Consider the following 288,358-nt stretch of genomic DNA (forward strand, 5'->3'; position numbering starts at 1 on the left):
TGTATATATATATATATATTTATATATATATATATATATATATATATATATATATATATATATATATATATTCCCTCATTAATTCAATTCTTGAAAAAGGCTGCTGTGTCAGCTGAGCTGTCAGTCATGCTGGCTGAATAAATCTTTTTTGCACTTGAAATCCTAAAGTGCCCCTTTTTAATTATTTTTTTGTACTGAAGTGAAACAATAAACCTACTAATTGAAAATATTTTTTTTGTTAACTATTTTACTTAAACATTTTAATGTAGTTCTTCGAACAGTATAAATGACATGAGACACATCTTGGTAATACATATTAACATACAGATTAATAAATGGTATACTTTGTGTTGTACAGAAAAATGAAAATCACACTAGGTTACATCACAAAGTTGCCAAATGTAACGCTGTTATCCTCACACCCAAATCTATCCAAAGTATTTTTTTGCTAACAGGTTTACTGGGTGCAGCATAATAAGATGTACAATGTAGGTGTGAAAGAGAATAACAATGCAATATATTGTATACATAGTACAATATTAACATGCACTAGTACAGTAATTAAGATTTGTAAATAATAAAAATGCAGATTAGTAAATGACTGCATTGTTCACTGCACACCAGCTGCTTTTCACCATATTAAATAGGGACATAAAATAGTATCTTTCCAAAGAACAGCCATTGTTTCTAGCTATTCTATAATCCAACTGTACGTAATATTGTAGTTTTTTCCCCGTCTGTTAATCCCCTGCTATTAACCCCCCAATTGTTTGATTGTGTGGTAAGACTGCATAATTCAACACCACAAACGCTCATCCAATCGCTTTTTACTCAGGACAAGTTTTAGCAATTCTGTACAGAACTGTGCAGTCTTCTGCTCCCTTTCTAATATTGCTTCTTTTTTGTTTGTCTTAAATACATTTTTTTGTACCAGAGGGTGTTGCAAATATGTTGCAGGCCACTCTGGCAGCAAAGGAATGAAGAATGATTTAGAATTGCCAGAAAGGGTGTGGGATTTAAAATCATTATTGTCTTCCTTGTTCCAATAGAACTAGCTCTGCCACCAGGAGTATAATTTCTTCCTCAATATTTATTTGTTGCTATGGCTCCATAATGCCAAATTATAGTCTTTCCCTTGTAAAGACAGAGTCGCTTTGGAATAAACTCTGTCTCGAGTATAATCCCAAAAGTTTTTAATATTAATAACAGGACGAGATACAATGTTCTGACTCTCACGCATGAGTATTTATTATATTGTGTATATTGATTGCTGTACTGCAAACTGGGACATATATACACACAAACAGAATTATGAAAGAATACCAATATTAATAATAATGTGAGTTTTAATTGTTCTCGTTTTACATTATTTTAAACTTATTTTGATAGACCAGGCGAAGGAAGGTGGCTGCAATTTTCTAAAAGTAGTTTTCCAAGTTTTTGATGTACCTTGAAGTGACAATACATTTCACAGTAAATCACTGATCTGTAACTTCCACAAATTTAATAATACAACTTAAATCTTTTAGCAGCATTTCATTCAAAATCTTTTTTTTTTTTTTTTTTAATAAATGTTGTATAGCATTAGGTAATATTACATATTTAGTTTTTTTTTTCACTCTTTAAGATCTTGGGTCCTGCGTGCCAATAGGAAGCTGTAGTATCATCGGTGCGGCTTCCTATTGGCCCATGTGACGCGGGAACTTTAAACTTGAAAGCCCTGCTTGCTCAGCCTGAACAGCTACCAGCACCTAGTTCAGAAGTAAGTACCTCCTGAAGAAAGGGGTCCCCGGAGCTGAAATTAATGGGTTTCAGCTCCGGAGAGCCCCTGCTTCAATGCAATATAAATATTAAAATATCTGCAAAAAAATGAACCGCCATTGGATACATTTCATGAGTTGTAATATATTCAGCTTTCTTTTTTAGGAAGCCACACAACTTCCTCTTTTGAAATAGGCATCCATATTGGATTCCCTGGGAAGCAGGATGTACGCCAATCGATCACAGGAGAAGGGATTGATTGGCAGCTTAGATAATTGAATTCAACAGACGACAGAAAAGCCCAATGCTACATCCAACATGACAGAAATACGCAGTAAAATACTTACACGTCAAGGCAGACACCTGTTCGCAAGGCCTAACACTACCAGATAAAATACTAATATACCTCTATTAGGATTAAAATTCTCATGTACCTCTATTAGGAGGGAGAAAGACAACAGTGGGTCTATATCCAGCATAATGAGGAACTTGCAAACTAGGGAAGTGGGGAGGGGCGGGCTGAAAACCTGGGAAGAAGGAGCCACTAACCTCCACCAGCTGGAACAGCTGAGAATGGGTTAACAAAACACAGAACCCCAGTAAGCTCTTTTTGGGAACCCCTGAGCCCCCACAAAATATATATATGTATATGTGTCAAAATGGAGTGCTATTGAGCGTGGCATATGTATACAACAGATGACAGAGAAGCCCAATGCTACATCCAACATGATAGAAATACACAGTAAAATACTTATATATTCTCTTGAAATAGGGTCATTTAGTTTAACCCTTTGGCCAAAGCGTTGTAAGCTTGCGAGCCACGTCAAGGCAGACACCTGTTCGCAAGGCCTAACACTACCAGATAAAATACTAATATACCTCTATTAGGATTAAAATTCTCATTTACCTCTATTAGGAGGGAGAAAGACCACAGTATAGTTGAGAATGTTCCAGCTGGTGGAGGTTAGTGGCTCCTCCTTCCCAGGTTTTAAGCCCGCCTCTCCCCACTTCCCTAGTTTGCATGTGCCTCATTCTGCTGGATATAGACCACTGTGGTCTTTCTCCCTCCTAATAGAGGTAAATGAGAATTGTAATCCTAATAGAGGTATATTAGTATTTTGACACATACATATATATATTTTGTGGGGGCTCAGGGGTTCCCAAAAAGAGCTTGCTGGGGTTCTGTGTTTGAATTGCCATAAATGTAAGGAAGGGCTGCAGGGAGTGGCTCAGTGAGTTAATGCACTGACTGATAACAACAACACAGAGTTTGAAGCAGGTGAACCTGGTTAAAATCCATGTGTCTGCTCCTTGTGTCATTGGGCAAGTAATTTTTCTCCCTGTGCCTCAGGCACCAAAAACATAGATTGGAAGTTCATCTGGACAGGGACTGTGTCTGTAAAAATTCTATGTGTTGTGTACCGCTCACTATACTGTAATTGTGAAGCGCTTTGAGTCCCATTGGGAGAAAAACGAGATATGAAATAAAGTTATTACTATTATATTTATTAAAACAAAAAACAGGCAAAAGGCAATGCTGGTTTTAATAGGAAAAGATAAAAATGCTAGGAAAGACATACTGTACGTTTTTAGCCTCTTGCTATTTAACGGGCTAGTTTGTCCTTAAAGGGATTTTTGTAGATCGACCGCTCCTGGGTAGAGTGATCTTGAACTTTCTCCATTGATAGACTAACAGTGGATTAGTGGAGCCCCAAGTCCTTAGAAATGGGTTTGTAACCCTTTCTAGACTGATGAGTATCAATAACTGCTTTTCTGATGTCCTCAGACATTTCTTTTGATCACACCTGTATGGTGAAGACCAAACTCACCACGTTTCTGATCTTTATATAGGGTGGGGCCTCCAAAAACTCACACCTGAAGATCTACCCAATTATTTAAACACCTGATTCTAATTATCTCCTTTAAAGTAGCTGATAAAACCAGGGTTTCACTTACATTTGCACGTATCCTGACTCTTAATTACTCCTTGTTTGTCTAATTCACACACATCATTTTGTTTAAAAAGACATGGAATTTGTTCATATAAACCCTATTAGATATTTAAGAAAAGACTGGTTTTGATTCAAGAAGGTTATCATGGAAAAACTATGGAATTTCCGTAATTATCATTAGGGTTCACAAACTTTCTCACCACTGTAGGTGCACACTCCAGAAAACAAGTCATGCCAGGATGCTTGGTCTCAGAGAAAATCACATTGCGTGCTATCAGTTATCCTCATTAAGAAAAAAAACAGGGCTTAAAGTCTTAGGTTAGTTAGCTGAATTAATTATCTGGCATTTTGTGAAGTTTTCTCTGATATAAATGTCTATATAATATGTTGCTGTGATATGATAACTAGTAAGAGATGATTTATGTATTTATGTTTTTAATATGCCCGAGGTTTCATAACACTGGATTTGATGTGGAGAGGGTGGTCCAAGTTCTTAAGGTTCCCAGAGGTTCAAAGAACATTCTGACCCCAATTAAATTGTCATTCCTAAACTATTTAGAATGTTCATAAGCTCTTAACTTAATTGTCATAGGAAAAGTAACTTGGCAACATATGCAGCTCTAAAATGTCAGTTTGTCTAGAAACAGCAAGAGAATTGCATTGTTTTACTCCTTGGTGGAAAGAGCACTAGTCTGCACTGTATTCAGTTTCCAGCTTTACGGTATATCTAGTTTCTTGTATAAACAGTTTTGAAATACTAATGTCATGCCCTTGTCAATTCTAATTAAGGCGTCTCCAACTCTTCCTTTTGAGAAAAACCTCCCCATCCCAAAGTTGTCTTAAAAGGAAAAAGGGACATGATCAGTAGTGCTGCAGATGTAGCCAACATTATTGCTGCAGCGGGACGCACGATTGGGAGAAGCAGCCATTGTTTTCAATCAGTTATGCACGAGAAGGGGGCAGGGTTAACATGCTATTTCATCTGTAAGTCTACAGAGATGAAGATGTTCCACTATTAGGAAAAGCAATGAGTGAGATACGTTTGTGACAGACTAAGGACTTGCATTGCCTCTGTGGCCCCTAAAGGGTGTTTCCATAAACCCTATTTATTTATCAACATGCTAATATGTATGTCCCGTAGAGATTATATAAGTGGTTATATTGTTGACATTCTTTGACAATCGGTAGCATAAGATGGCTAGAGCAGGGGTGCGCAAACTTTTAATTCCCCCCCCCCCTGTCTCCGCTCCCCCTTGCCTATGCCCCGCCTCCTTACCTGCTCTCGGGCTTCACGTGTCATATGATGTCACAACGTCATGTGACGCATTGCCATTTGACCCCGCGGCATCATTTGTTATGGAGACGCATCAGGGAAGAGCCGGATGAGAGCAGTAAGTGAAGTTGCAGAGGCCTCGCGCATCCCCCGGCATTTAATTTACATGCCTTGGGTAAAAGCGCGGGGGCTCTGCAACTGTGCGCACCCCTTAGAAAATCTCACTCCCCCCTGGGGGGCGCATTCCCCAGTTTGCGCACCGCTGGGCTAGAGAATAAATTAAATTACATCTTCACGTGAACTACATCTCCAAAACCAGAGCCCAATATTGAAAGACCCTATATTTGTGTGGTTGATCACCATATAGATAATAATCCATGAGACTTCAGAGTGAACCTGTCTACAACATACAGAGACTTCATGCCTGTAACTATTTGAAAAGATACGTAAGGGATGTAAAGAGGTGTTTCTGCCTGTTTTCTTTTTACCCTAGGTGGGGGAGCAATGGGTCTTCGAAGCAGAACCGTGTTAATTCCAGCTCCAGGGATCATCCCCTGCTTCCAGAGATAAATACTTCAAAAGGGGCTTCTGGTAGCAGCCCTGGCTGGGCGTGTAAAATGGATGTTCAAAGGTTCCGTGTCACGCAGGCCAATAGGAAGCCACAATGTTATCTGTCGCAGCTTCCTATTGGCGCGCGTCATGTGAGACCTTTAAACAGGTTTGAGATAACGCAGCACCTTTAGAGGTATGTATCTCGGGGAAATGTTCCTTTAACTTAGATAATTTTATTCAGAGTTGTTAGATCCCATGTAGTGTGCTCAGACAAAGATCATTCAAGGAATCAGAAGTTTGAATCGGTAATGAATAAAAGTACACATGTAGCACCAGTTATTCTAATACCAGGTGTGCATTTAATGCAAAGCTGGGCCAGAGTGATTCAGTTTATGTAAATGTTTGTGTAATTTCCGTTCGGGAAGAGGAACTCAGTATGCAAGTGCTTCTGGTGTCCCGATTGAGAATGATGGTTTAAAGAGTTAATGCAGCATAAGTGTACGCAAGCAAGAAAGAAAGCACAGGAGCGCACCAAGGTAAGGATATAGTATATTGTATAATAGACAACAACAATGTAGAAACTTACATATAAGTAAAAGTTAGTTCGTGTCCAGGTCGAACGAAATCCTCATCATATCGGCTCCACTATTAGTCAGGCAAGGGGGCGATATTCTTGGTTGTCTGGTTCGCCGACGGAGTATTCCACCGGAGTTCATCTTTGGAGTGAGGGGAGACACTTCGAGCCACAGGAGCTGCAAGAGCAAGGAGAATAATTATTTTCTGCCACCTTATGAAGCAAGAGCGCGGACTGAACCTTCTTTGATAAGTGTACGCAAGCCCTACCCTTACAGTGCACTATATTCAATCTGTAAACTGACATTCTCAATTGGGGCTACGGAATACCGGAGCAGCTACACAAATCATATATCCTTTTTCCAAACAGAAATTGCGCCAAAATGTACTTAAATTGCATATCTATCGCTGGAAATGTAATTAAGAAAATGTTAAGAAAAAAAATGCTTTCAACGTGGTGAGATTTGTTGAGCATGAAATGTGATGAATTGTCCAAAACATTGTGACTGCATTTATAACTAGCTCTGCCTCATCTGTATTTTATCAAAGTTAGAAAACATATGTTGGGCTTCGCCTCCATGTCATACTTCCAGCCTGTCTTCATTTTAGCATGAAAACAAAAAGCCCATTTTATTATACATGTATTTTTCTATGTATATACAGGTAAATGTCAGATATCGGTTTCTTAAGTGACATTCATCAGATGGCACGTTCACTCCAGGTTTATTAGCAGCCACTGATATTGAGCAGTTTATGTTCTTTCTATTACACCCTCTCAGTGCTTTCATCACCATCATCATATTTGATAAGCTATGCAGGAAAGTGTTTATTGCTTCTAAATATGTTTGTGGCTTGAGCTGTTTATCCGTTGTCTATTTATACTTGTAGTATGCAGCTTGGACTATCATAGATACAGTATGAAATAAAACAAGCCTAAAACAGTGAAACATTAGCTTTGCATTCCAGTTGTACATGGAGATCACTCCTTTAATTTAACATATGCTTTTTTTTTTTACATCATATCCTACAGTATATGTATTTGTATAAATACACTCAAATTGTATCCAAAAACTATAACACCGTTACTCTTTTATTTGTTTACAGCTTCACTAATTTTATTTCTACAATGTTTTAAGTTGTGGCATTACTTTTGGATATAAATAAAGTCCTATAGTGTAAAAGGTACAAGCCAAGATTGGAATGCTTGGGTGATTAGCTGCGCTGATCCTTTATGATTATGTATCCTATTATTTATCTGTCATCATAACTCTGGGCCCAGGACATACTTGAAAACAAGAGGTAACGCTCAATGTATTACATCCTGGTAAAACGTTTTATAAATAAATAAAATAAATAAATAAACTGATTCCTGACTCTGAAAATACCCAGAGGCTTATTCCATATCAGACAAAATGACTTCACGGAACGTTTTTGGCTGAAATTCCCCATTGACTTTGGCCCAATTGATCATTTCGGCTGATAGAGAATAGCCCCTCTGATCATTGTACGTGTCGCTGACCATTTGTAACTTTGGTTTGATAAAACCTATTTTGCCCAAATTGATGTTTACATGCCAGCCCTTGCAAATAACATGTGTAACACGTGGGATGTTTTGTGGTACTTTGCCCCATACACTGAGATTTTATTAACAGCTCATTCATGACATCTAGTGGTTGCTAGGAAGAAATGTGTATTTTTTCTTCTCACCAACTGGGAAAAGTTCTAAATAGTTAAACAGTTTGCAGTTTGGAAACCTGTGTCACAATTAGTGAAAATAAAATAAATATAAAAACACTTGGTTTATCAATATAATACCATCGGTTTTAATATATATTTTTTAACTTCTTTGATAATACAGTAAATAGTGCCTCCATACCAGCAGTATGCAGCCAAGAGACATTGATAATAGTTCCCCACAAAAAATAAGACTGAAAAATAAATAAAAGAAAAATAGAACATGCTAAACTGTAAGGGGTGCTGAAACCAGAAACAGTAAACCCAGTTGTGGGCAACCACTCTCCATGCTGGGTGAATTTATGATAATACTGAAAACACTTTATTGACATCAATTAAAATAATGGAGTTAAGTAACGGTGATCAATGCACTGGGACCTAGATACAGCAGCAGGATGGGTGCTGGGTTCTAAAAAGTAATGTGTAAAAAACTGTAGAGTATAAGTGAACCTACAGGGGCCACACCCAGACAGTCTCTGATTTAGGTAAAAGGACCCTAGTTGCTATAGCTATAGATTCAACCTGGAATGATATATGGTGCACAGTGAGCTGCAGACAATGAACACATAGTGAACCTGCAACAAAGTAATAACTCCTGATATACTATCAAGCTACTCGGATACACAGTAGCGGTGTGTTCCTGCAAGTAGCTTATTCACAGAGCAGAGAGACAGATAGTTGAAGTGCCCCTAAGTACCAGCAATGCCTAGAGCAGGGGTGCGCAAACCGAGAATTTCTAGGGGGGCGCAGCAGTTAAAGAGGCCCTGCGCTCTTCCCCACGGCATTTAAATTAAATGCCGGGGCAGGCGTGAGGCCTCTCTGACTCCCTTACCTGCTCTCTGCTGCGTCTTTGGTGACTTATCGCTATGGCAACGTGCGTCAAATGACACGGCGGGTCACGTGACATCACATGACCCGCGACACCGTTTGACGTCGAGTTCTCGGAGAGGGGGGCAAGAACGCTTCGGCTGCCGGGCAGGGGAGCGCAGCTCAAGAAGTTTGTGTACCCCATGCCTAGAGCAGGGGTTGGCAACCTGTGTTGCTCTTTCCACTCCTACTTTCGTCTCTCTGCCGGTTGCCGGACCCCAGCTGCTGCCTCTCTCCCTCACTATCCTGGTGGTGGATGCAGGGGGGCCCGGTCCGTGCTGGTGAGGCTTCTTGTTGCCACCGAACCTGGCCTCTCCCCAGCTGCTTGCCTGACTCTCTCCTGTACTGTCCCTCACTGGGCTCTCATGCCGGTGTGCACCAGAAGTGCATGTCGCAACTTCCGCCGCGAGCCGACGTCACAGATCCCGGCGTGGGACAGTACAGGAGAGAAGCAGGCAAGCAGCTAGGGAGACGCCAGGTCCGACCAGCATCGGACAGCCACCGGCGGAACAGTGAGGGAGAGATTTGGGGGGTAGAATGTGTGTATTTGGGGGGTAGTGTGTGTGTATTTGGTGGGGGTAGAGTGTGTGTTTGTGTATTTGGGGGATAGTTATTGTGTGCATTTGGGGGGTCGTGTAGGTTTTTTGGGGGGGTGGGGGGTAGTAAGTGTATGTATTGTGTATTTGTAAATGACACTAAATAAAGGAACTTATTATTGTGAGATGCATTTAATCCCCCCACATATTTTGGCGTATGTTAAAACTTATACAGTATATACGTATTAGTGTGTGTACAGTATATGTGTTTGTGGGGGTGTAATATTCATGCATGTTTTGCAGCTCTCGGAATATTTGGAAGAAATCATTTTTTTTAGAAAAAGGCTTTTCTTCCTTGAGAGGCTGCAGACTCCCGGCCTTGAGGCATTTGTGCTGGATACAACTGAGACGGGGCCGCGGCGTAACATGGATGCCTTAATGCGGACCAGAGGGCCCTATTTGTGCACAGGACAAGGCTTGTTACTACCTGGTCTGCCGGCGAGCACGTTTCGCGAATGCTTTTTCAAAGCCAAATGTTTCCCCCATTGGTCTCATGGGGGAATTTATAGCAGCAGCAATCAGTTCGCTTTGAGAAGTTAACCCCTTGCGACCTCAAAATGGTATTAATGGTTAAGTGCAGGTTGAGACGATAGATAACTCCCACTGCTGTGTAGAGGTAATACCAGGGTACTTTGAGGGAAGATGTGCACATACAGATATGACATAGAGGTGTAATTAGTAAAAACGAAAGTAGCTGACAGAGAGGTAAAGACTTATATAGTCTCTCTGTGTGCAATAATGACTAATGGAGAAATTATATTGGTAGTGTGACAAACGCCCCTCTTTTGTAGCGCTGACGTCCCGACACAGTCTTCTAGGGTTAATTATACAACAAACAGGAACATGCAAAGTATTACGTTGCTTAACTCAGGCTTCTGCCTGCTTTATTTTTATCCCAGTAAGGGACTGCAGCTTTAACATGTGTAGGTTAGAGGCACTCAGATATTTTCATTCAGCGGTTTACTTATATCAGTGTTATAGCATTTCACACAGTGTCACTTTTAAGAAATAAAAACCAAATCATATAAAGAAATCCTATCCCTTTCAGGGATCTAACTACACATCAGAATCAGCCTCTAACTGCTCTGGGCCAACTAACCTGGTTCCCCAGCTTAAAACAATGCCCTCTCATTTAGGGTCACTAGATACAGCACAGTCCTTTAGCAACAGCAATAAACATTTGTTTTGTCTTATCTGTTCGTGGTGGGAACACGGTCCCAAGTGTCCAGGCAAATCCTCTGGTACTGTGATACTTGGAGGGGCCGTCCACCCCGAAACTGGATACAGGGGAGCAGCGATACCCCCAGCCTCCAGGCTCTAAGGAGAGAGAGTGAAATGCAAACCTCTCTGCTCTAAATACCTGTGCAAGTGATTAGAAGAGCAGGTGAGGGAGAACTAGAGCCATTGTAATCTGTGGTCTGGATTTTCCAGCCAGCAGCCTGAGTTAATGTGAAGCTGTGGAACGGATCATTTTTAACTATTCCTGCACTTTCTGACCTAAAATGGGGCAGAAAGCTGCCTAACATCTTTGGACTATGTCACATATCCCCCTCCCCAGCTCACACCTACTGGGGTGAGCGGCCATGGACCTCACTGGGGTGAGCGTCCTACCTGAAACACTTGAGCTAACTCCTCAGTACAATATTAAGCATTCACATGACCCGAATATGAACGTTGTTTTTTTTTTTCACGGCAATTATGGACAATAGTGTTCGTCATAAGAGACTATACTTGGCAAACATGTTTTGTTGCTCTCTATTAGGGAACTATTTTGAAAAATAAATGTCTAGCACACATTCTTAAAACCCAGGATATGCTAAATATACTCACAAAACCAGACAGTTTCTATTACCTCCCTGGGTTTTTCTACTCTAGAATATGAACCTCATTATATATTTACCAACCGAAAAGGGCATTTTTTCCCCTATATTGTAAGCTACCAAAATATATATATATATATATATATATATATATATATATATATATATATATATATATTTTTTTTATAAACTACAGCCTTGTAATCTTAAGGGCCATCAACCCAGATATTAATTTGTAGTTTTACCTACATTTTCAAAGAAGAGAAAAAATAACATTGCAATATTTCAAAATGCTTATTCTAGAGGCCTAATATAGCATAACTACACTAGCTTATTTGCAAAGTTAAGTGACATAGTCCACTCGTATAACATAAAAATCGGTCAGTTCCCAAACATTTTCCTTTTTTTTTTTTTTTTTTTGACTTCCAGTCCATTACACCCTCTGACTTTATTTCAACACCCGCTGCAGCCTGCAAATGACTGGACTGTTTCTTCAGCCACTGACGAGACACTCGGACTGGATTCTCCTTGGCTCCACACTGTGGTCCAGAGTGGCGAGATCTGGAACTATTCAGGCGCAGCGTTGACCTTAGTCGCTTTTTCTTGTCAATCTTTGAACCTTCTAGGCTCTTCTTACTGAGATGTCTCCTTTCATCAGAAATCTTTGATTTCCCTTTTCGGGCCATTACCAGGCCTTTGGGTTTTGGAGACCTAATTGCCTCTGTATAAGCGTAGTCCATATTAACAGTGTCATCAGGATTTTTCATCAAGTTTGTGTTTTCAGGAACTGCAACCCACTTGGCTAAAACATCTTCTGTGGTGGCCTGGGTGTGTTCACTAGTTTGATAATCATCTGGACAACATACATGAAATTGAGGATCTGGATTTTTGAATCCCAGATCAGGGAGAATATTCTCAGTATTCTCAGGAAGGTGCCCATCTGTTTCTGGAATAATAGCAGCACAATCAAAGTCAATTATTTCTCCTTCCACTTTGTTATCAGTGAGGGCATTGAGTTTACTTTCCCTGGTCTCCTTTTGTGACTGTGTCTCTTTTAGCCTTGGAATCTCTTTCTCCAACTTCATCTTTATAGCAAATCGTAATATTGCAACAGCATTGAAGATACACGTATAGGAACGTACAGCTTGCTTGGTTAGGAGGTAGGATTCATAGCCCTACTGAACCACTTTAGCAGCTTCTCCCATGTCCTGATAGCGTCTTTGTTGCTGTCCTTCTGTATTTCTTTTTCCACTCAGTGCGGCTGCTAATTCAACTTCTTTGGAGTTGAGTTGCGACTCCATATCCGTCATCTGTTTCAGAGCAAGGTTTAACTCTGTTTCATTTTCTCTATTCTTGACCTGCAGCTGCAGGTGCTCCTTCCAAGTCTTGTCCAGCTCCAGCTGCAGCCGGGCCCCCTCATTTGCCGTGTGGTCCAGCTGCTTGTAGATATCGTCCATCTCGCTTTTATAGCGCAATGTCAGGCAGACCACCTGACGGACGAACACCTCCTCCCTCTTGCGCACTGTATCTCGCGCTCAGCCATCTGCTTCTGCAGCTCTTCAACCTGATCCTGCCAGACCTCCCTCAGGGTCTTCACCTCTTCCTGGTACTTGCTCTGGGTTTGCATCAGCGCCTCCATTTTTTGGAGTTCTGCAGTTTGTGTTGCCTGGATCGCCGCTGATTCTGTATTCTGCAGTGCTCCCTGCATTTCTAACTTTTCCTGGATCAATTGCTTCTCCACTTTTCCTGCTTGGTGAAGCTTCTTATCACCTTCACTGATCTGGTCAGTCAAGTCTGAATTTTTCTGTGTCAGACTTACATTCTCTCTCTTTACAGTCTCTAGATTACTCAGGGTATTCTCATAGGTTTCCTTCAATGTACACAGCTCTGTGCTGCGAGCATAGACCTCATGGTGTAAGAGTTCCAGCTCTGCTTTAAGCGCGCTAGCCTCTTGCCGAGAAACCCTCAACTCTGTGATGACGTTTTGCACATCTTTCTGGGACATCTCATAGCATAGTTTCCAGTCAGTTCTTGTTTTCTTTGATTCGCTTGACTCTCTGCCTATGGTGGTAGCAGTAGCCTTTGTCATCTCTAGGCGTGTCGTCATTCCTGGGACGATTGCGCCAGGCACTATGGGCTTTTGTTCATCTTGGATCTGGTGTAGGGACATAGTCATTTGCTGCCACGGTTTAATTTGGAGACTTTGGGGTCCGGCGCTCCGGCCGCTTGTCACTTCTGCAGCTTTCATCTGTAGGGGCGGTTCTCTTCCACGGTCGTGATCATAGTATGGCCTGAAGGGACCCTGTTTTGTATGGTTACGTACATTACACAACAAACATTTCACGTAGGCCATTTTAGAAACCTGGCAGGGACAATTTGCTAGCTGCAATTTCACTCACTTCAGCAAGTTACATTCAGCCCTTGCTAGCTGCAAATCCACTCACTTCAGCAAACGGCATTAGCTTTACAAACAGCACTTGCTAGATGCAATTTTTTTTTCTTCTTCAGCAAAACGTTTTGGTTTTCTGTTTGGGTTCAAGGTGCTATTGCATCCACACTTCGCACTTTCTCTGTGTATGCTAGAAGCACAACTGATATACACAGTGGGACAGACTTCACTCATAGCATCTGTACTTTAGTTCAGCTGGGCGGCCATTTTAAACCCCCGCATTTATTTGCAAACCCACATACTTTTTAGTGTCGACCCGCATTCTCCACCATATGTGACAAACGCCCCTCTTTTGTAGCGCTGACGTCTGTCTGGGTTCTTCCCGACACAGTCTTCTAGGGTTAATTATACAACAAACAGGAACATGCAAAGTATTACGTTGCTTAACTCAGGCTTCTGCCTGCTTTATTTTCATCCCAGTAAGGGACTGCAGCTTTAACATGTGTAGGTTAGAGGCATTCAGATATTTTCATTCAGCGGTTTACTCATATCAGTGTTATAGCATTTCACACAGTGTCACTTTTAAGAAATAAAAACCAAATCATATAAAGAAATCCTATCCCTTTCAGGGATCTAACTACACATCAGAATCAGCCTCTAACTGCTCTGGGCCAACTAACCTGGTTCCCCAGCTTAAAACAATGCCCTCTCATTTAGGGTCACTAGATACAGCACAGTCTTTTAGCAACAGCAATAAACATTTGTTTTGTCTTATCTGTTCATGGTGGGAACACGGTCCCAAGTGTCCTGGAAAATCCTCTGGTACTGTGATACTTGGAGGGGCTGGATACAGGGGAGCAGTGATACCCCCAGCCTCCAGGCTCAAAGGAGAGAGAGTGAAATGCAAACCTCTCTGCTCTAAATACCTGTGCAAGTGCAAGTGATTAGAAGAGCAGGTGAGGGAGAACTAGACCCATTGTAATCTGTGGTCTGGATTTTCCATCCAGCAGCCTGAGTTAATGTGAAGCTGTGGAACGGATCATTTTGAACTATTCCTGCTCTTTCTGACCTAAAATGGGGCAGAAAGCTGCCTAACATCTTTGGACTATGTCACATATCCCCCTCCCCAGCTCACACCTACTGGGGTGAGCGGCCATGGACCTCACTGGGGTGAGCGTCCTACCTGAAATACTTGAGCTAACTACTTGCCTAACATCTTTGGACTATGTCACAGTAGTAATATGAAGCTTATATGCAAGCCTAAAATAGTGGTGCCCCACCGTTTGAAACATAAAGGGGGGGGGGGAGGCAACGAAGAGCAAACAATGCACTGGGGATAACAACATCAAAGAATAAAGAGAAAAACCTCCTCAGTAGGGGGATATCATAAGTAAAGAAATGGACGCCAGTTAGTCCAATTTGGTTGGTGAAGTAAGGGGCAGAATTTATTTGGTGCAAACATATATATATATATATATATATATATATATATATATATATATATATATATATATATGAAAAAATCATCTCAGTTGGCACACTGTAAACATAAGTAAGATGCTGATGCTAGCCCCATATGCACATGTAAAAAGTAGATTTTACCAGATTGGAGTCCGGAAAAAACGAGACAGCACACAGTCCAGTAGTTCCAATGAAGTTGTATTCAAAGTAACATGGCACCACCTCCAACGTTTCGGTCCACTCAACGTGACCTTCCTCATGCACGTCCCTGAGGAAGGTCACGTTGAGTGGACCGAAACGTTGGAGGTGGTGCCATGTTACTTTGAATACAACTTCATTGGAACTACTGGACTGTGTGCTGTCTCGTTTTTTCCGGACTCCAATCTGGTAAAATCTACTTTTTATATATATATATATATATATATATATATTTTTTATATATATGACATAGTGAGTTATTATTATGGATGATGTGCAGAATCAAAGGGAGTGTAGCAAGATTCTGTCCAGGTAAGGGAACGTGAGTTATGATAAATACATTGAAACTAGGATGTAGAGGTCCAGTAGAGAGTGTAGTGTTATTGGTACTACAGGTGTCAAAAAAGTGGGTCCCTCTGGTTCGGATAAAGGGTGTGAATACAAAACCCTCATTTAGAGCCCTTGGGGTCAGGGTTTTCACCATGTACATCCACTGGGATTCTTTTTTCAGAAGTTTGGTGTCCCAGTCCCCTCCTCTGGCCCCCAGGAGTATTTGTCAATCCCTATGAAGCGTAGGGTGTTGGTATAATAATAATAATAATAGCATGTTCTTGTATAGCACTGCTAATTGTACACAGCGCTTTACAGAGACATTTTGCAGGCACAGGTCCCTGCCCCGTAGAGCTTACAATCTATGTTTTGGTGCCTGAGGCACAGGGAGATAAAGTGACTTGCCCAAGGTCACAAGTAGCCGACACTGGGAATTGAACCAGGCTCCCCTGCAGCAATCTCAGTGTCAGTCAGTGTCTTTACTCACCGAGCCACTCCTTTTCATTGGTATCTCCATTATGACAGTTATTGACATGTCCAGAAATTGGGGTATCAGGGTTATTTCTAACTGAACCAATGTGTTCCAAGATGGTTGCTTGAAATGGTGTCTGGTCTTCCCTACAGTGGCAGCCGCCTTTAACCTCCTGCGGCCGTTTCCCCACAATTTTCGAAATCGCGGGCAGATGCGGCATGTTTTCCGCCGGTTTGGGTGCCGTGGGCGCTTTCAATGTTAAGCGCCATTAGCACTGTCTGGTGGATGCGGCTGACACACGGCAAAGTCCGTGAGAAACAGAAAACATCCCTGAATTTTTTCGGGGATGTAGGAGGTTAAAAGGGGCCGCGGCTGTACATACAGATGCAGCAGCCGTTATTCGAACAAATCACGGCGCCGTTTTCTTGTGCGCTGCTGCACTCCACGTGGCATTAACGCGGCCAATCGCTCCAGGCACACGTGTTTATTGCGGTTGCTTTGTGTGAATTTCATGGATTGTGCGCAATTAAATTAAATGAAATGAACGAATTGTAATGTGTACAGTACTGTGCAACTGTGCTAGTGTGTCAATTTCAGGTGTTTAAAAGCCAGAACACTAAAATGTCATTTTCTGCACTCGCCTTTAAAGGTGGTATGGTTGGAAGAAATCGCGCAACATCACATGGGTATTCAGAGGTATACACCGCGTGAAGTGTTTCAATAATGGCTGATGCACCTGTACTTCTTATGGCAAACACATACTGCCATGTATATGACGGATGAAGGGAATGGAAAACAAAGCACTACCTTGCTGATGCACGGTGAATAAAAGGTTAACTCAAGTGCGTGCCCATAAAAAATGATTTATTGGTTCCAAAATATAAAACACTTCATGGACCCCCTCCATGTAGTTGTTTTATATTTTGGAACCAATAAATCATTTTTTATGGGCACGCACTTTAGTTAACCTTTTATTCACCATGCATCAGCAAGGTAGAGCTTTGTTTTCCATTCCCTTCATCTGTAAGCTGTTGAAAACGGAGGCACACGGATATCCTGAAGGACTTACATTGAATTATACCCCACCAGAACGTGAGTTACTATACTCTAGTTTACTTATTGTTTGCATATCCACTCCGATGCCATTGTGACTGGACACCAGGGGTGTGGATTTTCACTGCAGTGCAAGTGGAATCCTGGCCAGCTATTCGGAAACACTATGGAGTTATATATATGCTATCTCAGTGATAAGGTGGGGTATATCCTCTTGTTTATGGAGGATATCAAAGCTATGCATTAATGTTATAAATGCTTAAAGACTGCGCATTGATTTGTCTGGAGTTTGGAGCATCACACAGCTATCTGTAATCTAAATGCCATGTATATGACTCCTGTTGATTGGCACTGCTTAGTGACACATATGGAGTTGCAGGCCTTTGACATTTGAAGGACCCTTACGGTTTTTCCAGAAGCCAGGTCAGTCTAGAGCAGTGGTTCCCAAACTTTTTCGGTTCAAGGCTTCCCAAAGCAGTCAGAATTTTTTCAAGGCTCCCCAAGCCGATCAGGATTTTTCCGCGGCGCCCAAAGTAAAAACAAAGGTGTATATACATACCTAACAGTTGCAGTGCGCAATTGGTGTCTCTCTCAGACACTAACACACTCTCAATCTCTCTCTCTCTGATCTCAATCTCTCTCTCTCTGATCTCACTCTCTCTCTTGGACCTCACTCTCTCTCTTTCTCGGACATCACTCTCTTTCTCTCTCTCTCAGACCTCACTCTCTCTCTCAGACCTCACTCTCTCTCTCTCTCAGACCTCACTATCTCTCTCAGACCTCACTCTCTCTCTCTCTCAGACCTCACTCTCTCTCTCTCTCTCTCAGGCCTCACTCTCTCTCTCTCAGACCTCACTCTCTCTCAGACCTCTCTCTCTCTCAGACCTCTCTCTCTCTCTCTCTCAGGCCTCTCGCTCTCTCTCAGACCTCTCTCTCTCTCTCTCTCTCTCTCTCTCAGACCTCTCTCTCTCTCAGACCCCTCTCTCTCTCTCAGACCTCTCAGACCTCACTCTCTCTCTCTCTCAAACCTCTCTCTCTCTCTCTCTCTCTCTCTCTCTCTCTCTCTCTCTCTCTCTCTCTCTCTCTCTCTCAGACCTCTCTCTCTCTCTCAGACCTCTCTCTCTCTCTCAGACCTCTCTCTCTCTCAGACCTCTCTCTCTCTCTCAGACCTCTCTCTCTCTCAGACCTCTCTCTGTCTCAGACCTCTCTCTCTCTCAGACCTCTCTCTCTCTCTCTCAGACCTCTTTCTCTCTCTCTCTCTCTCAGACCTCTCTCTCTCTCTCTCTCTCTCAGACCTCTCTATCTCAGACCTCTCTCTCTCTCTCTCTCTCTCTCTCTCTCTCTCTATCTCTCTCTCTCTCTCTCAGACCTCTCTCTCTCTCTCTCTCTGACCTCTCTCTCACTCTCTCTGACCTCACTCTCTCTCTGTCATACACACGTTTTTCACAAAGCAGCCCGTTTTTCACACCCACCCACCTGCAGCCCGTTTTTCACACCAACCCACCCGCAGCCCGTTTTTCACACCCACCCACCCGCAGCCCGTTTTTCACACCCACCCACCCGCAGCCCGTTTTTCACACGCACCCATCCACCCGCAGCCCGTTTTTCACAAACAGCCCGTTTTTCACAAACAGCCCGTTTTTCACAAACAGCCCGTTTTTCACAAACAGCCCGTCTCTCACACCCAAACAGCCCGTCTCTCACACACACACTGTCTCTCTCACACACACTCTGCCTCTCTCTCTCTCACACACACACACACACATACACTGTCTCTCTCTCGCACACACACACTGTCTCTCTCTCACACACACACTGTGTCTCTCTCTCTCACACATACACACACACTGTGTCTCTTTCACACACACACTGTGTGTCTCTCACACACACTGTCTCTCAGACACACAGCCACTCTCAGACACACAGTGATACAAATAAAACACGAATGTAAAAACCATAAAAACAATTTATTGATGGAAATTATTAGTGAGACGGATGAGCCTCTTTTTCACTACACATCTTTTCAAACCTCGGAATCAAACTGGATACAGCCACCCTCATTTCCTGTTCCACGTTGATTTTTGCACGGTATTTGCTTTTTATCACAGCGACCGCTGAAAACCCAGCTTCGCACAAATATGATGTTGCAAATGGTATTAAGATTCGCTGAGCTTTAACACTTAACAGCGGATATTCATCTTGTACTGTTAGCCAAAATTCAGTAATATCCATGTGGCAAAATTTGGTCTACACACACACACACACACACACACACACACACACACACACACACACACACACACACACACACACACACACACACACACACACACACACACACACACACACACACACACACACACACACACACACAAATTGATAAATAAATAGACATTGATATATATTTTTTTATTTTATTTGTGCAATCATTGACACCCACCCACCATCGTATTCCCAGGATGGCCCCCATGCCCATCTTACTCCCCCATATCATGTGTTTCTATCTCCCCAGGATGGCCCCCATGCCCCATCTCCCCCCCACCCCCCATATCATGTGTATCTCCCGAAGATGGCCCCAATGCCCCAACCCCCACCCCCCCCCACCCCCAAAGGAAAAAAAATTGTCCTTTGCTTACCTAATTTCAAGCACCAGTGCAGGGTGATTGCCTCCATCCTCGTTAGTTGCTGTGTCTCCGTCCTTAGCTGCTGCTGGCACCACGAGGATCTCTGTCCTCTCTTGTTGCTGCTGGCACCACGAGTGCAGGGAGAGTGTCTGTATCTCTTCGAGTAGCTGCAGACCAGCATGCATCTGCCGACCAGCATGCATCTGCCGCGCTCGCCCCCCGCCACACGCGTTCGCCCCCCCAACACGCGCACGCTCCCCCCCCAACACGCGCACGCCGCTTCACTTGTCCTGACGGCAGCCCTGCAAATTTTCAAACTGGACAGGCATCAAAATTATCGGCCTGTCCGGTTGAAATCGCGGCGCCCCTGTAGCCAACCCGCGGCGCCCCTGTAGCCAACCCGCGGCGCCCCTGGGCGCCACGGCGCACACTTTGGGAAACACTGATCTAGAGGGCTGATTAAAGTGGCTTTGAACTAGCACATCCGGAGGTTTCATGATCTCCTGCTGGTATAGGGCTGTAACACCTCCTTTATATGCTCATCCACCTGCAGGATGTGCCAATGTTTCTGTCGAATATCTCTGGCCAGATGTCACTGCTTTTTGTAGGTCCCGATTGTCACGGTAGTGCTGCCCGCAGACCAGACCCTTCCCTATACTGAGGTGGCATGTATAGTAACACGCACCCGCAGCAGAGGAAGCGTGTCCAGAGTGTGGTAATTTGCGTAGACAGGCCAGGAGACTTAGTAAGGGTATCAGAGGTACCTGCTGGATCCGGAGTTAGAAGGCTCGTAGTCAGTGCCAAAGCCGAGGGTCAAGGAAGAGAGAAGTCCGGGAGGTCGAAGGTCAAGCCGAGATCGAGGGGCGAGAGAAGCAGTATAGTGATGAGGAAGCCGGGTCGAGAGCCAGGAGAAGAGTCGAAAGCCAAGCCGGGTTAAAACCTGAGAAGCACAATAACAAGCAAGACGATTTTAAGGAAAAGGTGGAATCCATACGTCAGAACATCCCCTCTGTTTCTTCTTCCCATCCTACACCTCTTCCTAACTCTCCTCCTGCCTTCCTTGACTCTTTTTCCACTGTCTCAGAGGAGGATGTGTCGCTGTTGATCGCCACTTCTCCCTCTACCACTTGCCCTCTTGACCCCATTCCCTCCCATCTCCTAAAACCTCTTGCTCCTACTATAATCCCTACGCTCACACACATTTTTAACTCCTCCCTCTGCTCTGGAACCTTTCCATCCTCCTTCAAACATGCAACAGTCATACCATTACTCAAAAACAGCAAGCTTGACCCTACCTGTCTTTCTAACTATCGACCTGTCTCCCTCCTGCCTTTTGCCTCTAAACTCCTTGAACGTCTTGTATTCTCTCGCTTGCTCCATTTTCTCAACACCTATTCTCTCCTAGACCCTCTACAATCTGGCTTCCGCACTGCTCACTCCACGGAAACAGCCCTCACTAAAATAACTGATGACCTCCATGCTGCCAAAGACAGAGGTCATTACACTCTGCTCATATTATTCGACCTCTCTGCAGCATTTGACACCGTGGACCACCCTCTTCTCCTTCACATTCTCCATACTCTTGGTATTCGGAACAAAGCTCTATCCTGGATCTCATCCTACTTCTCCCATCGTACTTTCAGTGTCTCTTCTGCTAACACCTCCTCCTCCTCTATTGATCTCTCTGTGGGGGTACCCCAGGGCTCTGTCCTGGGACCTCTTCTCTTTTCTCTGTACACACTCTCTCTAGGTGACCTAATAACATCTTTTGGGTTTAAATATCACCTCTATGCTGACGACACACAAATATACTTTTCAACACCTGACCTTACACCTGCTATACAGACCAAAGTTTCTGAATGTCTCTCTGCTATATCATCCTGGATGGCCCTCCGTCGCCTTAAACTCAACATGGCTAAAACAGAGCTCCTCATACTTCCTCCCAAACCTGGCCCTACTACCTCCTTCCACATTACTGTTGGAACTACGATCATCCACCCAGTAGCCCAAGCACGCTGCCTAGGGGTCACACTCGACTCCTCTCTCACATTCGCCCCTCACATTCAAAACATTTTGAAAACTTGTCGCTTTTTCCTCCGCAATATAACAAAGATACGGCCTTTCCTCTGTTGCTCGACTGCTAAAACTCTGACTCAGGCCCTCATTCTCTCCCTTCTTGATTACTGTAACCTCCTGCTGTCCGGCCTTCCTGCCTCTCACCTGTCTCCCCTACAATCTATCCTAAATGCTGCTGCCAGAATCACTCTACTCTTTCCTAGATCTGTCTCAGCATCTCCCCTCCTGAAATCCCTCTCCTGGCTTCCAATCAAATCCCGCATCTCACACTCCATTTTTCTCCTCACTTTTAAAGCTTTTCACTCTTCTGCCCCTCCTTACATCTCAGCCCTAATTTCTCGCTATGCACCACCCCGACTCTTGCGTTCTGCTCTAGGATGTCTTCTTTCTACCCCCTTTTTATCTAAAGCCCTCTCCCGCCTTAAACCTTTTTCACTGACTGCCCCACACCTCTGGAATGCCCTTCCCCTCAGTACCCGACTAGCACCCTCTCTATCCACCTTTAGGACCCACCTTAAGACACACTTGCTTAAAGAAGCATACGAATAGCACTGTAACATTCTTAACACATGATACATAAAGCTTGGCCCCCTGCAGACGCACTTACCAGAACTCCCTCCTACCGTCTCTGTACGTTCTCCCTACCTACCAATTAGATTGTAAGCTCCTCGGGGCAGGGACTCCTCTTCCTTAATGTTATGTTTGTCTAAAGCACTTATTCCCATGATCTGTTATTTATATTATCTGTTATTTATTCGATTACCACATGTATTACTACTGTGAAGCGCTATGTACATTAATGGCGCTATATAAATAAAGACATACAATACAATAGACGATAACCACACCAGGTAAGCAGAAGCTATGCAGAGCAATAATTCCAGGGAAGGACTGGGGTAATAAAGGTGGGAGAGCCAATCAGAGAGGTAGATGGAACAAAGGTGTGCCGTGGAGCATAAGCTGATAGGTGCACGCTGTGATCCTGAAGCGGCATCAGCTGTGAAGCAGGGGGGTGTGAGTACGGCTAGAGCGAGTGCTGGGGGCGTGATGGAGCTGCCTGTGCAGTGAATAAATTATAGCCGGGAGCGCGCGCAGTGTAAGACCATCCCGGCCAACATGGCGGCCGCGTGTGTCAGCGTTGGCTGACACGGAGCCTGGCTGCGGAGGGGATACCGCTAGGAGGAGTAAGGGAGAGCAGAGGCAGTCCCAGGCAGAGGTAAGGAGGGGTTGTGAGAGCCCTGCTTCCTTACACCGATGAATGGAATCAATTTGGGACCTGGACCAGTGTGTTTGTCCTTCAGTAGTTCGGCGCGAGGCATGAATTTTGCTCCCTTGTAGGCTCTTTGGATCGTTTTATTACTATAGCCTCTTTCTATAGTATGAACCTGGTTCTCATGAGAAGTACCTTTTTTTTCAAAATCAATAGTCGCTACAGTTTCTTCTCAGCCGAGGGAACTGTCCAACAGGTATCCCCTGTACCAGAGCCCTGTAAGAGGTTAAAATGATATTAATTACAAAAGTCTCTACCATATCAAATAAAACATATGTATTTATATGTTACTATAATTTCAAACATAAAAGCCACAGTTGCCACAAAAAAATAAGCAAGACATAGATAGTAATAAACATCTCATATATATATATATACACCATCGTCTATAAATAAATATAGCCATCATAAATAGAATCCCATTAAGAATAACAGTAAACTAATAATTGTTTTGTTAAAGTCTTGGAGCCACATTAGAATAATTTCTTTGCCAAGCAGAGTGAGATTTCAATTTCCATGCCTTGTAGAAGTTAAAGCCGCAACCATGCCAAAATATATATATATTTTTAACATAGGAGATTTATGAGTACCTTGATAAGGGGGGCTGGATGTGTGGCGCTGGAAGTTGGGCCCAGATCTCTGTTGGCTGCCAGACCCCAGCTCTCCCCAGCTGCTGGCCGGCTTCCACCCTAAGCCTAAGCGCTGGTCGGCATTGGAAGTTGAGCCAGCTGGGTATTCAGCCCAACTTCCACATATTTGTGCCAGGCGCGGCACCAGGTCTCTCCCTCCCCCCCCCACAGTGTGTGTGTGTGTTGGGGTGGGGGGGGGGGGGCAGATAGAGTGTGAGGAAGGGAGGTGGAAAGTGAGTGTAGGGGGATTAAGTTTGAGGAGGAGGGATGAAGTGTGAATTGAGAGGGAGGGGGATAGAGGAAAGGAGGGCGTCGACAGAAAGAGGACAGTGGGAGAGAGGGGGATAATAGAGTTTAAGGGGAAAGGGGGTGTAAGAGAGAGGGGTGAAGTGAGGGGGAAGAGTGTGAGTAGGGGGCGTGAATGAGAGAGGGGGGGTATGAGTGATGTGGGAGTGAGCGAGTGAGCAAGAGAGGGAGGGAGCAAGAGGAGGTGTGGGCGTAGAAGGGGAGTGGGGGAGAGAAATACATGGCAGAGGGAGAGAATGAGAGGGGGAGTATGAGAAGGACAAGAAAAATAGAGGGAGGAGTGTGAGAAAGGGGAGAGAAATAAAGGGAGATGAGAGAGCGCGGAGGTGTATAATGGGGGGAGGTGGTGTAAGAGAGAGTCATAAAACCTGAATTAAACTCAACAGGCCTCCTTCCTATTATTTGTATGAGTAAAAATGGTCACATGATTAAAAGTTTGATCAGATTGCCCATTCACGAGTAGTCATAACATTAAGGCTAACATTGAGTATTGGTACGGACAGTTACATAGTGCACGAGTATAATTCGCCTTATCTTTCATTAAAATCTAAAATAGGAGGGTCTCTCATTGCATCCCCACAACTGTCTTAACAACACGGGTACCCTTGATCCTTGAGATATGAAGTTTAAAAAAAATAAAGCACCTGCAGACCCCATTTAACAGCTTGCTTGAAAGTAAATCAAACAATAAGAGCAGTCAGTGCAAGGTGCCAATATTGTGAATAGACAACAGAGGTGCTTAATCCTGAAGAGTCTGGTAAATTGTCCCCTATACAAAATATGGAAAAAAAGAAGCAATTGAAGTCTATTATACTAGTAAGTTTGATAACTAACTCATCAAGCATTTTTAGCACTTCTCAAACGATTTGGCATGTGTAGCTATTCAGAAAGCATTGACAGCATGCCAAACTTGGCCGAGAAGTGCTCCTCCCTGAGCGGTAGCGCGCCCGCTCAGACAAACCGTGCGGGAGCTTACAAACAGCTCAAATTCACATTTTTTGTTAAATCAACCTATTCTAATAGCTCCAACAATCTCATCGAGGCTGCAACAAGCAAGCAAGACGCAGATCTCATCTCGCCACCTCAAGTGTGGCAGGATGGGATTTGCGGTATGACTTTGAAGAAAAAAATAATTTTTACTGCATCCGATTGAAGCCGGGAGTCTCCGGAGCTGAACCGCATTAATATCAGCTCCGGAGACCCGGTACTTCAATCCAATGTAATAAAAGTACATTTACAGGCAACTTCATTACCTTAGCGGCTAACCGCTAACTAATGAAGGGGTTAAATACCAGTGCCCGGTTTATTGGGGGGGTGGGTGAAGGAGATATTTGGCCCATGGTGGGTGTATATGCCTACCGGGATGGTTGCCGGAGGAGTTAACCCCTTCATTATCTTAGTGGTTACTAAGCTAATTATCTTCTTCACCCACCCCCTCTACCCCCAATAAACATTAAAACACAATATTAGCCAATACACCCGTTGATTGCCAGTGTGGTTACCTATACCCTCAATGGGAGCAAAGATAACCCCAATGGCAATGAATGGGCACCCTACTACCCCACCCTCTCTACCCCCAACAACCCCCCCCCCCCCCCCAACACATACAGTACAATTGTGGGCAATATTACTATTATCCAGATCTGGATAATAGCGCATCTGCCCATTGAAAATAAAACATTATCCAGCCAGGATAAAGTAAATTAAAGTTGCACTTACACCTTCCAAGATGAAGGACATCCTAATCTTCCTCCTGAAGAAAAGAAAGAAGAAGAAGAAGGTAGAACTTACCGTTGTCGTCTCTTCAATCAACATATGGCCATGGACTTCTTTGCATCGACTGTTTGAGGAGCATTGCGTCATGGGTCAAGAGTTGCTGACGGAGTAGGATTCGGAGGGTGAAGACTGCAATAGTAAGAAACACATTGATTGTATGTTATTTAATTGTGTATTTTTTTAGGTTGCCCATTGACTGCCAATGTGTTTATCTGTGCCCCTTTCTGGTATATAGATAAGCACAGTGACAAGCAATGCATTTTTGGCAAATGCTTGTTTTTATTCCATTGTAATGCATTTTTTAACATTAACATTTACCCACATCATGATGAAGGCTGTCCTTATCTTCAGAGCCAATAGCACCCGAAACCAATCCAAAAACAAGGGGTGATGCCCAACCATAAAAAAAATATAAAAATTAATACAAGGCCTGATGGCCACCAAAAAACAAAAATTACAAATTCACAAAAATCAATCCAGTTCCAATGGCCTATTTGTTATTCAGCCCCATCCTAGGCTTGCGACAGGAGGTTCTTACCTTGAACCGAAGCCCTGGATCCTGTTGATGTAAATTTTTCTTCTCATTTTTTTAAGTCGTCTTATGCCTCTACTTAAAATATTTGTATTTTTCTGCAGAATCTCCATTATGAACACTATTTATTTCATCTTGCAAATGCTTTGAGATATTTGAACTGTGGCCCATTCTCAAAGTTGTAATTTTTTTTCTCAAACTTGTGATTTAAGTAAAATGTTGTTGTAACAGGAACATTCTGAATCGGCCAAAGTTTATTAACTTGTTCAATGCTCTATCTCCCCTCACAAAATGATTATAGGCATACCCCGCATTAAAGTACGCAATGGGTCCAGAGCATGTATGTAAAGCGAAAATGTACTTAAAGTGAAGCACTACCTTTTTTCCACTTATTGATGCATGTACTGTACTGCAATCGTCATATACGTGCATAACTGATGTAAATAAGGCATTTGTAACAGGCTCTATAGTCTCCCCGTTTGCGCCCAGCTTCGGTACAGGTAGGGAGCCGGTATTGCTGTTCAGGACGTGCTGTCAGGCGCATGCGTTAGCTGCCTTGTGCCTATTGGGCGATATGTCCTTACTCGCGAGTGTACTTAAAGTGAGTGTCCTTAAACCGGGGTATGCCTGTACGATCTAGCCAACATTGTGATTATTTAATAATATATTCAGGGTGAATATTCAAATACGTTTTAAAGCTAACTAAAAAGTATGGCATGCTACCTGGTAAAATAATGTCTTGGATAACATGATGTAAATGTGCAAACTTGTTATATTTGCAACTAAAATTGACATGTGTATTATGAACTTCATAAATTACACCATTCACCCCCAAATATGAGCATATTTTAAGAATGTACAGAAATTTAGACCTTTAGCATTGTTGACTGCGAGACACAATATGGCCCATTCACTTTACTAAGTTGCAGGTTTCTTTAGTTACTGGTGTTTATGGAATACAATTGCTTAGTTTTTATGGGTAATTATGCATTAGTGTTAACACTGTCACTTTCTACTTCATTTTATATGCACGGACATCATGAGATGTTCATGTTATTGTCTTAAGAGTCAAAACATATAATGGAAACCTTCTTACACACTGGTAGATCATGTAAAAATATTTTACTTTAAATAACCTGTGTTTCTAACAAAGATAAAAGTATATAATTTAACTAAAATATATTTTTCTTCATGTTTAGCCTTGCATAGTACATGACTCTAAAACATTTAGGGGGTCATGCACTAAGCGGCGAAAAGTCACTTTTCGCCCGTTTTGCGCCAAAAATGCCTACCACGATTCAGTAAGCCCCAAGAACTTGGCGAAAAGCAAAAAAAACTCCATGTTTCTTGGCGGTTTTTTTTTCCCGCCAGAGGCACGACGAAAAGGCACTTTTCGCTGCTACTCGCCATGTTTTCAAATCTGCTCAATTCTAGTAGCCCCGAGCAGTGTTTCGCCGCTACTCGCCGCTCTAGAATGGAGATTTTCACGCAAGTCCGTCACGGCAACTCAAGTTGGCAAGTTGGTGGTGGTGAAGCATCGGCAAGGGCGACACTTAGAAAAAAATCAGGCCTTTTTCCTGCCTGTGATTGATGCCGGTGGTCTCCAGAGCTGATACCCATTAATACCAGCACCGGAGCCCCCTGGCATGCATCCGAGGCAGGAAAAATGCATTTACAGCCCACTTCATTACCTTAGCGGCTAAACGCCTTTGGCAATGAAGGGGTTAACCACCCGTGCCAGGTTTATTGTGGTAGCGGGGGTGGGTGAAGGGTGTATTTGGCCCTTGGTGGCTGTTTAGGGCTTGCAGGGGGGTTGCGAGTGGACTTAACCCTTTCATTACCTTAGCGGTTAATACCGTTACCGTCATGAAGGGGTTAAGCCCTCCCGCTACCCACCCGCAAGGCCTAAACACCCACCGTTGTGGCTAATATCCACTTCCCCCACCCCCGCTAGCCACAATAAAAACAATACACCCTACAGCCCCACAATAAATAAATATGTATATATATATATATATATATATGGGTGGGTTTTCTGGCTATGCACCTTAACCCTGGCTGTGCTCAAAGCTGTGACCATGCATCAAGCTTAAGCCTATAGGGAACCATGTTAAAAATGGTTTTTGAAGCAAAAAGTGGCACTGTGTGCTCATTTGCATGTCATTTCCCAGAAGCCCTTGCTGCAGTGGAAGTGCTGTGTGCTGGGTGATAATGGTGAAAGGCGGGGTTACCAGACCTGCCTAAGACATGCAGATGAGCATACAGATGTATTTACATTACATTTGCATATATATATATATATATATATATATATATATATATTACACCAACAACCCCTATACCCCCCTAACATACGGTACATATATGCACAGCAATGATAATATAGGCCGGCGGTGGCCCTCGGGTGTTCCCCGCAGGTGTCCCCGTGGGCCTGCAGTACCAATTCTGTGCCCCCCAAAAATAATTAAAAAACACATAAATACTTATAAGTAAATACACCCCCCCTAACACATACAGTATGGTAGTGGGCAAAATTACTATTGTCCACATATGGATAATAGTGCATTTGCCTATTTCAAATAGATAAAGCACAATAAATACAATAAATAAATATTGCACTCACCCATGTCCGGCTGCCACGATGAAGGCCATCTTCATCTTCATCCCCGTTCATGCCCTCTCCGATGCTGCAAAACATACACAAGATTAAAAAGAGCCAATGTAATGTCCCCTAACCCCTTAATCACCGTAGCGGTCATTAACCGCTATAGTCATTAAGGGGTTAACCCACCCTCACCCACCACTCGGGAGGCCTATACACTCTCCCCCACTACCCTCCCATCCGTGAGCCTAACCACCCTCACCCACTACCCACAGGGAGGCCTACCCAACCTGGCTTGGGGACAATACCTCCCCCCACCCCCGTTAAGCACAATAAACATGACTATATTTAATAAACAATACATTTATTTGTTAAATACATAACCCACCCACTGTGCCCCCCCATAAATACATGATTTATTCTTTTACATACAGGGTTAATACCCCAGGCCCACGGGAGTCCCCAGGCCCCACAGTGGCCCAGCAAAAGCTTTCAAACAGGGTCTGGAGGCCTACGTGTGGTCCCCAGCAGACACCGTGGTCCTCCAGGTGGTCTCAGTGGTTCACCGTGGGCCCCAAATGGGATCTCCACGGATGGGCCCGCGGGTGTCTGGGGGGCCCCGGGTCAGCCCCACAGGTGCCTGAGGGTCCTCGGTGGTTCCCACAGGGGTCTGGGGGCCCTCGGGTAGTCCCTACGGGTTCATGGTGCCCCCACAGATGTGGGGCCCCCGGTTCTTCCCGCAGGTGTCCCCCCTGTGGACCCGGCAGCCTTGTACCCAAGGGAAGTCCGAGGAGACCTCAGGTGGTCTCCAGAGGTCCCCGCAGACCTAAGGAACCAAACCTGTATGTAAAAAAAATAAACCTGTCCTATACATTTTAATAACCCCCCCCCCCCACACCAAACACATACAGTAATGTGCAAAATAACTATTATCCAGATATGGATAATAACTTTTTTGTCCATTATTAAACACATTAACTCGGATAATAAAATAAATACAGTTCAACTTACCTCATCAATATGAAGCCCCTTCGCCAGCAAGAGTCCTCTGTCCTCCATTGCCAAAAAAATACATAGCAAATACATTCTGTATCAGTTAACCCCTTAATCATCTTATCGGTAAATAGCCGCAAAGGTAATTAAGGGGTTAAGCCACCCTGCCCCAACACCCATCCTTCACCCATTCATTTGTACATTGGCTTCATCATGTATATATATAATTATATATATATATATTTTTATTATAATATATACATATATACACATGATAACAAATATACAAAGACATGTTTAAGGATTAACAAAAACATGCACCCAAAAAAATAGCAACTATCAAATCAATACATAACATTGCATATCAAACGCTAAATATTATATAGGCACATTAAAACAAAAGAACAATTCTCATCTCACCATCAATATCTAACAAGTGCCAATCAAAACATTGAATTGTACATTGTATAAATGATGCAAATAATCTGTGCATCATGTACACTGTCAATCAATGTTAAAAAAAATTAAACTATTGTAAACCAGATACAATTCTATCAAACATAATTAAATTACCATCAATGAATCAAATCCCAAATCTATTACAACCCAATCCAAATCAATTACACAATTAACTATTCATATCGTTAAACCAAACCATTAATTCAAAAGTAACCACTAGTCAAAATAGAACTACCACAAATAATCCACTATTAAAAAGCAAGCCTCACTCTGAAATAAAGTACTGCAAACAGCACCAAAAATGACATCTATCCAAATAAAAATTACATTACAAACACATTTAACCATAGCTGAAAAATACATTTAAAAAACATATAAACAAGCCTTTCCAAAACAATAATTTCTTACCCTGTATGTATATTGATCTAGACATACATACATACATACATACAGTGGCAAGAAATGATAAAAAAAATTATATTACATTAAAAAAAAAATACAAAACCTGTAAAAGTGAAAACAATAACATTTCTTTGGTTTACTTACCATTAGATGACCCACTCACCGACTCCTGGCGATCCCCTTACTCTCGAACCAATCCACAACCATAAAAAAAACCCCAGAACAATCCATGTGTCTGAGTCTTCTTTCTTCTATTTGTAATCCATAACGGGGGTCTTTCTCTTTGTTCTTCGTCTTCTTCTTATCTTCATCTGCCATGCCCTGGTCTTCTTGTTCTTCCGGAGGTCCTTCCTCCTCGGCGTCTGGCTTCAAAATTTTAAATGTATAGGACAGGTTTATTTTTATTACATACATGGTTGGTTCCTTAGGTCTGCGGGGACCTCTGGAGACCACTTGAGGTCTCCTCGGACTTCCCATGGCTACAAGGCTGCCGGGTCCACGGAGGGGACACCTGCGGGGAAGAACCGGGGGCCCCACATCTGTGGGGGCCCTGCAGACCCGTAGGGACAACCTGAGGGCCCCCAGACCCCTGTGGGAACCACCCAAGGACCCTCAGACACCTGTGGGGCTGACCCGGGGCCCCCCAGACACCCGCGGAGACCACCTGGAGGACCACGGCACCTGCCGAGGACCACCCGTAGGCCTCCAGACCCTGTGTGAAACCCTTTGCTGGACCACTGTGTGGCGTGCGGACACCCGGCAGGCCCACCAGGGACTCCTGTGGGCCTGGGGTATTAACCCTGTATGTAAAAAATAAATTATGTATTTATGGAGCGGCACAGGGGGTGGGTTATTTATTGTTTATTAAATATAGTCATGTTTATTGTGCTTAACGGGGGTGGGGGAAGGGGGTATTGCCCCCAAGCCAGGTTGGGTAGGCCTCCATGTGGGTAGTGGGGGAGGGTTTTTAGGCCTCCCGAGTGGTGGGTGAGGGTGGGTTAACCCCTTAATGACTGTAGCGGTTAATGACCGCTAAGGTGATTAAGGGGTTAGGGGACATTACATTGGCTCTTTTTATTCTTGTGTATGTTTTGCAGCATTGGAGGGGGGCATGGACGGGGATGAAGATGAGGATAGCCTTCATCGTGGCAGCCGGACATGGGTGAGTGCAATATTTATTTATTGTATTTATTGTGCTTTATGTATTTGAAATGGGCAAATGCACTATTATCCAATTGTGGATAATAGTAATTTTTCACGTTACTAGACAGTATGTGTTAGGGGGTGTATTTATTTAAAAGTATTTATGTGTTTTTTAATTTGTTTTGGGGGGGTGCACAGAATTGGTACTGCAGGCAGGGCACACCCGAGGGCAACCGCCGGCCTATAGTATCATTGCTGTGCATCCCAAAAATTTAATATATGTACTGGCGGTATAGGGGTTGTTGGGGGCACAGGGGCTGTATGTTGTTTATTGAAATATTTATTGGGGGCAATTGTCCCCAATAAACATGCTATTATGCCTTAACCCCTTCATTGCCTTAGCGGATAGCCGCTATGGTAATGAATCAGCATTAATGTATTTTAATAATATTGTGCGGGAGCAGGGGGTCTCCTGAGCTGAACCGCATTGATTTCTGGCTCAGGGACCCCCTGCTTCCCGAGTTACAGGCCCCGGTTTGGAGCATCGGTGCCTTGTGTCGCCGCCATCTTTATAGCGGGCACGTTGTGTCTTGGACACTATAAAGATGGCGGCGACACTGGCACACGATGCCCCATACCGGGGCCCGTAAGTCGGGAAGCAGGGGGTCTCTGAGACAGAAATCAATGCGGTTCAGCTCAGGGGACCCCCTGCTCCCGTACACTATTATTAAAAATACATTCATGCTGCTTCATTACCATAGCAGATAGCAGCAACGGTAAGGAATTATTGTTTCTTGATATGGGTGTTTTACTCATAGTGTAGATGTGCAGTGTCTCTGGAGCTGAACCGCTTGGGTTTTAGGTCCCGGGTCCCCCTGCTTCCCGAGATACAGGCCCCTTTATGGGGTGCCGGTATTCCTCTGCTTTGTTTACATTCCGCGGTCACGTGATCGGGACATTTAAATGCAGCGGGATACCGGCACCTCATAATGGGGCCTGTATCTCGGGAAGCAGGGGGTCCCCGGACCTTAAACCAATGTGGTTCAGCTCCGGAGACCCCCTGCACATGTACACTATGAATAAAATTTTATTACAAATATTTTTATTTGGGCCGAGGTTTGCGCCGAGAGGGTGGCGGATCTCTCTCTGCTGCAGACACATCTTGGCCGGGTGACGGCTTATCGGCAGCTTATCGGCAGGCAGTCTGTCTCGCCACCGGCTAATCGCGATGTTTTGAAATGTTGCTCTCGCAGTGATTCGCCAGGGATTTGGCCCTTCCTGCATACTGCGAGGGCAACACGCACAAAACATGGCGAGTTCAAACCCCTGGCGAATGCAATTTTTCGCTGCTTAGTGCATGACCCCCTTAATGTTGATGTAACTACAACAACTGTTTTGGAAACTTAACACAAGGAGTTTTAAGAGGACAACCATGGGAAATGGAAAACAATCTTGTTACTCAGAATGAATAGTAAAGCATGCAATATACAATTGATTCATTTCTATGTTTTTTTTTTTTAACTCAAATGTTATTGTTTTTTCAGTGTAAGTTCAATAGTGGGAAAAATGCACAAGGTTACAGGAGAGAGAGGAGGGAGAGACTGGAAAGGGAGAAGTACAGAAGGTTCCAGAACAAATCACATTACAATTTTAGGAGCCAATTTCTATGTTTTTTAATTGATAGAGACACAGGTGTCCTCTACTCCAAAAAAAGAAAAAAACTAATTTTGACTCTGTGGCGAATCATTCATTTTGATACTATGGTATTTTGACATTTTCTGCACACAATTATCCATAAAAAAAAGTTAATATCTATAAACAATGCATGGCTAGTTGTTTACAGATGGATAGAACCAAGCCAACACATGACAATATTATGGTTGCACTTCTTTCAATAAATATAGTTCTTTTTGGCATTTAATTTGCTTACACAGTTGATTGTGCAATATAGGATCTTATTTGTCTTCCTTCAGTTAAGGAGGACGAGTCTATCCTCAGAAGTGTATGGTATGAACTAACTTTGGCTGTAATACACTACATCTAGCTTTTATCCTACACAAATGAAAATATAGTCTTTGAATACTCTCCCAAAATGGTGATAATAGTTCTGAAGTTTCTGACTGATGGTAAGCTTAATATGAATGGTAGAAATCTCTTATTTCTAGGATAGAATTAAAAAGTAATGAGAATAAAATGATCTAGAAAAAATAAAGGATATGTTGTGATGGTTGTCAACAAGCCAGACTATCAAATAGCAGTCAATCCATTACCATCTGAAAAAAAGTATCTAGTTTCCACTAGGTACTTGTAGTTTAATTAAAGTACACTCATGGAGGAAAGTATTTTCCTTACTGTACATAATGGAATATCTTTATATAGAATCTTTTCTACAATTCTGGTAGCTCTCATTTACTCAAAGTGCAGTACTGGACATCAGATGCGTTACTTACCATAGCTGTTGTCTCAGCTATACGTTTGTTGGAAGAAATTGTTGATCAGAATCGGTCGATTTAAAAAATAAATGTTGTCTACATAATGAAACATTTTTTTATGATATGCTAGACGTATTTACTTCTCTGAAATAAATATTGCACACTGTAGTGATGTATCTCAGTTTAAATGGGGTTTTATCCCCAGATGGAATACAAATCTGACAAAGATGGAACATAGTGTTTGAATTCTTTAATTAAGGATTCTACATAGATATTCAAACCGGCTGAGAAGAGTTGCACTCTTGTCATTATTAATAAGGATGAATATATTTCAGAGACACTGCGACAATAATCTTGTTATGCCACTTTAAAGAAAGCAGGGCTGGTGCAAGGGCATTCAGCACCATAGGTGAACCTTGAGCCTAGCTCCCCCACTCTCCTCCCCCCCCCCAACCAATTAACTTTCACATTTTTTTTCTAAGTGAAAAATGTAAATATTATACCTAATAGATTTTCTCTAATATTCATACACATGCCCCCTCTCCATGACACGCTCTTTACCCCCTCTCCCTGACACGCTATTTACCCCCTCTCCCTGACATTCCCTCCCCTCCTCTCTGACATTCTCTCCCCTCTCCATCCCCCCTCTCACTGATGCTCTCTCTCCTCCCCGACACTTTCTCTCCCCTACGCTGACACACTCTCTCACCCCCCACTAACACTCTTTCTCCCCCCACTGACACACACCAGAACAGAACAGATACACACAGGACAGCCACAAAACAGACACATAGACACACACACAGCCTCCCCTCTCCCGAGTCTATACTTCTGCCTCCTCTGCTGCTTCCACCCCCAGGCCCTGACACCTCCTCTTGAGTGGGCAGCTGCTGCCCCTCAAATTCTGCCACTCTAGATGGCCGTCTAGTTCATCTAATAGTTAAACCGTTTCTAAGAGAGAGACCCTACTATGTTCTTCAAATAAAATATTGATATCATTTTGCAAAATGCCTTCGATATGGCTTTGATAGATGAATCATTGTTTGACTTTTTAAGTGTACTGTTTCCTACAACACCAGTGATTTACCATCTGACAAAGATGTACAAAAATGTACCTTTTCCACCAGGTCTCCCTATTGTAGCAGGCACAGTAATTAATGACTCCTTTATACAACCAATAGCATTATTTGTTGACTCTTACTTACAAACTTTAATGGTCAGTTGCAATAAAAGTGCAATTAAAAAAACAATGTGTGTGTGTGTTTTTAACAGAAAAGTCCTAATCGCACAGAATAAGGCAATCAATATGAGAGAATGATAGTATTCAATCCATCCACTTCCATCCACTTCCTTGCTGCATGTGTCAATAGGGGGTGCTCCGTTCTCCCGCCAGCTGATCAAAAAGTAACCGCAAAGAAGGCATAGTGCACCAGAGTGAATGGCAGACGGTTAAACAATAAATGGGAATATCCCACTGAACACTGCTGTCTGTGTTTTATTATTGTAGATAGTTAAGGAGGTTTAAAATACAGTTTACAAATGTACTGTAAAAATAACTGTCATAATGAATTAGACACTACACAGCAATCATGTAAAAAGAAATATGAACAGGATCGTAAGTGCTGTTTGTTAATAAGTGGTTTAACTGTGAAGAGTATACAACTTTTTTTTAAATCCCAATGGTCACTTGATTACTCATTATTTAAATAAAACACTCACACAAATGTTACCAAACCTAATGTTCGCAATAGAAAAACAAAATGTCATTCTAGCCGCCATTCACAAGGTGCTACTTTTCAAAAATGACAATTTACATACATGTTCTATTGTTATTCATACAGTCTGCAACAACTGTTGCAATTGATGTAGTTTGTTCTAATTCATGTAGTTACACAAAATGATGGCGATACCACAGAAGAGACACTGACACACATGCAGCTTCCATTTGTGTGCTCAGCAAAGCATGTTTTATTTCTGTGCCACAAGTTCGCCAAACATACTGTATTTGCCCAAATATATTACTCGTATTTGCAATTTACTGGACTAACATACATTTGACATCATATCTTTTTTTATTGGGTTTTCATATAGTTTAAAAAAAATTGCATCAGTATCACAGGGTATGTTTTTTTCACATGTAGTTGAAAGATGAGTGTACACTATTAATATTACAATATATTCCTGTATTAAATATGGTTAATGGTTCATTATTCCTGTTGCACAGTAGCAAAAACATCTTGTGGAATGTAAGAACGTTTGGAAACCTCTGTTTTATATGTTGTCAGGGCTCATGAATAAACAACAATAAGAAGAAAATGAAGAGTGAGAAAGGAACATGTCTGAATATCTACGTATTAAACTGGTATTTAAAAAAAAAATACTTTGTTGATCAGAACTTGTTGACACCACATACATTTACAGTTTAAGATAGATTTTTCTTTACACAACATATTATATTAAAGTTGGATTGCATTAAGTTACTTCTATTTTTATTTGGTGCGATGTATCTGGTTTCACAGTATATGTGCCCTCTAAAGAATAAATACTGTACTACAAATAATACAATAAAATATTGATATAGTGGGTTATATAATGAATGTACTTAATGACTGTACATGCAGTTATCTTTATGTAAAGCTGGCAGACACTTTTCGATGTTTTTATATGGCAGATATGAGGACATTTTATATAACTGCAAAACTAAAGTGTTAGAAAAGGAGCCTGTGGATAAAACAAAACAAAATGATGGGTTCACTTTTCTAAACAGTTCCAGATTAATTTCCCCCAAACGCACACTTTAATTGATGATATACTGTAGATGCAGACAAGAGAAGTAAATTGACCAAGTTCCAATATAGTCACATAATAAAAAGGCTTGGTGTGCAAAACCATATGCAAACTGTGAAGGTAATATGGGTCAAGAAATGTTTGATTGTCTATTGCTTTATAAGTATCACAAATGTTACACAATTTATATACAAAGTTGTGTGCACTGCAATTACCAGTGGTAAATGGTAATACAAAAATATCATCATTAAGGGGTTACACAAATGCTAAAATATCAGTGTGTGCTGTGCCTGTTGTACAGTATATAGTATGCATTATTTAGAGCAGCTGTGAATTGTTTGAAGAAATATAGCATTCTTGTCTACATAGTTTAGGACAGAAACTTCTCAATCACTTCAAGAAGATCTGTGGATGAAGTTAATCCTTCAAGGTCCAACAAATTTGTGTCAACGTGAAAGTTAAAAAAATCCTCACCATCTTCTTTTTCATCAACACCATTCTCAAGCTGCTCTGGTGCTTCAGAAATGTTGCTCTCAGAGGTAGGAATGACAACAATGCGTGGAATGGTGGCATGAATGATCCAGTCCAAGCCTCCACTTACTTCACTTCCATGGGTATTTAGCTTTGAAATGTGTGTGGTCCCACCGTTGACAATGGTTTCCAAGTCAAGGGGGTAGGTAACTGTGCTTAGTAAACTGGAAAGAAGAATCTCTTGAGGGCTATCTTTTTCTGGTCTTCTTAATTTATTCTCCAACTTACGTATTGTTGGTAAAACCTAGTTCATAAAAAGCAAAACATATAATTTTATTCCCTCCCAGACAAGTGTGAGGCTAAGGGTTACTCTTCTGACATGTTCTCTCATTGCATGTGTAAGAATTAATACCACAACACAGATATTCCTGAAACATCCAGAGAGATTCCCTTACAGTAGCTCTGGCATAGAGTATCATAGCTCGATCTTGTTTTAACTGCATATTGACTTGAATTTGCTGTTAACAGGGAATTGAGCTACGGTACCGTACCCTTTATCTGAGGTTAATGAATCCAAGTCATTGCAGTTATACCTAAAGCCAATTTGTATAAAAAATATCTTTAGCCCTACTTTTTCTCAAACAATTATATGCAAACGCTAGATGTGTTTTCAAAATATTTTCCCAAAGATCACACTTATGATGGATGCAGCCAAGGGAAGCAAATTGAACAAGTCCCAATATATCCATACAGTATAATAAAAATGCTTGCTATCTGTAACTTTATGATTTAGGCATGTGAGACACTTTCTGTAAAGTATATGGATACACACCACACCTTAGACAAAAAAGAGAAACATTATTTTAGCATGAAATAAATATAGGGACATACTGTACAGTACACAGTCTTAACAAACTGAAAATACAAACCCACTGCATTGTATATATATTTGTGTAATTTGGAGACTACAGTATGGGGTTTATGACCAAAATGTATACAACAAGAGACTAAATGCTACATCCAATATGACAAATATTTAGTACATTAATATGTATATTTTATTTGTATGGTTTCTTCATAAATATGGGTCATTTAGTTCAATACTTTGGCCAAAATATTTTAAGCCTACAACCACATCACGGTAGTCACATTTCAGTAGGTCCTACACCAATATTATACTCTCGCATGCATTTCTTCCGCTGCATAGAGAGAAGGGGAAACAGAATACTGCAGCCAAAAGGCACTGTGTGCCTTTTGGCTGAAGTATTCGGTTTCCCCTTCTCTCTATGCAGAAGACCATATATGTCACGCACCCTATGCCTTTTGCCTGCAGTATTTTTGGGGTCCTGGAACACACACGTGAATGAATAGCTCATGAAGAGATGTCTTCCCCACAGGGGAGGGATGGATGCACTTTCTGCTGGGACAGAGCATGGGAAGATATGTAAGGTGGGGGAGTGGGGTCCCTGCCAGTCCGTTTTGAATGTTTATGAGTAGCAGGGGAGAGAGAGCCATAACGATCCACAGACCACATCATCAAGGGCCCCAGAGAGTCCCCTAGAGATAATTTGCTGCCATTTAGACAGCCCTTGAGATCAAACCATGGACTCCAAACATTAGTGAACTGGGAGCAACGTTCTCTGAGAAACTTTGTGATCCTTTCCATAGACATAACATGCTATATTCTATTTTTGACCATGTTCATATCAAGGAAATTGGGTTTTTGCCAGGAAGGAGCCACATAACATTTGGCTGCCATTAATATATGGGTGAGGAGTTTTGGCTTGTGTCTAGCGAGATGTGGGACTTGCCTACCCAAGAGAACCACCCAGGGGTCCGGTCTCAATGATGGGCCAAGGAGAGCATTGATAAGGTTGAATATTTTGTTCCAGAATGGAATTATTATGGGGCAGAGCCACCAGATGTGGGATAAGGAGACCTTTTGCTGGCAACCTCGTAAGCAGGTTACTGAGTGTGACTTATTAAAGTACCAACGTAGCAATACTTTGTACGTGTTTTCCTTGACGATGATGCAAATGGAACTCTTAGATGCCGCGAGGCATATGTCCGACCAGTCCTAATCTTCTAACGTATCCCACAATTCCTCCTCCCATGCACCTGCATTATAAAGTTCCTGACCTGCAGATATGTTAAACACTTGGAATGGTGCAGATTTTTTTTTCTCTTGCTGTTGCATGAAAGGCTTGATTGTCCAGCCAGATACCATGTCTTGGACTCTCATAATCCCTAAGATTTTCCAAGATGTAAATGCTTGTAATGAGAGGCTGTGGGGAAAATCAGAGTTATGGAAAAGTGGGATCATATCAGATCTGGCGGAGAATAGGTTAGAATGGGACCTCAGACGGTTCCACGGAGCAAGAGGGTTCTTGATTATTGGCTGTAATTTGATTGCGGAAGCATGGTTCTTCCTCGACAGTCACAACAGGAAGTTAATATTCGCTAGCTTGCATTCAGAATCCTCTATATCGACCAAACCCCTGGAGCCCTTGGGAGGACAAATTTGAAAATGTTTACCTGGCAGATTTTAAGTATACTGGATGGGACCTTGACAGGCAGGGATCTAAACAGATACATGATCTTTGGGAGAATGTTCATCTTAACCAAGACGACCCTGCTAATCCAAGAAATATTGTATTTGCCCCAGGCTTCAAGAATGTTTTAGCAACTTTTTTAGCATATTTGTGTAGTTCAGTGAATAGATCAGTCCATAGTTTTTGGGTATGTTGATGCCTAGGTAGGGCAAGGAATGGGAGTTCCAAGTGAAGTCAAAATTGAGCTTTATTAATGTTGTTGTGTGGTGAGGAAGATTAATAGTTAGGGTTTGGGATTTAGAATGATTATAAATTCAGAGTTTGTTCCATATTGCTCCAGAACCTGAAATAAGTTTGGGAGTGAGGTCAGGTCTGGATATTGTCATTAAGACATCATCCGTAAATAAAGACATCTTCTATTTAGTGTCTCCTCCTTTGATCATGGCAACCAACAGCTCTATCGATAAAGCGAAGAGCAAAGGGTACAGAGGGCATCCCTGTCTGGTCCCTCTGGAAATCTGTACAGGGCTTGATGTGAGCCACAATAGTAATTTTTGTAAAATTACAGTGGTACAACCCTTGTATACCTTTGAGAAATGTACCTCTGAACCCATAGTGTTGTAGGACACTAAGCAGGAACCTCCGATCTAAACAATCAAATGCCTTCTGTTCATCCAGAAGCAGCAGGGGAATATTTTTAGTATTGTCTATGTTGGTACTGTAATGTCAGATATCATGCATATATCGAGTGGGAATAAACCCAGCCTGTTTGTGATGAATCAACTGTGTCATGAATTTATTAAGACGGATTGCCAAGATTTTGGAGAAAAGCTTTATCAGAGCTGATCAGGGAAATGGGGCGGTAACTGGAGCAGCTGGGGGTCTTTGCCCTTCTTTAGTATAAGAAAGATGTTAGCTGAGGCCATATCATCAGGAACCTAGCCCGCCTCTAGAAAATTATTAAGCAGGCTGACCAATGGGGGATGAGAAGCCTGGCGATTTGTTTTAGTATGCATTAGTGTAGCCATCATGGATTTGTGGCCTGGGGCCTTCATGGATTTGGATTCCTTGATAACTAGGGCCACCTCCTCCTGTTTTATCTGTTGATTCAGGAGTATTTAGTATTCACGAGGTAGGAGCATCTGGACCCAAAACGGTCCAGACCCCCACTGTCGGACGAAGCTTCATATAGATTTGGGTAAAAATCTCTATAATCGTCCATAATTTTGATGGGATCATGCATCAGATCTCCATTTCAGAGACTGATACAGTGGATCCAGTCTAACCCTGTGGCGTTTCAGAGTTTTTTTTAACTAAGAGAGTATGGGCTTTATTGCCTCTCTCGTAAAATTTCTGTGAAGTTCATCTCATAGATTACTCCGCTCACCCAGACAGGGACAATTTCAACTCCCCTTTGACCCGAGTGATCTTGGCCAAGGCGTTAGGTGAAAGGGACTAATTGTTGGAAGCCTCTAATATCACAAGCTCAGCTAAGAGCTCCTAATTTCTTTTGTCTGGACTTTTACCTGCGTGATGCGATCCTTATTATTGACCTCTCATGTAAGCCTTATGGGATCCTTATAAAGTTGCCTGGGAGATGTCTGGGGTGTTAGTGGAGTAGAAGAACCTAATCCCCCCCCCCCACCCCCAATGCTCCAGAATTTTAGGAATACAGAGCAGAGACACGTCTAGCCTCCAGGGCCAAGGCATGGACAGCAGGGCCAAATTTTGTATCAACAAACTAATCATTACATTGTCCAACCAGGTGATATTGTAATTTTCTGCGCTAACAGTTTTGGAAACCAGGCAACCTTCAACTACAAACATATCAATCTGGGAGTAGGAGGAGTGAGGGGGCGAGTAAAATGTATAGTCCCTTTCTCTGGGATGGAGTTCTCTCCAAATGTCTGACACCTGCAGGTCCTTCATGAATCCTGAAAGGTGATTAGCTTCCCATGAGAGAGAATCCTGACAGCGACTACTCTAACCTGATCTGTCCAAGTCTGATTTCATGACCAGATTTACATTGCCTCCTAGGATAAGTATACTTTTTTTTTTATAGAGTGTAGTTTGTCCTTAATTTTGTTGAAGAATAGGCTTTCAGCAGAATTAGGAGAATATATATTTGCTAGGGTCACCTGAGTAGCCCCCAGAGTACCCAAAGGAATAGATTCCTTCCCTCTTTGACTTTGTATGCTCGTTCTAGCGTAAAAGGGATGTTTGGCCACCTTGAAGATGGGAGGATTTCGAGCAGAACAACAGAAACACCATATTGTCTGTATTCACACTCACTGTATGCTAGCACCTAAATAGTTAATAACTCTAGGAAAAGCTTGAACTGAGGGTCCAGAACACAACACTATAGAATTGTTATACATCAGAAAGATATACGAAGGATAAAAGTTTACAGAAAGGATTAGGAGCAGGTGTTACATTATATGTTACACCCAATTGTTGTATTATTCTGATTATTTGAGATACTTACTGGTGAAGTTACTGGTGTCTCTGCCTCTCCCTGGGAAAACAAAAGGGATGTTCAAATCTTGCAGCTCCTGCAAGCCTATTAGAGGGCCATCTAAATCAACCAGGAAGTAATGCCAGTAACTTCACTGGTAAGTATGCCAGGAACCAGGAGGCCCCTGGAGAGGAAAGTATTATGATTCTGCATTGTGGGACCCGCTAGTTCACATCCTCTAAAAAAAAAAAAAAAGCTGTTCAACATGGCGAGAAAATGTACTGCTTTAAAATTCAAATGACCAATTCCAATTGATAAAATAAGGTAACAAACATTCTCTACCTGTCATTGTCACGGTAACATATGACAAGATATAACAAACACCAAATATCTGGGTTGAACTGAACAAGGCTAAGATATAATAAAATATATTTATTCCTTAAAAAGGTGAACACAGCAATATAGTACAATTAACAGGCAAGAAGGTAACACTTACTTAGGGTTGGGGAATGGAGAAGTATCAGCTAGCAATTCTCCAGCAATCCGGTGACATTCAAGAGGAAATCAGAAGAACCACAAAAACTGTAGGGTTGACACAGTTTATATACCTTTCTAACCCTATTCTTAACATTGAATACAGACTATTGGTGAACAATTATCTGTATCCAATCCCTAACATGGAAACACAGTTTATCCCATGCCCCCAGCTAGTTAGCCCATACGTACTGGGACTCTGAGGGTCTTATTTCTGTAGCCCCATAATTAAATCAGGGGCGACGACCAGTCTACCAGATGAAGTATCTGGCAGGATCTTCATTGTTTGTAGGTGTAGATATTACTCTTACAAACCACTCCTGTTTGATGCTTCTCCGCCCTCAGGTAAACAGTTAGAGTGGCAGAGTCTTTTGATCAGTACTTGGTTCCTAGTGTAAACAATCAGGGCAGTTAACTTTTGATCACAGGGCTTATGCTAAATCATCCGTCTGCCCTTCCTGACCTATTAGCATAGCTGATGGAGTCTGCATTTTCAGAGCATATCCAAAATACCATATACACTTTAATATCTTCACATATTAATAAGTTCCGTTCTGGTGGGCCCAGTGGGTCAAAATTTGCCAGTTTTTAATGCCTACAGTGACTCTACATATTGGCCAAATTTCAACTGTCTGCGACCTCCAGAACCGGAGATACAGAAATGCACTTTAAAACATTTTTAAAATACAGGATTATAATGAAACATGGGAACGGGAACATACATTTTCCTGACATGACAAGGTGTAAGCCACATTCCTGGACCGCAGTCCAGTTAACCCCTTGCCTCCCTGGTGAGGTCAGGGGGTGGCCATATGGGGTGCAACCCCTTTAATACCGGGCCAACCCCCTCTCCCTCTACACCTCCCCTTCTTAATGGGTGACCTGTGGCCCACTGGCCCTGACAGGGAGTGGGGCACTGCTGGCACCCTTATCGAACTCAGTCTCAGAGGGATAGTCCTGACATGAGAGTCCATCAGCATTGCTGTTTTCACTACCGTTTTTGTGCTGAATAGTAAACTCAAACTCTTGCAATGCCAAGCTCCACCTTACCAACTTGGCATTCTCCCCTGATGCCTTCTGCAGCCAACTCAGGGGGCTGTGGTCTGTGAGGACTGTGAAAGCCCTTCCATACACATAGGGCTGGAGTTTTTTGAGTGCCCACACAATGGCCAAGCACTCTTTCTCAATGGTGGCATAGGCCACTTCTCTGGGGAGTAGTTTTTCGGTTGAGGTACACCACAGGGTGCTCTCTGCCGTCGTCCCCCACTTGGCTCAACACAGCCCCAATGCCATAGTCCGAGGCATCAGTCTGTATAAGGAAATGTTTGGTATAGTCCGGGGCAGCCAGTATGGGGGCCCCAGCAAGCGCAGTTTTCAGTGCCTGGAAAGCAGTTTCACAGGCAGGAGTCCAGGTGATAAGCACAGGCTTCTTAGTCAAATCAGTCGGGGGTTTGGCCACGGTGCTGTACTGTGGGACAAACTTCCTATAGTACCCTGCGGTGCCCAAAAATGCCATGACCTGTTTCTTGGTTTTTGGAACAGGCCACTGAACTTCTACCTTGGTTCGCTCTGGTTTGAGGTGCCCTCCACCCACCCTGTGCCCTAAGTACAGGGCCTCTGCCATCCCTACCATACACTTAGTGGGTTTCAAGGTGAGCCCAGCCTCCCTGATCCTATCCAGCACCGCAGCTACATGTGCTGTGTGGGTGTCCCAGGAATTACTAAAGATAGTGATGTCATCTAAGTAAGCCCTGGCATAGCTCTGCATCCCTTCCAGTAACCTATTGACCAGGCGTTGGAAGGTAGCCGGGGCATTCTTCATCCCAAATGGCATCACCAAAAACTCATAGAGGCCACTTGGAGTGATGAATGCTGACTTCTCTCTAGCCTCCAGGATCAGGTGGATTTGCCAATAGCCTTTGCTCAAATCCATAGTGGTCAGATACCTTGCCCCCACGAGTTTATCCAGTAACTCATTCATGCGGGGCATGGGATAGGCATCTGATACCGTCCCAGCGTTGAGCAAGCGGTAGTCCACACAAAACCAGGTGGTCCTGTCCTTCTTAGGGACTAGAACTACCGGGCTTGCCCAAGGACTCTGGGATGGAGTAATTACCCCTAGGGTCAGCATCTCCTCTATCTCCCTTTCTATACTGGTCTTGACCTCTGCTGACACTCTATAAGCGTGCTTATGCAGTGGCTGCAGATCCCCTGTGTGCACTGGGTGTTTTGTGAGATGTGTGGTCCCTGGCATGTCAGTGAAGAGGGCCCTAAACTTAGCTAGCATGTCCCTGGCTACTACCTGCTGCCTAGTACTCAACTGTGCACCTATCTCTACCTGCTCCATAGTGTTTCCCTGTCTAGCCTCCCCTAGGAGATCAGGCAGAGCATTGCTCGCCGGATCCTCCAGCAGTGGGCTACAAATGGCCATTACTGCTCCCATACTCTGTGCTCTGTATTCTTTCAGCATATTGCCGTGATATGTCTTATGCCTCTCAGGCTCTACCTGTACAACGTAGTTGTACTCATTCGCCTTTCGGATAACCGGGTACGGTCCCGACCATGCAGCCATCAACTTGTTCTCCCGAGTGGGTTTGAGAACAAGCACCTGCTGTCCTTGGATGAATTCCCTGCTACGGGCTGTAACATGTGACTTATCCCTGTTCACAAATGTGCCTCTAATCCAGCAGTGTGGTGGTTGACTGCTGGTAGCAAATTAACTAACACCACCTGCCTGATTAGCGGTGGTAGAAAAAGCCTGCCTTTGAGACAGGAAGTGACTCCTTAGCTCTGAATGAGAGCTGACCTTTGGAGAGAACACACATCTCTGGAGCTGACCGGTCTTGAGCTCTGCCCAGCATAGCTGATTGCAAGACACCAAATAAGACTTCTAAATCTGGATGCTAATTTTCTGTGCACGCACGGGTGCGGTTCCAGGAGAGCAGAGAAGCTTACTCTACAGCAGCTAACAGATAAGACTTTCATTCTAAAGAGACTTCTTATATCTGCTTATGTCATACTATGTGTTTGGGGCTGGGAGACCTGCTTAACTAGGAGTTGTGAATTGCATGGTATTTCACTAGAAACACTCCCAAGTGAATTAAGCTTTGTCCCCCCCCCCCCCCCACTGTGTTTGGATGATTTCCTGATGAAAAGAAAAAGGCACAATAAAGCCTTATTATAATTTCACCTTATAAAAGCCTCCAATTGTGTACCTCTGTGAACGTCCGTCCACACGGGCATTGCGGTCATACCATTGCTTTTGCTTGGTCTGAGCGGCCCTGAGGTGGTCCTGGGCCACCCCCATGAGCATCTCTAACCGGTCTCGGAGATCTACTACATACTGGATCACTGAAGCATCAGTAGCAGTAGCCTCCCCTTCCCATCCCTGACCGAATAGGTCCAGAGGTCCACGTACCCTGCGGCCATATAGTAGCTCGAAGGGGGAGAAGCCTGTAGATTCCTGCGGTACCTCTCGGTAGGCAAACAGCAAGTGCTGTAAATGAATCTCCCAGTCTTTCCCCTCCGCCTCTATAAAGATCCGAAGCATCTGCTTCAGAGTACCATTAAACCTCTCACATAATCCGTTTGTCTGGGGATGGTAAGGGGTAGTGCGCCGGTGCTGTACACCGCATGCATCCCAGAGACAATGTAACAGTTCACTAATGAACTGCGACCCCTGATCAGTTAAGATCTCACTAGCAAAACCTACCCTAGAAAAAATGTTCAGCAAAGCTGCTGCCACTGTCTTGGCATCTATGGTGCCAAGCGCTACCGCCTCAGGGTAGCGGGTGGCAAAATCCACCACCGTGAGGATGTAGCGCTTCCCTGACCTGCTAGGAATCATAAGGGGTCCTACAAGATCCATCGCTACTTTCTGGAAGGGTTCCCCTATTATCGGTAGGGGTTTCAGGGGTGCCTTCACACGGTCGCCCGCCTTACCCACTCGCTGGCAGGCATCAGAAGCGCAGCAGAAATTGCCCACATCTCGAGATGCCCCCGGCCAGTAGTAACGCTGTAATAACCGGGCTCGTGTTCTGTTGACCCCCTGATGTCCCGCTAACGGAATAGAGTGAGCTACCCATAACAGTTGCTGTCGGTACCCCTGGGGCACTACTAGCTGTTGCTTACTGGTCAATCACTCCTCTATCCCTGGGTTCCCTTCTTCTCTATACAGGAGTCCCTTATACCATAGGCAGTGCTCAGTGCCTTCCCCTGCCTGAGATTCGGATGCCCGAAGTCTCACGCCGGCCCTGGTTAGGGTCTGTCTTCACTGCCTCCCTAAACTGGGCTCCTAATTCTGGCCACCCCCAGTCATGTCATTGTCCGGAGAATGGGGAAGAGTGAGGGGAAACAGCAAATCAGGCTGTGGTTGCAACTGATCCTGGCTTACCTCCCTGGGCTCCTCTGCTGCCTCCGCTAACGTTGGTCCCAAAGGCTGGGGGACTGGCACCACCGCCATTGCCGCTGTCTGGCTCCAGGTAACCGCCACCACTGCAGCAGGTTTGGGCACTCGGTCGTAGGTGCAGGTCATCGGACCCAGATCGTTGCCAAGAGGAACTTCAGCATCCAAAGCGGGTAAAACCCCCACCTCCCGCACACCCTGGCCCTCCCCCCAATCCAAAAAGATTCTGGCTACTTGCAGGAAACGTGGCTCTCCGTCGGCCACAGTGATCTGTATCCCAGGGCCTGGGAGTAATTCCTCTGGCCGGACCATATCAGGTCGGACCAGGGTCACTGCAGCTCCTGAATCCATCAAGCCGACTGCTTGCCGGTCACCGACTGTGACCGGGGTGAGATGTCTGCTCCGGCCGTCCGTCTTCTGCAGGTCCGCTCTGAGATGTCCTCCACTCCTGGCTATAGGCACCGATGAAACCAGGACAGGTAGGGCATGGGACGTCTTGCTGGGAGTTGGTTCCATGACCGGTCCGGAGTCTTTGGTGGAAGCCACCCGCACGCGGGCTACCGGCTTCGCAGCTGGGGTGCATTGCCCCTAATGGGGTCCGCCGGAATGCAGGGGTTCTGGACAATCCGGAGCTCCCCCGCCTTCGGTGCACTGCTGCCCGCTGGCGTCCATTGGGGGGTATTGGCAGTCTTTTTGGCCGGTGCCGCCACCACCGCCACCTTGGCTACTGCTTTGGTGGGCATCAGGGCTTGGCTGGCCACATAGTCGTCTGCAAGCCTCGCCGCCTCCTGGTAAGTCTTGGGCTTCTTGTCGTACACCCAAGCCCTCACCGCTGGCGGGCACTGCTGCATGAGCTGCTCCTGAAAGATGAGGTCCAGCAGGCGTTGGTAAGTCCGTGCCTCATAGCCCTCCACCCAACGTATCCCGTACAAAGCCATGCGGGTCACGTAAGTAACATAGGACTCCAGGGGCTGCCTCTCTTCCTGCCGAAATTTACCCCGGTAGGCTTCAGGGGTAAAACCGTACTGAAACAGTAACAGTTCTTTCAGGTGATCATAGTCATCAGCATACTCATCTGGAAGCGCCATCATCGTCTGCTTAGCCAAGCCTGACAGTAAGGGGTCCAAACGTGCAACCCGATGCTGGGGAAGCATTATGTACCGCTGACACTGTGTTTCAAAGTTCTTTAGAAAACTGTCGATCTGATCGGTACGTTCCACGAACTTGGTGAGACTGTGCTGATCCAGTTTGAGTTCATCTTTGTTGGGTTGGACAGGGGGGCAATAAGCGGGTCTGTTCACTGCCATAGTGATAAACTGCAGCCGCTCCTCCGGTGTCCCTCTGTCACCTCACGCAGTAATCAGTGCCAACATTTCAGGGGTGAACAGGCTGGTAGCCACAGCAACCAGTACCCCTCCTGTTGCACTGCTCCTGGGAGGTCCACTCGTTCCCTCCCCGAGATTCCACCGCCCCGGCACTGGGTTCCTTCCCTGATCTCCGGGTGGCTATATAAGGGCAAGCTGAGCCGTATCCTGAGGCTCTGCAAGCCGGGCTTCAAAGTCACCGATTGCGTCAACCATGTCTGCGACCTCCTGGTTCTCATAGGGCAGTCCATATTCACGGCACTTGTCCTTCAGCTGAGCTCGGGTCCTCATGTTGGATGAGCCTTCAGCCTCGCTCATGGTTCACGGTCGCAGCAGTGAGGTGGTGGTACAACTTATGTTAACTGTTGCACTACTGTGTGTTCAATATCTTTAGTCCCAGGAACTCGCAATTCCCTTCGAGTTCCCACTATATTACAGGGTCCCGCAGTACACTGTAATACAGGTTCAGTTCAATCCCGCCGCTGCCACCAGTTAATTATATGCTTGTCACGGTAACTTATGACAAGATATAATAAACACCAAATATCTGGGTTGAACTGAACGAGGCTTAGATATAATAAAATATATTTATTCCTTAAAAATGTGAACACAGCAATATAGTACAATTAACAGGCAAGAAGGTAACACTTACTTAGGGTTGGGGAATGGAGAAGTATCAGCTAGCAATTCTCCAGCAATCCGGTGACATTCAAGAGGAAATCAGAAGAACCACAAAAACTGTAGGGTTGACACAGTTTATATACCTTTGTAACCCTATTCTTAACATTGAATACAGACTATTGGTGAACAATTATCTGTATCCAATTCCTAACGTGGAAACACAGTTTAACCCATGCCCCCCAGCTAGTTAGCCCATGCGTACTGGGACTCTCAGGGTCTTATTTCTGTAGCCCCATAATTAAATCAGGGGCGACGACCAGTCTACCAGATGAAGTATCTGGCAGGATCTTCATTGTTTGTAGGTGTAGATATAACACTTACAAACCACTCCTGTTTGATGCTTCTCCGCCCTCAGGTAAACAGTTAGAGTGGCAGAGTCTTTTGATCAGTACTTGGTTCCTAGTGTAAACAATCAGGGCAGTTAACTTTTGATCACAGGGCTTATGCTAAATCATCCGTCTGCCCTTCCTGACCTATTAGCATAGCTGATGGAGTCTGCATTTTCAGAGCAGATCCAAAATACCATATACACTTTAATATCTTCACATATTAATAAGTTCTGTTCTGGTGGGCCCAGTGGGTCGAAATTTGCCAGTTTTTAATGCCTACAGTGACTCTACATATTGGCCAAATTTCAACTCTCTGCGACCTCCAGAACCGGAGATACAGAAATGCACTTTAAAACATTTTAAAATACAGGATTATAATGAAACATGGGAACAGGGGAACATACATTTTCCTGACATGACAAGGTGTAAGCCACATTCCTGGACCGCAGTCCAGTTAACCCCTTGCCTCCCTGGTGAGGTCATATATGGGGTGCAACCCCTTTTATACCGGGCCAACCCCCTCTCCCTCTACAGTCATGTTCCTCATCTCCCCGCTTTCTGTAATCTCTTTCTATTCTTTTTTCTATATTATTAAAAATATATATACAGCTCAACCCCGTTATAGTGCAATCTGCTATAATGTGGATCCGCTTATAACGCGGTTTGAGCGTGGACCCGAATAAAAAAAAACAAAAAAAGTTTTTTTTATTGCACACACTGCACACACTCACAGCACACTGCACACACTGCACACACTCACAGCACACTGCACACACTCACAGCACACTGCATACACTCACAGCACACTGCACACACTCACAGCACACTACACATACTCACTGCACACTAACACACACTCACAGCACACTGCACACACTCACAGCACACTGCATACACTCACAGCACACGGCACACACTCACAGCACACGGCACACACTGCACATACTCACAGCACACACTCACAGCACACATTCACATTACATTGCACACACGCACAGCACACTGCACAAACCACACACAACAAACACACACAGCCCCCCTACTCCCACTCCCCCTCCCTACCTTTGTTGTCGACTGCTGAGATCGTAGCGGGGCTGGCGGGGGTCAGAGCGGGGCTGGTGGGGAGGATCTGAGCGGCGCTGGCATCAGAGTGGCGCTGGTGGGGGGTGATTGAAGCATGGCTGGTGGGGGGGTGATTGGAGCGGGGTTTGTGGGGGGGTTATCGGAGCAGGGCTGGCATCGAGTGTGGCTGGCGGGGGAATAGGAGCGGGGCTGGCGGGAGGATCGGAGTGGGGCTGGTGGGGGGAAGTGAGGCTGCTTATTGAATTGCGAGGGGAGTTACGGTGGCTGCTGGGGGGAAGTGCGGGGGGAGTTACGGTGGCTTCTAGGGGAAGTGCGAGGGGAGTTATGGTGGCTGCTGGGGGAAGTGCGAGGGGAGTTACGATGGCTGCTGGGGGACATGTAGGGCTGGGGGACTTGCAGGGCTGCCGGCGCCTCCCTCCTCTCCTCCCCCCTCCCACCGATCGGGCACGCGGCAGCCATTTTTTCATTTTATTTTAATTAGCGCGACCCCGGTTATAGCGCGGTTGGATCGGGTGGCCCCCGAGGATCGCGCTATAACGGGGTTGAGCTGTACATAGAAATTTGGATCCTGAATTTAGCTAAAGTATACATTGCCTAAGGGTATAATCTTGCTGTTATCATCATTTATCATTTTTTGTCACTGTCTCTTTTCTGCCTGTATGGGGCCAAGTGAAGAGTCTTTAGATAAACTCTTGTTTTTGTACATAAGCAATTGCTGGAAAGCGACTCCTCTTAGTGTAAATGTAACTAACCGAGGCATTCATTATACCTGGAACCTTTGGGAACATATTAAACATGCATTTTAGTACAAAAACCTTTGGAATTCCATCACCCCTAATGAAACACTTGTAACCAAACTATACCTTATCTTCAGGTAGAGCATTGCAGCTCCAGGCCTTCCCAAGAAGCTCTCCTTTCTGTTCTTGCTTAAGGCTTGTTGAGAATGAGTTGCTTCTTTGCAAATACATACTCTCGCAAACTGGATACTGCTCCACATCACTCAACACCTAAACACAAAATAAACATAGCATACATACAAAGGCTGTTGTGCGTCATTACAACATGTAAGTACTGTAATAAAACAAATACAGCTTGTCATACTAATTACACGTGTTATTAAAACATCAAAGCTAAGATCTATTTCAGGACTCCATGTCATTAGCAAAGCCAGAGAGATGTCTCTCCATAGAATTAAAAAACATATATAGAAAACAAGAGAACTTTTTTTAAATTTTACATATTTACATTAGCATGTCTCCCAGATAGCTCAGATGTAGCTATCTCCCTACGCAGAGTACAGTATGGTCTACTGTGCACTAATTCATCCTAATTTCATGATGATTTAATGTACTAGATATCAATTTGAATTATAATTTAAAATTATATCTATACTACATGATATATTCAAATCTCTATACATGTATATGTATTTTTTCATATACAGTATATATATATATATATATATATATATATATATTTTTTTTTTCTCTTAGTATTTACCTATTCACAACACTATGATTTTATTGCATATGTAGTATCTTGTATTCTTTCCTCATTATTGCATTCATAATTTATTTAATACTTATAGATTGTATTATATTTTAGGCCGAGTTTATGCCGCTAGCGTCGCTACGTGCGCGCGCACGGCAGGTGTGATGCAGTACTTGGCTATAGTAGTTAGTCAAGTGCCTGCGCGCCTGCCGACGACGTAGCACATTGACGTGGCAGAATTTTGAGACGACAATACATTTTGTCTTCTCAGACGACAGCCGCGTGACGTCAGCATCACGTGATCTGGTTCAGCCAATGACCTCTGCCACGTCCCCAAACGCCTGCAACACTATGAGCACAGAGCTCCTGTGTTACAGCAGCGCGGCATGGATGGAGCTTGCACTCTCGCAAGCAAGCAGAGTGTATGAGCTCGGCCTTAGCCAATGTAGAGCTTGAAATATACTCTGGCAGACGTCTCTTCGGCTCCTCCCCTGACCAAGCACTCAAGTAAGAAACATGCAGGGATTGGTTGAGCAGTCTCTGACGTCACTTACTGTTCTTTGGGAACCACGTGGACAGTCTACTTCCTAACTGGACACAAATTACAATGCAACACCAGCGCCTGGTTTCGCCGGTATTAACTCGCCAATGTTTTCTATGCTGTAAATTTGGATATTTCCTTTTTACTTGATATTTTAGTATTATATTTACCTCAGTGAATCCGTCTCTTTTCTTAAATCTTCCTGGACCAAACTGCTTAAAAAATTACAGTTTTTATTGCGAGATAGAAACCTGTGCAAAAAAGGTTATTTTCATACCAGGAAATGCACTTCTGTGATTTTAATGAATACGCCCCAAGGAAACTACATCAAAAGAAAAGACTAGACTGACTTATGGCTAAGTTTTTTCTCTCATATTTACAGATAAGTAATTACTACTTTAACATTGCAAGCTAAAAGACTAATTAAATATGACTTGATGTCCTCTCTTATTAATCCCACAATAAATGTAAAAACTCCTTTCACCAGCCTATGCTCAGTTTTAGCACTTGCTTTGTCGTGTATTGCAATCTGTGCTGTATTTAGCTAGAAGCAGGCAGCTGTTGATTAATTGCAGCAGACAGAAGCATTCTCAAGAAAACAAGATCTCCAAACTTTCTGCTAGTAGCTCAATACCTCTGTAGGTTTCAATTTATTTAATGAACACACACACACACATATATATATATATACTCTTGAAGAAGTCGGCGCAACAGCTGGCGAAACGCGTTGGTTTACGTCACTGTGTCAAACAGCTGTTTGTGGGAGGAGTGCTGAGTAACGAGTGAGGATTTGAGAGAATAATTCAAGTTCATGCCGGTTAGACAAAGAGAAGTCTGCAGTTTTGGTTTCTATGTGGCTGAGTCTGACATTCTCCTGATACATCAGAGATCACACAATTTGTTGTGCAACCGTTTAAGATTGTAGATTTGTGGCTGTGGATGGGGGGAATACAGGAAGCAGGACGACGTCTCCAGTGTTACCCAAATCAGAATCACTTGGTTACCTTATAGCGTGTTTTCGCCAGTGCAGCTGACGGAGGGACGCGGAGACCCCTTGCGGTTCATCGCGGATACACTATCTGGTGAGACCGTTCCCCTATCCCCTTTCTGTCAATATCTGTTGTCATTCAATTATCCTTCATATGGAAGACACCTATCAGCCCGCTACTGCAACTGTATTATACCAATACCTACCCACTTTATACAGCTATCATATACTCCTCATTTGTTGCTATATACAGTATATTGTCAACGAATTAGAGTGACTTATCTTCTGCAGCAATTGTTACGCCTCTACAATAGATCTATTGGACATTTTTTTGGAATATACACCATTTTTTTATTTCTCCTCATATAATACCTCTCTTAATTGTGTTTTGTTATTACCTGTATTGTGTTTTTATCTGTATGTCCAGTAACTAAGCTTTTCTTGCCTTAAAATAAATTATCCAGTTTTTTACTGCTATATAGGATTGCGCTTTTTTCTTCTCTTTTTTCTATTCACATAGGATAGGCATATCCTCATTAGAGCTGCATCCTGTAGGCCTTTTTTCCTTGATCACTACCTGACATTTATTTATATAGATCACCGTATTTTATTTATTCACATTTATATTAATATTCACCTTTTGTGCGAGTCCTAGCGCTGATTTGTATTTGTTTCATATATATATATCTCAAAAGAAGAAGAAAAGAAAAGGTGTCCCTTTTTGCTACCTTTTCTTTTTTTCTTCTTTTGGTATTCATTGATATTTGTCCCCAGCATCGTCATTAGGCTGTTACTTATTTATCAGTATAATTTCATCTATTGATTTAAGTAATTTTGTGTTATTTTTTTCTAGTTAGTTGCAGGCTTGTCTTTTGATTTGTTTGTCTTTTTGTTGTTTTCGATATATATATACAGTTAGGTCCGGAAATAATTGGACACTGAAACAAGTTTTGTTATTTCGGCTGTATACCAAAATAAATTCAAGTTACAGTTAAATAATGAATATGGACTTAAAGTGCAGTCTATCAGCTTTAATTTGAGGGTATTCACATCCAAATTGGAGGAAGGGTTTAGGAATCTCTTTAATATGTAGCCCCCTCTTTTTTAAGGGACCAAAAGTAATTGGACAATTGACTCAAAAGCTATTTCATGGACAGGTGTGGGCTATTCCTTCGTTATTTCATCATCGTATTATTTGTCTTAACTCTGTGCCCAGGACATACTTAAAAACGAGAGGTAACTCTCAATGTATTACTTCCTGGTAAAATATTTTATAAATAAATAAAATAAATAATCAATTAAGCAAGTAAAAGGTCTGGAGTTGATTCCAGGTGTAGCATTCGCATTCGCGTTCCCATTCGCATTTGGAAGCTGTTGCTGTGAGCCCACAACATGCGGTCAAAGGAGCTCTCAATGCAAGTGAAACAGGACATCCTTAGGCTGCAAAAAAAAAGAAAATCCATCAGAGAGATAGCAGGAACATTAGGAGTGGCCAAATCAACAGCTTGGTACATTCTGAGAAAAAAAGGAATGCACTGGTGAGCTCTGCAACACAAAAAGGCCCGGACCTCCACGGAAGACAATAGTGGTGGATGATCATAGGATCCTTTCCATGGTAAAGAAAAACCCCTTCCCAACATCCACAGAATATATATATATATATATACTGTGTGGTACAGAGTACTGTGATATATGTTCAGTAAAGGTTGTTATTATCTACGTGTGTGGTATTACTGTTTACATTGTTCCTGTGAGGGGCTTATCCTTCTACGATGGGATCCCTCTCAGGTGGAGACGCTGCACCAAGACGAACACATTATAACCCCAGGCTACCAGTGGCAAAGGCTCAGGCCTTCAGAAAGCATAAAGGCAATGGCAGTACTGGTAGCCCCTTTAGTTACTGGGGAACAAGGGCTACATTTGGAGGTGCTGCTGAGATTCAGACCTAGGGGCCCAAATCAGTAGTGCAAATTGCAAACCAAATGTTTTCTCCCCTTCTAAGCAACAGGTCCGTGACTGGGCCCTGCAACTCAATGAGTCTCCCCGCCATTTTGTCGCAGTGGGGGGTGTGCCTTCTAACACCACCCCTTGAGAAGTCCTTGACTGCCTCAGGCCCCTCTCAGGTTTTGCTAAAGTACAGCAAATAGGCCGGAAGTGGGACCCCACGTTATACCGGAACATCCTCATAATGGCGACCAGCCACGAGGTACGTGAGGACGATACGCCCACTACACTTTCCAGGAGCCATGCCCCCAGGCTGCCCGGTCATCTTTCAGAACTGTCATTGCCCATAGCGACTTCCAGTCCAAAACTCTCCTCCAATTTATTTATTTATAAAATATTTTACCAGGAAGTAATACATTGAGAGTTACCTCTCATTTTCAAGTATGTCCTGGGCACAGAGTTAAGACAAATAATACGTGGTTACAAATACAGTTACATAATGAGCAGGGTATACATTATATACAAGACATTGCATGCACAGTTAAAGATAATTTATATTATGGGCGTATGAAACAGTTACAGACCAGATTAAAATGTGAGACAGCCTTAGATTTGAAAGAACGTAGACTGGTGGTGGATGTAAGAGTCTGGTAGGTTGTTCCAGTTTTGGGGTGCACGGTAAGAGAAGGAGGAGCGGCCGAATACTTTGTTGAGCCTTGGGACCATGAACAGTCTTTTGGAGTCTGATCTCAGGTGATAGGTGCTGCATGTGGTAGGGGTGAGGAGCTTGTTCAGGTAGCTGGGTAGCTTGCCCATAAAGAATTTGAAGGCAAGACAGGAAAGGTGAACTTTGCACCTAGACTCGAGTGATGACCAATCTAGTTCTTTGAGCATTTCGCAGTGATGTGTGTTATAGTTGCAATGGAGAACAAAACGACAAATTGAGTTGTAGAGGGTGTTAAGTTTGCTAAGGTGGGTTTGAGGTGCCGAGCCATATACTATGTCTCCATAGTCAATAATTGGCATTAGCATCTGCTGTGCGATACGTTTTCTGACCAGGAGACTTAGGGAGGATTTGTTCCTGTAAAGTACCCCTAGTTTGGCATAGGTCTTGGTTGTCAGGGTATCAATGTGCATCCCGAATGTTAAGTGGGAGTCAAACCATATGCCCAGGTATTTAAAACTAGTAACAGGAGTTAGGGTGGTGTTAGTGTTGGTTCTAATCTGGAGCTCAGTCGCTGGAAGCTTTAAAAATGTAGTCTTGGTCCCAAACACCATTGTTACAGTCTTGTCAGTGTTTAAAAACAGTTTGTTTTGGGAAATCCAGTTTTCGAGTCTGAAAAAGTCAGACTGAAGTATGTGTTGAAGGTCAGAGAGGCTATGGCTGTGTGCATATAGGATTGTGTCATCTACATACATTTGTATTGAGGCTTCCTGACAAGCTGTGGGAAGATCATTGATGGAGATCTGAGAAGGGTAGGGGCCCCAGAACAGAGCCTTGCATGACGCCACAGGTGATATCCAGGGGGTTAGAGTTAGAGCCAGACATGGACACATGTTGGGATCTACCTGATAGGTAGGACTGAAACCAGTTTAAAGCATGCTTCCCTATTACAGAGCTATGTAGTTTTTTGAGCAGGATAGCATGATCAACAGTATCAAAAGCCTTTGCAAAATCTAGGAATACTGCACCAGTGAGTTGACCCCGTTCCATTCCACACTGGATTTCATTGCAAACTTTTAGCAGGGTAGTTTCGGTAGAGTGTTTGGGGTGAATGCCAGATTGGAATTGGCTAGGGAAATTTGTTTTGTTATAGTAATCGCTTAATTGGGAGTGGACACATTTTTCCATGACTTTGGATAGGATTGGGAGAAGGGAGATTGGTCTGTAGTTTGAGACAGTGTTTTTGTCCCCACTTTGAAGATTGGGACAACTCTGACAGCTTTCCAGGTCTTAGGGATATGGCCAGCAGACAGGATAGAGTTGACTATGGAAGCAATTGTTTTGGCAATTGCTGGGGCACCAAGTCTTAGGAACCTAGATTGTAGTTAGTCAGGTCCACATTGGCTGCTTAGTTTTAATTTGAGAAGCGCTTGTGTAATCTCCTATTCGGATACTGGGCCAAATTGAAAATTGTGGGCAATGTTGGGAGGGGGTGCGGCTATATGGGTACTCCCAGGATGAGATTCAGGTTTGTGGTTTGGGTTGCGTTTTGCTAATAAGTTAGTAGCACACCCCACAAAGTAATCATTGAATGTATTTGCAATGTTGGTGGGGTTTGTCAGAGTAATATCGCCCCTAGTGATATTACTTGGGTGTTGATGGTTAGAAGGCTGGAATATGTTGTTGATAACCTTCCAGAAGTTAGCTGGGTTTGGTGTGTTCTGGAGGAGATTGTCTGAGTAATATTGTGCTTTTGCATGCCTTGTTCCGCAGGCATCTGTAGTGATTGAGATCCTTGGTAGTGCCAGTTATTTTGTGTTTTTTTCCACAAGGCATCCCTGAACTGGTAGAGTGCTATAAAGTCAGGTGTAACCCATGGAAGGTGAGCACCCCGTACCCTTATTCTGTGTAGTGGAGCATGGGTATCACAGAGTTTTAAGAACTCGGATGGGAAATAGTCGAGCACAGAATCAGGGTCAGGAATTAAATCGATTCTGTGCCAAGGGCAGTTGGTAAGGTCAGCCAGAAACTGTTGTGGGTTAAAGTTTCTAAATGTTCTAGTGAGGAGAACTTTAGGGCTTGATTGGGGCAGTTTAATTTTCCTTACAAAGTACACTATTCAAGCGGAAACCCAGCATTCCTCCTACACTCCGGGGAAGTACGACATTTTGCTCAAAGGGTGCTCACTACTCTATTCCATGCCCCTCCTACCCAGGGTGATTTTCAGTCCCGGGACCCCGCTGGAGGCACCTCTCCGATCCGAGACCCTGCGATGCTCCTACAGCCTCAGAGAGCACCAGCCAGTCTAGGGCTCACCCCTTGCCCAAAGCCATAATCACACCAACCCCTGTCCCCAGGGTACGCAGCATTGGGAGTAACTCTACCTCAACTTGTGGAAGCCCTGACACAGTCATCCCAGTCCTACCAATACAGTAAGCTCAAGACTTTCTCGGGGACCCGGCCTACGCTCCTTGGAGAGGCAGACTTCGAAGAATGGAGGGATCATGCGGTGCAAGTGCTCCCTGTATGGCCCTTCCCCAATGCCGTAAAGCAGCACTGAATCATAGAGTGCCTGTGGCCGCTAGCTGCTCATATGGTGCAATTCTCCAATTATTATTACCCCAATGTTGATACACAAGCACTAATACAGACTCTAACCAAGACCTATGGCATTCCAGACAATGCCATATCTCTACTGGCCTGGTTCCTTGTCCTCATGCAAGCCGAGGGAGAAGACGTGTCAGAGTTAATCCGCTGGATCCAGTTGGTCCTATGGACTCCAGCAACTTCTGCAGGGCGCATTGCCTATGCACCCGGTTTCTATATGTATCAGTTGCACCCTTTCTGCAGAACCTCCACTTTCTTTTGAAGAACTAATGGATACAGTGCAAGTTCAAGAGACCATCATTCCAGAACGTCTCGCGACTCTGCCAAGGGAGAGAGACATGCGACTCCCTCAAAGGAGTCAAACAGGGGAGACAAAGGGGGCATCGATTCAAAAACCCACGGAGACAGACCCGGGTGCCTAGAAGGCTGGAACCTTATCCTGACCCTGATGCCAACCGTGCTGTCCGCTGCTACAATTGTGGTGGACACGGTCATTTCACACACGACTGTTCAAATCCCAAAAGACCTGCCACTGGAGCATCATCCTTCACTGTACAGGCTATGGAATCACTCCCCACAGTACCGGAGAACGTACCGGAGAACGTTTCAGAGCCCAGTACAGACAAAACATTTAAACAAGACGCCTACAGTAGGGTGGGGCCAGTCGCCATCATAAGAGTCCTAGTGGAAGGCATATATTTCTCGCCCTTGCTGGATACAGGATCCCAGGTGACAATCATCTACCAGCCTTTCTATGACCAGCACTTAAAACATCTGCCCATGCAGTCGGCCGAGAGAATGAAGCTGTGGGTCTCAGCCAGGAAGACGACCCTATCAATGGTGTGCTACAAGTACGGTCAACTATTGTGCAGTTAAACACCAACAAGACTAATCCTATGGACGTTGAGGCCCTGATATGTCTCGAGCCTCGGGAACACCCAAGTTCACCAATTATACTGGGGTTCAACGCCGATGTGGAGTGGACAGTGATCCAGATGTATCTTCACGAAGCAGGTGAACTACCCCTATCTTCCCTACGGATTAATACGGTGCACAAAGAAGAGTGCTACAGGGTCGCGGCCGAAGAGGATTATGGAGAAATCTTCAATCACATGGAAGGGTTGATCGAGATTCCATCAAGGGAGTGAGGCGCATGGAAGCAGTCACTGCCTATTTGAAACGTGACGAAGGCGATCGGTACTTCTCTCTTGAGACTACAACCACGTAGAACATCAAGAGAGGGTTCCAGAGATACGGGAGTGGAGAGTTATGGTGACTATCCAAAACATCTCCCCTCAGACGGTACCATTTAAGGTCGGCCAGAGACTGGGTCGGATATACCCGGTTACCACCGTGGAATATATGGGTTATCATTATCCTGTCTCTTATACATGGGATGTGCACTTCTTATAGAATGTCTTGATTAATTAATGAGATACACACTTGAAGCTTTTGTTAATACAGTATTATATTTCTATATACAGTACATGTTGGATTTTGTTTCTGAGAGTATATATAATCATGCCTTTTTGACCAGACTGAAAGGGGACAATATACAGAATATACAGACCCATATTGGATTGTCCTTAGGTTAATTATGTATTAATGCATTTACCTCACCAATAATTGATTTTAATTTCTGTTTGTTTTTTTCATTTTTGAATATAGATTTCTTCAATTGATTTTTTTAACTCTTTCTTTTGGTAAAAGGTATTCTTTCATAAAGTTATTATTATTATTCTTTGTTGATTTTTGATTTTTAATTATTTAGTATTAATTTATATGTTGATGCTCAGTGACTGACGTCACAAATCTCTTTTTATTATTGTAGAGAGCTGTCTGTTCCGATATAGCATAAATAAAGTTTGTTTTATTGTGGTCTATGTTTACTTGAAACGTATTTGTCTCCATGTATGAACAATCATTTGGGTATTCATGTATGCCGATATTGTTTGAATACATTTTTTGTATTGAAATAGCACTTCAACCAATCAGATTTCTTGGTAGAAGGAGCGCTAATCTGATTGGATGTGGAGTTGTGACGTCCCTCATTGGCGCGGTCTGGATCTGTATTTATACACCGGCTGTATTCTAAGCAATTACACCTTAAATGGCATGTCGCCCGAAACGTGCAGGTGTGTTGCGTTGTTGCCTACTGAGGGGTCAGTTATGATTCACTTATCTAATAAATAACTTTTATTTTCATATGTGAGCCTCCTCCGTTTTTTTGGCAGTGCTCTGCCTTTTTTCCTACCCTTCTGGGTAGCCCCTTTAGTTACGGGGGAACAAGGGCTACATATATATATACTGATATGTATATATATATATATATATATATATATATACTGATTACTTATCTGTAAATATTGAGAAAAAACTTAGCCATAACGTCAATCTAGTCTGCCATTACGCACACATAAAGTTGTATTGAATTCAACATATTTAGTTTTCATTATTTTATTGATTCAAATTACTTTCAGCATTTTGTCTCATTTGTATAGCCTGAACCAAACTGCTTAAAAAATTATGGATTTTAATGCGAGATAGAAACCTGTGCAAAAAAGGTTATTTTCATACCAGGAAATGCACTTCGGTGATTTTAATGAATACGCCCCAAGGAATCTACATTAAAAGAAAAGACTAGACTGACATTATGGCTAAGTTTTTTCTCTCATATTTACAGATAAGTAATCACTACTTTAACATTGCAAGCTAAAAGACTAATTAAACATGACTTGATGTCCTCTCTTATTAATACCACAATAAATGTAAAAACTCCTTTCTCCAGCCTGTGCTCAGTTTTAGCACTTGCTTTGTTGTGTATTGCAATCTGTGCTGTATTTAGCTAGAAGCAAGCAGCTGTTGATTAACTGCAGCAGACAGAAGCATTCTCATGAAAACAAGATCTCCAAACTTTCTGCTAGAAGCTCAATACCTCTGTAGGTTTCAATTTATTTAATGAACACACACACACACGTGTAGCCATGGCTGGTTCTGGCTATCTTTCTGCCCCTCCCTGTTATGTAAGTCCTGATAGCTGCAGGCTGTGGCAGGCTATCATCTTGGGGTTCCCCCACCCTCAGGCAGCCTCGTGTGTGCCAGGGGTGGAGTTGGAACTTGGTCTGTGTGCAGCCAATCCGGGTGCATACCTTGTGCCCTCCCCTCAGCACTAGGGAGAAAGCAGCTCCAAATTATAGTCAGTCCAAGTCTCTCCCTGCTGGGATTCAGACATGCTTTCAGCCCCGTAGGGTGCTGAAGAGAATAACAAGCAGGATGGCAAGGCCTGTATTCTGAGAAGAGGCCAGGCACCATCCAGAGGCCAGGGACTCTGCAGACTGCATTCACTGTAATAGTATCTGCAGTGGACATTATTGCTATGCAATAAAGAGGATCCTGTTTTATATACCCCTGCCTGAGTCTACAGTCTATTGGCCAGGGATATGAATGGTGACTCTCACAGTGGGGACTGTCTCCAGCCATGCTGGAGCCTGCTGTGAATCGAGGCGTTGCACCAGATAAAGAAGAACACAGCCTGAAGACATCCAAAGCCTGTCCTGTATCCCCATACCAACGTGGACCCTCAGCATCTCCTGGAACCTAACAGGTATGAAGCACCATGACACCGGTTGCAAAGGCCAGGTCTCCCATAGGGGGGAGGGGGAGAAGCAGCGCTACAATTGGAGGCGCTGCTGAGATGCAGAACAGAGCAGGTTTTCAGGACAGTGCAGCACAGAAGAAGCAGGGGCCGGGCACCTGAGGCTTCACCAGGGACCCTGGGCACCCATTTTCTAGGCTAAGGAAGGGTGGACCCTCTCCCTGAGGCGACACCAGGGAGGTGGTTGCCTACACCCTTACCAAAACTAAGGACTATGTTGGGCGTATCCTGAGGAAATGTACCAGGGAACGTGGATAACCTTCATAAGGAAAAAGAGACTGTTGGGGTGTACAATGTGGAAACAACCAGGAAGTGTGTAGCCTTCATTTAGTTCAGACCAGTGGTTGGTGTGCACCCTGATGGGAAATCCAGGGAGCGTGTACACTTCTAACTGCCTAAAGTTTTACTGTGATGGGGTGCACCTGACAGAAAATCCAGGGAGCGTGGTAACCCTCACCATCTTTAATTAAAAATTCAATTTAAGGAACAGGCCCCTGAGGTGTCGCCAGGGACTCTGTGTACCTTTTCTCCCTCATGGACTGTTTTGTTGCTGCTCAAAATGGTGGCTCCTGCACTTGTAGCTCACTGCATGGTTCTATTTGCTCAAAATTGCGTTCCCGCCTGAAAAACGGGACAGCATGGGCTTGCAAATCAAGTTGCAAGCTTTTCCTGCAAAACAAGTTGCAAGCTTTCAGCGGCAAGGTTAAGCCCTGCCCACCACTGTGACTGGCTCAACCGGAGCCAAGACATGCCTTGCTCTGTATTCCACATAAGGGGGGGGGGGGGCACCAAAAAAAGAACCAGTCAGAGGCTGTTCCTGCTCTGGGAGGGGCTAACCACACACTGCCCGCTTTAGTTCCACTGAGCTGAGCAAGAGAATAGATAGTACAATCCTCTGACTACACTACCTCATCCATTAAAGAGAAAATATCTGCACTAGAGATTGCCAATTTTCACCTGCCAGGAGGCTTCCTGGTAGTCACGGTGAACGGACAGCACCACCTGAGGTTTATCTGCCCGGAATGCCGGCTACCCGGAGGCGACGCTAGCCCCACTGCGCAGTGTTAACACTGCTGGGCCTACTTCATCGGCCTGCCAGCCCTGTGCCAGAGGTACCGATCCCGGCCAATGACCGGGCCCTCACACCCCTAGGTGCGGCCTACCCTAATCTATGCACCTCGGATGACATCGTGGGCCTGTGTGACCTAGCCATCTCGCTCGGATGCACACGTGGTCCGGTGTCAACTGTGGTGCCCGCCGAAATGTCCCTGCCGGTTCCAGGACTGGAACCCATACAACCTTATGCCCGGGAGGGTGAGTGAGCTGCTCCGGGGGTGTTGGGTTCGCTTCCCTTGGCGGCGCGGGAGCAGGCAAGCTCCGCGCCAATAGCCGCCAGTGAGTATGTGGCTTCCGACGTCGCCCCCCGGAGAAGGTGTCATTACCATCCTCAGAAGATGATGTGCGCAACCCACCTGTGGAGAGACCATCATTTACCGGTAACCTGAGGCAAAGTCTGGATTCTGAGGCATCCCTTCAACAGGCCGTGTTGCATCCGTAGCCCCGGAGGAGCCCCACACCCGAGGAAGATGCCGGAGCAGCGAAGGACCCATCTGTGGTGTGTAAGGAATCTGGTGTCTCAGTGCCATCAGCGCGACCATTACTCACCTCCCGTCGGTACTCAGGCGTCCAAGCGCCTGCAGCGCAATTCCCACATACCTCCGTTGTCTGCCACTGGCACTCAGGCTCCTCGCCATCACCTGCCAGGAGGCTACCTGGTAGTCACGGTGAACGGACAGCACCACCTGAGGTTTATCTGCCCGGAATGCCGGCTACCCGGAGGCGACGCTAGCCCCACTGCGCAGTGTTAACACTGCTGGGCCTACTTCATCGGCCTGCCAGCCCTGTGCCAGAGGTACCGATCCCGGCCAATGACCGGGCCCTCACACCCCTAGGTGCGGCCTACCCTAATCTATGCACCTCGGATGACATCGTGGGCCTGTGTGACCTAGCCATCTCGCTCGGATGCACACGGTGTCAACTGTGGTGCCCGCCGAAATGTCCCTGCCGGTTCCAGGACAGGAACCCATACAACCTTATGCCCGGGAGGGTGAGTGAGCTGCTCCGGGGGTGTTGGGTTCGCTTCCCTTGGCGGCGCGGGAGCAGGCAATCTCCGCGCCAATAGCCGCCAGTGAGTGTGTGGCTTCCGACGTCGCCCCCCCGGAGGTGTCATTACCATCCTCAGAAGATGATGTGCGCAACCCACCTGTGGAGAGACCATCATTTACCGGTAACCTGAGGCAAAGTCCGGATTCTGAGGCATCCCTTCAACAGGCCGTGTTGCATCCGTAGCCCCGAGGAGCCCCACACCCGAGGAAGATGCCGGAGCAGCGAAGGACTCGTCTGTGGTGTGTAAGGAATCTGGTGTCTCAGTGCCGTCAGCACGACCATTACTCACCTCCCGTCGGTACTCAGGCGTCCAAGCGCCTGCAGCGCAATTCCCACATACCTCCGTTGTCTGCCACTGGCACTCAGGCTCCTCGCCATCACAGGATTGCACCAACCGAATAGGTGCCTGTTGAACCGCAGCCTCTGCGTGTGTCTCCAGCTCCGCGCTCTATGCGCACACGTGCGTCTGTCACTGACCCCATGTGCATACGCGCATCAGTCACCGAATCCACACACACACGCACGCCAGCCCCAGAGGTTATGCGCGTGCATTCCCAGCTTACAGAGCACACGCCTAACAGAGCACTTTTAACCACTGCTCCTGCAGTGAGGCTTCGCCCCCAAGCATCACACAGTTCCATGCAAATCAATGACTACACTCAGCTGGGCTGTAACACCTCCCTCCTATCAGGGAGGACTCCTTGCAGTTCTCCAGGCCTGCCCCCTTTTCCCATTGGCCTGCCCAGCCTTATTATGCCTGTGCTTCCCATCACTCGTCGCTCGTCATAGTTCTGTATGGAAGCATTTGACTACTCTTTCAGTAACTCCTCAGGTATTGACACGAATTGGACGACTACCCCCTCTGGATCTCGACTTTGGCTCTACTTGGACTTCGTGACTTCTGGCATCCCTGACACACGGATTATACCTTCGACCTTCCGCAACTCTCCAATCCCTGACCTTGGCAATGGCAATAACTACTCTTCCTCTTCTACCGGTACCGGCAAGTATTGTCTTCCTTACTTTACCTGGCCTGGCAACACTAACACCACACTCTGGACGCGCTCCCTTTGCTGCGGGTGCGTGTACCCCTACGTCCCACCTCAGCACAGGGGACGGGTCTGGTCTGCGGGCAGCACCGGCGTAACATGGTGGATCCGGTGGAGCTAGAGCACGTCTCCTACCTGCGGATTGGTAAGGACCCTCTTCGTATTTCAGCCTGGATCCTGTTGCGGCCTACGTGGACGAGGAGCCAGGCGGGCCCTGTTCGGTGCACAGAGGGTGATGCACTTCCGTCACGGCCAGACGTAACATCATTCTCGGCGCCGGACCTGTGCCAGCCTGGGGATCGATCGTCCATCACTGATGACGTCAACAAGATGGCGCCTGTTAAAGATGCGGAACCTCGGCCGGAACCAGTGGTGAGTGCTGGACTATTCTCTGCTACCTCTCCACTACCCTTTACCCAACTCAGAGGAAGGGGTCGCCAGATCCTTGGGTCCCCTGATGCCACCCCAATACCACCTACCTGGAGCCATGGTAAACCCACACCACCTGGACTGGCCATGGACACTGTTCACCGGCCTTCACCACCCACGCCCCTTCCAAGGCCACCCCTGTTCAGGGCAGTGTCATGAACACCCCCATTATATCTGCCTGTTCTGTGGGTACTAGTCCTGCCCCTTCTGACACCATCTACAGATGTAGCCACCAGTATCTGATGACTTGCCTTGGAAAATCTGGGGAAATCTCCCAGTAGAAGAATTAATGAGAGGATCCAATAGATGCAAAAAGGTTTATTGGAATAACAAATGAATAGAGGATTACCACCCACGTGTTTCGAACTATGAGTTCTTTATCAAGGAGTTAAAATCACAATGTCCTGCAGTCTTTTCAAACCTTAATTCCGTACTCGGTTTCGCGCCAACAACAGCATGATGACGTCACAACGTACATCCCAAAGCACATGTGCACTAATCAGTAAAGTCCCTTGATGTCAGCACTGCTCTGCGAGAGAAAAGGAGACGGAGCAACAAAAGGATCAAAAAGAAAAAGGCAAAGCTATTAATCATATACAAAGCCTCCAAACTCAGGACTGCAGTCATAACCCCCCCCCCCCGCTACAAGAGCAGGCAGAGAGGAGAAACGTCCACTATCACTGATCATAAGGAGGCCAAATAAACATAAATGAAACAAGCATTTACCAAACACTATGCAATATAGTAACGGCTACATCAATATAATATAAACAAAAAAATAAATCCCTATAATAACATTAATAACACTAAGGATTGCAGAAAGATAGCAACACAACTACACAACAAAAACCTAATTAAAGGTATTGAAAAAATAAAAAATAAAGCACAAACTGTAGTTAAAATTAAAATGTGTGTATAAAACTATATACCTCAAGCTTATTGTTGATGAATCATCAATTAATTAATAAATATAAATAAATATATGTAATGTGTGCATATGACTAAAAAAAAGGAGAAAACTGAAAAAAAGAATATTATTATTAAATAATTAAATATGAATTTAAAACTTAATAGATAAAAAAAATCTCATACAACTAAAAGCATATAAGTGCAGAAAAGTGAATGAATATATATATCTGAAAAAAAAATATATATATAAAAATAAAACGAGCAAAAATTACTTCAAAATATGCAAAATATCCCCAAATCAATAAAGAATACACATATATAGTGTACGTATGCATTCAACTAAACACATACACTAGTGAAGGGTCTTCCAAAAATTAAATTAAATTTATCTTGATTCTCATTATTGTAATATTTGGGGGAAATATATATAAAGTTATGATGAAAAATATTTTTAAATAAATATAAAACAAGTAACCATTTTGTAATTACTTGTTAAATCTATTTGAGAAAGTGACCAAGATTCCACTCCTCATTCATCCCAACAGGGAAGCGTGTTTTCAATGTAAAGATCCAAAACACTTCCCTATGGTCTAGTAGGTTCACATGGTCTCCCCCTCTTGTCTTCCTATGGACCTGTTCAATCCCCGAAAAGGAAAAGTTCTTGACCACACCAGAATGGCACTCAGAAAAATGTTTTGAAACCGGATGTGTCCTTATTCCTAATAAGCCAATGATGTTCTAAGATTCTATTTTTTAGGGCTCTGATGTCCTTCCCACGTACTGTATCTCTTTCCGCACCCACAAGTTAACAGATAAACAACAAACTGAGTATTACAGTTAATAAAGTTATTTATTTTGAATCTTTTGTTGTGGGCCGGAAAGAAAAAACGTGGCGGGTTTCATGTGTCTACAAGACTTGCATGTGCCGCATTGAAATTAGCCCCTAGTAAGAAAGGGTGCTTGTTTGATCCTAGGAGTAGAAATATCACTTGGAGAAATTATATGAGGCAATAGTTTTTGCCCTTCTAAAGACACATTTTGGGCCCGGTTCACCATATTTGCGCAGAACCGGGTTCATACAAAGAATCCCCCAATGCTTGGAAATAATAGACTTTATACAATTGCTACGTTTATTAAATTGTGAGATAAACAAAGGGGAATTAATAGTAGAGTTGTTCTGACCCTGTTTCTTCCATTTGTGTTTTCCAATGTTGGAATCAACTGATGTCAGAAAGGTATGTCCACAAGGTATCCTACATATATATTTTAAATAAAGAGGTCACCTGTTTTACTAGTGTTAGTTTTGACAAACCTAAGATCAATTATACAATAATCATCATCAAAACAGGTATTGCATTATGCAGTAAAATCTATACAGTATGTGAGAGAACACTTATTTCTACATTAGTGGTCAAGAATGTAATTTTATTGAATTGAAATGGACGGTGGGGGAGGGGGGGAATCAGTCACTGAATGGGTTAATATTTATTATTGGTGTCAAAAGAAGAAAATAGCATTTAGCTATAACATGATATGTGGATATGACTACAAGTCCATTCTGTAGTCCAGTCCAGTCTGTCCATTTTTTCCGACATACTGTGGGGGCTCTGCACTAAGCAGTGATAAGTCGTTTTAAGAGCGCAAAGTGCTCTTAGAATGTGAAATTCCGCCGAGCGCTATGCACTAAGCCGCGCAAAGAGGCACTTTGCGCTCTAAAACTGACTTTTTCTTGAAATTTTTTCAAGGTCCAACTTTGCTCGTACGGTCAGCTGCTTGCGCTGAATCCTGCCCTTCTGCGGGATTCCCTAAGCAACGCAAACTGATCATAAGTGAAAGTTGCGCTGAATAAAGCTCACCAGCTAAAGGCTGGTGATAAAAAAAGCAGGACTTAGAAAAAATTCTTTGTTTACATTTATGCATGCGCAACATCCATACAACAGGCCGGCGGGTGTCCCCGTCTACCATGCGGGAGTCCCGGGGTACCCGCGGGCCTGCGGTAACAATGTTGCGCCTCCAAAAATAATAAACAATATTAATAACTAAATACACCCCCCTCACACATACTATACAGTAATGGGCAAAATTACTATTATCCACATATGGATAATAATGCATTTGCCCATTGTAAATACATATAACTTTCAATAAATACAGTCAATACATATTACACTTACCTTTTACAGGCACCCACGATGAAGGCCGTCTTCATCCTCATCTTCATCCTGCCCATGTCCCTCTGGTGCTGCAAAACATGCACAACAATCACAATAGCCAATGTAATGTCCCCAAACCCCTTAATCACCATAGCGGTTATTAACCGCTACAGTCATTAAGGGGTTAACCCACCCTCACCCACCACTCGGGAGGCCTACATACCCTCCCTCCACTAACCCCCCAGTCCATGAGGCCTAACCACCCTCACCAACTACCCAGCCGGGAGGCCTACCCACATACCCTTGGGGCCAATACCCTCTCCCCCCACCCCCAGTACCCACAATAAAAATAATACACTGCCCCAAAATAAACATCATTCTATTTATTAAATACATAACCCACCCCCTTTGCCCCCCCATAAATACATGATTTATTCTTTTACATACAGGGTTTGTTCCTTTGGTCTGCGAGAGACCTCTGGAGACCACCTGCGGTATCCTCGGGCTTCTCACGGGTATCAGGCTGCGTGATCCACGGGGGACACCTGCGGGGAAGAACCGGAGGCCACACATCGGTGGGGGCACCGTGGACCCATAGGGACCACCTGTGGGTCACCAGACTCGCGTGGGAACCACCCGAGGCCCCTCAGACACCTGTGGGTCTGACCCGGGGCCCCCAGACATCCGCGGGCCTACCATGGGGACCCAATTGTGGCCCACTGTGACCCACGGAGACCACCCGGTGGGCCATGGCGCCTGGCGGGACCCACCAACAAGCCGCCAGACCCTGTATGAATCAAGTTGCTGGTAACCTGTAGGTCTGTGAGATGGCTGCATCCCTTGATTTTATGATACCTCAATAAAGATTCTTCATTTTTGGCCAGACCTGTTCTTCTTTTGGATCGCGGTGCGCTATATCACTTTTCTGCAGGTCTGTGAGATGACCTGTCAGGCCCACCAGGGACTAACGTGGGCATGGGGTATGAACCCTGTATGTAAGAGAATAAATCATGTATTCATGGGGGGGCACAGGGGGTGGGTTATGTATTTAATAAATAGAATGATGTTTATTGTGGGGCTGTGTATTGTTTTTATTGTGGGTACTGGGGGTGGGGGGAGGGGGTATTGGCCCCAAGGGTATGTGGGTAGGCCTCCCGGCTGGGTAGTGGGTCAGGGTGGTTAGGCCTCACGGGGTGGGGGGTTAGTGGGGTAGGGTATGTAGGCCTCCCGAGTGGTGAATGAGGGTGGATTAACCCGTTAATGACTGTAGCGGTTAATAACCGCTATGGTGATTAAGTGGTTAGGGGACATTACATTGGCTATTGTGATTGTTGTGCATGTTTTGCAGCACCGGAGGGGCATGGGCAGGATGAAGATGAGGATGAAGACGGCCTTCATCGTGGGTGCCTGTAAAAGGCAAGTGTCATATATATTGACTGTATTTATTGTAATTTATATGTATTTAAAATGGGCAAATGCATTATTATCCATATGTGGATAATAGTAACTTTGCCCATTACAATACTGTATGTGTTAGGGGCCGGGGGGGATGTGTGTTGTATATTGCTATGTTTATTGGGGGCAATTGTCCCCAATAAACATGCTAATGTGCCTTAACCCCTTCATTGCCTTAGCAGTTAGCCGCTAAGGTAATGAAGCTGCTTTAATGTATTTTTATTAATAGTGTGCGGGAGCAGGGTGTCCCCTGAGCTGAACTGCATTGATTTCTGCCTCAGAGACCCCCTGCTTCCCGAGTTACAGGCCCCGGTATGGGGCATCGGAGCCCAGTGTCGCCGCCATCTTTATAGAGCCCACGTTGCGTCTTGGACGCTATAAAGATGGCGGCGACACTGGCCTCCGATGCCCCATACCGGGGCCTGTAACTCGGGAAGCAGGGGGTCTCTGAGGCAGAAATCAATGCGGTTCAGCTCAGGGGACCCCCTGATCCCGCACACTATTATTAAAATGTACATTAATGCAGCTTTTACCGTAACAGATAGCCGCTACGGTAAGGAATTATTGTTCATTGTTATGTGTGTTTTGACAGTAGTGTAGATATGTAGGGGGTCACCTGAGCTGAACCGCATTGGTTTCAGCCACGAGGACCCCCTACTTCAGGAGATACAGGCCCCGTTATGGGGTGCAGAATGTAAATAACCCGGTTACGTGACGCGGAAGCTTTAAAGTGCAGGGGATACCGGCACCCCATAACGGGGCCTGTATCTCCTGAAATAGGGGGTCCTCAGACCTGAAACCAATGCGGTTCAGCTCAGGAGACCCCCTGCTCATGTACACTATAATTAAAATGTATTTATTTAGTGTACGATCGCCTGTAACAGCCTTTCATGGAGATGGCAAATCTCCATGCAAATGTTACATGCGGCTTTTTTTTCCCTATCAGCTAGCGTACGGGAAGTTTCAGTGCGCAAGCAGAGGGAAAATACATTGCACGCACGATAAGCCAGTTTTGGGCACGTCCAATAGAAAATGGGCTCGGGGCCTTAGTGAATCGCGCCGCCGGCTTCATTTTTTATCGGACGTGCTAATTTTTTTCAGCCCAGCGCGAAAGCTTGGAGCTTAGTGCATAGCCCCCTCTATCGTTACAAAAAGGAATAAGTCAATTGTTTGGGCTGGGAATTGGTGTCTAGTGGCAGCCACTAGAATAGTTAAAAGATAAGTTATATTTTCTTTCTCCGAATAGTGCTTAGACTAATGAATATATTGCCTGTTGGCCACACCAATTTCAGATATACAGTAATAGGCTATTCCAGAGTCTACTGAAAGAAGGGGGGCTGTTAGCTTTAAGGGAGATAGACCAAAAATGTCTGGTATTCAGGTGAAGCAAGAGCACAGTACAGATTTTTTTTTTACTGAAATTTCACATATTAGGTGAATTTGACTGTTATTTTTTTGCCACTAACTTTAGAAAAATGGCAGACAACGCACAAAATTTCCCAAGCATTAAAAAGTCAATGTGCATTACAAATTCTTCATTATTTCAGTCAATTTCTCTTAAATTTCTCTATAATTGCTATTATTGCAGGCTAGATATTGGCGATTTTCTCTGAAGTTCACGAACCGTACAAATGTTTTCCTTTTTCTTTCAACCAAAAAAAAAAATTAACTAAGATTGGCAAACTGCAAAGAAAATTGGGCAAGAATTAAAATGAATCATGAAACGTCACAATTCACGATTAGCTATAGTGACACTTTTAAATTCTGGCAAAATTGGAACAACTCTGGTGAATAATGTGACATTTAATATTTTGTGAAAATATTAATTCAAGAAAACATGACAAGTTTTATGCAAAAAAAAGTGCAGATACTCGCACTTCTCTAGCAGAAATTATAAATTGGGAACAAGCACCATTTGGCTTGTGGAGTTTGGAGAGTTAATATAGATGCAGATATACTGTACACACAGTAGAGGGAGAAAATATAAATATGTCTAGTGTTATTGGCAAAAGAGGAGGGTAGGGAAGGTGTAGTGATCATGGTTTTGACAGGAAAGGTCAGAATGGAATGAGACCACAGAAAAAAGACAATAAGATACTACTAATAAACAAGCAGTTGTACTTGAGCCCTAGCAGCCTTCTAGTCCTAAGAGAAATACAATGGAAAGGGAGGTTTTATTAACATTTTCATAATCATTGGCACGTACAGCCAACCTGTGAGCATGTGCCCTGTAAATGGGACATGGGTTAGTACACACTGATGATGTATCTAGCTAACCCACTTTTCAACATCCGCAAAGGTCCCTCAACTGAACAATATCTCCCCTCAATCCGTCCCAATATACCATCTGTCATGTCATAAACAGCACACTTATGAGCACGTGAATTATATATGCAACTAGGGTTAATACACACAGCTACTCTAGCCAACTCACCTTTTTCCTGGGCAAGGTAATTCAAATGTGTCCGAAAATGTATTTTACTCTCTTCAAAGCATGCAAACAGTTTATTCAGAGCCCAAAGCATTACTTATTAAAGTTATTACAGTTTTTCTTTAATATAAAAATATATACTGTGCTTAGGTTACAGAAATATTACAAGAACATACAGTTACAATAAATGCAGAACAGTTTCTTAAAATAAAAGGATAAACATAGAATCTAAGGTATGTATCGTCTAACATTGATCAGATCTTATCCCAAAGTCCCTTGCGCAGAACTTGAGGTTTCACATGCTCCAGCATGAACACTTCCTTAGTTGAAATCTAATTTTCTTTTCACACATGCCAACTTTTATTCCCAAACCTTCTGCATTGAAATACACACAAAACCCACCACTTTCATCAATCAGCTACTGGGTTGGCATTTTTACGACTTAAAAGAAACCCAATCCTTTCCTGATAGCTTTTAAAAAGTTGACTCACTATATAAAAGGCTTCATAACCTGGTTGCTATAAACTTAGATACACAACATCTTCACTGTTGCGTCTGTGTACTTAACATACACGCCTGCATCTAAGATTTTACAGCCTAACATCGATTTTCGCAGAAGAAAAATATATCTGTCTTTAGCATCTCTTATTCATAAAATGTTTGGCATCATTTGATTTGTGTAATTGCAACAGCTATCAAATTGCTGTCAGGTCCATGGTATCTTCATTTTAAATATAGATCTCAAACTAAGATGACTTGCTCATCCCCTCTGTGATTCACATGGGATATTTCAAAAATGTAATGTTTTCTTTGAGGCTGACAGCCCATGATCTGGGTATTGTCTACAGCCTTCCAAACTATAAATCTTTCACTTTTAGTGGGCTATCAGTGATAACTACCAGGTTAAGCTCACCTTTCTATCAACACAGAAACAGGATGGATCTTGACCTGTCATAAAAACATTATAGTATTTTTTTAACGTTCTTGAAAGAAACTAAAGATGATAATTGGTTGGAAAAAGGATCCAAAGGTTTCTATAGATGTCTCAATTGTAGAGCCGGCCACTGCAATCCACGACAGGACAGTAAGACCAAAGAATTTAAATTAAAAAGGATTTCCCCCCCCATGGAATATAGACATTATCTGGAAATTGGAGGAATCTAGTGCACTAACATCCCAAAACCTCCACTGTGTGGGAACACATTACCAACATCATCCCTAAAAATAGAGTTAACTATGACAAACCCCAACAGCTAATACTGGATCATTTGAATTATAGAGGGATATTGAGCTATATACCTTTCACCAATATAAACTTGGTTATGTACACATGAGATACGTGCACATCAATATTTAATTTTTTTTTTTTATATATATATTCAGTTTTTGAATTGGGTTCAAGTGGTACCTAAATGCAGTTTTTTTACTGAAAGGTTTTATTAAATGTGCATATATTGCGTAAACAAATTTGATTGTTATCTGAGGACCTATAGTGATTCTGAATATTAACTTTTCATACTATAGTGAAGTCTATTTGCCAGAGTTACTCTCTCTTCCCTCAATTTCTTGGGGGTGTGGAAATACTCCGGATGCAAGACTGCACTATTAACCTCTATTATTGAGCTTGGGAGAATATAATTGAAATATCACATGTATCCCTTTATAGTGTCACATATATTAATTTACATTAGCACCCCACACCCTCTATTCTAGCCACACTTGTGATTGTCGTCTTTCCATATTCACCACATTCAGTCAGTCACAATACCGTCACGCTCGTGAGTCATGTCACCTGTCACGTTGCATCCCCCCTTCTCTCCAACACCCCTTCTCTCACACACTCTGCTCTCTATCTTCCTCTCCCCACCTCTCTGCTCCCTCCCCCAGTACACACACAAATCCTCCCCACCACCAAACCACACAATCCCACCCACACCCAATACACATAATACCCCCCACACACAAATATACACAATAACCCCCCAAAAAACACACAATACCCCCCAATACACATAATAACCCCCAAATAAAACATAACTTCCCTACACTTTACCTGGGGGAGGTCTCCAATCACATGGGTGGAATGTGAGGAAGCAGGACCAACTTTCAGTGCACAGGGGTGGTGCTGGACTTAGGTGCCGACCCCATAGCCGGCCGAGCCCACCATAGATGCAGGTCAGCCAAGCCCTCCCACAGCCACCAGAGCACACGAGCCTCCCCCCCCCCAGTCACCAGGCAGCCGAGCTCCCCCCACAGCCGCAGGGCAGATGTACAAGCTCTCTCTCTCTCTGTGCCTCTGTTCTCTACAATACATTGTTCTATTTGCCACATGCGGCAAATTTATTGGACACCGCTGCTCTAAGGGGTTGGGGTAGGGAGGAATAGCTGACAGAGGGAAAGAGGAAAAGATGGTGATGTGTTTTCTGGCCCTGACATTATAAGTCCTGGTAAGAGCAGGCAGTGTTGGGGTTAAATTCCTCTCACATGTGCCAGCAGTTAGTATCTCCACTGGAGTGCTACTTTGTATTGGTTTCCAGGTGCAGTCTGGAAACCGTTGGAGCATGTGCCAGGGGGGGTGGGTTCACTAGAGGAGTGCTGCCCAGTTACCGGAGCTTAGGAGTGGGACCCTCCCCTGGTATAAAACATGGCATCCATCCAAATTTAGGGCCTCATGCTATAAGCAGCGTTAAGCCCCTTATTGCCAGTTTATCGCCAAAAAAGCCTACTGCTATTCAGTAAGCCCCGATAAGCTGGCGATAAGAGCAAAAATCGCAGTTTTTTTGTCAGAAAAAAAACGCCAAACGGCAGCGATAAGCCGCTTATCGCCAGCTTCTCAAACTTGCTCAATTCTAGAAGCCCCAATCAGCTTATTGAGGCTGATCGCCGCTCTAGAATGGATATTTCCTCTCCAAATCGCCCCGCCAAAAAAAGTTGGCAAGAAGGTGGGGAGAAGCTGCCGATAAGCGGGAAGACGGGAATTGCATTTTTCCTGCATCGGATTGATGACGGGAGACTCCGGAGCTGATACCCATTAATATCAGCACCGGAGACCACCGGCATGAATCAGATGCATGAAAAATGCATTTACAGGCAACTTCATTACCTAAGCGGCTAACCGCTACGGCAATGAAGGGGTTAACCAGTAGTGCCATGCTTATTGTAGGTACCGGGGGTGGGTGAAGGTGGTAGTTGGCTCTTGGTGGGTGTTTATGCCTTGCGGGTGGACTTAACCCCTTCATTACCTTAGCGATCATCCATAATTTCCACGAGTGTTCTTGTGTCACAAGTGCTCACCACAAACAAGGTGGGACTGCGAGGCTGAGGTGGGGATATTGATAACCACCGACCAACAACCGAGCAGGCATGTCTGGAGTGAAGAGTGGTAGTCATTTTACCGGGTCAGGGTAGGAGAGATCAGAGTAGTCTAGGTACTGTACTTGCCATGGTCAGGGAGAGGAGAGTTTGGCTAGTCGTTGATGAGGTGCCAGAGTCCAGGGGTAGAGAGAGAAGAATAGTTGAGTCTGTAGGAACAGCAAGGCAACAGGAAGCAAGGAGGTAAGCACACAAGAGAAAAGTTTATGCTCAGCCAATTTGCCAAGGGGCTGGCTGAGCATATAAAGGAGAAAAAGCCAATGGGAAGGCTGCAGGGAGTGAGCATCATCAGTATGCTGTATAATGATAGGCAGGAGCGGAGTCAGTTTCAGCCGTGGAATAATGAATGGCATTAACCCCTTGAGTGCCTGTGTCTGCACGGGGTCTGCAGGTATTCCGCTGGGCTCTGCCCATGTCATCATGGAGGCGGGTCCTGGAGACGGTCCCCGCGGTGTCACTCTTCCTAGCTGCACGGCTGTGGCTGACATGCGGGATGCATCTCGGGGGTGGAGCCTGGGGGTGGTCCCTGCGTTGTCTGCCCTTCCAGCAACGTGGTGCGTGGGTGCAGGTTGTGGCTGACCTCCGTCATTTGTGACATCACGAGATGCGTGATGGGGGTGGGACCTTACCCAGATCCTCACAGTACCTCCCCTTCAGGGGCGATCTCCGGGCATCTCAGAGATGGCTTAAGAGGGTACCTTGGGTGGAATGCCCGGACGAGTCTAGGGGCATTTAACTGATCCTGAGAGATCCAGGATCGCTCCTCTGAGCCAAAGCCCCTCAATGGACAAGGTATTGGAGCCTTCCCCTGGATATCCTGGAATCCAGTACTGACAGTACTTTGAATTCCTGCTGTCCGTCTATAAGAAGGGGTTCTGGTGGTGAGACCAGGGACGAAGATCCTGTATATATGGTTTCAGAAGGGATGTGTGGAAAACGACTGGAATGCAGATGGAAGATGTTAATTGTAAGCGATAGGCCACAAGATTGATCATCCCAGAAATGGTAAATGGACCACTGAATCTTGGTGCTAGTTTCGCTGTGGGAACTTTTAGTCGAATGTTCTTGGTAGAAAGCACACCTTATCCCCTGGTTTGTATGCTGGGGTTCCTCGTTGATTTCGGTCCGCCTGTTTCTTCTGAAGGAAAATTGCTTTCTTGAGATTCCCTTGAATCCTCTCCCATGAGTTCTGTAATTATTGGATCCTGTTATCCGCTGCTGGTACCCCGGATCTGAATCCAATCATGGGAAGGACTGATGGGTAAAAGCCATAATTGATGAAGAACGGTGAATCCATCGTAGATTCGCTCTGTAAATTATTGTGAGAGAACTCCGCCCAAAGTATAAGATCTGCCCAGTTGTCCTGGGTGTTGGCTATAAAACATTGAATAAATTGTTCTAACGATTGGTTAGTCCGTTCTGTCTGACCGTTGGTTTGGGGATGGTAACCAGAAGAAAAATGAAAATCCCCAGCTGCTGGCAAAAGGAACGCCAAAATTTAGAAATAAATTGGGAACCCCGATCTGAAACAATAAACTGAGGTAACCCATGGAGGCGAAAAATTTCCTTGACAAAAATTTCAGAAAGCTTGGAAGCATTCGGCAGGCCCCTAAGAGGTATAAAGTGAGCTTGCTTGGAGAAACGGTCCACAACTACCAGAATGGTGTTTATGCCTTTAGATATTGGTATTTCCATGATAAAATCCATAGATAAGTGGGTCCATGGACGACCAGGTATAGGAAGAGGTTGGAGTAACCCTGTGGGTCTGTTTTGGGAAGTTTTATTTTGGGCACGAATTTGTCGGGCATGAGGCGCATGCCTTGCCACCAGAAAGTCAGTTCAAGCAGATCCGTGGTTCTCTTAGTGCCAGGATGTTCCGAGCTCTTGAAGGAATGTCCCCTTCCGGAACCTTCCTACGATATGCAGGTGAGGTAAAAAGGTGGCCCTCTGGGACTTCAAGACCCCCAGGGATGTTGGACTGGCATGGAACAATGTTCTCTAAAGAGTCGAAGGTGTTCGCAGAGATTATGCATGCAGGGGGTAGTATGGTCTTTCCCAGTCTTCAGCCTTGTCGTCCAGCAGGAACTGGTGGGGGAGTGCATCTGCCATACAAAATGATCAAATTGAACCGAGAAAAAAAAGTGACAATCGAGCTTGCCTTGACCCTAACTGACGAGCACCCTCAATGTACAGGAGATTCTTGTGGTAAGTCAGTATGGTGAAGGGGTTTTCAGCCCCCTCGACAGGTGCCTCCATTCCTCTAGAGCCATTTTGATGGCCAGGAGTTCCCAGTTGCCTACATCATAATTTTGCTCGGCCGGGGAAATTCTTTGGAGAAGAAAGCGCACGGGTGCAGTTTGGCCTAAGGTGTCTTTCTCTGAGATAAAACTGCTCCGGCCCCAACGTCAGAAGCGTCTACATCCAGGGTAGAGGGTAAACCAGGGTTCGGGTATTCGAAGGACCAGGCTTGATCGGTACCTTTCTGTGTTAAAGCAGTAATGTGTGCTACTACAGAGGAGAAGTTCAATATGAATCTTTGGAAGTAGTTGGCGAAGCCCAGGAAACGTTGTATGGCCTTCAGTGTCTTGGGACGAGGCCAATCCAAGACCGCTTTTAGCTTGGCTGGATCCATGGCAAGGCCGATATGATGTAACCTAGAAAGGTCATTGTAGTCTGGTGAAACTTACATTTCTCCTTCTTGGCAAATAGGTGACTCTTTTGCAGACATAGAAGTACCGGTTTAACCTGACCCGGATGTTCCTGTACGGACTTGGAGAAAATTAGGATATCATCAAGATAGTCAATGACAAATTGGCCAAGGAGGTCCATGAAAATTTTGTTAACAAAATCCTGGAATACCGCTGGAGCATTTGAAAGGCCGAATGGCATCACAAGGTATTCATAGTGTCCGTCCCGGGTGTTGAAGGCTGTCTTCAATTCGTCTCCCTGACGGATTCTTACAAGATTGTAAGATCCTCGTAGATCCAGTTTGGTGAAGATAGTACCCCCTGCAACTTGTCAAAGGGTTCGGAAATTAACGTTAAAGGGTACCAATTTTTTATAGTGATTTTGTTAAGGTCCTGATAGTCGATACAGGGTCCCATCTTTTTTCTTTACAAAGAAAAACCCCGCTCCTGCAGGCAAAGAGGATTTCTGAATAAACCCCTTTCTGGAGGTTCTCCGAGATGTATTCTGTCATGGCCTTGGTTTCAGGGGAAGACAACGGGTAAGAAGCCCCTTGTGGGGGAAATGAGTAAGGCAGTAAATCGATGGGGCAATCGAATGACCAGTGGGTACCAGCTACCAGCGGTAGCTCCTCCGCTTGTGCTTTATTAAAGGCATCCCGGAATTCAGAGTAGATTTCAGGTAAGAGGATATTTACCTGCTCAGGTAGAGAAACGCAGCATAGTTTTTTAGTTTTTTAGAGACAAACACGAATTGGACCTGCCACTCACCCTACATGAATCACATGTACATGTAAATGAAAAGGTGGTGCATGAGGGAAGAAAACAACTGTATTGTATCAACTATGTGAAACCGTGGTATCACATGAAAGAATCCCTCTAAATATGCACTCTACATATGTTGTGATAAATAATGCTGAACCTAGAATACATCACAATGACAAGGGAATACTATAGGTAGCGAGAGACCCCATTAATATAAAACAAAATAATTACATTTTATTAACATCTAATTCAATATAAAATGTGACATACAAGTGATTGTGTATAATGTAAATGTGAATAAAATCCCCTCAGTGAAACCAGGACTAAATGTAGTATTGAATAATAGAATAGGATAGGTGTAAATGATGAGGTCACTGGGTTAACAAGAACCTATAAATAACCACACGGTGGCACAATTGCCTATTATTGGTGGCAGTGAACACAACACCTAGTAAATAACCTATCTATTTGTACTACGTGAGCGTGGAAACAACAGAGGAATACCAGGATGAGTCAGCCTCACAAATGAAAAATGATGCAACCACAATGTGGAATAATGTGTGTGCTGTCATAAACGATGATATAGCACCATATATATATCTCACAATCCACAGTGGCGGTCTCTAAACGAATAAAGACTCCCACACACATTAAGAGGAGTGTGGCTGTATATAATGTGTATTTAAATCTGAACCTTGTATAGCCAAACACCCCCTGTATGCATCATTTATGTGAGGTAGGATGGTAACTGCTGCTCAAAACGTATAGCTGCATAACAGATATCAAATGGGAAAACAATGATAGTGGGGCTATCTCACCACATATGGTACAAAAACCTATGTGGTATAGGATAACATCATCTGGGGCAAAACACCTTGTGGTCAACAATCCCCCTTGTACTCATATAGTTACGAAGTATGAATACTTAGAGTAACCCCACAAAGACCTCCTAAGCAAAGGTTTCAGACCATGAAATGAACAAAATAATGTGGCTGGCGCCAGCGCTATACAACCCGCTTCCTCGTTGATGCCTCTGCTCTAGTCCGATCACAGCATGGACGTCAGCATCATGACGTCACAACAACCCGACGCACAATTCCCGTGAATGAAGGGTTCATTTATTCTCCTTTCCTATAAACATCTACTACATTCACACATACGCACCAGTACACTAGTGGGGATTCGGGTATATAGTTCAATAACAGCTTTGTCCGTATTGACTTTAGAGGCGGACACCTAGGTGCTCTCATTCCTACACCATCATATTTTCACAATTGCTCTAATAATGCACCTCATGATACCAAGACGTAAGAAGGCAACATCTATGCACTTTTAGGTGTAGATGCAACCTACATACACCCTAGCTCACATAGAGGTATTAATACATTATTAACTACTAGTGGACGTGGCAATACTCTGAGACATCCTTAGGTGCCACATATGGATAGGCACACACATGGTACTATATATGTATATTTATCTCAGTACGTATACATGTTAGTAAGCATGGAGGTGCATATGTATAGATGTACAGATGGGCAGATATGTAGTCATATCCATCTTGGCTCCGGCGGCACCCGCGATCACCCACGCAGCGGAGGTAACGAGGGGGGGGGGCAGGGGGACCCCAATACACTGTAATGTGTATAATCAAACTATAATCAAACTATATAAATGAAATTATTTGTATTGACACCTAAAATCCAATGAATACATTTTAAGTTTTAGCAGCAATATTAGATCTCAACTTACATTTTGTTCAGTGGATAGTGTTTTGTATCTGCTAGGGTATTTTTAATCACTAGACCTCCACTCACCCTGGTGAATGTATGCAGGAAATAAAATAAAAATGACTGTAGGTTTTATATGAACAGATTAACAAGCAATAGTAGAAAAAAACAAGAAAAAAAACCACATCCTTCCCCCTTTCCTTCTTCTACTGTATCTTCTCTCGTTCATTGTTTCTCTGAGTTTTTATGCAACTTCTAAAATCATGTACAGTATGTATGTGTGGCAAAAAGTTGTAGTTAATATCCACCTGTAAATAAAAGCACGTTTAAAGTGAAATTGCAAAAATATTTAATGTACTTTTTTAAAGGAATTAATCCACCCTGTCAATCTTATTAAAGACATTTCTAAATAACTCTCTTGCCAAAGGTGCCAGATATACATCAGTCATCACTACAGTATCCATTAGAAATACTTACAATACATATACAATACAAATACAATTCAAAATACTTACCGTTTCTGCATTAGAAACCATTGAAACACATCTGTAATTTTTCCTTGACGCTAATGACTGCCGACTATAGACAGAGCCTCTAACTGAAGACTCAAAGGTGGATCCTGCCATGCAATCTTTTTTTGGTATCCTTATTAGAAAGCGAAGACAGGGTACAGTCTTGTGAATGGTTTCCCTAGGAGTATGTAAAGAAAAACGTAAGGGAAAATAGCAGAAGGGCCTCAAACAGCAATCTCATTGGACTTTTTTATTCTTGTTTTGTCAGATATCAACTGTAGTCATTGATGGGTCGCTGATCTCTAAGTAGGGTGACCAGATTTCCAAAAGTAAAAACCGGAGCACATTAGAAAATGATTTCTAAAACAAATGACATCACTTAAAAATAAATATTCTAATGGTATTTGTCTAATAGCATTCCCCTATCTATGCTGTTTTATTGATTTCTTTTCCCCTCTCTTCTCCCCTTCTCCTTCTCGTCTCACACACACACACACACACACACACACACACACACACACACACACACACACACACACACACACACACACACACACACACACACACACACACACACACACACACACACACACACACACACACACACACACACACACACACACATAAACCATAATACTGATTTATACATTATTTATACACACACACACACACACACACACACACACACACACACACACACACACACACACACACACACACACTCACACACACACACACACACACACACACACACACACACACACACACACACACACTCCCCCTCAACACTTTTCTCTCTCTCCTGCTTGTCATTCCCTTATCTCTCGCCTGTTTCTCTCTGCCTCTCTCCCCGTCTCTCCCTTCTCTCACCGTCTCTCCCGTCTCTATTTTCTCTCCCATCTCTTCCCCACTCACCCACATACTTACCCACATACACACTTACCAACATACACACACACTCTTACCCACGTACACTTATAGTACCCACATACACACTCTTACACACACAGACACACATAAACATAGAGGCTCTAAGATAAAGAGCAATTTACCAAATAATACATACTTTCAGTGTACCACGCATTAGCAACTGTAACAAAAGGTTAAGCCATACTTTCAAATGATGAGTATGAAGGTCTACATTTTGTGTCAATTAATTTAAGCATGCATTTAGATAAGTACAATGAAACATAAGGACATTTAGGGGGCTTTCTATAAACCTCGATAACCCACTAATCGAGGCCTTTTCAGCTAAAATGCCTCTTACTATTCTGTAAGCCTAGATAAGTGGGCAATAAAGTCATGAATCGACAATTTTTTCGGCCGTCCAAAACAGACTGCCGTGTGAGCGGCGATAAGCCACTTATCAGCAGGTTCTGAAACTCGTGCTAATCGTGGCTCTAGAATGGCAAGTTTCTCCCAAAATCCTCACGCCAGGAAAAGTTGGCGTGAGGCGGGGAGAACATGCTGAGAAGGCGGGCGAGAGAGAATTTAGATTTTTTTTTCCTGCATTGGATTGATGCCAGGAATCTCCGGAACTGATACCCATATCAGCACCGGATGCCCCTGGTATGAATCCCATGCAATAAAAATGCATTTACAGGCAACTTCATTACCTTAGCGGCGGGCCCGTTAATGGGTGCCAGTATCTCCTATGCATTTTATTCCCACAGTCAAGTGACGCAAGACATTTAAATGCATAGGAGATACCGGCACCCCATAACGGGGCCAGAATCTCGGGAAGCAGGGTGTCCCTGGACCTGAAATCAACCCGGTTATACTCCGGAGACCCCCTGCTCATCTACACTAGTATTACAATTTATATTAAAATCTTGTTATCGCTGGCGAGATATGCGTAGGGAGAGGCAGCTCTCTCTGTGCAGCTCTCTCTGCACCTGGAACAAATCGCCGAGTGAGCCCTTTTGAGAGAGGTGATCATCATGTCACCGGCTACTCACCCGTTTTGGGAATTTTCCTATGACAGGTAATCGAGGCTTTCTGAATACTGTGATAGCAACGCTCAAACAACTGGCGACGTAAATGACCCAGCAATTTTTTTTTAAATGAAGGCTTATAGAATAGGCCCCTTCATGTGTTTTGTGGGTTGATGTTAATTTTTATATGACAAATTTATTTTCTATAATAAATTATAATGTACAATCTGTTTTTCTTCCATAGAAATGAAAAACTTACACGATTCACACCTGTAAGCACTATTCTTGAACAGTTATGTACCTTATTATATTCAAGTAATGTATTACTTTTTTGTTTTATTTACCTGTATTTCGGGTGAAATATTCCATAAATGATAGGATTATAGATTGCAGACGCTTTGGCAAGAATTGCAGGTACAGTCTTGGAATATGGAGTTAAGGAAGTCCCATGACTAAAATAAAAACACATAGAAGATTAATACAGGGTTACAATGCATTTGAATGTATTCTTTTAAATCTGCAAATAACAGACATTTTAGATTTATATTCATGCATAAAATGGTATAACATTGCATGCAAAAATTACCTTTACATTAAATCATGAGGATTAGTGTCAAAAAGCAACAATTGGGGGACAAGTTAATATATGTGTAACCCCCTTTCCCTATGCCTAAGGAAAATCGTGGGCGATCATGCGTGCTGCTTTACCTGTGAGACTTACAGGAAGCCAAAGCCTCCGCTCCTGGTGAGTCTTGGATGCAAGATCTCACGGTACAGCGCCTCCACCTACGAGGATCCCAGCGGGGGCGGGATTGACTCCTCATAGGAAACAATACTCATGAATAATAATACAACCACTGCATATAAACACACTTTACTAACACAATAATAACACAATAATACAATTACACACACTTCAATAATGCAATTCAACACAATGGTGGTCCCCCAAAGTAATGAGGGTGCCTTGGGCACCTGCAACTCGATGTGTGTGTGAGGGCAGCACTGAACCGTTGGTGCACGTGTATACGTTTCTGGGCACTCCTGTACCCAGGTACAGCTGGCAGATCAAAGAACAGTCCTCGTGGAATGCACATTGTCCTCGTGGCGCCACCTACAAGATGGCCACCACATTTGTCATGTCCTGTGCACGTGCAATGTACTCTGCGGTGCCACCTGCAAGATGGCCTTCACAATCATCGAGTCATGCGCATGCGTCGAGTCTCGTGCATGCGCAATGCCTTTTAAAATGGCTGCCACCTGCCGCGGAGCACCAAAAAGCATTGGAGCGGTTCCCCGACACAGAGGCAGGGTAAGGGGACCCCGCTACATCTTCCCCCTGGTGGAGAATCGAACGTCCCCGCTTGAGGACCCAAGTACAATTTTTATATAATAAAAATGCATTACATAACTTATATTATAAAAGTAACGGTAACAGAAACATACACTTAAAAGGCATTCAATATTTCAGTCAGGATTACCATTATGGAAGCTGGCTTGCATCGAGACGACTGCTGAGATTCATAGTGGGGTGCCTCTAACAAATCATAAGGCACCCTCATTGAAGGGCGTCTCTGTCTTTGGCTCCGAACTTCTTCTGCTGCTTCGAATTCTTCGTGGTCAGAGAGGATGCCATCGGTTTAAGGCCCTTGCCTCTCATAGAGTGAATGTCATTAACACCCTTTGGGGTGAAGATAGGACTCTTTGGGTCCAGAGACCGACTTGTCGAGGCCACTGGAGTGGGCACCTTACTGACAGGGCCATTAACCAATTCTTCTTCTGGTGCGGCCCACAAGTCTCTATTTGTATCGGCAGAAGTCCCTTCCATAGGGTCATGATTCTCTTCCATTAGAGGATCCGCTATCTCGCTGACATCTTCCTGTTCACCTGATGTAAATATGGGCAATGGATCAGGATCACTCTCCCCCACCTGTGGGATTGGTAAATGATGATTCCGATGCCAGACCTTTATCCGCCCCTCCGAATCCTTGTGATAGACGGGAAGGCCAGGTATCTGCAACTCCACCTCGAAGGGAGCCTCTCGCCATCGGTTGACTAGTTTGTGCTTCGCCGGTATGCCCAGGTTCCGCACGAGAACCCTGTATCCAGGCTGAAGCTCTCAATGTTGTACTTTTCAATCGTACCTCCGCTTGTTGTTCTTGTTTAGTTTGGCAGTGGCTTCTTCCGCCAAACTGTACACTCTCTGGAGGTTGTCCTTCAGCCACTGTACATAATTATAGTGGGTCATGTTCAGTACCCCATCGATGGACACCCATAGGCAGTCATAGGCAGTCTGGTAGTCTGGCCTCCCTACCGGACATCAGGAAGTAGGGTGAATAACCGGTGTACTCGTGCCTGGTGCAATTATAAGCATGTACCATATGCTCCATGTGCTTGCTCCATCCGGCCTTCTCGGAGTCCTTCAGGGTGCCCAGCATATCCAGTAGGGTTCGATTGAACATTTCCGGAAGGGCATCTCCTTCAGGATGGTTGGGAGTTGTGTGAGACTTTTCAATATTCAGCCACTTTAGGAGATCTTTGATTAGCTTGCTCTCAAAGTCCCTCCCTTGATCGGAGTGCATCCGATTGGGTAGCCCGTAATGTACAATGTACTTCTCCCACAGTATTTTGGCTACCAAAAATAGCTTTTTGGTCCTTGCTGGGGAATTCTTGGGTGTACCTAGGGTAATGATCCATTACTACGAGAACATTCCCGATACCCCTAGAGTTTGATTCGATGCAGAGAAAGTCCAAACAGACTAGGTCCATGGGACCAGAGCTCTTCAGGTGGCCCATTGGGGCTGCACGTGTAGGCAGTGTTTTCTGCTGTATGCACCGCAGAAACCCCAGGCAATGGTGCTCCACTGATTCCCGCATCTTGGGCCAAAAGAACAGGTCTCTTATGAGTCCGAAGATCTTGTCCACCCACAAGTGACTATGGTCATCATGTAAGGACTATAGGACCTGGTACTGCAATATTCTTGGCAGAACTAGTTAACCTATCGGGCGGGTGATGACTCGATAGAGGAAGCCATGGTCTATTTGGAACATGTCCCATTCTCTCATTAGAATAGTGACTGTGTCGACTGGAGCATGCTTCACTAAGGAGGGATTATTTTCTTGGATGGCCCGACGAATGGCTTTAGCCACCGGGTCTCGCAGCTGGTGTACCACTAGCTCTTTCCAGCTCATTATAGTGTCTTCGATTATGGATATGCTTCTGGATAGCAGTATGCTGCAGGAATTGCCTTTGACTGGCATCCCAAGGAGTCCGCCACTCTGTGTTCAGAGAAGGCTAATTTGTCCTCCAATATAGCCGCTGTGGAGCACATTGCCCGAATCCCAGGACCAGGAATCTCTTTCCATTCGCCATCGTCTGATGCTGAACTCAATCCGGGCCTTCGAGACAGAGCGTCGGCTGTGACATTTAGGGGGCCCGGCTTGTATTTCACAGTAAACTGATAATTAGACAGAGCATCCAACTTGGCGGAGGTCAGGATGTATGTCAATGGGTTGTTGTCAGTCCGCACCTTGAAGGAGACCCCGTGGAGATAATCATGTAGTTTATCTACAACAGCCCACTTGAGCGCTAGGAATTCCAGTTTATGAACTGGGTAGTTCTGTTCACTTGGTGTCAGGCTGCGACTCACATAGGCTACGGGCCAGAGGCCCGCAGGGTATTTTTGATGTAGTACTGCTCCCAGCCCGTTGAAGCCGGCGTCCACATGCAGGACCTTTGGTTGCTCCGGATCTGCATAGGCCAAGACAGGAGATTCGGTAAGACTTTTCTTAAGGTCCATGAATGTCTTCTCTTAGGCGGAATTCCACTCATCCCCGAAAGGCATTCGTGGGGTTACTGCTTTGTGCGACGGATCTTCCATCTTCCGGGTAGATTATCAACAGGTTGTTGAGAACTTTGGCCTTGCTGGAATACACCTCTACAAATCTTCAGTAGTATCTGCAAAACCCCAGGAAGGATCGTAGCTCCATCACATTCTCTTGTCTGGGCCAATTCACTACTGCTTCGACCTAAGCTGGGTCGGTAGCCACTCTTTCTGCAGATACGATGTGGCCCACATAGGTGACGGAGGCCCTGCAGAACTTGCATTTATTTAGCGACAACTTCAGGCCTTCCGTCTGTAATCGGTCTAGGACCTTCAGGAGATGCTCCTCATGTTCTTCCAGCATCTGACCAAAGACGATAATGTCGTCCAGGTAGACCAGACATTCTCAGGGGTCCATGTCTCCGTTGGACTTCTCCATTGGCCGCTGGAACGTGAGGCATTCTGGTGAATTGGTAAAACCCGAGGGAGCAGACAAACGCTATATTCTCCTGGTCCTCAGAGCTCATGGGGACCTGGTATTACCCAGACTACAAGTCCAGCACGCTCAGCCACTGGCTGCTGGATAAGGCATTGAGGAAATCTTCAATACGCAGCAAGGTATATTGGTCCGAGACTGTGCAATGATTCAGGGTATGATAGTCCACACATCCATTCTTCTTTTGTACCACCATGATAGTGGATCCATAGGGGCTACGGGCCTCAGTCACAATGCCAGCAGTCTCTATCTCTTTCAGGATGTTCCTCACATCATCCACATCTCTGGTAGCTATCCATCGGGAACGCTCTCGAAATGGGGTGGCATCATTCAGTCGGATCGTATGTTGAGCACTCTTGCTGCAGCCTACATCCATTTCACTGGTGGAGAACACCTCTTGTCACTGAGTCGCTTCTTCCACTCCGGTAGTAAGGACGATTCCCTAAAGTCGAATTGCAATCCTTGAGGTAGCATTCACATGAGCGAAGGGTTCCATTTTCTCAATGGGGTATATTCGACCCAGCGCTTGACCAACATCAAACCGTATAGGATGAGGCAAGATGTTCTGTATGGATACTGTGAACCGAGGAGGAAGTGAGGACTTCCACTCCTTCATTTCTGGCACCACTTTGAACCCTCTCATCCTGTCCTCTTCGGGAGTGGTTTCTAGGGAAAAATACCAGTCTGTTTCAACATGCTTGGAAGAAGCTTGTGGGGAGCACAGATTTTCACCATATAAAGGGAAGGAAATATATAATAGTGTAATATGTCCAAACACCTGTAGCAATATGTATGGGGATCGAGATTAAGAACTCACATTCTCCCAGTTAAAATACAGCATTGGAAGACAATCTGAAGACTCTGTAGTTTGCAGGGAGGTCTTGCTTAGGGTACTCTCCCTGGTGTCAGTGGAACAAACCCTCGATGGAAACAGAGACAACTCTAGTGCAACATTGTATGTTCACTAATGATATATTCAATAAAAGCAGTGGTAATTCACACTTACATTAGCACCATGTGCATAGACACATAACAATCAAAGCGCAGCAGCAGTATACACCATCTACCCCAGATCGGACTCCTGACAAAGCTGCCACACCAGCGAAACGCGTAGAGTGAACTAGCAGCAACTCAGAGTGTGACCCCCATGCCCCAGAACCCGTGTTGACCCATTTCAAGATCGATCACGAAACCGGAAGTGACGCGACGGGCCGGACCAGAAGTGACGCGATCCCGGGAGTGGAGTAAATGGTGTATACTGCTGCTGCGCTTTGATTGTTATGTGTCTATGCACATGGTGCTAATGTAAGTGTGAATTACCACTGCTTTTATTGAATATATCTTGGAGGTAGTTCCCTTGGTCTCTTCCTTGCAGGAATCTTTATGTTTCTTGGGGGTGTGTAACTGTGTATAGGCCTCATGCTCATTCACCAGACCCAATAGTCCCTCAAGCATAGGAAGACTTCCTTGTAGCAAGGAACACCGGATCATGATGACTATATGATGGGTGGGTATAGATCCCCTTAAGAACTGTTTTCTGTGAAATTCATCCACTTCAGAGGCTGGAATTATATCATGGGAACGTAGATTCCACAAAACTAACTGTATCCATTGAATAAACTCAAACAGTTCTTCCCCTTCAATCTGTATAAGACTATAGAACTTAGACCAGAGTACGCTTTTGTCCTCTTCTAGACCCGCATTAATAAGTCCACTAACCTGTGTGCCGTTGTGTGTGTATCCTGTTCTCGGTGCATTCTCGCCATCGTAGGAGCGGGGGGTTTTGGCACTCCATTATCTGCTGCCTCTTAACAGCTTTGGTGCAAGACCATTCCCCCAGTACTTGCAAGGTGTGCTCCTTCCAGGCTTTGAATGCCTCTTCTCCGATGGGCATGAGCAATACACCTGCAAAAGCTTTCAACGTACGATAATGCTGTGCCTGAAACGACTCACTCCTGTCCCAGCTAACTGCTGTTTGGCTTCTGCAAGCATCTGCCCTCCCTCCGAGCTGTGGGAACTACGGCTGCTCCGACCAGATCATCGGCTGTGGCCGGACACGGCACTGGCTTCGCTCCTGCAAGGACTTCCTGGGGAAGGTGAAGAAATAACTATCGGAAGCTTCTGCATGTCAGAGGTGAGACTAGAGGGCTCCATCTTCATGGGTATTTCTGGATACATTATAGGGCACCCGCTATCTAGTGCTCCACGGAACTGTAAGGTGGGAGGACCTCCTTCTTCCGTTATGTCATACCCACCTGTGACTAGCGCTGCGCACCATAGCTTTTCTGGGTCTGTTCGGCGGGCTAAGATATGTGCTGAGGGTGCCTGCAACCCGATGTCCACAAAGCGGATCCCCCCCAAAGTGTGTGTGTGTGTGTGAGGGCAGCTCTAACCCCCATTTTGAACCGTTGGTGCACGTGTGTACATTTCTGGGCACTCCTGTACCCAGGTACAGCTGGCAGATCAAAGAACAGTCAGCTTCCACACTGTGGGGCCTTCGACACCAATCCCCTCACACCTTAGGGTCCAGGCCTGTGCACACGGTGTGAGCTCCAGCCGGAGGATCTCACACCAGATCCACAGCAACAGCAGTCTCCTGTCACTGAGCACTATAGGGATATCCCTATCACTAGGGGCAGTCCCTACAATACTTAACCTGTGTGGCTCAGAGCCTATCTGGGGCCTAAGAGGCAGTATCTAGGCCTAGCCCAGGAAGCCACATGCTCCCTGGACACTACTCCTGTCCTGGCTCCCACATGTCTGACTCGCCATCTCCAGTCCTGTGGAGGATATCCTCCTCCTTCCTTCCATTTCCTGGCCTTCGCGCATGCCCATTGTCCTTGTGGTGCCAGCTACAAGATGGCTGCCACATTTGCCATGTCCTGCGCATGCGAAATGCACTCCGTGGCACCACCTGCAATATGGCCACTGCACTCATCAATGTCCCTAAGCCATTTTGTTCTTGACCCAAAAACCTGCTAAATGCAAAGGAATATTTTAGGATGCCTGAGGTTTACATAAGGAAATTGACCATACATAATTAGAAAAATAATAAAAAGTTGATTTTGAGCTCTGCATGGAAAAATGAACATCAAACAACCCTTTACCCTTTAGGTAGCCACAGTGAAAAAGTAAATGCCTGTAGTAATGAATGCATTGTGTACTGTACTTAATATGCCTAACAAATGATGACCTGTGTGGTGTATGACCTGTTATCCTACAGTAAATAGCTGTGAGGATTAATTTATGGCAATTGCCAATTATTCTAATTAGTGGTAAGGTGCTTACTGACTTTGCACTTACCCAGCCCATGCAATCAACGTGACACAAGCATAGGGAGACCAAGACAGCACAAAGACAATGATGATTACAAAGGCAATTTTTGCCATTTTCCACTCATTCTTCATGGATGGCGATAGAAAGGATTTGCGTCCACATGATCCAAGCTTCTGAACATTCCTGAGTGAGAACATAAAGATAGATTTAGACCTCTGTATATGAAACGCCAGATTCAGCCCTTGTTTATCCACTATACTTGGTTACGTAACTACTTTTTTAAATTGTGAAGGGCTACCTTTTATAGTTTTTGACTAGAAAGATTTGTTTTGCGCTCAGTAAAGTGTAACAGTAAAAGGTAATTATATTATTTATATAGAGAAAAATAGAGCAGTTACAGTAACAGCACTTTGCACTGACCCATACATATTGTTGCCATTACCCATACATATTGTTCTGAAAGGTATTTGTGTGTTTTAAAAGGAAAAAACAACAACAATGTTGTTGTCTTTTGATTTAACACACCTCGTTTTGTTTTTGGAGACAATAAGATAGGCCACCCCATACAATATACTAATGAGAACATGATTTGATAGATTATACTCAGTTTCTTTAATTAGCAAATAAATAAACATATAAGTATTTGCAAAAGGTTAGGATGTGTTCAGGAATGCATGCAAATAGCTTCAGTGACCTCACAGTAATATACTTAATGACCTGGATAATAGTCAGAAGCAAGTCTGGAATTTGTTTCCTAAATTGGAAGATTATAAAAAGAAAGACACAATGTATGAGACATTAAGGGATACTAATCTCTGCAAAACCAGCTGGGATTGGAGAGGCATGCATTATGTTCTGTGCTTTAATTTCAATATAGATAATTCCTACGCTCCCGGAAGAAGCCTCACGGCGAAACGGCCGTCGGAGTGGAGCAGAGACAACCCTCTCACTACCCCCTGACCCGTGTGAAACGTGTGGACATCACTGATGCTATTTTCTTTATGCTGGGACTCCCGAAGCTGGTCTGTACTGTGGGATTTCCTTGCTGCCTTGTCTGCCTTACGTTTGTAGTGCTTACTGATGCTGGGCTGCCAGCCCATGGGGACTTCCTTGCTGCCTTACCTGCCCTACGCTTTAGTGCTCACTGCTGCTGGGCTGTCAGTTTATGGGGACTTCCTTACTGCCTAATCTGCCCCATGCTTTAGTGTCCACTGTTGCTGGGCTGTCAGCTCATGATCACTGTGTACCTTACCACTGATCTGATCATTGGGGGTTTACTCTTACTGCACTTTGTACTACAATTGGATGTCCCCTTTATCCTGCTTACTATTTGCTTGCTATTTACCATCAGCATTAGGTTGTTCCAGCATTTCTCACAGGGTCTTTTGTATACTTACCCATGTGGCTTTACTCTTATTATTTATTATTATTTTCTTAGCCATTTGGGTATTTTCTGCTGTATGTTACACATACCTTCCCCAGTAATTATTATTCTGTGACTGTTATGTTATTGTGTTATCTTATGCAGTATCTGTTATATTTTTGATATCTGACTTACAGTTTTTTGATTAATCTTTCTGCGCTCTGGTTTGTCCATAAAATTTTTTTGAGTTCTCATTTTGATCGGCCGATCTTTGTTACATTACTAGGGGAATTTTTTTCCCCTTGGTTCTGTTATGTCCTGTTAAAACTTTTACTATTTGGTCTTTCCAGGTTAGGGGTTGATTTGTGTTTAGTTATTATTAATTATATTTTGCAGCAGTTTACTATGTGGTATGTGTTTGAGTTTGTCTCTTGTGTTTTTATGATGCATTGCTAATAAAGTCCATTTTTCAATTTTTCCATTACATACTATTTCAGTGCTCCTTTGTTTTGACCCTTCTTTTTTCTTTTTGTGTTCATAGATAATTACATTGAAAATGAAATTACTATGAGATTATCATAAAAGGATCTCGTTTTGAAGCATATTCTAAAACGTAAGCTCCATGTGTCAATACACCACATCACAATTAATGTACAGGCATGGGACTATAGATTATGGTATTATGTGATGCCTTTTCATGCTAAACCTTGATATCAAAATATGCGCTATAACGCATCACACAATATTTTGATGTCAAACAAATACATGTTTAGAAGTTTAGAAGTTATACTTGTTTTTTACTTACTCCGCACTTAACCAGATTGTTTTTGCATTATCTTTATTGCAAAGTTTTGTACAATTACACTTAGATGATTATTTTAAATGTACATAAAAAACCTCTTCATTATTGATCAACATTAAGTAAGTTGGACTAATTATCACAGTGCTATTAAAGCAGCAATCCCTCCTAATCATTCATTTGAATCGCAGTGATCCTCCTTGGCTGAACTGTGCTACTTTTAGCACTGACGACCCCTTGGTTCTCAAGATACCTACCATATTAGTTGCCGGTGTTTAGCTCCGATCCGGCCTTGGTCCTGCAGCTCTAAAGTCATCGGTGGGATGATGTTGTGGCTTCTTATTGGATGACTGTGAATATCCAGGAAGGAACACAGGCAACTAAGATGGTAAGTACCATGGCAACCAGAGGGGGAGATAAAAATAGCCTGGCAATATTCTGTGGAAATTCTGCCGACATTTCATGCAACGATTAGTTTCACGAAAATGTGATGATTCTGAAGACATATAGTATATACACATCTCTAATGCGGACCAGTGCAACAGAAAAGCACTGCATGGTTTTCAAAGTGAAAGTGGCCAAAATACTCACTCAGTGACATTAAATACAAGTTACATGCAATAGTGTATAGTAGTACATTTTTCGTCCGATTATATTTTTTTTCTTCTCAAGTTTGATTCTGTCACTTTCAAGTTAACCCAGTCAGGGCCGTTTTAAGACCTTCGTAGGCCCTAGGCACTTTTATTTCTAGAGGTCTGTGTCCCCGATATTTTTACTCATTTTTATGCTAATTTCATCGTTTGCTTGTTTCTTACGATATTAGTGCTATTTGGCATCAATATTTTTGTTTCGATATTTAAAGGTATCGATACTTCGAAGGCATTTTAAATTAAAATTTGCTGTTTTCTCTTATTTTATGATTTTTTTTGTTTAGGTATTTTTTCAAGTGAAATATTGTAGGCCCCAAAAGGTTCGTAGGCACTGTACCTAGTCGGTCTAATGTTTAAAGCGGCCCTGAACCCAGTGGGAAGACCCATAAATGACCTGTAAGAAACTGTAACAATGACTTGCAGTCCCGGTTTTTGCAGGGCTGTCCCGGTTGCCTGTCCGTCCCGGGAATGTCCCGGTTTTTCTCCCTGGTTTGCGGGGGAGTCGGCGACGGTGCGCGGGGGGGATGCGCGGGGGGAGCAAGCGGTGGCGCCGAGGAGGAGGAGGATGCGGCAGCTGGGTAGTATTTTTTTCATGTTAGAATGCCGGGGGGGCTGGGCTTAGAGAGTAGAAGCAGGGATTGGTTGGAGGTCAGAGGATCTTGGGGGCGGGGCTTAGTACCTGGCCAGATGGAGTGAGCTGCTTCTCAGTGAGAGAGAAATGTGTGTGTGTGTGTGTGTGTCCTGTCTGTCTGTGTGTGTGTGTCCTGTCTGTGCTGTGTGTGTGTGTGTGTGTGTGTGTGTGCTGTCTGTGCTGTCTGTCTATGTGTGTGTCCTGTCTGTCTGTCTGTGTGTGTCCTGTCTGTCTGTCTGTATGTGTCCAGTCTGTCTGTCAAAAAAATACTACATTGTACAGCCAGCCATAAAAGCACTAAAACTACTTTAGCTGCTACATACTCTAGGCCAGCGGTGCGCAATCTTTTCTAGTCGCACCCCCCCCCTCCTGCTTCCCTCCCTGCTCTCGCCCCCCCTACCTTACCTTCTTTTCAGCTACCGGCGTCAAATGACGCGCCCCCCAGTTTGCGCACCGCTGCTGTAGGCAATCAGCACACAGCAAAGCATTAAAGAGCAGAGCACTGCTTATTCAACTCTATTTGCCATGCTGTATATTTCTCACATTTGTAACAGTTGTTACTGTTAAAACAAATGTAGAATTAAACAAAAGCATTGCAGTGATGAGCCCGGATTCGTTAAACTCTGTTAGTCGCTAAAATTAGGGTGACCATTCGTCCCGTTTTTGCCGGGACAGTCCCGGTTTTTGCTGGGCTGTCCCGGTTGCCCGTCCGTCCCGGGAATGTCCCGGTTTTTCTCCCTGGTTCGCGGGGGAGTCGACGACGGTGCGCGGGGGGGATGCGCGGGGGGAGCGAGCGGCGGCGCCGAGGAAGAGGAGGATGCGCAGCCGGGTGGTATTTTTTTCATGTTAGAATGACGGGGGGGGGGCTGGGCTTAGAGAGTAGAAGCAGGGATTGGTTGGAGGTCAGAGGATCTCGGGGGCAGGCTTAGTACCTGGCCGGATAGAATGAGCTGCTTCTCAGTGAGAGAGAAATGTGTGTGTGTGTGTGTGTCCTGTCTGTCTGTGTGTGTGTGTGTCCTGTCTGTATCCTGTCTGTGCTGTCTGTGTGTGTGTGTGTGTGTGTGTGTGTGTGCCGGTGTATGTGTGTGTCCTGTCTGTCTGTCTGTGTGTGTCCTGTCTGTCTGTGTGTGTGTCCTGTCTGTCTGTGTGTGTGTTCTGTCTGTCTGTGTGTGTGTCCTGTCTGTCTGTGTGTGTGTCATAGGAGGAGCTGAGGGGAAGTTATGAGGAGGGGGAGATATGAGGAGCTGAGGGGAAGGTATGAGGAGGAGGAGATATGAGGAGCCGAGGGGAAGGTATGAGGAGGGGGAGGTATGAGGAGCTGAGGGGAAGGTATGAGGAGGGGGATATATGAGGAGCTGAGGGAAGGTATGGGGAGGTATGGGGAGGTATGGGGAAGGGATGGGGATAGTATGGGGAGGGATGGGGAATGTATGGGGAGGGATGGGGAAGGTATGAGGAGGGGAGGGGAAGGGATGGGGAAGGTATGAGGAGGGATGGGGAAGATATGAGGAGGGGTGGGGAAGGTATGAGGAGGGGGGAAGGTATGAGGAGAGGTGGGGAAGGTATGAGGAGGGGAGGGGAAGGTATAAGGAGGGATGGGGAAGGTATGAGTGGGAAGGTATGAGGAGGGGTGGGGAAGGTATAAGGAGGGGAAGGTATGAGGAGGGATGGGGAAGGTATGAGGAGGGATGGGGCAGGTATGAGGAGGGATGGGGAAGGTATGATGAGGGATGGGGAATGTATGAGGAGGGGAAATATAAGAGGGGGGGAGAGGGTAGGTATGAGGAAAGGATGGGGAGGGAGAGGTATGAGGAGAGGAGGTATATGGGGAGATATGAGGGGAGGAGGGGGAAGTATTAGGAGGGGGGGCTGTGTGTGTTTGTCACTGTGTGTGTGTGTGTGTGTGTTTGTCACTGTGTGTGTGTGTGTGTGTTTGTCACTGTGTGTGTGTGGGTGTGTGTGGGTGTGTGTGTGTGTGTGTGTGTGTGTGTGTGTGTGTCACTGTGTATGTGTGTGTGTGTGTGTGTGTGTGTGTGTGTCACTGTGTGTGTGTCACTGTGTGTGCACGTATATTGGGGAGGGAGGTTGAGTGTGGGGAGGGGAGAAAAATACATGGGGGTGGGGGTGTAAGAGAGAGGGGGGAAGGAATGGATGAGAGGGGAGGAAGGAATGGGTGAGAGGGGGGGAAGGAATGGGTGAGAGGGGGGGAAGGAATGGGTGACTGGGGAGTGTGAGGTGGGGTGAGAGTGAGGAGGTGTGTGAGAAGGGGGGGTTCTTGCAAGGCCGTCGAAACGTGGGTAGAGGGCCCCGGTGAAAACGTTCTTCCTGGGCCCCAGGAAAGCTGTCTGCGGCCCTGAATGGCAGTGTTGTCACTGACTGCCACGAGGAGAGCAAGAGACCCTATTTTGCAAAGTGTAAGGTCAGGAAGGTCACATTTTTAAAAGTCTTAATTTTAATTAATGCCTACATTTTTTATTTAATTTGAATTTGTCAATTAATTATTTATTTAATTTTAATTTGTTAATTATTTTAATTTTAATTAATGCCTTCATTATTTATACACACACACACACACACACACACACACACACACACACACACACACACACACACACACACACACACACACACACACACACACACACACACACACACACACACACACACACACACACACACACTGCAGGGCCCACCTCCTATACACAGACACACACTGCAGCACCCACCAACGAGACGCATTATGGTCCTGAGGCATCACGTGATGCCACATTGTCATGGCAACATGTCACAGCCTGACGTTAGGGTCTCGTTGTCATGGCAATGGGGTGCGTCACGTGATGTAATTTGTTTTATAAATAATTTTTTATTGTGTCCCTGTTTTTCATTTTGAAAATCTGGTCACCCTACGCTTAATGTATGTTAAGCTAATGTCACGTTAATAGTAATGCTGCATTCATGTTTTTGCCCGTAAAGAGCATAGAATTAAATAGAACAGACATTAGTGATAATGAGATGAACATTATATGCAAATGAGGTTTAATCCTATCCCCTACTCACTAAACCCTGGTAAAATTAATGCAGGTAAATAAAGTACATTTTTAAAATCATAGCTAAACCTGGCGTTATTCCCATCCTGACTCTGAAATAGAACTTCTTGCAGTATTTGGATGGGTATAATGTCAGAGGTAGGTATGAATTAAATAAGTGTTATTTCCCTGCATTTTTTCCTCTCCTCTCTTTCTCTGCTACCAAAAAAGCCCATTTTCAGGGTCAGAATTGGAGTAACACCAGTACTTACATAATGGCACATATTTAAGTAATAATCCATGAAGAACAGGGAATTACTGGCCAATAACCCAGCTAGGGCATTATTGGTCAGTAATGCCCTGTTCTGAGGGGATTTTTACTATTATAAGCTAAATGTAGGCTTATTTTTGTTTTGTTTTTGTACATTTTTCATAAAAAAGATAGACACTTTTGTAGTCATATTGATTTTTATCAGTATGATCATCTACATTCGTTTGCTTTTACTGCATGTGTTTATTAAAATTAAATTGTACATTCACGCAACCCCCTCTATAAACACACACAATGCAGCTCCCCCCTCTATACACACACTCAGCAACCCCCCTCTATATACACAAACACTCTCTGCAGCCCTCCTCTACACTAACAAAACACACACACAGTAGCCCCCCCTCTACACCACAAACACACTGCAGCCCCCCTGTAAATCCACACACTGCAGACACACACACCAAAAAAAAACACTCTGCAACCCTCCTCCATCCTCTACACCTACAAAACACACACTGAAGACACACACACTGTAGCCCCCCTCTAAACCCACACAACACACACTGCAGACACGCACACACCAACAAAACAGACACTACTGCCCCCCTCTACACCCACAAAACACACAGCAGAGACACACACACACACCTTTCTCCTCACTCTCCTGTGCAGAGCTCTCTGCAGGCAGGGTAGGGGAAGAGTCAGTGCCTTGCTGGTGCTTCCTGTCCAATCACCTTCCCTGTCTGAGAGCTGGTCTCATGCTGTGTGTATGAGAACTGAAAGTTAATTGGCTGAAAAACTTGGCAGGGTGCCAAAAATTCCAGGCCATTACTGATTGGATAATGCCCAGAATTTTAACCAATCAGAGAGCAGGGATTTCAATAATGCCCGGAATTTAACACCTTTAGCCTATAAAAGAAGTTAACGCAGTGATGACGTGATGTCATGACGTGATGACGTGATGACGGGAATTAAACAGATAATGAACTAAATGGAATAGATGAGGATACAAGGTGGTATGGAGGTTGAATATGGGCAAGTGCAAGTTTGACAAGCAGTGAGATACCCATAGTAAATAGAGATAATACTAGAAAACTTCTAAAGACTAAACCAAGTGGGAGCAGAAAGGAAGGAACAGATAAGATAATAGTACAGGCTGAAAAAAAACTTAAATGCATGCTTGCTAATGCAAGAAGCCTGAGAGATAAAATGGGGGAGCTTGAATTAATAGCTACAAGGGAGCAGTATGATATCATAGGCATTACTGAAACATGGTGGGATGAAACTCATGACTGGACAGTTAATTTAGAGGGTTAGTCTCTTTTTCGGAAGGATCGAACAAATAGAAGGGGAGGTGGAGTATGTCTATATGTTAAACCAGATCTAAAACCTATTATAAGGGCTGATGTCTATGAAGGGAATGATGAAAATGTAGAGACCTTGTGGATAGAAATTAGCAGTCGAGGTAAAAGTATAAAGAAAATGTTTGTGGGAATATGCTATAAACTACCAAATATCTGTGAGATTGAGGAAGCTAAAATACATTTGCAAATGGAGAAGGCATCAAAACTGGGTCATGTTTGCATAATGGGGGATTTTAATTATCCAGACATAGACTGGGGCAATGAGATTAGCGTTACAACAAAAGGAAACCGGTTTTGGGGGTGCTTAAAGATAATTATATGACCCAAATTATTGAGGAACCAACAAGGAGAGGGGCAGTTCTGGATTTGGTCATATCAAACAATGTAGAAGTAATAACAAATATTCAAGTCCTGGAACATTTGGGTAACAGTGATCATAACATGGTCTCACTTGAAATAAATTATCAAAAAACAGATTACTTGGGTTCAACAAAGACTTTAAACTTTAGAAAGGCAGATTTTAATAAACTGAGGTCCAATCTAGTAGTAATACAATGGGATGATGTTTTTGCAGGGGAAAATGTAGAAGATAAATGGGCAGTCTTTAAAACATTGTTAGAAAAGCACACTTATCTGTGTATACCCTTTGGTAATAAGTATAAAAGAAATAAGTAAAAACCAATGTGGCTAAATAAACAGGTAGGGGAGGAAATGGACAAGAAGAGGAAGGCGTTTAGATTCTTTAAGTCAGAAAGGACAGAGACATCGTATCAGAATTATAAGGAATGTAACAAAAATTGCAAAAGGGCAATTAAATTAGCAAAAATGGATAATGAAAAAAGGATTGCAATAGAAAGTAAAGTCAACCCTAAAAAGTTCTTTAAGTACCTTAATAACAAAAAAACGAGAAAAGAAAATATAGGACCCTTTCAGTGTGAGATGGGTAGGCAGATTATTGGAGATAAGGAAAAAGCAGAGGTATTAAACAAATTCTTTGCCTCTGTGTTTACCAGGGAAGAATCAAGTTCAATAGTAGCGCCACAGGAGGAAGCCACAACCTCCATATTAATGACCAATTGGTTAACTGAGGAAGAAGTTCATTAGCGACTTAAAAAAATTAAAATAAATAAGGCACCTGGCCCTGATAGCATACATCCAAGAGTTCTCAAGGAGTTAAGCTCAGTAATAGCAAAACCATTATATTTAATATTCAAGGACTCCATTTCCACAGGCTCAGTACCACAAGATTGGCGTAAAGCAGATGTGGTGCCTATATTTAAAAAGGGAGCTACTGTAGATCACACCCAGGGAATTACAGACCTGCAAGCCTGACTTCAATAGTAGGGAAACTACTTGAAGGTTTAATACGGGATAATATTCAGGAATACCTAATGGAAAACAAAATTATTAGTAATAGTCAGCATGGATTTATGAAGGATAGATCTTGCCAAACTAACCTTATTTGTTTCTTTGAGGAGGTAAGTAGGAATTTAGACCAGGGTAATGCAGTTGATGTGGTCTACTTAGATTTTGCAAAGGCTTTTGATACGGTTTCACACAAGAGGTTGGTGTACAAAATAAAGAAAATTGGACTCAGTAATAATATATGCACCTGGATTGAAAACTGGTTAAAGGACAGACAACAGAGGGTTGTCATAAATGGAACTTTTTCAGGTTTGGCTAAAGTTGTGAGTGGAGTACCTCAAGGATCGGTACTGGGACCCTTGCTTTTTAACTTGTTTATTAATGACCTTGAGGTTGGGATCGAGAGCAAAGTCTCCATCTTTGCTGATGATACTAAATTGTGTAAGGTAATAGAATCAGAGCAGGATGTAATTTCTCTTCAAAAGTACTTGGAGAGACTGGAAAAGTGGGCAGGTAAATGGCAAATGAGGTTTAATACAGATAAATGTAAGGTTATGCATTTGGGATGCAAGAATGAAAAGGCGACTTACAAATTAAATGGAGATATATTGGGGGAATCCTTGATGGAGAAGGATTTAGGAGTGTTTGTAGACAGCAGGCTTAGCAATAGTGCCCAATGTCATGCAGTAGCTGCAAAGGCAAACAAGATTTTATCTTGCATCAAACGGGCAATGGATGGAAGGGAAGTAAACATAATTATGCCCCTTTACAAAGCATTAGTAAGACCACACCTTGAATATGGAGTACAATGTTGGGCACCAATCCTAAGAAAAGACATTATGGAACTAGGGAGAGTGCAGAGAAGAGCCACCAAATTAATAAAGGGGATGGACATTCTAACTTATGAGGAGAGGCTAGCTAAATTAGATTTATTTACATTAGAAAAGAGGCGTCTAAGAGGGGATATGATAACTATATACAAATATATTCAGGGACAATACAAGGAGCTTTCAAAAGAACTATTCATCCCACGGGCAGTACAAAGGACTCGGGGCCATCCCTTAAGGTTGGAGGAAAGGAAATTTCACCAGCAACAAAGGAAAGGGTTCTTTACAGTAAGGGCAGTTAAAATGTGGAATTCATTACCCATAGAGACTGTGATGGCAGATACAATAGATTTGTTCAAAAAAGGTTGGATATCTTTTTAGATGGGAAAGGTATACAGGGATATCCCAAATAAGTATACATGGGAAGGATGTTGACCCAGGGAATAATCCGATTGCCAATTCTTGGAGTCAGGAAGGAATTAATTTTTCCCCTAAATGGTTTTTTTTGTTTGCCTTCCTCTGGATCAATAAGTATAGATATAGGATAAAGTATCTGTTGTCTAAATATAGCATAGGTTGAACTTGATGGACGGAAGTCTTTTTTCAACCTCATCTACTATGTAACTATGTAACTATGTAACTATGTTAAGTCTATTTAAATGAGCTAAATTATGGCTGTTATTTTTGCATATATTTCTCTTAGTGAATACAATGTTAAATCAGGGCACATAACGTCTGCTCCTGTTTTAGGCAACATCATATAATGTGTCCAGTTTTTTGTGAATTCCCCCTTAAAACACCCTGTGGAATTGGAATGGTAAAGGCACATTTAATTGAATATGCAATACAATACCTTGCGGCTTGGGCTAAGACTTAGAACAGATTGGTAAATCTGTCACAGTTTCTCCAAAAAGTATTAAAAACGGAGAAAATCAAAATACAGTATACGCTTTTTAAAATATAAATCATATACTGCATCAGCATTTCAGCACATACTGTATGTCCTATTTTGGTAGGAGAAAACAACAGGCTTTTCATAAGTGGTATGAAGCCTTTACACATACATAGATATTAGATATTATTAGATCGCCAAGAATTAATAGGGTGTGATGTTTTACAGCAAATAGGAGAATGGTCAGACTCAGTGGGCAAAGTACCATTACATTTACAGTACTGTATGCTTGTATGTTTCTATATAGTATATCTGCATAGTTCTACTAAAGGAAAGTACCATTTTGGAAAGCATGAAACTTACCAAAAGTCTGTCTGTCAGTCACTGCAATGAACATATCAAGTGGATTCTTCATGATGCAACAGTACAACACTTTGATTCTTCTATTTTCAATACCCCAATATAATATAAAGGAAAAAAATCCCTTTTTACATAAAGGGAAATCCAGTAATTCAATAAAGTAGCCCAAAAGCTGAAGGGAATGGAGGGAGGTTGCGTTTGCTGATAAGAAAAGGGTTTGCTACTGAAGGTGATGACTCTTACCTGCCAGTACTTCTTATTGCCAGGAACATGAATAAATAGCAATGTGATATTATAAGGAGTGGGATGAAGAACACACAGCAACATAACATCATGGTGTAACTTTTGTTAGCAGCAGAAGATGTTATGTAGTCCCAAGTACAAGATATCTTTAAACCCTCAGGCACATAGGAACCTAGGAAAAAACAATCAATATGCATCAATGTATTTTTGTATTATTACTACTACAGTCTAACATACAGATTATATTAAGTTACATTTTACTGCATTATACTGTACACAGAGGCAAACATTTAAGCAGTCCCTTCGCATTTAAAAAATGAGAGACAGAGCAAGATACAGGAAAACGGGCAGAAAAAAACCACATTAAGAACATTACTTATGTATCAGTTAAGATTTTGACTTTACAGCAATAAACTATTATGTTCACAATGCCAGTCCACAAAAAAAAATATGAAAACTCCCTTTATTATAGCCATTTTCTGTGAGATAAGTTCTTGTAATGTCGTTCCTCAGTTCTATTAAACTGGCAATGTAGCAGCATTTATTAGAGTTCTGCATTTTTCAGAACTTTAACAACTGAAGGCCTCATGGCTGGAGTTCTCTGACTTGAACATTAAAGCTATAGTGTAATTATAGTTTAGCACACTGCTGAAACATTTGTATTTGTAGTGAGTGTGTCAACATCAATATTCAATATCATATACAAAGATGGATATACAGGATGATCTGATGGCTCTGATAAAGTCTCATATACTGTATGCATTATACTGTACAGTACATAATATGTGTGCAATGATTGCTGACCTCATTACTCAGGATCTCACCTTCAGTGAAGTGCCACTACAACTGTCACCATGATGTACACCCAAATGTCTCAAAGTCCAGATTTATGTGCTCAGTTTTAAAATAAAAGTTATTTTAATAACACATCGGCAAACAAAGTCAACATTTTGTTGTTGTTTTTTTTATTGCAGCAATAAAATATTTGTATTTCATTGTTGATATCCTTTAAGGCCATATTTACTAAGTAGTCCTATGCTAAAAGACACCTTCCAGGGCTGTAAGACATGCTACTTTCATTGTCGTAGTCTAGGGTGACAGACATCCCGATTTTTCCGGGATTGTCCAATTTTCCTGGATTATTCTGTTTTTTGTCCCGGTGTCCCGACAACTTTTTAAAAAGTTCAAAAATGTCCAATTTTTTGGGTCTTGCCGTTGGCGCATGCGCAAATGGCCCGCGCCGATCGTGAATGCGCTTCCGGCAAGAGCTAATCGCGCATGCACAGCTATGAAAAGCTCATCCGCGCATGCGTGATCCGCTCTTGCCAGCCACACATGAGCGATCGTCGCAGGCCTTTCACGTGTGCGCGGTCGGCATTGGCCGTTCACGCATGAGCGACATTGTCCCGGTTTTTCACTGGGAACATATGGTCACACTATCCTAGGAGGGACTGTCCTTTTAAATGACAGAACATGAGAAGAATCATATGACAAAGATAATTGAATAATGTCAATCAAGCTCTCAGCTATCCATGTAATCTTTATCCCCATAACAGTATTACATAAATATTAAATCCACCTTTATTCCAAGACCTCTAATGAATGAAGTTTGGTCATCAGCCACAGTGTCTCTACGTCAGCAGGTTGTGTATTCTCATAATATATGTAAAAGGAAATTATTCAACTTACTCCACCCAAATAATGGTGCTGAGCTCCACATTAATGAGTACAGCCAGACGATAACAATAAACCGTGATGTTCGTTTTTTGGAAGACCATTGTAATGACTGCAGAGGTTTGGTGATCACTAGATAGCGATCAACAGAAATGGCCAGTAAAGTCATCATAGAGGTTATCCCAAACAATGCCCCACAAAATGCATACACATTGCAGCCTAGAAAAAGATAAAGAAAGGGCAGGATGAGAAATCAAGCAGTGGGACAATGTATATTATCAATTGTATGTTTTTTTATTGTTCAGGAAATGTGTGCATTTATATTGTAGTGTCACTCAAATGTATTTACAGTCCAAAAACTAAAATCAAGGAAATTCCCCCTCAAATTGCTACAGTAGACCCTCACTATATCTGGGTCTATCAAAATGTATATGTGCAGGATTTTAAAATTCAGTGGACATTGAATGTTATTATTGCTGAACTACATTTCCTAGTAGATATACTTGTAGTTCCCTCACCTTTTACAGTAGGACAACTAATGGCAGTTAAAGACCTTAGAGAGATAACTGGTATAGTAACTCCCATTTAAGGTCACCTGTACTGGATGACTTTGCAGAAATATAGCCCAGCCCACCCTTTGAAAGGTGTCTAGTGACATCACAGGAGGGTATATATATATATATATATATAAAGGTATAGGTGTTTCTAGAATTAGGTTCCGGGAGGTGACAGAAAGTGGAGGAACTTTACTGTTAAGTCCTTTTTAATTCTATACCTATGTGAAGTAAGGATGTCCTGTAAACTTTATTGTTTTTAGTTAGGGGATGTGCCCCTGTATCTATGTGCCCTAGTAGAGGCCAACATTGGGTCTCAGCCAAGTGAGAGGAAAAAGCATGGTGATCCACAGAGGGTCTTTAGTGCAAGGATTCAGGAGCACTAATAGGGATCAGACAGATGAACTGGTCCTAATGACAGCCTAAGTTAAATACATAGGGATGGGAGAATGAGCCGAGAGCTACCTACCACAGATTCTGGTATGACAAAGGTACTCTGAACACAAGGCAGAGAAGCAAGCAGAAGCTTTATAGTAGAGGACTAAGAATATACCACCCCTGTGTGGTAGTAGAGCTACTAAAGGGATGAAGCATAAGAAGAATATCCCTCCTTAGGCTGCGTTTATAGTACTGGCTACAGCGACTGCGACGTTGCGCAGCGCCGTAGCAAGTACATGCAGTCTGTCGCGGTCACGCCCCCTATGGCAGTGGCTGACGTCACGTGGTCGCGATCGCTCGAATCACAAAGGATTTTGACTTCTTCAGCGATCGGCGCGTGACGTCAGCGGCACGTGAGCGGTTCAGTCAATGAGGCCGAACCACTCACTGCCACGCCTCCACCACGCCCCCCGATAACCCTCTCCCGTCTACTGCACCAGAGTGCAGGAAATGCTATAGGGACGGCGACAGCCCTTACTATAAACGCAACCTTAGAGTAGTAGTGAGAGGTACCAAGGAAGAAGTCTGAAGTAACTTATCATTTGTCCGGCATTGATGTCCAATGTGAACAGTGTAATCCCCAGTACAGATGCAGCGGCCGTTATTTGAACGTATCACGCGTTGTATACCTCGGAATACCCACGACATGGTGCGTTATTACCGCGTGTTGACTCGTGTTTTATCGAGTGCAGAAAATGGCATTTTAGTGTTCTGGTTTTTAAACACCTGCAAATTGACACTGTACTGTACGGTACACATTAAAATTCATTCATTTCTGCCACAGAAATGCGAAGAATTGCACCCAAAGAAATCGGGATCCATGAAATTCAAACAAAGCAACCGCGTGATTGGCCACGTGGAGTACAGCAGCGCACACGAAAACGGCTCCGTGATATGTTCGAATAATGGCCGTTGCATCTGTATGTGAATAAAACGTATGTATTTTTATATAAAAGTTCCTGGCGCCCTTTCTTCACCTAATTGCATTCAGCCCAGCCCTGCATGGATCCAGCACCCTGAAAGGTATGAAAAACTGAGCACCCCAAACATATAATCTATTCTGATGTACACTCCTAAGCAGTTGGGTGAGGAGGTGTTACATACACAATCTTAGCATAGTCATACCCAGACCCACAGTATTACAGTATATATTTAATTTTGAGTGCTACTGTAGAAGTGACTTCAAATACTGTATAACCAAAGAAGCGCTAATGCACATCCCAAACGACAAATTAGTTAGTACATTTCTATGTGTTTTCTTCTCATAAGAATGGGTAATTTCATTCAATATTTTTGCTAAAACATGTTAAGCTTGGAACCATCAAGATAGACCCTTTCAGCAGGATCCTACACTACCAATTTTATACAGTGTACTTTGTATTTCCTCCACTGCAAAGAGGAAACAAAACAATATTAACTATACTATTGCTTTGTGTCCTATTTTCTCTATGCAGTGGAGGAAATACAAAGGACACAATTGGTAGTGTAGAAAGCTGCTGAAGGGGTCTATCTTGACTGAAGTGACCAGACATAGCAGTTTGACCAGGACAGTACCGTCTTTAGAAGTCCTGTCCTGGCATCCCAAATGGCCATGTAAAATTGCAAATTTGTACCAGTTTGGAAAGCGAGCGCCGACCACGCATGCACGAGCATTTGCAGGAGCAGCTCCGGACCTGTGGATTTACAAATTCCCTCCACCCCCAAGGTAAAGTGTATCTGTGGGGGTTGGGGGGAGGGGAGGGGAGAGGGGTATGTGTGTGTCTTCTGAAGGAGCTGTGTGTGTCTTGGGGGGAGAGCTGTCTTTGTATCTCAGGGTGAGCTGTGTGTCTTGGGGGGAGCTGTGTGTGTCTTGGGGGAGTAGTGTGTGTCTTGGGAGGGGAAGGTGTGTGTGTCTTGGGGGAGCTGTGTGTTTGTATCTTGGGGGGGGAGCTGTTTTAGCCAAAAGATTGAATTCAATTATCCATTCTTATTAGAAGAGAAAACATGTAGAAAGTAGTAAATAATTTGTCATATTGGATATGCATTGAGGATTCTTTATTTACTGAACTACATTTCCCAGCATCCATGGAGGAGATGTGATGGCATTTCCTATGGTTTTTTTTTATGTCTATTTTTAATATGTATTGGGGGTGGGTGTATTTTTTATAATGTATTGGGGCGGTGAGTGTTTTTTTATTATGTGTTGGTGGGTGGGTGTATTTTTTATTATGTATTGGGGGTGGGTGTATTTTTAATATGTATTAGGGGGTGCAGGGGTGTAGCTATACCCTGGGCAGCCTGGGCAAATCCCGGGGGCCCGCACTGTTGGGGGGCCTGCTCTCCTGCTCTCCCCCTGTCCCAGAGCCCACTCTCCCCCCGTCCTGCCGTAGAGACAGGTGACGGGAGATGGTATGCTGCGGTCGCGGTGGGCCTCAGGAGGTTTTAAAGAATTAGCCGGTATTACTAGCATAATCACTTGATAGAAAACGACGGCAGGGGAGGAGCGTGCTCTAGCAGTGTGTCCCGGTGTCTGCTGCTAGAGCGCGCTTGTGCGGTCCTGCTCTGATGACTCAATTGATTCTGCTACAACTACTGGCTAATTCCTTAATACCTATGGTCTGCCGCCGCCACAGCATCTCCCCCACCTGTCTCCGAGTCCTAGTCTATTAACCAGATAGGCATGGGGGGGAGGGGGTGAAAAGATATTCTGATTGATGATGATGAAGATGATGAGGGGGCTGTGTGAGTGAGGAAAGATGGAGTAAGAGTGAGACGCAGGGGAGAGAAATACATGCGAGGCCGGGGTTAATAAGTGAGTGTTAGGTAATTGAAGTAGGGAGGGAGAGTGAGAGGGGGTGAGTGAGGAAGAGGGAGTAAGACGAAAGGGAGAAAAATACATTGGAAGAGGGGGAAATAGAGGGGGCTTATAAAATGTGAAATGGGTGGGGGGGCTCGCAAGACCGCCGACACGAGGTGGGGGTACCCGGACATAACTCTAGTCCTGGGTCTTGGGAAATCTGTCTGCGGCCCTGGTGGCCAGATACTTTGTTGAACCTTGGGACCATGAACAGTGTTTTGGAGTAAGATTGCATGTGATAAGTGCTGCATGTGGTAGGGGTGAGGAGCTTGTTCAGATAGACAGGTAGAAAAAATGCAGGGTAATGATCCTACAGCCAGTGCTCAAGTGCTAGAGAGCGTAAGTAATCCATAAGTCATGATAACACACCGGACAGTCACATAATGATAATCAGTCTCATAAGTAATCTCTGAACACAGCGGACAAATTAAGCAGGTTAGGGGGAAGGGTGATAAAGGGTAACACTAAGAATCGCCGACTATCCTAAACAAGAACATTCTAAGAACCCCCAGCCCACTCCACCCACAGAATACCTGCTGTCACGCTGTACACAGTGTGTCCGGCTGATGAGGAGATAATTCACTGGAATAGGTGTCCTGATACTGTGTGAAGGATCCACGTGCTACCAGCTGGGGTGATCATAACAAGGAAGCAGGAAAAGCAGTACACCTGGGAAAACGAGTTAAACCAAATGCAGCTCTAACAAAAAACGGCTGATTTATTGAAAAACGACCAAATTCACATAGCTAGATGACCTCTGACGCGTTTCATCCCGCAAGGGACTTTGTCAAAGAGACAAAGAAACTCTTTGACAAAGTCCCTTGCGGGATGAAATGCGTCAGAGGTCATCTAGCTATGTGAATTTGTTCGTTTTTCAATAAATCAGCCGTTTTTTGTTAGAGCTGCGTTTGGTTTACCTCATTTTCCCCGGTGCACCGCTTTTCCTGCTTCCTTGTTCAGATAGATAGGTAGTTTGCCCACAAAGTATTTGAAGGCAAAACAGGAGAGATGTACTTTGCTCCTAGATTCAAGTGATGGCCATTCTATTTATTTGAACATTTCTCAGTGATGTGTGTTGTAGTTACGTTGGAGGATAAAGTGACATATTGAGTTGTAGAGGGTGTCTAGTTTGCTAAGGTGAGTTTGGGGTGCTGTGCAAAGTCACTATAGACACAGGCTTTACTACCAGCTGGCTTAGGGAGGATTTGTTCCTATAAGGTACACCGAGTTTGGCATAGGTTTTGGATGTCAGGGTATCAATGTGCAACCCCAATGTTAAATGGGAGTCAAACCATATGCCCAGATATTTAAAACTAATGACAGGGACTAGGATGGTATTAAAATTGGCTCTAATCTGAATCTCTGTCATTGGTAGCTTTAGAAATATAGCCTTGGTATCAAATACCATTGTTACAGTCTTGTCAGTGTTTAAAAACAGTTTGTTTTCAGAAATCCAGTTTTCAAGTCTCAAAAAGTCAAATTGAAGTATGTGTTCAAGGTCAGAGAGGCTATGACTGTGTGCATGTAAGATTGTGTCATCCACATACATGTGCATTGAATTTCCCTTACAAGCTGTAGGTAGATCATTGATGATGACAGAAAAGAGTAGGGGCCCCAGAATAGAGCCTTGCGGGGCACCACAGGTGATATCCAAGGGGTTGGAGATAGAGCCTGAGATAGACACGTTGGGTTCTACCTGACAGATAGGAGGAAACTAGTTGAAAGCTATTCCAGAGCACTGAAGCTTATCAGGATAACTTGCTAATAAGAATAGAGGAGATGTGGAGCCTTTGAGTGTGTGTGCAGAGGTTATCTCAGAAATCCAGGACGCATCCGATGCGTCATCACGTTACGACACGTGGTGCATCATTGCGCATCACCACGGAAGCTGGTCCGAATGGGAGGCGCAGCCTGGGAGTAGACGTGACCCAGAAAGCGACGGAGAGCTCTACGGAGCAGCTCGGCATCCCACACTTGTAGGAAATAAATATTTTGATGTAGCTTTATTTAACTCCTTTACTGCCAGAGGAACAGTGTACATGAATATTTTTTTTTGTGGAGCATTAATTAATATTATTTAATGTATGTAAATGTTTATGGCACCTATACATCACATGAGCGACCTAGTCTACCCATTTTTCCATATATACAGTACCCTTATACCATAAACCCTGAAGACATGGGCCTTTTTGGTGTCTTCGGACACAAGGAGGCGTCTTGTAGCATAGCACAAATAGTACAAATGGGCCATAATCTGTGGCTTCATTCTTTCTCTTCATAATAATGTGTTGAACGTGCTCATCCAATACACTTAATGGATAATTTAATATACTGTGATGCAGTGCGCTCGGCTGAACACCCAATTCAAGTCAATAGAAGTTTTTCAGCCGATTGTATCTTCGGACTATATTGAATTTTTCCATAATAGATTTACTCTAACTATTTCCCCTAATTGCACTTCCTTAATGAAGAAATGCATTCACATATTTTCTTTTCCTACAGTTTTGAACAGCAGTACTACTACAGTATCTGTATACTATATATAAACAGTCAATAAAAAATAAAAAAAACAGATTCGTTATACACAAACACTTTTGTGCTTAAATATGGCTTCTTGTTCTATAGATTCTGTTTTCAAAATGTCTTCCATCCCATACTATTTACCTTTAAAGTGTTTGAAAGTCTCAGTAATACTCTCCTCCCATCTTTCTTCAGAGAACCAACTCTCTTGGTGAAATCTGTCTGCCATTTTACAATATACAGTAGTTAGAAGCAGCATATGCATTGGCTTGAATGCACTTGAATGGAAGTAACAGCATTGTTAATTGTGTACTACCCCACTTAACTTTACATCTCATGTCTCTATTATGTTGCTATGCTTTTGCCATTAGAACACCTCAATTGTTTGTTTATGTTTAGGTTTTCTATCATTGTTATTGTTCAATGTCAAGTGTAAGATTGAAAATCATGAATGGAAGTAATAAAAATAATACCTATTTCTCCAAGTATCCACTTTCCGTGTAAACTGTTGAGAAAGCAGACTGGAGCCTGTGTAGCTGACATGAGGAAATCACTGATGGCCAAATTCATTATGAAGTAGTTGGGTGCTGTCCTCAACTTCTTGTTACTAAAAATAAAATAAAATCAACCTGACACATTTTTAATTCAGAGCAGTGGGAGTATTTAATTTTATTACTTACTACAGGTAGTGGTAATCATTTAACCTACCAATTTGACGAGACAATTCTGTAATGTTATTGGAAGAAAATTAGTCAAATTCAGGACTCCACGTATGCAGGTAAGTGTGCAAGAGCTTCCTATACAAAGCTTACACCCAAAAATAAAATAATCTGCCACAAAATGTTTGCTCTCATAAATTGCCCTATTTCATGTAGAAATGGATAATATTTGCACAACACTTGTCAATTATGCATAAACCAGGGAGAAAAGACTAAAGAGAAACAGTTTAAGGGAAAACAAACATATGGAGTGTATTTAAAGTAACTAAAATTGTAAGAAAATGACAAATGAAAAAAATGAAGTAACACTTCTAAATAGCTGGCAAGTTATTTCTATTGGAAAGAGAAATATTGCATTACATCTTTTTTAATCCAGTAATTTGCCAATCTTTAATATTTGGTGTAAAAAGAAGAGTTTTAGGTCTAAAAATATCAATAACACCTCTAAAGTTGTCCATGTTCGATCAATAAAATGTATCACAAGCTGCCAAGCTACTAGGAATTGAAAAGTATTTTTGAATTTGCATTCAGTTGATTATGTTTGGGTGAAATCAATGAAACAAATAAGCTGGTATGGGTCCACGACTAAAATTGATAGCTGCACAGTTGCAGCCTTCTGTAAGGCACATTTACTATGCTACAGTAAGTTGCTATAACATGCGGATCAGATCGAAAACAATCAAGTTCATTTAAAGTACAGTAGTATCTTCCAAAAAGAGATTGAAATAGTCAGAATGTAATTAATGGAATATGATAGAATATAACAGGTATAGAAAAAGTCCCTTAGACCAGGGGTCTCAAACTCAATCCTCAAGAGCCACCAACAGGCCAGATGTTATGGCTATCCCTGCTTCAGATATACCAGGAGAGAAAGAACTCAGTTTAGAATAGCACTCAATTATCTGTAGTTGTAAGTGTAGATACTAAAGTTAATTTTTATTCAAATAGGTTCAAATAAAAGGTGCGACAAAATGAATAAAAATAGGAGAGCATCGGAGGAGTATCTGGCTTATATCACTAGCGACTACAATAATAAATGTAATAAGGTAGTCACATAAGCTACTGTCAGAAGTATTGCAAGTAGCCTAAAAACTCAGTTCTGTGGTACTGGGCCCTTGATTTTCCTCTTAGATGCACTCTATATTAAAAAGACTCTGTATGAGTCTGAGCTGGAACAATGCCAGTAATTAGCGGATCCCTATTGTCGGTCTTGTCGGTATTGTCGGTCTTATTGTGTGGTAATGTCAAATTGCTATTAGTCCTCAAAAGGTGTGGACTGCAGCTAGCAGGTATCTATACCTATTACCTACTATCTAGCTGAGCAGGGGTTCACGTATTTTTCCTTCCCCCCCCCCCCTTTTACCCGCGGTATATATATCCCTGCTTCAGCACAGGTGGCTCAATCAGTGGTTCTGTCGAAGACTGATTGAACCACCTGTGCTGAAGCAGAGATAACCATAAAACCTGGCCTGTTGGTGGCCATTGAGGACTGAGTTTGAGACCCCTGCCTTAGACTATAGTACTACACATGTCCTTGTAATTACTGTGCTATTAGTCCAACCATTATACAGCATGTATCACTCTAGTACTGTACCTGTAAAATGCATAGAGGACTAGCAGGTTTCCTATTACACCCACTGAGCCAATTATAAGAAAACAGCTGCCAATTGTGTAGAGAACGTGGTCTGGGACATCTGGCTTTGACACCGCATCCTGGGGTGTTCCAAATTCCACAGCCTAGAAAAGGCAAAACCACCGCAAATTATTTTACTTGGACAAGGAAATGTACCATACAAATTAAATCAAAGTTTAGTCCATGTTAGATAAAGCCAGGATGTTACTGTCCAAACAAATCCTGGTAGAAAAGGCAACCATTAATATTTTTTAGTCAAATGCTACCTTGCTTTAACAGGTGCAAATATGAGCAGCATATGTGAGCGCTATATTATATTATCCTTATTTGGAAGTGGATACCCTATTGCTTATGTCCTTGAGTGACTCACAGGTCATTTTATTTGCACCCACTCCCACTTATTCTTCTATGGAGTCTTTCTAAGACATTTGGATGAAGTTGGCTGTGGTTGAGCACCCTATTTTCCCCTATGTGAGCGCTATGGCCTTTTACTTGACCTCTGTGAATCTGGGCCTATATGAGCTGTTTAAAGACCCAATGTACTCAGTCAAACACTATAATTGGACATGGCTATGACTGCATGTTGATCTACAGTATAAACATACCCATACAGTACGTATATTATGTGCAGAACTTTCCCTTGGAACATACCAGAATTATAATACATTGTACAGAAGGTTCATACCAACAATGAGCTAAGGCTTCAAAATGAAGCATTATGAATGCTGTCATAAAAATTAAGAAATGCATAGATTTATGGAGAGCACGTGGCTTGATTAATTAAATTTAAGGCAAGACAAAAAAAATTGCACTTCCCAATCAAAACCATATGTGCTTTTTTTGAGGGGGTGGGGGGGGGGTGTATTTCACAACAGACATCTTAAGATCTGCAGTATGTTTATTGGTATTAACTTAAATTAAATGATAATGTTGTCTAGTAAAACATACAGGTTAGCACACCAGTATCCCACACTAAGTAGCATTATTTACTTTATAAACCTTTATAGTGATTTACATCATTACAAGAATCTCAAATATTGTGATTATGCTAAGTGTATTATAGACTGTTTGATTTAGGATAAACAATACTTGAGATAACATAGCACAATCACTACATTGAATTCATGATTACAGCTTTGATACTCTCTTCTACTCATAGCAGCACATAGATCAGAAAACAAGAATATTCAAATGTGTTACAGTTTATCATGCTAATTATCCTTGACTTTTGGTAGTTATCCCATTCTCTCTGTTGTTTAATGAGTTGTTATTTGAACCGCTGACAGGGGGGGTAGCACAGTCTGAACCCGGAGGTTAAGCAAACCAGTATCGGACACCTAGGTTGGTCTCCTCCAGCTTCAGGTGTGGCCCAGATGGACCCTGCTCTACAGATTGGGCTCAGGGTGGGAGGAATGGTGGGAAGGAGGCAAAAGGAGAGAGGGTAGGGGGGAAGTGAGAGAGAGACAATAGAGAAAGAGGGATAGAGTGAGGGGGGAGAACGTGAGAGAGGGGGAAGTGAGAGAGAAGGGGAAAAGAGAGGGAAGTGAGAGATGGGGAGAGTTAGGAGGAGGAGGAGAGTGAGGGGGTGAGAGTTGGAGGAGAGTGTGGAGAGAAGGGGATAGAAGGGAGATTGAGATAGAAGGAGAAGGGAGAGTGAGAGAGGGGGGATTGTGTGAGAGAGATGGGATAGTGTGTGATAGAGGGGGGGATTTGGGGATTGTTGACATGGGGGGAGAGACCCCTTCCCTCTGTTCAACAACCCTGGGTCCTGGCCAAGATGTTGGCTGCCCTACTTTTTATGTTTTCAAGAAATCTCAGTACAAAATCAAGTAACCTGTATGATAGTAAAAAATGTTTTGTGTTGTTCCATCAGTTAACACTATATATATTCTTAACATTGAGGCTACATTTTGAATGTAATTATATTTGGCCATACCACGGTTTCAGTTACATTTATATTTTTATTTAACAAAAAACAGTCAAGCATTCTTATTCATCCACATGTAGCCCCCCTTTTTGGAACTACCAGGCTTAAGAGCCTTAGAGAGTTATATGTGGGCTCATACTGTGTAACGCCCCTCCCCACACATGGTACTGGGTGACATTGGCTGAAACAAAGCCACATCCACTTTTTGCCTGGTGATAGTGACATCACCAGTATAGTATATATAAGGAGAAGGTTATGCAACGCAGGTTGCTGAGGAGTAACAGTGGAGGAGCCTCACTGTCTATAGTATAGATATGTTCCTGAATATATAAGTAGGTAAGAAGGACCTGTCCCTGTTTATTGTTGTAGTTAGAGAAAGTGTTCCTTCAGAGAGTACCCACCGATACAGTAGTTCACAGCAGAGGATGCAAATACTCTACAGAGGTCCCTATGAGAGGGAGTCCAGGGTGTGATGACTAGCTCTGCAGGTCCATAGTGGCCTCAGTACCAGTCTGCCTAGAAGGGGCAGCTAGAATACAGAAGCGGGACATGGATCCCTTGACAGCATTCAGCTGGCCAAGGACCAAAAAGGGGCTCATAGTGAAAGAGCATGACAGACGTTATGCAGAACGGGGACGGGTGAGTTGTTCCATGCCAAGGCCAGTTTCAATACCTCCCTTGATGTTAAGTGAAGGACACTGAGGGAAGACCTCTAAAATAGTGCAAGCAAGGTGATGAAAAAGAAACAGACTGTATATAAATATATGTGACTGCAGAGCAGAGAAGTGTCAATGGAGAGTAATAAAGGCTCATTGTTTGTACTAAGAAAGTTCCTAACGTCCAACATTATTATATATACTACAGATAGCACAGATGAGTGTGTGCTGATACTACACAAATGACCATAGTACTTTACTGTATTTACAGTACTACTTAGTTCATTGAATTTACTGGTAGAGAGTAAAATGTATATATATGTTAAAATGAATATCAAGTGCACAGAAACATAGGGGTTACAAAATCCTTAACAATGCAGTCACAATGCTGGGTTTAACACAAAAACCCAGATATTAATGATACAGATAGCATCCGGTGCAATTAGAAATTGTGTAATTTTGCAGGAATCCTATTAGGAGTGGGTTAAGTAAGAGTGTATTGATGTATGATTAAATGGATCTTTGAACCCAATTTAAACCAACACTATTTACCCTATAAAGGGCAGCAGTATTAAAACAGAAACAAATTTGTAACATACAGTGTTGCTAATGAAGTCAGGAGTGAATCGGATGGAAATAAAGATATTATGACAATGTCTCTGTGCCTGCTGATTGAGGAGTCCTGTAGGTGTAAGCTTGAGGAGTGTTCGGTGTCTTATAATTGGAACCAGATTTTATCAGTACCTTTACTGTGTACTGCTCCAAAGTTACAATGGGTGATGGGACCTTCACGCTGCAAGTATTTTCCTTTGGATATAATGTGCCTGATGATTTTGGCGCCCCAGCCATTTAAAGCGCCCCAGCCATCCACCGAGTCGTCCTCCAATCCCACACCCCGCAGCAACAAACCTCCGTCTGACTCTTTGAGAAACCTCTGAGACAGGTATTTACTCGGTCTGCCCAGATCTTTCTCTACGTCTCTCTGGCTCCACTCCGCTGCACCTCTACCAGCTCTCCTGGGTGTCCTCCAGTATACAGCTTGCCTGAATGTATAGCTGTTCACCATGATATATACATATATATATATATATTCCATGTCACTTCCCAGATGGACCTGGCCAGAGGTCAACTTGCAGTGCCCGGGACGCCAACCCAGGCAGACCCACCCTGTTGGTGGGCCTGTATTTATATATATATATATATATATATATATATATATATATATGTAACCCTTGTTCCCCCCCCTCCCCTCCCCCCCAGACTCATCTGTGGTGTCTAGGGTGCGTGAGGGCAGATTACATGCGTAGTGGTGGTGCATACCTGCGTGGAACAGGAGGGCCTGAGCTTCCCGCGTTGTTATTGGGGAGACAGGACCAGGCTTCTGGGGTGGTAGCCTCCATGCTTTCTTAGTGGTGCAGCGCCTCCATCTTCTATACTCCCAGGGATATGGGATAGGACCTGTACAGAAGAGTGAACCCTGGTCCCAGGGCGAATGATCCAGACTCACACAACAGTCTTTGTATAAAAGTATTGTCTCTTTATTTTTCAGATCAGCGACTCCAAATGTAGTGGCGACCAGCAGCCACAACAACAACAGCAATGTCCCGCGGATTACTCCGCTCTCCTCCCTTCACCGATCCTTCCTCCTCTCCTTCCCTCCAAGTCTCTCTTCCTACAGTATGGTCTGTGCTGGGGCGTCAATACCCCGCTGCCCACCTCCGAGGTTATCCTCTGGGTGGGGAATGGATTCCCCCCATCACCCCAGACTTGGGGTGAGGGGCATTGGTCCACCGGGTCTATGGTACTATCAGCTCTACTCAAAGTGGCTGAGTCTCTCCTCTCCTCTCTCTGCTCCTGTACGACTGCACAGGTGAGACCGCACTGTCTCCTCCAACTCCTCAGACAGAACAGACAGTCACTCACAGGAGCTTGCTGCTAAATAGAGTCAGCCCCACCCCTCATGATGCCAGCAGAACCTCCCCTCTGTCTCATGCCTGCAGCAGAGTCAGGGGCCTGCATCTACCACTCAGGGCAGGGCTTGGAAGGGGGAAAACCCATGATACTACTGGTGCCTGCCCTTAACAGGACTTACCACAGTAGGAGGAAGATAGGTATAGCCTGTGCTGTTTACAGGGGGCTACATATATATATATACACAATATATATATATAAAGAAGAAAAAGCGCCGATCCTAGTGTGATAACGTATAAAAGATTTAATACACCTTGGACATTTACAATTGAACACTCACAAACATCCATTTAAATTGCGCTTTGTATGAGAACAATCTCATGCCCCAACATGCTCTTCAGGGACGCTGCTCCGCTCCAACCACTGTAGCAAAACTTTCCCTCTGCGTGGTGTCACCTTGTAAAGTGTCCTCCGGCAACACATAGCTGTGATCTCAAGATCCTTTGTAGAGGGGTTTGCTGGTTTCTCTGTGTGCAGCGGCAATTTACTCCGGTGTCTCTCAGCTTACAAACAACTCCTCACTGCAACTGCTCACAATGATCACGTGACCCTACGTGTACGCATTTCATCAGTCTAATGCTGATTTCATCAGGGGATGTAAGTAGGTAGATATAAATAAATAAAGAGTCCACATTGTATACAGTGCTTTACAAAAGGTGTGTGTGGAGTGGGAGTGTATATTAATGGTGTGGGTAGGTGTGGAAATGTGAGAGGGTGTTTGTTAGCCACAGAACGGTATTGTGTATCCATTGATATACACTCCCACTCCACACACACCTTTTGTAAAGCGCTGTATACACAGTGGGCTCTTTATTTATTTATATTTACATACGTACACACACACACACACACACACACACACACACACACACACACACACACACACACACACACACACACACACACACACACACACACACACACACACACACACACACACACACACACACACACACACACACACACACACACCGACTATTGAACACCTCTAGTCATAAATCACACACTGCACAGGAGGGAGGTATGAGCTCTAGTCACATTCCAAGATGCACTGTTTTGGAGTAAACCCATTGTCTGCTTTATTAAATGTAACACCGCCGGAAGAAGAGATCAGTGTATCTCGAAAGCTCGCACAAATAAAAGCATTTCTTTAGCCACATAACGGTATCGTCTATTAATTTTTGATTATTAAAGCTCGGCTAACATGGTACTGATACCTCTACATCTATATATATACAGTCATGTGAAAAAGAAAGTACACCCTCTTTGAATTCCATGGCTTTACATATCAGGACATAATAACAATCATCTGTTCCTTAGCAGGTCTAAAAATTAGGTAAATACAACCTCAGATGAACAACAACGCATTACATATTACACCGTGTCATGATTTATTTAACAAAAATAATGCCAAAATGGAGAAGCTATGTGTGAAAAACAAATACACTCTTACTGCTTCCATAGGAATTAAGATGCTAAGTAGCAGACCGGTGCTGCTAATCAAATGCCCCTGATCAATTGATCATCAGCAAGTGTGACCACCTCTATAAAAGCCAAAGTTTTAGCAGTTTGCTGGTCTGGAGCATTCAGGTGTGTGTTAACAATGCGAAGGAGGAAAGACATCAGCAATGATCTCAGAGAAGCAATTGTTGCTGCCCATCAACCTGGGAACGGTTAAAGACCATTTCCAAACAATTTAAAGTCCTTCATTCTACAGTGAAAAAGATTATTCAAAAGTGGAAAACATTCAAGACTGTTGCCAATCTTCCCAGGAGTGGACATCCCAGCAAATTCACCCCAACGTCAGACCGTGCAATGCTCAGAGAAATTGCAAAATACCCAAGAGTTACATCTCAGACACTACAGACCTCAGTTAGCATGTTAAATGTTAAAATTCATGACAGTACAATTAGAAAAAGACTGAACAAGTATGGTTTGTTTGGAAGGGTTGCCAGGAGAAAGCCTCTTCTCCCTAAAAAGAACATGGCAGCACGGCTTAAGCTTGCAAAGTTGCATCTGAACAAACCACAAGACTTCTGGAACAATGTCCTTTGGACAGATGAGACCAAAGTAGAGATGTTTGGCCATAATGCACAGCGCCATGTTTGGCGAAAACCAAACACAGCATATCAGCACAAACGCCTCATACCAATTGTCAAGCACGGTGGTGGAGGGGTGATGATTTGGGCTTGTTTTTGCAGCCACAGGACCTGGAAACCTTTCCAGTCATTGAGTCGACCATGAACTCCTCTGTTTACAAAAGTATTCTAGAGTCAAATGTGAGGCCAGCTGTCTGACAGCTAAAGCTTGGCCGAAATTGGGTCATACAACAGGACAATGCTCCGAAGTACACCAGCAAATCTACAATAGAATGGCTGAAAAAGAAAAGAATCATGGTGTTGCAATGGCCCAGTCAAAGTCCAGACCTCAACCCTATTGAAATGCTGTGGCTGGACCGTAAGAGAGCTGTGCATAAACAAATACCCACAAACCACTTCAAGTTATTGCTGCTCAAGGTTGTTCTAGAAGCTATTGAATCATAAGGTGTACTTAGTTTTTCACACATGGCTTCTCCATTTTGGCTTTATTTTTGTTAAATAAATCATGACATGGTGTAATATGTCATGTGTTGTTGTTCATCTGAGGTTGTATTTACCTAATTTTAAGACCTGCTAAGGAACTGATGATTGTTATTATGCCCTGATATGTAAAACCATGGAATTCAATGAGGGTGTACTTTCTTTTCCACATGACTTTTTATATATATATATATATATATATATATATATATATATATATATATATATATATATATATATATATATATATATATATGTAGCTCATGTATCCCCACCATCTGTGTGATACGTGTCTACGGTGTACGTGTGGTGCAATACCTGTGGCTCTCAGGAGGTCTGAGCCTCCGCTGCAGGGAGCCTGGGGTGGATTCTGGAAGAATCTTCGTCAGCACCTCCACCTGTAATGGATCCTACTACAGTATGTGGATTTGCCCGTTACAGGACCCATATACATATATAGGTATACGATCACACAATGAACATACAGGGTAACACAGAATAACAGTTTACTGATAGCAACTTATATATATGGCTACTGGTTACAGCTACCCACTTGCAACGCATGGCTGTAACCTGCCCCTTCAATAGTTCCACTCTGTACACAGTCCCCACATTACCTTATGAGGTACTCGGTCACTCTACCACCTAAGTGTCCCCAAGGTTATATCCCCACCCTCTATGTGGTCAGCGCTGCCACTATACTATGTGAGTTGGTGCACTTTTGGAGAAGGTACCTGCCGGGCGTGTCCATGCCTGAGAGGCCTGGCTTGGGCTTGCGGATGATGGGCTCCACCGATACAGTACTGCAACCCGTGAAGCCTGCGCCTCTAGTTGGGTGGGTCCCGCGTGGATTGTACCACCTTAGTAGTGTCCTAGTATTGTGCCTGGTCCCAAAACACCGTTGAGCAGGAGACCGCCATGTCCTGTATTTACTGCCTTACAAATATAAATATATATATATATCATTGGACTTTATCAATACTGTATGTATCCCCCTCTAAAACATTGTTTTTTAATCCATTGACTCCGAGGGAGACATCCTCATTGTAAGCCGAGGACCGCTGAAGATATCCAGAAAGAAAACCAAGTCCTGAAAAGAAGAAGTAAACCGACCGAGGGAACACCAAGACAATTAAACCTTGCTGTGAGAGCATTTACACAAGGCCGTGTAAGTGATTTATTATATCTTTCAAACACACCCACAAATATCTACTTGGATACTCCAGATACCCCAAATTCTTCAACCTGTGCTCCCCCTTTCTCTCTCTATATCCCATTATAGGGTGCCAGTGTCTCCTATACATTTAAATGTCCTGCGTCACGTGACCGTGGGAATAAAATGCACCCCATAACGGGGCCTGTATCCCAGGAAGCAGGGGGTCCCCGGACCTCAAATCAATGAGGTTCTGCTCAGTAGCCCCCTGCTACAATACACTAGTATTACATTTTATATTAAAAATGTTTGATCTCTGGCGAGATTTGCCCAGGGAGAGGCGGCTCTCTCTCTCTCTGCAGCAGAAAGAAATCGCCGGGTGAGCGCTATTCAGAGAGGTGATCATCACGTCACTGGCTACTCACCATTTTTACAAAGTTTGCTATCACAGGTATTCTGGGCTTTCTGCATACCATGATAGCAACGCTGTCAAAACTGGTGATTTAAACAGCCCTGTGATTTTTTTCCCAGTTGGGGGAGAACAAAACGTTCAATAAATCAGGTACCAGCCCCTATAAGGCTTCTTGCTCCTCACATAAGTTATTTGTCTAGCTGAGCAACTAAAGAATAAGAACAACAGCATAAAAACAGACAAAACATGGACAAAACCTTCTATTAGGGAGGGAAATTTGTATTGGTATGGAGGAACTTGGATTAACGCAATTAACAGTAAATATAATTCCTTTTTCTCTTGGTGTCCCGTCTTTGCCAGTACGAAATTAATAGGGACATACCTCAGCAGTCTACTTCTTGGGGTGGGAGAAAGAAGAGTACCAGTGACATTTACATATTTAATAGGAAAACAGTGTACGTGTAGGTTATATAATGACTACTGTATGTATTTAATTTTTTTCCTGGACAGCCCAAGCCTTGCAGTCGGACTTAAGAATTGGCTGCCAAGCCAATTGCGTCTCCCTGGTCTAGAGCAGGCATGTCAAACTCAGAAGAGCTTGACATGCCTGCTCTAGACCAGGGGGACGCAAGATTTTCTGGGGGGAGGGGATGCGGCCGTTACAGAGGCCCCTGACTTCCCTGAAGGCATTTAAATGAAATGCTAGTGATCGCGTGACGCTTCTGTAAAACTCCGACATCACTTACCTTACCATCCAGCGACGCGTCGTCATGGCAACCCGGCATCAAATGACGCCACAGGGTCACGTGATGTCACATGACCCTGTGGTATCATTTCACACCGGAGCCATGCGGGAGGGGGGGGGGACGGGAGCAGGGGGAGACCAGGCAGGGGAGGCACAGGACAAAAACTTTGTGCACCCTTGCTCTAGACCATAGTTCAGACATGTAATGATAAGATCCAGCATCAAACAGCTTGAAGCGGAAATTTATAAGGAGACCCAAAAAATTCTACTAGAAAAATGTTCCCCCAGCCAGCAGCAAAGCCCTATAAAAGCTAAGCGAACACAGGCAACGCCCTGAATTGAGGAAAAACAGTTTGGAGCAACAGCTCTGATCAAAACCAGAGAAACAGAAAAGCCTGATATAAAGCAGAAATAAAATAACAGCTCTTAAGAGCAAACAAAGACTTAAGTAGCAGCATACAATTGTAAGCTCTGTACACACATAAATGAAAAGCGGCTACAGTACTCACACAGAGCATGCAGCTCTAGCAGGGCTAACAGAGTATAAATAGAGCTCACTGGCAGTGCTTTTATCCAACTCAACTTTTAATATCACGAGTACCCTCCACAGTGAAAGCTATTAGATCAGTGGTTATCAACCTTTTTTTGGTTAGGGAATCCCAAAATTCGATTGTGAAATTCTGGGGAACCGCAACACTCACCCCGTCTTTTGCCCCTCCACCCCCACCCCGCCACCTGTCTCTCCCTCCTCACACTCTCCCCCTTACGCACCCTCTCCCCCACACTTTCTCCCTTACCCTCACTCTCCCCCTCTCTCACCCCTATCTCTTCAATACACACTCTCTCCCCCTTTCAGTTACACACACACACACTCCCCCTCGTGCTCACACATACTCACATACACACTCCTACATACACACACACACACACACACACACACACACACACACACACACACACACACACACACACACACACACACTCCCCCTCTCTTATACACACACACTCTCTCCGCCTCACACACATACACTGTCTTCCTCACACAGACACACACACTCTCTCTCCCCATCCTCCATACAGACAAACACAGACACACACAGACATACTCTCTCTCCCCCTCCCCACACAGACACTCTCTCTCCCCCACACAGACACACAAGCACTCTTCTGCACTCCCACACTGACACACACTCTCACTCCCCCTCCCCCAGACAGACACACACTCTCTCCCTCTCTCCCACACACACAGACACACACACAGACACACACACAGACACACACTCTCTCCCTCTCTCCCACACACACAGACACACACACTCTCCTGCTCCCCCACACAGACACACACTGTCACTCCCCCTCCCCCACACAAACACATAAACAGATACACCATCTCTTTAAGGGAGCCGGTGCTGAGAGCCCGCGCTAATGCTTCCTCTCCCTCCCATCAAGGTGACTACAGAAGCAGGGAGAGGAAAGATAGCAGTGACCGGGCAGATGCTGTTGCAGATGCCGTGTCACTAATAGTTGGGTGTGCCACCGCGCCGTCGGGTCTCGGACAGCTGGGAGAGTTGTCCCAGCTCTCCCCCACCTGGTTGCCACAGAACCACTGAGGGGTGCTCGCGGAACCCCAGTGTTCTGCGGAACCCCAGTGAAAAATCACTGTATTAGATCATAAAGGTCAGAGACAGCATACATTACTAGGCTGCACCAGAGGTGCCAGATTCCATAACTATGGCCCTGGAGTGCATACTGTAGCTTACTGCTGAATACCACAAATGAAGTGAGAATAATTTCTAGCACAATGGCTAGGATCACTGGTCAAACAAAGGAAACATGGCACTAGGAACATCAGGCAAATCTCCTGCTTTGCCCAGCAATAGGTAGCCTGAAACTGAGATGTTGAATGTTTTATCTTCTGCCCAACTGGGCGGGGTTTAATCCCATACATCTATACTGATATGGGAGGGACATAGAGAGAAAAATAGGGCCAGAGAATTCCACCCCCGAAGAAGTTCAGTAGAACGAAACGCGTGTCTGGTAGTAATGACGTCAGACACTATGATGTAATGAGCGTGACTGAAACGCCATTCTGAGCAAGCTGCAACATTTTGAATGCTGGATTGTGGACAGCCACAGCGGGGCTCATACATACAGATTCATCTATAGATAATTAAACTATGATGTGGATCCCAAGGTGTAGCCACTAGCTTTATGCAGTATACATTCTTTGACACTATTTATAGGATAGTATTGAGGTATCTCACACACTTTGCACATACACTGCAAAGTACACTACGGCACATGGCATAAGAGCACATTTAGGAGATTTAGGATAACATTTAGGAGCACGGAGGTCGGTTCATTTTTCTGCCTCCATTTGTTTTCTTAGTCACGTTTTTTAGACTGCACGAGTATGTATTATTTATCAAAATTTTATGGGATCTTTCCTTATTAGTACTTTACACTTAACTATATGTTGTGTTTCTCACATCACCTATATTCCACATCGTACTTTATTCCCTGGCTTAGTACCCCATTATTTTTAGTCACAGCATCGCTGCTCCAATTAGTTTTTATTTTTAGTTAAACTCTCATAGTTTATTTTATCTATTATCATTAAAAGTTAAAACATTTTTATTAGTGAAGGCCTTTGAGGGCATCATATAAGGCAGGGGTGCGCAAACGTTCCCACCTGAGCCCCTTGTCTGCACTCTCCCCTGCTTGCACCCCCCTCCTTGCAAGGTCTCCGGCATCAAATGACGCCACAGGGTCATGTAATGGCAAATTGCCATAGCAACATGAAGTCACATGACCCCACTATGTCATTTGATGCCACGTTGCCATGGCAACGCGTCACCATAGACAAGGTAAGTGAAGCTGCAGAGGCCTCACACGATCCACCAACATTTAATTTAAATGCCTTTGGGAAGAGCTCTGGGCCTCAGCAACCGCTGCTAAATATCTTGCGCCCCCCCGGTTTGCGCACACCTGATATAAGGGAACCTTTTCTGTTACAATATTAGCCAGAGAATAGGAGTCATTATAATATACATTGCATATCCTATTAACAAATAACTTAAGTGTGCTCCTTTATTACAGTAGCTCAAGTATCTCTCCACTTCAAAGTTGATTTGAGGGGATATATATATATATATATATATATATATATATATATATATATATATATATATATATATATATATACTGTCATTAAGGTTATGGTGGGTAAAAAAAGTGACAAAAACCCTCCACAGTAAAGCATAAAGCAACTGTAAATATTACTGTATATTACTGTATGTTCATTTGCATGTCTTAGACAGGTCTGCAACCCTGTCTTTCCCCATTGTCACCCAGCATACAGCGCTTCCACTGCAGCAAGGGATTCTGGGAAATGACATGCAAATGAGCACTCAGTGCCACCTTTTGTCTCAAGCTCGTATTACACAAGCCAAGCCTGAGTGCTCATTTGGGTTGGAGTGGAGAAAGTACATTCCCAAGTGCTCTATATATATTGGGAATGTACTTTCTCCACTCCAACCCAATATTTGTGAATGTTGACAACGTGTTAGTTTTGCAAACCTTTAGCTTTAGATTAACTTTTAAAATGTGACATGTCACATATAATTTTTTGAAAGCTCAAAAGCCTTACATAAACACCAAAAAAAATACATATGATCTTATGGCACACTTAATTACTGTAGTCTACTAAGAAATACTCATATGCACCGAAACTGTACTCATAAGCAAAACAAATAATACACATACTTTCAAACTTCTTTTTGTGCTTTATAAAGGGAGCAAATGTGAAGTCACTAAACAAAAATGACACGTGGCTTCACAATGGTAAGATGATTTATTTAGAATGTTAGTTTTGATAAAAATAAAAAAAATAAACTACATGCTATGGTAGTTGCAGAGACACAGTGGCTCCAAAGCATAAGTCAATACTGCGTTGAGCACTGTCAGTTATTTTACTGCAGGCCACTTCTAACCTTTTTTATTCTGTAGGAAGATGAAGAGCACCTTGCCTTAAGTCTTTCATCTGGGTACCTGAAATCACTTTATCTTGTGGCTTTTTGAAGAGTTTGCTGTTGCTTTGGTAGAGATTTAACCCCTTTATCCCCACACCTAAGTACCTTCTGTGATACATCTTGTAATCACAGTCATGAATAAATTTAATATCAATGCAATAATAAAGATATATGTAAAGGGACATCTATCCTAAACATAACAAAGAGAAAGTAAATATGATGTGTGTTTTCTCAGAATGTCTTACATTTGTCATTTTATAGTTTCACTATTCAACTGCTACAAGAGATGCAAGAATGAATACATACATATATATAATTACAAACAAAGAATAGACTGCGCTCCTCAGGTGTAAACTCACACTAAATAACCAAATGGGATGTGTTGAGTATATAAAACAAAGGTGAATGGCAAAGGTAAGTGAAACAATAATTTGGCTGAGTGACTCACACTAATAAAAAATACATACATTATGATATGGTAAAATGCTAAGTGCCAATGTTTAAAAAGCTGCTGATGAAAAAAATATATATGCCAGTGAACAATGCAAATATAGTAAAATGGCATATGTTGGTGATTTTAACTACTGCACTAATGAATCCCTCCTGGATGATACTCAATTGTTAATGAATAGAAAAATATCAAAAATGACACTGAGTGTGTAAAAATAAAAATGAAGATGAAAAAATAAAAATAAAAATATAAATGAAAAATGAAAAAATATATCAACCAAACCAAGGGTCCATGCTAGGATCTGGCTGCTCTCCGCAAGGACCAACGAACTCCCAGAAATCTGTGAACAACAAGAAAAGAAAGCGCCCGATCCTAGTGCAGCATGAAAAAATACAATTTAATAAAAATGAATAAAACCAACAAATGCGAACTCACAAACAAAAGATAAATAAAAGCATATAATGAGTATACTGTACTCATTCGCCAACCGCCCACGCTGTGCCTTTGTTTGCGCGCTCTCTCTCCGTCTGTGTAGTCTCAGCTCTTCCGAACCGACATCCAGCAGGGGATACAGGAATAAGATCTCCACAATGTCAGTGTATTCCGGATGTGAGGTCTGTAGTTCGTGACCCCGCAATGCAGGGGCTGATCGGAGAAGTCTCTCAGCACTCCCAAAGGCAGTCCGTAGTAAAGTGGGCAGTATGGTTAGAGTATAATGGTATATCACAGTGTGGCAGCAACTAAAAAACGCTCTTCCCTACGCGTTTCTTCACACTAAGTGATTTCATCAGGGGATTCGCATTTGTTGGTTTTATTCATTTTTATTAAATTGTATTTTTTCATGCTGCACTAGGATCGGGCGCTTTCTTTTCTTGTTGGTCACATACATATATATATATATATACATACAAACAAACAAACAAACAACGTATGTTATATTTTGTTAAAGTGTGGATACATTCTACTAAATCTTTTGAAAACTGGCATCTTGGTTTGTGCAAAATAATTTCATGTGTCACTATACTTTGTATCTTTTAAAGGTCTGCCAAATATCTAATTGCCAATTGCAGAGTTACCATTTCCATCTTTCCTAATCCATTTAGTCACATATTAATAATGTCAGTAGTCTCTTGCTCCAGTGGTAATGTTACTGTCTTTAAAGTAGTTGAACCCGGATCCAATCCCAGTGTCAACTCACTGACACCTTGCCTACGTCCCTTTAGCCATCGGCGCCTAAAGCAATACAATTATATTGTAATCATTAATGACCATAGGCCAGCACCTGAAAAATGGATGAGTGCACTTGGGGATAGATCAGGCATATCAATCATCCGTCTATTTTCTGTCATTGACTGACCGGTCAGGCATTGATGCAACCAGCAACAGTGCACCTGCTGAGACCGGCCTCAGCGGTGACTGACTGGTTAGTCAGAGAGGCGGCCCTTAGTGTGGAGTGCGGAGGGGTTAGACCGGAGAGTGGGGAGAACTCTGCGATAGGTTGTGGTAGGAGCTGGGGGAGAGAGCAAGGCAGTGAGCTCTTCATGAGGTTAGGGAAAGGGGAAAGAGTCCCATTTTGACGTGTGTCAGTGAGTGTGTTACATCACTGCAATCGATGTAAACTGAGTACCGGAAAATAAAGGTAAACATTTTACTGATGTTTGGATTTAGCGTAAAAATGTCACCTACGGAATTAGGCTGTTGGCTACTTTCCTTTTTTCCTTCTGCTCCTCTGATGATGCGGCCCGAGTCTTGCAGTCGAATTTAAGAATTGGCGCCCAACCTATTCTGAGTTTGACAGGCTTAGGCTAGATCCAAAAAGCTCCATTAAATGTGGGATCATACCTAGAGATGGGTGAAATATTTACAGAAATTTGAATCCGCTGCGAACTTGCACGTTCTTTTCATCCATCAATAATTCTCAAAAAGCAAGAATCGACAGAATTGAGCAGTAGAGCTCAAAACTATGCTGTGCAACCTCTGGGAATATTGCAGGGCTCAATGCAGACATGTGGTGTGGGGCCTCTTAGTTTTTCCTTTGAAATCTCCTCTTCCTGCAGGAAGAGACGACAAAGGGGGGCAGGAAAGTTCTAATTTAGCAGCTGAATAAAACTTAACTATAGGTGTACTAAAACCTGATTACATTGATCCCAAAACTTTTTTGTTTCTGCCACAATGTCACATTTTTACTAATATAAAAATAAACTTATTCTCTAAAAAGTAGACCGGCATCAACATAGAAAATGGGGAAGAAAGCCATTACGGATACAGTTCTCTTGTGTGTTGTCAACAAAGCACTTATCACAAGTCAATCATACTAGAGAAGCTCTTAAAAATAGCATGGAAAATGTCATATTTAAGCTTTGCTACAAACTTACTTGAAAGCAGCACACGGCAATACATGTATAGTCAACATTCATTCAACATTCATTAGGTACATTTTAAATTGTACTTTTTCATTTACACAACATTTTATAAAAAAAAAAATATTGACAAACCAGGGCAAAGTAATGACAATGCAGGCCAGGGTTGCTGAAAGATATTTACATATTCAATGTCAAATTGAGATTGCTAAATGATTTTATTTGAAACCTGGAGCAATACTAACTCATTTTAAAATGATGAAGACCACAAAACTAAATGACATGTATATATTTTCTGCCACATGAAGATAATCCAAGTCAAAATAATTTGGAAATGATATTTCCTGCAACGTGCTGGCATCTACTTGGCACGTTAAAGCCCAAGCAGCTCAGTATCCATGCAGTGATATGCAATGTTGTACAGTATTTGGTATTGAAAATGTTTATTGTTATTTGATTAATATAATTAATACATGATTATTTATATGTTATATGAAATACTATTTATATATCTAAAATATTTGCTGCATAGCTATATGAGCTTGAGCCTAATACAGTTACATACTGTATATGTAATGTAGTACATTAGGCACCTCTTGAATGTCATTTGCTGAAGTGTGTATATATAAATGTATGTATGTATGTATATATATATATATATACAGTGTTCGACAAACCTATACATTTGCTCGCCCCGGGCGAGTAGATTTAACATCGTGGCGAGCTCCTATTGGCCCAAGCAGCACACGTGCGGTACTAGGTGGCGAGTAGATTTTTGTGTTCGGCGAGTAGATTTTTTGGTGATTTGTCGACCACTGTATATATATATATAAATGTACAGTAGAGACTGCGACTATTCTAACACAAACCAGTGGCAATCGCCAAAAAGACCCAGTTACAGCCTGAATAAATGCCTTAAACGTGCCTTAAACTAGCCCCAGCATTTCTGCATTGATTAATGGCCCATCAGATTAACAGCGGGGGTCCCTGGCAGTCCCATTCAAACTGAATTGGACTGCCAGGGACCCCTGCTGTGTTAATCCTATGGGTCGTTAGTCAATGCAGAAATGCCTTAAACGTGCCTCAAACTAGCCCATCACATACCCAAATAATCCCAGAAAATATAACAATTTATTCATTACAACTACAGTATAACACACTGAAAACATATAAAACAAAAAGGCAGGACCCCTAAATAAGACAGAGAGAAAGTGCCACGAAAATTCTACCACGACATAAATCTAACTACCGCATTAATGTAAAGCTATATCTGTAAAAATGCGCTTTGTTAAAAGGTTCCACATAAAACATACTTCTGCCATTCGTTATGAAACTCAAGTAAGTAATGTGTCCTCATAACAGTGGGGAAAAAGTACCAAGTTTGGCTTAATATTAGATTTTGATGCTTTCCCTCAAAAACGACAAAACATAGTTTTCTACATTTTTGACAAAACAAATGCTAAGTAGGGCTTTACTAAGCTTGCACTTTGAGCCTGATTTACTTAGTAAATCATGGAAGTCCTCATGGGGGAGGAATGACGCGGAGCACAGCACAAAAAGGAATGGTATACTGGATCGCAATAGAAAAAGTTTTAATGCTCAGTGAAATAGCATAGCATCATGTAAAAAACCACACAGTGGGCAAGCTCCTACGCGTTTCACGCTTAGTAGTGCTTTATCACTGAGCATTAAAACTTTTTCTATTGCGATACAGTCTACCATCCCTTTTTTTGCTGTGCACCGTGTCATCCCTCCCCCACAGGAGGACTCCTAATATTTTTTCCTGTTTACTCCGAGTGCACGCTGATTCCGGACCTTTAGGGATTAAAGAGGTCGTGGTTAAATACCCTCTCATAGATCACAAACTCTCATTCTATTGTCATGGGCTTATGTTTTACACCCCAGGAGATTCTACACCGGTACCCTTAAGCCACAGATGGAGGTATGGTTGTCACTTCATGGTGACTTCATTACCACCCCCCCCCCCCCCCCAAGGTGCCCTGCCTAGGGTGTGTGTCTCTTCCTCATAGGAGGTTAACTTCTTCTTGACTGAAATACTTCAAACCAAACCGAATTTGTTTTTACGTTTCATGTTCCCTTACTATTGGGTGAATCACACATATAAGATTATTACCCTATATACGTGCGGTCTGAAGCGCTGTTGTGTGGACTTGTTCCAGCTCTCTCTATTACTTAGTAAATAAAAATTGACCTAGAAGTTGAAAGTTGTAAAGGCTCAGTAGATTGTAGACTGTAGGTCATTTCTTTTAATAACTGTCTGTGTCTGTCTCCATCAACATGGAGGAGTTTACATTTGTACTGAAAAGGTTACAAGTTTTAATAGTTAATAGTTAATTTAATAAAAGAAAAAGTTATAGTGTTATCTCTCTATTACTTAGTAAATAAAAATTGACCTAGAAGTTGAAAGTTGTAAAGGCTCAGTAGATTGTAGACTGTAAAGTGACTCTGCCTTCTGCCCTGGCTAAAGTCAGCCCATGTTTATTTGGCAGAAAACCACAGTGGAGACATCTTAAAAATGGAAAGCTATTCTATAAATTGCTGTTCTCCTTTCTTCTCTTCTTTAGCTCATGCACACACCAGCACAGACATATAGGATTTTTCATCTCTGCAAAAATATATTACAGTATATAGTTCTCTCTCATGCCATTTTTTTTACTGTGCTTCTCTATTTTAATGTTATTGTGCTCGATACAAACTCACCCACTTCCCCATTAACGAAAACAAAATTAAGTTCATACCAATAATCAGAAGGTGTAAAATAAGGATTCATTGCTAATTTTGTTTTTGTTTATTTTGATGTTGTTCCCCCAATTAAAGGTCATTTCTTTTAATAACTGTCTGTGTCTGTCTCCATCAACATGGAGGAGTTTACATTTGTACTGAAAAGGTTACAAGTTTTAATAGTTAATAGTTAATTTAATAAAAGAAAAAGTTATAGTGCAATAATTAATAACCATATTGATAATGTGTTTATGTATTACATCACATACAATAATTTGTAACAAAACGCAAGACCTCCAGGGGATATGTGAAATAAACACACATTTTGTCCTGAAAAAACACAGAAGAATATATAATAAACACAAAATATAGTGCAAAAAAAATATTTAAAAAAACTTTTAGATTATGACAAAAGTGGTAACTGTGATGTGGAAAAAAGTGAGTTCTCTTGCTCACATGTTAAAAGCTCATGATATATCATTGGAGATATAACTCCAGGTGAATAATCCTTGATCTATAAGGAGGGGTGCAAGCAGATCCAAACGTATATGGGGAAAAAAAGAAGCAAAAATAGTGCAATACGATATATAAACACAACGGGAGACTACATTTCTAGAAAGACAGTATCCCAAGTGAGGAGGTCAAATTGGCACTTTTCAATGCAAGTTATTTAGATCGATCTGAAATCACATACAGTACAAGAGAGAATAATCTGGATATGTTTATTCCTTTTATAACACAATACAGCAAAGATGTCATGCAGATAAGCAATGTTGTTCATAAATATTGGCACCTTTTGAAAGAGGACTCGTTTTGAGAGCTTTCCTGCCTGAAAGACCACAGATGGTGTACCCTGAGGCATTTAATCTAAAAAATAAACTGGAAACCTACTGCAGGTGTAACACAAAATACAAAATGTGGCTGACCGCTAAGCCTAAAAGCTTTTATAAATGTAATAAATGAAAAGCCTGCAATTTGGCACACAATAAAACGGACTCCTTTACATGTTTTGTTTCTAAAGAGACTTTCAAAATGTTATTCATTGTAAAAGTGAATATGTAGTATATATGCTCACATGCCCTTGTGGATTACAATATGTGGGCCGTACCATTTGTTTTAACATATCCGTAATTATTATGGTCTTTGAAGCACACACGTAGTGTATCACTACATTTTAAACTATTCCATAACTCTAATTCCAAGGGGTTTGTATATCTAGGTATAGATTTGTTTCAACCATTTTAGAGGGAAGGTAACAGATTACAACAACACCACGTTAGACAAAAACACAAAAGACACAGCGCACAACGCTCATAGTGCATTAAAGATATATTAAAACAACAAATAAATAGGGTAATTATTGTGCGTACATCAATAAAAATTCAGTTAGACATTTATGGGATATGTTACCCATCCACCAGCACTGCGACCCGGATCAGATGTCTTTAGCAGAGATCTTGCATCACACTGTGGACCGGATCAGCAGTCATCTACTGTTACTGGAGTCCGTGAGTAAGTCCCAGATTTAGAATGGGTAGATAAGGAGTCCTTTAAATGTCCCCGGTGAAGGTGAACAGTGTCCAGCCACAAGTGGCTCACTGGGGAACGGCCGTATCCCGCGGTCCTCGCGACGGCTGGTCTCTCTCCTTCTCCCCACCTTCACCACCGGCTGAAACTCTGACGTGACACGACGCGAGTTGGAGTGACGTCATCACCCGGAAGTGCCAGTGAGGTGGGGAGAAGGAGAGAGACCAGCCGTCGCGAGGACCGCGGGATACGGCCGTTCCCCAGTGAGCCACTTGTGGCTGGACACTGTTCACCTTCACCGGGGACATTTAAAGGACTCCTTATCTACCCATTCTAAATCTGGGACTTACTCACGGACTCCAGTAACAGTAGATGACTGCTGATCCGGTCCACAGTGTGATGCAAGATCTCTGCTAAAGACATCTGATCCGGGTCGCAGTGCTGGTGGATGGGTAACATATCCCATAAATGTCTAACTGAATTTTTATTGATGTACGCACAATAATTACCCTATTTATTTGTTGTTTTAATATATCTTTAATGCACTATGATCGTTGTGCGCTGTGTCTTTTGTGTTTTTGTCTAACGTTTTAGGGGGTGCCCTGAGCCATCCCCGGTACCACAGCTGCAGACGCTCCAATCTGAATATTAGGTCACGTAATATACCTTTAATATCACTGTATTATCACTTCACGTGTGTGGTATTGTTTAATAGTTGCGCACATTCTGTTCACTTTTGTCAACAGATTACAACACCTCTCACAACAAAAGTCAATGTGGATCTTTACATTGCAATAATTGTTTCTTAAATACTTTAATGTTGATGTTTACTTCAATGCCTTTTTAACTTAAACATGTATTTTTAAAGGATATTTTTATCCTCACATACATGTTTTCTTAATATTGAAGTTTGTTTTCTCCATTTTTCTTTCCCTCTATTTTAGTGTTTTAACTTAACTTTTTTGTTTGGGGCATTATTATTGGATGCATATGTTTCTATTTATTAGCCCTATCTTAAAGGTGAGTGTTATTCAGTCTTTTTATTCTGTTGGATATTGTGATTGCTAACACACGTCTCTTTCTAGTTTTTAGTTGTTATATCTTTGACTATTATGTTTTAATTATGTTCTGCAGAAGTACTCAGCTGTTTTAGTTTGCCATTAGTATAATGCATTAATTTCTAGGTTTGTTTGTAATTCTCTGATTGGACATGTCTGCATTGTGATGTCATCACATTGACTATGCGAGGGACTACATTCCTTTGAGACTAGTAGGATCCCTGATGAAGCTCTTTGTTGAGTGAAAAACGTAGGGTGTTGGAATTATTTGCAGAGGCTTGATCAGACTGAGCAGCTGCTGTGTTTCCTTGCTACTCTGGTGAACAGACTCTCCCCTCGCTTTACTCCGCCTGTAACCGCGACGTCATGGGACTGCGCGGGCTAGCAACAATCAGCTGGGCAGACAGGCAGATGGAGAAGAGCATCATGAGGATCCAGCGTTCCCCTGGGACTCTATAAGTCTATTTGCGTGTAGCCAGGTCCCCCTTCTGTTGCGGACCACCCCCTCTTCGGGTACTCACTGCGGCGGTCAGGAGCAGATGCGGCCGTTCGCGGGGAGGTGTGGGGGCGTGTGCGCGCTCTCACCAGATGCGGCCGGTTGCCGGGGACGTGGGTGGCTGGTAGTCAGGGACGCAGTCGCGTTGCGAGGCTCCCGGCGGCTCCCGATGCAGGGCGCCGCCATTGCTCATGGCCTTGCGCATGCGCAGTGATCGAGCGAAGCGGGCCAATAAGGAGAAGGCTCACAGCAGGGACTACATATCCCATGAGCCTCAGGAGTGCCCCACATGACCCCAGGGAGCCAATAGGGCTACAGCATCTCCCTGCAGAGGAGAATAGATACTTTTCGCGGGTTTGGAGCACGTTAGTCGGCGTCAGGAGCAGCTAGGGGAAGGAGGTAGGGTGCAAGAGTCAGTGACTCTCTGCACTAGGCCAGCAGCCCCCTAGGCCCCAGATAGCCCTGAGCCACCAGTAGTTTTGAGTGTTTCAGGGACAGGCCCCAGGTTAGGGACCCTGCCCCTTACTATCCAGTGTCAGTTAGAGACACAGAGGACGCTGCGTATCCATCCAGAGGTTTGGGCTCAGACCTCCACTGCCGCTGCAGCAGCCATCCGGGTGGGATCGCCTCAGACGGTAGTTCCTGTATTCGGCAGTCTTCGGATCCTTTGTGAAGCTCTTTGGCAGGCCCCGGCACTGGAGTGCTCGGCAGGTAACCATCACCAAGTGCACCAACGATCCTATATTATATTCACACGGGACCAGTGGCTGCGCAGTCACACATACCATCTCACTTGAAGGGTGGGGGACATATTGTGTGGGGTTACTGGACACGGGGTGGGATCACCCGGTGTAGGTGGGAGTGTCCCGCGAGATGCAGTAGTTAGTGTCTCCTCTAGAGAGGGACACCTGTTGATATATATGAATAACGGTTGAGCCAGTAAAGTCATTGGTTATTTTACATGCTGTGTGTGGAGTGATATATATATATATTTGTCCTGCAAGGACCCACTCCCCCTCTGGTGGGAACCATCACAGATGGAGGCATTGCACCACGAGATTGTGTTATATGTATGTACCTCAGGCTCCCCGAGCGGAGGCTTAGGCTCCTGTGAGCCACACAGGTATACACAGCAGGTAGTAGCGTCTGTATTCAACAGGGAATACCGTTACATTTGGAGGCGCTGCTGAGATTCAGCCCTGGGGTGCCCTACTCAGTAGTTCACGTAGTATCCTATCAGTCAGCATGTCTGCGCTCACGCCCCAACAAGTGGCTGACTGGGCCGAAAAGCTAGAAGAGCTCTTGAGACACGTAGTCGCCGTAGACAGGGTACCTGCCGATGTATCCATGTTTACTGTCTGCAGCGCAGTAAGGACATTACCTGGTCTGGCGGGAGCCCGCCTCATCAGCAAGCACTACAACATTGAACGGCAAGAGAACACCCTACTGCTGGCCACGAACAAGCTATACCCCCTGATAGAGGCCCACAAGTAGTGTATCTACCAGAGACTTTACCGCAAGGGTGCCCTCTAATTTACCCTGAAACCGTTTCCAGTCACGTAACTTCCCTTACCAGACATGCGGGTTGGGAAGGCAAAGAGATGGCCGCCAGTACACCCATCAGATCAGACATATCCCTACCCCGAGTGACTTTCTCTTCTGATGCTAGGCAAGGGGCCACCAGTTGGTCTGGTAGCCCGCCAACATCACCGGTCCCTAACCGGTTAATGAACAGCTTCACACCAACCCCTAACAGTCAGGGAGCGGGGATCGCAAGTTCCGCAGACAGTGGCGGCTCCATGCTAGGAGTGACATTCCCGCAGCTTCTGGAAGCTATAACTACGTCCGCCCAAGCCCAAAATTACAGGAAGTTGAAGGCGTTTTCAAGAATAGTTCCTGTCCCCACAGGCAAAGAGAGCATCGAGTCTTGGAAGGAACACACCCTCAAGGTGATCGATGAATGGCCCTGCTCTGAAGCGGTAAGGCGTCAAAGAATCCTGGAAAGCCTCCGACCCCCGGCAGCCACCATGGTCAGTGCACAGAGCGACCAAGACCCTGATCTCTCTGCTCATCACATGGTAGACTTGTTAGTCCAGATCTATGGCAAAGATGAAGAGGAGAGTGAGCTGTGGTTCAAATATTACGGTCTCAGACAGAAGGAGAAGGAAGACCTGTCAGATTTCCTTCAACGAATTCAGCTGGTCCTGTGGAAATTGTGAACTTACGGCCTCATTCTATCCTCAGAGATGGACGAATACCGGCGCAAGCAGTTCCTCCGAGGGGCCATCCCCACGCATCACATAGTGATCATGATCAGCTGCTCACTAATGGAGGGGCCTCCCCCTACCTTCATGGACATTTTGGGGATCGCAAGGGGCATGAAGCCTATACCAAGCTGCATACAGGCCACAAGGTCAAAGATCCCCCTGCGAGTGACATCCTGGGAGCCTCCGCTCGCCGGATCAAGAAACCTGTCAAAGAGGAAGAGGAGCCACCCAAGTCGCCCTCAACGAAAGGCCGGACTTCAGGGTGATCCTGCCCCACTTACCCAAGACGACTGGATATCGTCTGCTATGGTTGTGGACAGAAAGGCCATTTCTCCAGAGAGTGCCCTGATGGAGTCACCCAAGAAAAGAAACCGCCCAGTAAATGAAGCTCGGCTAGGTCCATGGTCTGCCGGATACAGACCACAGAAGCCCAGACTTCTGAAGCCACCCCTGTGCCTCCTGAAGCTCCTACTGACCTAAGCCCAGACGATGGAGCTCCGGCCGGGGATGGTTGCGGGGGGAGCTGGAGCGGGGGGCGTGGCAAAAACAGGTCGGACGGGCGCGGCAATGATGTCGGGGGGCGGGGCCATCACTGTATGTCAGGGGGTTCCCTCCCCCGCCTCCCCGAAGCCTCCCTGAGGAGAGAGTCTGTGGGAGGGAGCAAGGGGGCTCCCTTGGTGCTGCAGCTGCTTTCCCCGCTCCCCAAAGCCCTCCCCGAAGCCTCCTCTCCTCATTGCCAGGGGTTCCCTCCCACTCGTGCATCTGCAGACACAGAGGAGAGAGTCCGTGGGAGGGAGCAGGGGGGCTCCCTTGGTGCTGGTACTGCAGCTGCTTTCCCCGCTTCCCGAAGCCCTCCCCTCCTCCTTTCCGAAGCCCTCCCCTCCTCCTCTCTGAAGCCCTCCCCTCCTCCTCTCCGAAGCCCTCCTCTCCTCATTGGCTCACAGCCACACCACATTACAATTCGCTTGCATCCCCTGGCGGCTGACGCATCACAGCGTGTAGTGAGTCGTGCTGGGTGGAGGGACTGGGACCTGCTCGGGAGGACACCATCACATGGTGAGTAGCGTGCACGTGGCAGCGCGCGCCGCCGGACGCAGAAGGACCAAAGCCTAATAAAGCTATTAAAGAGTACTAATCCCATAGCAGATTCTTGAGGTACTGCACTGGTCACCTTCCCCACCACTGAATGTACTGTACTACCTACCGTATATCACAACTCTGTTGCCTGTCATTCATCCAATGAAGTATAGAGTATGCTTATACTGTATGTTAAACCGGATCTAAAACCTATTATAAGGGAGTATGTTTACGAAGGGAATAATGAAAATGTAGAGACCTTGTGGATAGAAATTAGCCGTGGAGGTAAAAGTATAAAGAAAATGTTTGTAGGGATATGCTATAAACCACCAAATATCTGTGTGATTGAGGAAGGTAAAATACTTTTGCAAATGGAGAAGGCATCAAAACTTGGTCATGTTTGCATAATGGGTGATTTTAATTATCCAGATATAGGGCCTCATGCAGTAAGCCCCGATAAGGCTTTTTCGGCATTTTATAGCCGTTTTTTGCCCTCCTGATTCAGTAAGCCCCGATAAGTGGGAATTATCGGCAACTTTTCTTCCGAAAAAAAAAATTTCGCCACCCGGCTGCCGATAAGCCACTTATCGGGACTTTTTTTTCCCGCCTGAATTCAGTAAGCCCCGATCAGCTTTTTGGTGCTGATCGGCAGGCCAGATTGGAGATTTTATGGCCAATCCAGCCCACCAACTAAAGTTGGCAACTTGCTGAAGGAGAAGCATCGGCAAGGGCGACACTTAGGAAAAATCAGCCCTTTTTCCTGCCTGTGATTGATGCCGGGGGTCTCCGGAGCTGATACCCGCACCGGAGCCCCCCGGCATGCATCCGAGGCAGGAAAAAGGCATTTAAAAGCCACTTCATTACCTTAGCGGCTAACCGCTAAGGCAATGAAGGGGTTAACCCACCGTGCCAGCGTTATTGTGGGTAGCGGGGATGGGTGAGGGGGGTATTTGGCCCTGGGTGTGAGTTTAGGACGTGCGGGGGGGATGCGGGGGCACTTAACCCCTTCACGACCGTAGCGGTTAATACCGCTACGGTCCTGAAGGGGTTAAGGCCTCCCGCTACCCACCCGCAAGCCCTAAACAACCACCGTTGGGGCTAATGCCCCCTTCACACACCCCCACTACCCACAATAATAAAAAAAACACACCCCAGCCCCACAATAACGAATTAAATAAATAATTAAATAATTATATATATATATATATATATATATATATATATATATATATATACCCAACAACACCTATACCCCCCTAACATACAGTATAGTAATGGGCAGAATGACTATTATCCACAAATGGATAATAGTGCAGTTGTCCATTTACAATACATACACAACAATAAAGACTTTAAATACATATAGCACTCACCCATGTCCCACTGCCACGATGAAGGCCATCCTCATCTTCATCCTGCCCATGCCCCATCCGCTTCTGCAAAACAAACACAAGAATTACAACATCCAAATTAATGTCCCCTAACCCCTTAATCACCATAGCGGTTATTAACCGCTACAGTTATTAAGGGGTTAAGCCACCATCACCCACATACCCTCCCCCACAAAGCCCCCCAACCACCCTCACCCAATACCCACAGGGGAGTCCTACCAAATACCCTTGGGCCTAATACCCCCTCCCCCAGCACATACAGTACAATAATGTGCCAAATAACTATTATCCACATAGGGATAATACATTATTTGGCCATTATTAAACACATTCAATAACGTTAAAATGTAAAGAAAATTGTACTAACCTCATCAATAAGAAGTCTCCGTCGCCAGCATCATCCTTGGGGTCCGTTGCCAACATTAGAAATAGCCACAACATTTGAATATCATTAACATAACACTGAACCCCTTAATCACATTATCGGGTACTAACCTGAAAGGTAATTAAGGGGTGAAGCCATCCTGCAATGCCTACAACAGTTATGCATAACATCCTCAGTGAAATAAAAACCAATTGCCTAACCAAATTCCATTTAATCATTCAATCTGTAGGCTCACATGCCTCATAAAACATTGCATTTACAGTGTATACATGTAGCATAACATGTAAACTGCATGTACACGCTGCAAATCAATGTTAACAATACAATAATGCCACTCAAATCGCCATACATCACAAGAAGTATATTATTTAATACAATAAACTCACCATCAATGAATTACCACACATCAATTACATCCCTAAACAATTAAAATACCATCCATACCAATTACACAATGAACTAAAGCTATCCTAACAGAGAACAACTTCAAAACATAGTCAAAAGTACACCAACAATTACAATATAATAAAGCAAGGCTTTCCATATCCTACTGTACGGCCTGGAAGCCCAAAACTTACATCTGTCTAAAAATACAATACATTTAGCACACATCAATGCATAGCCACAATGATTAACAATACAGAATTAGAAGCTTTAACAACACTATCATTTCTTACCCTGTATATATATCTGTACACATACATACAGACATACATACAGTGGGAAGAAATGATATGCATTGTAAAAAATGAAAACATGAAAAAGCAACACAAAAAACAGTTACATTAAGTACATTTCTTTATTTAACTTACCATTACTTGCCCCCACCGACTCCCGTTGATCAGTTTACTCACGAACCAATCCACGACACCATCCACGACACCATCCAGGAACAAATCCACGACACAATCCAGGAACAAATCCACGAACCAAACCAGGAACCAATCCAAGAACAAGTGCAGGAACCAATCCAGGAAGCAAGCCACGAAGAAATCCAAGAAACAATCCACGACACGATCCAGGAACAGGAACCCATAAAAGAAAAAAACATAACAAATTAAACATTAAAATAATAAAACATGACAATCAAGGGTTGTACTAGTTTTATTCTTAGTGAATCTGTATTACAATACCTTGTTCCGGGGTCTTCTTGACGTCCGGTGCCACGCCCTGGTCTTCAATCTTCAGGAGGAGGTCCGTCCTCCTCGGCATCTGCCTTCAAAATGAGACGACATAGGCTTTTAAAGGCCTATGACGTCACATTTGTCGTCATATGGTTCCCACGGCCCTGATTGGGCCGTGAAAACCATGTGTTTTGGCCGATGTAAAAAAATTGATGATGTCACTTAAAGGCAATGCCAGCACAGCCAATCAGAATGGCTTTGCTGCTATTGCCTTTAAGAAAACGTCATGAAATGACACATGGCCAGACTCACATGGTACTTGAACCAATCAGAGTAGGGATGGAGTTCCCACGCTCTGATTGGCTGGCTTACCATGTGAGTCTGGCCATGTGTCATTTCATGACGTTTTCTTAAAGGCAATAGCAGCAAAGCCATTCTGATTGGCTGTGCTGGCATTGCCTTTAAGTGACGTCATCAATTTTTTTACATCGTCCAAAACACATGGTTTTCACGGCCCAATCAGGGCCGTGGGAACCATATGACGACAAATGTGACGTCATAGGCCATTAAAAGCCTATGTCGTCTCATTTTGAAGGCAGATGCCGAGGAGGACGGACCTCCTCCTGAAGATTGAAGACCAGGGCGTGGCACCGGACGTCAAGAAGACCCCGGAACAAGGTATTGTAATACAGATTCACTAAGAATAAAACTAGTACAACCCTTGATTGTCATGTTTTATTATTTTAATGTTTAATTTGTTATGTTTTTTTCTTTTATGAGTTCCTGTTCCTTGATCGTGTCGTGGATTGTTTCTTGGATTTCTTCGTGGCTTGATTCCTGGATTGGTTCCTGCACTTGTTCTTGGATTGGTTCCTGGTTTGGTTCGTGGATTTGTTCCTGGATTGTGTCGTGGATTTGTTCCTGGATGGTGTCGTGGATGGTGTCGTGGATTGGTTCGTGAGTAAGCTGATCAACGGGAGTCGGTGGGGGCAAGTAATGGTAAGTTAAATAAAGAAATGTACTTAATGTAACTGTTTTTTGTGTTGCTTTTTCATGTTTTCATTTTTTACAATGCATATCATTTCTTCCCACTGTATGTATGTCTGTATGTATGTGTACAGATATATATACAGGGTAAGAAATGATAGTGTTGTTAAAGCTTCTAATTCTGTATTGTTAATCATTGTGGCTATGCATTGATGTGTGCTAAATGTATTGTATTTTTAGACAGATGTAAGTTTTGGGCTTCCAGGCCGTACAGTAGGATATGGAAAGCCTTGCTTTATTATATTGTAATTGTTGGTGTACTTTTGACTATGTTTTGAAGTTGTTCTCTGTTAGGATAGCTTTAGTTCATTGTGTAATTGGTATGGATGGTATTTTAATTGTTTAGGGATGTAATTGATGTGTGGTAATTCATTGATGGTGAGTTTATTGTATTAAATAATATACTTCTTGTGATGTATGGCGATTTGAGTGGCATTATTGTATTGTTAACATTGATTTGCAGCGTGTACATGCAGTTTACATGTTATGCTACATGTATACACTGTAAATGCAATGTTTTATGAGGCATGTGAGCCTACAGATTGAATGATTAAATGGAATTTGGTTAGGCAATTGGTTTTTATTTCACTGAGGATGTTATGCATAACTGGTGTAGGCATTGCAGGATGGCTTCACCCCTTAATTACCTTTCAGGTTAGTACCCGATAATGTGATTAAGGGGTTCAGTGTTATGTTAATGATATTCAAATGTTGTGGCTATTTCTAATGTTGGCAACGGACCCCAAGGATGATGCTGGCGACGGAGACTTCTTATTGATGAGGTTAGTACAATTTTCTTTACATTTTAACGTTATTGAATGTGTTTAATAATGGCCAAATAATGTATTATCCCTATGTGGATAATAGTTATTTGGCACATTATTGTACTGTATGTGCTGGGGGAGGGGGTATAAGGCCCAAGGGTATTTGGTAGGACTCCCCTGTGGGTATTGGGTGAGGGTGGTTGGGGGGCTTTGTGGGGGAGGGTATGTGGGTGATGGTGGCTTAACCCCTTAATAACTATAGCGGTTAATAACCGCTATGGTGATTAAGGGGTTAGGGGACATTAATTTGGATGTTGTAATTCTTGTGTTTGTTTTGCAGAAGCGGATGGGGCATGGGCAGGATGAAGATGAGGATGGCCTTCATCGTGGCAGTGGGACATGGGTGAGTGCTATATGTATTTAAAGTCTTTATTGTTGTGTATGTATTGTAAATGGACAACTGCACTATTATCCATTTGTGGATAATAGTCATTCTGCCCATTACTATACTGTATGTTGTGTATTGATGCTATGTTTATTGGGGGCATTTGTCCCCAATAAACATGCTACTATGCGTTAACCCCTTCATTGCCTTAGCGGCTATCCGCTATGGTAATGAAGCAGCATTAATGTATTTTAATAATATTGTGCGGAAGCAGGAGGCCCCCTGAGCTGAAGCTCATTTATTTGTGGCTCAGAGACCCCCTGCCTCCCGAGTTACAGGCCCCGGTTTGGGCCATCGGTTACAGTGTGGACGCCATGTTTATTGCGGGGACGCTATAAACATGGCGGCGACACTGCCACCCGATGACACATACCGGGGCCTGTAACTCGGGAAGCAGGGGGTCCCTGCTCCACAAAGCAATGCGGTTCAGCTCAGGGGACCCCCTGCTCACTGTACAGTATAATTAAAAAGACATTCATGCTGCTTCATTACCGTTGCACATAGCCGCCAAGGTAAGGAACGAGTCTTTATTGATGTGTGTGTGTTTTATTTATACTGTACATGTGCAGAGGGTCTCCGGAGCAGAACAGCGTTGGTTTGAGGTCCGGGGACCCCCTGCCCCCCGAGATACAGGCCCCTTTATGGGGTGCCGGTATCCCTCTGGTTTGTTTACAGGTCGCGGTCACGTGATCGGGACCTTTAAACGCCGAGGGATACCGGCACCTCATAAAGGGGCCTGTATCTCGGGGGGCAGGGGGTCCCCGGACCTCAAACCAACGCGGTTCAGCTCCGAAGACCCCCTGCACATGTACACTATGAATAAAAGTTGTTTTTAAATACTTTTTTTGGTGCCGAAGTTTGCGCTGAGAGAGCGGCTTGTCTCTCTCAGCTGCAAACATCTATCGGCACCAAAGGCTTATCGGGAGCCTTATCGGGAGCCAGGCTGTATCGCCACAGCTCATCGGCAGCTTTGCTTTCGCAGTGCTTCAGCAGGGATCGGAAGGATTCGGCCCTTACTGAATACTGCGAGGGCAAATCGCCCAAAAAAACATTTTCGCAATTCGTGCCGAAAATTTTGTATCGGGGCTTACTGCATGAGGCCCATAGACTGCTGCAATGAGATTATCGTGACAGCAAAAGTAACAAGTTTTTAGAGATGCTTAATGACAATTACATGACCCAAATTATTGAGGAACCAACAGGAGAGGGGCAATACTAGATTTGGTAATATCAAACAATGTAGAAGTAATAGCAAATATTCTAGTCCTGGAACATTTGGGTAACAGTGATCAAAACATGGTCTCATTTGAAATAAATTATAAAAAAACAGATTACTTGGGTTCAACAAAGAATTTAAACTTTAAAAAGGCAGATTTTAATAAACTGAGGACTAATCTACAAAGAATACATTGGGATGATGTTTTTGCAGGGAAAAGTGTAGAAGATAAATGGGCAGTCTTTAAAACATTGTTAGAAAAGTACACTTATCAGTGTATATCCTTGGGTATTAAGTATAGAAGATACAAGTCAAAACCAATGTGGCTAAATAAACAGGTAGGGGAGGAAATGGAAAAAAAGAGGCAGGCGTTTAGATATTTGAAGTCAGAAGGGATGGAGGCATCATATCAGAATTATAAGTAATGTTACAAAAATTGCAAAAGGGCAATCAAATGAGCAAAAATGGACAATGAAAAAAGGATTGCAATAGAAAGTAAGATCACCCTAAAAAGTTATTCAAGTACCTTAATAACAAAAAAATCAGAAAAGAAAATATAGGACCCTTTCAGTGTGAGATGGGCAGGCAGATTATTGAAGATAAGGAAAAAGCAGAGGTATTAAACAAATTCTTTGCCTCTGTGTTTACCAGGGAAGAATCAAGTTCAATAGTAGTGCCAGAGGAGGAAGCCACAACCTCTATATTAACGAACAATTGGTTAACTGAGGTAGAAGTTCATATGCGGCTTGATAAAATTAAAGTAAATAAGACACCTGACCCGGATGGTATACATCCAAGAGTTTTTAAGGAGTTAAGTTCAGTACTAGCCAAACCATTTAATATACATTTAATATTCAAGGACTACCTTTCCACAGGCTCAGTACCACAAGATTGGCGTAAAGCAGATGTGATGCCTATATTTAAAAAGGGAGCTAGATCACAACCGGGGAATTACAGACCTGTAAGCCTGACTTCAATAGTGGGGAAGCTACTTGAGGGTTTAATATGGTATAATATTCAGGAATACCTAATGGAAAACAAAATTATTAGTAATAGTCAGGAGAAGACTCCAGACACATAGTGTGTGAAAACATTTTGGTCTGGCGCATTCAGGAGACCCCTCGGCTTAATGTTCAGGGCAATTGAGACGGTTCCCGCCAATTGGCAAGGAGGGGATAGAACATTGAAATTGGCACAAAAGGAGACCTTTTGGATATATAGACTAAAAACTCTGACACCATTGGGCCTAAATGTGGATATAGGGGCCTTCATCTAGCTGGGGACGTACCAGTGCTACTTTTTTTTTATGTGTACCTTGTATCATTTGTTTACTGTATCCCTAATACTCTGATTTCATTTAGCTTACTCCCTCCATCGCTCCAACTATCATTGCGATATACATGTCTGTGCAGTGTAAGTAATACTCTCTCATGAATGGATAATAATTATTTGAGGTTACAATGTGTATGTACTTCACTAAGCACTATATACTTTGAAATATTTTTCAAATTATCACTCTTTACTTTTTTATATATTAAATATTAAAAATATAATATAAAAAATATTATAAATATTAATTATAAAAATATATATAAATAAATAAAAATATTAATTTATATTGGAGGATATATATTATCTTATACAGGCACTTGTAAGTGCCAAGCTAATTGTCAATTTGGAGCTGCATAGCAAAGAACATATAGTGCGATCAATATAAGCAGTTGAAGCATACATTATATAGTTGACAATGCAATTTTATCAACAATTTTTTAAAGCAATTAAAAAAAACTGTATCTAAGGTATGTCAGTTTATTACATCCACACAGAGTGTTTTATTGCAATTTTATATACTTTCAATTGGGCTCCTAAGGATTCTACTTTAATAAACCCTACTTTGACAACCATACTGTGGCTGTATTTGTCATCCCATCTGTACCACGGAGTGGATGTGTGAAGCCTCACTACGTGGCCTCCAGGTTGAACAGTTCTAGAGAGGAGTGAATACCAGATCCCACAAGAGGAGAGGGACATCTAAACATCTGAGACCAATTTGGATATTGACTCATACATGGCCGTGTGAGCGCATTTCACTAGTTTTTTATCCCCACCCCATTGAGGTTTACACACTGACTATTCTTGCACATCAGTACTGTTATGTGTTTCTAATTGCAATTTTATTTTTTTGTGCTCCCCGTAATCTTTTCCTATTAGTAATAGTCAGCATGAATTTATGAAGGATAGATCATGCCAAACTAACCTTATTTATTTCTTTGAGGAGGTAAGTAGGAATTTAGACCAGGGTAATGCAGTTGATGTGCTGTACTTAGATTTTGCATAGGCTTTTGATACGGTTCCACACAAGAGGTTAGTGTACAAAATAAAGCAAATTGGACTCAGTAAAAATATATTCACCTGGATTGGAAACTGGTTAATGGATAGACAACAGAGGGTTGTCATTAATGGAACTTTTTCAGGTTGGGCTAAAGTCGTGAGTGAAGTACCTCAGGGATCGGTACTGGGACCCCTGCTTTTTAACTTGTTTATTAATGACCTTGAGGTTGGGATCGAGAGCAAAGTCTCCATCTTTGCTGATGATACTAAATTGTGGAAGGTAGTAGAATCAGAGCAGGACGTAATTTCTCTTCAGAAGGACTTGGAGAGACTGGAAACTTGGGCGGTAAATGGCATATTAAGTTTAATAAATGTAAGGTTATGCATTTGGGAAGCAAGAATAAACAGGCGTCTTACAAATTAAATGGGGATAAATTGGGGGAATCCTTGATGAAGGATTTAGGAGTGCTTGTAGACAACAGGCTTAGCAATAGTGTCCAAAGTCATGCAGTAGCTGCAAAGGCAAACAAGGTCTTATCTTCATTAAACGGGCAATAGATGGAAGGGAAGTAAACATAATTATGCCCCTTTTATATCATTAGTAAGACCACACCTTGAATATGGAGTACAATTCTTAGAAAAGACATTATGGAACTAGAGAGAGAGCAGAGAAGAGCCACCAAATTAATAAAGGGGATGGACAATCTAACGTATGAGGAGAGGTTAGCTTAATTAGATTTATTTACATGTGAAAAGAGGCGTCTAAGAGGGGATATGATAACTATATACAAATATAGTCGGGGACAGTACAAGGAGCTTTCAAAAGAACTATTCATCCCAAGGGCAGTACAAAAGATACAGGGTCACCCCTTAAGTTTGGAGGAAAGGAGATTTTACAGCAACAAAGGAAAGGGTTCTTTACAGTAATGGCAGTTAAAATGTGGAATTCATTACCCATGGAGACTGTGATGGCAGATACAATGATTTGTTCAAAAAAAGTTTGGACATGTTTTTAGGTATACAGGGATATACCAAATAAGTAAAAATGAGAAGGATGTTGATCCAGAGAGTAACCGATTGCGAATTCTTGGAGTCAGGAAGGAATTTATTTTTCCTCTTATGAGATATCATTGGAAGATGTCACTGGGCTTTTTGTTTGCCTTCCTCTGGAGCAATATACTGTACTGTAAGTATGGATATAGGATAAAGTATCTGTCGTCTAAATTTAGCATAGGTTGAACTTGATGGACGTACAGTACGTCTTTTTTCAACCTCGACCTCAAAAAAGGTTTTTTTTTTTTTTTTGTGAAGCATTACACAGGACTCTGAATAATGGACATAAGTTTTCTTCTGTAATAAAGTAACTCTTCAAAGCGGTGAACATCTGAGGGAATTCCATCTGGTCAGACCACGTGGGGTCCGTGGACGATCGAGGTGAAAACATGGCACAAGTACAAATTCTATACCTTGCCTCTGAGCAAGATTAATTCTTGTAAGTAGGTTTCTTAAAGTTTTAGATAAGTGTTCCTGTTCAAATATACTGGCAAGGGTGTGCCCTTTGTTTATTTCTTAGGATTACCAACAGAGATACTTACAAGGACACTTCCATTTGTCTGTGACTTTTCTGGGAGAATCAATTATCTGACTCCGGAGTTCGTTAACTATCTCTGGACTGTTATTTGGACTACGCTAAATTGGATTATACACCAATGTTATTGTGCCGGGGAACGGATATTTTGTGTTTGTCATTAAAAAAAATCTAGTAATAAATAATGTTGGAAATTTTAAAAGTACATATATTTGACCTCAATATATTATTATATGATCAAAATTATTCTTAAACAACTGACCTAAGAATATTCCTATGTGGACACAGGGCCACCAACAGAGGGAGACAATTGTGACAGGCCAGGATGCTGCTGGGGTCCCGGCCGGCTGACCCGGGCAATTGCGTCTGACCTCTGGCCATGGCTCAGCTGTCCTGGGGTTGAAAGCTCTACGTCCAGCTGCCGGGCCCCAGCTTCCCCCCTCCACCCCGCCGCAGCAAGCCTCACTCTGCTGTTGTTGTGGCCTCCTCTGTAGGCCCTGTCCCCACAAAAGAAGTTCACTGACACTGGGTTGGGGGAGTGGTAGAGAGGGGGTGTTCTAAAAGGCTGTTGACACTGTGGGTGCGATGTGGAAGGGGGGACAGTGGAAACTGCAGTTTTGGGCCCCAGGAAAGCTGTTTGCGGCCCAGTGTGGAGATTCATGAAATTTGAATGGCAGTTAATAAGCGATCACCGCTTTTGCGCTTATGTATATCTCCCCCATAGTGCACGTGTTGCACTGAAAACCCCACTCAAAGTTACAATCTGCACATTCTAAGGTTTTTATTTATTTTTGTAGCTTTCAATACGCGGCACCACATTAAGTTCTGGGATCGGCTGCTTTTATTGTTAAATAAACCATTTACTGCCAGCAATGTGTCATGCTCCTCTGGCTGCCAACGGTTTAGCATATTTTCTCAAACATTATTGGTTCTAAAAAAATAAAATATCACGGCTAGAAGATTGATTCCTATCTCCCCCTTGGAAATAAAGACGTTGTTGGCAGCCATCTCGTTCTTCTATACGTTCCAGACCCCTGGAAGAAGTTTCCACATGTTAGTGAAAATCTTTAACATTTATAAAATGTTGTGTAGGGAGGGAGGGGGGCGGGGGGTGTGTGCTTGTACCTTTCAGTATGTTATAATGTAATGTGTATAATTTTCCTGAAAAAATTGGTGATGATGATTTTAACGGATCTAAAAATAAAAAAGATTCCCAGGTATCTTTCAGTTGCATTCGTAACGTGTTTCTGCCACGAGTCTCTGTTTGCAAGTCTTCGCCTTGCTTTCAAGTTGGACTGTTTGAGTTCTCGTTGTTCAATCCATCTCATGTGCCTTAGATTTCAAGTGCTGATAATCGTTTGTATGATTTTATTTTTAGACAGTTTAGACATACTGTACCATGTAGCTCTTTACAATTGCCTGAGTGGCAATACACAGTCAATGGTGCAATAACTTTTGTTCAAGTCACCACAGGTTTAAATACACTACATATGATATTGAACAAGCAAAATAAGATAACGGTTCAAAACATGATTTAGAAATGGAATGAGAGTAATGAGAAATAAAAACTTTTCACATTGCAATGTATATTTATTCTTTTGAACATGTTCTCTAAATATTAAGATCCATATTTAGTAAGTGTAGCACCCTTGGGTATGCTAAAATGTATCTTTGTGGGTTCCTGGTTCCACAGGGAGTTAAGGGGTTAAATCCCTTTCAGGCCCAGTATAATGTTGCAGGTTGCATGTAACTAATTTAATGTAACTAATTTCATGTTGCAAGTCATACACACAGATGTGTTCAGTCCCTGGTTTCCAGAATGTGCTGGAAAGGTCACCATACAGGGGATAACTCAGCTACTGTAGGTTAAACTCTTCTCTTTTTTTGCCTAGCTACAGGGAAAAAATCTATAACTATAAGGGACTTGGCCCCTTACGTTCAGATTTTAAGTGGATCCATGTGGAGGGGATCTCTAGAGCTAATAGTCCTGTACTTAAGAGTAAGCACATGTATTTTCTTGTTTTCTAGTTCGGAAAAGTATTCCAGTGTAAGGGCCCTATAAACACTTTCAGGAACCGGTCACCTGCCACAGTAGAAAGTGGGTTCTTCATTACAGGTACTCATTAAGGAGACCTGGAGAGGAGTTTCTGGGGAATTACTGGGGAAGTTTCTTGTTCTGTTCCCAGCAACAGAGTGGAAGACTTGAAAAAAAGTTGCCCTGCCTACTGTACAAGTCTCATGGTTGAGGAAACCCCGGTTTATGTGTCTGAGCCTTTACAAGAAGCTACCCTGTAACTGAAAACCAGTACTATTGCTAACTAAAGATTGCTTTGCCCTATTAAATAAAGTTAAAGAAAAGTTCCTGGTGCCCTGTTCTATTATTGCACATTATACCAACGCTGCACAAAGTCCAGAACCCTGAGAAATAAGGTAACAATCGCTGAGCAACACTTGAAGGGTGAGTCAGAATACCTCTTTCAAACTTGGCTTTTCTATTTGAATCAGTTCCTTTTTGGCACAATGTGAAATCTTATTCAACCAACATGAAGGTTATTTTTATATTATGTAATGCATAAATAAGCACCAATAAATTATTGTACTTGAGCATCTTCCAAGATAATGCACAACATCACCTTTCAAGAATGCGCAATATCAGCCAATTTATTTAAATTCTAATCCCCTTCGGGCCCTTCAACTCTCTATCCCACCGTTGTTTCCTTTCATTAAGTAATCATTTTTCCAATCTCCTGAACTGATCCGCAACTGAGGTATTATCAGTATCAGACTCAGGAGATATGGAAGATTGCTCAGAAAATAAAGAATTAGAATGCTTCTCCTTGCAGTTTGCTAAACTCCGAACCATTATTGAATTTTATTCTATTCAGTGGACCAATAATGAATTAAAGTGAAAATAGAAAATGTATAAACACTTCTTAAACACTTTCTTTTATTTTAGCAAATTATTTAAAGAAAAGTTGTTATGCAGTTTCTTGAGATTGTATTTTAAAGATGTTTTGTTAATATATTGCAACTGTGTATAACATTAAGTTAATTATGTATACATCTGTGTGTATTCTGTCATACTATTATGGTTGGCTGATTACCACCCCCTGAACAGCCAATCACAAACTGACATGGGGTTTAAATACCCTACACATTAGAGCAAATAATTATCCCTGAAGAAGCCACTAGCAGAAGGTCTAATTTTGTTGATGGGATTGACACACCCGTATTACAAGAGACGGAAGAAGTGTGTCAAGACACCAATGTTAAGACTCAGTCTAAATTTTATCCGGCTCGCTCCAAAGGGAATTTTATCGATAATTTTTAATGTTAATAATGAATTCACAGATATGGTTAATTGTTTTAAGAATAATACATTTAGACAACATCTTAATAGAGAAGAATATCAAGCATTAAAGTATCTACAGGAAAATAAAAACCTTATAATCCGACAGGCGATACGGGAGGTGGTGATTTTACAAGATCGTTCCGATTATGAAAAAGAAGCGTTGAGGATTCTAGAGGATCCAGTTTTTTATGCTAACGTTAAGAATGATCCACCAATTGGATTCATTAAGGAGCTGAAGGATCTCCTTGATGGTGCTCTTGTACTAACTGTTATTAATAAGGCTGAATAACATTGTGTTCACAGAAAATCCTAATATTCCTATTTTTTACCACCTCCCTAGGGTTCATAAATATTTAAATAATCCAACAAGAAGACCAACTGTGTCTGATATCCAATCGATTATGTCGAATCGGTCCCAGTATGTGGACTACTTCTTACAGAAGTATGTCTGTACCATTCCGTCATACATTAAGGATACAACATCAGTCCTCAATTTGCTTAAGGATATTGAGTGGAGGGACACATACAGATGGGTTACTTTCGAGGTAACGTCGTTGTATACACAGATACCACACGATCTTAGGATAGAGGCGATTAAAAATTATTTTGTGGCGGTGTTTTATTGACGATATACTATGCGTATGTGATGGTGATGTGGATTCTGTGGCGCCTTTTACATCTTATTTTAACAGTAACGAACTTAATCTTAAATTCACTTCCACCACTGATGCCCGTGTTGTGAATTTCCTAGACCTTCATTTAGAAATTCTACCAGGTAACAAAATAACCACTAAAACTCACTTTAAGAAGGTGGAGACAACAATTTACTCCTGGTATCCAGTAACCACAAAAAGTCATGGATTGACAACATTCCAAAGGGTCAATTCATGCGACTTTAAAGAAACGGTGGTCTGGAAAAGGATTTTAGGGAACAATCTGAGCAGCTATATCAAAAGTTATTCAAAGAGGATACAGTGCTGATTTACTCTCCATGACCCAGACTAAGGTTGGGGAGATAGATAGAGAATCACTACTGTGTGGTAAAACTAAAATTAATGAAATTACTCTACATAATGATAATGCGATTAAGGTTCCTTTTATTACCATTTATAATTCCGGTAGTTTTAAAATACAGACAATTATTAAAAAGCACTGGAGCATATTGTCAAATGATCTGATTCTGGGTCCACACCTTGAAAGTAAACCCAGATGTATTTATAGAAAAGCCAAAAACCTAACAAATGTCCTGTCTCCAAGTGACCTTGGACCAAGTATAACTATACCACCAGTTAATACATGGCTTACTTCTAGATCTGTAGGGAATTTTGGTTGTGGTATGTGCAGGGCCTGCAGTCATCTTCACAGTGATACAAAGGCAATTACATCTTATGTCACTAGTAAAAGTTCACTGTGGATGACTGCATAACATGCAAAACTGCTTATGTAGTACATATGTTGGAGTGTCAATACATACAGCCGCGGCCCCTTATATTCTCCAACATCACCGCATTTTTCCGGGATTTTTTTTCGAATGCCACGCACTTCACCGCGTTCATGCCGCATTCTGACTGCATTCATACCACATTCATGTTGCATTCACAGCCGCGGTTGATGCGCGGGTGATGTGTTTATTGATAATGGTTCGGATTTAATTGGTTGCAATTCTTCGCGTATCCACCAGATGGCAGATATTCATGAATTGTAATGCGCATGCGCTTCAGTAATGTGTCGACTTGCAGGTGTTTCGTTTAAAAAAAGATACCACGGTGTGCTATTGTAGCTTGGCCTTGGGACTGAAGGAAGAGGTTACAATAATGTATCAATTTAGGCTTTTCATATTAAAGAAAGACAAGCACCAGTTTCTGGTCTGGTTATTGTCCAGAGAGTCCCGCCGCCATGAGTTCACAAGTTCCATTAATTCAACAGATGATAAGATGGCAACAGTTGTTCAAATGTATCAGTATTTTATCGAAAACTATGACTTTTACAAATTTTCGCCAGATCCTCATGTGTGGAAGCGTGCAATATGGAAAAAGTTATGTAGCGATCCATGTTTTTTTCGTATTCATCCCGATTTTATTGGAGGGTATTGGTGTGCATCACCGGGTTTTTCCCGTATCTATGATCATGCAGACGGCAAAAGGCGAAAGGTAATGTTAAAAACAAGTAAAAAACGTCAGTCGCTGGCAAGCAATGCGCCAGCACCAGCACCGGCTTCCAATAACGGTTCGACCGTCAGTGACAACCCTTGCTGTCTGTCCACGCACGGATACCTACAGCCTGTGCCGGATTTCGCATACAGTTTCGAGCAAGCTTGCATGTACCTAAGCGATTTCCAGCCTCATCAGCTGACTACAGGTGTAGTAGTCCCGCTGTCACCTGTCAACGACGTGTATGATCAAGAATACGGGACTGGCAGTGGCCCGGCGCCAGCTGATTGGGAAATTCTATGGTGAGTAATGTTGCCGTATTTTATTCTGTTTTTTTTATTTTGAAAATATCAATATCAGTGCGATTCAAAAGTCAAGCGATTCTCCTGTAAGCAATATCATTGGCTGAGCGGCTTCTACAGTAGATACTGCACAATTGGTGAAAAGCTAGGCACATGCGCATTGGAACCTTCTTGAAACGCATATGCGTGTCATCACATCGACGGTAGGCGCATGCGCATGTGAACAGGGGACTGACCATTACAAAACACAAGGAGAAAAAGAACCCCTATAGTGGGAGCACTCAACTGGCCAATGAAACTGATGTAAGAGATATATGTAATAACCTTATATAGAACACAGTAGTACTTGAGTATTGTAAGGTGAGTACTCCTGCTCTGGCGTCGGGGATACAGGGGCATGAACACCGAGCAAATTATGTATCCCCGCTATGTCAGTCTCTATCTTCTCCATTCGTCGATCCATCTTCTCCATCCGTTGATCCATCTTCTTCATCCGTTGATCCATCTTCTGCATCTGTTGATCCATATTTAGCATGGTCTCCAGAAGCAGATCTATCTTTACCAGCACAGTAGAGTTCCCGGGGATATCCACACTTAACCCATTCAGCATGCGGTCTAAAGAGCTGGTTCATGTGCATGGCGTGCTGTGGACATCTGGGTGGATGGGTGCTATGGAGGATGAGATGGGGGTTCCATGGAGAGAAGCGGCAGCGTCGCTGAAGAAGGATGGAGGAGGTGACCTGTGGATTTCCGGGAGAGGAGAAGCGGCAGCATCGTCGAAGAGGGATGTCGAAGGCGACCTGTGGTTTTCCAGGCGAGAAGCGGCAGAGTCGTCTAAGCGTAATGAAGAAAGTGACCCGTGGATTTCAGGGGCACCAGCGGCAGCGTCGTCGAAGAGCAGTGGCGAAGATGGCCTGTGGGTTTCCGGGAGAGCGGCGGCAGCGTCGTGGACGAGTAGTGGAGAAGATCGGCTGTAGATTTCCGGGAGAGTGGCGGCATAGTCGTCGAAGTGTATTGGAGGAAGTGGTCTGCGGGTTCGATGGGTTGGCTGCCATTTGTTTTGCGTTGAGTGTACATCACCTATTTCTTCTTTACATAATAAGGCTTGCGTGTTTTAAAACCCTTAGCCTTTGGGGTCAGCAGAAGGTTTTCTTTATTGGCCTTAGCCTGTCGCTTTGGCCATGGCTTGGAAATGGCTGCCGCCTTTCGCTTATTCTGTGTGACAGGCACGGCAGAGGCGAGTGGCTTCCTGCGTCTGTAGAATCGGGGTTGATCCATGGAAGCAGATGGCACAATGCAGTATCTGGACAAGGGCAAGTTCAGATACAGATCATCGAGTGGGAGGCTATGCAAAGTGTGTAACCTTTTATGCATGGCGACGAGATACAGGTGTTGAAAGTGGGCGTACTCTAATGTGAGTCATTAACGTATAAATACACCATCCATTTTGTGAAGTCACTGCACATTGAATACACATCGACTAAACATCGAATATACATTCTTGTGTTTGTATTTCTTTCTACTTGCAGCAATGCCTGTTAAAAAGATTTCAAAGGATCTCAGCATGAGAATTAAGGAGATGTACACGAGCGGACACAGAATTGCAGATATCCAACGCTGGTTAGCTGCTTCTGGCCTCGTTGTGCCATCAACCACCGTGTGCTATCATGCACACGGAAGAAAACAAACAACGCACGAGGACACCAACGGTAACTAACGCGTAAGTATATTTATATAACTATATAATACAATAATATATCATATATTGCTGCATATTATTAGAACTATATACAGCTTAACCCCGTTATAGCGCGACCCGTTATAACGCGGTTTTCACGTGGCTCCCGTTTAAAATAAATAAATAAATAATTACAATTTTTTTTACATTTTTTTTGCACACTGCACACTGCACAGTTCACACTGCACACAGTCCCAGCACTCACTGCACACTAAACACACACTCCCAGCACTCACTGCACACTGCACATACTCTCACCACACACTCTCACTGCACACACTGCACACACTGCACACACTCTCACTGCACACTGCACACACTCCCAGCACTCACTGCACACTGCACACACTCTTACTGCACACACTACCAGCACTCACTGCACACTGCACACACTCTCACTGCCCACTGCACACATTCTCACTGCACACACTACCAGCACTCACTGCACACTGCACACACTCTCACTGCACACACTACCAGCACACACTGCACACACTCTCACTGCACACTGCACACACTCTCACTGCACACTGCACACACTCTCACTGCACACAGCACACTGCACACTGCACACACTCCCAGCACTCACTGCACACACTCTCACTGCACACACTGCACACACTCCCAGCACTCACTGAACACTGCTCACAGCACACACTCTCACTGCACACTGCACACACTCTAACTGCACACACTACCAGCACTCACTGCACACTGCACACACTCCCAGCACTCACTGCACACTGCTCACAGCACACTCACAGCACACAGCACACTCTCACAGCACATGCTCACAGCACACAGCACTCACAGCACACTCACAGCACACATCACTCACAGCACTCACATCACACTCACAGCACTCACAGCACACTCTCACAGCACTCACAGCACACTACACTGCACAGCACATCACACTCACACCACACCTCCCACTCCCCCTCCCTACCTTTGGTGTCGGCTGCTGAGATCGGAGCGGAGCTGGCATCAGGAGGAGGTGGGTGGTGTTTCGGGACGAGGGGGGTGTCGGGAGGAGGGGGGTATCAGGAGGAGGGGGGGTGTCAGGAGGAGGGGGGGTGGTGTGGATGCCGGTAGGGTGTTGAGGAGCAGGCTGGGACTCGGAGGGCCGCGTGGGCTAGGCCCAAAACTGATTATGTCGCGGAGGGCCGGAAGGTGTGGGGGCCTCGGGGGGGGGGGAAGGGGAAGAAGAATGCCGGTGGAGGGGGATGGATGCCGGAGGTGGGAGTTAAGGAGCAGGTTGCGGCTGGACTCGGAGGGCCGCTGCTGGGGGACGTATAGGGCTTCCGGCCACCCCTTTCTTCCTTCCTTCGCTCCTTACTCCCTCCCTCCCGATCGGGCATGGCAGCCATTTTTTTTTTAAATTAGCGCGACCCCGGTTCTAGCGCGGTCGGATAGGGTGGCCCACGAGGACAGCGCTATAACGGGGTTGAGCTGTATTGTGTAGATCTCTCTAATTTTATAGTTATTTCGGTATATTTATATAACTACAGTATATATATATTGCTGCATATTAATAGAACAATATATTGTGTAGATCTCTCTAATTTTATAGTTATTTCGGTATATTTTTATAACAACAATATATATATTGTTTATATTGCTGCATATTAATAGAACTATATACTGTGTAGATCTCTCTAATTTTATAGTTATTTCGGTATATTTTTATAACAACAGTATATATATTGTTTATATTGCTGCATATTTATAGAACTATATATTGTGTAGATCTCTCTAATTTTATAGTTATTTCGGTATATTTTTATAACAACAGTATATATATTGTTTATATTGCTGCATATTAATAGAACAATATATAGTTATTTTTATAACAACAGTATATATATTGTTTATATTGCTGCATATTAGATCTCTCTAATTTTATAGTTATTTCGGTATATTTTTATAACAACAGTATATATATTGTTTATATTGCTGCATATTAATAGAACAATATATAGTTATTTTTATAACAACAGTATATATATTGTTTATATTGCTGCATATTAATAGAACTATATATTGTGTAGATCTCTCTAATTTTATAGTTTTTTCGGTATATTTTTATAACAACAGTATATATATTGTTTATATTGCTGCATATTAATAGAACTATATATTGTGTAGATCTCTCTAAGTTTATAGTTATTTCGATATATTTTTATAACAGCAGTATATATATTGTTTATATTGCTGCATATTAATAGAACTATATATTGTGTAGATCTATCTAATTTTATAGTTATTTCGGTACATTTATATAACTACAGTATATATATATATATATATATATATATATATATATATATATATATATATATATATATATATATATATATATATAGCTGCATATTAATAGAACAATATATTGTGTAGATCTCTCTAATTTTATAGTTATTTCGGTATATTTTTATAACAACAGTATATATATTGTTTATATTGCTGCATATTAATAGAACAATATATTGTGTAGATCTATCTCATTGTATACTATTTTTACTGCAAATGATGTGCTGTGCTTGTGGAGTACTGCACTGTAACTTACCGGATTGTTGTTTTTCTGTACATTGTAGGGAGACAACTCTTCTGGTCGACAAAATAAGTGAAGAGAATGATGAGAAGAGTGCATTAAGGGTCAAATACACTCTGCAGCAAAATCACAATCTCACTTTATCCGAGACCAGCATAAAGAAGATGAGACGCAGAATTGGATGGAAATATGGACATGTGAGGTTAGTACTGGACAGTACAGGAGGTAAAAGTGTTGGTTAAGAAACTGTACTGTACCTCTAAAATTATTTATTCCTTGTCATTACAGAGCATACCCTATGATAAGGGACGTTAACAAGATTAAGAGAGTGGTCCAGGCCCAGGCATGGATCGACAGTGGAGAAACTTTCCAGGATTGCATCTTCACTGACGAGTCTACTGTATCGCTGGAGAGATTTGCCACCTTTGCATTCTACAAAAAAGGTTGCATATCTATGAAGCCGCGTCCAAAATACCCAGTGAAGATGCATGTGTGGGGTGCCATCTCTAGGCGTGGACCAGGATGCATCGTCATCTTTGAAGGTACAGTAAAATGTATGTCACACGCTTTTGCCTTACGCACTGTACTGTACTAGTGTGCAGTTTTTTGAGCACTTTTCTTTTCTTGTTATAGGAATCATGAATAAAGCTTTCTTCCAAGAGAAAATTGTGCCTGAGATTGTGGAATACATCACACGTGAGTTCCTGGATGGTCACCGTTTCTACCAGGACAACGATCCGAAGCACACCGCGTCAACAGCGCATATCCTTGAGCGCGGTATCAATTAGGTGAAGACGCCAGCGGAGTAAGTGCGGTAACCGTGTCTCATTTTTTCCCACTGTTTTTACTGTGTACTGTATCTCTTAAACTAATTGTCCTTTTTTTCCCCCTCCAATGACAGATCACCAGACTTCAATCCTACCGAAATGGTCTGGCATCAGCTGAAGGACCATATTCGAAAAGTCGTGAAACCCTCCAAAAAGGATGAGTTGGCGCAAGGCATACTGAGTTTTTGGAACGATGTACTCACCGTGGAACGATGCAATAAATATATTGACCATATTGCGACTGTGTTGCCCATTGTGATTGCGCGTAATGGGCAAGCATCAGGAAGGTAGTATGGTATAGTACTGTACTGTAGTATTGTAAGTACAGTATGATACAGGTAAGTATGGCACAGATTTTCCTAGTAGTCAGAGTATACAGTAGTTCCAGTATAGACTAGTTTGACAGTACTAACTGCATACTGTAGTCCAATGTGGAGTAGCTATACAGTACACAATGCCATAATACCTGATGCACCTAACTGCTCAATTTTTTTCTTTCCAGAGAGAGCAGCACCAGTCATCTGGTTACAAAGTATTTAACAGTAGTTACAGTATACAGTAGTTCCAGTATAGACTAGTTTGACAGTACTACACAGCACACAATGCATGAAGGATTAGATGTACTGCAGTTCAAAGAAATGACATAATTTCAAAAGGCAGTTCTTCATAATAATTTGATCCCTACACCCCCAAATACAGTACATAAAAAGCACACAAAATAAACCTTGTGCAGTCAAACAGCAAAGGATGAGAAATGAATCTCTGTATGGTGCTTCTAATTCCCAGAATAGTGCAATGAAGGCAATATAGCCCAGGAGTCAAGGGTTGAGTCAAATCAATGAAAAAATGTATATATGTGACAGGGTATATAGCTCACCAAATAAAGCCTGATATGGACAGAAAGCATATAACCACCCTCAAAATGAAATCACAAGACAGCCCCTATATAAAAGGACTCCCAGTGCATTCACTATAGAGAGGGATGGTGTCCTGAACCAAAGGCTGGAGCCATGCAAATACCCTATAGTCACAGTCATATGTGTGTGCTTGGGGGAGGGGGGTACAGGGTACAGCAGCATGAAGGATTAGCTGTACTGCAGTTCAAAGAAATTACATAATTTCAAAAGGCAGGTCATCATAATAATTTGATCCCTACACCCCCAAACACAGTACATAAAAAGCACACAAATCAACCTTGTGCAGTCAAACGCACAGTGTCGCAGTCAAAAGCTACAGCACAGATTGAATATCGTAATATCAAGGTGGTTTAGGCAGGCTTGTGTGGAGAAAATAAAAATAAAAAATGAGGAGAAAAAAAAATATATATATTTTTTTTGGTCACTCACTCTTGAACTTCGCAAGCCAGCAGTGGTGAATTTACAGATGCATGCACAGTAATCATCAGCTTTGTACTGAAGCTCCCATCCCAAAGAGGATTACACGCAGGCGCAGTGAGGTGACGCTCAGCTAGGGACAGATTAAAAACACAATGGCAAGCTTCAGAAAATAAATGACTCTGTAGAGGTGTCTGTCGATAAGAGTTTCAAATCCTTGAGCGAGCCATATGTGTGTGCTTGGGGGAGGGGGGTACAGGGTACAGCAGCATGAAGGATTAGCTGTACTGCAGTTCAAAGAAATTACATAATTTCAAAAGGCAGGTCTTCATAATAATTTGATCCCTACACCCCCAAACACAGTACATAAAAAGCACACAAATTAACCTTGTGCAGTCAAACGCACAGAGTCGCAGTCAAAAGCTACAGCACAGATTGAATATCGTAATATCAAGATGGTTTTGGCAGGCTTGTGTGGAGAAAATAAAAATAAAAAATGAGGAGAAAAAAAAATATATATATATTTTTTTTTGGTCACTCACTCTTGAACTTCGCAAGCAAGCAGTGGTGAATTTACAGACGCATGCGCAGTAATCATCTGCTATCAAGCAGGAATGTGATTGAAACCAGAAAGACAGTTATAGTACTGTACACGCCTATGCGTTTCAACAATTTTCAAATGAGACATACAGCACTGCAAATGCCTGTATAAATATGCAAATTTACAATTACTGCGCGCGCACACGCAGACTGTGCACTGACGTAGGTTGAACTGCTAAAGTATTAGACTTCGAAGACAACAGCTCGCGAACGCCCCCCTGAGTTTTTAGACGGTATGGCAGTATTGCAGACAGCGATAATAAAATGCTCATATTACGAGCGCTAAAATACCGCAATACACTCCGGACAAAAAAAACGCTTCTGCCCGCGGTTATCAAAGTTGCGCCGATTCGGCCGCATTAGGATAAAGGCGGCCGCCACTGTATACTACAATATATAGAGGTCGCACTAAACATTTTTTAAAGATGAGAATCATGAAACATTTAAGGAATATAAAAATAGGCATGGATAAACATAGTGTACCGTGTCACTTTAAAATGAATCATTATAGTGACCCTAGTTTAATCGTATAAAGGAATTCAGGTTGCACATCCCAGTAGAAGAGGGGGGGGGGGTAGGTAGATTCAAATATCTCTCTAAACAGGAAACTTTCTGGATATACCAGATGAAGACTCTGCCCCCTAGGGGACTTAATGAAGAATTAGACATCTGGTTACCCTATTTAGTGGTAAATTCATTGTTTGCTTATAAAAAAATATTTAATAATAATAATATTAATGTTTTTAAGTTTAATAATTTTGAAACATTTATTATAATATTGTATATAATATCTTATAATATTAATAAATCTTTTTGTGTCCATTTGGTTTAAACCCGGGTTTATTATTTATATTTTTAAATAAAGTTTAGTATCTATATCCAATCACTGTAATTTATTGTAATTAGTCTTGTCTCACTTTCTATGTCATTTTGTGATTTTGCACAAATACTTTTTGTTGCTAATATCATGTTTCTTTTATTTCAGCAAATAATTTAAAGAAAAGTTGTTATGCATTTTCTTGAGGTTATATTTTAAAGATGTTTTGTTAATAAATTGTAACTGTGTATAAAATTAAGTTAATTATGTGTAGCCAGGTCCCCATGCCTTTCAAGCCCCCCCTCACCTTGCTGGCGATCGCGGGTGCCGCCGAGCCCAATGGCGGTCCCGTCGGCCGAACGCAAGAGTGGGGGCGGTCAGGATCCTGCTAGGGTGTTGCCGGGGACGCGTGCGGCCGGTTTCCAGGGCCGCGATCGCGTTGTTAGGGCTCCCAGCACTCCCGAAGCAGGGTGGCAAGGCGCCGCCATTGTCAGTGGCATTGCGCATGCGTAGTGAGAGCCAAGCGCCGGGAGGCCCACAGACAGGTCGCGCATGCGCAGTGATTAGCGCGGCAACCCGGACCAATTAGAAGAGGGCTCTTGGAGGGGACCCTGCGCCTTACTACCCAGAGTCAGTTAGGGACACAGCGGACGCTGCGCGTCCATCCAGAGGTTTGGGCTCAGACGTCCACTGCCGCTGCAGCAGCCATCCGGGTGGGATCGCCCCGGACGGTAGTTCCTGTATTCATCAGCCTTCGAATCCTTTGTGAAGCTTCTTGGCATGCCCGGGCACTGGAGTGCTCGGCAGGTAACCATCACCAAGTGCACCAATGATCCTACATATATATTATATTCATACGGGACTAGTGGCTGCGCAGTCACACATATCATCTCCCTTTCAGGGTGCGGGACATATTGTGTGGGGTTACTGGACACGGGGTGGGATCACCCGTGTAGGTAGGAGTGTCCTGCGAGATGCAGTAGTTAGTGTCTCTTCTAGAGAGGGACACCTGTTGATATATGAATAAGTATTGCTACAGTAAAGTCATTGGTTATTTTACATGCGGTGAGCGGAGTGATATATATATATATTTGTCCTGCGAGGAACCACTCCTCCTCTGGCGGGAGCCATCGCAGGTGGAGGCGTTGCACCACGAGATTGTGTTATATGTATGTACCCCAGGATCCCCGAGCAGAGGCTTAGGCTCCTGAGAGCCACACAGGTATACACAGCAGGTAGTAGCGTCTGTATTCACAGGGAATACCCGTTACGTTTGGAGGCATGCTGAGATGTCAGCCCTGGGGTGCCCTACTCAGTAGTTCATGTAGTATCCTATCAGTCAGCATGTCTGCGCTCACGCCCCAACAAGTGGCTGACTGGGCCAAAAAGCTAGGAGAGCTCCTGCGACACGTAGTCGCCGTAGACGGGGTACCTGCCGATGTATCTATGTTTACTGTCTGCAGTGCAGTAAGGACATTACCTGGTCTGGCGGGCGCCCGCCTCATCAGAAAGAACTACAATATTGACCGGCAAGAGAACACCCTATTGCTGGCCACCAAACAAGCTATACCCCCTGATAGAGGCCCACGAGTAGTGTATCTACCAGAGACTTTACCGCAAGGGTGCCCTCTAATTTACCCTGGAACCGTTTCCAGTCACGTAACTTCCCTTACCAGGTTGGATTGGGAAGACAAAGATGTGGCCGCCAGTACACCCATCAGATCAGACATATCTCTACCCCGAGTGACCTTCTCTTCTGTTGCTAGGCAAGGGGCCACCAGCTGGGCCGGTAGCCCGCCAACATCACCGGTCCCTAACTGGTTAGTGAACAGCTTCACCCCAACCTCTAACAGTCAGGGAGCGGGGATCGCAAGTTCCTCAGACAGTGGCGGCTCCATGCTAGGAGTGACATTCCCGCAGCTTGTGGAAGCGATAACTACGTCCGCCCAAGCCCAAAATTACAGGAAGTTGAAGGCGTTTTCAGGAATGGTTCCTGTCCCCGCAGGCGAGGAAAGCATTGAGTCTTGGAAAGAACACACCCTCAAGGTGATCGATGAATGGCCCTGCTCTGAAACGGTCAGACGTCAGAGAATCCTGGAAAGCCTCCGACCCCCAGCAGCCACCATGGTCAGTGCACAGCGCGACCAAGACCTTGATCTCTCTGCTCATCAGATGGTAGACTTGTTGGTCCAGATCTATGGCAAAGATGAAGAGGAGAGTGAGCTGTGTTCAAATATTACGGTCTCTGACAGACGGAGAAGGAAGACCTGTCAGATTTCCTTCAATGAATCCAGCTAGTCCTGTGGAAATTGTGAACTTGTGGCCTCATCCTAGCCTCAGAGATGGACGAATACTGGCGCAAGCAGTTCCTCCGAGGGGCCATTCCCACGCATCACATAGTGATCATGATCAGGTGCTCACTAATGGAGGGGCCTCCCCCTACCTTCATGGACATTTTGGGGATCGTCAAAGGGCATGAAGCCTATGCCAAGCTGCATACAGGCACCAAGGTCAAAGAGCCCCCTGCGAGTGACATCCCAGGAGCCACCTCTCGCCGGATCAAGAAACCTGTCAAAGAGGAAGAGGAGCCACCCATGTCGCCATTGACGAAAGGCCGGACTTCGGAGAGATCCTCCCCCACTTACCCAAGACGACTAGATCCTAATGATATCGTCTGCTATGGTTGTGGACAGAAAGGCCATTTCTCCAGAGAGTGCCCAGATGGAGGCCCCCAAGAAATGAAAACGCCCAGTAAAGGAAGCTCGGCTAGGTCCATGATCTGTTGGATACAGACCACAGAAGCCAAGACATCCGAGGCCACCCCTGCGCCTCCCGAAGCTCCTACTGACCTAAGCCCAGACGATGGATTTCCGGCCGGGGATGGTTACTGTCAGGTAGGCCCCTCTGCCATCGTGCGTGTGGTAGTAGAAGGAGTCTATGCCTCTGCTTTACTGGACACCGGGTCCCAAGTGACCATAATCTACCGGCCATTCTACGACCAACACCTTAAGCACTGTCCCCTGCGGTCTGCGGAACATATGAAGGTGAGGGGGTTGAGCAATGAAGATTACCCCATTGATGGGATTGTGAGAATTCAACTGGAGATACTTCAATTGAATACCGGTAAGAAACATCCCATGCATGTGGAGGCAATGGTATGCCCGAAGCCTCAAGGACAGTGTCAGTACCCGGTCATCTTGGGAACAAATACGGATATAGTGCGAGCCGTAATCAGAGCCTACCTGAAAGAGACCAATGAATTGTCAATGGCCAATCCACTCCTTGACCCTGTACTGAGAGAGGTATGCAACAGAGTATATGCCTTAGAGCGTCACTCTACAATCGTCAATGCGGACTGACAACCATTTTACCAGGGGGAGTGCAACGCATGGCCGTCTGGTGCTGTTATCCCGACCCAGATGAGACCGATCATCTGTTCTCTCTGGAGACTACCCCTGAGGAAGAGAAACAGAGAGGGTATAGGGTAATACCTGAAGTGAGAGAGTGGATGACCAAAATTCCTCTACGAACCTACGTGTATGTTCAAAATATCTCGCCATTCCCGATGGACATTGATGCAGGACAAAGTTTGGGCAGCATCTATCCCATCAGCCCGGTAGAACCAGTGCCCCAGGTGAACGCCGCTGCAGTGGGTGAGCAGTTAGTCGATCTGGATTTCAACCTCGGAGACTCGACGCTGCCAACTGAGTGGAAGGATCGACTGACGGTCAAGCTGAACGAAAGAAGGACGGTGTTTTCCACAAGCGAGATGGATGTGGGCCGCAGTCGCAGCGCCAAACACACCATTAGGTTGAGTGACGCCACTCCGTTCCGTGAATGCTCTCGTCGCATCGCCCCCAGGGATGTGGATGATGTAAGCAACGTCCTGAAGGAAATGGAGACCGCTGGGATTTTGACGGAGTCTCAGAGTCCTTATGCATCACCCATAGTGGTGGTAAGGAAGAAGAATGGATCTGTAAGATTGTGTGTCGATTATCGGACTCTGAATAATCGTACGGTACCCGATCAATACAACCTTCCTCGTATTGAAGAAATCCTGAATGCTCTAACCGGGAGCCAATGGTTTAGCGTGCTCGACTTGCGATCTGGGAACTACCAGGTACCTATGAGTGAAGAGGACCAGGTAAAGACAGCCTTCGTCTGCCCCCTGGGCTTCTACCAATTTACGCGTATGTCCCAAGGTATATGTGGAGCTCCTGCTACCTTCCAGCGACTGATGGAGAAAACAATCGGGGACATGAACCCTCGGGAGTGTCTTGTCTACCTGGACGACATCATTGTCTTCGGGAAGACCCTGGAAGAGCACGAAGAGAGGCTGCTGAAGGTGATAGACCGTCTTGGAAAAGAAGAATTGAAGTTATCCCTCGACAAGTGTCGGTTTTGTCACACCTCGGTGACCTACGTGGGACACATCGTGTCTGCTCAAGGAATTGCTACCGATCCAGCCAAAGTAGAAGCGGTAGTGAACTGGCCGCGTCCCGAGAATGTCACGGAACTGCGATCATTCCTGGGTTTCTATGGGTATTACCGTCGCTTCGTGGAAGGGTACTCTAGTCGAGCTAAACCCCTGAACAATCTGTTGAAGATATAACCTGAAGGTACCAGAAGGAAGGCCATGTCGGCCCGTCAACCGTTTGGTGATAAGTGGACGTCCGAGTGTGAGAGGGCCTTCCTGAACTTGAAGAAAAGCCTGACTGAAGCACCAGTGCTTGCATATGCCGATCCAGAACAACCATACGTTCTGCATGTTGATGCCAGTCTCAATGGACTGGGCGCTGTCTTACATCAGAAGCACCCAGAGGGTCTTCGGCCTGTAGCCTACATCAGCCGCAGTCTGACAACCAGTGAACAGAAATACCCTGTACACAAGCTAGAGTTCCTGGCTCTCAAATGGGCGATCACAGAGAAACTTCATGATTACCTCTATGGTGTTACGTTTGAGGTAAGGACGGATAACAATCCCCTCACGTACATCAATACTTCCGCCAAGTTGGATGCAGCAGGGCACCAATGGCTGGCAACCCTATGTAACTACAGATTCTCTCTGAAGTACCTTTGAATATTGGAGCTGACGCTCTATCACGACGACCAGGATTAAGTGCTACCCCCGATGATGATGAATGGGAAGAGATCCCCGGTCCTGGGATGCGAGCAATGTGTAGCATAGCGGCCGTCATCAATGAGCAGGTGGCCTTCTCCGAACTACGAGTTGCAGATTCGTTAGGATGCCAGTCACAGGCTATTCCCGCCGCCTACTGCGATCCCAAGGGAATGAACATAACCCATGACAAATTCATAAGATGGAAAGATTTAGTGGACTATCAAATAAGAGATCCAGTAATCAGCATAATTCGGCAAGCTGTTCAGAGAAAGAATCCCGCTCTACTGAAAAGTGCTCCCCGAGACCTGATCGCGTTGCTATTGAGTGAGGTGGACAAGTTCGAGATAGACAATTGCTTGCTCTATAGGGTAGTCCAAAATCACAACCACCCTGATAGGCAACAACTGGTTCTACCCCAAAACTTGAGATATATGGTGTGGAAGTCTCTACATGATGAGCATGGGCACTTCAGTGTAGAGAAGACTTTTGGGTTAGTCCGAGACCGTTTCTTCTGGCCTAAGATGCGGGAAGCGGTGGAACAACACTGCCGCCATTGTTCCCGGTGTGTTCAACGCAAGACTTTGCCTACCAGAGCAGCACCCATGGCCCATCTCAAGAGTTCTGGTCCAATGGACCTGGTGTGTATGGACTTTTTGTGTATTGAACCTGATAACCGAGGAATCTGTAACGTGCTGGTCATCACGGACCATTACACCCGGTATGCGCAGACCTTCCCACAAAAGACCAGAAGGCCATCACAGTCGCAAAAATACTATGGGAGAAGTTCTTCATTCACTATGGTCTTCCAAACGACTTCACTACGACCAAGGGCGGGATTTTGAGAGCACTCTGATCCAAGAATTACTTAAAATGCTGAACATCGCCAAATCCCGGACGACTCCGTACCACCCCGAAGGAGATGCTTTGCCTGAACGATTTAACAGGACCTTGTTGGACATGCTCGGAACCCTGAAGGGTGCGCAGAAAATGGAATGGAGTCGTCACGTAGAAGCTTTGGTACACGCGTACAACTGTACTCGCCATGAGTCCACTGGATTCTCCCCATACTTCCTCATGTTTGGGCGGGAGGCAAGACTCCCAGTAGATGTGCGTCTTCGAGTATCAACGGATGGGATACACAATGCTACCCATTTCAAGTATGTGCAAAGGCTAAAGGACAGTTTGCAGCAAGCTTACCAACAGGCTGAGAAGTGTACAGCTAAACTGAATGCTGGCAATAAGAGACGATATGACAATAAAGTCAAGTATCGGGAGCTACGTCCTGGGGACGCTGTGTTGCTTCGTAATCTGGAAGTCCCCGGAAAACATAAACTGGCGGACCGGTGGAGAGACGGCGTATATGAGGTAGAGTCACAGATGCCCGGCCTCCCGGTCTATCGCATCAAAACACTGATGGCCGGGTAAAGGTTTGGCATCGTAATCACTTTCTCCCCATCCCCCAAGTGGGAGACAAAGAAGCAGAAATACTGGCCACACCGCTCAACGGTGAGTCCGACTTATCAGAGATGGACCAAGAGACTGTAAATAACGAAACCCACTCTGAAACTCCTGAAGACCCTATGGAAGGACCCTCTCAAAGGGACCCTTTAAGGGTGCGGGACATATTGTGTGGGGTTACTGGACACGGGGTGGGATCACCCAGTGTAGGTGGGAGCGTCCTGCGAAACACAGTAGTTAGTGTCTCCTCTAGAGAGGGACACCTGTTGATATATGAATAAGTATTGCTACAGTAAAGTCATTGGTTATTTTACATGCGGCTTGTGGAGTGATATATATATATTTGTCCTGCGAGGAACCACTCCTCCTCTGGCGGGAGCCATCGCAGGTGGAGGCGTTGCACCACGAGATTGTGTTATATGTATGTACCCCAGGCTCCCCGAGCGGAGGCTTAGGCTCCTGAGAGCCACACAGGTATACACAGCAGGTAGTAGCGTCTGTATTCACAGGGAATACCCGTTACATATGTATACATCTGTGTGTGTTCTGACATACTATTGTGGTTGGCTTATTACACCCCCTGAACAGCCAATCACAAACTGACATGGGGTTTAAATACCCTACACATTAGTGCAATAATTATCCCTTGACTAATTTGACGAAACGCGTAGAAGTTTTGATATATTGGCACAAATTGCTTTAATACCCTAATACTGCTGTAAGCTTATCCGGTTAGCTTTCAGTACATTGCTGAGCCAGCATAAGTCGGTCGCCTAGTGCGGCGCAACTCAGTGACATCTGCGTATCGCCTAGTAGCGCCGTGGAGCTGTGGCTTGCATTGTGGGATCTTACCCTAGAGCCAGCAGCTTGGGGTTAGTTTGTTCCATTGTCTGCCGTGTAGCCTGATATCCACACCTGTGACGCCACCACTGTGTGGACATGTGCCAGCACCGAGTGCCTGCATTGGAGCCCTGGACAGCTTGAAACAGGAATGTCCGCGGAGACTACAGGGGGAGCCTAGAAGGACAGCTGCTATTTATGGAGTAGATCGTTTGGATACCTGAGTGGTAACATGTACCCAAAACATGCCCTGCGTAACTAATTGATTTTTTCTGTACGTGTATATATTACCACAAATTATTGTTTAATTATAATTATACACTTATACACAATGAGAGGTCGTGTGCTGTCTCTATTTTCTTTCCATGTGATCTCTGTGGTGTCGGGCCATCAACTGTGACGAGCCGCAGACTCTCTCAACACATGAGGTTTAAAAAACAAAGTTTTTTTTATATTTATCACAAATCTTTGGGTGCACTTTTTAAAGCCATTGTTATGGTTATTATTAAAATTATTTAATATCACAATACCGTAAATACTACAAGTCACTATTATTAAACAGTTTGTGTGCAGTTATATATTTTTTTCTTCCAGCCAGGGCATTATTGGTCACTAATGCCATTCTGAGGTGATTATTACTATTATAGGCTAAATTACTTTTTTTTTAAACATTTTTTATAAAAAAAGACAGACACTTATGTACAAAAAAATCAATTTTTGTAAACGTGATATTCTAAATTTTATTTTGTGCTTTTACTGTAACACTGTAGCTCCCCCTCTACACACATTACAGCCCCTTCCATCTTGACACACAACACATTTACCTCCCTCCTGCTCTACACTCAAACACACAGTAATTCTCTCTTCTCAATGTAGCGCTCTTTCCCCCAACCTATGGGAAATGTGGCTGCTACTGAGTGTGTGGTGCTTTACCTGTGGCTCACAGGAGGCCTGAGCATCCACTGCTGTGTACCTGATCTGTCTGGTGATAGCGCCTCCACCTGTGAGGGATCCTGACAGCGCCGGATAACACCTTCACAGAACCCAATGCAATAAGATCACACACTTGTATTTAATAACAGTTTTTCTGAACACAGGTACAACTAGATATATCATTAACCCACATACAATATAGGCCTCGCATGGCCGTAGCCTCAACCGTAGTGTCCACCCCTGATGGGATTTCCCCAAAGCACTGAGGGGCCTCTGGGCACCCAACCTCCCTGGAGTCCACAAGAGCCAACCCACCAAATGTGTGAGACAGCGCTGCCCACAGTAACTGAAAATCTTATAGTTGGTGCACGTTGTGAGGTACCTGCCCAGGTGCTCCAGCACCCGGGTATGGCCGAAAAGCAAAAGGGATCCACTGATCCAGTGACGTCGATGTCAGCTAAGCCTCCGCCCTGCGTGGGGTGAACTCCGGTAGGAGGGTCTCACCTTTGCTAATCTATGATAGTGCGGTGGTGGTCCTGCCCCAGACCACAGTCCGCAAATTGCTGTGCGGCATCTTCAAATGGCACTATACACTAACAGTATACAGCTACAGGGGAAATGCCCCTGGCTAGGGGTTTCCCTGTAGCAAGCACAATCTGATTAGGTGAGTGGGGCCTATCTTGGACCTAAAGGGTAAGGCTGCGCTTATAGTGCCGGCGAAGGCGATAGCGACGGTGATGTCATGCTGCGGTCGCTGGAAAAATCAAATTGACTTAACTTCCAGTGATCGTTCCGGCGCGTCGCTTCTACTATAAGTGCACGCGACGGTGGCAATACATTGTTTTGCTGAAACGTTGCATCGCCATCGACGGCACTATAAACACAGCCTTAATCTGGCCTAGTCTGGATGCCACTGACACCCAGACACTACCTTCCCTTCCTCTGTCCTGGTTCCAACTGTCAGTCCCTTAACTGTCAGAACCCCAACTGTCAGAATTCTAACTGCCATGCATCTCTCAGCCCTATTAGTTGCCTGGCAACATGTGGTCTGAAGCTCCTGAGGCTGCTGGGACTTGTAGTTCCCCTGCTGTGATATACTCCTAATGGCTGCTGCGTGCGCTTGCTACTGTGCATCCCCCCCGCACTCTCCCCAGCCTCTACTGCCTATGGATAGGTAAGGGGACAAACAGGGGACCAGGGGGACCCAGGCTATACTAATGTCTCCAGTGAGAAGCTCCCATGCAGGGAGGGGGAGAAGTCAGTGCCTGGTGTGTGTCCTATCCCAGGGTGAGCAAACTGGGGGGGCGCGGGCGGTTGCAGAGGCACCGTGCTCTTCCCCAAGGCATTCAAATGAATTGCATCATAAGACCTGTATAACTAATTGCCAATGAAGATCTGTGCCTGCTATTACCACCTGAGACACTATCAGCACTCATCATTTACAGTTGTAGCAAAAAAGCAGAAATCCTTTTGTGAAGCCATCTAACTATCTTTGATAGTGCAAATCCTTTAATTATTTTCTAATCTGAATACACTGGCGACACACTTTATTCGAGCTCGGCTAGTCCCACGAATTCGGGTATACCCGGGTGTATTGAGGTTTGTGACTGTTTTCTGCCCGAGTGCATTGAGGTATTTTCCAAGCAGGGATTGAAGCATTTTATTCCCGCTGGCTGCAATACTGCACAGTATATATATATATACTGCATTACAATTCATGAATTTATGCCATCTGGTAGACACGCGAAGCATTGCAGCCTATTAAATCCTAATCATTATCATTTAACAGATCAGCCGCCCGTCAGCCAGGCATGAACTCAGGCTGGGAAGGCAAACGCAACGGGGCTTGTCAGAGGTGAGGAGCGACGCATTCCAGGTATCTGCCAGGTACATACTGGGTATTTGCTCGAATAAAGTGTGTCGGTGCAGTATATGTATTAATACATGGGTAAGTACTTATGACACACTGGAAACACTAGAGTGACATTGTAAATGTGTTCATCCCTTGCTGTAGGACTAATGAAATATTGCAGAGAACGTGATTAATAGGCTGCACTTGTTAGGGTATACCGAATAATGTTTTCAATTATTCCAATTAGGAAGGTAGTGGGGACACAGCTGCTGGAAACTAGCAGATGTGTATTCTATCAAATCATAAAGCTTCTGGGCACTTATTGGGAATATGTCAAATTAAATGCCTGGAGCAGATTTCGTTTTGCTGACATCACTACAATCAAACAATTGTCATCTGTAATGATATTGAAATGCATATGGCAAGCAATTAAAAGCACCAAAATAGCAGTACATTACTAAGTAATAGCAGTACATTACAAAGTAATAGCACACATAAATAATGCCTTCTGCATCCACCTCAGCAATTAACTGTACACCTCTCTCTTTCACTCTATATAGACACACAGTTTTAATGTATATTTCAGATGCTAAGAAATGCCTTTACTTATTCACCCTTAAAGACTTTATTGTGATTTTCTGCAGAACTTTTCTATGGGAAAAAACAGTGATATAAAATTATTCACTGTAACCAGCATAACGTTCCTGTTACTTTTGGAATTAATCAAGGCACCCATACAATTGGAGTACTCTTGCCTTATTTGCTGTGTGAGGTATAATTAAGAAGTACCTAACTAAAGCATTACTTGTGTTTAATATTGTGCTACTTTGAGTTATTAGTGTTAGAAGTCATAACATTTTCAGTACATTTGAACATAATAAGAATGATAAATAAATTGTTACATAATTATTTTTCATTGTATTGCAATTGTAATACAATTTGTTAAATGAGGCTTGGCCACTAAACTTTTTCTTATACCGAAACATTGCAATTTCAACATGTATTAAATTACTATGTCATTTATGTACTTAATTCCACTACTTGTCTGTCGTACACTCAAGTGTTATTACTGTACATAGTTACATAGTAAATGAGGTTGAAAAAGACACGCACCCATCAAATTCAACCTACAGTATGCTAAATTTAGACGACATACTGTACACTATACTTTATCCTATAAAAGATACTTAACCCTATATATAGTTATGTTTCTCCTTACAAATTTAACTCATTGTAAAAAATAGCCTGCCTCTATCAAATATACTGTAGCTCACACTAAATTAGTTCTTTAGCACTTATTTAAGAATCTGATGGTAAACTAAGGAAAATAACAGGAATTTGGTGTATCATAAACATATCCTCCCTAATTCTGTACCCATATATCATGAGAACATTATGACAGTGGCTCCTATAATACTGAAGTTCTAGCGACAGTTGTAAAGGTTTTTGGCTCCCAGCAAGTAATGATCATAATGTTTTTTTTTTAATCCTACTTGGAACTAGTATGAAAGAAGCCCCTGCAGTAACAATCACCACTTTTGTTTCATCCGGTTTAAAAAGACAAGAAAAATAGGCTTCTCTTGGATTCAATTTTTTAAATATATTTTTTGCTTTCATGTGGCATGTCAATCAGGTGTGAAGAATGCAAAGCTTTGTCATCTGTAGCAAAAGTTGAATACTGTAGGTGTCTTGAAACAAGTTCAGGAAAAAGTAGAATAGAAGATGCTGAGGCTGGTACAGATACTGCACTTTCGACTCTGCTAATGGACCATCACAGCAGAGTAACATGCATACTGTATGTGTGTGTGTGTGTGTGTGTGTGTGTGTGTGTGTGTGTGTGTGTGTGTGTGTGTGTGTGTGTGTATATATATATATACACATACATATACATATATACATGTATATATAAGTGTATATATATATGTGTGTGTATATATATTTATATATATATATAAAACCAAACATCACAGCTTGCACTCAATGTACTGGTTCATATAGACAGGTGCTAGTCTCAAATAATAGAAAAACAACATTACCATTCTCCCGTCCGGTAAAGAAAGACTGCACTCGGTTCAGTAATCATGAAAATCTGTATTGGGCATCTGAATAGAAAAGATAAATCACCCAATCCGACGTTTCGGTCCTGGAATAGTTTCTCCTATTCCAGGACCGAAACGTCGGATTGGGTGACTTATCTTTTCTATTCAGATGCCCAATACAGTTTTTCCTGATTACTGAACCGAGTGCAGTCTTTCTTTACCGGACGAGAGAATGGTAATGTTGTTTATATATATATATATATAGCAACAAAAAAGAGAAGTGCACACTGTTGTTTTAAAGATCTGTAGCTGATGTTGTACATCACCTAGGAAGCAGCCCTAGACTAGAAATTACGTGGATTATTTCCCACAGAGCTCTCTTGACTACTTCAGGGAAATTGTACAGTATGAACAGATTTGATATATTGTCTCTCTTCACCACATATATTATTGTCACACCTACAGTATTCTAATATATTTTTAAAGAATATTAGTTGCACTTAGATATACGTGCCGACATATTTTTGGGGATATACTGTATGTATGTGTATATATATATAGAATATAATATATATATAATATAATAGAATAGAATATATATATATATATACACATACATACATACAGTATATCATCACACAAATAGTGCCACAGTCAAATCAATTCTTTAAGTCTAAAATAACAAAAAACAGAAATCAGGGATCAAAATACCCTTTGGTGGTGCTAAAGACCCAAAATATTATAAACACACAAAGAAAAAAAGGAAGGTCTAGTATAAAGCACTCAAAATTGATGGAGAAATAAGATTAATTTTATTAACAAAACAGAAAAAAATAATATAAAATGGATAAAACAACACCAACCACTAAACTCCTAAATAAACAAGCTGCAAAGTATAAACAAAATTATACATAAACCCAAAGTTAACTTTTTGAAATTATATATACATATATATTATATATACCTGTAATGATTTAACACCTGAAAGACTCACCTATGCTAGAAAACATATATACTGTAGGAATATCGGTAAAAGTATACATAAATATCAGCCAGGGGAAAAGAATAATTCCCCTAGGGTGTAAATTAGACCAGCCGGTCAAACAATACTCCTACCTAGCAAAGTATAGGGTGGAAAACAAGTACATTGGGAATGTAATCATCCAATAAACATATAGGGCAAGGGATAGTAAAGACGGAAGTAAAAAAGCCCTAAAAATTCTGGATCCAAATTGAATCAACAGCAAACAGTCCCATGGTAAATAGCATAATTGATTAGAGAGAGTATTGAACTCCCAAAACCATGTGTAGTATAAAGATACTTGTATAGTGTCCAAGGTACAGATGATGAGCATATCACAGAAGGTTAATACTAAGTGTGATCCACGGTAAAAGTCAGCAGCAAAAAAATACATATTTGACTCAAAGGTTAACTCAGTTGCCTGATAGTAGTGACCCCACAATATAATAGATGGTAACTTATACAGTCCGAGGGGGCAGGAATTTAAACTGGCTGGTATTTATGTACAGTATACTTTTACAGATATTCCTATATACTGTATGTTTTCTAGCATAGGTGTGTCTTTCAGGTGTTAAGTCATTACAGGTATATATATATTAATTTATATTAGTTTACTTTGGGATATATATATTTGTTTATACATTATATGTTATTTTTTTCTGTTATTAAAATTCATCTTATTTTTCCATCAATGCTTTATACTAGACCTTCTTTTTTCTTTCTGTGTATATATACACACACACACACACACACACACACACACACACACACACACACACACACACACACACACACACACACACACACACACACACACACACACAAAGAACTATATATACACACACACACACACACACACACACACACACACACACACACACACACACACACACACACACACACACACACACACACACACACACACACACACACAAAGAAGAGTTATTGGAAAATGCACTTGTAAAAAAAAATTAAGTACATGAAAATATTAATATATATATATATATATATATATTGTTACACCTAAAAATGCTTGCCTGATATTACCTATGATAATTAATTATTATCTATAGGGCCACGGAGGAAGCAATGTGTAATGAAATAGGTAGAATATAATAGAATCCACTTGAAAATAGTCAACCTCAATGAGACTTGTTTAGTTGTCATGGTGGGTGGCCACTGTGGCTGGGAGTAGGGTTGCAGAGTTTATACATTTTCCTAGTATAGTAATGAATGTATGTTACTGTTTTTGCATTTACAGCACCCCCACCTCCCCCCAAAAAATCGTTCCTGTGGGTGACAAGCTTAATTTGAACACTTCTTGCATCATAAGACCTGTATAACTAATTGCCAATGAAGATCTGTGCCTGCTATTACCACCTGAGACACTATCAGCACTCATCATTTACAGTTGTAGCAAAAAAGCAGAAATCCTTTTGTGAAGCCATCTAACTATCTTTAATAGATTGCAAAAAAGATCATAAAGAAAGCACAACGTGGGTAAAGTTACAGTACCTCCAGCTCTGCCATCCTCCTGCCGATGCTTGCAGTGAGTGTGTTGTCAATGTGGCAGGTTATCCCCCTTGCAGTACACACTGAGACTGTGATGATCAACTGCTTATCCTAGTCTCATTACATAGAGCATGCACACAGCACAGCTGAGACCTCACACAGCTTCCCCCCTCACATCCAGCATGCACTGTCCCTGTATCTGACTTCTGTAAAACAGATTTCTCCCCGACTGTATAAATAGGAAAATAATTGTTTCCACATGAGCGCTAGGAGGCGTAGGTTGGACAGAGAAGATGATTCCTTTCATTCAGTTATTTTTTGAATTTTTTTTGATATGTTACAAATGATGGTATGGTATCTAGCATGATTCAGATTTTCCAGAAGAAAAAAACCTCAGAAACAGTACAACAAATACAACAAATACAGCACACTCTCCAACTGTACCTATTGAGCAGTACCTCTTTTTTATGTTCTATGCCTATTAAATTCAGCTGTACCGATTTCTGTCAGTAGTTTAAGAGCAGAACCTTCAGCTAATTAAAGTAGCTAGGAGACTTATAACTGGACTTATAATGATCAGAGGTTTAACACCACTTCTATTGTGTGTATGTACAGATGCAGCCACGTGGTGGGATGCTGAGTCCTTGCTTATTCCTTGCGGGTGCCTCCCCCGCCTCCTGCACATTCAAGGTTTGCTCTGTCTGGTACGTAATGTGACATGGAGTGACAATGGAATTTTAGCGTTGTTTGCAATAAGGGCCTAAAACGCTAGTAGGCGCTAGTGCGCTATTGTATCTTCAAAATCTAAATGCAATGTGATCCGTCCCAGTCCCTTATTCCCATTCATTTTCTTACGATCCTATATCCCGCAGTATCATGCTGTATGTAATTGTATTGACATGTACAGTTGTGTGAAAAAGAAAGTACACCCACTTTGAATTCTATGGTTTTACATATCAGGATATAATAACAATCAACTGTTTCTTAGCAGGTCTTAAAATTAGGTAAATACAACCTCAGATGAACAACAACACTTGACATATTACACCGTGTAATGATTTATTTAACAAAAATAAAGCCAAAATGGAGAAGCTATGTGTGAAAAACTAAGTACTGTACACCCTTACTGCTTCCAACGGAATTAAGATGCTAAGTAGCAGACAGGTGCTGCTAATCAAATGCCCTTGATCATCAGCAAGTTTGACCACCTCTATAAAAGCCGAAGTTTTAGCAGTTTGCTGGTCTGGAGCATTCAGGTGTGTGTTAACACAATGCCAAGGAGGAAAGGCATCAGCAATGATCTTAGAGAAGCAATTGTTGCTGCCCATCAATCTGGGAAGGGTTATAAGGCCATTTCCAAACAATTTAAAGTCCATCATTCTACAGTGAGAAAGAATATTCAAAAGTGGAAAACATTCAAGACAGTTGCCAATCTTCCCAGGAGTGGACGTCCAAGCAAATTCACCCCAAGGTCAGACTGTGCAATGCTCAGAGAAATTGCAAAAACACAACAGTTACATCTCAGACTCCACAGGCCTCAGTTAGCATGTTAAATGTTAAAGTTCATGACAGTACAATTAGAAAAAAACTGAACAAGTATGGTTTGTTTGGAAGGGTTGCCAGGAGAAAGCCTCTTCTCTCTAAAAAGAACATGGCAGCACGGCTTAGGTTTGCAAAGTTGCATCTGAACAAACCACAAGACTTCTGGAACAATGTCCTTTGGACAGACGAGAACAAAGTGGAGATGTTTGGCCATAATGCACAGCGCCATGTTTGGCGAAAACCAAACACAGCATATCAGCACAAACACCTCATACCAACTGTCATGCACGGTGGTGGAGGGGTGATGATTTGGGCTTGTTTTGCAGCCACAGGACCTGGGAACCTTGCCTTCATTGAGTCGACCATGAACTCCTCTGTATACCAAAGTATTCTAGAGTCAAATGTGAGGCCATCTGTCCGACAGCTAAAGCTTGGCTGAAATTGGGTCATGCAACAGGACAATGATCCCAAGCACACCAGCAAATCTATAACAGAATGGATGAAAAATAAAAGCGTCAAGGTGTTGCAATGGCCCAGTCAAAGTCCAGACCTCAACCCGATTGAAATGCTGTGGCTGGACCTTAAGAGACCTGTGCATAAACAAATGCCCACAAACCACAATGAACAGAAGAAACGTTGTAAAGAAGAGTGGGCCAAAATTCTTCCACAACGATGTGAGAGACTGATAAAGTCATACAGAAAATGATTACTTCAAGTTATTGCTGTTAAAGGTGATTTTACGAGCGATTGAATCACAAGGTATACTTAGTTTTTCACACATGGCTTCTCCATTTTGGCTTTATTTTTGTTAAATAAATAATGACACGGTGTAATATGTTATGTGTTGTTGTTCATCTGAGGTTGTATTTACCTAATTTTAAGACCTGCTAAGGAACAGATGATTATTTTTATGTCCTGATATGTAAAACCATAGAATTCAAAGAGGGTGCACTTTCTTTTTCACACCACTGTATGTACAGTAATGGTATTGAAATTAAAAGTAAAATGTAAAAACTTGAGAAGACTAAAAATTTGTTTAAAATTTGAAATATTTTTATTTGATAACATAAGGCTTTAGCAATAATGCAAAAATGCAAATATCTTTGCATTTCTTCAAAATGTACAATGTTTTTTCTTCATCTTCTTCGGCCCGGTTGTCTCTTGGACGTCTTGGCCTATAAAAAGAAAATATTCAATATTAATAATCGCACATAAATACACCAGTGTACTGCACATGTGTCTCTATGGAACCCGGTTGAAGCACATATGCGTGTCATTGAATTTCTGCGCATGCAAGTTTCTATGGAACCTGGTTGAAAATAAAACTACTAATGCATAAATAACAGTACTGCACATTACCTAACTGTGTCGCTGTATGTCTTTCCTGCACGAACACGGTGTTGGCTTCACCCTGTTGCTAAACATTAATGAACAGAAGAATTAAACAGTGACTACATTATGAATTTTTGCATTTTTTAAATATAGTAGTACAGTAAAATAAGACTATAATCAAACCTTCTTCAACCGCCAACTGACATCTTATTTCTGTATTTGTCACATGTTCAAATGTTACATACTGTAATTTTTTTAGTGAAGAAAATACTGTACTGTTGATGCATGAATTAAAGTAAAGTACATTACCTGGCAGTATTGATGGGTGGGTTTCCTGCATGAACACAGTGTTATCATCGGCCTGTCAAACTTGCAAAAAAAGAATGAAAAGAAGAATTAAACAATAACTACAATAGTAATCAATTAAAAACAATTTATTCACAACTTTATTTATTAGATTAAAAGCATTTTAGTTTAAGCTTTATTTTTTTAAATGAAGATAGTCCTCGTCTTCACCCTGAGTCCTCTGAGGCCGCAAAAGCTTGTTGATGGTGTCTTTGACAGCTTTGAAATTTGCAGGGGTCATTTTAAATTGCTTCTGGAATTCCTCCATCAAGATTTCCCTCAAATTGTTCGTAAGCAGCTGTCGTAAGCTGCCCCTACTTATCTGATATACCCTCAATTAGCGCATAGAGGTGAAGAAATTTTTGATATTTTGGGGTAAGGAAGCAGTGTTTAAAGAGTAGATAGATATGTAGTAGATGTGCGGTAGCTCCTAATAGACTGTGATATTCACATAAAGCTGCAGTCCCAGCAATATCATGCATGTGTGTTTATTTTTTAATAAATCAGTTCTGTACTATGAGAAAATACTTGTAGCGTTTTCTTTTTTTTATTAAACAACTTTGAAAGACAATTTTTCATGTATTCTAATGTAACGAGCATTTTTGTTCCTATAGCAACCCTTTAGAAAGGCACAACCTCTTCCTTTTCTGTAACAGGCTCTGGCACACCCCATTGTGAGTCCTGCCCCCTCCCCAGCCGTGCACAAGCACAAATGTATCAGTTACATGATCTTCCCCACAGAACTGTGTCAACTGTCAGTGCAGCAGCAGCAGCAGCAGCAGCAGCAGCAGCAGCAGCAGCAGCAGCAGCAGCAGCAGCAGCAGCAGCAGCAAAGGAGAATAGCTCAGAATTAAATAATTAATTAAACCTTATTCCATTGCACGTGTATGTGTGTATGCATGTATATATATATATATATATATATATATATATATATATATATATATATATATATATGTAGCCCTGGTAAGAAATAGGGCTATAGTTCTTTCCTCCTCCTGGTATAAGCCCTGGTATGGGCAGGCTGCCAGGAGTTATCATGGGTTTCCCCCACTCCAAGCACTGCTCTGAGTGGTGGAGGTAGGTCACCTGACCTTGTGTCTAAGGCAAGAGACAGGGAAGGGGCCTGCCAAAGTCATAAAGGGCAGTGCACAGCCTATTTAGTGTCCTGTCTGGTTCAGTCCTGTGAGTCTGTTCTTGTGTTAAGAGTGAGTTAGGTTCCTGAGGAGTAGGGCCTAGGGAGACAGCTAGGTGGACCAATCCCTCTCACCCTGTTTAGGGAGTGAGGGAAGAGCTGGCCCCACCCTGGGTGCCCATGGCCTGGGGTGGTGGCAGGGAACAAAGATACCATCCTGAGGGAGGGCAGTCTGGAGGAAGGAAGACCCTGTACCTGACTGATAGCTGTGTTGCTGTTGTTGCTGCTACTCTGCTGCTGACAATAAAGAGCTGCTGATGCTTTTAAGAGACTGTGTGAGACTGGAATCTCTCGTCCCAGAGTGGGGGACTCTCTGGAAGGATTCCACCCCTCATCCTTGGGGCTTACCAGAGATGGAGGCGTTGCACCATTAAAGGAGACGGAGGCATTCACCCCAGTAACCTGGTCCTGTCATCCCCCATACCATTGCGGGAGTCTCAGGCCCTCCTGTTGCCAGCAGGTATGCACCACATACATTCATGTAGCCAGACCCTAGTACAGAGGGGGGTCCCAATCTGCGATTGGCCCCGGGAACAGGGGCTACATATATATATATGTGTGTGTGTGTGTGTGTATGTTTGTATGTGTGTGTATATATAACTATAACTATATATAACTATAACTATATATATATATATATATATATGTATAGGAAAAAAAAGAAGAGAGAGCGCACGCCCCATAGCGTAAAAGTGTACATTTAATGATCAAAAAGGAGGAGGGGGGAGGGGGGGAGGAAATGCACTCACAAGAGTGAAAACAATTCAAGCAATTTGTGAATAAATCACCACCATCCGGTTTCTCTGTATCTGAAATCCACAGATAGAAGCTGCCTCTAATGACGCAATGACGTCAGTCATCAGCCCTTTGAGAAAGTCACCGCCTGGTGACAAAACGCGTCAGGGAACGTCATCGCGTCATTACGACGTCACACATGCGCACGAAGGGGCCACTTCGAGCGCGAATTACAATTGCGGCCATTCGAGTATAGGAGGCAATCTCTGGGACTCTTATAGACGGATTTGATCGTTGAAAACACTTCTGGTTTCCTGTCAGCAACCACATCATCCCTACAGCCCTGAGGGAGATTCGATCTGTGGATTTCAGATAGAGAGAAACCGGATGGTGGTGATTTATTCACAAGTTGCTTGAATTGTTTTTACTCTTGTGAGTGCATTTCCTCCCCCCCTCCCCCCTCCTCCTTTTCTATTATTAAATGTACAATTTTACGCTATGGGGCGTGCGCTCTCTCTTCTTTTTTTCCTCTAGGTTTTCCATTGGATGTGGTTCATCCATTTTGAGAGCAGTCGGAGACCCCTTTACTAGCATCAATTGTCTAGCAATTCATGCAGAGAAGGTTGTAAGGAGGCGGTCACTGCTGCCGCCAGGGAAAGGATGTTGCTCACGCTTAGAAATAAATAATAGGTTTATTCGTGCATGTATAGCAAAAAACAGCCACAGAGAAAAAAACTCTGACGCGTTTCGTCACGTGTGTGACTTTGTCAAAGAGTATCTGACACTGGGGTTGGTGATGTTTAAATAGCGCGCCACACACAACTGATTGGTTATTACTTCAACACCACACAGGTGTTAAGAATGAATGAAAGGAGCACAGATTGAAATGGAAACCTGTTCGAACCCATCACTGATATAAGCCCCCTATCCAAACATCACTCTACCACCAACGATGAACACAAGATACACAAAATGACACAAATAGTGATTAAAAACAAACAAACTTAAAAATGTCCAATCAACTCTTAACATAGACAACAAGTGCCAGTTAATCTGCAGCAGTAGAAGACATAATATCAAACATATTGTGTTATATCTGAAATAAACAATACATACATGGTAATAGATTTACAGTAATGAAAACCTAATATTGCATTCTATAATCATGTTACAACTTCAATTACATTCCATAGCAGTATAATAAAATCTTAAGGAGAAACGCATTAGACCATATACATATGTGTTAAATAACGAATTACATATATGCTGTATATACTAATCAAGTTACAGCCTTAATCTACATTACATAATCGTATACTCAAAACTTGAAAAACATAACATAAAACCTTATAGTAATGTGACCTAATTCATGTATTTAAATAGTGAATAATTCATAAACAATACCTCAATAATAATGTGTAAATCAAAACTAATTTAACCTAAACATATCATAAATATTAAACCAAAAAGTGTTTAAGATCCCATTTAATGTTCATACCGACGGGATGTAACGTATTTAAAGCATAGATCCAGAACATTTCTCTCATGTTTAATTTATTCAACCTATCTCCCCCTCTAGGATGAACAAACACATGCTCAAGAACTGAAAATGAAAATTGTGAAATATCACCCTGGTTACAGTTTGCAAAGTGTCTAGATACTGGATGCAATAAATCCCTTTTCAAGATATGTCTGATGTGTTCTTGAATTCTAGTTCTCACTGCTCTGATGGTACGTCCAACATAAGATTTATTGCACCCACACCGAAGAAGATACACTACATAGCATGTATAGCAATTCATAAAGCTATTCATACGCAGAGAACCTTCACAGGTCATGATCTTTTTCAAAGGCCTGGCATATTTACACGTGGAACAACGTCCACAGGGAAAAAATCCTTTAGGGATATTGGCTAGTTGTTTCTTATCCAAGTTTGCTGAAAATAAACTAGGTGACAAATGATTGCCAATGGTTTTAGACTTTTTATAGATAAATCTCGGACCCCCTTGTATCATAGGTGCAATATCATGGTCCAAACTAAGCACTTTCCAATGCTTATGAATAATGTCCTTAATAGCCTTCGATTGCCTATTATACACAGATATGAAAGATGGACATGTTAAACTGTCTTCATGAGTGTAAGACTTCTTTTTATTCTTAATCTTAGACTTAATAAGTTGTTCTCTATTTAAAGAATCTGCATATTTAAATGCTTTATTTATATCTAATTCTTGATAACCTCTATCACTGAAGTTTTTCATCATTTCTTTTGAGCGCTTCAAGAATGTCTCATTGTTTGAGCAAATCCTTTTTAGCCTAATAAATTGGGCCTTGGGTATGCTCTTGATAAGGGCTGGAGGATGACTACTGGTGGCACAAAGAAGGGAGTTTTTATATTGTGGTTTACGGTATATGTCAGTTTGTATTTTTTTATTAATGTCAATAGAGAGAGTCATATCCAAATAATCAATATGGTGAATATTTTGTGTATAAGTAAAACGTAAATTATAATCATTATCATTTAAAGTGTCAACAAATGTGTTCAGTGATTGTGAATCCCCATCCCACACCAAAATCAAATCATCAATGAAACGCCGATAAAATATAATGTGACTACGAAATAAATTAGAATCGTGAAATATGTGACGTGCTTCCCAATAACCCATAAAAAGATTTGCATAAGAAGGTGCAAAAGAAGACCCCATTGCAGTGCCCAATTTTTGAAGAAAATAACGTGATTCAAACTTAAAATAATTGTGAGTGAGTAGAAAAGTGACTGATTCAACTAAAAAAGTGCTCAAAGTGACTGATAAATTGGAGTGACATAAAAAATGCTCGAGTGCTTGAATGCCCTGTTGATGTGTAATGATGGAATACAGGGAGGTCACATCCAAAGTGACCCACCTGTATCCCATCTTCCAATCTAAATCCTTAATGGATCGAATAAGGTCCGAAGAATCCTTAATAAAAGAGGGTAACCGATCAACCAAGGGCTGAAGGTATTCGTCCACATACCGTGATAACTCATCTCCCAAAGATCCAATACTCGCTACAATGGGTCTTCCCGGAGGGTCGACCAGCGACTTATGGATCTTTGGGAGATGATGGAATATGGGTACCACGGGATGCGGACACGTTAAGAACCCCAATTCCTTAAGACTGATAACCTCTAACATCCTACCCATATCCAAAAGTTCATTATATTGTACCAAAAACTCCCTAGTAGGATTAACTTTCAAGGGTTGATAAAGTGTTGAATCCCCAAGCTGTCTGTACTCCTCTTTTTTATATTGTTCTGATGACAGAACCACCAGGGCCCCTTCTTTATCAGCCTTTTTAAAGACCAGTCTCTTATCTTTTTTCAAAACATCTAATTGCTGAATCTCGCATATCGTGAGGTTTTTATCTCTAACATTAGAAAATGAAAAACCTGTATTCAAAAGGCGGATGTCCCGCTCAACCAATTTCTCAAAGGCCGTTATGAACGGTCCTCTCTGAGAATTTGGACAAAAAATCGATTTCTTCTTAAAGCTAGACTCATGGTCCCCAAAAAACATTTGTGATTGTACATTAAGTTGTTCATCTTGTTGAATCAGTAAATCCTCCATATCTGATATGTAACAATTATCCCTAAAATCCAACAAAACTTTCTCGTCAGCAGACCTAGAAACATCAACATCAATAATAGGGTCATCTTTACACCTTGATGGAGTTGAGCGGGAGGCAAAAAACTTTTTAAGGGAAAGCTTACGGGTAAACCTCTGTAGATCTATCACCGTCTCAAATAACTGAAAGTCACCTGTCGGGGCAAAACCCAACCCACGATTAAGGAGTGATAACTGGTCAATAGTGAGTTCTATCCCCGACAGGTTAATCACGTTATCAATTGATTTATTTAGGTATATTTCTTCCTTTTGCTTCTGCCCCTTAATTCCCCGTTTTCTCTTGGATCGTCTAGTACCTTTGAGTTTTTTGAACCAGTATTAGCAGTTGATTTCACATCAGGCTTTAAAGGAAAACATCAACGCTGTTGAAGTAGAAGGTTTCGGCTCAGACCTATAAGAGTCTGTATACTCTCTATGGGTATCTGTATATTCTCTCCCATACTCATCAGATCTGTCAAAGGACACTGAATGAGGTCTAGACTCACCTTCAGACTGATCTGAATCAAAACTAGATGTATCCATCCTTCTATTTTTAAGTATTGATTTATTAGGGGTACGGTTATCAGATCCTTTCTCATAATACTTCCTAGAAGATCTGGGTCTAGACCCCTCTCTTTGTGGCGGTTTCTGCCAGCAATAAATCTGGCCTCTGACATAGTCTGCCTTATCCCTTTCATACTTAACTTGTTTTTTGTCACTAATGCTACTCTCAATAGTTTCTAAGTTCTCTAACAATGTAACATCGTTTCTAATGAACTGTTGTTCCCTTTGTTCAAATGGTTTTAATTTACTCTGAAAAGAAGTAATCTCAACATTCAATAATTCTTTTTCATGAATTTTTTGCTGTATAATTAGCTCCATCAGCTTTACAGAACATTGATCCAAAACCTTAATCCAATCCTGCTCGAATTGTCTGTTAACAAAACCAAACGTGGGTACTTTCTTGACACGAAGAACTCTGGGGATCCTATTGGTGTTAATATAGTTCTCTAATGTAGTAATGTCCCACCAGAGTCTTATATCCTGTACAAGAAGTTTTTCCAGTCTCACAAAATGATTAGTTAAATCCGAAGGTTTGTCACATACCAGCTCCTTCTCCTCACCAAACACATGGGAGGCTTTCTTTGCCCGTTTAGCGTTATTAACTGCTCCATAAGTATATATTCTTTGAGCCAATTGGGGTAAGGGATTATCATCTTCATCCATAATAAAGAAGATGTACTCCAGCAATTCATGGACTGATTCAAAAGGACTGGTTGGACTTTTTTTTTTTTTTGCACTTCATTCATTTTTGCACTAGTTCACACCATTTATAAATTGTGGCATCTACTGTGTTGTATGTTTATATAGTATTTAACATTTTTTTTTTTTAATAGTTATTTGTTTTATACATGCACCTACACAGGGTTTAGTTACACTATTAGGTATCTTTAGTCACCATTAGGGTTAGAATTTATCAATACTTTGCCGCTACTCTATTTGTTTGTTTCTTTATATATATATATATATATATATATATATATATATATATATATATATATATATATATATATGTACAGTTAGGTCCGGAAATAATTGGACACTGACACAATTTTCATAGTTTTGGCTCTGTACACCACCACAATGGATTTGAAATGAAACAACCAAGATGCAATAGAAGTGCAGACTTTCTGCTTTAATTCAAGGGGTTGAACAAAAATATCGTATGAAACGTTTAGGAATTGCAACCATTTTCATGCACAGTCCCCTTGTATTGTATTGTATTGTATGTCTTTATTTATATAGCGCCATTAATGTACATATCGCTTCACAGTAGTAATACATGTGGTAATCGAATAAATAACAGATAATATAAATAACAGATCATGGGAATAAGTGCTTTAGACATAAACATAATATTAATGAAGAGGAGTCCCTGCCCCGAGGAGCTTACAATCTAATTGGTAGGTAGGGAGAACGTACAGAGACTGTAGGAGGGAGTTCTGGTAAGTGTGTCTGCAGGGGGCTAAGCTGTATGTATCATGTGTTCAGAATGTTCACAGTGCTATTCGTATGCTTCTTTAAGAAAGTGTGTCTTAAGGTGGGTCTTAAAGGTGGATAGAGAGGGTGCTAGTCGGGTACTGAGGGGAAGGGCATTCCAGAGGTGTGGGGCAGTCAGTGAAAAAGGTTTAAGGCGGGAGAGGGCTTTAGATAAAAAGGGGGTAGATAGAAGACATCCTTGAGCAGAACGCAAGAGTCGGGATGGTGCATAGCGAGAAATTAGGGCTGAGATGTAAGGAGAGGCAGAAGAGTGTAAAGCTTTAAAAGTGAGGAGAAGAATGGAGTGTGAGATGCGGGATTTGATTGGAAGCCAGGAGAGGGATTTCAGGAGGGGAGATGCTGAGACAGATCTAGGAAAGAGTAGAGTGATTCTGGCAGCAGAATTTAGGATAGATTGTAGGGGTGACAGGTGAGAGGCAGGAAGGCCGGACAGCAGGAGGTTACAGTAATCAAGACGGGAGAGAATGAGGGCCTGAGTCAGAGTTTTAGCAGTCGAGCAACAGAGGAAAGAGCGTATCTTTGTTATATTGCTGAGGAAAAAGCGACAAGTTTTCCCCTTATTTCAGGGGCTCAAATGTAATTGGACAAATTAACACAATCATAAATAAAATGTTCATTTTTAATACTTTGTCGAGAATCCTTTGCAGGCAATGACTGCTTGAAATCTGGAACGCATGGACATCACCAAACGCTGGGTTTCCTCCTTTGTGATGCTTTGCCAGGCTTTTACTGCAGCTGTCTTCAGTTGTTTTTTGTTTGTGGGTCTTTCTGCCTTAAGTTTTGTCTTCAGCAAGTGAAATGCATGCTTGATCGGGTTGAGATCAGGTGATTGACCCAGCCATTGCAGAATATTCCACTTCGTTGCCTTAAAAAACTCCTGGGTTGCTTTCGCAGTATGTTTTGGGTAATTGTCCATCTTTAAAGTGAAGCGCCGTCCAATCAACTTCGCTGAATTTGGCTGAATCTGAGCAGACAATATATCCCTATACACTTCAGAATTCATCTGGCTGCTTCTGTCTTCTGTCACATCATCAATAAACACTAGTGACCCAGTGCCATTGTACGCCATGCATGTCCATGCCATTACACTGCTTCCACCGTGTTTTACAGATGATGTGGTATGCTTCGGATCATGAGCTGTTCCAAGCCTTCTCCATACTTTTTTCTTCCCATCATTCTGGTACAGGTCGCTCTTAGTTTCATCTGTCCAAAGAATGCTATTCCAGAACTGGGCTGGCTTTTTTAGATATTGTTTGGCAAAGTCTAATCCGGCCTTTCTATTCTTGAGGCTTATGAATGGTTTGCACCCTGTGGTAAACCCTCTGTATTTGCTCTCGTGAAGTCTTCTCTTTATGGTAGACTTGGGTAATGATATGCCTACCTCCTGGAGAGTGTTCTTCACTTGGCTGGATGTTGGGAAGGGGTTTTTCTTTACCATGGAAAGGATCCTATGATCATCCACCACTGTTGTCTTCCGTGAACGTACAGGCCTTTTTGTTTTGCAGAGCTCACAAGTGTGTTCTTTTTTTCTCAGAATGTACCAAACTGTTGATTTGGCCCCTCTTAATGTTCCTGCTATCTCTCTGATGGATTTTCTTTTTTTTATATATATATATATAGATATACATGTAGAGGTATCTGTACCGTGTTAGCCGAGCTTCAATAATCAAAAAATAAATAGATGATACCGTTCTGTGGCTAACGAAATGCTTTTATTTGTGCGAGCTTTCGAGATACACTGATCTCTTCTTCCGGCGATGTCAAAATGAATGAAGCAAGCAAAGGGAATACTTACAAACAGTGTCTCTTGGAATGTTATCTGTGCTTGTCCTTCCCCCGGTGTGGATGAAATTTATGGCTAGAGGTGTTAAATGGTTCCTGTGATGTAAGAGTGTGTGTGTGTGTGTGTATCTGTGTGAATATAAATGAATGGAGAGCCCACAGTGTATACAGTGCTTTACAAAAGGGGTGTGTGGATTGGGAGTTAATAAAAAGTTAATAAAAGTTTTTCCATCCCTATACACCAATAGGGACACATCGTATCCACACACACTTTTAGTTATACCACTATCTCCCACATTTCCACACCTACCCACACCATTTTTATCAATTCCCACTCCACACACCCCTTTTGTAAAGAACTGTATACACTGTGGGCTCTCCATTCATACACACACACACACACACACACACACACACACACACACACACACACACACACACACACACACACACACACACACACACACACACACACACACACACACAAACACACACACACACACACACACACACACACACACAGTCTCACACATACACACAGTCTCCCATACTCCTACACACACAGTCTCCCATACACATACACACACACAGTCTCCCATACACATACACACACTGGAGCAGAGAGTGAGCAGAGAGTCAGCCGTTACCGGCACTGCCCCCTCCCCCATCTCCCGGCCCGCGCGGACAACGGGGGAGGAGGGAGAGCGCCGGACAACCGGGGTAGGGAGGGGGAGAGTGCCGGACATCCGGGGGAGGAGAGGGGGTGGAGAGCACCGCACAACCGGGGGAGGAGGGGGGGTGGAGAGCACCGCACAACCGGGGGAGGAGGGGGGGTGGAGAGCACCAAACATCCGGGGGAGGAGAGGGGGTGGAGAGCACCGTACAACCGAGGGAGGAGGGGGGTGGAGAGCACCGGACAACTGGGGGAGAAGGTGGGGGGAGCACCGTGAGGGAGCGCACACACCTCTGGTGGGCGCACCTCTCGCACAGGGCTGGCAGACCCAAGCAGCCACCAGGACAGACACACATAGACAGACACACATGGACAGACGCACATAGACAGACGCACATGGACAGACGCACATGGACAGACGCACATGGACAAACGCACATGGACAGACGCACATGGACAGACGCACATGGACAGACGCACATGGACAGACGCACATGGACAGACGCACATGGACAGACGCACATGGACAGAAGCACATGGACAGACGCACATGGACAGACGCACATGGACAGACGCACATGGACAGACGCACATGGACAGACGCACATGGACAGACACACATGGACAGACACACATGGACAGACGCACATGGACAGAAGCACATGGACAGACGCACATGGACAGACGCACATGGACAGACGCACATGGACAGACGCACATGGACAGACGCACATGGACAGACACACATGGACAGACACACATGGACAGACACACATAGACAGCCACACATAGACAGACACACATAGACAGACACACATAGACAGACACATATATACAGACAGACACACATAGACAGACACACATAGACAGACACACATAGACAGACACACATAGACAGACAAACATAGACAGACACATATATACAGACAGACACACATAGACAGACACACATAGACAGACACACATATACAGACAGACACACATAGACAGATACACATAGACAGACACACATAGACAGACAGACACACATAGACAGACAGACACCTTACAGCAGGAGATGAGAAGTGGCTGCTGCTGCTGCTTCTCCTCCTGTGCGGATCGGGTATCGGGAGTGCGCACGCTTCATTGGAACGCCTATGAATATTCATAGGCGTTCCAATGAATGAGGAAACAGACAGGAAACTGCGGGAACAAAGAGCATTACATCGACCTGCATCAATTTATCTTTGCGATCAATCACAGGAGAACGGATTGATCAGCAGCTTTGCTATTCACTAGGTAAGTTAGGATTACATTGATGCAGATATTGAAATTGAAAAAAACACTTAAAAAAAAAAATCACCAGCATGGACTCCTGCTTTAATAACTCATTCCTGTTACTATTCTCCAATAAAAAAATGAATGCTGAGTCCGCTATTCTAAAATAGTTATAATATCACACGTTGATGGTAATGAGGGTGTCCTGCAGACACACCAGTTCCTTATACCCCATACAGACAGATCATCAGCCTAAGACGCTAGAATTTTGGCATCTGACATCATAACAACGCACCTGACATGCGTAATGCCCTGTTGCAGCTGTGTCTAAATACTAGTAAATACAGTGACTAGGTAAAGAGTTAAAGAAATAAGATGGAAAGATTTTCAACTCCATGTGGTCTGGAAAAATATAGATCAAATCAGTTTTACTGACTTATCTTCAAAAGTTTGATTGGACATTTCACTACTCAACAAGACATCAGCATGCTGGCTGTGATTGCCATAAATAAATAAGGATATTGCAGCTTGTAGTATTTTCTCCATGCAGCGTTCAATCTATAGCACAGCTTAATCACACCAATGCTGTGCTCATATTAATTCTTTCAAAACAGAAATGTTTTCAAAAGCAGTAAGCTTTTTGTAACCAGCTTGTTCGGCTTAGATTGTGGATGTATAGGTACTGTAGGAGAGATGTAATTAATGGATTTACCAGTCCAAAGGGGTTATTCATTTGTGTGCTGGTCATACAGTAGTTTAATGAATAACCCCATTACATACACGTTACCCATGTGCGTGTATGTGAAAGGGGTTAATAAGATCCACCTTTCCAGCTGAATCACTTACCTCCCCGCAGGGCTCTAAAAATTAACACTAACTCCCTAAAATCGTCACACTACATTGCCACCACTAGGATTAATTTAAGGCCTTAAAACCTCAGGAGCCCTCAGTCCCCATTATGTAAGAAAAATATGTAATTACTGTAACACAATTTTTTTTTTTAGCAAAACGACTGAAAATGAGGTTAATTTCTTCAAAACGATAATAGGTTTAATTACAGATGTAGCTAAACTACTGTCCTCAGTGCCTCAATTTTCATTGCTCTGGTGTGGCTACAGCTCTCAGAGCTTCAAGGACAGTAAGTGGCCCAGGAGGATTAACTCTGCTGGACATCTTGTCTCTGTCTGACCATGAATTTACGGTATTGCAGAAATACATCAGAGACTTTTGGATAAATTATTAATCCATCATTTGACCTTTTGCAGTGTGGCTCTCATCTTTTTCATTGGGAAGAAGTGAGAAATAGATACCCATTGACATTAATCCGGAAGATCCTGGAATAACTTTGCTCAGCCAAGGTCTTCTCAAAATTGAATCTCAGAGGGGCAAACAACCTAGTGCGAATACGTCCGAATAGGTGGAAGACAGCCTTCCGAACCAGGTATGGTCATTTTGAATACCTAGTTATGTCATTTGGGTTATACAATGCCCCTGCTGTATTTCAAAATTTTGTGAACGATATGTTCCAAGACATGCAGGATCAGTTTGCCTTCATTTACAGTACCTTGATGATATCGCCATATTTTTGGAGAACCTGGGGAAGAATAGACATGTCCAACTTGTATTGGACTGGCTCCAATAGCACAAACTCTATGTAAAACTCAATAAATGCTCATTTGAATGCAATACGAGGGAAAATTGTCCATGCCAATCCCTGCCAGAACTGTCCTGCAACAGACGAATTTTCTGGATACTAATCTGAGAAGTCGCATCCAGTTCAGGCCATTATGTGCAGTCCATTCATCAGTCTTTGTCAGTGCATTAGAGGAGCAACAGAGCTATTTGTTCTTTAAAGGTATCATCTATATTCAGCCTGGCAGTATATACACTGGCGACACACTTTATTGAAGTGTGGCCAGTTCCGCAAGCCACATATAGTTGGAAGTCCTGACATCCCACCATGACTCGGTGACTGATGATCACCTGGATGAAGGAACTCCTTTCACGCCAGTACTGCTGGCCCAGACTCGGCCTTGATGTTAATGACTATGTCCAGCATGTGCGGCGGGCAGACAAGAAGGCTGCTTAAGCAATAGAGCTCCTCCGATCCCCGGGCAGGGAAACAGCATTAACAGCTGGACAGAGTGCCAAAATGCCGACATTAGCTGCGGACCACTCAGCGAAATGAAGCAGGCAATTCTAGATACCACTAAATTCTTTGATATAAGACCCAGGATCCCAAGATGGCGGTGTCACGAGACCCCCTTCAGTGTCAGATGGAGATGCAGATGCTGAAGCGGATGCTGAAGCAGGAGTAGTAGGAAGTATGCATGATCGTGCCAGACATACTACTAAGGGTCATGTTGATAACCTATTGAAAAGTATGGTACAAAAGAAATGATGAAAGTAGTGTCTGAATAAAGAAGAGATTTGCACGGACAGAGAGAAAGAATTGACTGTCTAGAAGGGGTAGCAGATGAGCTGATATCAGCCCAGAATGTTACCGAACATGAACTGCGAGCCTGAAAAGCACAGGTAAATACCCTGACGGGAGACCTGGAAGACACAGAGAACCACACCAGACAAAAGAATCTGAGACTACAGAATATCCTGGAGACTGTATTGCCAGATGCGCTGCCGGAATTTGTCACAAGACTGTTCCAGAGCATGCTTCCCGAAGTGACGGAAGAGAGACTGTTACTATACAGGGTGCACAGGAAATTAGGTCCTAAACAATCTGACCCTAATAAGATGAGAGATTGTAAGGGATCGGGGGACACACGCCTTACAGCGGGTCCCCATCACCCCGGCTACCAGTACTGCCACTTGTCCTAGGCCCCCTGCCCATCAGCTCCTTACCCGCTCCGGTCGAACACCACGCCGCTCCTCTGCGGCACACGCCGCCTCCGCCCACACACTGCAGGGGCGCGCGCGCGGGAGTGTTACAGGGCGCAGTCAATCATTACAGAGATGTTATATTGCAGGTTCACTACTATTCTGTGAAATAAGCCATTATGCAAGTCTACAGAACGAAACCCTGGATAGGTTTCGAAGGTCATCAGATCCAAGTATTCAGTGGCCTGGCCCCATCTACCCTGCTAAAAAGGAAAGAATGGCAACCAGTCACAAAGACTCTGAGAAATAACCAAATCAGAAATAAATGGGGCTTCCCATTTAAGCTGGTGATATGGCACAATGGATTAAATTGGGTCTGATACAAAGATCTAAATCACCTCCGCCCTCGGGTCCACTCAACAGATCCCCTTGGATACCCGTCTGGACACAGATGAAAGCCCAGAGAGGAAGTAATTGTCACGGTAGACCAGGTCTTTTAACACCATTTATATTTAAGGGACCAGTCACAAGGCAAAACAAAATCAGGGAAATAAAATGAGGTTTATTTGGATAAGACCTCGGAAACACACAGAAATACAAATACAGCTGAACCCCGTTATAACGCGGTGCTAGGGGGCCACAGAATGAAAACACGTTATAACCGGGATTGCGATAAAAAAAATGGCCACCGCGATCAGGGGTTATGCGTCCACCGGACGGAAGGACCTGGAAATTTTAAGCAACCCACCCCCCCTCCTGTCCACTGTCCACCCTCCTCCTGTCCACTGTCCCACCCCCCTCCTCCTGTCCACTCTCCCGTCGTCCCCCCGCCTGTCCACTCTCCCGTCGTCCCCCCGCCTGTCCACTCTCCCGTTGTTTCCCCCCCCCTTTCCCCCCCCCTTTTACCCCCCCCCTTTTACCCCCCCCCCCTTTTACCCCCCCCTTCCCTTCCCCCTTCCCTTCCCTCCCCTCCCCTCCCCTTCCCCCTTCCCTTCCCCCCCTTTTCCCAGCGGGAAATTTAACTCACGGGCAACGCCGGGTCTCTCAGCTAGTACTAAATATGAGGCTCATTTAAGTGGAGTTTTCTGTTTAATGTCAGCGTGTGTCTTTCCATGGAACCATTACTATATGTTTCTAGGTTAGAACTATTATGTGGTAACAGACACTAGCTGAATATACTATAAGTATTGAGACTTTATTATATCACTACTGAGACATTTCCCTTATTAAATAAGTTTATGCCTAATAAAGTACTCCCAGTTATGAGGCTATAACTAATACGGTCTGTGAACCGTGCCTCAGGGCTATACATTTGCACACTTTGTGCTAGCCCTTATCCCAGGACTTTACACCTTTGCTAGCTGTCTTTTCCACCCCACCATGCTGAACATACAGATTCAATTGGGAGTGTTGTTACTGTGACTTCACGCTGAACTCTGCACATATATCATTATATTTTATTGGTCTGATTATTCCTTGCTTTCAGTACTTAAAGGTATTTTTACCTCTCAAGGAATCTTCTCCTCCAGATTCAGTATCGACAGTTTTATATTATCTAAGACTGCCGGTTTATTAGATAAAAGTGCTTCCTCACTGTAGGTTTGTACTTAGTTCTGCAGGTGTTGAGAGACATTTATAAACCGAGGCTATATGCCAGTATATTTAGGTGCAGTGTTTTTCTTCCTTACCCTTTTTCCGTGTATGTACGTCACACGGTTAAAACGGTAACACATTTGGTATGTAATTTGGGGGTGGTCTTGGACCTGTTTACCACACCCCTCTGTACAACTACTATTTTACATTGATTATTGATATATTAAATTATTTTAATTCACCACATCATATCAATTAGGTCGATCTGAGTGCATTCAGGGGGGAACCTTTTGCTTTTTTGTCTGTATTTATAAGTCTGAAAAGACTGAAAGAGCGAGCACTGATCTTTGGTAGCCCTTTTTAGAGACTACTATGCCCTATGTTTTAACATGGACAGATCCTTTCAGCCACTCAGAGCGTAGGATTATTCTCATCAGCCAATCAGAGCAGGGCTCATCTGGCTGATGATGTCAGAGGCAGAGGGCATGTTGAGCCGGCTCGGGATGGCCCGTGGGTGGGACATATGTTCTGGCCAATAGGAAAAGCACCTATGATCGCTATCTTTTCCCTAGCCAGCCCATTGCCTCCCGCTGGGCAGGCCCCACTGAGTCTAGCAGACCAGAGGGTTCCCCCACCAGAGGTCTCTGCCCTCCGGACCCAGTTTTCCACCCTGCCCCGTCCACTTAGCACCCTGACACTTCTCAACATCCCCTCTTTCATCTATGGATTCTTATGCAGGCTAGTTGGCACCTTAAACATATGCCCAGGCATAGAACCTTATAGTAAATATACAAACACCATAAGTCATACTTTATTACAGCATACATTTTGGGGTACCTCATATTCCGTTGGGGCACCCACAAACCCAATACAGGTTCTGGGACACCTTGGCACTAACTGGGGTATCCCACTTAACCTAGGGATTTCCTCAGCTAGAGTGACACCTGTTCATTATTATGGAAACCCAAAAAGATTAGACCGCAAGAGGTGTATAGCCACCCGGTTATTAAAGTCACACAAAATATTTGGGATACCTGGGAGAAAAAAAGGGACTAAAAAGACAACCCTCACTCATGACCCCCTTATGGAGGAATGAGGAATTACCCCCAGGGTGTGTACAGGGAAGGAAGAACATTTGGATTACAAGAGGTATCATTAGGATTAAGGATGCTATGTTTCTGGGTAAAATATATACATTTGAAGAAATACAAAAGAAATAAAATATTCCACTTGCAGAATATTTCTGATATACACAAATTAGTCATTTTATTGTTATGTCAAAATCGTTCCCGCAAGGAAATACACATCTAACCAAATTTGAAGAGATGTGCACGTTGCAAATACATCAGAGAGAGTTCATTTCAAATATATATTCCACTTTGAATTCTCTAGACCAAAAAGAGAAACACTCATACATGACTAAATGGGACAGAGATATCATAGTAGATGAACATAAAATACAATACATTTTATTAAAAATTAAAATAATTTAAAATAAGCACAAAAAACAATTCCTACTTAAGGGATATATAAAAAATTGTGACATATATTATCCACAAGCCTGCCTCAAAAAGCATTCAAAATACAACCCAAAGCAGCTTCACTGCAATAGGGTAAATGACCTCTTCCAATATTGCAACTAGCTGCTAGCACAAACTGATTAAACTAATACATAGGATGTCATCCTAGTTTGAATGTCCTCCAAAATAAATGTAGTGGAGAGTAAGTTCTTGTGTGTTAATGTTCAAAAGCAGTTGAGATCCTTGATTTGCAAATATGTGTTAACCTTATGTGGTCAGTCACAATCACACATCCAGTATCTTGAGATGATTATATCCAGTGCTTTAAGATAATTATCAGAGTCGGAATAACTGCAGCAATGGAGGTTTTGGTATATATGTATATATAGAAAGATGGGTGATAGTATGTTACTAGCAGTGATAATTGCTGCTTAGGGATAGTAGTGTGAGTGTTACCGCCGTCGGTACTGATTGATACACAGATTTCACTTTGCAATCTTGCAGCAGATTATGCACTAACCCCCTCTGTTGGAACAAGTCCGATTTTTCAGGGGAGTTAGCTTATGGTGACTAGGTATCTGTCCCAATATGCTGTTGCTTTGTCTGGTTACCTAGTCTTCTCTGGCGTTGATGTTTCAATATACTCACACCTGTCACCGGTCTCAATTAGGAGAGCAGGTGAGGGAAACCAGAACCATTGTAAAGTCTGGTATTGATTTCCTATCCACCAGCCTTAGTGACTGTGAATCTGTGAAGCGGATCACTTCCACACTATTAGTCCAAATAAAAAGGGTATCACCTAATACTGAAGAACGTATTTATTCTGCAATATATATATATATATATATATATATATATATATATATATATATAGTGACAGAGTCATAGACTCTGTATATATTAGCAGGATGTTGCATTATGCCTGCTTTCTAGTATGCGACGCGTTAACTTCACTAGTTAGACAGGCCACAGGTGATCCTAATTAAGTGAGCTTTTTTAAAAAGAGGAAGAGGAAATGCCTTTTTTTTTAAAAAGAGGAAGAGGAAATGCCTTTGGGGCAGCAGTCTCTCTCAGACACTGAGAGAGGACAGAGGAGAGCAGACAGACAGACAGACAGACAGACAGACAGACAGCTCCAACTTATGCTGTCCCGAATGGAATAGAGCTCCCAGGTAAGGAGCCAAATGGTATTTCCAAATATTGTTGGTCTGGTCTAGTTTAGCTAACCAGCCAGGTAGATAGGCTTAACTTTGTTTAGTTAGTTTCTCTAAAGTTGATAGGCTTTTATTTTATGTTTTGTTTTACTTAAAGGCATATGTGGAAGTGCATGCACACCTCTAAATGGTGCTGGAGGGGGGTACTTATCTGCCGGTGCACTGTGTCCAGGGAGGTCCAGACATCCCAAAGGAGATCAGCAAAGAAAATGGAAGCAGGCACATGGTCTTCTGAAGATGCAATTTAATGTGCCACCAAAGGGTCCAACATTTCCCTCTCCTTGATAAAGGCAATATTTGCCGAAACGTTGGACCCTTTGGTGGCACATTAAATTGCATCTTCAGAAGACCGTGTGCCTGCTTCCATTTTCTTTGTTTTACTTAAAGGGACAGAGCACCCATTGTTTTGTTATATTTATGGGCAAATAACATCGCCAGCATATTATTTCACTAGAAGAACTGTGTTGCCTCCTCACTAACCATGGTCATCCTGCCACAATATATAGATATATGTGTATCAGCAAGATTTGAGAATTTGTTATTCTATTCTTGTGTGATTCATATTTATCTATTTTACTGTTTTCTAAGTAGCAGAAACTGTTTAAAGAGGTATATTAAACCAATAATTTATATCAGTTTTTTATGCCCGTTATTATTTGTATATGTTTTGTCTTTAACTAACATACCTGCACTGTCAGTATCTCGTAAACTACCCTGTTGTTTTAAAGAAAACTATGTAGTCTGGCAATTTAACATCAGATAAAGGGGTGTATATCTAATGCTACCATAACACCCATAGCCTCGATATATTCTGTGCGACAAGGTGCCTGTGATAATACTTAGTTTTCATGTGAAACTATTTCATTAGAGCTACTAAGGATGCCTCTCTCTTTATTTTCCCTGGAGATCTACCTTTATCAGGAGTGTGTACTAAATACGATGAGCAGGACCTCTGGAGACTATTGTAACTCCTGAAGAAGTAGTGGAACTGACACTAGAAGGGAATTCTGATGAGAATGACAAATCTCTATCCCTTGATGGACATTTTTGTTCTGACTATTAATGGGATGACATCTCTGCATGTGGCATAGCATTGTGGAAGTTCAAAGGTGATATAGTTCCCTGTCTCTGCTGACTTTGCACACAGGCTTGTCTGTATATCTCCGGTGGAAAGCTCTGACTAGTCGTGGGGCATGTACAAAATCTTTGGGTTCCCAGGACCTCTCCTCTGGGCCATAGCCCGCCCAGTGGACCAAGTACTGAAGTTTCCCACGGTGTAACATGGAGTCCAAAATTCTCTCCACAATTAATTTTTCTTCGTAATCCAGGATCTAGAAAATGGATTCTCTCTGAATGATTTCAGCAGAGAGATGTGAAAAAACGGTGTATTTTAATAGTCTCTGGAAGTTCTAATCTAAAGGACACTGGATTTATCAATGCAGAAATTCAGAATGGCCCAATGTATTTTTGTCCCAATTTAATGGTTGGAACATTCAATCGTAAATTTCTCATTGAAAGCCAGACGTTATCCCCAACGTGAAACTCTGGGGATGGTCTGCGGTGTTGGTCTGCTGCTCTTTTGTACCGTACTTGAGCATCTCTATTGCCAATCCTGACCCGTTGATTCACTGGGCTAACCATTGCTGTTATATTGAATCAGCAAGGGATAATCTATAGGGACACCCCCCTCTCCTTACATGTCCGATCACAGTTCATTCCTAGTGAAAGGGACAGGAAATAGTGGGGTTGAATAGCTGATGTGTTTTGCACCAATATTGCACATTTAGCCCTGTTGTTCCACACAAAACGGAGGTAATTTACAGCTGTACATAGTGAATTTACCGCCCACACGCATCACATCCCCCTCCCCTACCTACCTGCTCGCTCAACAATTACCATTTTAATATAGGTCACACTAAACTGCTCGTAGAATGCAGACTTTGTTTTTAGCCGCCCAGTTCATACCTGCTAAATCGGGATTATGCACATAGGCAGACATATTTAGAACACATTGTCTGAGCCGTCAAGTCATACTCTTAATACTATTGTTGTAGATGTAGCAGGGTTCTCCCTGGGCCCCCTTACCTCAGCCAGATTGTGGGGACACCGCAACATGTCATGCAGTTGCAGCGGCGAGCGCGTCGCTGGAGGCTCCCGGCGGCATCAGCTACAGGGCGCCGAATGAAACCCAATGATTTAGACCGGCGCTAGACAAAAAGTGTAGTGATAAAGTGATAAATTCACATAAAAGAAGAAGTGTAGCTAAAACGATTTCTCAACCTTCCTATGGGGAATATGTACAGATTCCCCTCAAGTAGAATGGACGCAGGTGGTTGGAAGGGAGCAATGGTTGCAGGAACACCCCAAAAATAAAATACAAAAAATGATTGTGCAGTATATTATGATATTAGAGACAGAGGGAAATCTTGGCTCTATAGATTGCCTACTTACAACAAGTAGGTAGAAAAACAGCATATGGATAGACCAGATGGTATATTGCAGACCGCAATTTGCAGGATCCCAAGCGGCTGGAGGTGAAGGAGATCTCACTCAGGTAGGGATACCACAGGAAAAACAGAGAAAAACCATGGTGCAGATCAAACAAAGCAGTTTATGGTTTAAAAACGGAATAGGAAATGTACTTACAATAAGTACATATAAAATGTACACATAGCGTTTACTTTTGAGGTATAACGAGCGTCAGTAGAAGAACCTCTGGCTGTTGCAACTCCTGGTGATCCTCGTCGGATCGCGATGAACGGCGTCTGACGTCACTTCCGGCGCAAGGGTGACGTCTTCCGGTCCGGGACACACAGGGGCTGGCAGCAACAAAGGGACCGCAAACTCGGCACCTTCACCTTCTAGGCAGCTGTGCACGCTGCAGGAGTCTTGGAAATATCTCTAAGCGTTTCGCTGTGTAGACCACAGCTTCCTCAGGAGAAAGTTAATACCCCCAGTGGGTGTATAGTTTAAATAATGTAGACAATCATTCAACTTAAAAGACCCCGTTCATCGCGATCCGACGGGGATCACCAGGAGCTACAGGGCGCTGCCATCTTGGACGTACTCGTGCATGCGCAGACGCGATGCGGCGGCCATTACAGTGTTGGAGAACTGGCAGAAGCGGCACTCCGTAGTGGAGGGACTGCCCACAGTTGCGCATGCTCAGTTGAGAGTAGTGGTGGCCATTACAAGTTCGCGCAGTCTAGATCGCGCACGCGTCCCCAATGCTAAAGAGGGCCATGGGGAACTACAACTCCCAGCAGCACCAGGGGCTGGAGCACAGGTGACTCACAGCAGCCAATAGAGTTGCTAGACCCCTGCTGACTGGATATAGATTCTGCAGACAGGGACCATGCTAGTCAGTAGGAGCTGGGACACAGAGAGTTGAGGGTGTATAGGTGCAGAGAGGCAAGTAGCCTCTGCACTAGGCCAGAAGTCTCCCTTAGGCCCCAGCTAGGCCCTACTCACCCTCAGCTTGTGGCTGCTACAGGAACACCCCCTTCGATAGGGGCAGGGTCTGGAAGAGCAGCTTAAGTGAGGGTCCAACCAGGAAGAGCAAAATCCTGGCTACTGTTGTTTGAAGGTGAATCATCCTCTGTAGTACCAGAGGCAGAGACGGTTCAGTGGTGGATCACTCCGTGCGGGAGTCATCCCTCACAGAGGCGGACGCGATGTGGGATCGTCCTTCAAAATATGTACAGATCATCTACGTGCCTGGGTGTGGACACACCCGGCAGGTATTATACTCCAAGTGCACCAACCCTCAATTCAATTTAGTGGTCAGCGCTGTCTCACACTTGGGTGGAGGGGGGACTCTTGGGATACACAGAGTGGGGTTATAGCCCTGCGAGGCTTGTGGTAGTTGTACTATTAGTTATTATAGAGTTATATTATAGAGTGATAAGATATATGATATGTTTCAGTAAAGACCTTTCTGTTTTATACTAAGTGTGTGATAAATGTTGTTGGGTCCTATGAGGGGCTCCTCCCACTCCGTTGGGATCCCTCCCAGGTGGAGGCGCTGCACCAGATTAGTAAGTGTATCACACCAGACTCTCCGTGGCAGAGGCTTAGGCTCCTGTGAGCCAACAGGTAGAAGGGCAGCATGAGTAGTTTCTGTGTTCAGGGGGAAACAGGGCTACATAGGATTATCTTGTGAGAATGTTCCAATTATTCCAGCATCTACAGTACACTCATTCGACTTCTGTATATACAGCGAGTAGAAGCATAGCTGTATCTGCTTATTATACCTTACTATATTAATGATTAGTGGTACTGACTAGCTGCTAGTCCATCCTTAGTGACGTCTAAAACGCTGCACCACCAGGGGGGACTTCTCAAAATCAGCTGTATATAACATCCTAGCATCCTGGTAACATACACGATTAGTATATCTAATCATTGACTGATTTTACAGTTATTTGAGGGGCAGATTCATCTGCCTACCTTTTTCACTTCACATAGTCAGCAGTGTTATCGTACAGCTACAAGTTGGTCCACAGTGTAGCACTATACAACAAGGGGGAGTTTATTGACCCCTCTTCATGGCATCCCCATCTCTGTATATATCTGTGTGTTTTCGTCTACATTTTGTTTGTCAATTGTGTCCCATATTTTAACATAGTCTACAGGACCACAATAAATTGATTTTAACTTTATTACACTGGTACACATTCTGTTAGTTAAGGACTCACTATACTATATGCATAATCATATTGCTAGACCTCGTTCTAGCGTATATTGCCTACAGCGCTATACATATTTACATATTACCATTTACCATTGAGTGCATGCCATAAAAGGGGCTTTCTGTCTAGTGCCCACTCTCCCCTCTTGGAGAGTTTCCCGTGTCCTGGGCTTTTTTTGTACTTGTCTATTATGTCTCTTAGTGCACTTTGGTCACTCATTACTAGCGGCTGAGCGGGTTTCCTATTTGTTTCGTTTATTGTATTATTTATAATACAAAATGAACATTTAACATATTGACTCATTCACTACACAGGTTACTTATTAAGACTGCTTGCACTCTCACTACATTTGTGTTAACAATTTTACATGTATTGATATTCCATACATGTGGATAAGTGAGACTGTACCTTTAAACAAGTCTTACTTGGAAACTGAAGCTTACGGCCACTAAACTGATGTTAACAGAACTGGACACCCGTACCTTTGAAAACTATTGGTTTCTGGTTTATGTCATAGCTTATTACTAAATCAATTTGTTGTTTTCACGCTTCATCAGTTTTATGGGAAATTCTACCATCAAGTATATTGCATATGGCAACATCCAATTTCTCTATTGAATGGTTTACAAAATAGTGCTCTTTCTCAGTGAGCGATGTAATTCAGTTTGCTTAACCCTGTATTGGATTTATTAAAGAAATAAGATCATCTGTGGTCATCTATTTGTATAAGCGGACGGTGTGAACTCTACTGGTATATTACTTATTTTAAAACAATGTAAAATAACAAATGCTTCATTGTATGCTGTAGTGTGAAGCAGAATTATGGCACAGATGCTGACTCTAGACTTTATGGTTATGGTCATTAGACACTAATTGATTGACTTCATGTGGTATTCAAAGTAGCTGCTGACAGGAAGAATATGTGGCACCATTTTCTCTCTCTTGATAATTGCCCTCAACTGTCAACTGCTAGCAAGCGACTATGCTACAAGTTTCCATTTATCAGAGCCAGTTACATTCAGATATAACACCAGCCCCAAAGTCTTTACTTAACCTCTTTGTAGTTTAACATCAAATGACTACAATGACATTTTGAGGACTGCAAACAGTTCAATATAAAGAATAGAACTCTTCTTGATATTCTGCATTTGAAAACATTTATTTTCTAGAAATTAATTATATAGTGTAACTTATTAAACTTAATAGATTGAGCGTCTCATATCTGAGAGAACAGCAGTAATTATTTCATAAAGTACAATCCTGTGCAACTTAAAATGTGCAGAAATGTCTGGAATGCTATCGAATAAAAAAAAATTATACAAATGTAGCCCCGGTCTTCTTTTGAACTTCTTGACCCCCCTTCGCGAGTGCCGAGCGGTTGCGGGTGCCGCCGGAGGCAGCGACGGACCCGCCGGCACTTCGCGAGGATGGGGGCCAGTGCAGGGAGCGCTCGGCGCCCCTGAAGCTCCGGCGGCGCACCCGGCTAGCGGGGGCCGCCATGACACGTTGCGCGAGCGTGCGCGGGATCGCGCATGCGCAGAAGGTACACTAGAGCCAGGGAGAAGTCGTGCGAGGGGGAGAACAGCCCAGGAAATGTTGCGGCAGCCCCAGAGAGACCACGCAGGCGCAGGACAGTGGAGAGAAAGCCCGCGAAGCCCTAGCCTATTAGGGAAGGCTCTAGGTAGGGACTACGAGTCCCATGAGCCTCTGCGCGCCCCACGTGATGCCAGGGAGCCAATAGGGCTTAGGATTCCCTGGAGGAGATATAGATACTTTTTGCGGGCTTTGAAGCAGGCAGTTGGAGCTGGGAGCAGGAAGGGGAAGGAAGGGTGTAAGGAGCAAGTGGCTCCTGCACCAGGTAAGGATCCCCAAGTCCCAGGCAGGCCCCAATCCCTGGTAGGGTAGTGGGCAGGTACTGAGGGAGGGCCCTAGGATAGGGACTCTGCCCTTAGGTGTGTGAGGGTGCAGTCTTGTCAGTGTCACGGCTGGTAGTGCTGTGAGCGCTGACAAGTAGGCACAGTGTGTGCAGCGTGTTTGGTGTTGTTGCTGCATGTACAGTGGGTTGCTGCAGGTACCGAGTGAGTGCAGTGGGTTGCTGCAGGTACCGTGTGAGTGCAGTGGGTTGCTGCAGGGACCGTGTGAGTGCAGTGGGTTGCTGCAGGTGCCGTGTGAGTGCAGTGGGTTGCTGCAGGTACTGAGTGAGTGCAGTGGGTTTGCTGCAGGTTCAGTGTGAGTGCAGTGCGTTTACTGCAGGTGTTAGGCTGAGTTAGTGAGAGGGGATCCGGGAGGTGAAGGGAGAGGTAGTGTGGGTGCAGGGGGTCAGTGACCCACCTGCATAGGACAGGCTACCGCGTAGGCCCCTAGGAGTGTTCCCTGAAGACACCAAAGGTTGCTGTGCTGCAGGGATGGCCTATAGTGAGAGCGAGCATCACCCCTTACTGTGTAGACAGCTATGGACAAAGGGACGAGCGTGCAGAGCAGGCTTGCTGGCGAGTCGTCTGGGACTAGACTGCTGGACATTGAGACCCAGGAGGCAGACCGCTAATTCATGTGACCCTTTGCGAAGAGGTACCGGTCACAGCCGTGACCGGAAGGTACTATAACAACAAGTGCACCAACACCGGTCAACAGGCGCTGATCCCGCCTTAGGCTAAACTCTTCAGGAACACTGACCAAGTGGTTAAAGAACTGGGCCTATACAATCACTTTAATATATATGGACATGGTGTGTTGGGCACGCGGTGAGGGGACGGAGGTGTTGCTCCTGATGAGTGGCCGAGCCACTAAGGTTACACGTTAAGGTTATACCGTTAGAGTATAAGTGTGCATGTTGTGTTATTGCTACCGTGCATTATTATTAGTGAAACCAGTTACAATCATATGGTGTTGTATGTTTCTTGCCCAGGGGAATCTCACATCACGGGGATCCTGGGTAAGTGGAGGCGCTGCGCTAAGTAAGTGTATGAGTGTTACCCCAGGCTCCCAACTAGCGGAGGCTCAGATCTCCTGGAGCCGCAGGTGTTGTACAGCGACCACTAGTTCCTTTGGGAGGGTTCAGAAAAAGGGCTACACAGAGGATCCCTAGAGAAGCAGTGAAAGGTTTGCTAAAAAGTGATATAAAAAGAACCTTTTTGGTTAGGTTTATTGTTTCATGTGAATGTTACAATGGATCACATAAATGTACTGTACAGGTAGTCCTCGGTTATCCGACACAATGCGTTACTCAACATGGCGTTGTAAAGCGAAACGTTGTAAAGCGAAACACGTTTTCCCATAGGAACACTGTTTAAATGAAAGGTTGCGTTCCTGAAGGCATATTTAACACTAAAATACACCAAATATTTTATGCAGGCAATAAGATATGCAGCACACACATAAATTATATAGTGTATATACTGTATTATATATAATATAACATAATAAATAATATATTATATAGTATAATATAATATTATATAGTATAATATTATATATATATATATACGCTCTTAGGACGCTTTGAAACGTTGTTTATGTGAATGTGTATATATATACACACATACACAACGTTGCAAAGCGTCGTAAGAGCGTTGGATAAGCCATTTTGCCGTTGTAAAAATGAATATAGGTATGCATTGCATAGCGTTGGATAAGCCATTCGTTATAAAGCGAAGCTTTGTAAAACGAGGACTGCCTGTACATGAATCAATATCAAATAAATATAGCAAAATAAAATAAGTTGGTTTACGGTAGAAAAATAAAATGAAAAATGAAAAATATTTGATATTAACTACTTCATTGTCAAGGCAGGTTTCTCGCGTGCGGTCAAGGGAATTTTAAGATTTTTATACAATAACGTTTTTCAAAAATGATTTTGTGTGTAAGTTTTGTGGAAACTCCTAACACATACTAACACTGTTTTCTTTTTAGAACACGTTACGCTTTAATTATGATTGGTTCCAAATGCATATTGGGTCATGTGACTTCAGAAATCTCATTAACATGCAAAGCATATTGTGATTCGTTTGATTCTTTGCAAAGCAGCATGTACAGTAATATGGCTATCCAATTTTTGTCTGAATGGACCATCTTAGACACCATATAACCCGTTATTTTGTCTATGTTTACTTTAAGAAATATAACATCCAATACATTTGCTTTTTATGTAATGAATTAATTGCATGTAATTCATTTTTTATATGAGAAAATATTGGTGGGTCCCAAAATAACATTACACGGGTTTTGATGCACCCCTACTTTCTCATGTAATTACAGTAACTAAACAATGATGCAACCGGAGTTTATATTTTCTAAAAGTATTCAACCAAGGGTATCCTACTATGGGGCCTATGCACTAAGCGCCGAAAAGGCACTAATCGGGCCGTTTCGCCAAAAAAGCCTACTGTTATTCAGTAAGCCCCGATATGTTGCAGATAAAAGCACTTTTCGGCAAATCTTTTCCGAGAAAAAAAAATCGCCAAACAAGCGTCGAGAAGCTACTTATCGGCAGGTTTTCAAACTCGTGCAATTCTAGTAGCCCTGATTAACTTATCGAGGCTAATCATGGCTCTAGAATAGAGATTTCCCCTCAAAATCATCCTGCCAGGAAAAGTTGGCAGGAAGGTGATGAGAAGCTGCTGAGAAGCGGCGAGAGTGAACTTAGAAAAAAAAAAGAATTTTCCTGCATCGGATTGAAGCTTGGAGTCTCCGGAGCTGATACCCATTAATATCAGCACCTGAGGCCCCCAGCATGAATCCCAAATAAAAATGTATTTACAGGCAACTTCATTACCTTAGCGGCTAACCACTAAGGCAATGAAGGGATTAAGGCACAATAGCGGGTTTATTGAGGGCAGAAGGGATGAGTGAAGTGGGTACTTCATATCACTTTAAGGGATGATGTCACATCTTTTTAAACTAATGTAATCTATCAGATGGTACAGTAATACATGTGATATAGCCATGTGGTTTTAAGGATGTGACATATCTCCCTTGGAGATGATGTCATATCCTTAACCAAAAAAAGGAGGCGGGCACATGATACAGCATCCAATCAGATTGAAGCTGTACCATCTCACCTGAAAATGTGACATCACAGGCTCTTTATAAGGCCTGGACTCCTCATTTAACAGGAAGAAGATGACGAGAGAACATCCTGTTCTGGATTTACCATTAGGTTTTGGATTGACAGATGAAGATAGCAGATTAAAGAAAAATAAACAAAGACAGATGAAGAAAGAAGACGATGATAGAAGGTAAAAGAGAATTATTTTGTTGCCTGTTCCGGATCTTCAAGGTGGATGGCGTTGGATTGACTTTGATGACGTTGCGGTACGAAAGCTTGCAGAATCTCCGGGATTCGGAGGGCCAATGCTAAAGTTAAGAAAAATATTAAATGTATGTAATTTTATTTTTACATATTTTGTATTTTTTTATTTTTGTTTTTCATTGCCCATTGACTGATAATGTATTAATCTGTGCCCATTTAGGGTACAGATCAATACAGTGACAGCCAATTCATTTTTTGGCAAATGCTTTTTTTCTATTGCTTGTTGTTTTTTAGTTTTTTAGTATATTGTTTGGCTTAAATTGTTTGTAATTTGGATGGCTTGTTTTTATTTCATTTTCCGATTGTTTAGCTTTTTAATTATTTATTTCATTTGTTGGCTACTGGTTTTAATTGATGTGTTGGCTAGTGGTTTTATTAAATAATTCATTTGTTGGCTAGTGGTTTAAATTAATGAATTGTTGTTTTGGCTAATGTTTAAAATTAATGAATTGTTTTGGCTAATGCTTTTATTTATTAAACTGATTGGTTGGCTAGTGCTTTTATTTATGTATTTAATTGGTTGGCTAGTGCTTTTATTTATTGAATTGGGGTGTTTAGGTGCTTGTGTATATCTTTTATTATTGTGATATAGTGACTTATCATGTCCATATTATATGGTATGATGTACCACTATGTCAATCAATGGGTACAGGGTGGGTATAGTGGTCCCGGGTGGGAGGTTAGGCCTCCCGGGTAGGTAGCGGGGAAGGGTGGGTAAACCCCTTAATTTCTATAGCGTTATTAACCGCTAAGGTGATTAAGGGGTTAGGGGCCATTAGATTGTATTTTTTTTATGTATTCTTGCTGGCATCGGAGGACATGGGCCTGGAGTATGCTGACGAGGATGCCCTTCATGATGGCAGGGGTAAGTATAAAGGTTTATTAACTTTATTTATGCTAGCTGGCTAATGTTTTATTTTATAATGGGCAAATTAGCTATTATCCATGTCTGGATAATAGTAATTTTTCCCATTACTGTACTGTATGTATTGAGGGGGGGAGTATTTATTTGAATGTATGCATATTTTGTTTTTTTAAGCATCAGGATTGGTACCGCAGGCAAGCAGGGACCCTTGGACACCCGCGGGACCACCCAAGTGCCCCAGACACCCGTGGGGACCACCCAAAGGGGCCGCAGACACATATGAGGACCCCAGACACCTGCGGGGACCATCCGAGGACCCCCAGACACCCACAGGGACACCCGAGGACACCCACTGGGACCACCTGAGGACACTTGACACCCCCGGGGACAAGCTGGAGGCCCATGGACACTTGCGGGGACCACCCGGGGACCCCCGCCGACCTCTGGCATTAATCCTATGCAAATAAAAATGTTTTTATGTGGGGGCACAGGGTGTGGGTGGGTTGTGTATTGGTGGTTAGTACATATTGTAATGTTTATTGGGGGCAGAGGGGGTAAGTAAAGGGCCAATTACCTGCTTCACTCACCCCATCTACTCTCAATAAACTTGCTATTGTGCCTTAAACCCTTCATTGCCTTAGCGGCTATCCGCTAAGGTAATTGAAGCTGCTTTAATGTCATTTTTATCAATAGTGTGCGGGAACAGGGGTTCTCCTGACTGAACCACTTTCATTTCTTCCTCCGGAAGCAGGGGGTCCCCAAGCCTGAAATCAATGCGGTTCATCAAAGAAGACCCCCTGCTCCCGCACACTATTAATAAAAATTACATTAAAGCAAATTCATTAGCATAGTAGATAGCTGCTTCGGTAACGAATTAGTTCAATTTTTTTAATCCTAGTGTATTGTAGCAAGGGGTCTCTGGAGCAGAACCTCGATGATTTCAGGTCCTTTTTGGCCCCATGCTTCCAGAGATACAGGCCCTGTTATGGGTGCTGGTATATCCTATGCATTTAAATGTCCTGCGTCACGTGACCGTGGGAATAAAATGCATAGGAGATACCGACACCCCATAACGGGGCCTGTATCTCAGGTAGCAGGTTTGCCCGGACCTCAAATAAACCATGTTCTGCTCCGGAAACCCCTGCTACAATACACTAGTATTGCATCTTATTAGTGATGTACCGAGTACCTGGAAATCTTCCATTACCCAGCGATTTTTCAGCTACCCGGACATTACTCTGACCCGGCAACTGAGAAGTGGACCCGAGTAATGAGTAATGTCAGAGTAGCTGAAAAAACATCATCACTTACCTGCTGCTGGCGACAGAAGTTAGGAAGACCCGTGAGGATGACCGCAGCAACATCTAGGAAGATCAGCAGAGGTCCTGTGGCGGTGGCAGCATCACAAGTCTGTATTCAGCTGGCGTGGAAGCAGCAGGAATCCATACCGGGGAACCATGTGACCAGAGCAGGAGCATTCCTATCCAATAGTAATGCTCCTGCTCCAGTCACATAGTTCCCTGGCTCACACTGCTATCTGCTGTGTAATGGATTCCTGTAGCTCCCACGCCGGCTGAATACAGATTTCTGATGTAGCCAATGCCACAGGACCTCTGCTGACCTTCCTAGATGTTGCTGTGGTCTTTCTCCACCCTGCAGGTAAGTGTCATCCGGGTAACCGGGTACCCGGCCGGGTAGAACAATTGATTTTGCCCGGGTACCTTTTTAAAGTAGGACTTGGTACAACAGTACATTTTATATAAAAAAAATTTGATCTCTGGCGAAATTTGCACAGGGAGAGGCAGATCTCTCTGCAGCAGAAAGAAATCGTTGCGTGAGCCCTTTTCAGAGAGGCGATCATCACGTCACCGGCTACTCATCAGTTTTGCAAATGTTGCTACCACAGGTATTCTGTGCTTTCTGCATACCGTGTTAACAAGTTGTCAAGACTGGTGATTTAAACAGGCCGGTGATTTCTCCCCCCCCCCCCCGCGATTGTGCATAGGCCCCTATGTCTTTAAACTGTCATACAAAGGCTGACTATATTGATTGATCAGTATGACAGATAAAATACAAATTGTTAGATTCTTCTGCACCAGAGTAGTAGCACTCTGACACACACCACCCCAAGGCAGAACTGTATTCTTACAAATATAGGGATGTCATAAATGAGAAAAGGCATTACCAAAGTTAATCCAATGTAACCTTATTTTTGTAGGAATAGAAATGTGGTAGTGGGATCTTACGAAATTGAAGTTTTCAAACAAAATGTAAAAGCAATTTTATATGCAACATGTTTGTTTGATTGATTTTCACAAGAACTCTCAGAACAAGTTCATTTCTCATGGCCAGTAGTAACCACTCCATACCCCTCAAAAGGAGCATTCCCAAGGGCCAATTTTTGAGGTTCAGGAGGTTATGCTCAACAGAAGAGACTTTTAAGACAAAAGCCCAAGACTTACTGGCAAGATTTTTACAAAGAGGATATAAGAGTACTGACCTACATAAAGCGCTCAGTGTTGTCAGGGCCATGGATCGACAAGAACTATTATCTTCATATAAGAGATCTGATAAATCTAAATCCGTTAATGTCAATAATACACCTCTGTTCATTACCCAACAGAGTCAACAGACAGATATGGTGAGATCCATTGTACTGAAACACTGGGACACTTTACGATTAGACAAAGACTTGGTTTCCATAATAGATAAGGGACCTAGATTTGTCTTCAAGAAGGCTAGATCTTGAGGAACATATTTATATCCTTCTCTATTTAGCTCAAGAGATCAGTAGAGATTCCGCACGATGCAGAGTACAGCCATGCAATGATCAGGATCTCAGAGGTAGAGTAAAAAACTTCTTTATTTAGACACCATGGTGCAGACAGGAATGGAGGGTAGCTCTTACGCGTTTCACGTCTGTGTGGCGCTTCGTCAGAGATTCCCGTTCAAGATTGGGGAATATTCCAAAGGGATTTCACAAATGTGGATTCTGTGTGGTGTGTCAATATGCCCATCCAATTAAATCAATTTCATGTACTAAACGAAAAGTCTTTAAAACTATAAAAACTTTCATAAACTGCAACACCAGTCATGTTGTTTACCTCTTAAAATGTGGTTGTCAAAAAGTCTAATGTGGGACGGACTATAAGACTACTCAAGAAGAGGATCATGGAACACGTTAGAGCTATCAAAAAAAGAGATCAATTACATCCAGTCCCCAGACATTTCTCTGAATGTCCCAAAGGGGGCATTCAGAATTTCATATTTTCTGGTCTTAAACATGTCCCTATCCACAATCGTGGTGGAGACAGGTTGAAGACATTAAACCAACGAGAAATGTTTTGGATTTTCTCTCTTGATTCCATGTATTCCAACGGCATCAATGTCGATTGGGAGCTCGTACATTTTTTAGAACTTTTTCCGTGAGAGAACTCTTCCATGTCAGAGATTCTGCGATCATATGTCTGTTTATATACTTAAATACATATTTTCTCAATTTGTTTTTCTAGTTGATAATATATTGTGCAATGTCCCTGTTTGGAATAATATATGATTGGTGAAGATTGAGAATTATCATTTAATATTGTGTTATATGACCAATTCATTGAATACTTTAACTCTCTCTTTATGATACAAGTTTAAATATCAATTCACATTACAATGTCTTGTATTCTCTAATACTTGTAAGTTATCTCCATAATTTAGACTTGCTATGTCTCTATTATTCCATCATGGTTCATTAATGGCTCATATATGGCTAATTATTGATATTATATATTAGCTAATCAATATATGTTGAAATCTATATATGTATTTTTCAAGTTTGCACAGTATTATTTCTCAATGGTTATTTCTTTTTAGAATAATTCTTTAGACAAATTTTGCTACATTGTTATATACAAAAATGATTGTTTAGTATACATATGTTTCTTTTCATTACACAACAACATATATGAGCTATTGTGTGTTGCCTGGTGGGCACTGAAGGGTTACATATGTATACTCTTTTTGTTCAGTTATATATCTTATCAATATATATTATTGATAAATTAACTATGTTATTTTATTTCATTTTATGTTCTCACAGTTGTTTCACTATTTCATTTACTTATCTTTGACATACATCCTTGCACATATAGGTTTGGTCACATTTACATTTAACATATTTATATATTTATACACATCAACACATATGACACATTTTTCTTGGATATATTTTTATTGGTGTTCACAGGTTCTCAACAGGGCAGTTATATTTACAACCCTGATTTGGTATGTTTGAGCACATTCATGATTTTCCACAAATGGGATTGTTTATATATTGTACTTATGTTAGTTTTTAATATTTTCAATATTATGATGTATATGTGGTTGGATATCATGTTCTTACACAATTGTTTTTCAGCAGTCTTGTGTTGTAGTTTCACGATTACACATGTGTTACTTACTCCTATCAGTGATTAGCTGTGTTCAATTACGATCTGTCCAGCTAGTCATTGATTAGTGACACCTGTTTAGAGTGAGACGCTACATAAAACACTGCTTGTCCAGACATCATTACCCTTTGAGAAAGCGCCCTGAGAGGCGAGAAACGCGTCAGGGGAGACTGTGCTTTTTAACTTTGGCTTTTATGCCTTAATAAAGTAATTTTTTCACTATTCCACACCAGCCTTGTTATCTAGTTTTGCGGTGCCCACATTTTCTCCTTTACCAATCACTTTTGTTGCCACTTTTGGAGCATGCCCAGGGATGGCACATTATCTATTCCCGAGGCTTCCTGGTTGGTGGTCGGCAGACGGAGCCAGTTGCAGTAAGGAGTGAGGAACAGCGGTCCCTGTGGAGAGAGTTCCGGCATTCGAATACCAGCGTTGGTGGGTCGCAGACAGATGACGTCATAGTGGCACCACTTCACGTCGAGAGATCACGCTGGAGGAAGAGATCCTCAGTACAGTCGGAGCCTTTTCGAGTGATTGACCGCTCTTCACACCGGATTACTTACATTCAGGACATCTACGTTCAGAAAAGTGTCCCCCCCTTTTCTACTTGTTTCTTTCAATACTTTACCTGCATATAGACGCCTCCGTTACACACCGTGTAATAGGCAAGGCACATCAGTCATTTCTGTAGTGCCAGTACCAGACACAGAGATGCTCATCAGGTTTTACACCATTGGGGGTGACATACTGGACTGTTCATCCCATCATAGATGGACATCTACATTGACCGTGGCCCTATCCACCAATTATTATTATTATTCATTTGCCGTCCCACTACTTTATCCTACATGGTCCAATTATTTTAACACATCCGCTGCTGTTATTGGAGCACACTTAGGGGAGCTTCTCTCCCCACTTTTTCCATTAGTATATATACAAGTTTTTATTAAACAGAATTGCTATCTGAATATTACATGTGAAGCACAGCATTAGGTAAGAGTTTTCCTGATATAAAGCCTGATCCTATCCCCATATTCAGTTCTTATATAGAGTTGCAATATAATCCTTGTTGAAATAATTATGTACAAAACTTAAATAGTAGATACCATCAAACACTATATGGTTAGTGCCCTATTAGACTTCTATCATTTGAGTTAGATACCCTTTGGTTTAATAGGTACTGTGACTTTACTTGCTATTGTATTGAACAGCAGCATCTAAGTGGCAAGCTATTCTCCAAAGCTAGATACGTATATGCCATTTTTTAGTTGACGTGCTGTTTGATAGCTAATTACACAAAAAGCACTTATGTTTGTAACATTGTATGTGGCTACAAAGCTTGTAGCAGTATTGTTGAGGAGGAGGCTGCCTATAAATTTGCTAGATTGTTAATAGCAGCGGGGCTGCTGTACTTTCAGCTAGATGCCGACCTCAGATCAAGCTAGATGGTCCATACAACACATACAATGTTGCAAACATAAGTGTATTTTGTGTACTAAGCTATTAAACAGCATGTCAACTAAAAAAATGGCATATATCTATATCTAGCTTTGGAGAATAGTTTGCCACTAATTAGATGATGCTGTTCAATACAATGGCAAATAAAGTCACAGTACCCATTAAACCAAAGAGTATCTAACTGAAATGATAGAAGTCTAACAGGGTATGAACCAACAAGCATTATATTGCAACTCTATATAAGAAGTGAATATGGGGATAGGATAAGGATTTATATCAGGAAAACTCTTACCTAGTGCTGTGCTTCACATGTAATACTCAGATAGCAATTCTGTTTAATAAAAACTTTTTTGTCTAAGAGTCTGGCATTTAGCTATTATAGCGTCTACTAGCCACACAGTGACATATACCTCAGTATACTGATAATATACTGGGTAGACAGCAAACTAAGACTAGAATGAGTTCGATAGTGTTTTGAGACACCCCTATCTCTACTCTTTTAAATGCCTTGGTAACATTTAAAGCTGACTACAATGAAATCTAACTGAAGTCACACCCTTACTCTCAATCTACCGTAGCACAGGTCCATAGGTCAGAAGTTAATCTACTTACCTTCGGAGGAGTAAGATGCTCAGTTACACTATAGCAACTTATGGGCAGAACTATGATTATGGTTATATTCCTCTCATCACCACAACATATATGACTATAATATTTAGTGGTGTCATCTATGTCCAATAGCCGTCTAAGCCTAAACAGAAAGTTTGGAAGCTAAGAGGACAACTATTTAAATATTTGATATCCGACTAAGGATTAGTTCTTAGGATAAGAATCAACATGTGAACATCACTTACTGTTCCATATGTACTAGTACATCTGATCAAGGTACTCTGCACTCCTCGTGTTTTTGTTTATACCCCTTTTTTTTAATTACACTACAGGCATACCCCGCATTAACGTACGCAATGGGTCCAGAGCATGTATGTAAAGCGAAAATGTACTTATAGTGAAGCACTACCTTTTCCCCCACTTATCGATGCATGTACTGTACTGCAATAGTGCTATACATGCATAACTAATGTAAACATGGCATTTGTAACAGGCTCTATAGTCTCCCTGCTTGCGCACAGCTTCGGTACAGGCAGGGAGCTGGTATTGCTGTGCAGGACGTGCTGACTGGCGCATGCGTGAGCTGCCGTTTGCTTATTGGGCAATATGTCCTTACTCGTGAGTGTCCTTAATCCGGGGTATACCTGTACTAATAAAATTATTTTAACCATTCAACTTTACTTAATATATTAGGGTGTCGGAGTGTTTTCGATAACCTGGTTCTTTTCTCTTTGGTTTCTGTAGCATAGTCATACAGTATACACAGATCTGAGGAACAGCTAACTACATATTGTATAAGTGTCCTACGAATATTGAGTGGACACTTGGTCAAGTAATAACTCAGTAATATATTGCTGTGTTTTCTGTTTTTTCCATGTCTGAAATTACCATCTGAGTCTACGCGCCGGAGGACATCTCCTTTATTCTGCAACATGTTTCTAGAGCAGCGTTTCCCAAATGGTGGGTCGCGACCCGGCACTGGGCCACGGCACCAAAATTGCCGGGTCGCAGCGAGGCTGGCCGCGCGGTGTCTCCCGTCCGCCCCCCCCCCCCCCCACTCGAGTTAAAAAAAATGGCAGCGATTCCCCCTGCGGTCCCGCGCGCATGCGCAGGGCAAGCAGGGCCCGCTCCCTTCCTCCCCCCCGCTCCCTTCCTCCCCCCTCGCTCCCTTCCTCCCCCCCCGCTCCAAACGTGGAACGGAGGAGGAAGTCCTCTGCGGCCCGCTTCCTCCCGCGACCCGCTTCCAGAGCTCACCTCCCATGGCACCTCCTCCCGAGCCCACCTCCCGTGGCACCCCCTCCCGAGCCCACCTCCCGTGCCACCCGCTCCTGAGCTCACCTCCCGTGCCACCCCCTCCCGAGCTCACCTCCCGTGGCACCCCCTCCCGAGCTCACCTCCCGTGGCACCCCCTCCCGAGCTCACCTCCCGTGCCACCCCCTCCCGAGCTCACCTCCCGTGGCACCCCCTCCCGAGCTCACCTCCCGTGGCACCACCTCCCGTCCCGGGCAGCAGGGGATATCGGGGGCAGCAGGGGATATCGGGGGCAGCAGGGGATATCGGGGGCAGCAGGGGAAAGCGTCCGGCGGCAAGGTAAGTCACCCCACCCAGTCACTGTCAAAGTCACTGTCAAGTGTCACTGTCACCCACCCAGTCACTGTCAACCCCCAGTTACTGTCACCCAAAGTCACTGTCACCCAGTCACTGTCACCCACCCAGTCACTGTCACCCACCCAGTCACTGTCACTCACCCACCCACCCACCCAGTCACTGTCACCCACCCAGTCATTGTCACCCACCCAGTCACTGTCACCCACCCACCCAGTCACTGTCAAGTCACTGTCAAGTCACTGTCAATGTCACTGTCAAACCCAGTCACTGTCACCCACCCACCCAGTCACTGTCACCCACCCACCCAGTCACTGTCACCCACCCACCCAGTCACTGTCACCCACCCACCCAGTCACTGTCAAAGTCACTGTCACCCACCCAGTCACTGTCACCCACCCAGTCACTGTCACCCACCCACCCACTGTCTCCCACCCACCCACTGTCTCCCACCCACCCAGTCACTCACCCACCGTCTCCCACACACCCACCCAGTCACTGCCTCCCACCCAAGTGTCCCAGTCCCCCCTCCCAGTCCCCCCAGTCCCCCCTCCCCCCCACCCACCCAGTCCCAGTCCCCCCTCCCACCCACCCAGTCCCAGTCCCCACTCCCCCCTCCCACCCACCCAGTCCCCCCTCCCACCCCCACCCACCCAGTCCTCCCCCCCAGTCCCAGTCCTCCCTCCCCCCTCCCAGTCCCAGTCCCCCCTCCCACCCAGTCCCCCTCCCCCACCCACCCAGTCCCCCCCCTCCCACCCACCCAGTCCCCCCCCTCCCACCCACCCAGTCCCCCCCTCCTCCCACCCACCCAGTCCCCCCCTCCTCCCACCCACCCAGTCCCTGGCCCAGCCTCCAGTCACTCACATCCGTCATTGCCTGTAATTCCCTGTTTGTGTCTGTGTGCGTATAGGGGAGAGCGAGTGTGTGTGTGTGTGTGTGTGTGGGTGTGTGTATCTGTATCAGTGTCTGTGTGTGTGTTTGTGTGTGTGTGTGTGTATATATCAGTGTGTGTGTGTGTGTATCAGTATCGGTGTGTGTGTGTGTATTAGTGTCTGTGTATCAGTGTCTGTGAGTATCAGTGTGTGTGTGTATCAGTGTCTGTGTGTGTGTGTGTGTATCAGTGTGTGTGTGTGTATGTAGCCATGTCTCTGTGTGGCTGCGTGTGTGTGTGTGTGTCAGTGGCTGCTTGTGTGTGTATCAGTGGCTGTGTGTGTATCAGTGTGTGTGTCAATGGCTGCGTGTGTCAGTGGCTGTGTGTGTGTGTGTATCAGTGGCTGTGTGTGTGTGTATCAGTGGCTGTGTGTGTGTCTGTGCAGGCCATATAGGCCAGTATAGGCGATAACATTTTTAGTGGGTCACGAAGGAGAAGTTCAAAAATAACCGGGTCACGGAAAAAAAAGTTTGGGAAACCCTGTTCTAGAGGGACGTGGAACTCTCACTTTGGATTCTGGCTGCTGGACTTACAGTAAGTATGTCCCACGGAACACCAACTACAATAGGAGCTGTTGATGTGTTTCACTTTTATAGGCTTTAACACTTAAGTCACTTTCACATTTTTGTATAAAACACTCCATTAATTAATTACTGTAGGTTTAGTGGCTAGCGCTTCTTTCTTTTCTTTTCTCTATCTCCAGAATTCAAGGCCCTTGGAGCTTTAGGTGCTATTTCTTCCACCACCTTGGCCTTTCATTTGGGGGTCTCCAATACAGCTGCCACCTTTTGCTTTCTCAGCAGCAATCTATTTCTAATGTCAATAGAAGCATAAGATATAGGACCTGAAAGAGAACAAGAGTAATTTCAGATAATGATCTATGTGTGAGGGTATGCAATTTGTGTGAGCTTTTATGCACAGTATCTTTGACATCATTCGGTGTAGGGTGGAGCTATATTAGAAAAGTGTCAAAAGTTAGCGTATACTATACCTGTCGATTTACCTTTTAAATACAGCATAATTTATGTAAATGCTATACATATTGAATACACACTGAATATACATTAATTAGTGGTTAATTCCTTTTCTAAAGCAGCAATGCCAAAAAAACTAATTTTCAAAAATTGTAGCATGTCGATAAGGCGCATGTACAAGGATGGATAAAGTATAATGCAGATCCAATGGTGGATGCAGAAGCGGGCATTAAAGTGACAGAGAACCGTGTTTGTTATCATGCTCATGGGAAGACTACAAATGTTAAAAGGACCCGTTGGGTCAGAACCGAGTAAGTACTGTACTTTAAACACTTATGCTTCTAATGTTTTCTTCACACGGCCACAAAGTACTGTTTGCCTATGCACCTGCATGCTTTTAATCATTATCTGTAACGCTGAACTGCCCGCAGACCTGGCCAGTCCCCAGTACTGAGGTGGGTAAGGGTATAACACGCACCCACAGCAGTGAGGGCGTGCCCGGAGTGTGGTAGGGTGCGTTGCCGGGTCTGGTGAGAGAGGGTTAGCCAGATACTTGCCGCGTCCTGGGCGCCAGAGGTCCGAGTGGTAAGACCTGAAAGCCGTAGGTCGAGGACAGGAGAGAGCAGCGTAGTGAGGTCCAAAGCCGAGTACAGGGGGTATCGAGGTACACGAAGTCTAACAAAAGCCGATATCAAATCCAGGGGTAGCATACTGGGTCAGGAACTGGAGCGAAAGTTGAAAGATACAAGAGAGCCAGGCATAGAACTCCGTACAGGAAGAGCCACAAGAAGCTATGCAGAGCGAGGAAGGAGAGGGCAGACTGGGGTTATATATGTAGGAGGACCAATGGGAGTAAGAGGCGGAGCAGGGGCATGCCTTAGCAGGCACCAGGAATAGGCTCAGGTGCCTAGAGTTGGAGCCAGCCAGGTGAGTGGTGGAGATTGCCTGTAGCTGATGGGAGGCAGAGCCAAAAGTGCGGGAGGACGGCAAAGAGGATCGGGTGTGCGCGCAACCTGTAAGGTTCCCGCACGCGCCCCGGCAGCGTGTGGGAGGAGATGGCGTGTGCCACAGAGGAGAGGAGTGGCACCCGACCGGAGCAGGTAAGGAGCCGGCGGGGAGGGCGCACGGAGAGTGCGGTGGTGCTGGGAGCCGGGGCAACGGGGACCCGCTGTAGGGAGCGTGTCCCCCAATCCCTTACAGTACCTCCCCTTGAGGATCGGACTCTGGACTATCCTCCCAAGGTTTATGCGGAAACTTCCGGTGGAACTGCTTAAGTAAAGTTGGAGCGTGGATGTGGTGACAAGGTACCCAAGAACGTTCCTCCGGTCCGTACCCCTTCCAATGAACGAGGAATTGAAGTTTGCATCTAGAAAATCGTGAATCGAGAATGAATTGAACTTCGAATTCTTGTTGCCCCTGTACAACAACCGGATTGGGTCTGTGAGGATGGTCCGGGAAGTGTGCATTCTGGAAGAAAGGTTTCAGGAGGGACACGTGGAAGACTGAGGTTATCTTCATGGCAGGGGGTAGCAAAAGCCGATAAGCTACCAGGTTTTCCGTTCGAGGACCTTGAAAGGACCCAAGAATCTAGGCGCCATCTTCTGAGAAGGAGTTTTAAGCTTGATATTCCTAGAGGAAAGCCAGACTCTGTACCCTGGTTTATACTCCGGTGCCACCTGACGGCACCGATCCGCTTGGGTCTTTTGTCTCCGGACGGCCCCTTGCAAGGCTTTTTGGATTTTCTTCCAGGAGTCTTGTAGATTAGTGACTTGAACATCAGCTGCAGGTACTCCAGAAGGAATGGAGGAGAGAGGAAGATGACTGGGGTGGAACCCATAATTAGCGAAAATGGTGACTCTTGCATGGATTAATTCCTCAGTGAATTAATCGCGAACTCTGCCCAGGGTAATAGATCTACTCAGTTGTCTTGAGATTCGGACACGAAACATCTAAGATACTGCTCCAGGATCTGGTTCATTCTCTCAGTCTGGCCATTGGTCTGTGGGTGATATCCCGAGGAGAAGAGGAGAGAAATGCAAAGTCTCTGAGAAAACGTGTGCCAAAATTTAGAAATTAATTGTGTGCCCCTGTCCGAGACAATGGTGAGGAATGCCGTGTAACCTGAAAATTTCTTTGAAAACACGTCAGCCAGGGTGGCCGAATTAGGAAGACCCTTGAGGGGTAGAAAGTGCGCCTGTTTGGAAAATCTATCCACTACTACGAGGATCGTATTCATCCCTTTGGAGGCTGGGAGTTCCACTATGAAGTCCATGGATATAGGTTTCCAAGGGCGTTCAGCGATGGGAAGGTGCAGAAGAAGCCCGGAAGGTTTGTGCCGGGCGGACTTACTCTGTGCGCATACCAGACAAGCTTTCGTGAAGTCCAGAATGTCCTTGCTCATGTTAGGCCACCAAAAGGTACGTTTGATTAATCCAGTGTCCTTTTAAATCCAGGGTGACCAGCCGATCTGGATGAATGCCCCCAATCCACGATTTTGTGGCAAAAACGTGGCGCGGCGTACAGACGTCCTTCTGGCACCTTTATTCTACCAGGAATGTGAGCCTGGGCTTCTGTGATTTTATCCAGGATGTCAAACGTGTTGGCAGAAATTATGTACTTAGAAGGCAAAATGGTTTCCATAAGCTCGTTGGATCTTTCTTCAGTAGAGAACTGATGTGAGAGTGCGTTGGCCTTAATATTCTTGGTGCCTGGAATATACAAGATCGTATAATTAAATCGGGAGAAAAAAAGTGCTTGGCGGGATCCCAGACCAGGGCCCCCTCGATGTACAATAAATTTTTGTGGTTGGTGAGGATGGCCACCGGCTCTTTTGTACCCTTGAGGAGGTGTCTCCATTCTTGTAAGGCTAGCTTGATTGCCAAGAGCTCCCTGTTCCCGACATCTTAATTTCTCTCGGCCGAAGAAAATTTTCTCGAGAAGAAGCCACAAGGATGGAGCTTTTCTTGAGGTGTGAACCTTTGCGAAAGTACTGCCCCAGCTCCAACGTCGGAGGCATCAACTTCAAGGGTAAAGGGAAGTGACGTGTCCGGATGACGGAGGATGGGGGCGGAGACAAAGGCTCTTTTGAGAAACTCGAATGCCTTGATGGCCTCAGGGGACCACGCTGACGGATCAGCCCCTTTTTTGGTAAGGGCGGTAATGGGCAGGGCAGTAGTTGAAAAGTTGCGGATAAATTTCCAATAGTAGTTAGAGAACCCAAGAAAACGCTGGACGGCTTTTAGGGAATTCAGTAACGGCCAGTCCAGGATAGCCTTCAATTTCTCTGGATCCATGATAAAGCCGTTTCGGAAATTATATAGCCTAGGAAGGCTGTGGAAGATTGGTGGAAGAGACATTTCTCCATCTTAGCGTAGAGGTTATTTGTGCGGAGCCTAGAAAGGACCACCCTGGTATGGTGGATATGATCCTCAAGGTTTTTGGAGAAAATGAGGATTTCGTCTAAGTATACTATGACGAAATTACCCAGAATGTCCCAGAAGATCTCGTTGATAAATTCTTGGAAGACGGCTGGGGCGTTGCAGAGGCCAAATGGCATCACGAGATATTCATAATGGCCAGTGCGTGTGTTGAACGCGGTCTTCCACTCGTTGCTCTCCCGTATTTGGATTAGATTGTAAGCTCCTCTCAGGTCGAGTTTGGAAAAAATAGAGGCTCCTTGGAGCCAATCAAAAAGTTCCGAGATTAAAGGAAGGGGGTACCGGTTTTTAACCATAATCTTGTTAAACCCTCGAAAATCGATACATGATCTTAATGAATCGTCTTTTTTCTTCACGAAGAAGAACCCTGCCCCGGCCGGGGAAGTGGAATTCCGGATAAAGCCTCTCTTGAGGTTCTCCTGGATGTAGGTAGACACAGCCTCGGTCTCAGGCAAGGAGAGGGGATATGATTTAGACTTGTGGAGTGTGGCTCCAGGAATTAATTCTATGGGGCAGTCGTACGAACAATGAGGCGGCAGAACCTCAGCCTGGGTCTTGTTGAAGACGTCCAAGAAATCCCGGTATACCTCAGGAAGTGTGGAGGGAAGTGGTACTGATGTCTCGAGGCCGGCGAGCATGGTTACGGGGTGTATGGCAGTCTCCTTCACGGTAGGTCCCCACTGAATCGGCGACTTGTCCGTCCAATCCACACACGGATTGTGAAGCTGGAGCCAAGGTAGTCCCAGAATGACCTGGACTGTGGGAGAGTGAAAGACATCGAAGATGATGACCTCAGTGTGACCGTCCGCGGTGGAAAGTGTGAGGAGGACAGACTCCAAGATGATGAACGCTGGTTGAAGGGGTCGGCTGACAATAGCCTCAAGGCCGATGGGTACTCTCTTCTTGATTAGGGGAATCCGGTTGTTGAGTGCATAGTCATGATCCAGAGAATTGCCACCAGACCCGGAGTCGATAAATGCTGCGACCGATACCCGGACATTGGGACCCTCGAGGGTTATAGGCAAGAGAATTCTCTTCGGAAGCTCTTCAGGAGGAGTGGGGCAAGGAGAGATGGTACCGAGGGAGAGCCCCACAATCTTCACTGGGCATTCTCGTTTCCCGGTCTCTGACGGCAGTGACGTACTTGGTGCTTCGGGGAACCGCAATAGAAGCAGAGACCCTCATTTCTGTGGTGCGTTCTTTCAGTGGACCGGAGCTGTTGACTGCCGATATGCATTGGCTCGGGGGCATCCAATGCTGGAAAGGCCAGGGGAGGAGACCTAGGAGAGGCAGCAGTGGGCAACATGAACCGGGGCCGCTGGCGTTCCTGGCGTCTCTCTTAGAGGCGTTGGTCCACCCGGATGCTGAGGGCGATGAGATCCTCCAACGAAGAGGGACAAGCGTGAGCTGCCAGATCATCCTTGAGGGATTCGGCCAAGCCCTGCCAGTACGCCGCGGAAAGAACTTCGTCGTTCCACCGAGTCTCCGCAGCGATTGTGCGGAACTCCACCGCGTATCTTGCTGCCGACCTGCGACCCTCGGAGAGATGAAACAAGGATGAAGCGGCGATCTCCCAATGCGCCGGCGTATCAAAAAATGCTGGAATTCTCACCGAAATCTAGGGAAATCTTGAGTTCTCTGGTCTGAGTTCCCAGAGAGGCGAAGCCCAAGCGAGGGCATCACCCGTCAGTAAGACGTAGATATAGGCCACCTTGGAGCGGTCCGTGGGGAACCGGGATGGGGACATCTCAAACTGGACGTTGCATTGGTTCAGGAATCCCAGGCAAGTGAGTGGGTTTCTGGCATACCGGTTAGGTGGTGGGATGCGTGGTTCTGAGGTGCCAATAGATACCTGAGGGGGAGGCGCTGCTGGCAGGTCCCAAAGGGAGAGGTTAGAAAGCTGCTGTGCCACGGAAGTTACTTGGTCGCTCAGGAATTGCCAGTATTCCATGGTCCCACCTTGGCCCACCTCTGGGGGGTCTGCATTTGGTGGGCTCTGCATAATGTAACGCTGAACTGCCTGCAGACCTGGCCAGTCCCCAGTACTGAGGTGGGTAAGGGTATAACATGCACCCACAGCAGTGAGGGCGTGCATGGAGTGTGGTAGGGTGCGTTGCCGGGTCTGGTGAGAGAGGGTTAGCCAGATACTTGCCTCGTCTGGGGCACCAGAGGTCCGAGTGGTAAGATCTGAAAGCCGCAGATCGAGGACAGGAGAGAGCAGCGTAGTGAGGTCCAAAGCCGAGTCCAGGGGGTAGCGAGGTACACGAAGTCTAACGAAAGCCGAGATCAAATCCAAGGGTAGGTTACAGGGTCAGGAACTGGAGCGAGAGCTGAAAGATACAAGAGAGTCAGGCATAGAACTCCGTACAGTAAGAGCCACAAGAAACTATGCAGAGCGAGGAAGGAGAGGGCAGACTGGGGTTATATATGTAGGAGGACCAATGGGAGTAAGAGGCGGAGCGGGGGCATGCCTGAGCGGGCCCAGGGATAGGCTCAGGTGCCTAGAGTGGGAGCCAGCCACGTGAGTGGTGGAGATTGCCTGTAGCTGATGGGAGGCGGAGCCAGAAGTGCGAGAGGACGGCAAAGAGGATCGGGTGCGCGTGCCCTGTAAGGTTCCCGCGCGCACGCCCCGGCAGCGTGTTGGAGGAGACGGCGTGTGCTGCAGAGGAGAGGAGCGGCGCCCGACCGGAGCAGGTAAGGAGCCGGCGGGGAGAGCGCTTGGAGTGTGCAGCGGTGCTGGGAGCTGGGGCAACAGGGATCCGCTCTAGGGAGCGTGTCCCCCGATCCCTTACATTATCATGTTGCTTATACTACAGGGACGCGATGAGGCTGGTGGATGTGATCAGCCATACACAATGTGCAGTACGTTGCAGAGGTTCAGGATGCTCTGCAGAAGATGATCTTACAGTGTGTGAAACCAGAATCAGGCAAATGAGATGCGATTTGGGCTGGACCTATGGACATAGGTAAACTAAAATAGTGTGGTTTTTAAATGTGTCATGTCTTTGGTTTCAGTACCTACCTTCTAGCATGTAATCACATTTTTGGGTATGCTAAAGTATTACAGTATTAATTTTACCCGATCTTTCTTGTAATTGCAGAGTGTTTTCCATGAGAAGGGAAGCCAACAAGATTAAGAGTACACCAAGCAGGTGCATGGATCGACAGTGGAGAAAGGTTTGTTGATGATATATTTTCAGATGAATGCAAGAACACAGAAATCACCAGGCGCTCCTGAGGGTGTTCCAGGTGGGGGGAATGGCAAACAGTAATAAATCAGCAAATAAAATTGAAACAAAATATACAACCAGTGTATCACAGAATATCTCTTACAGTACTTTTATTAGGTTGCCAGACCTCGTTCCTCCTACACCGAATTGTGCAAAGTTTAAAGGTGCAACACTCCTTACTTCCTTGAATATTTAAAGGGACAGTGTTACTTACAAAACAACTGATCAATGTACTGTAATTGGCTTCCTTAAAATGTTTCGCTTCCAGAGAGGCCTGCATTTCATTACAGGTCTCTCTGGCAGCATGAACCTAAAACACATTTCGGAGGGAAGGGGGGAGGAGGGGGAGGGGGGAGGGAGGGGGGGTGGTGGAGTGGGAGCAAGTTCAGAAACATCCACAGAGGCTCTAAACATAATAAACCGAATTATAGCATAACTTAAAAACAATCCTATCATACAGTAGGATATACTGAATGCATACACCCTCGAAACATATGCTCCTGATAATCTTAAAGAAAACAACGTAGATCCCAGTCAGTATTAAGTCCGTTGGGCTGTAGAGAGTTTAATGTGTAAATCCAATGGGCCTCTCTCTGATGCAAGATCTTAATTCTATCACCTCCCCGGGGGGGTAATGCAATATGTTCAATGGCACAACATTGAAAATTCTCCACAGAACCCAACGGACATATATTGAAATGTATAGGAACCGGATGTGTCATGTCGTGATTCTTAATTAATCTAAGGTGTTCCATGATGCGGATTTTAAGAGCTCTATTTGTTAGCCCTACATATTGTTTATTACATCCGCATTTTAGTAAATAAATCACAAAATTAGTCTGACATGATATAAAGGTTCTAATGGGGAATCTACGTGTTTCATCATGATTTGAAAAGTGTTTTGTCTTAAGCATATTCGGACAGATTTTACAATGTCCACATTTGAATGAACCGATTAATTTTGGAAATAGGGACAGTTTTGTTCTGTTGCGGTTAGATGGTTTTAGCATACTGGGTGCCAAAAAGTTACAAAGTGTAGCTGCCTTACGAAACACTACTTTGGGGCCTACACAGACCATCTTGCGCAGCAAGGGGTCCAAAGATAGTGTGGCCCAGTGTTTGTGTATTATTGCTTTAATGCAATTGGCTTGCTCACTGAAGTTCGTGACAAAAAAGGGGGTTTCAGTGTCCTCGACTAGAGTGCCCTGTTTTTTCCGGCTAACATTCATATTTATGAGCCGTTCCCTGTCTGTATCTAACGCATTCTGATATGCCAGATCTAAATCTTTGATGTCATATCCCCTTGACAGGAATCTCTCCCTCATCTCGTTCGCCCTATTTAAAGGGACAGTGTTACTTACAAAACAACTGATCAATGTACAGTAATTGGCTTCCTTAAAATGTTTCGCTTCCAGAGAGGCCTGCATTTCATTACAGGTCTCTCTGGCAGCATGAACCTAAAACACATTTTATGGGTAAAACAAATCATCTTGTAACTAAAGATTTTTAGGTTCTTTGAAAATTAGCTTGATCAGTTCAAAGGAGGTTCTGTAAAATAAAATAACAAACATGCCAACACTCACTGATATTTCGTATCTCACTGATTCAGAGTCTGGTGTATTGATGTATAGCCTAAGTCTTGAGTCAGAACCCCAATGTCATAGATAGATGGTCTCCATTTTTTTCCCCTCTTTCCCCCTACCTCCCTCCTCCCCCCCCCCCCCACCCCCACACACACTCTCTCTCACACTCTGTCTCTCTGTCTTAAACAAGTAAATATTGGATTTTGCTACTTGTGAAAATTTGTTTCAGATTATTTACCACACATCCCATAACTAGGGCATAGACACACAGAAATACACTATTAGCCTTTTGGAGTTCAAGTGGGAAATTGGTAGAATGAATGATACTGGCAGAGCACAAGAAATAAGTCCAACTGATTGAGACCGATTGAGTAAGTTATTATACTGACTTTAAACAGTGATAGTGTGAGGTTGAGCGTCCTGCTAGTTCAACACTTTTGGGTAGGTGTAGGGGTGTGTCAAGAAAAGCTAGGCCCAACTACTACCATATCTACTCCAGAAGGTCATTTTGTGTTCCTTAACGTCAATGTCTTAGAGCCCTTCACTTACATTTTTCACTGCGTTAATCAGTTTGTGGTTTAGAGAGTGTCAACAGGACTAGTTAAGGAGAAATTACATGACAGCTGGCTAGCGTGAGGATGATACATAAAGATAGTCTCAGCACACAAATGTTAAATACTAACTATGGGGCTTATGCAGAGAGGAACGGTAAAGTTTAAAATGGCTGTAAAATAGCCACAGATTTGCCGTTAGTGAAGGTGTTATGCAGAGAACGCCGTTAACTCATTTCGGCAAAAAACTGCAAATTGCCAACTTTTCCTGGCTATTTGAAACTCGCCATACTAATGCACATATTGGCGTGTTCCAGCGATTCGGAGCTTCTGGAATACCACGCTATATTAGCATGGCGAGTTTCAGGTTCTCGCCACGAGTTTGGCGAGTTTTACAGCTCTGAAATTTTTTCAGAGCACTTTTAAAAATCGCGCCATTTTCTCCCAAGTTTAAGGATTTCTGCCTAGTTTTTTCGCCACAAGATGGCGCTATTTCCTTATCTATGCTCTCTGCATGAGCCCCTATATTACCGTAACTAAATTGACATCTACTAAATATAGTTACAAGGAGGCAAAGTTTGTTGTTTCGACCTGTTGGCTGTGTATATTGCTTAAAAGGATCTACACATAGGAGAATATTTTTTATAGATTGTACATAAGTATTTGAGTAGAGCATCCAAATAAGGGATTTGTGAAGTTTCAAAAGATGGTGTACAACAACGTGTGTGTACTGCGAGCATACATATTTTACATTTATAAGTATCAGCCTGGCTTTACTGAGAGCTCTAGGTGCTAGCTACAGTACTACATCATGTACTGAATTCCAGGGGAACAAACATGAACACATAGTGCAAAAGGAAAATCTCTAAATATTATGAATTAGAGACGTGTGAACATGCTGATATTCGCTTTGGTGCTTTTTTGAGTACACTTTCTAAAAGTTTCCAAAACCAACAAAAACTTTGGTGCTAAATGTTCTAGTAAAACTGGCCAAATTGTTCAAAAATAGCTATCTGACTTTTTTAAAGTGTCAAAATAGCAGCACTGTAACTTTTATAAAAAAAAATCTAAATTTTGAAAGAGAAAGTCATCAAAATGAATCGAACATGCAATGCCCATTAACGTTTTAGTTTTAAGTGAATTTGTTGCAAACTTTTGGATCAAAACAGACTTTTTTTTGCCATTTTTAAAAGGGCGAACTTTGCAACGTTCACATACAGTAGGCGTGCGAAAAGTTCACACATCTCTATTAAGAATTAGCAATATATTGTGGAACAACTTTCCACTAGGCGGCAATATTTACTGTCCTCAGCCTCAGGCTGCTTCCTGACGTTAGATAGGCACACACTGCCCCTGATGTTAGATCGGCACACACTGTCAATCTGCTGTACACAGAAAAAACTGCAAAGTTGCCTGCAAGTTCTTTGCTTCTGGTGGTTTTGCTGAGGAATTTTGCAGAACCTGGATTGCTGAGGTAAAGTTACAATCAAATAATTGTTTCTAGTCTGGTTATTTAGTATCTCTGACTTTCTTATGGAATGCTGAATGATAGTAGTATAGTAGTAAAGTTATAGTTTGGAGGCATTGCTGCATGTTATTTTTTAGGGTCGGACAGGCACTTACAGTATACTGAAAAACCTACACAGCATCTACACAGCAAAGCCTTTAAAGGGGTTATTTATCAAGCTCTATTATGGTTTAACCCAGGCAGGTCTTAACTCCCATTCAAATCAAGGAGAGTTAATGCCAGTTTGGGTGCGTTAACCCAGCGGTGCGCAAACTGGGGTTTGCGACCCCCAGGGGGGGCGCAAGACTGCCTGCGGAGGGCGCGCGGTTTACATTGGCCCCACGCGCTTCCCGAAGGCACTTAAATTAAGTGCCGGGGAGCTGCAGGGCCTCTGTAAACCTTTACTTACCTTGACTCGCCATGGCAACGCGGCATCAAATGACGGCGCAAGGTCATGTGACGTCATGACGTCGGAGTCGAGGTAAGTGGGGGTGAGGAGGGCGCGAGGGTGAGGTGACCGCCGGCAGGGGGGCGCAGGGAAAAATATTTGCGCCCCCCTGCGTTAACCCATAACCGAGCTTGATGAATCTAGGGGGTTAAAGTATAGCTGTCTTCATACTGACAAGGCTGTCATAACTCTTTTTGGGGGTTATTCATTAAGCTGTGATAGTGCCCATAGGGAAACGTCTGTTCAAAACTCCAATATAAGCCAGTGGGAGCGTCTGTGCCCCAGTCAACATTTTCATATTCTTTCAACTAACCCCATTCCAGTAACTTTCCGTATTACCCCAGCATTATATTAGGCTGTGAGCTACTGTATGTCAATGCTCATGCTTTTCAATGCTTTTGTGCTATGCTTCACTCTGATCTGTAGCAGAATGCAAGACGACCATAGCATCTTTTTATCGTTCTTTTACACTCTGCAGCTCCAATAGTAAGATCCAGGAATGTAGACTGTACTGAAAATATATAAAATCATAAGATACACAATTATAAAACAAAAAGTACTCTCTATTCCACAAGTTAACTTTTTAAATAGTTAAACCTTGGCCCCCTGCAGATGCACTTCCAGAAAGCCCTCCTACTGTCTCTGTACGTTCTTCCTACTAATTAGGTTGTAAGCTCTTCGGAACAGGGATGCGTTTTCCTAAATGTTACTTCTATGTCTGAAGCACATCTTCCTATTACCTGTTATTTGTATTATTTGTTATTTATATGATTGCCACGTGAATTAGTACTGTGACGCACTATGCACATTGATGGCGCTATATAAATAAAGGCATACATACAATTAGTATTATATAATTCATCAACCCATCCACATAAGTCCATGCTATAAAGTACAGCAATTTAATTTCTCATTCCTTCTACACTGTGCCAGTCTTCCTGATCTCATCATCCTGCCAAATATATCTCTTCTACCCACTCTACTTTACCTACATCATTCGCTATCTCACTGTTTGCTAATACCCCCTCACTATTGCCCAGCATATTAAAGGGGCAATGTTAATAGGTAAAATGGTATGGAATTATACCTCTCTTTAAAAAAAAAATCTGACATATATACTGTATACAGCAAGTCATTTTAATTAATTGTTTTTAACTTTTAACATTTCCATGATTAAAAAAAAATCTCCATAGCATTTGTTTATCTGTATTTTACATAGTTACATAGTAGACGAGGTTGAAAATAAGATATATGTCCACGAGTTCAACCTATATTCAATTCAGACGACAGATACGTTATCCTATATTTTGTTTTTACAGTATATTGATCCAAAGGAAGGCAAACAAAAAAACCTTAGTGAAATATTATCCAATGATGTCTCATAAGGAGAAAAATAAATTCCTCCTTGAGTCTAGTAATAGCAATCAGTTATCTCCCTGCATCAACGTCCTTGCCATGTTTAGGCTGCGGCCCCGCTGGCGCTGACTGCGCTCATGCTTGAGAGCGGTGACGTCCCCAGCTCTCCAAGCATGAGCGCCGGGTGTCTTGGCTATTTTGCAAGCGCGCAAGGGGGGGGGCATTGGGGGCTTGTTGAGCGCGCTTCAAACTCTCTTTTTTTTGACTCCCCAAGTGCCTAACCTTTTTGTAAATACATCTGTTTTCTGCCATCACAGTCTCCATGGGTAATGAATTCCACAGTTTAACTGCCCTTACTGTAAAGAATCCTTTCCTTTGATGCTGGTGAAATCTCCTTTCCTCCAGCCTTAAAGATGGCCCCAAGTAATTTGTACTACCCTTGGGATGAATTGTTCTTTTGAAGGTACCATATATTCATACTGAATATATTTGAATAAATGTATCATGTCCCCTCTTATCACCACCAAGAACATAAACCAAAATAAACAGCGGGGGTTACAGACTAGGCCGAACCAAACCCGAGCTCACAGTTACTGTGGCTCCTACCTGATCACCACATGCCGACCCAGCCAGAGGAAACGTAACCAAGCCACTGGATGACCAACCCTAAGAATGGGAGGGACCCTTCAGACTAGCTAACCCAGTAAAAACCAGAGCCCTTCCCAGTTCAGATGTCTAACGTTTAGGCTAATCCCACATATTTTAACATACATTCCTGGCAAAACATGCTATTGTGGCCGTAAACACAATATGATACAAAAGATGTGGATGAGTCATAGCTTAGTCTACTCCCCTAATGGGAGTGAATCAGAAGCATAGGGGTTCCCTGTCCACAAATTCACAAAGCAATAGTTGTATGTGGATAAATGCCCTTTAACAGTCAAAATGAATCGCTGTATCCTTCTTACAAGAAGAAATGCAAATATAGCAGCAAATTCCTGTTAGGAGTGTTATTTGACAACCAAGTGCTGTCTGTTTGGCCTTGAGGTAAAGGTATAGGGGATCTCTACCAGAATATCACCCCCAGGTGGCTGTCAAATGAAGATAAATGCTGTTTAGCAGCCAATCTGTAGGCTAACGCCCTATTTGAGAGGGGATAGGTGGTAATGGGACCCCTGATCGTAACTGTAGTAGGGAATGCGGATTAGCAGCCAATAGTCCGTTAAGCAGCTACCCTTCAGGGTACGATCTTAGAATGTATTGCCCACAAGTCCCTGATTCTAAATAGTAAAGAGTACTGTATGTCAACCAATTGCTGTCTAATTGTCTAGGAGGTAAGGGTATAGGGAATCCCTGCCAGAGCATCAACCCAGGTGACTGTTAGTGAAAGATAAATGCTGTTTATCAGCCAAACTGTAGGATAATGCCCTAAAGGAATATGGGATCGTGTGGCACCCTGATCGGGGCTACAGTAGAATAGGGAAATGCTATTTAGCAGCATATGGTGGATCCTGTATTCCAATGATAAAGGGTAAGGGAAGCGAGATTCCTATACTAAAATCTTGGTTTAAACTTGTCACAGACGGAAGTATGACATCTGCAGACAGCTCCACAGCATGTAAGGAGTTCCTCCTTGGTAAATAGAGTAAAATGATTTATTTAACACCTCTGCCTTCTCTGTATCTCCAATAATTTTAAATGATTCTATATTCTCTTGTCTAATCTTTTTGCTATTAATGTTCTAGAAGAACTTTGTGATTGATCTTCCTATTGCGGTCTTTTTTTCGTTTACAATTTTTACTGATCTGATTGCCCTTTTGCATCTTTTGTTACATTCCTCAGAATTCTGATATGATGCCTCCGTCCCTTCAGACTTTGAGAATCTAAATGCCTGCTTCTTCTTTTCCATTCCTCCCTATCTGTTTATTTATCCATGTTGGTTTAGACTTGTTTCTTTTATATTTATTACCCAGTGGTATACACTGATCATTTACTCATCAGTCAATGTTTTAAAGACTGCCCATTTCTTTTCAGTATTTTTTCCTTTAGGATCATCCCAATGTATTCCTTGGGGACTCTTCTTTTGTTGATCCTAGAGAAAATATGTTTTTTGATAGTTTATTTCAAATGAGACCATGTTATGATCACTGTTTCCCAAATGTTCTCTAGCTTCAATATTTGTTATTATGTCTATATTCTTTGGAATTACAAAGTCCAGCCATGCCCCTCTTCTGGTTGGTTCCTCAATAATTTGGGTCATGTAATTATCTATTCGTATGTACACCCAAAAAAACGTTTTCCTTTTTTGGTTGTACTTATAATCTTATTGCCCCAGTCTATGTCTGCATAATTATTAAAACATGACCTAATTTTGATGCCTTCCCCATTTGCAAAAGTATTTTAGCTTCCTCAGTCTGACAGATATTTGGTGGTTTATAGAATATCCCTACAAACATTTGTTTTGTACTTTTACCTCCACTGCTAATTTCTATCCACAAGGTCTCTACATTTTCATCAATCCCTTCATAAACATCGTCCTTATGTTAGGTTTTAAATCTGATTTCTCGTATAAACCTACTGCACCACCTCTTCTATTTGCTCTATCCCTCTGAAAAAGCAAATAACCCTCTAAATTAGCTGCCCATTCACGAGTTTCATCCCACCATGTTTCAGTAATTCCTATGATATCATACTGCTCCTTTCTGGCTATTTCAAACTCCTCCATTTTATCTACCATGCTACTTGCATTAGCAAGCATGCGCTTAAGGTTGCTACAAGTCTGTGCTATTGTTAGTTTACCTGCCCCCACATTTCTCCTGCCATTGATTTGACAAGTTATATTGGTATTTAATACGAGTGCCTCCGTGCCTTCTGAAGTCACCTTTCCCGCCACTCCAGCCCCATGAAACATAGCCTTTTCACCATTCCTATATATTCTGTCTAGTCCATTACCTCGTGCTTGTTCCTCGACCCTCTTTCTGTGCTGGAGGGACCATTCCCTGGCTACTAGAGGAAGCATATATACCATGGGAAAGGAGGGGGAGGGATAGGGAAGGTGCGAAAACCTCTGCTCAAGCTGAATTCATAATATTGAGTGATGTAGATAAGGTGCTTGACTGAGAATGTATTTATAAATGAACCAGAAGAGAAAGAACTCAGTTAAAGATTTTTTAAATAATACATTCATCACTATAGATAACTGAGTGCTACTTTAACTGCGTTCTTTCTCATTTCTCTGGTTCATTTACTAGAGGAAGCAGTCTGCCCCAGTCTTGACATTTCTGCCCTGACTCTCCAAACATCTTCACTCATTCTGTCAAATCTGTTGTGATGGGTCATCCCAGAACTGGCTTGCCTCTTCAACTTCCCCTGCTCCCCCTGCTAACTGTTACCCAGCAACCTCCCTCTTCCTTGTCCTCAGCTACAGCTCCACCATAAGAACCACTAGTCGCAGCCAGCCTTTGAAAATTGTCAATGTCCCTCAATGTGGCAAATTGCCTCTCCAGATTAGCAATCTGAGACTCCAAAGAGACCACCTGCTCACACTTCCCACAGCAGTATACTTCCTGGAACAGCTGCTCCAAGTGCACATGCAAGTGGCAAAATGTGCACTGCGTGGCATTCTCAATCCTGCTCATTATAGCCCTTAATACTCCATAGTTACTAACTAACAGATTATAGAATTACATTAACCACCTTATTTTTAATGTCACCACATTGAAGTGCATAATTAATTTTACTTCTGTCAATTGTCTAATCCCTTCAGTGCCCTATTGACATATGGTGTTCGTCAAGAAAAGTGGCACCGTTGGGGTCCTTATGACACACACCGTGTGTCATTGGCCTCTGCTCGATTTTTTTAGGGACTGTACGGCGCTTGATCGGGTATCACACTCCCCGAGGGCTGGAGCGGGCTAATACGCCCCGTCCTCTCTGGCCCAACGGCTGGAACTGAAAACTCATCACAGGATTTACTTTTATTTATTTTTTATTATATTTTGTTATAAATATATTTGTTGAAACAGGATATACTGCATAAACAACCATAAGATAAAAAGCAATTTTTATTTTATGAATAAATAATGTTCAGTATTCAAAAAACAACCTGTGAATTTAAATTAATTAACTAACTTTCGTGGGTGTTATTCATTAAACTGTGAGAGTGCCTATCAGGGTTATTGACTTCAAAGGGAGTTTCTGTGCGACAGTGCCTCGGTTGGCACCATCACAGTTAATGAATAACCCCCTTTGCATGTTGATCCATCTTTTCAAAAAGTTCACCAACGTTTTCTTTATAAAGAAATGATTTCTTTTAATTAACAATCAAAAATTAATAGACGATACCGTTCTGTGTCTAACGAAATGCTTTTATTTGTGTGAGCTTTCGAGATACACTGATCTCTTCTTCCGGCGATGTAACAATGAATAAAGCAAGCAAAACGTATACTTAAAAACAGTGTCTCTTGGAATGTTATCTGTGCTTGTCCCTCCCCTGTGTGTAGATTCGATTTATGGCTAGAGGTGTTAAATGGTCCTTGAATGTTAGTCATATAAGAGTGAGTGTGCATGCACCAGTAAAATGTCCAGCCACTTACAGATGCAGCCACGAGTATCCAATGTCTTGCCTGGGAAAATACTGTGGCTATCTCCCAATAATACTGCAACATTTCTGTGAGATTCTTCAGCCAGACTAATGGCCCATCGGATTAACACAGCGGTTTGAATGGGACTGCTGGGGCCCCCTGCTGTGTTAATCCGATGGGCCATTAGTCTGGCTGCAGAATCTCCCAGAAATGTTGCTGTTTACTGGGAGATTGCCCCAGATTTCCAAGGCAAGCCATCGGATACTGGTGGCTGCATCTATAGAAGCTTGATCCTAAGTTATCACTTTTGATAAAACCTGGGACCATCTCAAACTGCGGTGGCCCATCCACTGCACATGCGTCTGGTGCCGGGGAAATCCCAACTGCCTGCCATATGGGTGATGCTCCACTTGCTTTCCCGTCCAACGAATATAGGAACCATATAAATCCAAACTTCCACCAAAGTGACACATGTTGGATAAAAAGAACTTAACAACCAAACAATAAACCACTGCTCCCATCGAACAACTTACAAGTGAACATACTGTAAGGGCAGAAACAAGTTGATTCCCATCTCCCAATACTGCGGATCACCTGCTGACCCAGACCCACCCTTCCAGGCTCCGTAGTCGCCCTAATCCTGAAAGAATGGGTCCCAAATTAAGAAACTTCCACATACACACCCACTATACAAACAACTTGAAAACTTGTGTGGACTGGAAACGGGTAAGAGGCTCCCCATTATGATAGATTAACAATGACCCAAGCCCAGGGGATCTTACTACCAAGAACTCTCTCATCCTAACTACTGGACAAATACTTGACTCATCCAGACTTCCCATAGAAACCCATTTACCTCAGCCCCTCATTCCCCCCTCTCCCAATCTTGCACTGCTGTTCCCTTCCTCCGCCCTGCCAAAACCTGGTTGACCAGAAAATAATTGGTCACATCCTGAATGCCCTTTAACTTACAAAATAACAATATTCCCGCAGTTCCATAGAACGGCAGGGCAACCTAAATCCTTTTTCCTCAGCAGGAATGACAATATTGCTTCCACATGTTCACTGTGAGATTGCAGAGGGCTAAATGCCAAGTAAAACTCCCCCTATTCAGGCCCAAACACCACCGCTTCCTCAAGTATCCCCCCAAACCACAGTCTCCTGCCACATTGATGAACAACTCCAGCAATGCATTAAACACCCTTTTTTGCCGCAAGTAAATTCTCCCATTACAGGAGGCCAGGAAATTATAACAAACCTCCAAATAATCCTTCATTACCTGTGACACCCGAATAAAATTATGGGCCACTAACCCTCACTTAAAGAAGTTGCCAAGCGCCTAAAAAAAAGCAGACCCGTGGCCTTGATCCTATCCGGCAAAGGCCAAATTACCTAATAAGGACTATTACTGCCTCACCTTGAATTATTCCAAGAAGAAGAACCCCACCAACTCCGACAGCACAACTAGCTTCTCTGCCGGGAGCCCCCAGGTTCCTTTTTTGGTACCGCACCCAGGGAAGAGATCCTCAAACCTGGGTGGGTAAGGTAGGCAAATGGTTCCACCATCCTGCCCAGCTCCACTTCCTTTTGTGCTGCTCCAAAGAATGCTAATTCTGCTCCCATCATAACCCCAAAAAATCCCTGTATGGGATCTAAAAACCCACAATGAATCCCTCCCACAACGGCCGAGCAACCTCCCTCTATGGATAATCCTCGCACCAGGGGCCATTTTTTCCACGCTCACTGGCATCCATGCCATGACCGGCAGCTCCCCTTCCTTGCTGTTTAGTTTTCCCAAACTTCACTCTCTTAAAACATTTTGAAGCAAGATAGCCCCCCTTGCACTGTGAGCATTTGTGCCTGAATTTGCACCCTGCCCAAAATTTGGATTTGCCCTCATTGTACAACCAGCAGCCCCAGCTGACTGCCTGGTGTACTGAGGGTCGCATGTTGAAAGGGAAACAGTCTCTGAAGTGTCCTTATCATTGACAGCCAGAGGTCCATATCCTTAAACCCCCATTAAATATGCATCTGCACTGCCAACGCTGCTGAAACGTATTGTCGTATCGCCACCAAGCAGTACAGCCATACACCTTATAAGTCTCCCTGATTTTTTCAACATACTTAAATGGGGATGAATATTCCTGAGGCTTTTGCTCCCTAATAACACTTGCCAAAATAGCAAACATCTGCAGACAGTTTTCGGTACCTGCCTAATAGCCCATTCCTTGCACTTATCCTCAGACCCTATCTGACCACCCCATTAACTCCTTAAACCCAGGTACGAGAGTCACCAGTTCCACAAATAAACTATTCCAAGTGTTCTCCTTAACCACTACAGATGCAGTGCAAGTGAAGACCCAGAGGACTCCTCATAACCCAAATCAGACACCTTCCCAGCCTGATCCTTATTACTCCCCTTTGCCATGGATACACCAAATGCCTAACCCACTGACCCTGTCCTGCAGTATTTGAAGCAATGGAGCCACAGTGTGGCAAATTTACTGACATAAAGGGACCTATGCACTAAGCGCCGGAAAAAAAATCGCCGTCCAGTTTAAATTGCCATTTTTGACAGCGTATGCAGAAAGCACAGAATACCTGTGATAGCAACATTTGCATAACTGGTGAGTAGCCGGCGACGTGATGATCGCCTCTCTGAAAAGGGCTCACCCGGCGACTTCTTTCTGCTGCAGAAAGAGAGAGCCGCCTCTCCCTGCACAAATCTCGCTAGAGATCTAACATTTTTAATATAACATTTAAAGTGTATTGTAGCAGGGGGTCTCCGCAGCAGAACCTCGTTGATTTCAGGTCCGGGGGACACCTGCATCCTGAGATACAGGCCCCATTATGGAGTGCTGATATTTATTTTGCATTTTATTCCCATGATCACGTGACGATGGGAATAAACAACAATCAATAGAAAAAAGGCTATTGATTATTACTGTATTTATCTGTACCCTAAACAGGCACATATTAATATATTATCAGTCAATGGGCAATGAAAAACATAAAAAGAAAAATATACAACAAAAAAAACATCTACATACATTCAATATTTTTCTTACCTTTAGAAGCGTTGATCTGAATCCCGGCAACTCTGCAAGCTCTCGTACCACAACGTCATCAAAGTCAATCCAACGCCATCCACCTTGAAGATCCGGAACAGGTAACACAATTCTTCTTTCTTTTATCTGCTATCACTGTCTTCTTTCTTCATCTGTCATTATTTCTTTATTTTCTTTCATTCTTTTATCTTCATCTGTCAATACATAGCCCCATGGTAAATCCACAACACTATGTTGTCTCATTGGCTTCTTGGGGTAAAATGAGACGTCAAGGCCTTATATATGGTCTGTGATGTCACATTTTCAGGACAGATGGTACAGCTCCAATCTGACTGGACACTGTATCATGTGCCCTCCTCTTTTTTTTGTTAAGGGTGTGATGTCATCTCCAAGTGAGGTACGTCACATCCTTAAAACCACATGGCTATATCACATGGTATTACAGCCAGTGGGATTGAAGACAATCCCATTGGCTGCCGTACCATGTGATAGGTTACATTAGTTCAAAAAGATGTGACATCATCCCTTAAAGTGATGTCATATCCTTTTGAACAAATGTATCCTATCACATGGTATTACGGCCAATGGGATTGTAGACAATCCCATTGGTTGCTGTACCATATGTTAGGTTACATTAGTAATAATGAAATAGCAAGAAATATAACATTTTCAATCATTATCTATGCCACCAAGCTTTGTGGAAAAACATATATCAATAAAATCTTTGAATCATAATTGTATTTGTTATTACTTTGAAAAGGCATATAATGTGTTTCGCTTTTGAATTCTTTATGAAATTATAGATTTCAAATGTGATTTCTTATATACAGTATATTTACCATTTACGTAATGCAAAAATGTATAGTTTAATCGTTCACATAGTGCAGAGAAAAGTTTTAAATTTTTAAGTATTATTATATTCCTTTGATAGACTTTGATAGTATTTTATATACACAGAATGTTTATCACAGGTAGAGATCATTTACTTCCTCTTCTTAGGTGACAGAAAATGTTTATTACAACAACATACAGTTATAATAAATGACCAGTTTCTTAAAATAAAAGGATAAAACAGAAACAGAAACCCCTATACAGTATGTTACCATATGCCTTAGGTTCTTTCTCTGAGAGGTCACTGGAGAAGAGAATTCACGTGTTATGATCCCAAAACACACCTCTGTTGAATTCTGACTTTCAAATTACTTAGATGAAATGTTTGTACTATATCTTCGCCATTGAAACAACATAAGCCCACCCCTGTCGTAAATCAGCTCTGGCTGATAGTTATATGGCTTAAGGAAAAAAACTCCTTTCTTTGGATTTTAAAAGTCTGTCTGATATGAAAGATCTCATATCTTAATTTCCATAATAATAAGACAGACACCATCTTAATGGTTCCATCTGTGCTCTTCACATACACGCCTGCATCTAATTGACAGCCCAATGTCTATTTTTGCAGGAGAAACAGTTGTCTGTGTTTTGCACCTCTTACTCATGAAGTGTGTGCTATTATTTGATTTGTCTAATCGCAATTGTGACAGATATCTATTTGATACTCTTATGAATTGCTGTCAGGCCCATCATTTCTTATATTTAATATAGCCCTCTAACTAAGTGGTGACTTGTTTTTCACCTCTCTGTGACGCACAGGGGATATTTAAAGAATGTTAAGGTTTTCTTTGAGTCTGACAGCCCATTATCTGGCTGTCGTCCACTGCCTTCTAACTATACATTTTTCCTTTTTAGTGGGCCATCAGTGATAGCCCCCCAAATAAGCCTTCTTTGTAGATCAGCGCAGACAGAGGAATGGTCTTGGCCTGTGAGAAAAACAATTATTGTATTTTTTTTTTTATAATTTCTAACTAACGTTAATCCCTGAAGTACCAGACTGATTAAAATACTTTATATCCCCCCCTATTTTTAGTACAAACAGTTACTTATATTATGTCTTCTTTGTTTAAAATCGGCATATTTTATTTTGGAAATACATAAAAAAGTATACCCATTGTAATATTGTTACTGCTTAAAATATACCAATGGTAAAGGATGTGCAAAACTTTTTGCACATGATTGTGAAACGTTTGACATTTGGAAGATTTCATCATGCTTTATCAAATAATTATGTATCAAATAATTATGCACTGTAAATTCAGACAGGCTTGACGTTCCTTACTGTAAATACCATAAATAGAGTACAGACATACAAAATATACCATTAGCCTATTGGACTTCTAGTAGGCAGTGACTCGCAGTGAGTGATGCTGTGGTGTGATGTATATACTGTAGATGGAAAAAGGAGTGTACTGGGCTACCTAAAGTGAACATCTAGTCTAGTCTTTCAAACTTTAATTTCTGTATTGATCTAACAGCTATAAATAGGCTATGAAAAATAAAATTTTTAGCTACTGTTTAGCTCTTGCAATTATTTGTGCCAGTGACGACAACCCACTAACACAAATGAAAGCAATGAAAGTTTAGCCCATGTGTCATGGAAAAGGAAGAGTTTATACTGCAGCTCCAGCTAATTATTCAGGGAGTAAGCACATTCCTCTGGTTTAATCTTTGAGACCACTGGTTCAAACTTAATTCAAGACCAAGATGATAACCCAGTCCTAGGCAATTACTGTTGTGTGATATGGAAGTTCTGATGAGTAAAGTCGTGGAGTGAAGACAAAAATAGAAGAACTAATTAACTCAGAATATGTTGCCAAGACAGTAGCGTGATTTAGGAAAGGTATGAGATACAACATGGGTGATGGCAGAAGAGTAGGTTACTAGAACTCTAAGATATGTAATACCACTATTTTCCCACAATATAATTACATAATGTATTACGTAGTAAAATGTGGCAACAAGAGGAGGAAGGGCTTTGGCCACATGCAGTAAAATGACGGGACGAATGAGTTAGCAGACAACATTTTTCACCATGCTTCCTTCCATTATACTAAATGTACAAACCCAATTATGGATATATCCCAGTGAACTTCACACATTTTATTGATTAAAGCTATCCCATGGAATTATTTTTGAATGCTCCAACTTATTAGATGACAATGATCTGAGTAAATGTTCATTCTCTGCTCTCACCACTCTTACATTTTACATATCTGTTGTTTCTTAAAAAAACCTATTTTGTTTACACATATGTCCTTTTACTTTATCTCTGAGCAGAATTGTATTTGTGTTCTGTTAAAAACAATTCTACTTTGTTGTGCCATCATCAGATATGTTGATGATTAAGAACCTGTTGCTTATATTATCTTTTCTTTGATAGTTAAACGTAAAAAATATATACTATAGTTAAAGTAAAGTTGTTTTAAATGTGTAAGGCTTAAATCAAATAAAATATGTATAATTTCTCCCAGAACTACACAGTGCTATTGCCGCTTCAACTGACATATTGCAGTAGGCGTCCAGTATGTGCAAATGTTGTGCTCTGGAAGCATATGGTACTTTACTCTCATTGCATGATGGATTTGGCAAAAAATGGAAACTTAAAAATGTATTTGAAAGTGAATTCATTTTAATTAAGTTAATGAAACTTATACCAAATGTAGACTAGCCTAAGAACAGGAGCTAGGCTAAACCTACTAGTTATCACCCTTACTGCCCAGTACAGTTTATACAAGCTTCATTATTCCCTTTTGGTGGCATATGGTAGGATATACAACAAGTATAATATAGAAAATACTAGTAAAGCAATTTATAAGAAAACTTAACTGATAATGGTGAAACGGAAACAAAAGAGGGACCCTAAGACCCTCAAAAAATAGCCACATAAAATCCAACAGGTTTTCTCAGCACTCAATATGTAAATGACAAGTCAAATGCAGATGAATATGTAAAAAAAAAAAAAAAAAGTATTCTATGATATAAAGTGAATAAATAGTTCAATTGATAGATCGTAATAGATTAGTGTAAGCACAGTGCATACTCACAATTGGTTAATGACAATAATGGTCTACTCTGAGTCCTATCATGGACAAGTATAGACACAGTGTATAAAGAGAAAATGTGGAACTATACAAAGGATAACAAAATGAAGAGACAAGGGAGCGAGAGGCAGGGGGAAAAAAGGGGGGAAAGGGAAGTTACAGAGCGGCAACGTTTCAGGGGTGTGACCCTTCTTCTGACCCATTCCAATAGATCACAAGAATCTGTTGTACATCCCTTGTTGCTCTCAGATATAACCTCCCACTATACACAGATTATTAACAAGTCAAAGTAAAAACTGAAGACTCCAGCTGGCACAGTTCCAGATTGCTACATTTGGAACCGGGTAAAGGAAAGGAATAAACTCTCCAGAGGAGGCCTGAATCATCAATAACAGGAATCCTTAACATAACACAGCATAAACCCTAAAGGGGGTAATGTTACATGTAGCCAGAATAGGTTGGGATTAACTGGAAACAGGAAATTCTGCAAAGGAGTACGCCTTTATTCCCATCCTATTCCGGTTCATTTTTAGGTTGCCCATTCATTGCCATTGTGGCAATCCATGCCCATATTGTGGGCATAGTTTACCACAGTGGCAATCAATGGGTTTATTGGCTACAGTGTAATGTATTGTACTTTTATCTAAAAGTTATTTTATTGTGTATTTATTTTGTTTTGAAAGCAATTGGACAAACGTACTATTAGCCATTTTTGGCTACTTGTGCTTTTGCCCATTTGTATGTGTGGTGATTGGGGTAGAGGGGGTGGGTGGTGGGGGTAGTTGCCCCGGGGTGGGTGGTTAGGCCTCCCTGGTGTGGGTTTAACCCCTTAATTACTATATCAGTTAATAACTGCTAAGGTAATTAAGGGGTTAATGGCCAGCAGTTGGTATTTTTATTTTAATGTTAGTGCTCACGGAAGACGCTGAGGATGAATATGAGGATGAGGGTGGCCTTCATCCTAGCAGGGGTAAGTACAACTTTCATTTACTATATGCAGGCTGGATAATGTTTTATTTTTAATGGGCAAATGAGCTATTATCCAGATTTGAATAATAGGGATTTTGCTCATTACAGTACTGTATGTGTTGGAGGGGGGATATGGGGGTTGTGGGGGTGGGTAGTAGGGTGACCATTTATTGTCTTTGAGGTTATCTTTGCTCCCATTAAGGCCATATGTAACCACACTATCAATTAATGGGTGTGTAGACGGACGTTCACAGAGGTACACAATTGGAGTCTTTATAATGTGAAATTATAATAGGCTTTATTGTGCCTTTTCCTTTTCATCAGGAAATCATCCAAACACAGGGGGGGAACAAAGCTTCTATTCACTTGGGAGTATTTCTAGTGAAATCCTATGCAATTAATTCACATCTCCCTTAGTAAAGCATGTCTCGCAGCCCCAAAACATTTAGCATGAAATAAGCAGATATAAGCAGTCTCTTAATAATGAAAGTCTTAACTGTTAGCTGCTGTAGAGTAAGCTTCTCTGCTCTCCTGGAACCGCACCCGTGCGTGCACAGAAAATATCAGCATCCAGGTTTAGAAGTCTTATTTGGTGTCTTGCAATCAGCTATGCTGGGCAGAGCTCAAGACATGTGCTGTCTCCAAAGGTCAGCTCTCAGTCAGAGCTAAGGAGTCCCTTCCTGTCTCAAAGGCAGGCTTTTTCTACCACCTCTAATCAGGCAGGTGGTGTTAGTTAATTTGCTACCAGCAGTTAACCACCACACTGCTAGATCAGAGGCACATTTGTGAACAGGGATAAGTCCCCTGTTACAGGGTGTATTGGCTAGTACTGTGTTTTATTGTTTATTGGGGGTGGAGGGGATGGGTGACGGTGGTATTTGTTGGGTAGTGGGAAGGATTAACGCCTTCATTACCTTACTGGTAGTAACCACTAAGGTAATGAAGAAGTTAACTCCTCCCGCAACCCTCCCTGTAGGCACACCCACCACAGGCCAAGTATCACCTTCACCCACCTCCCCTACCCCCAATATACTGGGCACTGGTATTTAACCCCTTCATTACCTTAGTGGTTAGTCTCTACGGTAATGAAGCTGCCTGTAAATTTATTTTTATGACATAAGATGGAAGCAGTGGGTCTCCGGAGCAGATTTTAATGCAGGGCAGCTCTGGAGACTCCCGGCTTCAATCCGATGCAGTAAAAATAATTTTTTTCTTCTAAGTCATACTGCAAATTTCATCTCGCCACCCTTGATGTGGGAAGATGAGAAATGTGAGTTGCTTGCTAGTTGCAGCCACAACGAGATTATCAAAGCTACAGATGCAGCAACCGGTATTAGATCACTTGCCATGGAAAATCTGGGGCAATCTCACTGTAAATGCCTCAACATTTTTGTGAGATTCCTAATGGCCCATCGGATTAACACAGAGGGGTGTCTGTGAATAGTTTGATATCCGCTCGGTTTGTCTGAGCGGGCGCTCTATCGATCGGGAAGAAGCACTTCTCAAGTAGTTTGGCATGCTGTCGAAGCTTTGTGAAAAGCTACCTATGCCAAATCATTTGAGAAGTGCCAAAAATGCTTGATGAGTTAGTTATCGAAGTTTAGTGAATAGGCCCCTATGAGTCCTGGAGGATTGAACAGGACAGGGAAAGTTTGTGCTGGGAAAGTGAGGATACTGATGTCCCCCTGCCTCCAGTCCGCTAAAATCCCATTAATAGTAATAAATGTCCCAATCCTCAGGATCCGCACATAGCTCCCTCTTCCAGTAGTACTGTACAATGAAGCAAAAATAAGCAATTTGTCTGTTAGTCATAAACATGTACTCACTCAGTTCTCGACACAGGATGGATCCAAGGCGTGCTCTGGCCATATGTAGGGCAATATGGAAGAGAAGATTGGTGGTGCACAGAACGAGAAAAAACATATCTGAACTACAGTACCACTGATACGTGTGAAAAACTTAAATGGTACATGAACAGGGGAAGAGCACTCTTACAAGTTTCGCACCTGCTCCGGTACTTTGTTCTGGTCTGTTTTTTTCATGCAGAGCACCGCTAATTTTTTCTCCCTTATTTTATTTGGTGGTTGTTTTTTTAGGTTGCCCATTTATTGCCATTGTGACAATCCATGCTCTTATTGTGAGCATGGTTTACCACAGTGTCAATCAATGTGTAGATGGGGTGGTGGAATGGGGGTAGTTGCCCTGGGAAGGGTTGTTAGGTCTCCCGGGTGGGTAGTTGGGGGGGTTAACCCCTTAATTACTATAGTGGTTACTGACTCCTACATAGTTGCATAGTAGATGAGGTTGAAAAAAGACATACGTCCATCAAGTTCAACCTATGCTAAATTTAGACAACAGATACTTTATCCTATATCTATACTTCCTTATTGATCCAGAGGAAGGCAAACAAAAAAAACAGTGTCATATCATCCAATGAATTCTCATAAGGGGAAAAATAAATTCCTTCCTGACTCCAAGAATTGGCAATCGGATTATTCCCTGGATCAACATTATTCCCATGTTTACTTATTTGTTATATCCCTGTATACCTTTCCTTTCTAAAAAGATGTCCAACCTTTTTTTGAACAAATCCATTGTATCTGCCATCACAGACTCCATGGGTAATGAATTCCTCATTTTAACTGCCATTACTATAAAGAACCCTTTCCTTTGTTGCTGGTGAAATCTCCTTTCCTCCAACCTTAAGGGATGCCCCCAAGTCCTTTGTACTGCCCTTGGGATGAATAGTTTGTTTGAAAGCTCCTTGTACTGTCCCCGAATATATTTGTATATAGTTATCATATCCCCTCTTAGATGCCTCTTTTCTAATGTAAATAAATCTAATTTAGCTAGCCTCTCCTCATAAGTTAGATTGTCTATCCCCTTTATTAAGTTGGTGACTCTTCTCTGCACTCTCTCTAGTTCCAGAATGTCTTTTCTAAGGAGTGGTGCCCAAAATTGTACTCCATATTCAAGGTGTGGTCTTACTAATGCTTTGTAAAGGGGCATTATTATGTTTACTTCCCTTCCATCCATTGTCCGTTTAATGCAAGATAAGATCTTCTCTGCCTTTGCAGTTACTGCCTGACTTTGGACACTATTGCTTAGCCTGCTGTCTACAAGCACTCCTAAATCCTTCTCCATCAAGGATTCCCCCAATTTATCCCCATTTAATTTGTAAGTCGCCAGTTTATTCTTGCATCCCAAATGCATAACCTTACATTTATCTGTATTAAACCTCATCTGCCATTTACCTGCCCATGTTTCCAGTCTCTCCAAGTACTTCTGGAGAAAAATTACACCCTGCTCTGATTCTACTACCTTCCACAATTTAGTATCATCAGCAAAGATGGAGACTTTGCTCTCGATGCCAACCTCAAGGTCATTAATAAACAAGTTAAAAAGCAGGGATCCCAGTATCGATCCCTAAGGTACTCCACTCATGACTTTAGCCCAACCTGGAAAAGTTCGATTTATGACTACCCTCTGTTATCTAAAAACCTTTGCAAAATCTAAGTAGACCACATCAACTGCATTACCCTGGTCTAAATTCCTACTAACCTCCTCAAATAAACAAATAAGGTTAGTTTGACATGATCTATCCTTCATAAATCCATGCTAACTATTACTAATGAATTTTTTTCCATTAGGTATACCTGAATATTATCCTGTATTAAACCTTCAAGTAGTTTCCCCACTATTGAAGTCAGGCTTACAGGTCTGTAATTCCCCAGTTGTGATCTAGCTCTCTTTTTAAATATAGGCACCACATCTGCTTTACGCCAATCTTGTGGTACTGAGCCTGTGGAAATGGAGTCCTTGAATATTAAATGTAATAGTTTGGCTATTACTGAACTTAACCCCTTGAGAACTCTTGGATGTATGCCATCGGGATCAGGTGCCTTATTTACTTTAATTTTTTCAAGCCGTGTATGAACTTCTTCCTCAGTTAACCAATTGTTCCTTAATATGGCTTCCTCCTACAGCACTACTATTGACATTGATTCTTCCCTGGTAAACACAGAGGCAAAGAATTTGTTTAATACCTCTGCTTTTTCCTTATCTCCAATAATCTGCCTGCCCATCTCACACTGAAAGGGTCCTATATTTTCTTTTCTCATTTTTTTGTTATTAAGTTACTTAAAGAACTTTTTAGGGTTGACCTTACTTTCTATTGCAATCCTTTTTTCATTATCCATTTTTGCTAATTTGATTGCCCTTTTGCAATTTTTGTTACATTCCTTATAATTCTGATACGATGTCTCCGTTCCTTCTGACTTAAAGAATCTAAACACCTTCCTCTTCTTGTCCATTTCCTCCCCTACCTGTTTATTTAGCCACATTGGTTTTGACTTATTTCTTTTATACTTATTTCCCAAGGGTATACACTTATAAGTGTGCTTTTCTAACAATGTTTTAAAGACTGCCCATTTATCTTCTACATTTTTCCCTGGAAAAACATCATCCCCCCACATGCAGTGTACCACAGAAAGAGTTTTGCCTGGCCTGGGGTATATTGATAATCCACTGGTCAAATACTACCATATACTGCAGAGAACTACAGAAAATGAATTCCCGCTGGAATAGTGTGGATCACGTGGATGATTTGCAAAATACAGAATTGACTTTTACAAGTTTGTTTGGGGTGGCACGAAAAAGCCATAACTGCGCCCTTTCTGTGCTGCCTATGATTCCTGGTTTCACCAGGGGGAGGAGACAGTGAGGACATTGCGATTACGTGTGGGGCTGCGGATGAAATGACTGCTCCCCAGAGCGAGGAGTCTGTGATAATTACACAAGTTAGACCTGTACTGGGTGTGGACTGCAGTTTGATCCAAAATGGCGGTTCCTGCCGACCTGGGAGACCGCATGGAAAGTTTCTGAAAAGTTGCAATCTTTTCCCTGCAAAGTCTGTGAGTGGCTTGGCGCTGAACCAGAGTCACGCCTTTCTGCAGTATACCCCTACTCTACACTCCACCCAAGGGAGGGGACACTGCACCAACCAACTAGCAGCCACGACATCATTGAGGGAGGAGATGGATACGAGCTGCTGCACCCTCAGGTCCTCGGAGCTAGCCAAAAGAGAGAACTCCCCTTACCTGTCCTGCTCCTTCCAGGCACTTTATCCATGCCCAAGGTAGCAAACTGTGATTTTTCCAATTACCATCTGTCAGGAAACCTTCTGGCAGTGAAGGTAGCAGGCGTCTAATATCCGGAGTACCTTTGCACTAAGTGCGACTTCCCAGTCTGAGACCTTGTCAGGGGAGCTACTTTCCCACGGTGCGGAGCTTTCTATATGCGGCCTGTTAAGCCATCACCAACTACCACGGTCCAGCATGACAGCCCAGCGGTTACACCAAGCGAAGCGGGCCGCATCAACGCTACCCATGTGGGGGGCCCATGCACCCTAACAGATGTTCTAGGGGGTCCGTGCACCTCGGTTCCCAAAACGGAAGCCTAAAGACCACGAAGTGAGGTGACATGCTCAGGTGGCGTCGGAGCAGGAATGCTTCCATCCGATTGCCGCCAGTGATGGTGAAGTGCTGCGATACCTGTCCCCGGCAGGGCAGTCCCTACCCAGCCCCTCGGATGATGACAGTTCCAGATCCATGGTGATGTGCCAACCGGCGGACCACCCCTTTGACCCTGGAGAGAGAGAGCCACCTACCGCTAAAGTAGAGAGACGGAGTCCAGAAACCACCACACGGCGAGCGCTGGTGCGCCAAGAACCGCGGAGAAGTCCCATGGCCATGGCGGTGTCCAGCGCAGCGGAGGCAGTACCTGCCAGCGTTCCAGATGATCCAACGCACATCTCGAGTAAGCAGAGCGGTGAGGCACTAACCCCTTACTCCCTGCAGACAATGGAGGTATCCAGCGAAAAAGGCCCTTCCCGGCACCTACTTCCGTGCGGAGGATTGCGCCGACCTTCCGGAACCACACCCTGCGGAGGGCTAACCTTTGGTGCAGGACTTGGATCTGTACCGGGATCCCGCGATGTCTCCGCCTGATGATGTCACTGCCGTGGCGACTGCTGGAGCGGACCAGGACTGTGACCGCTACAGTGAGTACTGCCCTCTCCTGGCAAGAACTGGAGCATTATATTCACAAGGTTGCGGGGCGAGGAAAACAGCGCCCTGTGGACACAACCTCTAAGACGACACCACCAGTGGCAGGCCGTGGCCTAGTAAAATGTAAGGACTATGTCCCGGACATTGTTGAGTCCAAGGCCATACCCTCTGTCACTATTGCCTCTGCCCCCTCATATATACTCGCATAAAGATGCTGCGCGATGGGCTCGCAATCGCATGAAAGCTGCACTGTATTTGCAGCAACCCTGGGTTGGGCCGATTGAGTTTGAGTATGGCCCTGATGTGGGTGAGGTGCAGTATATTTCCAATGAGGAGGGAGAATTAGGGGGATTTGCTAAGAGGAGTAGTGTACAGTACCAGAGAAGTGGGATTCTGAGGATTCGGATGATAATTGGGATAGTGATCTTGGAGACAATGATATTCTAGGCGTATTCTCAGGTGGCTCATCAGGATATTATTCCCCTGGATGGGTGGAGTATGCTTCACAAAAAAACCCATAAGAGAGTATATTTTGTCCAGGTGTCTGACCCCGAGGTTAGCATTGTAAAGAAACCTGACCCCGGGCATTACAATGAAAATGGATTCTCCATGTTGGGAGTAATCCCTGTTATATCTTTTGCACCATTCAAATGTGGGTGGGTAATGAACTGCTGTGTGATCATGACAGTATTATTAACTGTATACCCATGTTATTGGTTGTTAATATCATGTTATATTGTTCCAGGTTACTCATCTGCAGGATGGACCCGTAAATTTGGCTCCAAGTGGGGACCATTTGATTCCACCAGAGGGAGAGTGTAGCCAGCCTGGTTTCCTTGGCTACTAAGTCTGCCCTCCCTGGCAGTAAGTCATGGTAAAAGCAGGCCTGCCAGGAGTTATCATGGATTTTCCCCACTGACAGTAGCTTCTTTGAGTGACAGGCGAGGCGGTGGGACTAGGCCTGTGTGTGTCCAATCACTGGATTCAGACCTGGCACATACTTCCCTTGTACTTAAGGAGCTGCACTGCTAAATTTAGGGAGTGCCTCTACCTCCTTGAGAGAGGATTGTCTACCCTAGCAATTGTGCAGGGCTCTGCCAATCTGTTTTCCCTCCCATAGGGGAGTGGATTAGAGACTATACCCGTTACTCCACCAGGGAGTAAGGGAAGAGCAAGGACTGCTTCAGGGCCCCTTGGCCTGGAGTGGAGGTTGAGGGTAAAACCTGTGGGTGAAGCCCCACAAAGTGAAGTATCCTGTGTATGCTGTTCGATCTGCCAGTGTACTAAATAAAGTGATTCTGTTCAAATATATCTTCCTGCCTGAGACTACAATCTATCAGGGGAGGGAAAATAAGTTCTCCTGCAGGGATTGTCCCCACATCCCTGGGGCCTGCAAGAGATGGAGGCGCTATCGCCGTGAGAAAGAATCAGTTACTACCCCAGAAGCCTGTCCTGTTATCCTCCACAACACCACAGGAGACTCAGATCTTTTTTAAACCAGCAGGTATGCACCACACCACACCGTATAATGGTGAAATCTCCCAGATAGAGGGGAAGGGGGGGTGAGGGGGTTGAAACACTGATTATATATACATATACTGTATACATACATACATATATATATATATATATATATATATATATATATATATATATATATATACATATATATATATACATATACATATACATATACATATACATATACATATACATATACATATACATATACATATACATATATTTTTATATATACATATATATATATTTTTATATATATATATATATATATATATTTTTATATATATTTTTATATATATATATTTTTATATATATATATATATATATATATATATATATATATATATATATATATTTTTTTTTATATATATATATATTTTTTTTTATATATATATATATTTTTTTATATATATATATATTTTTTTATATATATATATATATTTTTTTATATATATATATATATTTTTTTATATATATATATATATATTTTTTTATATATATATATATATTTTTTTATATATATATATATATTTTTTTATATATATATATATATTTTTATATATATATATATTTTTATATATATATTTTTATATATATATTTTTATATATATATATTTATTACACACACACACACGTGCAGTGTTAAAGAAACCCACACCAGTTTTTATAAATGTTAAGATTAGGAAACTCAAATACATAACTTTCTTTTAGTGAAAACATGTTTTCTATGTGATATTTTTAAAGAAAATTCATTGAAGTGCTTAACTAGGATATTAATAGTGTTCTCTTTCTACATGGGAAAATATATTCATTCAAAAATTGTTATACATTGTAAGAGTCTTGTGCAGAGGTACAACCATGGAGACAGATTTGGCTAACTCACTTTCCAGGGCCCTCTCTGCAGGACTGGGATGATAAGCCTCTTTCCAACCTATGACCCCAAAGTCCAAAGAGGCACCTAAAATCAGGGGGCCCTTTATGTCAGTCTCTATGTCTGGGTTGGTGTCCATTTGGGGCCACCCTCTGGTGGGTTCCAGGGTCCGCTGTGCCCTGGAAAGAAGTCTGGCTCCTGGTGTCTTGCAGGCAGAACAATCCTTCTGTGCTCAAGACCATGTTTCTGTAAGTGTCTCTTGCTGGCAACAAAGTCAAGCTTTGCTCAATAGATCTCCCCTGCAGTTCAAGCAGGAGGCTTTTCTACCTATGTGATGAGCCAGGTGGAGACTGGATAATTGTCTCTAGCTGCAATTAACCAGCTCCCCACTGGATTCTCAGACCAATACAGGCTTTCTATTGAAGCCCTTTTAGACAAGGGTTAAGGCCCTGTTACATGCATAAAAAAAAAATAACATAAGCAATTATAAATAAAAAGGGAAAAGTCTCAATCTGGAAAAACATTTGTGAGGAAGAGTCCAAGGCCACACCAAAAAAAAAGCTTTCAAACAATGAAACATCCACTTTCCTTATTAAACTTTTCTATTAGCATTTTCAAAGTAAGCAGTGTTGCTTTAACAGTTATAGACACAATTTACTATAATGTTAGCCTCTTATGCAGCTGGAATAATTCTAAAATGCAGAACTTTACATTACACACCAAAACACTGCCAAAAGCCCAGAAAAAAATCAAGGTCTACCCAGTACTTTGGAACATCTCCAGCGACACTCCATAGTAGATCTGATTGCATGCTGTGAATCTGTGAATTGCCAACTCAGACACCCATCCTCTCACACAGATGCTACATTTCTCTTTGGACATACAGATGTAGCGAGATTAACTGTCTCCAGAGCCGCCGTGGAAACTGCTTAAAGCCGCAGCTCCGGAGATTGTACTGCCGTGGTCGTGCTGCAGTGGTCAATGCTTCCAGATCAGCGATAAATCCTCCAGTGATAACCCTGTTTGCTACATCCGTATTTGTGACTTTACTTTTCACATCTCAGATTAAGATAGACATGTGTTTTTCAATAAATCAGCTCAAAACCTCAGTCCCAACATTGCTTATAAAGTACACTTGATGACAATACTATATTCGAAATGGAGACCAGGGGTTTTCTACAAACCCAATCAGAAATGTCAGTACCTTCTGCCCGTTTGATCAATATAGTGGGTGTTTATATTTTGAGTGTTATAGATCTGAATTTTACTGACAAAATATATGCATGCTGGATTAAAGATGCATTATCAGATTTTGCAAACAGTCCAATAGAGCCTTTCAGAGATAGTATTATCTGTCAGCAAAGCTTTTTAATGAATATATTTAATCATTTAAAGAGACAGCCTCACTGGGTATTAAAAGAGGGGATCTCTTTTCTTTTGCAAGGGGTGCTCAAACTGCTCATCTCCCAGTGACATCACATAGACGGCAGTAGCTAATGGAAGCTAAATCTGCATAACAAAATGGTTCTCATTGCCTACTTAACCTCTTAAGTGCCACATTACTTAAAGCTACCACGTCTTGGGTTCAGGCCTCAAGGGGCCCCATGACGTATTAGAGCTTTACACGTGTTTCCTAAAGGAGTTTGCATTCTGCGTTCCTGTAGAGCATTGCATGTGATCTGACCAGAAGAGGAGGACCTGTCACCAGTGGTGTTGCGATCATGGGATTGTTGCATCTGGCACTCACATGGTTATTAAAGAAAACTCCTCAATGACCAAAATACCTAAGATACATAAAGAGAAGTCACAGGGCCCTTTGTACTAAGATCATGTTTACATTTTTTTTTTGTATTTCAAAATGTTAATGCCGAAAAGTAGTGCAAATCTTCAAAAAAGGCTTCATACTGTACTGTATATACAGATGCAGCGGCCATTATTCGAATAAATCACGGCGCCGTTTTCGTGTGCACTGCTGTACTCCACGCGGCATTAATACCGGCAATCGCCCCAGGCACACGTGTTTATCGCGGTTGCTTTGTTTGAATTTCATGGATTGTGTGCAATTAAATGCAATGAAATGAATGAATTGTAATGTGTACAGTACTGTGCTACTGTGTCAATTTCAGGTGTTTAAAAAACTTGCGTCTTAAGGCGGTAAGGTTGGAAAAAAATCCCTCGCCATGACATGGTATTCTGAGGTATAAACCGCGTGAAGTGTTTCAATAACGGCCGCTGCTTCTGTACGGTATGAAGCGTCATTTTTTCTTTTAAATGAATGTTGATGCATTGCATCATTTTTAATACCATATTGTCATCAAATATCCGTACTTTGTTAAATACATTAATGAATGGTTAAAGCAACTAAATTCTGCGCTCTCTATTAAAAGACTTTAGGATTTATGTCAACTTTAATTTAGAGGATGATTTTAATGCACCTTCTTTTTGTGGTACATAGAAACAATCTTTTGTTTTACTCCATACCATTAAAATCTTCACGCCTACCACAAACCGTTGAGAAATTTCAGGTAGTAAATAGGCACACAAGCACACACAAGCACAATTTAAACTGGGATTTCCGAGGACCAATTCTGCTCCATAAAATCCATTTGTGACCCTTAGGCCTCGCCCCGCAGAAGGGCACTAAGCTTTAGCACTCTCCATATCCCATGCATATGAATGAGGGTAAAAGCATGCTAAAGCTTAACACCCTTTTGTGGTGATGTGAGTCTGAGAACGCTGAGCATCACTGCGAAATGCCCAAAGAACTAGATTGGTCATCACTCGAGTCTAGGCGCAAAGTTCACCTTTCCTGTCTTGCCTTCAAATACGTTCTGGGCAAGCTACCCATCTATCTGAACAAGCTCCTCACCCCTACCACATGCAGCACTGTTCATGGTCCCAAGGCTCAACAAAGTATCCGGCCGTTCCTTCTTCTCTTACCGTGCACTCCAAAACTGGAACAACCTACCGGAGACTCTCACATTAACCACCAGTTTAAGTTCTTTCAAAACTAAGGCTGTCTCACATTTTAATCTGGTCTATAAGTGTTTCATAAGCATATAATATATATTTTCTTTAACTGTGCATGCAATGTAGGGTGACCAGATGTCCCGTTCTTTTCGGTCCTGTCCTGGTTGCCGGTCCATCCCGGAAATGTCCCGGATTTTCTCCTGGCCCCGTTTTTGTAGTTGTGTCTGCGACTCTGCTGCGGTGTGCGGGGGCTGCGGTGTGCGGGGGCTGCGGTGCGCGGGGGCTGCGTCGCGCGGGGGCTGCGTAGAGGATTGGTAAATATTTAAAGAAATTCCAGGGCTGAACATGCAGGGCTGCAGGGGATTGGTGGAGGATGCCGGGGGGTGTGGCTTTAGAATGCCGGGCATCAGGGAATTGGATGAAGGTAGGAGGATGCCGGGGGGCAGGGCTTTGGTTCTCCTAACTGGAGATATTTTTTTTTTAGATCTTTTTATTATATATTTATTTGTCTTGCCTTTGGCTGTATCCTCCCCTCCAAATTCCATCAACATGGCTGCGCGACGTCACATAATGCCCATTGCCATAACAACGAGATGCTCCGTGACGTCACGCGGCATCAAGTTGACATGACAACGGGATGCATTATGGTGACGAGGCATCACGTGATTCCACATTGTCATGGCACCATGTCACCGCCTGACGTTAGTGTCTCGTTGTCATGGCAACGGGGGGCGTGACGTGATGTACATTGTTTTATAAATAATATTTTTAAGTGTCCCAGTTTTTCATTTTGAAAATCTGGTCACCCTAATGCAGTGTATTGTATATAATGTATACCCTGTTCATTTATGTAACTGTACTTGTAACCATGTATTATTTGTCTTAACTCTGTGCCCAGGACATACTTGAAAACGAGAGGTAACTCTCAATGTATTACTTCCTGGTAAAATATTTGATAAATAAATAAAATAAATAAACATAGTCATTAGTTGTACAAGGGGACTGAAGGCAGGGTATGATTATCACCTGGTTTCAGATGAAGTTAAGTGAATATGTACTTGCACAAATCCTTCATTCGATGTCATACTTACACATTCAATATATATCATTATATTCACCGCCCTTATAGGAAACAGAAAATCTCAGCATTTATTTGTAGAGAATTCCTTTAGCAGTGTAAGGCCCTGGAAACAGTGGCAAACACACCTAACAGAAAACAAAAAAATACATTCCTGAATTCAGCATGGCATAACATCTTTATAAAATATAATAATTTATTAATGCATATATTTTGTTAAACTGGGATTAGCTAGACTCTTATTTCAGTTTACGCTAATTTCCAAAGTTACAGTATACAACTTTGTAAGGCTACGTCCCCAGTGACTGCGTGCACGCACGTGTCCGAGCTGCGTGTGCACCAGTTTGAGCTGCGACTGTGGTCGCACGGCCAGTGAAGAGCAAGAGATCTGACCGGGGAGGGTGGGTATCTTGTTCGCGCCACACACAACGTAGCATGCGCAACCACGAGCAGTGGGGACGAAGCTTAAGGCCTCGTCCAGGGTGGCGCTGAGTGGGCGCGTGTGCTCACGCTGGATACGTTGACAGTGCTCGTCCAGAGCGCGCCTGCTCTGCACTCAGACGCTTGCCGAGCAAGCAAAATTGATTTTGCTGCTCGCAAGCGCGTCACGTGAGCAGTTCGCCCAATGAGGGCGAACCATCTCTGTGACATCGTGACCGCTCCCCCAGATGCACGCGCACCTAGCTGGCCAGGAATCGCCCGGCCAAGCAGGGCGCAGCGCTGGAGCGAGGCCTAAGACAGGTTTGTCGGTTTTAAGGAAACGTCATTCAAAAATCACAGTGTGTATTTTTTTTCTTTCATTGTAGGAATAAACCATGCCAAACTACAAGCTTACCTATTTTAATATCAGAGGAAGAGGAGAGCTCATTCGTTACTTATTTGCCTATATGGATACAGCCTATGAAGACATTAGGATTACATTTTCAGACTGGCCTGCAATCAAATCTTGTAAGTAGTAATACTAGTGTATTGCAACATAGAGTTAAGGGTGCATGTAACAAGAAAATGCCATATACAGTATCACAGACATAAATAGTGCCAAATTAGTTTCTGGGAAGGACAAATTATTATTGTTGTTGTTGTTGTTATGGTATTATTATTATCTCATCTCTTATTAAGGATTGTCACTTGTATCCCTTAAAAGCAAGTGATCCAAGTGACATTGTACTAGAAAAGTACTTCAGTTATTACTCTTTAAAAGAAAACAGGAATTCTTTGAAAAAAAATATATATATATATATATCTTCCTTTTTTATAGTATAATAAACCTAAAATTAAGTTGAAAGAGCTTTGATCCAGTATTTCCTATTTTTAGAAGTACCACTACTTTTCTTACGGCACATTAACCTCTGAGTTAAGGAATTTCATTAAAATCTTTTTATATATTGTACAATGAAATCTCAATGGTAAAAACTGTTGACACAAATGCAAGCATATCATCTCTGCTGGAAATGTGTGGGCGAGCGCGGTAAAGATATGAAATCAATGTGTCAGTGTTATTACTTTACTGTAATTTCCACAACTGCCGATCTTGTCTCCGATGTTGTGTAATATCCTTTATCAGGCATTCTTGCAGGGTAGGGTAGGCATTGCTATTAATTATTAGCATGCATGAGAGGGGAGCAGGGCTCTCACCGCACAAAATCAATGTGACAGACCTTCAAAGGGTGAAGGTTGCAAAGTTTTCATTTCTGTAAGCAAGAGTTTTGTAGAGCTGGGCATCAATAGCAATACTTAGCATAATGATATTTTGTAGTGACTGGCTTATTTTCATTTTAAATTGTTGCTATACACCCAGCAAAAAAACCCACATATTTTTTCAATTCATCATGAAATACAAAGCTTGACTCTAAATGCTCGTTCAGGGTGGGTAGAGGCGAGCTGGTGCTCCAGCGTTGCACCCTGCTCGGCCGTGCTTTTCCTGGCTGGCCAGGTGCGCATGCGTCTGGGTGCGCGGCCTCTACGTCACGGAGCTGGTTCGCCCTCATTGGGGCGAACCGCTCACGTGACGCGCTTGCGAGCGGCAAATTAAAATTTGCTCGCTCGGCAAGCGGCTGAGCGCCGAGCAGGCGCACCCGCCCGCTCACGCAGGACACGTGCACTGTCGCAACGTGTCTACCGTGAGCGAGCGCGCCCATTCAGCGCCACCCTGGACGAGCCCTAAGTTGACAGCTGCTTGTGGACGGAGCTCTGGAGGAATAGGGGACAGACACAGGAGATCTCATGTCTCCAGTCAGCATTCTGCCTCTGTATAGCTTTGTGTGCACACAGCTGTTAGGCATCGGGCTTTATCCCAACATTCACTGTTGCCAACAGCTAGATCATGGGTTCCCAACTCCAGTTCACAAGACCTCCCAACAGGTCAGGTTTCCAGGATATCCCTGCTTCAACACAGGTGGCTCAATCAGTCGAAGACTGAAGCAGGGATATCCTTAAAACCTGACCTGTTGGGGGGTCTTGAGGGCTAGAATTGAGAACCCCTGAGCTAGATGATTACCATTATTTAAGACCATCTCTGTTTAGACCCTATTTTAATTAGGAGCCACTCTACACGTGGTACTACAGTTAGGTAGATATATAGAAGTACTGCTTTTCTAGCCCTACAAATCCCATCCCATCCCCTCACCCACTGCGCCTTTGGTTTTAGATTAATTCTTGCTGCAGTTTTAAATGATTTATTAAAAGGTACATTTTCTTAGGGCTTTAATTATTTCTCTACTTATATATTTATGTACTGTACATACACTAGTCCCTACATTTACAGTTACATTCTGCTCTGAGTGCACATCACCTGGTATCTTTGGGTTTGTTTTGTTGCTTCATATATTGTATATTACCTAACTACTTATATGCACCTCCCCCACTTGTGGATTTGTGTAGTCTATTACCTCATTTCTTTCTTGGGAAGGTTAAGTCCTAGGCAGACTTTAGCGGAACATATAATATCCAATACTTGCGCACTCACCAATTAGTATAGTGCAATATTTTGGGTGCCAGACTCATCTCCATTGTTAAATCGGAATTCAATTATGCAGAAAAAAGAAATTGAGTAGCACTTGAGGCTGAGATAATCAGAATGGATTGTTTAACCAACATTTTGGTCCTTAAAACTGTAGAAGAAGAGGTAGATAAATATTGAATATAGAATATTGGCATATGAGAGACCTATGATTGCCAATCTGATGCATGTGATTAGAAGTCTTGGAGACGTTGATTCTATTCTGGCATTCTAGCCCTTTTATTTCATTGACAAAAGATAAATAAATAGCCTGGCCTGTTGATATGTGTCCCCGTAGAAAAAACATAAAGCTCTTCGGGGCAAGGACTCCCTTCCCTATTGTTACTTTCATGCCTGAAGCGCTTATTCCCACTGTTATAATATTATGCCGCGTGTATTACTGCTGTGAAGCGCTATGTACCTGGATGGTGCTACAGTATATAAATAAAGATATAAATACATATGTACATAAAAGTGGGAAACAGGAGTCTTATGGAGTTCTCTCTATCATAAAATGAATAGAATATTTGACCAATGCCATAATAATATTAGAATGTGTAAGCATATCACTGATAAACATTAAGATATCCAGAAGTTAAATGAATACAATAAGTACTTTCACTATATATGGCAATGGTGATTTTAAGAGGTTACTAACTAGATGACAAACCAACACCTGAGTGACAATAATAGGGTTACAGAAAAAGTACATAAGGGACATGTAAGAGGACATGTGCAGAGGTACGCAATGGAGACTGTTTTAAGGTGAAATTAAAATAAGACTTTATTGCGCCTGTTGCTTTAAACACAGAAAACATGTGACAATCCACAAACAAAATCTGCTCCACGTTGGAGTATATTTACACTTGTATTCCAGCGATTCACCAGCCCAAATCATAGAGACATTTATATATATATATACAGTGTTCGACAAATCACCCAAAAATCTACTCGCCCAACCAAAAAATCTACTCGCCACCTAGTCCCGCCCCCAACACCGCCTTAAAATAAAAATATATAAATAAAATACATTTAATAAATTCCTAGTCAGAACAACATTCGTTTTTGACAAATGTATTTATTACATTATACTACAATTAGTCCTTGTTACGTGTGTGTGTGTGTAAGTGTGTAAATGTCGGATCTAGAAATAAAAGCCACAGGTGAATGACTAGTTTCCTGAACCCCTTAACCAGTGTCTGGATGTCCCCGCTTCACAATATCTAAAGCAGCAATCCCGCCTGGGATCTTACCTGATCCGCAATCCCTCAATGTCCAGGTACCTCATTCCCGCAATGTTATAAGTTGGAGGGGATGTGTTCCCTACCTGTCTTCTGGGTTAGGGGGGGTTCCGATGTCTTCTGTGTGAAGCTTGAGTCAGATCTGGAAGAAAGCAGTATAAGTTATTTTGGTGTAGTATAGGACAGTTAAGATATATAGGGTAAATAAGATATCCAGATACAGGGAGAGGAAGAGAGGGAGGGAGAGGAAGAGAGAGGAAGAGAGAGGAAGAGAGAGGAAGAGAGAGGAAGAGAGAGGAAGAGAGAGGAAGAGAGAGGGAGAGAGAGGGAGAGAGAGGGAGAGAGAGGGAGAGAGAGGGAGAGAGGGGAGGAGAGAGAGGGGGGGGAGAGAGAGGGGGAGGAGAGAGAGAGACAGACGAGGGAGAGAGAGAGAGGGGGAGGAGAGAGAGAGACAGACGAGGGAGAGAGAGAGACAGACGAGGGAGAGAGAGAGAGAGAGAGAGAGAGAGACGAGAGAGAGAGAGAGAGACAGACGAGGGAGAGAGAGAGAGAGAGAGAGAGAGAGACAGACGAGGGAGAGAGAGAGAGAGAGACAGACGAGGGAGAGAGAGAGAGAGAGAGACAGACGAGGGAGAGAGAGAGAGAGACAGACGAGGGAGAGAGAGAGAGAGAGAGACAGACGAGGGAGAGAGAGAGAGAGACAGGAGAGAGAAGGAGACAGAGAGGGGAGAGAAAGAAACAGGGGAGAAAGAGACCAGAGAGAGGGGAGACGGGGGAGACCAGAGAGAGGGGGGAGACCAGAGAGAGGGGAGACGGGGGGAGACCAGAGAGAGGGGAGGCAGGGGTGACTGACTGACCGATACAGGGGTGACTGACTGACCGGGGCAGGGGTGACTGACTGACCGGGGCAGGGGTGACTGACTGACCGGGGCAGGTGACTGATTGGGGGGGGGGTACCATACTCCCATACACACATACACATTCTCCCATATATACACACACACACACACCCATATATACACACACACACACCCACTCCCATATATACACACACACACACTCCCATATATACATACACCCACATATATACACACACACACTCCCACATATATACACACACACACTCCCACATATATACACACACACACTCCCACATATATATACACACACACACACACACTACCAAATTTATACACACACACACACACACTCCCACACACATATACACATATACACACACTCTCTCCCCCCTACACACGCACACACACACTCTCCCCCTACACACACACTCTCTCTCTACCCCCCTACACACACTCTCTCTCCCCCCCTACACACACTCTGTCTCCCCCCCCCCCTTACTCACCATGGATCGCTGTGGTCTCCGGTCTCTGTGACAGCCGAGGAAGCGGAAGGGCGGGTGTCGCCCTCTGCCTTGGCAGCTGTCACTGCGGGTCACCGGGTGGCAGTGAGGGATCCAGACACAGGGGAGAGAGGAGTGGGGGGGCTAGTGATGCGGCTGGTCACCCGAGGCCGGGAACATGGAGTTGGAGGTGAGATCGGGAGTGAGTGGGGAGATTTGGGGTGTCGGGGGTGTCACGGGTGTCGGGGGAGAGATTGGGGTGTCGGGGGGGGGGTCACGGGTGGCGGGGGGAGATTGGGGTGTCAGGGGGGGGTCACGGAGGCCGGGAGAGATTGGGGTGAGGGGGGGTCACGGAGGCCGGGAGAGATTTGGGTGAGGGGGGGTCACGGAGGCCGGGAGAGATTGGGGTGAGGGGGGGTCACGGAGGCCGGGAGAGATTGGGGTGAGGGGGGGGTCATGGAGGCCGGGAGAGATTGGGGTGAGGGGGGTCACTGAGACCGGGAGAGATTGGGGTGGGGGGGGTGGATGGCCCGATGGGAGGGGGGGGCGACAGATGGCCCTGCAGGGGCCTGAGGCAGACAGGCGTGGAAGGAGCTGGCTGCCGGAAGGGGGAGGAGTGGAAGCGCTGAGGAGGGAAAGTTGCTCAGAGAGCCGGAGGCGGGGTAATCTCCCCCAACAACATGAACCCGCCTCCGTCTTTTTTTTTTTTTTCTCCAGCGCGAGCGCGGGAAAAACAGCAGCGCGAGCGCGGGAAATTTAAAAAACACACGTGTGCTGCTTTGGCCAATATTTACTCGCCCGGGGATTAAATCCACACGCCCCGGGCGTGTAAATGTATATAATTGTCGAACACTGTATATATATATATATATATATATATATATATATTAGAGAAAAAGAGAAAAGAAGCGCCCGATCCTTGTGTAAAATCAGATGAACAAAGTTTTAATATCTCAAGGACAAGACAAATGCACACTTACAATTTGTCTGATAAAATAAAGCATGTTATGGGACCTGCCCATGCACCAACTGAGGACTCCTCAGTCTCTTCTTTGTGTGTGAGTGTCAGTATTGGCTCCAAAAAGGATGTTGCTGTCAGCTGCTGTCTCCAGGGGAGTAATCCTTGGTGTTTGTGAGCACTCAATCTCCACATGCAGCCGCCATTTAGCCTTTCTTCTCACACTTGAAACCGGAAAAAAATCTTCAGGCAAGTCCTTGCCTTCTCACGCTGGTGCTGGGAGCTGCCCTGTCACTGTAGGCTCACTGCCAGATATCCCTACGCGTTTCTTCCGACTCTGCGGATTTCATCAGGGGATCTCCTGACAAATTGTAAGTGTGCATTTGTCTTGTCCTTGAGATATTAAAACTTTGTTCATCTGATTTTACACAAGGATCGGGCGCTTCTTTTCTCTTTTTCTCTAATAGGTACTGTGGGAGTTCGGTGAGCCCAAGAAGAAGCAGCCTGGACCTTTTGCAAATCAACTTATCATGGACACATGTGGACTTAAGTATTTTTAATATTCACTGCATTTATGGGTTCATAATCGTGTATTGAATTTTTCATTGCTTATCACAAGAACCCATTTTTTTTTTATATTTGCATTTTTTAGTTAAGTCCCAGTGACACTCAGTGTCATTTTTACCCACATTAATTGGCAATATCTTTTTTATTGCTTTTTTTTATTTTTATTTTTATATGTTATGCACACTTCCTTTTTTGTTTTTGTGTTTTTATCTAATAGTCACTTTTAGTTTTTCCTGCCAGAATACATTTAGTTATTTTCACACCACTGTTTATTGGGCATATTTGCCTGGTGCAAATTCTTACCACATCTATCAGGGCTGCAGCAATTTAGGTGTACTGTGTGAAGGGCGCTGTCTATATTTTCTGTCACATATATATGTGTGTGTGTGTGTGTGTGTGTGTGTGTGTGTGTGTGTGTGTGTGTGTGTGTGTGTGTGTGTGTGTGTGTGTGTGTGTGTGTGTGTGTGTATATATATATATATATAGCAACTGTAAATATTACTGTATGTTCATTTGCATGTCTTAGACAGGTCTGCAACCCTGTCTTTCCCCATTGTCACCCAGCATACAGCGCTTCCACTGCAGCAAGGGATTCTGGGAAATGACATGCAAATGAGCACTCAGTGCCACCTTTTGTCTCAAGCTCGTATTACACAAGCCAATCCTCAAGCCAATGCTATATATATATATATACACACACACACACACAGAGGGAGATATATATACAGTATATACACACACATGATGAACCAATATACAAATAAATGTAGAAGGGTTATCAAAACCATACTGTACTACAAATAACACTTCTCCATACAGACACACTACATTACAATGAATTTCCTTTGGCTGTAGTACCCTGTGACAGGCTTTCAATGACGTCACATCCTTTCTCCCCCCAAGCCTCTGTCACATGGTATACTAGAGCCAATCAGAGTAGGGATGGAGTTCCCACGCTCTGATTGGCTACCATACCATGTGAGGGCGGCCATGTTTCTTTTCATGACGTCATCTTAAAGGCAATTGAAGCAAAGCCATTGTGATTGGCTGTGCTTTCATTGCCTTTAAGTGACGTCATCATTTTTATTTTTATCGGCCAAAACACATGGTTTTCACGGCCCAATCAGGGGCCGTGGGAACCATATGACGAAAATGTGACGTCATAGGCCTTTAAAAGCCTATGTCGTCTCATTTTGAAGCCAGACGCCGAGGAGGAAGGACCTCCGGAGAAGAAAGAAGACCAGGGCGTGGCCGAAGATGGAAAGAAGACCCCGCCCCACGCGGAAGAAGATAGAAGAAAGAAGAATACAGATGAAGATGAAGATGGATTACAATTAGAAGACCCGTGGATTCATTTGGATTTTTAGTGTAATGTTTATTTTTTTGTATGGTTTATTATTTTATGGGTTCCTGTGCCTGGTGGATTGGTTCGTGAGTAAGCTGCGCAACGGGAGTCGGTGGGGCCAAGTAATGGTAAGTGAACTAAAGAAATTTATTTTATTTAACTTGTTAATTTTTTTAAAAGCTTTTTTAACATGTGTATTTTTTTTTTGTGGTATATCATTTCTTGCAACTGTATGTATGTATGTATGTATGTATATATGTCTAGAGAGATATATACATACAGGGTAAGAAATTATGTTGTTTTAAAAGCTTTCTTTCATGTGTTTTAAATTAATTTGTCTATGCTGCTATGCTTTATTGTGTGTTTAAAGTATTTTAAAATTAGATAGATGTAATTGTTGATATTGTATTGTGTGCTTGTGTTCAGGGTTAGCCTTGGTTTTAAAGTTTGTATTCTGGTTGGTACTTATATTTTTTCACATGCTAAATTGTTCTGCTCCAGGCGTGAATTAGTTCATTGTTTCATTGTTCGGGATGGACTGTCAATTGTTTAGGGATGTAAATAATGATTGCTAATTGATTTTTGTTTACTTGATTGGTTAAAATAGTTGTCTTGTTTGGAGGTACTGTATTTGTATTTAGCTTGCAATGATATTGTTAACATTCATTTGCAGAATGTATATGGTGCATAGATTTTATGCATCATTTATACAATGTAAATGCAATGTATTGATTGGAATGTGAGGTTTTTCATTGGCATTTGATGATTTAGATTGTAAGATCAGTTAGGATTATTAAAGGAAATAATCTGTATGGAGAAGTGTTATTTGTAGTACAGTATGGTTTTGATAACCCTTCTACATTTATTTGTATATTGGTTCATCATGTGTGTATATATATATATATATATATATATATATATATATATATATATATATATATATATATATATATATATATATATATATATATATATATACATATACATATACATATACATATACATATACATATACATATACATATACATATACATATATATATATTCTGTATATATAGTTGCATGATGAAGCCACTGTACAAATTCATGAGTGAAGGGTGGGTATCGGGCCAGTGTGGCTTAACCCCTTAATTACCTTTGCGGTTATTATCCGATAAGGTGTTTAAGGGGTTAATTGATATCTGAATGTAATTGCAATGTATTGGCTTTGTTTTGGCAATGTATTTTGTGGGCAAGACAAGAATGTTGCTGGCGACGGAGACTTCTTCTTGATGAGGTCAGAAGCACTTTATTATTTATTTGAATATGCTAGTTAATGTTTTTAATAATGGGCAATTAATCTATTATCCATATCTGGATAATAGTTATTTTGCACATTATTGTACTGTAGGTGTTGGGGGGGGGGGTGTATGTATTGAATGTATAGGCCAGGTTTATTTTTTTTACATTCAGGGTTTGTTTCGTGGTTCCTCGTGAGATCTCTGGAGACCACGGTTTTCTCGAGTATCTCACGGGTATCAGGCTGGTGGTTCCACGGGTGACACATGCGGGGATGAAGCGGTGGCCTCACATCTGTGGGGGCACCGTGGACCCGTAGTGAGCACCCGTGAGTTCCCCAGACCCCCTTGGGAACCACCCGAGGCCCCGCAGACACCTGTGGGTCTGACCCGGGGCTCCCAGACATCCTTGGGCCTACCGTGGGGACCCAATTGTGGCCCACGGTGACCCAAGGAGACCACCTGGGGGCCATGGTGCTGGCGGGACCCACCAGCAGGCCTCCAGAACCTGTTTGAAAAGGGCTGCTGGTACCCTGTAGGTCTGTCAGGTGCCCCGCCAGCCCACCGGGGACTCGCGTGGGGCTGCGTTATGAACCCTGTTTGTAAAAGGATAAATCTTGTATTTATGGGGGGGCACAGGGGGTGGGTAATGTATTTAATAAATATAATGATGTTTATTGTGGGTCACTGTATTGTTTTTATTGTGGGTACTGGGGGTGGGGGGGGGGGTTCCCCAACGGTATGTGGGTAGGCCTCCCTTGTGGGTAGTGGGTGAGGGTGGTTAGGCCTCACGGGGTGAGGGGTTAGTGTGGGAGGGTATGTAGGCATCCCGAGTGGTGGGTGAGGGTGGGTTAACCCCTTAATGACTGTAGCGGTTAATAACCGCTATGGTGATAAAGGGGTTAGGGGACATTACTTTGGATGTTTTAATTTTTGTGTCTGTTTTGCAGAAGCGGAGGGGCCATGGCCAGGATGGGGGGGGGTAACGGTATGTGGGTAGTGGGTGAGGGTGGGTAGACCTCACAGTATGCACATCGGGTCCACCCCTCCCCCCCCCCCACATTTACATAAACTGCACTCACAGCAACACAGGCAGGGAGATTTAACAGACACATTAGGGGGAGGGGGCTTTATACAGAGTACACTCAAGGCAGGGAGATTTAACAGAAACATTAGGGGGAGGGGGCTTTACACAGATTACACTCAAGGCAGGGAGATTTAACAGAAACATTAGGGGGAGGGGGCCTTACACAGATTACACTCAAGGCAGGGAGGTACAGGGGATGTACTGTACTGTATGTTGTTTATTGCAATGCTTCAATGTGTGTACAGTATAATGTTTTTTTACAATTAGATAGATGTAATCCTTGGTATTGTAAGGGTTAGCCTTGGTTTTAAATTTTGTATTCTGGTTGCTACTTATATATTGATTTTTGTTTACTTGATTGGTTAAAATAGTTTACTTGTTTGGAGGTACAGTATTTGTATTTTGATTGCAATGATATTGTTCACATTCATTTGCAGAATGTATATGGTGCATAGATTTTATGCATCATAAATACAATGTAAATGCAATGTATTGATTGGAATGTGAGGTTTTTCATTGTCATTTGATGATTTAGATTTTAAGATCAGTTAGGATTATTAAAGGAAATTCATTTTAATGTAGTGTGCCTGTATGGAGAAGTGTTATTTGTAGTACAGTATGATTTTGATAACCCTTCTACATTTATTTGTATATTGGTTCATCATGTGTGTGTATATACTGTATATATATCTCCCTCTGTGTGTGTGTGTGTATATATATATATAGCATTGGCTTGAGGATTGGCTTGTGTAATACGAGCTTGAGACAAAAGGTGGCACTGAGTGCTCATTTGCATGTCATTTCCCAGAATCCCTTGCTGCAGTGGAAGCGCTGTATGCTGGGTGACAATGGGGAAAGACAGGGTTGCAGACCTGTCTAAGACATGCAAATGAACATACAGTAATATTTACAGTTGCTTTATATATATATATATATATATATATATATATATATATATATATATATATATATATATATATATTTATATACATATATATATATACATAGACATAGACATAGACAATCAGTCTTATAAGAAAAGTCTTATCTGTCTCATAGTTGCAGGGGGAAGGCTTCTCTCTTTCCTGGGTTGTTGCCTTTTCCTCAGGCTATATCAGCATTCAGGTGCAGAAGTCTTGTGAGCTCCAGACATCTGTGATCCCTCTGTCAGTCTCACCTGTGAGACTCAGGAACCTCTGCTCTGTCTGTTTCTCTGTGTCCTAGGTCAGCCCAGATGTGGACTAAGGAATCCTCTGCTTGTTCTGCTTCCTGGGTCAGCTCAACTCACGTGTGAGCTCAGGAAGAATCTCCCTTCCTGTCTCAAAGGCAGGCTTTTCTAACAAACCTCTAATCAGCCAGGTGGTGTTGGTTAATTGACTACCAGCAGTTAACCACCACACTGCTGGATTAGAGGCACATTTTTGACCAGGGACAAGTCCCCTGTTACAGGACACCTGTAGTGAAAACTCCTTAGATAAACTAATGTTAAAGTAGTATTTCATATCTGTGATGCGTTAAATAAAAAAATATATATATATATATATATATGTATATATATATGTATATATATATATGTATATATATATGTATATATGTGTGTGTGTGTGTGTACCAGGTAGGTTTAAAGAGGTGGATGCCTCTACCCCTGTCCACTCTATTCCCTCTGATGGGAATTTGAGTTGTGGCAGAGGCAGATGTGTCACCTGTAAACATCTCAATACAGAGGACAATTTTTGTTCATTAAAAAATGGTGAAACATTTAAGGTGCGAGGAAAGATTAACTACCTGAGTACATATGATATATATATATAGGTAATATATATAAAATATATAAAAGGTAATTAAGGGGTTAAGCCACACTGGCCCGATACCCACCCTTCACCCATGAATTTGTACAGTGGCTTCATCATGCAACTATATATACAGTATATATATATATATATATATATATATATATATATATATATATATATATATATAAAGCAACTGTAAATATTACTGTATGTTCATTTGCATGTCTTAGACAGGTCTGCAACCCTGTCTTTCCCCATTGTCACCCAGCATGCAGCGCTTCCACTGCAGCAAAGGATTCTGGGAAATGACATGCAAATGAGCACTCAGTGCCACCTTTTGTCTCAAGCTCGTATTACACAAGCCAATCCTCAAGCCACTGCATGCTGTTTTAAACACAGCTTTTAAACAGAGGCTGGGATGAGATGCAAAGCCATTAGACCTACTCACATACATGTTTCAACCTTGATGGGTATCATCAGTGTGAGGCTGGTGTTAATGGCTTGCAGGTTTGAGACTAGACTAGGTAATCACCACTGTCATTAAGGTTATGGTGGGTAAAAAAAAGTGACAAAAACCCTCCACAGTAAAGCATAAAGCAACTGTAAATATTACTGTATGTTCATTTGCATGTCTTAGACAGGTCTGCAACCCTGTCTTTCCCCATTGTCACCCAGCATACAGCGCTTCCACTGCAGCATAGGATTCTGGGAAATGACATGCAAATGAGCACTCAGTGCCACCTTTTGTCTCAAGCTCGTATTACACAAGCCAATCCTCAAGCCAATGCATGCTGCTTTAAACACAGCTTTTAAACAGAGGCTGGGATGAGATGCAAAGCCATTAGACCTACTCACATACATGTTTCAACCTTGATGGGTATCATCAGTGTGAGGCTGGTATTAATGGCTTGCAGGTTTGAGACTAGACTAGGTAATCACCACTGTCATTAAGGTTATGGTGGGTAAAAAAAGTGACAAAAACCCTCCACAGTAAAGCATAAAGCAACTGTAAATATTACTGTATGTTCATTTGCATGTCTTAGACAGGTCTGCAACCCTGTCTTTCCCCATTGTCACCCAGCATACAGCGCTTCCACTGCAGCAAAGGATTCTGGGAAATGACATGCAAATGAGCACTCAGTGCCACCTTTTGTCTCAAGCTCGTATTACACAAGCCAATCCTCAAGCCACTGCATGCTGCTCCTAGCCATAGTTCCTTTATCTGTCCACCGGGTGTGCTGCTAGTTTCTGTCTGCTCTGGGGTCCCTCTGTCTGTCTGTCTGTCTCCTCTTGTTGTTCCAGTCCTCTGTCCTTATAGTTCCTGTTTCCTGTTCCTCCTTTGCCTTTGTTTTGTTGTCAGACTCCTTATGCCCATGCTTCTGCTTCTGTTCCTGTTCTGTGTTGAAGTCCTGTACAATATTAAAAGCCCTTGCTGGTAATCTGGCTTGTCCCTGTTTGTTCTCTGATCCTTCCTCTCAGTTCCTGTTCCCTAGTCTAAGTCCCTGCACCTTAGTCTCAGTTCCTGGTCCCCTGTCCTGCTCCTGCCTTGCTGTTGCTGAACCCTGCTTGTAACCCTTACCACTCTACCTGCTGCCTGCCTCCGACCTCTTCTTGTGACCCCGACCACGCTACCTGATGCCTTCCTCAGACCTCAGGCTTTGACCCCAACAATCCTTGCCTCCCCTGCTGTTCCGGTCACTGAGGTCATATCCGCTCCAATAGTCGCCCATGACAGAAACCAATGGCCACTTCTGGACCTCGATGGAACAGATCTATCACCTGTCTGCTTCAACAGCTTCCGCTTGCGTTGGTTGAAGATAAGTACTTTTTTGGTGTTTGAAAATCCTATGTTGGGATCCTGAAGGTTTTTGTTGCCTCAAAGGGTTCTGCAGGGGGGATGTTTTGTGCCACTTTCCACCCTGAGAAGAATTCCCCCTTTAAAAAATTTTTTCCTGCAGTACCTGTTATCGCCATTTCAGACTTTCAGACTTTCATTCCCTGGACAAGGATTGTCCCTCTCTGCATTTCTGGGTGGGCCACTGCAGATTTTCAGACTTGCATTTCTAAAGACAGACTTGCTTTTGATTTTCCATGCTTGGGTATTCCACTGCTGGTTCTCAGGGTCCATTTCCAAAAAACAAAAGTGCTCCCATTATTTTTTGCTGCATGCTGTATTCCTCAATCTGTTATTTTCCTATGCTTGCTTCTAAAAGTTTCAGATATAACTGAAGGTTCTGTCTATGGTTCCCCCTGCAATTTAATATTTCTATCACATATGCTATGGTCTCAAATCTAAAAGTCAGTTCTCTTAACTTTTTGTCTCCCAGTTTATGTCTTTTTCTGTTGTTCATTCCTATGTTTCTGCTTTAAAGGCACATTTCCTCTTTACTGGTTTCTTGAGAAGTTTGGTTTCTCCATGTCTGAAGCTATGGCTCCCACTTTGAAAACAGTCTTGAGAGAAGAAGAAGAAGAAGAAGAAGAAGAAGAAGAAGAAGAAGAAGAAGAAGAAGAAGAAGAAGAAGAAGCTTTAACCTCAGGAAAACCTGCGTTAAAAGAGATACGCTGCAGCCTAAAACGACTCACAGAATCATCCCAGGAATAGTGGAAAAGAAAGAGGATGCCTTTAACCAAGGTAAAAGAGCTCTAACCCAGGCATCTCAATCCCCAGGGAATGAGATAGATTGCCTCTATGGACAACTAAATTAAGAGCAAGAGGCCAAGGCTGCACTACAGAAGTGTCCATCCGCAGCAAATGATAAATGTGTTTTACAGGAGAATGAGAACCATAAATTGAAGAGTGACCTGGTTATCATGTCAAGTTAGCTGGAGCTGATGCTGATGCTGATGCACTGATGCTGCCCAGGATCAGCGTTTCACTGATAAAAGTAACACAGCACTGGAAATCTCTCAGAAGGAAATTGATAGGCTTAATACAGAGCTTGAAGCCTCTTAAAAGGCAGTTCACAGGCATAGTACGGAGCTTGAAGACTTCCAAAAGGCATTTCACAGGCTTGGTACAGAGCTCTCTCTATCATAAAATGAATAGAATATTTGACCAATGCCATAATAATATTAGAATGTGTAAGCATATCACTGGTAAATATTAAGATATCCAGAAGTTAAATTAATACAATAAGTACTTTCCCTATATATGGCAATGGTGATTTTAACAGGTTACTACTAGATGACAAACCAACACCTGAGTGACAATTATAGGGTTACAGAAAATGTACATAAGGGACACCTGTAGTTAAAACTCCTAAGATAAACTAATGTTAAAGCAGTATTTCATATCTGTGATGCCTCTGCTTCTGCTCCTGTTCTGTGTTTGAGTCCTGTACATTATTAAAGGCCCTTGCAAGTAATCTGGCTTGTCCCTGTTCCCTGCTCCCTGCTCTCAGTCCCTGTTCCCTAGTCTATGTCCCTGACCCTTAGTCTCAGTTCCTGGTCCCTTGTCCTGCTCCTGCCTTCCTGTTGCTGAACCCTGCTTGTGACCCTTACCTCGCTACCTGCCGCCTGCCTCCGACCTCTGCTTGTGACCCCGACCATGCTACCTGCTGCCTGCCTCCGCTGTCACCCTGACCACGCTACCTGCCACCTGCCTCTGACCTCTGCTTGTGACCCCGAATACGCTACATGCCGCCTGCCTCCAACCTCAGCCTGTGATCCCAACAATCCTTGCCTCCCCTGCTGTTCTGGCCACCAAGGTCCTACCCACTCCAAGAGTCCCCCGTGACACATGTTCCTGGAACACAGGCATAATATCATCAAAGGTTTGACACACATTGACATAGTGTATTAAGATGCTTTGCCCTGAGGCACAATAAAGATTCAGGGCTACTTAGAGTTACAGGACTTGAACATATACATATACATATCCTACCCTCCTAGGAGGTGAAAGTTTAAAAATTCTACGTAAAAAAAAATTCTACTGGATTTGCCACCAACTGTAGGCACCCTGACCCCAGGGGCTTCAAGTAATGTCTCAACACACTTACCTTAGTGTAAGGGTGGTGGTCTCCCTTCTTCCCTCCTTGTTGCCTAATTGTTCAGAAAAATTTACCAACTGATGCGCACAGGCAGGTGCGCAGGAGCTCCACAGCTACAGCGTCTCACACAGGGCTTACCACTTTACTCAATCAAGTGCCTCAGTGGATGAAAGCCTCTCTAGTTAAATGCAGAAATAATAGGCACACACCAGCTGGTATATTTCAAAACTGTATTACTATATATGGACATACAGTTAAGAGCATTAAGATCATGGGTGCGTAATCTGACAACCAAACGCGTTTCGTCCTATCGAGAGAGAGAGAACACTCCAATTCAAATAATCCATAAGGCAAGGTGCTAGTCCCATATATAATGCAGAGGGTACATTACCATTCAGCAGAACAGCAAAAAAGTGGCAGCACTTACTTGTAAGTATCCAAAAAAGTGTATTGAACAGACACAGACAGAACCAACGTTTCGATCCCGGGGAGGGATCTTCTTCAGGGGTGTGTGGTCAGCTGTGCGAGGAGTTTCTGAGCTGTAGGCTACATGTAGACTGATAGAAGCGTGCAGTTTCATTTTGCTTGTTGGTGTTACTGTGAGCTTCTCTGCGGGAGGACAGACCTATTAGCTGGGTTGCATTCCCATAGGTTTCTAGCCCTATCAACGAGGCTGTGTTGCGATGAGCGGAGTGGAGTGGGAGATCATACTGTGTGTTTCCGGATCAGTAAGATTTGGCCGCCTCGTAGCATATCGGAGGGGCTTAGCTGACGGAGTGACATGTGTACCCCCCGGAATTGTCTGCCTTTACATGCCTTTGGTGAGACCGTTCCTACATCCTTACTCCCTGCTATTGCTTGTTATTTCAGCCAAAGAATGGCTACATAGTGCAACCAGAGAGTGGCTACATACTGCAACATACGGAAACTATACTATCTTCATTCAAGATACAATAGCACTATCTGCTGCACTACATTGTATTTGCTTCAATCAGTCTATTACATCAACGTGGCCACAGGTTGCAATGGTTATTTCAATCTACACTGAACTATCTCCTCTCATAAGCTTGTTATCGGACACTTTATTAGTATCATTATAACCTTTTATTTTGTACTCTGTAATTTATATGTCAATTATCTGTTTTACCTTGTCTTATTCTATAGGGACCTTGTATTTCCCTATTTTTTTTTTTATAAATTGCCCAGATTGTTATATTCTATAGTGGATTGTGCTCATTTCTCTTTTTTTATATATATATATATTAATATTCAGAAATGAAAAAAGAAAGCTGACAACTGAGAAGCCCACATTATTGGGTGCTTTGTTCTTGTTCAAAAGAGGATGTGTTGATGCTAGTCCCATTACCATAGACTTTCATTTGTGCCCTGGAGAAACGTAGCAACCTTACCAATACAAAGTTATATTTTGTAACATACACAAAAGTACAAACATTGGATATTTGTCAGCATCTACAAATGTATCCTTCATTCGTTCCGACAAACTTTCAAGGTTAAAATGAGAGTTTAGCTGATGAGGACGAAGCAGTGTGTTTCTCTTGGGAAAGGAATGTGTGATGGTTTTTAGCAGGCATGTGTGTACAAAGATTTAAATCAGAAGAACTAGCGTTGGAAACAACCAATTTGGGTAAATACAACTTTGTAATGTGTTCTACTAGCAGTTAACAAATAGTCTACGTTTTGTAACTTTTGTGTTTTGCTGTTGAACCAAGTACATATTTATAATGGCTATAGTTGTTTTGCTGCTCAGCTACATTTTACAAATTATTCTTCAAGCCACCTACAACCCTGACTACAGAAAAACACCTCTAACCGTCATAAAAAAGAAATATACTTCTTTACAAAGCAAAAGTGAGAATTGACCAGAGCTTCTTTAACTTGAAGCAATGAGATTGAATTAGTGGCTCCTTGAGTAAAGGCACTGACTCAAAAACAATGACACTGAGTTTGAAACTGGGGAGCCTGGATCAAATCCCGGTGTCAGCTCCTTATAACCCTGGGCAAATCACAATCTCCCTGTGCCTCAGGCATACAACAATTCAAACCTCTGCGGCGCAGGGATTCGTGCCTCCAAAAATTCTATGTACAGCACTGTGTACACTGTCAGCACTATACAGACAAAAACTATTCATATTATAACAGAAACCTCTGATCCAGTGACCCTCACAACCTTGCTCAAAGATCTAACCCCTTTTTTAAACAACCAAAGATGAAAGACATTTCCTAATCCCATGTGATGATTCAACACATACAGTCTGAACTCCAAATACTGTTTCAAGGTCCAGTGGCCACTTTGCTTAAAAAAAAAAAAAAAACTTCATGCTGTTTGAAATGCTTCCTAAACCCAGAACATATGCTAATATTTACAGTGTGTGTATAAAAACAAGACTAATATTGCAGAAGTGATAGTGAAAAACACGAGCCCATAAGGCAGACATTCTCAACTCCAGCACTCAAGACCCCCCGACAGGTCAGGTTTTTAGGATATCCCAGCTTCAGCACAGGTGGCGGATTGAGCCATCTGTGCTGGAGCAGGGATATCCTGAAAACCTGATCTGTTGGGGGGTCTTGAGTGCTGGACCTGAGAACCCCTGCCATAAGGTATTGGTAAAAGGCTGCTGACAGCTTTCCATGGGGCCCAGGACTACAGTTTCTACTCGGGACCCTCCCACACCTCCCCATGTCAGCGGCCTTGAGAGCCTACCCCTCTTTCTATTACTCACTCTCTCACTCCCCTCATCATGCACACACATACCCACACCTACCCACACCCACCTACCCACACCCACACACACACACACACCCACACACACACACACACACACACACACACACACACAATAATCCCCCCTCCATACACACACAAACCCTAACCGCCCCCCCCCACACACACATACAATAAGCACACATAGAGTAACCCCCCCACCCCCCCCATACACACATACACTAACTAACACACATACAGATGCAGCGACTTGTATTTCTAACCTGCCACAACCCATGTGCCAGTGAAATGCGGACCAAAGTTGATCGTTCGTGGCACAGTGCTTGGCAGGTGGGAATGGCCCACCAGGATTAACACAGCAGGCCCCCCTGCTTCTGAATGAGACTCCCGCGGTGTGAATCCTGGTTTGTTGGTGGTGGAAGGGGTGGGTGAAGGTATTAGTTGCCCAAGGGTGTCTGGTTAGGCCTACTGCGAAGGTTTGTGCGAGGGACTAACCCCTTCATTACCTTAGTTACCTTATTTACTACCGCTATTTGTGGTATTGCACTGTTGGGGGTAGAGGGGGTGGGTAGTAGGGTACCCATTCATTACCATTGGGGTTAGCTGTGCTCTTATTGAGAACATAGGTAACAACAGTGGCAATCAGTGGCAATAGGTGTATTGGCTAGTATTGTTTGCAGTATTGTATTTTTTGTTTAAAATATTTTTATTGGGACAGCGGATTACAAATGAATGTATAATCAGGTGGTGATTGGGGTGAACACAATAGGGAAAAGGGAATGCAACAACATAAGTGAACTGTTCACCCCAATCACCACCTGATTATATGTTCCCTATGGTGTTCACCCCAATCACCACCTGATTATATGTTCATTTGTTTACAACTATATTTGTTTGCTACTGTGCTGCATTACTCCCTGTACTATCTTGTGTGTACATTAAATTATTTTTTCTTGTGGCATAATCAGTAGTACTATTATCATATAGTCAGTGAGTGTTGGAACTGTTGATTGTGATTATTGGTTGGGGAGATTGGGGTCCTCCTAGTTCCGTTGCACCCTGCAGCTTCATTATCATAGTCTGGGGAGTGCTGTCCACTCAATATATATATAGACTTAATATGTCATGTGTTGTTGTTCATCTGAGGTTGTATTTACATAATTTTTAGACCTGCTAAGGCAGGGTGCGCAAACTGGGGGGCGCAAGATTGTTTAGGGGGGGCACAGGCGGCGGGGGCGATTTTGCAGAGAAGCAGAGAGAAAGGCAGTCCTCTAGCGATTAGGTGGCGCTGTGCTGCACAGCATATGCAGCACAGGCTTTGACTTCCTGGATGTCGCGTGATGAGGAGTGTGTGAGAGTGTGTGAGAGTGTGTGAGAGTGTGTGAGAGTGTGTGAGTGTGTGAGAGTGTGTGAGAGTGTGTGTGAGTGTGTGTGAGTGTGTGAGAGTGTGTGAGAGTGTGTGAGAGTGTGTGAGAGTGTGTGAGAGTGTGTGAGAGTGTGTGAGAGTGTGTGAGAGTGTGTGAGTGACAAAGAAAGACATGGAGTGGTTGGAGAGAGAGACATGGAGAGGTGGGAGACATAATGGGGGGAGGGGGAGAGAAAGAGAGACATGGAGAGGTGGGAGACATAATGGGGGAGGGGAGAGAAAGAGACATGGAGAGGTGGGAGACATATTGGGGGAAGGGTGAGAGACATGGAGAGGTGGGAGACATATTGGGGGAAGGGGGAGAGACATGGAGAGGTGGGAGACATATTGGGGGAAGGGGGAGAGACATGGAGAGGTTGGAGACATATTGGGGGGAGGAGGAGAGAGAGACATGAAGAGGTGGGAGACATATTGGGGGGAGGAGGAAAGAGAGACATGGAGAGGTGGGAGACATATTGGGGGGAGGGGGAGAGAGACATGGAGTGAGAGACATATTGGGGGGAGACAGAGACGGAGAGGTGGGAGACATATTGGGGGACGGGGAGAGAGACACTGAGGGAAGGTGAGAGAGAGACACTGGGGGAAGGTGAGAGAGAGAGACACTGGGGGAAGGTGAGCGAGACACTGGGGGAAGGTGAGATAGAGACACTGGGGGAAGGTGAGAGAGAGACACTGGGGGAAGCTGAGAGACAATGGGGGAAGGTGAGAAAGACACAATGGCGAGAGAGAGTGAGAGTGTGAGTGTGTGTGTTCTGGCACGAGAGGAGGTGGTTCCCTTTTCAGACCAATGAGCTGCACACCCACTGGTAGCAGGGCCTTTTCAGCACCTTGAGGAGCCGGAGCAGGCCCCCGCCTCATGATCGTCTATCCCCAGGGAGCTCCAGCAGGACCAGGAAGAGATCAACGGAGCACCCCCCCCCAGCTAAACGAAGGGATGAAGGTCAGGCAGAGATGGCAGAATTGAGGGACTTGGGAGGAGGATGAGTTTGGGGTGGCTGAGGGTTATTCTTTGGGTCAGGGGGGTCACTTGGGAGTATTGATCAGCAGTATCCCCCTTGAGTTTGGTTATGGGGATCCCTTGGCAACATTTAAAACGGGAATAAATAATACATAAAACTGGTAGGTAGGAGTGGATGACACTGGGAAAAGCAAATGGGAGAAAGAAGAAAGGGGGGGGGGAGGGAAGGGAGGGAGGTAGTAAAGAGGTGGATGAATGCCCCCTCAAATGGATTGCCTTTGTGCACCAGAAAAAAATTATTACCAGATGCCAGCAAACAACAAAATAAACAGTGATCCAATACTAGTATACTGCCTGCGCGCACGCCTGCAGCCCAAGCGATTTGTGAACTTGGCTGCAGGAGATTGTAGACGCGTGGCGGACGCGTCACAAAGCTGGTTCACCCTTATTGGCTGAACCAGCTCACGTGCGCTGATGTCATGTGATTTTGATTACATCAGGCAGGGGGGAGCCCGAGAAATTTCATGGATGAAAAGGGGGGCTCTGCATAAAAAGTTTGCTCACCCCTGTGCTAAGGAACAGATGATTGTTATTATGTCCTGATATGTAAAACCATAGAATTCAAAGAGTGTACTTTCTTTTTCACCTGCATCTTCTCCCCTAATTACACTCTATGTCGCCCACTAGAAAGGTTCTGAGGCTTTACTAATCCTTGTTACCTCTGCTGTGTAGCGGTGGTACTGCTCCATCTCTTTTGGGCCCCTGTCGGGCCTTGTACTACTCTCCCTCCATCTTGGGTACTGAATGTCATCTCATGGCCTTCTTGGTGAGACTCTGCTATGGATCCTCCGATTGGGCTGATCCAGCTATGCCTTAGGGCTGCTGTTTGGGGAACCCCTCTGAGACATAAGCTTCCTCTATGTGATTCATGAGAGTAGTGTGTGTAGGTATATTTGGGGGTTTCAAAATGTAGTTTCTCCGAAGTTTCCATGTTATGGTTCATTTTTCATGGTCTGTAAAACTGCTGAGACAAAGTTCTACAGAATGCAAAAGAAACATACAGTATTAGCTTGGTACAAGTACACCGCAATGAGATAAGTCTGGTGGTTGTGTGGTGCACAGACAGCAGATAACCAACCTTTGAGAATGAATATATGTTTTATTCTTTGTTCTAGCAGCTGTCTTTGTTCTAGCAGCTGTCTGATCACACTAACAAGCCATGAAAGGGGTTAAATTGTAGTTAGGATAAAGTAGCCATGAGCCCTAAGCAACAGGGCACCATGACTAGGAATGGGTGAAACAGCCCAAATCTGTTTCCCAGAATTTCGCAGAATGTTTTGACAAAAATCCGTCCCACCCACTAAAATCAGGGCAGATTTAAAAAAATCATTGAATACATTCTGGACTGATTTTTAGGGAGAGAGAGAGAGACAGGTGTGTGGCTTGCCTGCTCTTTGGAGCAGCATCTGCCTGTGGAAATGAAAGAGAAAATATGGGCAAGGGATTATTTAGAACTATTATCTCTGCTGTCAGGGTACAGGGAGGTGTTTGCGAGGTCCACCAAGAAAGGGGAGGCCAAGGAGGAGGATGTGGAGAGGTGATGTGGACCTTTTATGAACTGGCTACAGGCTTTTTTGATTCTGCCGAGCATGATTGGGGAGAAAGCCGCTCACATGTTGAGAAGCAAATAACCTGGAATGTGAAGGATATGGACCTTTTGGATAGCGCTTCTGACAACGGAAAGGCCAGCATCATTTCACAGGGGGGCCAGCAGAGGGACAAGCTCCTGTGCATCAGCCAGTGGCAGGAAGGGCTTATTGTGGGCCCTTAGCAAGGGTAAGTGTAAATTTTATGGCTGCTGATTCCAACATGAGTGTTCATCCTGAGGGAGAGCCTACTCTATAATCAAATGTTATCAGAAGAGCGGGTGCAGGGTTGGGAGCGTTGTGCAGCAGGCTATTCCAAAGGGCTGCTACTCCAATGAGCACAGAATGGATGGCGCCTTGGCTGGAAAGTTACCCCAATAAGGATACGTGCCGGGTTTCTAGAGGCGTTTCAGTTCCCATTCGTAGAACAGGTGGGTAATCAGGAGGTGCAGAACTTGAGGTTCATTAGAGAACATGGGAAGGTGGCTAGCGAGAAGGTACTGAAGGAGGTTTAGTTGGGAGTGATGGCGGGACAGTATTCACTTCCCTCTCTGCCTAGCTTGAGATTTTCCCCACTGGTGATTGTTCCCAAGAAAGAGGCTGTTTCTTTTAGGCTGATCCAACATTTATCTTACCCGAAGGATCATCGAGAAATGACAGGATTAACAGACATCTATGTTTAGTCAATTATACGAGTTTCGACCAGGCAGCTGCTTTAGTACAAATAAAAAGAAAAGAGGAACACAAATTGATACTAAGTGAATATCATTGAACACAATAAAGTATTATAAAGAAAAAAATACTTGTAGTGTTAAAGTGTCAAAATAGTATCAAAGGCGCTGGTTTAGAGGGCAGAAGCTTATTCTTATTATACTGTTTAAAGTTTTGCGGCCAGGGATACATGGATAATCAGGGATTTGCTCATTCAAAGCAGGCAGCCGTACGTCCATACAGGAAAAACCTGGGATTGTCTAATGATGAGGTGAAGGTTTCAGTGGAGAGGGAGGGGTCTGTGGTGGGACCAACTGTTACCTCACTTGTTGATCTTGGCAATGGACAGGAGAACCCTGCAGGTTCTCATCCTCCACGTAGGGGACAATTTAGGTGGTGCCGGTTCGATCTCTAGTTAGTTAGAGCAGTGGGGAAGAAGGGGCCAGGCCCAGATTCAGGTTGGTTGAATATCGTCCACAGGGAGGTTGGGTGAGAGGCCCAGGTAGCCCGTGCGGTAGAGCACATACGGAAGAAGATTAATAAAGTTGTAGGGACATTTGTTGCAAATGTGGGGATGGGTTGAATCATTCTGAGTTTGATTCAGCTACTAGGGGGCAGATGGGGTGCATCTGTCAAACATTGGGTCCGATTTATTTAACAACACAATACAGGAGAGGCTTAAAAGAGTCCTACTGGGTCTGGTGGTATGGGGCTAGTTTGTGGGGGTTATGTAATCCCATAGGTGGCGGAAGTTGAGAGGGTAAATGCATTTAACCTTGCCAGATGAGGCTCCGTGGTTGGTAAAGCTCAGTGGTGGCTTGGATTGGTGAGTGGGTAGGGCTCATTTAATCCTGAGTTCTTTGGGCCCATTCTCACTAAATGGCTGGGGCTGGTGGTGCCTGGATTTTGGGGTGTTCCGGGCTATGAATGGGTTACCATTGGCTTTTACCAAGTGATCAAGTACTTCGGCCCTTGTCAAGTTATCTTATGTTTTAATAAAAGCTGTGTCTTTTTACCTTCACATCTTGCTTGCATTTATTTATGTTGTGGGTATGGGGCACCGAGAGTGGCAGGGGTGGGGGAAGCTTCCTTGCAGGCTCCAAGGTCAAGCTATATAATGTCTGCTGGGAATAGACTATTCAGAACAGAAAAGAAACATCTACCAAAAAAAGCTGTTCTCCATTTGTAACCGTTCGATTTGGCAGTGATTTTATTGAAGCTACTAGAATAAGCCCCTAAGATCTCCCTTGTGTTTCAGTAGGACAATGTCCTCAGACTTTTCCTGTCCATGGTCTTTCCCTGTATGCGCTCCCAAGACCAGATCCTTAGAATAACTGTCTGTTATAAAAATTAATCACAGACATTATTTTCCTTGAAGTTAACACCGATCCAAAAAGCTAATCATATGAAAAAACAATGTCCGTTATGGCTCTCATTAGAATATGGCTAACACGGCGATAGTCAGATAACGCCGAGATACGACATCAAGTCACACGCTGGCATTAACACTGGCTTGTGTTAGCCACATTCTAATGAAGAAGACAGGTAGTGTATATGTTTCTTCATCTGTCCTTCTTGACGTCTTCTATTTTCTCTCTTCAGCTACTAGATATGGCCCCTCATACAACTGCCGGCCCTCTGTCAGATCACTGGCTTTTATAGGGGCTATGGATGTCGCAGAAGCCCTATAATGCATCACATGTTTCAGCAACCAATCAGACTATTTGCTCTAACATGACTATCACTTATTAGTTATGACATCACAGATTTTGCCAACCAAGCATGTACCTCTATGCCATACAATGGGTAGTGAGGTAGTTAGGGTGTTTGTATTAACCCCTTGGCTACCTTGGCGACAATGATATTATATGGCCGTAAGAGGCAGGTGCAGATGTACACACAAGGAGACAGATTTGTGGAAATTAAAACATGGCCTTATTCAGCCCATCCCTTTAACAAAGCAAAGCATACAAAAGAAACAAAATAAACAAACACAAAAGTTTTTAAACCTGTCTGATTACCAGGTGGAGACTGGTTAATTGTCTAGCTGCATTTAACCAGCTCCCTGCTGGTTTCTCAGACTACTGAGGCTTTGAATTGCAGCCTCATTGAGACAGGGTTGCTTCCTGTGACAATGGCATACATAGATCTTAGCTAAAAAAATGTTTTGCCATAGTTCATGGTATTCACTTTGGTTTTATATATTGCTACAGCAATATTCAGTAAGAAACCAAAGTGGGCACTTCAGGATCCTGGACATGGCCAAAACAAATAGCTGCGACCTGGTGTTCGGTGCTAGAAGCACTCATACAGTAGCTGTAACAAAAGTTACAGTTTTCGGGTGCCGCAATCACATCTCCGGACCTTTGCAGTGCCGGGAGAGGCTACAGCTGCTGGGGGCCCATTCCTTTCAAATGGATCCCCCACAACGTTAATCCTCCCGGGACCGCACGGGTTCACAGCACCGAAAACAGTAACCTTTGTACATGCCTAACGCCAGGTTTAGATGGGACCCAAAAACAATTGTGTTAAGTCCCGTATTAACTTTAACGGTCAACTGTGGATATGCATTGAGGATTTCCACACATTTTGCATAGCATTAACACTAATGGCTGTAAAAGTTGACAGGCCTTAACGTGATTTTTAGGAGCTTTGAAGATCCCTGTTATAACTTAACGATGCATTTACTTCAGTTATCATGAGACTGAAGTTCAGTTCTAGTTTTCTAAATGTTTATTACTACCACAGGGCTATTAGTAACCATAATGTACTGGGATTATAGTTAGAACACAATGACTGGACCAATGTCTCATGGTGACATGGAGACAGTTTTGCAATGCTGCATCCCACAGTCCCTCAGTTCCTCAGTACACTCACAGTCCCACAATGTTCCACTTCAAGCACCTTATTTGCAGCCTGCAGATGAGAGCCAGGACTTTACCAAGGAGAGCATCATTCTCTTGTAATTGAAATGCACTTAATCTTCCTGAGAATGGCAAAACAGCTGGGATGTACATTGTTTTTTTGCCATTGTGCAGTGTACCAGCCATTAATAACCAGAGTACAGTAGCAATCACTGTAAAAAAAAAAAAAGTGAAATGACTAGTCCCAGCAAAACAGAGAGTGTTGGTACTGTATGTATGACACTGCAATAGGATACAGTAAAGGAGGTTAGGAAAAACTATGCCCAATTATTCTTCTAAAGAATAGTAAAATTCCCATTTATTTCTTGCAGCTATTCCATATGGAAAACTCCCAATTTTAGAAATTGATGGGGAAGTCTTCCACCAGAGCCTTGCCATAGGAAGATACTTAGCTAGAGAAGCAGGTAATGTATAATTGCTGATACAACAGCGTGTCGTCTTATAGCGGTTGTCTTTAATTATTTTTTAAGAAACACTGTGCTGATACATTGTTTTCTCTTTCCAGTTATATCTGTGTAACACATGCATCCCCCCACCCCACAACCCCCTACCCCCCCAAATCTCAGCTAGGGACCTTTGTGGGAGAACTACACATATTACCAGGTGTGCTGCAATACCTGTCAGGCTCACAGGAGGCCTGAGCCTCCGCTGATGGGAACCTGGGGTGTATCCTGGAACCTGGAACGATACTTACAGTGCCTCCACCTGTGCAGGATTCTAGAGTGTAGAATAACCCCTGACACAGGACCCACATACAGTAACCACATACACTACTTGCTACTTACCTCCCTGCACATGCAACCTCCCCTATCCTTGTCCAAGCTCCAACTGCCTTGCAAGCCCTGAGCGCGCCAAATGTATCTCTCTCTGTGATTGGCTCCCTGGTGTCACGTGAATAGCAGCCCCAGTGGCTGCTGGTTCTTGTAGTCCCTGCGGGACCTCTTTGTTACTGGGACCGCGTGCGCTATCCCCCTTGCGCATGCGCGACTTTGTAATTGCTGCCGCCACTTGCAACTGCGCATGCGCAACCTCTAGCAGGCCCTGAGCTATGGAGCACCACCTAGCCCATTCTTCAGTCTCTAAAATGGCCGCCGCAACTGTTCTGCGCATGCACAAGCACATTAAACATGGCGGCACCCTGCAACGGGAGCCGCCGGCCAGCCCGTCGCCACCCGCAACAACCCCCACCGTGGTGATGGTAAGGAAGGGGGAAACGGAGAACCAGGGAGCCAGAGGGGACCTGGCTACATCTGTTTATATGTATAACTGCACACCATCAGCACTACATTCTTGATTACACACTTTCATACTTCCAAAAGTGTGGTGGTGGCATATTTTGCCAAAATAGTGTATTATGCTAAAAGTGTTTATTTTTTCACTACATATGGTATTCTTTTATCACACATGAAATTTACTACTGAGTTTTACCTGCCACTCCTTCAAAAATTGTTTTAATCTCTAACCAACATCAAGTTAAGTAATGAGCCACTTATATATAGTATACAACTGTTGGGAATAACGCATAGCATACTCATTGCCTGTTGCAACAGCCTAATTCTTAGGTCAATGATTTGTTCATTACATTTGTAAATAGATCCTGCAGTTTCTGGAACTTCCATTACCTACAGTAGGTTTCTAACTTTACTCTACAGGACTGGCAGGAAAATCAAATCTGGACCAAGCTCGAATTGATGGCATATTAGATTCCATTGATGACTTTCTGTTAGTGTTTCCCTGGAGAGATGCAGATGAAACTAAACAAGTATGTATTGTTTTCCATTTACAAATATGATAAACTAAAGGTGTAGCACCAAAGAAGGCTGCCAGTTTTTCAACGTCCTGGTTAGCAACAAAACTGTAATTAATACATTCACCATAAAGAACAATGAGGTACTGTACTTTTGTATAGGGTGTACTTACCCTACACAAAAGTCTGAGGAAAGGGCAAGGAAGCCCTGAAGCACTAGCGTTGCTTTGGCGATAAGTGTTGTGATTATGTACCTCTGTATTTTTTAAACTTGCCATTAGACTTTTTGAGAAGTTCTTGCAAAATTTAAAAAAAAAAAATGATAAATGTATCTTTGTTCATTTCTTATAATTTCATTATTTGGAATTATCCATTGAGTTATTATATTTTTACTTTTTGAGTGCTGGCCTGATCTAATATTTTCCTAGAATAAGTAAAATCAAAAAGGTACACTTTTGTTACCAGAAATTCAGAAAATGCTATATATCAAGAGCACATTTTGGAACCAACAAATGAAGAAGTACAGAGGTGGCGTGATACAACTTCCCCCTGTGTGGCACTTCGAACGGAGGGAATTTCCCAGAAGGTTTTAACACAGCGGAGGTCCCTCCTTCTGAATGGGACTCCAGCTGTGTTAGTCCCATCAGGCTGCTACCAGTCTGGAAGAGCTGATCGTAGAGAGAAGCAGTCCCTCCCTCTGTGTCACCCGGCACAGCTCTTACAGCGGATCACACTATTTTTAGTACATAGGATTAAAGCAGGGGGACTCCGGAGTTGAACCGCATTCATTTCAGGTCCGGGGACTCCTTGCTTCCTGAGGTACATGTCTCCATTTGGGGTGCAGGTATTTGGGGCCGTTTCATTGTTCCGGTGATGTGAGCCTTGACGCGGGAGATTTAAACTTGCAGGAGATACTGGAACCCCATATGGAAGCTTGTACCTCGGGAATCAGGAGGTCTCCAGACCTAAAATTAATACTGTTCAGCTCCGGAGACCTCCTGCTTCAATCCTATGTACTAAAAATAGTTCAATCTGCTGTAAGAGCTGTGCCGGGCGACACAGAGAGAGGGACTGCTTCTCTCTACTCTCGATGCGCAGCTCCTCCAGACAGGTTGTGGGCTGGTAGGATTCTCAGACTAGTCCCATTTAGAAGCAGGGACGCCTGCGGTGTTAATCCTTTCAGGGCAGCCAGTTTACTGGACTTTTGGCAGAGGGCGGTCAGTGATCAGGCCGCGGTCAGGCTCCATTCATCAGCAGTTTCCTTGCGCCCAAAACAAACTTGGATAGCACTGCATCTGTAGTTTATCAAAGCAAAAATAGTAACTTGATTAATAGCCATTTTCAGTAAGCCATGCTTTGTCACAAGGCACCTCCAGCGCCACAAGCACTTCCATCTTCAAAAACATGGTCCCAAATGCATTGGTACATTATTCTCAAA

The 288,358-nt window shown here is 43.2% G+C and overlaps 2 protein-coding genes across 4 annotated transcripts in view; one reads left to right on the plus strand and one right to left on the minus strand.

Moving 5' to 3' along the window:
- Nucleotides 1-36,146: 36,146 nt before the first annotated feature.
- Nucleotides 36,147-178,559, minus strand: LOC142499857 (melanopsin-B-like). 2 transcript variants are annotated; one of them, XM_075609873.1, is made up of 10 exons: nucleotides 178,371-178,559; nucleotides 114,138-114,280; nucleotides 112,298-112,431; nucleotides 105,492-105,695; nucleotides 103,803-103,974; nucleotides 92,039-92,194; nucleotides 84,760-84,867; nucleotides 82,485-82,659; nucleotides 51,800-51,943; nucleotides 36,147-37,837 (listed from the first exon to the last, which is right to left on the minus strand). In XM_075609873.1, exons 1-10 carry the CDS (start codon nucleotides 178,383-178,385, stop codon nucleotides 37,433-37,435), a joined length of 1,656 nt encoding a protein of 551 aa, XP_075465988.1. In that variant the 5' UTR covers nucleotides 178,386-178,559; the 3' UTR covers nucleotides 36,147-37,432. The 2 variants fall into 2 exon arrangements, with proteins under 2 accessions (XP_075465988.1, XP_075465996.1); XM_075609881.1 differs by lacking the exon at nucleotides 105,492-105,695.
- Nucleotides 178,560-231,097: 52,538 nt separating this feature from the next.
- Nucleotides 231,098-288,358, plus strand: part of HPGDS (hematopoietic prostaglandin D synthase) — a 72,696-nt gene continuing 15,435 nt past the window's right edge. Inside the window, exons 1-5 of one of the 2 annotated variants that reach the window (XM_075609894.1) lie at nucleotides 231,098-231,250; nucleotides 240,745-240,839; nucleotides 258,957-259,098; nucleotides 285,485-285,577; nucleotides 286,826-286,935. In XM_075609894.1, the coding sequence (XP_075466009.1) occupies nucleotides 258,966-259,098; nucleotides 285,485-285,577; nucleotides 286,826-286,935 (336 nt within the window). In that variant the 5' untranslated portion in view covers nucleotides 231,098-231,250; nucleotides 240,745-240,839; nucleotides 258,957-258,965. The remainder of the gene's footprint in view (nucleotides 231,251-240,744; nucleotides 240,840-258,956; nucleotides 259,099-285,484; nucleotides 285,578-286,825; nucleotides 286,936-288,358) is intronic. The other variant, XM_075609901.1, reaches the window with a different exon arrangement.

Source organism: Ascaphus truei, chromosome 1 (assembly GCF_040206685.1).
Source record: "Ascaphus truei isolate aAscTru1 chromosome 1, aAscTru1.hap1, whole genome shotgun sequence".
In the NCBI taxonomy this organism is placed as follows: domain Eukaryota; kingdom Metazoa; phylum Chordata; class Amphibia; order Anura; family Ascaphidae; genus Ascaphus; species Ascaphus truei.

Bases quoted from the DNA above. Each gene is read 5' to 3' on its own strand.
- LOC142499857 (XM_075609873.1), bottom strand. The intron at 112,432-114,137 runs GTACAGTACTAG...TTTTATTTTTAG, and splicing joins GTCCTCTATGCATTTTACAG to TAACAAGAAGTTGAGGACAG. The intron at 92,195-103,802 runs GTAAGAGTCATC...GTTCTCACTCAG, and splicing joins GCAATAAGAAGTACTGGCAG to GAATGTTCAGAAGCTTGGAT.